General features: G+C 43.6%; 5 protein-coding genes and 1 non-coding gene across 12 annotated transcripts; 3 read left to right on the top strand and 3 right to left on the bottom strand.

Annotated features, from left to right (window-relative positions):
• Positions 1-43,389: 43,389 nt before the first annotated feature.
• On the bottom strand, positions 43,390-55,070 carry MRRF (mitochondrial ribosome recycling factor). 2 transcript variants are annotated; one of them, XM_075260521.1, is made up of 7 exons: positions 54,865-55,070; positions 53,539-53,711; positions 51,714-51,863; positions 46,679-46,797; positions 45,863-45,954; positions 45,466-45,625; positions 43,390-43,794 (listed from the first exon to the last, which is right to left on the bottom strand). In XM_075260521.1, exons 2-7 carry the CDS (start codon positions 53,690-53,692, stop codon positions 43,717-43,719), a joined length of 753 nt encoding a protein of 250 aa, XP_075116622.1. In that variant the 5' UTR covers positions 53,693-53,711; positions 54,865-55,070; the 3' UTR covers positions 43,390-43,716. The 2 variants fall into 2 exon arrangements, with proteins under 2 accessions (XP_075116622.1, XP_075116623.1); XM_075260522.1 differs by having other exon boundaries at positions 54,884-54,903.
• On the top strand, positions 54,909-73,363 carry RBM18 (RNA binding motif protein 18). The gene is made up of 6 exons (XM_075260523.1): positions 54,909-55,024; positions 64,603-64,736; positions 64,840-64,966; positions 66,672-66,758; positions 67,716-67,801; positions 71,295-73,363. Exons 2-6 carry the CDS (start codon positions 64,624-64,626, stop codon positions 71,452-71,454), a joined length of 573 nt encoding a protein of 190 aa, XP_075116624.1. The 5' UTR covers positions 54,909-55,024; positions 64,603-64,623; the 3' UTR covers positions 71,455-73,363.
• A 13,183-nt stretch (positions 73,364-86,546) lies between these two features.
• LHX6 (LIM homeobox 6) lies at positions 86,547-203,911 on the top strand. Of its 2 annotated transcripts, XM_075259191.1 has the most exons (10): positions 86,547-86,624; positions 87,253-87,324; positions 125,015-125,197; positions 143,254-143,375; positions 197,767-197,987; positions 198,753-198,853; positions 198,933-199,028; positions 200,385-200,559; positions 201,254-201,357; positions 203,852-203,911. In XM_075259191.1, the coding sequence occupies exons 1-10, from the start codon at positions 86,547-86,549 to the stop codon at positions 203,870-203,872; spliced, it is 1,173 nt and encodes a 390-aa protein (XP_075115292.1). In that variant the 3' UTR covers positions 203,873-203,911. The 2 variants fall into 2 exon arrangements, with proteins under 2 accessions (XP_075115292.1, XP_075115294.1); XM_075259193.1 differs by lacking the exon at positions 87,253-87,324.
• Positions 203,912-205,835: 1,924 nt separating this feature from the next.
• MORN5 (MORN repeat containing 5) lies at positions 205,836-239,627 on the bottom strand. Of its 5 annotated transcripts, none has more exons than XM_075259198.1 (6): positions 239,288-239,627; positions 238,377-238,524; positions 237,598-237,709; positions 236,597-236,728; positions 218,727-218,826; positions 205,836-206,069 (listed from the first exon to the last, which is right to left on the bottom strand). In XM_075259198.1, the coding sequence occupies exons 1-5, from the start codon at positions 239,332-239,334 to the stop codon at positions 218,741-218,743; spliced, it is 525 nt and encodes a 174-aa protein (XP_075115299.1). In that variant the 5' UTR covers positions 239,335-239,627; the 3' UTR covers positions 205,836-206,069; positions 218,727-218,740. The 5 variants fall into 5 exon arrangements, with proteins under 5 accessions (XP_075115299.1, XP_075115301.1, XP_075115300.1 ...); XM_075259200.1 differs by lacking the exon at positions 205,836-206,069 and adding an exon at positions 216,131-216,215; XM_075259199.1 differs by lacking the exon at positions 205,836-206,069 and adding an exon at positions 216,142-216,215 and having other exon boundaries at positions 218,708-218,826.
• On the bottom strand, positions 230,600-230,671 carry TRNAE-CUC (transfer RNA glutamic acid (anticodon CUC)). The gene has a single exon. It is a non-coding gene; the product is annotated as a tRNA-Glu (tRNA).
• NDUFA8 (NADH:ubiquinone oxidoreductase subunit A8) lies at positions 239,593-244,519 on the top strand. The gene is made up of 4 exons (XM_075259202.1): positions 239,593-239,714; positions 241,358-241,521; positions 243,357-243,522; positions 244,281-244,519. The coding sequence occupies exons 1-4, from the start codon at positions 239,664-239,666 to the stop codon at positions 244,416-244,418; spliced, it is 519 nt and encodes a 172-aa protein (XP_075115303.1). The 5' UTR covers positions 239,593-239,663; the 3' UTR covers positions 244,419-244,519.
• Positions 244,520-288,358: the final 43,839 nt, after the last annotated feature.

The following is a 288,358-nucleotide window of genomic DNA, read 5'->3' as shown; positions in this document are numbered from 1 at the left end:
CGTTCCATGTTTGGCCCACGTCTAACCTAGTGGTGCAAAGTTTTTTAAAAACATACCCAAATGTACCGAAGCTACTGTTGAAAATGCGGCGCTTGTGCGCCCACTTTTGCAAGTGCACAGGAGTCGCTGCTAGCCTAAAAACACTCTAGCAAGGCCTACATCTGTCCAAACACAGGCTGTTGTCCGTCATTCACACACGCTGAAACCCTACAATACCATATCTTGAGCAGGGTGTGTGAGCTGCACAGACCTTTGATGGAGTTCCATCTACAAAACCCAAGGGTTCCTCAAAGTCAGCAACCAAAGTTTCTGCACCATGAGTTTCCAGGGGTGGCAGAGTTATGGCTAGGGGAAGAGGCATGGATAGGGATGATGTCTAGGGGCAAAAGCAGTGTGGATGTGGAGGCAAGCTAAGCAGGAAAAACTGGGGGTACAAGCTAAGGCATGGACTGGGGTGATGTCTAGGGGCAAAAGCAGTGTGGATGTGGAGGCAAGCTAAGCAGGAAAAACTGGGGGTACAAGCTAAGGCATGGACTGGGGTGATGTCTAGGGGCAAAAGCAGTGTGGATGTGGAGGCAAGCTAAGCAGGAAAAACTGGGGGTACAAGCTAAGGCATGGACTGGGGTGATGTCTAGGGGCAAAAGCAGTGTGGATGTGGAGGCAAGCAAAGCAGGGAAAATGGTGGCTAGAGGCAAAGGGATGTCCATAGGCAGCAAGGGCAAAGATGCAAAACTCTCCCGTTTCAAGAATTTTCCTGACTTGTTTCCCCACAAAACATTCCTGGGAGGAGGGCTGAAACACCACCCTCCTCCTCCTCCGCTGTTAGATTTACCCCAGCTACGAGCTGAAAACGCTGCAACACTGGTGTGGGGAGACGTCAGCAGGCTGGGATGAAGCTCATCAGCTTGGGAGACGGACAGCACACTGCCTCTGAGGTCAGGGATGCCATCCTGGATGAGATGGCAATTTGTTTATCCCCGCTGCCCCTGGGGCCAGGTTTTTTAGCTTGTTGGAGGGCTCTGGAGCTTGCCAGCCTCCAACACGTTCCATGCCTGGCCCACATGTTCAATGTAGTGGTGCAATGATTTTTAAAAACATACCCCAAATTAGCTGAGCTAAGGGTGAAAGTGCGGCACTTGGACACCCACTTTCCCAAGTCTACAGTACCTGGAGCTAGCCGCAATACACTCCAGCAAGGCCTACATCTGCCTGAAGCACCTACTGTTGTGCGAGGTCACCACACGCTCTAACCCTAGATACCGTATGTTCAGCAGGGTGTGTGAGCAGCAGAGACCTTTGATGGAGTACCAGCTACAAAACCCAAGGGTTCCTCAGAGTCAGCTCCCTCACTTTCTGCACCATGAGTTTCCATGGGTGGCAGACTTATGGCTAGAGGCACAGGCATGGATAGGGGTGATGTGTAGGGGCAAAAGCAGTGTGGATGTGGAGGCAAGCTAAGCAGCAAAAACTGGGGGTACAAGCAGCCGGTGACATCATCACTGACAAGCACAGCTGTCTGTCAGCTGACAGGCTGACTTTCACCAAAATGAACAGACAATGGATAGACTCATCATATACATGTCAGTTACATGACAAATTTAGTGCAATTTGCAAGTCCAAGATGGTTTGGAGATCTGCGGAGAGGAATCTCACCACCTCTTGCGGGTGCCATCATTTGGAAGGCAAGCCCTGGGCTCAGTGGGTGAGAGCAAGCGCAGGATAATCGTCGTTTGGCCTGGCGGCCACTGCCTCTTCCACTGTTGACAGGGCTGGCGCTGCAGTCCAGACCAGGAGCCAGGACACCTCCACATCTGCCTCTGACACTTTGGGGAGTTCACCCTTATCCTCACCTTTTCCTGCCATTTCTCCTTTTGCCCGCGCCATCATGCGCCTCTTCCCAGCAACTCCCCATCTCCCAAGCCTTTCATTTCATGCTAAAGTACAGCGCAACCCACCCACATGCCCAAGGCTTCAACGGCCTCATCTCAAGAAATCTGGCCCAGGAGATGTTGGAATCCCGGCTGGGGGACACTCTGCCCTTTTTGGGCAGAGTGTCTACTGCGCCACCGCACTGTGCCGTCCACACCAGCACTTTCCCCCAAACATGAGGCGGTCCCTAAATTCAGCGCTTAGCCCTAAAGTTCCATGTGACCAGTTACGAATGGACAAGTGCATGCGGACAGGGACGCTACCTTTCAATTTGGGCACAGTGGTTGAATGTAGTTGAGGCGTGGACCGGGTCGCAAAATGTGGTGGCCTGACTTGTCTCCCCACACAACATTCCTGGGAGGAGGGCTGAAACACCACCCTCCTCCGCTGTTAAATTGACCCCAGCTACGAGCTGGAAACGCTGCAACACTGGTGTGGGGAGACGTCAGCGGGCCGTGCTGAAGCTCATCAGCTTGGGGGCCAGACAGCACACTGCCTACAAAGTGAGTCATGCCATCCTCGATGAGACGGCAATGTGGTTTTTGCCACTGCACCTGGGCCCAGGCATGTTGTCATGTGTGATAATGGCCATAACCTGGGATTGGCTCTGTAGCTTGGCAGCCTGCAACATATTCCATGCCTGGGCCACGTTTTTAACTCATTGCTGCTAATCTTTTGAAAAAGGTACCCCAATGTTCCTGAGCTACTGGTGAAAGTGTGGCGCTTGTGCGGATAGTTTTTAAAGTGTATAGTTGCCGCTGCTAGCCTCTATGCACTCCTACAACGCCTGTACCTGCTGGAACAACGGCTGTTGTGCGACGTCTCCACACTGCTGGCACTAAACATATCATGTGTTGAGCAGAGTGTGTGAGCAGCACAGACCTTTGATGTAGTTCCAACTCCAAAACCCTCGGGTTCGTCAAAGTCAACTCCCTCAGTTGCTCAACCATGAGTGGCCATGGGTGGCAGACTTATGTGAAATCCCATCCCATCCATTGCACTGGACACGAAACATTAGCATGCGCTCAGCACAACTTCGGATATGGCAGATGCGTTAAGCAGGGTGCAGGGTACAACACAGACCAGGCCCGAGCACCAGGAACAGGTGTTAGAAATACTGCAGCATCTGCCATTTCCTTCCAATTTTGGGGTTTTGGACCCGCCACCGACTTGTCTGGACCTAAGTGGGGATCATGAGACACAGTTGCCATCAAGGCAAGCTGTGGTCATGTGCGGTTTGCAGTAAGGGGGCAGTGCGCAATTGGAAGAGGAGTTGGTGGATGACGAGGCCACCGACCCCACATGGACAGGGGTGATGTCTAGGGGCTAAAGCAGTGTAGATGTAGAGGGAAGCTAAATCAACAAAAAACCTGGGTAGAAGCAAAGGCATAAACTGGGGTGATGTTTAGGGGTGAAAGCAGAGTAGATGTGGAGGGAAGCTAAGCAGCAAAAACAGTGGGTAGAAGCAAAGGCATGCAAAACTCTACCCTGTTGGAAGACTTATTCCTAGGTCTGGAACACGTTAATGGCCCCCCTGGACAAATTACTGCCACTCAGGGGCCTAGTGTCACCAGGAGGGACAAGTATAGGCGCATGTTGTGGGAATACCTGGCCGACACCAGCTCTGTCCTCTCCGATCCCTCTGTGCTCTACAGCCTAAACTTATTTTCTCATCTTTTTTTCTGAACTGCACATCTCTTGCCTGCTTCCTTTGGGATCTTACAAGTGGTGGTCCACTTCCACAGATGGTAACTTCAATAGACAGTGTAACGGGAGTAGCTGAGGGATCGCTGTCTTAACCACTTTTTGGCACAAAATTAACTTCCAAAGCCAAATATGGTGCAAGTATATGATGCAAGGACACCTACACACCTATCTCTGACACATTGGGGAGTTCACCCTCATGCGCCCTTTTGGCCTGCACCATCATGCGCCTCTTCCCAGCCACTCCACATTTCCCAAGCTTTTCATTGCAGGCAGAAGTACAATACAACCCACCCCCATGCCCAAGCCTGTAACAGCCTCATCGATAAACTGCTGGCCCTGGAGATGTTGGTGTTTGTTTATGCTTCTGGAGACCCAGGCCTTCCGTCAGCAGATGGCAGCTGGGGCACCTCCCTATGCTGGGCCTAGCCGTTACTACTTCTCTTGGTGTGCTGTCTCTGCCTTGCGCCTGCATGTGTCCCATAACATCAGTCGGGCCCAGAGCTCTGCGCTTTGCTGCAAGGTCCACTTGACCACCGACACATGGACAAGCGCCTGTGGTCAGGGATGCTGCAGTGCTTATCTTTAATGACAGGCAGGGTGAATGTGGTGGAGTCTGTTCCCCGGGTGCAAACTGGGGTGGCCTATCTCCTCTCCCAGGCCAAAATTCATGGCAGGAGTAGACTGAAACCCTACGAAGCTGCAACCTCCACCCCAGCTACTAGCGGAAAACACTGTAACACTGGCATGGGGAGATGTCAGTAGGCCGTGCTGAAACTGATCAGCTTGGGGGACAGACAGCACAGTGCCTCCGAGGTCAGGGATGCCATCCTGGCTGAGATGGCATTTTTTTTTCCCTGCTACACCTGGGGCCTGGCATTTTTGCGCCTGTGATAATGGCTGGAACCTGGTAGCAGATCTGGAGCTTGCCAGACTCAAACACGGTCCACGCATGGCCCACGTTTTCCAACTTGTTGGTGCCATGTTTCTTTGAAACCTACACCATTGTGCCTGATATACAGGTCAAAGTGGGGCCATTTTCGTAAGTGAGAACTAGCCTCTGCTAGGCAGAAAACATTCAGAGCACACTCCTCTCATCTTCGCACCGTTGGCTGGCGGAGGAAGACGAGGGGGTTGGAGTGGCATCTGATGTCCCTATCCCACACGAGGCTAGAGGGTGCACTTCAGTGCATCCCATTGCTTCACCACAAATGGTGTGAAGGGGAGTGGAAAATGGAGGAAATGGAGAGTGACCCTTACAGTTGGGGCCAGCAAAGGCATGCCAAGTAACACACTGGCACACATGGCTGACTTCATCTTGGGTTGCTTTTCAACACATATTTCACATCATGAAGAACAAATAATACTGGATTTTTTCAAGCCTCGAACCCCGGTCTAGGTCTAATGTCTGTTCCTTTCTTATATTAGGGGAGAGGGAAAAAAAATTACTTCAGTGATACGTTTAGCGTACATAGACTGACTATTAATGTGTATCCCACTTAGTGTTGTTAGGGTTACACACCGTCACAACCTGGCTAAAGCTTCTATAGCTGTTAATAAAGTCAACATAACTTTACGGTATCCAAAAAGACAGCTGGTACCGACAGAGAGCAAGACAAATGTCACCCAAAGCTGTGAGCTCTGAACACCCACAGTGACTTTGGCGTCATCATCATTATAAGGGAGCGGGTGGTAATAAATAACTTGGCAGTGCCTAAAACCCAAAAAGCTTATACAACTATATTTACATTAAGATACACAAATGAAACTTTTCAGTAGCATGTCATGAGACAAGCTGATAAGCTCTTCCTTTGTGCAGTGCTATTTGAAAGTTAAACGCTGCCTTTATTTTAATTCTGGAGAAGGTGCAGACATTAGATTTAGAACATGTTGTCTTCATTGTCCAAATCCTCTATATAGGTAACGCGTTTTTCGGGCCGAGCTGTCTGGGAACGAGCTGGTGCAGCACTGACAACCTGGGTGAATATGGCAAGAGCCTGAGATGTAGGGTGAATGAATCCCCAAATTATTTGTGGAATTCCCAGTGAGACAATGGCACTGTATACCAGTATTAAAAATTGTGGGTGCACATAACCCCCATATATTCTTTGAATTCCCAGTCAGACAATGGCACTGTATAGCAGTATTAAAAATTGTGGGTGCACGTAACCCCCATATATTCTTTGAATTCCCAGTCAGACAATGGCACTGTATACCAGTATTAAAAATTGTGGGTGCACATAACCCCCATATATTCTTTGAATTCCCAGTGAGACAATGGAACTGTATAGCAGTAGCAAAAATTGTGGGTGCACGTAACCCCCATATATTCTTTGAATTCCCAGTGAGACAAAGGAACTGTATAGCAGTATTAAAAATTGTGGGTGCACATAACCCCCATATATTTTTTGAATTCCCAGTCAGACAATGGCACTATATACCAGTAGTAAAAATTGTGGGTGCACATAACCCCAATATATTCTTTGAATTCCCAGTCAGACAATGGCACTGTATACCAGTATTAAAAATTGTGGGTGCACATAACCCCCATATATTCTTTGAATTCCCAGTGAGACAATGGAACTGTATAGCAGTAGCAAAAATTGTGGGTGCACGTCACCCCAATATATTCTTTGAATTCCCAGTCAGACAATGGCACTGTATACCAGTAGTAAAAATTGTGGGTGCACATAACCCCCATATATTCTTTGAATTCCCAGTCAGACAATGGCACTGTATACCAGTATTAAAAATTGTGGGTGCACATAACCCCCATATATTCTTTGAATTCCCAGTCAGACAATGGCACTGTATAGCAGTATTAAAAATTGTGGGTGCACATAACCCCCATATATTCTTTGAATTCCCAGTCAGACAATGGCACTATATACCAGTAGTAAAAATTGTGGGTGCACATAACCCCAATATATTCTTTGAATTCCCAGTCAGACAATGGCACTGTATACCAGTATTAAAAATTGTGGGTGCACATAACCCCCATATATTCTTTGAATTCCCAGTCAGACAATGGCACTGTATACCAGTATTAAAAATTGTGGGTGCACATAACCCCCATATATTCTTTGAATTCCCAGTGAGACAATGGAACTGTATAGCAGTAGCAAAAATTGTGGGTGCACGTCACCCCAATATATTCTTTGAATTCCCAGTCAGACAATGGCACTGTATACCAGTAGTAAAAATTGTGGGTGCACATAACCCCCATATATTCTTTGAATTCCCAGTCAGACAATGGCACTGTATACCAGTATTAAAAATTGTGGGTGCACATAACCCCCATATATTCTTTGAATTCCCAGTCAGACAATGGCACTATATACCAGTAGTAAAAATTGTGGGTGCACATAACCCCAATATATTCTTTGAATTCCCAGTCAGACAATGGCACTGTATACCAGTATTAAAAATTGTGGGTGCACATAACCCCCATATATTCTTTGAATTCCCAGTCAGACAATGGCACTGTATACCAGTATTAAAAATTGTGGGTGCACATAACCCCCATATATTCTTTGAATTCCCAGTCAGACAATGGCACTGTATAGCAGTATTAAAAATTGTGGGTGCACATAACCCCCATATATTCTTTGAATTCCCAGTCAGACAATGGCACTATATACCAGTAGTAAAAATTGTGGGTGCACATAACCCCAATATATTCTTTGAATTCCCAGTCAGACAATGGCACTGTATACCAGTATTAAAAATTGTGGGTGCACATAACCCCCATATATTCTTTGAATTCCCAGTCAGACAATGGCACTGTATACCAGTATTAAAAATTGTGGGTGCACATAACCCCCATATATTCTTTGAATTCCCAGTGAGACAAAGGAACTGTATAGCAGTATTAAAAATTGTGGGTGCACGTAACCCCCATATATTCTTTGAATTCCCAGTCAGACAATGGCACTGTATACCAGTATTAAAAATTGTGGGTGCACATAACCCCCATATATTCTTTGAATTCCCAGTGAGACAAAGGAACTGTATAGCAGTATTAAAAATTGTGGGTGCACGTAACCCCCATATATTCTTTGAATTCCCAGTCAGACAATGGCACTGTATAGCAGTATTAAAAATTGTGGGTGCACGTAACCCCCATATATTCTTTGAATTCCCAGTCAGACAATGGCACTGTATACCAGTATTAAAAATTGTGGGTGCACATAACCCCCATATATTCTTTGAATTCCCAGTCAGACAATGGCACTGTATACCAGTATTAAAAATTGTGGGTGCACATAACCCCCATATATTCTTTGAATTCCCAGTGAGACAATGGAACTGTATAGCAGTAGCAAAAATTGTGGGTGCACGTCACCCCAATATATTCTTTGAATTCCCAGTCAGACAATGGCACTGTATACCAGTAGTAAAAATTGTGGGTGCACATAACCCCCATATATTCTTTGAATTCCCAGTCAGACAATGGCACTGTATACCAGTATTAAAAATTGTGGGTGCACATAACCCCCATATATTCTTTGAATTCCCAGTCAGACAATGGCACTATATACCAGTAGTAAAAATTGTGGGTGCACATAACCCCAATATATTCTTTGAATTCCCAGTCAGACAATGGCACTGTATACCAGTATTAAAAATTGTGGGTGCACATAACCCCCATATATTCTTTGAATTCCCAGTCAGACAATGGCACTGTATACCAGTATTAAAAATTGTGGGTGCACATAACCCCCATATATTCTTTGAATTCCCAGTGAGACAAAGGAACTGTATAGCAGTATTAAAAATTGTGGGTGCACATAACCCCCATATATTCTTTGAATTCCCAGTCAGACAATGGCACTATATACCAGTAGTAAAAATTGTGGGTGCACATAACCCCAATATATTCTTTGAATTCCCAGTCAGACAATGGCACTGTATACCAGTATTAAAAATTGTGGGTGCACATAACCCCCATATATTCTTTGAATTCCCAGTCAGACAATGGCACTGTATACCAGTATTAAAAATTGTGGGTGCACATAACCCCCATATATTCTTTGAATTCCCAGTGAGACAATGGAACTGTATAGCAGTAGCAAAAATTGTGGGTGCACGTCACCCCAATATATTCTTTGAATTCCCAGTCAGACAATGGCACTGTATACCAGTAGTAAAAATTGTGGGTGCACATAACCCCCATATATTCTTTGAATTCCCAGTCAGACAATGGCACTGTATACCAGTATTAAAAATTGTGGGTGCACATAACCCCCATATATTCTTTGAATTCCCAGTCAGACAATGGCACTGTATACCAGTATTAAAAATTGTGGGTGCACATAACCCCCATATATTCTTTGAATTCCCAGTCAGACAATGGCACTATATACCAGTAGTAAAAATTGTGGGTGCACATAACCCCAATATATTCTTTGAATTCCCAGTCAGACAATGGCACTGTATACCAGTATTAAAAATTGTGGGTGCACATAACCCCCATATATTCTTTGAATTCCCAGTCAGACAATGGCACTGTATACCAGTATTAAAAATTGTGGGTGCACATAACCCCCATATATTCTTTGAATTCCCAGTGAGACAAAGGAACTGTATAGCAGTATTAAAAATTGTGGGTGCACGTAACCCCCATATATTCTTTGAATTCCCAGTCAGACAATGGCACTGTATAGCAGTATTAAAAATTGTGGGTGCACGTAACCCCCATATATTCTTTGAATTCCCAGTCAGACAATGGCACTGTATACCAGTATTAAAAATTGTGGGTGCACATAACCCCCATATATTCTTTGAATTCCCAGTGAGACAATGGCACTGTATAGCAGTAGCAAAAATTGTGGGTGCACGTCACCCCAATATATTCTTTGAATTCCCAGTCAGACAATGGCACTGTATACCAGTAGCAAAAATTGTGGGTGTATATAGCCCCAATTCTATTGCTAGGGGACTTGCAGGGTATTTCTGAGGTGAAGGTGGGGGGGCACACCATTGGAACGGGGATTTGGGGTGTATATATGGGGTATACGGGAATTCACTGTCAGTGTGTTCCATTCAGGATCCTGGGAAAGCTGGGTTGCGGCGATTGAGCCCGTCAGTGCCACGTTACACTGACAAGCTTCTCCCTGGAATTGAAGTTATATGTAAGCCCAATATATTCTTTGAATTCCCAGTGAGACAATGGCACTATATGGCAGTAGCAAAAATAGTGGGTGTATATAGCCCCAATCCTATTGCTAGGGGACTTGCAGGGTATTTCTGGGGTGAAGGTGGGGGGGCACACCGTTGGAACGGGTATCGGGGGTATATATCGGGTATACGGGAATACACTGACAGTGTATTCCATTCAGGATCCTGGGAAAGCTGGGTTGCGGCGATTGAGCCCGTCAGTGCCACGTTACACTGACAAGCTTCTCCCTGGAATTTAGCTCTTATAAGAGCTGTTGGTTGTCTTCTCCTTCCTATCCTAGCCTGTCCCTGCCTACCCAGAATCTAACCCCTAGCTAACTGGACGGAAACCTCCGTCCTCGGTGAATTGCAAGCTCAGAATGACGCGAAGCTGGGCGGCGCTGTTCTTTTAAATTAGAGGTCACATGTTTTCGGCAGCCAATGGGTTTTGCCTACTTTTTTCAACGTCACCGGTGTCGTAGTTCCTGTCCCACCTACCCTGTGCTGTTATTGGAGCAAAAAAGGCGCCAGGGAAGGTGGGAGGGGAATCGAGTAATGGCGCACTTTACCACGCGGTGTTCGATTCGATTCGAACATGCCGAACAGCCTAATATCCGATCGAACATGAGTTCGATAGAACACTGTTCGCTCATCTCTAATCTAGAGGGGTACCCCTTATTGTAGGATCTGCTCATTATTCTTGATAGGAAGGGTTCTGTAGGGGACCAATATATTATCTAGGGTCTATACCCGTGCATTCTCTGAATTACACAGTTGAGTAGAGAGACTCACACTCCTGAATAGCCCTTGTTTGTTCACTTACCATTTTATCTAGTGGTTAGAAGGCTATTAATTAGTATTATTATAAGTTATATTTTAGTGCACTTTTTCTATTTTTGTTTAAGTTAACAGGACCACAATTACCACAGGCCTGCTGCCTTGGCGTAACTGTTCACTCTGACCTATCCTTCAAGACACCCTTCCAAACCTTCAACACCTCCTGCTGCCTCCAACTAAAGAACATCCATAGGATGTAACTCACTGCTCTCATGAGGGGAGGGGGGCTGAGTTCTCAGGATTTGCTTGCTTTCAAAGCTGTTATCTACTGCTCTTAGGATCCGAGAAAACAGGTCAGCTAATTGCGTTTTCCTGATTAAGATTGAGGGTGGGCTTGCTCAATATCTGTTATCTGTGTATATATAAACCCAGGAACATATGTTGTGATGAATGCAATCACATTGTCCATTCTAGAAGGAATTACGCTTTATATTTTTTCTATCCAAACCTGTTTAATGTAATATACATTTATCATCCATATTATTGGATTGCATTAATTTCTAGTAATCAAAATAAATAATCTCTCAAGGTAAAGTATTCCTGGGGCCCGTAGCTACATACAAGTATTACCTGCAGCATATCTCCCCCTATTTGCAAATTTCTAAAACTGCCAACATAGATAGATTAGATAGATAGATTAGATAGATAGATAGATAGATAGATAGATAGATAGATAGATATGCCCTTGCCTTTTTGTTCTGTGAGCCTCCAGTAGCTGGCAGGATGCCACAATATTATTGTAGTTAGGGCCCACGTAATGACATTGAGAAGACAAAGCTAGAGGATGGAGGAAGCAGATATCTAGATGTCATGTTAGTCACCGGACATGCCTGGATGTAGTATAATGTGCTGTATGTCACTCAGGAGACTTCTGAGGGATTCATCCACTTTCCTGTGTACCAGTTCAAGAAAGAAGACAGACTGACACCTGTAGACAAGTCTTTCTCAATAGAAATAACAATTATGTTTTCCTACCACTTGGGGTCAGTGTTGTCCAAGAAACAAGAACAATTTCTGTCCATACAATGAAACAGATTCCTAGATTTTATTCCTTGGCATATTTTTTATGCAGTATTCATTGTTCTGCTATATGATATTGTTTTCTGATATCCTCAAATACTCGGGATAGGGTTAAGGCTAGAAATCAGAAGAGGTGCGCTGACATAAGAATCAATAATCCCGAGGTCACTCAGTTTTCATTGCACTCGACAGGAGACCATGTCTGTAATATCCCGAAGGATATGTCTAGTAATCTGCACAGGACGCATTGCCAGCTCTGCTTTACTCTGCAGAACGCTTGTTTATAATTGCAGAGCCCTGGATCTATGTCTGTATATCATCTGCTGAGTAGAAATCATTTGACTCCGCTGATGGTGTCTTGTGTTACCTGGCACCAAGATGTTACCGGCAGATGCTTTACATCCTGGAAGTTGCGAAGTGGGGTCTCCACACATGCTCAGTCAGATTTGTTTTTCCAGGACATCCTACAGATGTGTGATCCGATTTAGGCCTGGTTCATATGTGCATTCGATATTCCATTCGGGAAGTCTGCATGGGAACCCCCCCGAACGGAATACCGAATGCATTGACATGCGGTGAGCAGTGAAAGTACACGGACCCCATAGACTATAATGGGGTCTGTGTGCTTTCCGTGTGCAATCCACACGGGTCATGCAGACAGGAAAGTAGTTCATGAAGTATTTTTCTCTCCGCGTGTTCCATGCAGACAGCGGGCAGAAAACACACGGACGCCATTATAGTCTATGGGTTCCGTGTGCTTTCATAAGCTTACCATTCAGGGCGTCCCCAAGCAGACTTCCCGAACTGAATAATACCGAACGCAGATGTGAACCAGGCCTCAGATCTGGGGAATTTGGAGACCAAGTCACCACCTTGGACTCTCTGTCGCGTTCCTTAAACCAATTTTTTCAGTGTGTCATAACTTATTATTTTGGTGAGAGAGATCACTTCCATTAAGGATACATTAATGGCAGACATTAGGGGTGTACTCAGTCTGTGCAATGTTTAGGTAAGTGGTACATGTCGACATACCTCCCAACCATCCTGATTTCCGCGGGACATTCACGATTTCGGTGACGTGTCCAGGTTGGAGGGAGGTATGTCCCGATTTCAAATCAGATCTGCGTCTGGAGGAGGCAGATCTGAGTTGAATACATACGCGACTAAAGCAAGGAGCTGTCACAGCTCATCTCCTTGCTTTGCTGCTGTACTCCGGCTAGTGGCTGTGTAGGCGCGATGTGATGACGTCACATCACACCTATAACTCTGTTAGTGAGACTGCGGAGAGAGCGGTGGGGGAGCAAAGAAACGGTGAGTATAAGTGGTTTCTGTGTGTAGACATTGAGGTGGAACATGAAACGTGGGGCAGATGAAGGAGAGGACGGCATGACACTGGGGGCAGAGATGGGGGGGACATGAATCTGGGGGCAGAGATGGAGGGGACATGAATCTGGGGGTAGAGATGGGGGGTATTAATCTGGGGGAAGAGATGAGTTGACATGAATCTGGGGCAGAGATGGGGGACATGAATCTGGGGGCAGAGATGGGGGGGCAGTAATCTGGGGGAAGAGATGAGGGGACATGAATCTGGGGCAGAGATGGGGGACATGAATCTGGGGGCAAAGATGGGGGGACATGAATCTGGGGGCAAAGATGGGGGGACATGAATCTGGGGGCAAAGATGGGGGGACATGAAACTGTGGGCAGAGATGGGGGAACATTAATCTGGGGGCAGAGACGGGGGACATGAATCTGGGGGCAAAGATGGGGGACATGAATCTGGGGGCAAAGATGGGGGGAAATGAAACTGGGGCAGAGATGGGGGGACATGAAACTGTGGGCAGAGATGGGGGAACATTAATCTGGGGGCAGAGATGGGGGACATGAATCTGGGGGCAAAGATGGGGGACATGAATCTGGGGGCAAAGATGGGGGGACATGAAACTGTGGGCAGAGATGGGGGAACATTAATCTGGGGGCAGAGATGGGGGACATGAATCTGGGGGCAAAGATGGGGGACATGAATCTGGGGGCAAAGATGGGGGGACATGAAACTGTGGGCAGAGATGGGGGAACATTAATCTGGGGGCAGAGATGGGGGACATGAATCTGGGGGCAAAGATGGGGGACATGAATCTGGGGGCAAAGATGGGGGGACATGAAACTGGGGCAGAGATGGGGGGACATGAAACTGTGGGCAGAGATGGGTGGCATGAATCTGGGGGTAGAGATGGGGGACATGAAACTGTGGGCAGAGATATAGCGGGGACATGAATGTGGGACAGAGATGGAGGGGACATGAAACTGGGGGCAGAGATGGAGGGGGGGCACGAAACTGGGGGAAGATGAAGGGTGTATATGAAACTGGGGGAGAGATAGAGGGGGGACATATAATTCACGGGTGACTGTAGGAGGATTATACTGTGTGGGGGCACATGAAATATGAACGAGAATGGGCGGAGTCAACATAAAAGTGGGTGGAGCTAAATTTGCAGCGATGCCGCACATTTTGTCCCTCTTTCAGTTCTTCAAAAGTTGGGAGGTATGCATGTTGACGTTACATCCACATGAATGCCAAAACCCAAGGTTTCGCAGCAGAACATTGCCCAGAGCATTACTCTCCTCTAGCTTGTATTCTCCCCATTTGCATCCTGGTGCCATCTGTTTAAAGGGTTAAACGCTGCCCCCCAGCATCCACGTGATGTAAAAGAATACAGTGTTCACTAGACCAGATCACGTCCTTCCATTGCTCCTTACTCCAGATGCTGACAAGCTTATTGTAGACTATTTTGAAGGTGGGAAGAGGTCAGCAACTCATCAGGACTGATCTACGGCTATGCAGATCCATATGCAGTAAGCTGTGATGCTCAACCCAAAATTTTTGCTAAATTTACAAGGAACACCATAGGAGCCTCTATGAGACCTCACCCTGTGTGCAGGGGCCACTATAGGATATGACTACAGTAGATATAAATTCATAGTTAAACATTTTTGCAAATATAATACAGTAAATTAAACATTTTGCCGCGGTTTAAAGCTCCTCTCTAATAATGTTAGTGTTGACAGTCTGTTGTCTTGATCGGTTGCCAATGGATACGACCATAAATGCAGGAACTTTCTATGGCCTATAATCCAGCCATGATTTCCTTACTGTAACTGAATTATCTTCTTGTGCATGTAGTGTCTCTCCTTGACAGCCCAGATGCAATAAGGAAATCACGGCTGGATTTCTGACATGTGCCAGACCACAGAAAGTTCCTGCATTTATGGTCGTGGGTCCAAGGGCCCAACACAATCCTGGAGCCGGCCATGGGGGTGGGGAAGGGATATCAGAAAACGGCATGAGTTCCAGGCAATCTGAGGGCCCCAATCATGGCTATTCCCGGGAGCCACAGCAGTTCCCCCAACATGTGGGAAGGTAAACCAGGGGTAGAGAGACTAGGCCTGAAGCAACCTGCCAAATCTCGGGACTGAAATCTCATAAAAACAATGGAATTGTTCATTCATACCATGTATAAACTAGAAGCGGTCAGGTCCTCCATTCACTGCAAATTTTAGACTCTGCTGAACAACTGGTTTATAGTCGCTGCAGAGGACAGTTTCCACAGAGTTGGAATGCCTACCCGAACTGCATTAACGCGGTGACAAACCAAAAATCTCCATTTGGTGTCCGAGGGATGTCTAATGAGATGGAGGAGGAAGAGACCCAGGGAGAAGCCTAGTGGATAGTCTGTAAATCTAAATGTCATATCTCATACTTGATTGGCCATTCCCAAAAGATGTGAAGGAAAGTGCACAGGGGTCCCCCGCACACCACCAGCAGATCGGAGAGTCCGAGGGTATCAGGGAGTGCCATCTGGATGGGAGCTTATATCCTAGATTGTGGATCCCTCTGTTTAGTGTCAATGTGATGCCTAGGTCAGCTTCCCAATCTTGGATGTACACTGTCTAACAATAAGTATTTGGACACCCATGCAAATGCAAATGAAGATATCTGCGGTCGTGATGTACATCACACCTTTCACCGTTAAATATCGTGTAGGAAACAGCATTGGCATTAGTCGCATGCAAGATGCCACGAAGTGCAGTTGTCCGATTTCAAGAAAGACGTAACAGAAGAGCTCTGGACATTATACATTTATTCACCTCCCCTATTATCCTCTGGGATTTGTTCAGATTCCTTGGCCCGAGACAAATTTCCATTTGTTCAGTTTCATGAAAAGAACTAGAATAATTTGCAATATTTTTGGTTGAATCTCGTCTCAGTGTGAACCAATTCACCCATCTCTAGTGGGCAGTGTAGTTGTATCAGAAAGAACCAAAACCTTATATACTGACCCTACTGGAACAGAACTTTACTGGACTTTGAAGTTTGCAGAACAGATTTTAGCATAAAGACAATTTCAACTACCTAAAGTTTACATGAGATTACGGGAGACACCCCTGTTCCCAGCCTGCACTCATAGACTCAGTCCTCTGGACTAGACTCGGTCCTTAGGTTCTGGTGTATAGACTAGATACATCTAGGCGGTCCACCTCTAACCCTGCAAGGACATACATGTATATATCCTTGTAAACCTAGCCTGGTGCAGAAAATCGTGCAGCTTTAGTAATGGTATGGAGTTGGCTATTACTATAGCCTGCTGTTATTACCTATCCTGTGTGCACAGCTATGGGAGCCGCCATGATGTAGCTCCTCTTTGACAGTGGGGAAGTCCGTGAGCTGCTGGGTCCTACAGGACAAATATCAGCTCTGACACATTCTAACAATGTCCAAGACAGACCATGGATGGAGGAAACACCAAACCTATAAACAATGGAGATGTCAATGTACAGTTGTCGATAAATTACTCCTATATTTCCCAGAGGACTTCGAGAGGAACGTCACGGAGCCATGTTGCCATGTTATATAAGAAAACAGACCCAACAGGTCCTCTTTAATGCTGACCATTCATGACCAGTTACATATGCCAAGAATGGGAAATCATGAATCTTATTGTTAGGCAGTCTATGCTTTTTATAGTCACAATGAATACCCTTATATAATCCAAGAAGGTCAGTGTTTGAGACTGAATAAGAGGAGGGGGAGCATTCTAAAGCCACCACAGAAGAGTGGACACCCAAAGAAGACTTAAAGTGTAATGAAACTTATTATTTTTTCCATAAATCCATAGTTAAAGATATTCTGGAAAAGTGTCGGTTTCTTCACGTATTTGTCTCATTCTATCACTCATCAAATGTTTACAATATAAGTCTATGAAGCTTAAAGGGGTATTCCCATGTCGCATACTCACCAGTCTTCACTGCTGTAAAATCTTTTTTCTTCCTGGTTTCTTGCATCATTTGGTGGGCGGGGTTTCACACGCACCCTGCCGTTTAGCTCCGCCTCCAAATTAGTGTGTAGCTCCGCCGACCCATATTGGACTATGAAGTACAGGCAGCAGCAACTCCATTCTGTGTTACATACAGAGGCTGCCTGTCTCTGCCATAATGAACACAATTGAGTTAGCTAGCCTGATAACTGGGAGAACAGAAGACGAGTTCAGAAATGAATGCAGCTCCTCTCCCCTATCTGAGTGCAGGAAGTTAGGACATGTGGTGTAGACACAGGAATAGCTAGATACACAGGATCGCTCCCTGCACTTAGCCTCTCCTCCCTCCCCCCTGAGAGCAGCAGTTACATCACTTGACTTTTGAGCAGATAAGTCAAGGGCTGTGTCAACAATGAATTGAATAAAGTAAGATAGTGGACAAACAAAGCAGTTTTGCTGAAGCAGTGTATTTAGGAAAAGTCTTACATCCACATTAACAAGCAGTATAGATAGGATCCTTGTGATGGGACAACCCCTTTAAGAGGAAGAGAACTCTTTAAAGTAGAGAGACATCTGTACAATAGAGAGACAGTATTCCTTGACAAAACAGCTGGATTATCATAAATTACACTCATTCAATCCTGTAGGTGTCCTCTGGTCTCTGTCTCTCTCCTTCTCTCCCCTCCATAGACTTCATTGTAAACATATCTGCTTTTGTATGGAGCCAGGACTAACATAAATCAGATAAGAAGGAAAGTAGAAGTAATAATTAAAGGCACAGGCACTTCTCTTTAGCGATGTATATTGCAACGTTTGCTCCATTCATCTACACTATAGATATATTAGAAAAAAATAAATGCAAGTTTACTTATACGCTTTGAAGTCTTTGTATACATAAGTGTCATCCCTCATTCCATCAAAGCTCAGAGGCAGATAGGAATAAAAGATAGCTACACGATGCTTTTGCCTTACCATGAAAGGTGCCCCACCCCCACCCTCCACCCTACCCCCTTCCATATGGTGTTTTAAAATAACCCAGTTGTAAGGAAAACACTGCATAAAACACAGTAAAATACAGGGCCTACAATAAAAGCACAGCTTGTACTATATCATCAAGTTGGGAAAATGATGGGACTATAGAATTACACAATATGGTTTGTAAAACGCCGGCATTTACATTTCACTTTGTATCAAACCCAAAACATTCCCACTAATTAAACATCATTTGGAAAGATTACAATTCACCAAAAATGTGTAATCTGGCGGCGAATTTTTCTACTTTTCTACAGGAATTCAATGTTCAGAGATTTACTTTGAAATTATGGATAATTTTCCAATTGTATCTACAAGAGAACTCGGCGTTTTAATTATAGAATATTCCGATGTTTAACTATGCCTGCTGGCCGGCTCCCGGGTTTGGTGGCAATGTGATGTATTGTGTCTGAGCGTTCGCTCTGCTGGACGCTTTTGGGGGAACGTTATCATTTGATATGTAATTATACAGTACGGAAAGTTTGTCGCTCAAGGCTCTGTTGATATTGTCCATGCAGTGAGAAGCAGGGATGGATTGAAGGGAACAGAACGGGAGCTATAATATTTGGGGAGGGGCCCTGAAGACCAATAATTTGGCTTCTATCTCCCATACGTTAATGTCCTTCACAATCTCCAGAGCCATTGTACTATGTCGTGCTCATAATTTTCAGTGGGAGAGTTGTTATTAAATCTATATGTATTAATGCGTTGTACAAGGCTCTATTGATACTGTCCATTCAGTGAGAAGCAGGGATGTATAGACGGGAACATAACGGGAGCTATAATATTTGGGAAGGGGCTCCGAAGACCAATCATTTGGCTTCTATCTCCCATTCGCTAATGTCCTTCACAATCTCCAGAGCCATTGTACTATGTTGTACTTATTCGTTTTAATGGTAGAGTTGTTACTAAAGCCAGTGGGGTACCTAGGAATGAAGGGGCCCCAAGGCGAACATTTGACAGGGGGCCCCCCTGACCGACCTCTCCCTATAGACCCCGGTAATGATAATGATAGTGGTGTTTGTGGGGTTTGTGGGACCGCAGCCTCACTTACCAATTCCAGCTCCTGCTCACAGCCGCCTCCACAGAAGGGGAAGCGCAGGCAGTCTTGAGAAGGAGCCAGGATCAGTAAGTAAATAGGGTCCGTTACCTGCTGGAGTAACTCCTTTTGTCCTTAACACGTCGGAATAGCCTTAAGAAAGTCTATTCGTCTCCTACCTTTAGATGTCTGCCGTTCCGTAGAAATACTGGTTTTCGCCGGTATGCAAATGAGTTCTATCGCAGCACTGGGGGTGGGCCCCAGCACTCAGACAGCACTGGGGTCATCCCCAATGCTGCCGGAGAACTCTCCAGCCGGTGAAACTTGTAGGCCTCGGGCAGTGCCGACTGTGCATGCCCACAGGCCATAAGAAAATGGCCGCTTACTTACTGTGTAAGTGGCCATTTTTCTTGTGTCCGTGGGCATGCGCAGTAGGATCGGCCCGAGGCCTACAAGTTTCACTACCTCTGCCGGAAGAAGACACAGGAAGACGACGTTCCTGAAGAAGATGGAGGCAGCGCTGGAGAGTTCTCTAGCAGCATTGGGGATGTTTGAGCGCTGGGGCCCACCCCCAGTGCGCAAGAGAACTCATTTGCATGGCGAAAACCGGAATTTCTCTGCAGCACGGAGAGGACATCTAAAGGTAGGAGATTAATAGCCTTTCTTACGGCTATTCTAACATGTTAGGGACAAAAAATGCTATCTGAGTGATAGAATCCCTTTAAAAAAAAAAATTGTAGCAGTAGCGGCTGCCACCAGACCCCTAATGTCCCTGGCCCTGTGGCAGCCGCTACCGCTGCTACCCCGTTAGTTACACCCCTGACTAAAGGTATAGTTATTAAAGGGGTTGTCCAGGCAAAATGGACAACTCTTTTAATGTTTAAATCAGCTGGGGGCAGTGAAAAAATTTTGAAAAACTGAATACTCACCAGTCCTTGTTGCTCCAGTGTCCTTCTGCGCCTCCCGGTTCTTCTGCTCCAGTGGCATCTTCCGGAGTTGCGCTGAAGCCGCTGATTGGCCTCAGTGGTCACATGATCGCTAAGGCTGATCAGTGACTTCAGCACAACTCCAAAACAGACCCAGGAGAGCAGAAGAACCTGGAGGCGTGGTAAGGGACTGGTGAGGGTGCTTTTTTTTTTTCTTTTTTTTTTTTTTTTTTTTTCACTGGCCCCGGCTGATTCAAAGGTTAAAAGGGTTGTCCATTTTTGCCTGGACAACCCCTTTAATGTATTGTCCAAAGTGGTCTATATATCAGGTACCTGATAAAGGAATTTTCCAGATTTATTGTCAAAGTTTACAACCACAGATTACAAGTGGTGCTTTAAACCATCACATATGGGACCGACAAGCACCATATTACGGCTAAAAAAAACATATGCAAAACTTACCCAGAAGGATAGAAAACATTCATGTCCTACATAAGGGCCAAAGTGTGCCATGCTGTATAGCTGAAGACTGTCTTGACAGATAGATTCAGTAGGAGTATGGTGGCAGGTTATCCTTTTAAGGATTCAGGGTAGTGTGGGATGTTAAAGCAAGTTACCCCCATGTCCAACCATTGTGCCTTCTCAGATATATTTCTGTTTTGCCCTGTTAATTTACTCTACCTGATTAGCAAGATGCCAGAGATAGTGTCCAATTGTCCAAGCCTAATTCCTCCCTGGAGGTAGCTTGGCTCATCCCTTTGTCTCAACCTGGGCACGGCATTATCATGATTGTGCTAACTTTGTTACTCTTAGCAGGGGGTGTCTGGGATCAGTGGACTGAGAGCCTTGCTATCACTTTTTTGCAGACAAGCAGACTCCATAGGAGAATTTCAAAGAGTTATGACCGTATATAGTCATACTGGTACAAGGTGAAGGGGAGAGCTGCCCACCTTGCTGACCTAATCGTGGGAGGGGGCTGAGTGGGGCTTAGAAAGCTCGTCTCATATTATCCTCTAAGACCCAGTCCCTCTCTCAGGGTGAGAGTGGACGGTAAAGGTAAGGGGATCGCAGTTTTGCCCGTGGCAAGGCCAGGTAGGCCAGAGGCTGGGTCAAAGTGGCTTTGGCGAGATCTTTCACAATAGTAAATATGTTGTAGATCAATGGGAATCCAACTGCTCCATTCAGAATGGGCAACAAAGGTCCCCTGTTCTTCTGGTTAGTGGGGACCCCCATTGATCTGCAAGTTATTCCCTATCCTATGGATAGGGAATAACTTGCTTTGATAGGAAAACCCCTTGGCAAAGTTTTTCATATTTTCCATCTCCTCCTTCCAAAATTCAGAACTTTGCCAGGATTTATTCCTTCCTTCGACAAGTTGTACTGTTAGAGAAAATACAATTCTGTCATTATTTTTTTAGTGCTTTATTTTATGGCATTTACCCTGCATCGCAGAATATACAGCAATTTCCTCCAGTATTCTGACATTCATAACTTTTATTATGTTTTTCATTGACAGAGCTTTGTGAGGCCTCTTTTTTTTGTGGGGAAATATGTAGTTTATATTGTTCCCACTCTCTGGTGTTGCTGTAGCTTATTGATCACGTTTTTATTGTACACTGTTACTATAAGGGGAGGATTATTTATATATATATATATATATATATATATATATATATATATATATATATATATATATATATGTGTGTGTGTAGGGTACTATTATTTATAATAGAAGCTACTGTTTATAATAGAGTAACTAATATATAATGGGGGCAATGATAAGGGAAAGACTGTTACATACAAGAGGGGCTATTGTTTTAAGTCAAAATAGGTGATCAATAACAGATCAGTGACCCGTGCCGAATTGCTGTTTGAAGGGGTTGTGCAAGTTCTGTGACCCCTTCACTATTTACATCGCACAGTATCTGATTATTGGGGATTATGTGATGTCACCGCACAGCTGCCATAAAACAGTGATATGATTATTGAAGAAGCAATGGCACTTGCACAAGCATCATAGCCATTCAAACAGCAGATCAGCAGGGGTACCGGAAAAATCAAAACAGCCAACAGCCATTTTTTCACCATTTTGCCTCCTATAAAAATTTTAATAAAAAATGCTCAATACATTGGACATTCCCCAAAATGCTATAACTAAAAAGTACCTCTGGCCCCACAAAAAAATACCTCATGCATCTCTGTACACAGAAATATAAAAAAGTTAATGATGTCAGAATATGGCGACTTCAAGATTTTTTTTTCTGCAAATTTTTTGATTTTTATAAGGGGTTAAAACATAACAAAAAACTATGTAAGGCTAAGGCCCAACAGGTGCGTATCCGGAAGAACCGCTGCGTGAACGCATTGCGGTTCATTCCGCAGCGCTTTTAAGAGAAAGTTCATGGAGTTTTTCTCTGAGGACTTTCTCTTAACATTATATCTACGGGAAAGCGGCCAGCGTTTCCGTAGTTATAATTGACATGCTGCGATTTGCAAAGCCGTAACGGCTTTGCAAATCGCAGCATGTCTGTGCTGCGATCTTTTCCGCAAAGTGGGGATGGGATTCGCATGAATCCCATCCACTTTGCCTGCACTTTACAACGCCGCAATTTTTCCCGCAGTGTCTCCACAGCGGGCAAATCGCGGCGTTTCTGGTCCGTGGAACCCCGGCCTAAGTGTGGTATCCCTGGAATCGTACCAACCCATAGAATACAGGTGACATGTCAATTTGACTTCACAATAAACGCCATAAAAACAAAGAAGAAACGAAGGCTGGACAAACACAGTTTTTCTCAAATTCCTTCCCATTCGGAGCTTTTTTCCGGCTTCCCAGTACATCTTGCAGAGTATTAATTGGTAACATTACAAAGAACAATTTGTCCTGCAGACATTAAGCACTCCTATGGCTCCGTGAACTGAATAAAAAAGTAAGTTATAGGGTTTGGAAGACGGGTTAGTCAAAAACAAAAATTGGAAAATACCTGCAGAGGGAAGGGGTTAAATTATCTTAGTATTATTTCCACCCAAAGAACAATAAGCTGTCTCGGCATTTAGACAAATCTATTTCTCAGCATTAGAGTGTATCTGGGTACTCGTGGCACATTTGCCATGCTCTGCCTACTTAGACCTGCCACTGACTAACCGGCAATAGGAACAGACTCCCAACGCTATAAGTCTTCAGACAGTGAAAGTGAAGATCTCAGCAGGAGCCAAGAAATGTAGTGCAAGCGATCCAGCTGGAAACATCCTGTACTGGACACAATTCAGGAAATCTTGATATAACTCCAACATAGTTCAAGGATGTGTCTAAGATCCAGGTTTCTGTAGCACTACCAGGGTCAACGTCATGCACCTTCAATGAGTAAAGTGAGAAGGAAATTTGTTCAGACCAAGTACTAGTGAGAGCAAGGTCAATAAGGCTGGGATCTAACAGTATGACATACAGTACAATCATATAGTATGGTAACCTGTTTCCCCGAAAATTAGCCCTAGCATGATTTTTCAGGATTTTTGAAGTATATTTGAAATATAAGCCCTACTCCAAAAAGAATCCTTAGTTACAGTTCATTAAAAATAGTGTCCAGTCATGTAAAAAAGTAAGTAGAATACAGCAGGACAGATACAGCAGACCCTTCATTAAAGGGATTCTATCATTAGATTCCCTTTTTGAACTAAGACCCCATTGAAGTAGCTTTAAGAAAGTCAATTCTTCTCCTACCTATTATTATTCTGATATGTGCCGCCGTTCCAGCGTTATTTCATTTTTTCACCGTATGCAGTCTTCAGAAAGCACAGGGGGCGCCCCTGTGCTGTCCAAAGACGCTCTAGTGACACCTCCATCTTCTTCTCTCGACCACTTCTTCGCCGCGTCTTCAGCCGAAAGAGCCGATTGCTCATGTCCGTCAGCCATTTTCCTGTGGCCAACCGGATGCTCGTGTAAGAGGCAAGGGATGTGACAGTGACTTGACAGGAAGTACTCTAGGAAGGACCAAAGCCAAAAAGAGTGGATTGGAGGTGGAAGATCTGCGCTTACCAGGATGTCCTTAGAAAATTCCTTTATTCTTACCAAAAACCCTAATGAGTTTCGGAGCTACAATTTGCTCCTATGCACCAACCACATTGTACATTTGAAAAAGTAGCAAGTTGTAGCTCTGAAACACATTATGTTTTTTGGTAAGAATAAAGGAATTTTCTAAGGACATCCTTGTAAGCGCGGATCTTCTATTTCCACCTCCAATCCACTCTTTTTGGCTGTGGTTGTGGTATTTGGTCCTTCCTGGAGTACTCAATGATCAGAACGCCCTTGTGACGGTGATCCATCCTATTAGATGTTCATCGACTTGTTTCTGCATTGTAGGGTGTTGTGACCTGATCACAACCCCTTAAGGTGAGCGACTTATTCATTGCCTATCCCTTACATACATGTCTTTACTAGAAATGAGACTAGAATAGTAGAATTCGATCAAGTAGGTATTCAAAATACTCGTACTCGTTTGAATACTACTCCTATTCACAGTCAAGATTCGATTCAGAACCAGCATTGATTGTCTCAATGCTATACCATGTAGAGCATTCGACCAATCAACGCTGGTTCTGCTGGAAGCTCATCTGTGACAAGGCAGAGTCTAAGATCGGACCACAATGGAGACTGCTGTGGTCCAATCTTAGACTCCGCCTCCTCACAGATGAGCCTCCGGCAGAACCAGCGTTGATTGGATGAATGTTGTACACTGTATAGCATTCAGCCAATCAATGCTGGTTCTGCAGGATGAGTAAGTTCACATTAGCGATGCCTCCCATCTGGAAGGAGTCCGCAGGAGGACGAATATCGAATCTCGAATATTTCACTACTCGCTCATCTCTATTACACCAGATGTTGATGACTTTATAAAACGTAGAACCTCGCTTCTGGTGTCATATGAAAGAGGATTTTTTTTTTTTATATGTCTCCAAGGTATTATTTCCAGAGATATCATTGGTAGAAAGTAGAGTCAGGATTGGGACATGTATATTACAATCTTGACTGTGTTTTCAATCAGTGATATCTCTGGAAATAATACAGGTATACAAGTATATCGGTAAGTTAAATGAATGATGAGAATCTCCTCTTTCAAACAACACCAGACATACGATTTTACATTTTATAATGCCTGATATAACTTTTTTTAAGTGACCCTCCCCCACATTTATTTCCACTTCATTACACACAAGCCCGTACATCGTGAGAGATACAATTCTCAACAGAGAAACAAGGGGTGTAAAGAAATGCAGGACTTCACAGAAAGAAGCCATAATGTGTTAATAAAATATATTACGAAATGTATCAATGACACGAAGGCTGCCAGAAAATCAAAAGTTGTCCAAAAGTTTAGTTAGATTTTAAGTATTTATTGTACAATGGTTAATGGGGTGGTCTGTTATCTACAATCCATATTACATGGGTTCCCTGAAAACAAGCTGCTCATGGGTCATCTGGCTTCTCAGCTGTTCTAGAGCCACAGCAAGGGTTTAGCTCCTCCTCAGCGCCTCCACTGGTTACATGGTGCTCACTGCAACCACTGAACTGTATGTGGTTATATGTGTGGATATGTTGGGATGGTTCTTCATGAGGATCTCCTATCTAATTACACAGGGTTTTTGGAAATGGGTTCACACCTGCACCCAGTCTCCACTTTGTAGGTTTCCGTCTTCTCCCAATAGGAGATGGAAACCCGGCAGTCAGTGTCCGCCCGTGAACGTCTTCTGGTCTCCACAGCGAAACCATTTTTGTTAACTGGACACAAAGTCCTGCATGTCCGACTTTGTGTCCGGTTAAAAAAAAAAACGGTTTCGCCGTAGAGACCAGAAGACGCTCACGGGCGGTCACTTTGCAAACCCATTCAAATGAACGGGTTTGCAAACTGACTGCCGGTTTGCATCTCCTGTCCAGTTTCTCGAGCGGAAGACGGAAACCTGAAAGCAGAGACCGGGCGCCCTAAGTTATATTTTAATCAAACCTTTAAATCGATTATTAAATGAGATAAAAAGTAACGTTAAAAAAAAAAGAAGGTCTGTTTTATCCTTGTAGTAGTAACATGATGCACTTCTGTAGCAGCACAGACTTGGCATGCTTAAAAGAAACCGACTTGGCACAGACACCTTGCATGTTGCATCCGTAGACTCTGTGGTTTGTATATGACCCCTATTGTTTCTTGTTTTCAGGACCATCATGTGGGAATGACCAGTTCACATGACTTGGCTGCCTTCCTTATAACCTGTCAAGACTAAACAATTGCTGAAAAAAAACAATACACATTGTTTACACCGAAAAAAACTAAGAACGCTGTGATGTAAGCCTCGGTTCCTCTGAACGTAGCAAAGTCGGCAGAACACGGTTGTCCTACGAGTCTGCCAGCAGCCAGGTGTAATTGCCTTCCCTTCCTCTGTGTACTTAACAACTTACACCGTATAGGTAGATTAGGGTTTGCACAACAGAATACATTGCCCTCTCTCTAAAGAAATTATACAAGATAATACATTGCAATATAGTGGAAATGTATGCCCCCTCTTTATCCGTTCATAATGTATTCTTTGGCTGCCTCTATATGTTCTTGTGTTGGCTCATTTGCATTTGTATTGTGCCACTGCCTGGATGGGTGCTAAGGTCAATTGGGACTCAAGAAAAGAGGGAGAAATTTATGCAAAAGTGTTGATTGCATTTGTATGTAATGAAATCATTCAATATTCATCGGAGTATAGAATCTAATCTTGCAGGAAAACTGAAGGACATAAGAGTCACTGGGAAACCGTAATGAGCTTCTGTAGTGATTAAAAAAACACTTGAGTTTTACGAAAATGGCAGTGGAAATAGTGTCTAATCAGCAGTGGATGTGGGAGGCAGAGATTGGAGTGACATTCTGCTGAGAAGACGCCGAAATGTATGCACGCTGTAAACTTTGACATGCCAGCCTCGCTCTGTGTTGCAGAATCATAAACTAGGCAAGATACTTTTCCGAAGCAATTTCGTGTCTATCTCCGTCCAGCGGTCTTAATCACAACAATTCCCAATTATGTTGCTTAGGAAATGTTCAAACAGTATTGACAGCCGAGTGACAGGTTTGTCCTTCTCTCCCTACTAACAAAGTCTTGCGAGAGACGTCTTTACCGGGAGATCATTTCATATCACTTTGTACTTCAATAGAGAATCTAGATCTGATGCTTTTATATCTCTATAATATAGGAGAAATTGGACCGGTTTTAGAGATTTTATTCGTGTTCAGATTTTTCGGATTCGTTCCACATCTGGATCTTGAAGGGCCACTTTATTGGAGGCAACCATCCAGAATTGCATTGGATCTATGTTGGCCTTCAGAACCGTAGCAGTCCATTGTTATATACACAATGTTGTGCATATAAAAAAATATTCCACCTAACCTCTCGTTCACTTCTGCATTGGTATTCCGTACAGGGGAGTCCACGTGGGGACCCACGAACGGAATACCAAACGCAATTGAAAGCGCTGTGCAGTGAAAGCACACAGACCCTATAGACTATAATGGGGTCCGTGTGCTCGCCGCGCGCTGCCCACACGAATCATGTGGCCAGGAAAGTAGAGTGTGAACTACTTTCCTGTCTGCGCGATCCCTGCGGAGATCTGGAGGCAAGCACACGGACCCCATTATAGTCTATGAGGATCACTGCACAGCTCTTGCAATTGCGTTTGGTATTCTGTTCAGGGGTGGACGGAATACCAACGCAGATGTGAACGAGTGGTAACACCATTACTCCTTCTCCACTAGTCCGAACTATGGTCACCTGATAGGAAGGTTCATCGATTCTTTGCCTTCCATCAGATCGGTGCAACATAAATCTGCATTCGCTCACCAGGCAATGTTTTTGCACTGCTCAGCGATATAATTTTTGTGCTCCTTTGCCAACTCCAAGTCTTGTCTTTCTTTGTCTCTTACCCAAATGGCACTGAAACTGGTCATCTGCAGTTACAGCCATCTGTGCTAAGGAACCATGACTTGTACATTTAGATACATTTTTGGAGATTTGGCTGCAATTGGCTTGACTGAACGCCACCAATTCATGAGAGTTATTCATGTCGTCCTCCTGTGACCCCTTTCATCATGAAGTTGTTTTCATGCCCCTGTCGTTGGGTGTCTTTATTGGTAGACTTGTACTATCCCAACCAGCTGCAGGCCCATTGGTGTAGTGCAGTCATGTCAAAACAAGGACTTCCAGACGTTCTTACATATTGGAACTAATTTTTACTAATCTTTGTTCCAGGTAGGCAAAACAAGTACTCCACATACACTTAAGTAATTCCAATTGCCGACACGAGCTGGCGAACATTACTTCTGTTTGCAAAGGTGGTGGTCCATACTGCACTCACAAACTAGGCCTTTAGTTCCTTGAAATACAGTAGCTGCTTACTTGAATGGTGCGGACCAACCAACCAAATGAACTTACCCAATGTCATCTCCCAAATAAGCGCAAAGGCTCAGCAATCTATAACAAGACCTCATGCAGCAGCTAGCATGGAGTCATGGGACATGTCAGATAACTCCTCCCATGGTACAACACCTAGGCACAACTATATCCCATCTGTACACTTGTAGCTGCCAAGCAGGGGTGAACCTTCCTTTTTCGCCGCCCGAGGCGGACGACAGAAAGCCGGAGCAAAGGGGGCGGAGCGGAGCGAAGGGGGCAGGGCGGAGCGGCGTTAGCAGGCAGGGAGAGGACCTGCTCTCTGCCTGAGTGTGAGGGGAGGCCGCTGGAGCAGCGCTGCGTCCACAGGGCCTCCCCAATCCACCTCTCAGTGACGGTGATGCTAAGGCAGTCAAGGACAGCTTGTCCTGGACTGGCTTAGGTAAGCAAAAATGCCGCCCTGCCCGGGGCCCTGGCATAGCGCTGCCTGAAGCGGCCGCTTCAGGTCGCCTCATGGGAGGTGCGGCGCTGCTGCCAAGAAAACAACAAAGTACACATTAATATATCATCATCAATAAACAGCTTTTCAGAACATCCAACAATAAATGAGCAGAACATTAATAAATATTGTGGTATATACAACTACACAGGGCTTGCTTAGGCCACTCCAGTTGCTTATCTACATGTGTTACCTTCTTACATGCTGTTGACATTGTTGCATGAGAAAACAGAAGCAGGAAGGGAAAATATATGTAAGAAATGACAATCACAGAAGACAATTTCAGACCATAGAAAGTTCCTGCATTCAGGGTTGTATCCATTGGCAACCTATTAAGACAAGAGACTGTCACCATTAAGATGGTTAAGATAAGATAATCCTTTAATAGTCCCACCATGGGGAAATTCAGTGTGTTACAGCAGCATGGATAATACAGTAATAGTACAAGAAAGACACATACAAGCTCATAGCAGATAGAGAAAGATACTAGGAGTCATAGCAACTAAGAAGAAAAGAAAGACTCAGGATCACTTAGTTCTCTGTGCGGAGTGATCTCCGCTTGGTCTGATGTAGATTATACAGCCTGACTGTGGCTGGGAGGAAGGATCTCCGATAGCTCCTTCTCACACTTGGGGTGAAGCAGTCGGTCACTGACAGTACTGCCTGATGCTATCACGTCCTCATACATGGGATGGGAGTTGTTCTCCAGCATGGAGCTCATCACGGACCATATCCTTCTGTCACCGACCACCTGTACCGGGTCCAGGGGGCTCCCCAGGACAGAGCTGGCCCTACTAACCAGCCTGTCAAGTCTATTTCTGTCCCTAGCTGGTATGCTACTCTCCCCGCACGCCACTTGTGGAAGATGGCTGAGAAACAATTTTAAACTCTGCAACATTTTAAATTTATATTTGCAAAAATGTTTAATTTTTAATTGTCTAAAAATTGAAACATTGTTATGTTAATGAAAAAAAAAATCCTTTAAGTCCATCTTGCAATGTTGGTCCAAAGGAAGGCAAAGATTTCTGTGAGGCAGAAGCCAAAACAGGTCTTAGTGACCCGCAAAGTGGCAATCCGAAAGAAAGAACTGGATGATGAAAAATCATCTTAAGTAATCTTGTAATTATAACATGTAATAGTATTACTTGAAAGACATCCAGGTCCCCTTTAAAGTCTTGCAATAAATTCCATATGACAATGTCTGGCAGAGAATTCCACAGTCTCACTGCTTTTATAGGAAAGAGCTCAGTTTCTTGTTGGTGTAAAAATTCCCTTTCTTTAAACCTAGTGAATGCCCCCTGCTATAGTTAGAAGTCAAATGTTATAATTAGAGATGAGCGAACACTAAAATGTTCGAGGTTCGAAATTCGATTCGAACAGCCGCTCACTGTTCGAGTGTTCGAATGGGTTTCGAACCCCATTATAGTCTATGGGGAACATAAACTCGTTAAGGGGGAAACCCAAATTCGTGTCTGGAGGGTCACCAAGTCCACTATGACACCCCAGGAAATGATACCAACACCCTGGAATGACACTGGGACAGCAGGGGAAGCATGTCTGGGGGCATAAAAGTCACTTTATTTCATGGAAATCCCTGTCAGTTTGCGATTTTCGCAAGCTAACTTTTCCCCATAGAAATGCATTGGCCAGTGCTGATTGGCCAGAGTACGGAACTCGACCAATCAGCGCTGGCTCTGCTGGAGGAGGCGGAGTCTAAGATCGCTCCACACCAGTCTCCATTCAGGTCCGACCTTAGACTCCGCCTCCTCCGGCAGAGCCAGCGCTGATTGGCCGAAGGCTGGCCAATGCATTCCTATGCGAATGCAGAGACTTAGCAGTGCTGAGTCAGTTTTGCTCAACTACACATCTGATGCACACTCGGCACTGCTACATCAGATGTAGCAATCTGATGTAGCAGAGCCGAGGGTGCACTAGAACCCCTGTGCAAACTCAGTTCACGCTAATAGAATGCATTGGCCAGCGCTGATTGGCCAATGCATTCTATTAGCCCGATGAAGTAGAGCTGAATGTGTGTGCTAAGCACACACATTCAGCACTGCTTCATCACGCCAATACAATGCATTAGCCAGTGCTGATTGGCCAGAGTACGGAATTCGGCCAATCAGCGCTGGCTCTGCTGGAGGAGGCGGAGTCTAAGATCGCTCCACACCAGTCTCCATTCAGGTCCGACCTTAGACTCCGCCTCCTCCGGCAGAGCCAGCGCTGATTGGCCGAATTCCGTACTCTGGCCAATCAGCACTGGCTAATGCATTGTATTGGCGTGATGAAGCAGTGCTGAATGTGTGTGCTTAGAACACACATTCAGCTCTACTTCATCGGGCTAATAGAATGCATTGGCCAATCAGCGTTGGCCAATGCATTCTATTAGCTTGATGAAGCAGAGTGTGCACAAGGGTTCAAGCGCACCCTCGGCTCTGATGTAGCAGAGCCGAGGGTGCACAAGGTGTAGTTGAGCTAAACACACACATTCAGCACTGCTTCATCACGCCAACAGAATGCATTGGCCAGCACTGATTGGCCAGAGTACGGAATTCGGCCAATCAGCGCTGGCCAATGCATCCCTATGGGAAAAAGTTTATCTCACAAAAATCACAATTACACACCCGATAGAGCCCCAAAAAGTTATTTTTAATAACATTCCCCCCTAAATAAAGGTTATCCCTAGCTATCCCTGCCTGTACAGCTATCCCTGTCTCATAGTCACAAAGTTCACATTCTCATATGACCCGGATTTGAAATCCACTATTCGTCTAAAATGGAGGTCACCTGATTTCGGCAGCCAATGACTTTTTCCAATTTTTTTCAATGCCCCCGGTGTCGTAGTTCCTGTCCCACCTCCCCTGCGCTGTTATTGGTGCAAAAAAGGCGCCAGGGAAGGTGGGAGGGGAATCGAATTTTGGCGCACTTTACCACGCGGTGTTCGATTCGATTCGAACATGGTGAACACCCTGATATCCGATCGAACATGTGTTCGATAGAACACTGTTCGCTCATCTCTAGTTATAATGTGTACAAACGAGTGTACAAAGATCTACATGTCGTGTTCACTTTTACATAACTTCAAATGTGCCAACCTAAGAGATCTAGAAATTGGTTAGATAGGTTCCCAGGAGTCCTGAGAGTATTCTACAGTATGTTTTACAGCTAGGTTCCTAAGAGCCTTAGAAACGTTCTTCACTATGTTTTATAGATAGGTTCCCAGGAGCCCTGACAGTGTTCTACACTATGTATTATAGATATGTTCCTAGGGGCCCTGACAGTGTTATACACTATGTTTTATAGATAGGTTCCTAGGAGCCCTGACAGTGTCATACACTATGTTTTATAGATATGTTCCTAGGAGCCCTGACAGTGTCATACACTATGTTTTATAGATAGGTTCCTAGGAGCCCTGACAGTGTTATACACCCTGTTGCAGCTGCCTCTGCTGCTATGGCGGTAGTTACGCCCATGCCTACACAGTATTATATGCTCCCCTCAGTAGCCCCACACAGTATAAAATTCTCCCAAGAGCCCCCTTAGAGCAGCTTCAGATGAACCCCATGAAATTCTTGAGCTTTGGCCCTCTGCTTTAGATTTATTGTTATACTTTGGGGTCTCTTCAGACCCCAAGAGTATAATAAGTAGGGGTCCAAGGAGAGTGATTAAAAATAACAAACACTTATACTCACCTTGCCTCACCTCTCCTGGTTATACTTTCTCTGTCTGTCTCTCTTTAGCATCTTCTTTGGTTGTCTTCCGGCCTGTGATTGAAGTCACCTGCACCAGACGTCACTGCTGTCACAGGTCAGAAGAGCCCCGAAGAGGATACTGGGATCATGCATGTGCACACTGAACCCTATGTTATATATACTATGTTCAGCCACTGTTAGCATATGTATAGACATGTAGTATTGTAGAGAGATGACATTGAACACATGCATATGATCTATTATGGATAGTGCAGATTTATACTAATGTATACCTACAAACCATCCGCATTTATTCACTGACATAGGGAGTATTTTCATGTATAGGATTGCATTGCACTTTGTAGTTTGATTTGATACTAAACTATTGTCTTGGTTGGAATCTCACAGTAACATCTTCTTTATACACTGCTGCCGACTCTCTAAGATGTTCCTTTTCTTTGTGACCATTTCTCATCTATTCCTCCATCATTATTTATTTGTAACTTTTTGTAAATTAATAAAATATGAATTTTATATTCTTATCCAGTGAGTTTTTTGTGCTGATTCCAGGGCAGTTGGAATTTTTTTCTCTAGCCCCCTCACTTCCTGAGCAATCAGTGCAGGATCTAATATGTCAGTTAGGCTCTCTACTGTCAGGTGCATGGTTCTAGGCTGAAGCACGTAGTCTACGACTGCCCACCTGACAGTACAGAGCCTGTTCAGCATATCTAAGGCTAAACTAAGGACCATAGTTGCTCAGGAATGGTGAGGGCTGGAGAGAAAATTCCAGCACCCAAAATAAAAATATGCAATATAGCTTTGCAAACAGCCTTATATAGACATATCATAGTGTTTTATGTCTACAGTGTCTGTGCCGACATATGTGTTCCCATGGAGATATACTTGCAGGCTGGGAATTTCATAGCATATATGGAAATCCACAAGTTGAAGACTGCTAGCTCATATTGTACTTAGGTATCCGAGATCAGTATTTCAGATCTGCGTCTAATCTCGTCCTCCATTGTCTCCACTAGCAGGTCTATAATAAGTTTATATGGCTCACAATCCTTGCTACATTAATATTGCGCTGGTTTAGAAATCCCCGCACTGAGATCATTCATCTTCTGATTTGCCTTTAGTTTCTCATCCTGACATGTTATAAATCACTGGCCCAAAAGGTTGCCAAGAAAGAAACGTTCTCACGTCACAAACAAACCTCAGTATATCAGGACGGTTCTATTAACAGCAATGCAATTCATTTCTAGTGAATTTACTTTACTTACCAAGTCCGGTATGATAAATAGCACAGACAATTATGTTGTCAGAAAATAATTTTCGGAAAGAATAAAATCTTGGTAAAGACAAGGACAATTTTTGTTGACTACTTTGGCAGATAGAAAGTGAGTGCGATATGTAGCTCACTATTTTTTCTACATATTGGAATAAAGTACTACAGATGTATCCAACTTGGCAACATGATTCAACTTACACATCTGTAGAAGTCTATGGAGAGGGAAGGGGAAGGAATGAGCAAAATGAGAGAGAGAAAGAGTAGAAACAGGGGCTTTGTTTGATACTGGAGCAAAATAGCAAAGTACTTTATTCACATCAGTACATGTCAGTACTCCAATGTCTATAATGTTTATCCAGCTCACCCCCTTATCATAATCCTCTTCCTGGGAAGCACCGACGCAGGTGGACTTCAACCAGCCAAGACCATTCAGAAGAGTAGAAGGAGGAATCCAGGGTCAATCAGGCGGTATAAAATATAACTTTTATTTTCTTATTATAAAATCATTCCATAGTAACCCGAGGGTCATAGCAGATGCCATGAGGATGGAACGATTTCAGTTCCGAAACGCGTAGGCTACAATGCTTTGTCATCTGCTATGACCCTCGAGTGACTATGGAATGATTTTATAATAAGAAAATAAAAGTTATATTTTATATGACATGTCAGTACTGCTCGGTATATATCCTACATGATCCTGTGGCTAAGAGAAAACAAACATGAGCTAGGCAATACACTCAAAATATAAACAATATATAAAAAATATTTAGCAATGTATCAATATATATAACACAAGTAGACAAGCAACTCTACAGGAGAGTTAACCAAAACCAAATTTAATATATGGCATTAGGCCTTAAGTGCTTACCCATGTGAGAGACTAGAGGTGGTAAATCGGGACCTGGCGCGGCCTAATGACATGTTAAATTTGGTTTTGGCTTACTTTGGTTACTTATATGTTGGTTTGCTGCTTCTATGTACCTATCTACAACATCCATTGTGGATGTGTATTGGCTGTAGCAATCCGAACACTTTAGATCAGGGGTGCCCAATATGTCAATCGCGATCTACCGGTCAAGCGCAATGGACGTATGGGTCAATCGCGGGATGCAGCCAGGGATCCCCGGCGTCTGCTTGTTCACAGTGCAGGCTGAGAGTCGACTCTCAGCCTGCGCTGTGAACAAGCACTCCGGACACTTGCAGGCCGGGCAGCAGCAGCTCCGGGGGATGACACGCTCCCCGCTCTTAGGGATGGAGGGGGCGAGGGTGCTGCTTGTTCACAGCCCAGGCTGAGAGTCATCTACAGACACTGGCAGGCGGGGCTGCTGCAGCTCCAGCCTGCCAGTGTCCAGAGATAACTCTCAGCCTGCGCTGTGAAAAAGCAGACAGCGGGGATCCCTGGGTGGCCACAGAGCGCCGCTGTCTCCTGCTCTCACGCTCCGCCCGGCCCCGCCCACACGCCCGGCCCCACCCACAGGCCTGCCCCGGCCTCGCCCACAAGAAGTGGGTAGTAGATCTTTCGACTTTGTCATGTTATAAAGTAGCTCACATGCTGACAAAGTGTGAGCAGCCCTGCTTTAGATCATGCTCATCAGCCTTTTCTGCATGTGAGGCTCATAAAACTAGTTATTTATATTTCCTCTAGAACCGCTAGCGCAGGTTTTCTTTGCAGTATATTGTGTTTAAGATAGCTTTACTTGCATTTGAAGCTTACAATATTGTTTATGTATACTGTATACAAAACTTCTCATGCTCTATCTATAACATACTATGTTCATATATTGCTGTGCTTACTGAATTTCAGTGTTGAATGTATCAACAAAATACCATGTGATGTAGCAGTATTATGTTTACTCTACTAATAGTCTGCAAAGGGACCAACTATTTGCCGCCATGCTGACCTTAGTGGGAACTCTCCTGTAGTGTTGCTTGTCTACTTGTGTTATATATATTGATACATTACTAAATATTATTTATATATTGTTTACATTTTGAGTGTATTGCCTAGCTCGTGTTTGTTTTCTCTTTGCTGCGTATTTCTTTTGAGGTAGAGACATGAAATATCAAGGGGTTTATACTATAGTTATAAGGGTTTTTTTTGTATTTTTCATACTATTATGTGCCCCCCCACTTCTTGGGTTTTAGTGCTATGTTTTTGTTTCTCATATGATCCTGTGGCTGTTTGAGTGAGGGAGACAAAGATATAGAGCAGATTCTACTTACTATGTGCATAGTATGGCGGTTAGTCGCCACCCACCACCTCTGGATGATATGCAGATTATAGATACAGCACAATGGTGGTGGGAAGACAGCAGAAAATACTAAATCTAAGTAATATAATCAAGGGTTGTCCAGGGGTATGATACTAATGACATCAATGGGTGTCCAGGGGTATAATACTAATGACCTCATGGGTTGTCCAGGGGTATAATACTAATGACATCAATGGGTGTCCAGGGGTAAAATACTAATGACATCATGGGTTGTCCAGGGGTATAATGTTAATGACATAATGGGTTGTCCAGGGGTATAATACTAATGACATCAAGGGTTGTCCAGGGGTAAAATACTAATAACATCAAGGGTTGTCCAGGGGTAAAATACTAATAACATCAAGGGTTGTCCAGGGGTAAAATATTAATGACATCAAGGGTTGTCCAGGGGTAAAATACTAATGACATCATGGGTTGTCCAGGGGTATAATATTAATGACATCATGGGTTGTCCGTACAACCCACTTGTTTTCTAGTCAGGCCATGTCCACTTTTGTCACAGTGTCCGCCATATATCAGCGGAGTACACGCTCCTGCACACATGACTTTTTCATCTGCTGCTTTCGGCTTGAAAAAAACAGACATCCCTTATTATAGTCAGTGGGGTCCATGGGGCTGTGACTGTAACCGCTGTAATGTGAACTTAATCTAAATATAAACAAACTTTTGGAATCTGATTATGATGTAATACCAGATTCCAACAGCAGATGGCCACAAAAATGTAAAATCAAAAGTGACAAAAAGTATCTTCACCGTTAAATGGAAAAAAGTAGTTTAATGTTAGTGAAGAAATTAAATGTTACAGGTATCGCTATACACAGTGTGTTTCTATTACCCAGCAGTTACAATATTTTGTTTGATGTCAGAGAATGAGGATGTGTTTGTACCTTCCAAGGAAGCAAATACCAATGTAACTAGACCTGCTCTTACCTGAGCAGTGGATACAATTGTATCTAGTGCTGACAATGCTCTGTGACCTAAACAATCTGCAGTGATACATTGTAACAAATGTGAGACTTGCGCTTCTGATTTGTATAACTCACAGAGCAGACTCTGCTACATCATCTGGGACATCAATACAGAGTCTGTCTAGAGTCTATCGGTGTCCCAGATGATATAGCACTAGCTATGTAGGGGGTATGCTGAATAAAACTTTATTTAGTACAAACATGTTCCCCGTTTCCTCTACAAACTACTGTCTCAGTTAGTCTTCAGTCATTCCATGGTTAAATCTACAGTGTATATAGGAAAAACCAAACCTTCCCCCCATGCGCTGCAATGTTCAGCTTCTTGCTTTCCTGTATCCATTAATCACCCCATTGTGTGTTCAGCCAAATTACGCAAAGTGGAACAATTGTTGACATGTGAAGCCAATACACAAAATATGTGTATTTTACCATCTCCGAGCCAAAAGTGTGTTTATATAAGAACTCGACATCTACACAACTATCGGAGGGAACAAATACATGACTCCAATCCCATGTTATAGACGGTATACATGTTAGTATTAGGACGGTAGATTTTACTGCTATAGAGTAGGGCTCACATCCTGTGATCTGAAATAAACCTAATATATGTGGTCATGTCAGCCAGGCATATCACGTGTCATTACTACAAGCACCTATGTAGCTATAGTTGGTGCAGAAATAGCAGCCATTACTAGGCCCCGGACCCCAGGGATGCTTTAATCATAGGGCCAATGGTGCATTTGCACAGGTCCCTATGGTAGTGGGGGCCCTGTTGGGATAGCAGGACAGTCCTGCATATGTTGTCCCACCATCCTGGGCTTCCTGAATTGCATACAATGATGGAGCAGAGAGCCTTGCACTACTTGCTTCTCCATGCATCCTCTCCTCCTCCTCCTGCAGTTAAAATCTCAGGTGCAGTTCTGCTTCGTTCAGAGTATACTGCTCAGTATGCTCAGTTCTATGGCGAACTACACCAAAATGGCCCTCGGACATGCGCAGTACCGTTCTGAACGGAGTGGAACTGCGCATGCCCGAGATGTTAACTGCAAGAGCGCAATCTGGGTGGGAGAACATTCAGGGAGGATGAGGGCAGACAGAGCACAAGCAGTGGAGGGGCGTGAACAGAGGTATGATGTAGGGGGGTGCTTGTAGGGCTCTGAGGAACGCCCAGGGTGCTCCGTGGGGTTCATTAGCATAAACGTTTAGGCTAAGGCCCCACCGGTTGGAAACGCTGTGCTAAAGCAATGCGGGAACAACCGCGCCGTGAATGCATTGTGGTTCTTCCTGCAGCGCTTTGAACAGAAAGTTCAGTTTTCCTCCGCAGACTTTCTCTTACAATTATATGTATGGGAAAGCTGCCTGCATTTCCATAGACGTAATTGACATGGTTTTGGAAATCGCAGCGTGTCTGTGCTGCAATTTGCAAGCACTGTAAAATGCCGCAATTTTTCCAGCCTTATAGGGATCTGTAATGAAACGGAGGGGTGTCTTAAAATATAAAGGCAGCAGTAGAATGGCCTTCATAAATGTGTTTACTGAAAAATGAGTTTTACCAATAAGACACTCCCTTTAACCCCTTAGCGACCCTTGACGTAACTGTACGTCATGGGTCACATGGGGATGTATGGAGCGAGCTCACACGCTGAGCTCGCTCCATACACGGCAGATGCCGGCTGTATAATACAGCCAGGACCTGCCAATAACAGCAGCGGTCGGTGCCCGAGCTGATCGCTGCTGTTAACCCTTTACACACTGCGGTCAAACGTGACCGCAGTGTGTAAACGGCGCCGGCGGCATCGGCGCCGCCATGTTTCACCGATCGCCGCCCTCCTGAACGTCACATGAGGGCGGTGATCGGTTGCTATGACAGCCGGAAGCCTATTGAAGGCTTCCAGGCTTGTCTCTGCACTAGATCTATTAGACGATGCCAGAGGCCAGAGGCATCGTCTAATAGAAGTGCTGCGATTTTCCTATTCACTGCAATACTGTAGTATTGCAGTGAATAGTATGAGCGATCAGACCCCCTACGTTTCAAGGTACCTAAGGGGTCTGATCATAAATGTAACAGAAGAAAAAAAAAAGTTTTTAAAAGTATTAAAAAAATAAAAAAAATATAAAAGTTCAAATCACCCCCCTTTCCCTAGATTAGCTATAAAAGTAATTAAAGAACATTAAACATAAACATATTAGGTATCCCCGCGCTCCAAAATGCCCGAACTATTAGAATATTAAAACATTTATCCCGTACTGCGAACGGCGTAGCGGCAAAAAAAATAAAAACAGCCAAAAAGCGTTTTTTTCAACACTGCCTCCTATAAAAAATTGAATAAAAAGTGATCAAACCATCAGATCTTTCCCCAAATGGTATCAATAGAAATGTCATCTTGTCCCGCATAAAAAGACACCACAACCAGCTCCATACATGGAAATATGAAAAAGTTACAGGTGTTAGAACATGATGACACAAAATTTTTTTTCTATTTTGCAAAGTTTATCATTTTTTTAAAAGTATCAAAACATTTCAAATACTATATAAATTTGGTATCACCGCGTTCGTACTGACACGTAGAACACAGGTAACATGTCATTTGTACCAAACAGTGAACACTGTAAAAATTAAACCCATAAGAAAATGGCGCAAATGCATTTTTTCTTCAATTGCACCTCATTCTGATTTTTTTTCCAGCTTCCTAGTACATTGCACAGCATATTGAATGGTGCCATTACAAAGTACAATTTGTCCCGCAAACAATAAGCCATCATGTGACTCTGTGAACTGAAAAATGAAAAAGTTATGGCTCTTGAAATGTGAGGAGGGAAAAACGAAAATGCGAAACCAAAAAATGGCCTGGTCCTTAAGGGGTTAATGTTTTCTAACCTGACGGGCTCTTTTATGCTGCCCATGGTCTGGAGGGCATTTGCACCTTTTATTGCCCCTTTTCGAAAACGCGTAAGTTATAAATACAGTGTGACAAGGATCTCCATTCAGGCCACACACTTTTTTCTGGTCAAAAAGCAAAAGTAGCGACAGCAGTATAAAAATAAATAAATAAATATTAAAAAAAATTTTAAAAAAGTGCAAATGCATCATAAATGAAGCGTAGGGCAGAAGTAGACCTCAAAAAGGAGAAACTTACACCAAAAAAAGGCGCAAGTACCTTAATAAATGTGCCCCAGTGGGTTAGAGTTTAAAAGGATTCTACCATTAAAACATTTTTTGTGGATAAGACGTCGGAATAGCCTTTAGAAAGGCTATTAGTCTCTTACCATTAGACGTGGTCTCCGCTGCGCCGTTCCTTAGAAATACCAGTTTTTACCAGTATGCAAATGAGTTCTCTCACAGCGCTGGGGCCCGCCCCACCGCTGCCAGAGAAGGGTCTCCAAGCGCTGCCTCCTTCTTTGTCCGCCGTGTCATGTTCAATGTCTTCTTCCAGCGCAGACTAATGGCCGCTAACAATACTGTGCAAGTGACCATTTTCCCATGACCTGTGCGCCTGCGCAGTCTGCTCTGCTCGAAGTTACGAGCCTGCGGCGGAAGACATTGAAGATGACGCGGCAGACGAAGAAGGAGGCGGTGCTTGGGGACGCCCTCATCGCTGTTTGAGCGCTGGGGCCCGCCCCAATTGCTGCAGGAGAACTCATTTGCATACCGGTAAAAAACAGTATTTCTAAGGAACGGCGCAGCAGAGACCACGTCTAAAGGTAAGAGACGAATAACCTTTCTAAAGGCAATTCCAACGTTTTATCCACAAAAAAAAAAAAATGTTTTAATGGTAGAATCACTTTAAAATATAAAAAAGTTAAAAAAAAAAAAATAGATAAAAATTTTAACCCCACCCCTTTTCCCAGAATAAGTGTAAGGGTAAGTTCAGACGGTTTTTTTTTAACCGGAACTTGAGGCGGAGGCCGGTTTCAGGTTCCAATCCAAAAACCGGGTAGCCATGACTGAATGCCGGTGCACTGCCCCGTCATCCAGCCGCGCACTCTGCTCCGGATTAGGCCCAATGTACTGGACGCAGAAATTGACAAGGAATTTGTCACAATTCACTATGTGTGAACACCCCCTTAAAATCAAAAGGATCAGGCATATTAAAATCCAACAGTCCAGTCCTTATTTTCCTGGCAGCTGAAGTTGGGGTTGACAAGAGGCCTCCGTCCACAGCGGTTCAGCTGACGTCCCTCTAATGTGTATGGGCAGCTTTGGTATATTTTTTTCCTCCTGTGCTTGGCCAGAATTCGGTTAAACACTGAGGCCTCCCTGGGGAATATTTCTGTTATTTGGCTTCTCGCAGGCCCTGGATAGTTTAATATAAATGTCTGTTTTGTACACAGAAGAGCCATAAATAGTTTGATGGGAATGAGTTCACATTGAATGTGCGGCCAGCATGACGGGTGAGGCTTGTGATATCTCGGGGTTTCCAGGGTGCTGATTGTTATCTAATATTTCATGTTCTGGCAGAAGCCGAGGCCTCCGCTCACAGGACAGCTGTTCCTAGGTCGGCAGATAGAGTCAGATTTCTAGAATATCTTGGAGTTGTATCCGCGGACTTTCTGTTTCAGTCATATCTATGAGGAAACCGCCGGCGTTTCCGTGGATATAATTGACATGCTGCGATTTCCAAAACCGCACCGGTTTTGGAAACTGCGCCGTGTCCGCGCCACGGTTTTTACTGCAAAGAGGGCATGGTGTTTGCAAGAATCTCTTCCACTTTGCAGTAACTGTAAAATGCCGTGATTTTTCCCACAGCGGTTCCAACCCATGCGGCCCCAGCCTTGCAGAGTTTTTCTCTGCAGACTTTCTGCCTTACCTATACGGAAAACATCAGTGTTTCCGCAGGTATAATCGACATGCTATGATTTTCAAAAACACGTCGCAAATTTTCCACTGCTGATTTTTTTCTATTTTTCTGCGATGTGTGGATAGGATTAGCCAGAATCCCTTTCACTTTTCAGGTAATATAAAATGCAGCATTTTCGCAACATAGGGCTTCAGCCTAAAGCAGTGTCTACTATTACAATTCCAGTCTTCATTCTTCCAGGAACGGCACCGCTCCTCTTCATATTATGCTGGTATCACAGTTTAGTCCCATTCACTTCAAAGGAAATAAGCTGCAATACCAAACGTAACCTGTAGACAAGTGTGGCACTGTTCTGGGAAGAAAGCAGTCTTATTATCTGAACGGAACAACAAGAGTTATGGCTTCTGGAAGGCGGGAATGAAAAAACAAATGACTGTGGCAGGAAGGGTTAAATTGTCAATAACTTTTCAATGACCTCTGTATAAATCAATAGTTCAAATGACTATAAGAAAATGAGTAATATATATCTTATGATGAGAAATGCTTCTTTCTCCTCTTGTCCCCGTTTCTCTGCTCCATCTCCAAAAGTTTCACTCTGAAAAGTCTGGAGACAGACTGTAGGTCACGTGACTCAGATTGTCTATAGAAGCCTATGGAGAGGGAAGGGGGCAGAGTGAAGAGAGGGAGAGACTGTGCTGAGTGGTTTAAATCAGGTTTCCACCCCTGCAAAACCGGACAGAAATATAGGACCTGTCCTGAGTTTCGTGGCACGGACTCTCGGCCCATACACAGGTCCGTGTATATCAGGGTCTTGTGCATGGTCCCATAAAAATGAATGGGTCAGTCTGCTCTCTGGGAAAAACCCGGATAGCACAATGGCGCCTCACAGTCACAGGAGATAGCGCCACTTACTGGATCCAAAATATACCACACCATTGTATCATTTACTATTTAGGCTGATGCTGGAGCTATATAGGAGTTTTCTAGAGCTTCTCTACTGCGCGTTTGTGAGTGAGAGAGACTGGAGCAGATTCCTTTCTTCATACTGTGTGCAGTGTATGACATTGCAAATAATAAAGTCATATCCCCCCATGTACAAAGACTGTACTATTGATTTACAATAGAGGTTACGCACACCTTAAAGGGGCGATCTACCTTACAAAAAAATAAAAAAATCTATAAGATATCTGCAAGTAGCATAAAATAAAGCAAATCATGAGTACTCACCTCTCTATTTCTTCTCGACTATCTTGCCAGTCTCTATTTACACCTAACTAACGGCTGCAGAAGCCACAATGCCCACTACTACTATTATCATGGCTCCTACCGCTCAACCACAATGCCAGTAATAGGGTATGTGACTGCTGAAGCTATGGACTGGGTGCAGCCTGCACACCTATTACAGTCTCACGAGGCTTCGGTCCATGCATAGCAAGGGTCAGGTGATAATTTTGGAATATAAACTTTATTATTTTAGATAATATTGAGATAAAATAAAATAATGTGCAGTAACTGACAAGGCTCATTTGTATGAGGTACAGAGAATGTGAGTTCATACTCTGGGTAGGACTTGGTCAGTTTTCTGAATTGTCAGTTCACCGCCATACATCCGCAGTCATGTATCTCCAGATAAATGGTGAATGTGATTATTTTTGCCCGGGATTACTCCTCAGCAGCCTTCTGTCACACTAAGGTCCTTACGTTCAGGATCACTCTCTACACAATGCTTAAGAATGGTAACTATACCCTGCACCATCACACCACACGGAGAACAATATGTATGACGTAATCCATGTCTTTCCAGTGCGCCAGAAGTCACATGTCCTACTCCAAAAGCTCCTTGGTCTTTGATGCGAGTTGTTTGTCCATTTCTGCTGATATGTCATCTGCCATCTGCTGGATCTACAAACAACATAGAAACTCAGTCAATGGTAATAAAAATTGGATTTTTGTACTCACTGTAAAATCCTTTTTGCGTTGTATTCTTTGGGGGACACAGCACCATGGGTACAGACTCGGTCACTAGGAGTAGTAAGGGCTCATTCACACGGGGCGGATTTTGATGCCGAATCCTCCTCAGAGTCCGCCCCCTCACAATAGAGGTCTATGTAGACCGCTAGCGTCCTTTTTTCCGTGAACGGTTTGTTCCCGCTCACGGAAAAAAGAAGCAAACCGCCCTTTCTTCAGGCGGATTCCACGGCTGATTCAGCTGCAGCGTCCGCCTCGCAACAGCACCATCCGGACTAGGCCCATTCATTTGGGCCTACTCCGGAGCGGGAAGCCGCGACAGGAGCATTTTGGTCCTTTCCATGTCAAAATCAGGACCAAAATAGGTGGTCACTAGCCCTAAAAGATGTTGGCTCCTTCTCCAGGCTACACTCCCTCCACAGACACTGTGCTACCGAAGAACACCAAACCAACAACCACCACCATGTCCTGAACCCGAAAGTGAATCAAAACAGCCCAGGGCAGGAGCAACAAGAAAACAAGGGCTAGATCTGTGTCCCCCCCCCCCCCCCCCAATGAATACAACAAAAAAAAGATTTTACGGAAAGTACAAAAATTCAATTTTCTTGCTTATTTCATTGGGGGGGACAGCACCATGGGATGTCCTAAAGCAGTGCCAGAGGGTGGGAATTACACGGCCATGCGAGCAACCTAGCGCATAGCAGCTTGCAGAACGCAAGCGGACATTGGCACAGAATGGATGTGGTAGAACCTGGTGAAATGTGGACAGATGCCCTGGTGCTAAACGACGGTCCTCGTGGAATGAGCAGTCACACGGAGAGGTGGCGACCTATCTGTGAGCCAATAGGCCTTCATGATAGCAGACTGAATCCACCTGGAGACTGAAGACACTGGGTTAAACAGGCTAGCATTGTGTCTGTGGAGAGGGTATAGCCTGGAGGCAGAGCCGACATCTTTTTCTACTCCTATTAGCCACGTCTTATACCAATGGTGCAGTGTACCCCAATAAAATAAGCGTGAAAAATGACAGTCAGCATAGGTACAATAGCTGACAATATTGGTGACTGATAGACACCTTCTATGACAAGTACTCTTACATCCAATACACAATCTATATTTTCATTAACTGTCCACTCTTAAAGGTTGTTTCATATTTTGGGTTTTCTAGTCTAAAAAAACCCCCAAAAAAGTCTAAAACTTTGTTTAAATTCTTCATATATCTTTATAGTCAATAGCTCAGTATTTCTGATGTGGAGCTCCAAATCACAAATCACTGCAAGGTCACAGGTAAATGATAAATGGTCGGCTACCTGCAGCCACCACTAGAGGGAGTGCAAAAAAAAAAACCCAAAACAGTATTCTGTAAATCCTGGAGCTCCCCCTAGTGGTTGCAGCAGGAAACCAACAAATTATTAAATTAAATATAATACTATATACCCACATATATATTTTATATATAGTTAGTTTTATTTAAGTGTTTCATTCCAGATAATTGGAGACCTGTATTGCAAAAACACAGCTCTGACTGCTACAAAGATATAGTAACCAAATTCTGAGCACAGAATGTAGCACATAAAATACCTGACCGCATTGTTACTATGTTACCTGTTTCTCTATCAATTTTATTGTGTCTTCAGAAACTGTAGACTTAAATTTCTTGACATCCTGGACAGCTGTGCTGCGGATCTTTCTCACAGAATCCTTTGCTTTGTTTGTCAGCTGTTTGGCCAGTTTTGTCAAATTCTCCCGATGCTCTCGAGTTACCCTTAGGAGAAGAGATGAGTAGTTATAACAGAAAACCATCACATCCAGCATACCCTGGAGGTAAGATGCTCCTAGTTATATGTATTTGCGTCAGAACAGAACAGAACAGTTCGTAAAGGTACAGAATGATAGCTGCCTTGCCTTCAGGGTGTCATGGCATCACACTATGCTGCGTCCCCATTGAGAATCACATCATAATATGCAGGATGTAAATGGCAAAATGCAACAATTTACTTACGGAGGGACTGGTAAACGGATTATTGTCCCATCTAGTTCTGGGTTCAGGTTCATTTGACTTTGTCTTAGAGCAGTCACCACTGCGTCAGCACTCTGCACAAAAAGGCGGATCAATAAGAAATGTCAGATCATCTATCATCTGCTTCACTGTAAGGGATATCAAAGGGGTGCACAAACAGCTGAGATACATAAGAATATACTATAAAGGCTTTACAGGCGTCATCCATTTAATCCATCTCATATTGATAGCCTATCCTTATAACATCAATTGGGGAGCTGCAGTACCTAAAGCTGCCACTACACTTTGTCCAGAGAGTCAGCAGTGCAGCGCTCAACATGTAAACATAACCAGGAGCCATGTTGTCCCAGAACAGCTGATCTGCGGGGGTTCTGGGTGACAGTACACCACATACCTAACAGTACAGAAACTAAGTAGCCTATCTATCAGGCAGCAAAACTAACTAAACTGATTGCTCAGGATCGGAGAGGGCTAGAGTGAATATTCCAATTGTGCCAAAATCACCAGAGCAGCGCCTAATAGCGGACACCAAGGTCGACATCTGAACGAAGTTTGTATGCTCTCCCCGGGTTTGTATGGGTTTCTTCTCAGATGTCAAAGACATAGTCATAGGGAATTTAGATTGTGAGTCCCACTTGGGAAAGTGTTAACGATATCTCTGCGGAGTATGATGGCGCTATATAAGTAAGCAAAACGCCAAGAACTGGAGCTGGTGGAGATGGTGAAAGGTCCTCTTTAGGTCTTGGCCCATACATGATGACAGAGTAATGGAGTCCAAACTATAATCCCATGACTTACCTCGGGAAAGCTTGCCATGTTGATGACAAATAGTCGGGGAGACTTCAGGGTGATTTGCCCTAAATGGCTTAAGGGGAATTTTCCATCTTTTGTCTTTACGATTATATGATCAAATGCACCTAAAATAATGATTGAGATTAACCACCAAAAACAGGCATTATGTCATAGACGTACAGAAACCGGAGAAATATGTATAAGAATCCACTTGTCCCTACAGCCTGATACAATGGTGGTCTTCAGGATGCAATATTATCTACAGGTGACCATACACTTAGTAGCTGATGGCTGACAGTTATGCTTTCCCATCTCCCCAGTATAGCCGGGCGGTGCATATGTACTGAATTGGTAGAGGGTAGAAAGCTGCTGCCAGAGACTGCCATACCATGACAAATACTACCTCACTATAAGGGTGCATTCACACTGAGTAAACGCTAGCTTATTCTGAACGTAAAACACGTTCAGAATAAGCGGCGTCTAAAGCAGCTCCATTCATTTCTATGGGAGCGGGGATACGAGCGCTCCCCATAGAAATGAATGGGCTGCTTCTTTCACTCCGTGCAGTCCCATTGAAGTGAATGGGGAGTGCCGGCGTATACGGCAAGCTCTGCTCATGCCGGAGCGTACACGCCGGCACTCCCCATTCACTTCAATGGGACTGCACGGAGTGAAAGAAGCAGCCCATTCATTTCTATGGGGAGCGCTCGTATCCCCGCTCCCATAGAAATGAATGGAGCTGCTTTAGACGCCGCTTATTCTGAACGTGTTTTACGTTCAGAATAAGCTAGCGTTTACTCAGTGTGAATGCACCCTTAGTCTGCACATCACAGACTGGACTAAGGATTACAGTACTGAGTAGACAGAACGCTTGCTTATGTAGAGGCTTTCCAATCCTTCCTACTAATACTAATACTATACTAATATTATTATTATATTATCCTATTATTATTATTATTATTATTATAAATGTGAAATGTTTGTGAGTTTGTGGGTTTGTGACTTTGGATGTTCGGCGGTCAATCACGCAAAACCCGCTCCACTGATTTGGCTGAAATTTTCCACAAACATAGTTAATACACACAATTGCGCAATAGGCTACTTTTCAACACAATAACCCACATACGTTTTCCACACGAACTCCACAAAAAACAAACTGACATCACCATCTCTGCAATCTCACACACTTTGGCCCATAGCAAGCCCCTAAACTTCTCATTACCCCCTACAGCCTCCCCCCTAACCCCACACAATCACATTCACATATACTTTCCCACTTTCACCATCCTGCAGGAGCCTACCTCTGTCACTCTCCGGACCAGCCATGTTTGCCGACCCTTACCGCTGGAAGGATCCGCGCCACCGCCCACCACACTACTCCACTAGCTTCACAGGAGCATGCGCACTTTGCACACATAAACAACGTGTTACTAGCACGCCACCATTTTGCGCCTCCACCTTAGGCCGCAGCACACGAAATCCTGACTCCAGCCCGCAACAGTACCCAACGCCGCTAACACCTCCCTGCTGTTTCCTCTGCACGATCCATCCACCAGCCCGACACTGGTAAGTTCACGTACCACTCTAACACTGCCAGGACCTCTGCCCTCTCTACTCTGCTGTGCCAACACCTTACGCTCCATAATAACCTTACCCCTCTCCTTCAGTGCCCAATCCTTCCACTTCTCCTCCGCAAACACACCCCACAGTCACTTGCACCTCACTTCACCCCCATTGCTACGGCCCATGCCACTGATGTTCCTATGGCAACCGGCCGCCATAGCCGACACTTCCTTGCACACCACCGCTCACACTGCCTCTGCTCTCGGCTGACATACCCCTTTGTACTACGGCGCATACCGCCACTTTCTGTCTGCCAGGTGGCCGGTAGCCATACGCCCACCGTAGCCCTTCCCTTACACAATCGCACATACACTGCGCTACCCCCGTCATGTCTCCGGTTCCTGCAAACTTTGCGTCCTCCGCCGCCTTCACTTACCTGTCCCGCGGCTCCCATCTGTCCCTCGCTGTGCGGAGGCATCCTCCTGCTCATCTCCGCCGCCTACACTGGGCTAGGCTGCCGCTGCGAAGGTTCCTATAGCAGCCGCTAGCTCTCCCACTCCTCCCACACAGCTCAGTGTGTCCAGGCTGCTGCAGGCTATGCTACGTAGCCTGCAATAGCACTGGCACGATTATGCAATACATAGCAATACATTTACGATTGCAATGCATTGCATTGTTCAGGACACCCCCTGCTGGTGTACAACAGTATTGTTTTTCAAGCTGCTGGATGCCGCCTGCAAACCTCATTAGCATTAAAATAAAAACAAAATAAAAAAACAATACTGGGAAACACACACATTACCTATCCCCGCCTCCGAAATCCCCCACTCTACTAACTGAACTAAACATTATGCCTGCATACACTCACACTATTAGGCAATGCATTGCATTATTCAGCGCACCCCCCTGCTCTCCTTCACACCCACTAAACGCCCATGTATTTGCTGAAAATACATATCTACAAATACATGTGTAAAGGTCCATTCACATGGCGTAACGCGGCGCTCATTTCGTGCTTATTTTTATGCCGAGCGCCGCGTTACAGAATTTGCGCTGTGCTATTTCCGGTGCGCATTTACGGTCGCGTGTACGCGGCGTTAACGCCGCGTAAACCCGATCGTAAAATTTCACCCGCGACTCGATTTACACACTTCTACAATCACCGCAGACGAAGTCGCGGGTAGCAGCTAGTATATATATATTATATTATCAATCACACAAAAACGGCTGATCGGATTTCACTAAAATTTGGCACAAAGATAGATAGGAACCCCGATTAAAATATAGCTTACTTTTTAGCCCGGTTAATTACGTCACTACATGATCGTTAAGCACAAATTTACACACACACTACGTTTGAGGACCTTTGATGACGTCATCACAGGCCCTTCAGCCATCCCATAGGATCACGCTATGTGGTGGGCGGAGCTAAACAGGAGGGAGCCAGACAGTCTGAAAGCTGAAGAAAATGGACTTTCATACAAGATCAGGAGACTACAGAACATACAGGCTGTGTGTGGCCAAGAGGACTATATCGGGTGTATAGTTTCAGTGACTAGGACGGGGAATCGGATGGGGGAGGGGGGAGAACTGTTGTACATTTCAGCAACATCCGTTCAGCTGTGTCTAACACAGAAGCTGCTCAGACACTCGCACACAAATTAGCAGATGTAGCAGAGCTGAGGCGCGCTAGCAGTTTGTGTGCGTAACATGGGGGCATGTGGTCTTCGGACCGTGCTAGGTGGAGGGAAGGGCGAACTGTCTCAAATTTCATCATTAGTCATTCAGCCGTGTCTAACACAGACACTGCTAGGACACTCAGACAAGACAATCCCTGTGATCGAAATTGCCCGATGTAGCCAAGCTGAGGCAGCGCGGTACCACAGCTTGCTCTGCTCTCCATACGGATGTGCATACAACTGGGGCTGCTGCGCATATGCACAGATGTAGCAGAGCCGACATGTGGACACAGGCGGATCACCGCCAACCACATTTGCCTAATTAATAGCGTCTCATCGACAACAACAACCCGCAGATGAAGTCGCGGGCAGAAGCTAGTTTTCTATAAACCTTAAAGGGGTTCTCCAGACTATATATTATTTTTTAGCCCTCTTAATGCTTTTCAACTCATTTAGGACTGGCACTAGCAGCTAGCAAACCTGGACAGGTGCCAGAGTCCATAGCTGTGTGGGTGCCCGTTCAGTTTCTACAATGATGCATGTTGGCATTAAGGACCATTATATCGGGGCATTGTACGGTACTGGCAACATGTAGCTCAGCGGTTATATGTTCAACCCATATTTGCACGGGTTTCTTTCAGGTTCTCTGATTTCCTCCTGCACTCCAAAGACAAACTGACAGGGAATTTAGATTGTGGGACAGTGATTGACAATGTCTTTAATGCGCTGAGGAATATATTGGCATTATACAAGTAAGCACAAGAAATAAGGGGCCAGTGTACTGTATCATGGCAGTATATGGCATAAGGGATACTGTACTGTATGTGGACATAAGGAGGACATTATACAGTGGGAGTATAAGGGGATGTTATAATGTATGGCATAATACTGTAGGAGTAAAGAGGCCATTAAGGGGGTGTAAGGGACCCATAATGCATGTCAATTATAGCTGCAAATGTCACCCATGGTTTTCAATCTTTGCAACGCAGACTTACAGCATTCAAGCAGGTTTGCTACAACAAATATTACCCAATTTCACGTGAATTTTGCTGTGGCACCATTTAGAGGAAAAGGCTGCTGTAACATCATGCAAAATTTAGCGAACTTCCAATGTTCATTTAACCTTATTAGTCTCTTTCGATTAATTTCAGGGTTTCTGCCTCTGCACTGGACAATGTCACACTAAGGGCTCGTTCACATCTGCGTCGCCCTCTCCGTACTTGAGGTTTCCGTTTCCTGCCTAAAACAGAGGCAGGAGACGGAAACCTGCAGGAGTCTCTCTCACCCATTCATTTGAATGGGTGAGAGAGATGTCCGGCCGTGAGCAGCGGTGAGCGTTTTGCGCTCTCCGCCGCGAAACCGGGTTTTATAATCCAGACACAGAGTCGGACATGCAGTACTCTGTGTCCGGATAAAAAAGTCCGGTTTCGCGGCGGAGAGCCTAAAACGCTCACCGCCGATCATGGCCGGACCCGGTCTATGGTTTCCGTCTTCTGGCATGCAGAAGACGGAAACCATAGAACGGAGACTGTGAACGCAGGTGTGAACCTAGCGTCAGATAAACGCTGGGTGAATCAACCTGGGCAGCGGATTTAAGGTTTGATTGGAGGGATGTAAGTCATCTGAGAGGCCACAGACAAGGATGTTACATTAATCTGAATGGGAGATGACAAGGACATGGATGGGAATTTTTGTAGGCTCCAGGGTGAGGAAAAGACAAAGTACTGTCCAAAATGGAACTGATATGTAGCAGTCTGAATATATTTCTTACTTCGGTCTGGAAGAAGACTTGCACCTACCTGGAGATGTTCTGATTGATAGGTTTTTGTTGAAATCTTCCTTAAGGCTGTCCACTGCGTTCTTCATATCTTGTTCCACATCTTTCAGGTTGATAATGTCTTCCACTAAAGCAGCATTTATATTGACTCTGGCTTGTCCTTTCACTTTTCCTAAGGATAACACAATAAAATGCTGAAACTTGAGTTGAGTCCAAGACCAGAATGTTGGATGTTAATGGGGCATGCATCACTAAACATATGCAACAATGTCTATGTACATATTTTACTTACTTCTCTTATTTATATAGTACCATCATATTCTGCAGCACTTTATAGACATTGTCAGTCACTATCTGACATAGGGCTCACAAGCTAAATTCTCTAAAAGTATGTCTTTGGAGTATGGGAAGAAACCGAAGTAACTGGAGGAAACCCACACAAACAAAGGGAGAACATACAAACTCCTTGTAGACGTTGTCCTTGGTTACATTCAAACTCAGGGCTCCAGCGCTGCAAGGCCGCAGGGATAACCACTGAGATCACAGGATAACTGACTAACTCTATTTAGCAATGATTTAGGGCTCGTTCACATCTGCGCCCCGGGTCTTCGTTATGCAGGTTTCCGTTTCCCGCGGGAAACGGAAACCTGCAGTCAGTTTTCAAACCCATTCATTTAAATGGGTTTGAAAAGTGTCCGGCCGTGAACGGTGGTGAGCGTTTTGTGCTCTCACAGCGAAACCGTTTTTGTTTTTTTTTAACCGGACACAAAGTTGCACATGCAGGACTTTGTGTCCAGTTAAAAAAAAAAACAGTTTTGCCACAGGGAGCACAAAACGCTCACCGGCGCTCACGGCCGGACACAGTCTGACAGGTTTACTTCTGTCTGCAGAAGACAGAAACCTGAGAATGGAGACCAAGGCGCAGGTGTGGACCCGTCAGTGATAATCCAGATAAAGTAGGAGTAAAGCCCAGGATGGGAACATAACAGTTGCAGCTGTTCCCTTCCCTGGCCTCCTCCATGGGCTCTGAAATTCAGGGGCAACCCCTTTAAATGAAACAACAGGTATGCTACAAAGTAAGAATTGATTTCTCCCTAGAAAAAATCTGCTTCTTTCTCCATCTATCAGCCCCCTCCTCTCCATAGACTTCTATGGGCAGCATGCAACCTGATCTTTTATAATATCTGAATCTATCAATAAATTTAGCGTGAGTAATCAGTGCAGGAGGCAGTGGGGAAAGAGTGGAGTCTGATGAGTGGGAAAAGAAGCATTTTTGCTTTGTAAGCTAGAATTTCTAACGCTAGATTCACACTAATGTTTGAGTCTCAATATGAAACTTCGTCTCTCATTCCACTTAAAACTCCAGTTTCAAATAGCACACACCCATAGGAAAGAATGGACGTAGGGGGTTAAGCGGCCGGCCGCCAGCAAAGTCTGCGTGCCGGCCGCTTCCATTCACTCCTATGGGTGCATGCTATTCGAAACGGCCGTTTCGAATAGTACTCGCTCATCTCTAATGGTTATGTTCATAGGCTAAACCCCTTTAATGGCTGCATGTGTAGTGCAGACCTCTTACATCTGTCCTTACACATTGGGGTATACAGCTACTGCAGAGAATTACCTTATTCTGACCTTTGTATCCTTATTCTATTCATGACTTCCTACAAGTGGTTATAGTGTATTTGAAGTGGCTGGTCATGTTCTCCACCTTCTTTTTGGCTAGCTTATATAGTCAGCACCCTATACCCTTACATACCTGGATAGTGTTTGTAAAGATAATTTATGTCCTTCTTTTCTGTAGATATTTGTACACACATGTAATAGTCTACTTATCACATGCCACGTACCTTTGCTGCTTTTTGTAGCAAGGGGTCTGCTAACAAGAGTCAGGTGATGACCCTGCTGTGGGACAACCAGCGCTGCTTTCCATACTGATGGTATGGCAGCACTCCTCAGCTGACGCAGGACGGGGTGCAGCCTTCCTACACACGTCAATGCCATGGCTGAATCAAAGCTTCAGCTACAAAAAGTAAAAGTGTTGGTTCAGGTCAGTTTAATTCATACATAGAAAATTTTTCCATAGATGAAGGACTACGCATTATGAAATAATTTTATCCATTTGGGGGGAATTTCACTGTGAATTGCCATACTGTATTTTAATAGTATATAAATTATGGTCACAGACAAAACAGACTGTGGCAAAGATGTTTTCTGGCACCAAATTGATTTTTCATAGTGATGACCTATCCACAGAATAGAACAGTGGTACAACACACTCAAATTGTGGTGCAAGAAGCAAATGGCTCCTCCGACCCTAGTAACAGTCAAGTAGAGATTCTGTTGCACACACGTAGTTTGCGCTCAAAGCAAAAAATTAATTTATTTGTGGACGTGGATTACAACAATTTATGTGCCATGGAGGGAAAAAAATTCTGTGCGTTTACCTATGAATGGAGAAGTAGATCATTAAGGACATTTCGGTCACCAGACCTTCCTCATGCATGATCCATATGGTGATATGTGGTAAGTCTTGAACTCAAGCTACGTGTGTGCAGAAGAATCCACAGAATAGGTCATCAGTACATGATCTTTCGTGGTCTGACACCTGGACCCTGCACAGATCAGTTGTTCCAGCAGCATGTGGGTGCCATATATGCTACAGTGGACAGGCAGTGCATGCAGGATGGTCCCTTTCGAGTAATATAAATGGTGACACTTCCCAGAAACCACAGCTATAGACTGGACAAAGCTGCAGGGCCCCTTGAATAGGAAAGCCTGCACGCGCTCCCTGGCCACTGCTATAACTTCTGGCATCCAGAGACTGACAGAATAACTGATCTGTGCCGGCTCCAGGTGTCAGAGCCCCCACAGATAGCTGCCATCTTGGGTTACCTTCACCTGTGACATCTCCATACTATTAGCCCCCACCATTGCAGTTACATTTATGATCCACACAAATCTATCAGTTTTCTAGTATAGGCACCATTGTCATTGTTACCAAGATTCAATAAAGTTTGTATTGTTCATACAGTATTCCACCCCGTATATACAGAAATCCCATAGACTGAAAGATTGCCAGTCACATGGAGACAGCAGAGGTCAGCCATGTCACCTTACACGAGTCACTACATGGTAAGTGTAGAAAGAAAGCACAAGAAGAGAAATCCTCCCACCTGCCCCTCTGGACTTCACCTCTCACTGCCTATGGGACTTGACATGCAGCCTTGACGTCATCACGATGCGACGGGAGTGAATAGTGTCGCCGCCCGCTGACGTCAGAGGTGCTCGGCTGGTAGGATGATCGGGAGTCTGGACGACAGCGGACGTTTCCGGGTAAATATCGGGCAGATACACGGATGACACCGAGCGCTGTGTACGGAAGGCCGACTCGTGTGTAGCGGGAGATGGAGAAGCCGCACGGCGGCCTCCATGTGGTCTATGACATACCGACCTCCGGTACCGCACCGGTCTGACTATGACACGCTGACCTGGTGTGTACAGTGACATGTACAAACCGCTCTTAGTAAGGTTCATGAGAAGCTTCAGGCTGTAGGTGTCCTGGTCACATCAGGGAAGTACACGACTAACAATTCCCTGGTGCTGTCAGTGGGATACAATAATAACTTGTAGTTCTACACCAGTGACCAGCAGGGGGCGCCAGCACATCACAACATCCTATGACTGGCCATCAATAGCAGGGGGTCAGTGACCCCTGACATTATTATTGGGGCAACAACATTTCTAAGGGAATTGCTAGTTGTGCAAGTCCTTGTAATACTCAGCAGGTCCTAGTCACATGTAGTCTGTGTTCAGACATGGGGGGAGGGGCGTTATCCAGTCTCTAATATTGATGGTATATATAGGATAGATCTTCAGTATTAGATCTGTGACGGTTCCACAGTCAAGACCCCACAGATTTACTGTTTGGGGACAGTGCGGCTTTGGTAATGTGTACATGCAGGAGCCGCACTGCTCACAGCGCTGTACTAATTGTAGCTATGGGGTTTGGTACTGCAGAGCGGCCCCATTCAAGTCTACGGGGCAACACTGTCCCCAAACATATTATTATTATTATTTATTTATGTAACACCATTAATCCCATGGTGCTGTACATTATTATATCAATTCCATGGTGCTTTATATTATATTAATCCCATGGTGCTGTACATTATTATATTACTTCCATTGTGCTGTACATTATTATATTCCATGGTTCTGTACATTATTATATTAATTCCATGGTGCTCTGTACATTATTATATTAATTCCATGGTGCTATGTACATTATTATATTAATAAGTGGGATACAGCCCTCTACCCCACAGTGACCGACTGGCACAGCGGGGTAGAGGACCCTGCCCGCAAGGGCTTACAATCTATGGGGGGAAAGGGATAGAGACAGAAGGAGAGGGGAGAGACTGTACAGATGGTGGTGTGGTGATAGTGTTATTGGAGGTTGTAGGCCTTCCTGAATAGATGAGTCTTCAGGGCCTTCTTGAAGCCTGTGATTGTGGGGGTCAGTCTTATGTGTCTTGGTAAGGAGTTCCAGAGTTTGGGGGATGCACGAGAGAAATCTTGGAGACTGTTGTGTGAAGAGAAGAGCGGAGTAGGAGGTCTTGGGAGGATCTGAGGTTACGTGTAGGCAGGTAGCAGGAGATGAGGTCGGAGATATATGGAGGGGACAAGTTGTGGGTGGCATTGTTTGTCAATGTTAGTATTTTGAACTCTATTTGCTGGGCAGTGGGTAACCAGTGAAGGGGACCCTCACAGATCTAATATTGATGACGTATCATAAGTATAGGCCATCAGCATTAGAAACCGAATAATCCCTTAAAAGGGGATTTCCCATTACGGACACTTGTCCCCTATCCACAGGGCAAGGGGATAAGTGTCCGATCGCTGGGGGCCCTATCGCCAGTCATCAGGAGGACGGGGGACTGAAAGCCCTTCTAAGGCCTCCTCGTGAGTGGACCAATGCGTCATACACTTCTATGGTGCTGCCAGGACTGTAATCTGTCCGCAGTCCCATAGAAGTCAGTGGAGTAGGTCATGTGAGTGCACATGTGCTCCATTCACAAGGAGGCCATAGAGGGACTTTCCATCCCCCACCCTTTGGATTACTAATGGAGGCCTGGAGATTGGGCCCCCATTGATGGGACACTTATCCCCTGTCCTATGGATAGGAAATAAATGTCCTAAACAAGGCAACCCTTTTAAGCTATATTCACACATACTTTTCTCTGCCGTGAAAAACAGATCAGTCAGTGTATTTTTAGTGGCCGCTGTCACCCATTCGGCGTCCATTTTTACAGATCATTAACAAAACAGAGTCTCTGCTCGTCCTTCATGGCAGGTTCTGCTTGAGAGGTCCATCGGATAGAATGGGAGGCAGATTTTTTTTAAGCAAATTTTTGTAGCAGATTTTCAGAATTGCCATCAAAATCGCCTTCCAAATCTTCTTCAGATTCCTGAAGCAGAAATTGTGGATTTTTACCTTTACAAATGCGTGTTACTTTAATGCAGAGTTTAAAGGGATTCTACCATTAAAACCTCTTTTTTTGTGCATAAGACATCGGAATAGCCTTTAGAAAGGCTATTCGTCTCTTACCTTTAGATGTGATCTCTGCCGCGCCGTTCCTTAAAAATACTGTTTTTTACCGGTATGCAAATTAGTTCTCTGGCAGCGATGGGGGCGGGCCCCAGCACTGAAAATGCGATGGGGGCGTCCCCACTCCTGCTCGAGAACACAGTCTTGCGACGCCTCTATCTTTGGCTGGATCCTCCCCTTCTCTGTAGTCTTCCTCTTGCCTCACCTCCGACGCCTGCGCAGTTGGCTCTGCCAGACACCAGCAGAGCCGTGTGCGCATGCCGGCCGGCAGCCATTTTTGGGAGGTCGCTCCTGCATTGAACTACAAGAGCAAGAGCGGCCTCCCAAAAATGGCTGCCGGCATTCGCACTCGGCTATTCTGGTGTCTCACTGGCAGAGCCAACTGCGCAGGCGTCGGGGGAAGACAACAGAGAAGGGGAGGATCCAGCCGAAGATAGAGGCGTCGCAGGATCGTGTTCTCGAGCAACAGTGGGGACGCCCCCCATCGCATTTTCAGTGCTGGGGCCCGCCCCCATCGCTGCCAGAGAACTAATTTGCATACCAGTAAAAAACGGTATTTCTAAGGAGCGGCTCGGCGGAGATCACATCTAAAGGTAAGAGACAAATAGCCTTTCTAAAGACTATTCCAACGTCTTATCCACAAAAAAAAAGGGTTTTAATGGTAGAATCCCTTTAATGCTTTATTTCCACCTTGTGGGGACAATACTCTACAGCAACACTCACCCAACAGCAAAATGAAAGCTGTAATATATTAGTATAGGTGGTTTTGACGCAATATATAGCACATGCTGCGGGTTAGTAACATAGACTGAGAGCAAGATAATTTTATTTTTTTATTCTTTAACTTTTTTTTCCAGTCCCATAAGGAGTCTTGAACTTGGACTCTCAGATCCTCAGTGCACTGTACAGCTCTACATGGTATTGCATTACATTGCATATAGGTTCCAAACCAATTTTATTTTTACAGAAAGTCCCTTTAGACTCAATGCACACTATTTTCTATGGCCCTGTACATGACTATTTATTACCATAAGCCCAGAGCAAACCTTAGTACAGAGCCTATACCTGCTCGTTTTGCCCCTCGGGCTCATTTTAGGAAATTAGTTGGTCCGTGGAGGGACTGGCACATGGATGATGTGCCGTCCATGGATGTTTTGCAGCATACGTTCCTGGACTGGGCCGTACCAGCAGTAAATGCAGCCCAAATAAGTGCGCTAGTATATACTATAAATATATAATATATTAACTGTATACACTCTGTATGTGGTGCGTGTATACACTGTGTGTATTGTTTAAATACGTAATGTATATACAGTATACTGTAAATGTGTATATATATTGTACTTATGTACTGTGTGTGTATACTCCAAATATACAGTATATTTAATGTGTATATACTGTACTTAAATGTAATGTATATACTGTGTGCAATTTATATTCAATATAGGTATATATACTGAATGTATATGTAATGTATGTGTGGGCAGTGCCAGGACTGAATACATCCTACTAGCCAGGGAGCTGACGCTCTTAGAGACGGACTATTGTCCCTTACTTATTGTCTTTGGGTTGCTTCTATTGATGTCTATTTAAGAGAATCTATATTGGCTCCTTAAGTTGTAGTGTTTTCCATTCTCCTGGTCCGGGGCATGATGTGGATCCTTTGTATCCTTGCAGAGCTCTCCATAGCGCCATTGTCCTGATGACACCTCCGGCATATACTGAGCTGCACTTTGTGAGGCTTCGCAGGGATTCTCCGTAATAGTTGGAGATAAATGCGATACTTGGCTGTGATTCTCCTTCACTGTCTCTCAGGAATCCCAGCTAATCTTAGGCAGACACTGATTCATACCAGACCATAAAAAGGATATATCGCACCAGATCTGATGTCATTGTGGCTGGTGCCCTGTGACACCATGGAAGGGTTCATGATAGTTGCAAACTGAATAAAGACACATGTCTCCAGCCCCTTCCCATAGCCTCAATCTGACCGCACACAGCCCTATAGGTCTCCTCAATCTAATGTAAGAGGCAGTAGGATTACAACTTGTTGTAAAGAAAAGGATTAGCGCAGTGCCATGCTGCATGAACCACAAGGAGATCACGGGTCAGGGTATTTCAGTACGTAATAATGGTAATCCTGCCAGGCAAGTGTCAGATAATGGCCACTCTGTCCGCTCCTCCTGCCTCACCATCTGTTAGCGGAGATCTATGGAGAGACTAGAAGATGCATACAGCAATCTGAAATAACTTGCGCACATGTATTATCCTGCCAGCCAAGGATGCATCAGAGTGGGCACTGGGGGCAAGGAGAGGCACTTTTGTTGCTAAAGGATGGGAAGCATGCTGTAAAACTGGGGGGGCTGCTGTGACTATTAAACAAAGGGGTTCTGTTAAGTACGCTGGTGTGACTACTATTAAAGGAGGACCCTACTGTAATTGCTAGAGAAAAGGGAGCACAACTGTGACTGCTATAGAAAAGGGGGAGCACAGCTGTGACTGCTATAGAAAAGGGGGAGCACAGCTGTGACTGCTATAGAAAAGGGGGAGCACAACTGTGACTGCTATAGAAAAGGGGGAGCACAGCTGTGACTACTATAGAAAAGGGGGAGCACAACTGTGACTGCTATAGAAAAGGGGAGCACAGCTGTGACTGCAAGAGAAAAGGGGGAGCACAACTGTGACTGCTAGACAAAATGGGGAGCACAGCTGTGACTGCTAGAGAAAAGGGGGAGCACAACTGTGACTGCTAGAGAAAAGGGGGAGCACAACTGTGACTGCTATAGAAAAGGGGGAGCACAGCTGTGACTGCTAGAGAAAAGGGGGAGAACAGCTGTGACTGCTAGAGAAAAGGGAGCACAACTGTGACTGCTATAGAAAAGGGAGAGCACAACTGTGACTACTAGAGAAAAGGGAGCACAACTGTGACTGCTAGAGAAAAGGGAGCACAACTGTGACTGCTATAGAAAAGGGAGAGCACAACTGTGACTGCTATAGAAAAGGGAGAGCACAACTGTGACTGCTATAGAAAAGGGGGAGCACAACTGTGACTGCTAGAGAAAAGGGAGCACAACTGTGACTGCTAGAGAAAAGGGAGCACAACTGTGACTGCTAGAGAAAAGGGAGCACAACTGTGACTGCTAGAGAAAAGGGAGCACAACTGTGACTGCTAGAGAAAAGGGAGAGCACAACTGTGACTGCTATAGAAAAGGGGGAGCACAACTGTGACTGCTATAGAAAAGGGGGAGCACAACTGTGACTGCTAGAGAAAAGGGGGAGCACAACTGTGACTGCTAGAGAAAAGGGAGCACAACTGTGACCGCTATAGAAAAGGGAGCACAACTGTGACTGCTAGAGAAAAGGGGGAGCACAGCTGTGACTGCTAGAGAAAAGGGGGAGCACAGCTGTGACTGCTAGAGAAAAGGGGGAGCACAGCTGTGACTGCTAGAGAAAAGGGGGAGCACAACTGTGACTGCTAGAGAAAAGGGGGAGCACAACTGTGACTGCTAGAGAAAAGGGGGAGCACAACTGTGACTGCTATGGAAAAGGGGGAGCACAACTGTGACTGCTAGAGAAAAGGGGAGCACAACTGTGACTGCTAGAGAAAAGGGGAGCACAACTGTGACTGCTAGAGAAAAGGGGAGCACAACTGACTGCTAGAGAAAAGGGGGGCACAACTGTGACTGCTAGAGAAAAGGGGAGCACAACTGTGACTGCTAGAGAAAAGGGGGGCACAACTGTGACTGCTAGAGAAAAGGAGGAGCACAACTGTGACTGCTAGAGAAAAGGGAGCACAACTGTGACTGCTAGAGAAAAGGGGGAGCACAACTGTGACTGCTATAGAAAAGGGGGAGCACAGCTGTGACTGCTATAGAAAAGGGGGAGCACAACTGTGACTGCTAGAGAAAAGGGAGCACAACTGTGACTGCTAGAGAAAAGGGGGAGCACAACTGTGACTGCTATAGAAAAGGGAGCACAACTGTGACTGCTAGAGAAAAGGGGGAGCACAACTGTGACTGCTATAGAAAAGGGGGAGCACAACTGTGACTGCTAGAGAAAAGGGGGAGCACAACTGTGACTGCTATAGAAAAGGGAGCACAACTGTGACTGCTAGAGAAAAGGGGGAGCACAACTGTGACTGCTATAGAAAAGGGAGAGCACAACTGTGACTGCTAGAGAAAAGGGGGAGCATAACTGTGACTGCTATAGAAAAGGGGAGCACAGCTGTGACTGCTAGAGAAAAGGGAGCACGACTGTGACTGCTAGAGAAAAGGGGGAGCACAACTGTGACTGCTAGAGAAAAGGGAGCACAACTGTGACTGCTAGAGAAAAGGGGGAGCACAATTGTGACTGCTAGAGAAAAGAGGGAGCACAACTGTGACTGCTAGAGAAAAGGGGGAGCACAACTGTGACTGCTAGAGAAAAGGGGGAGCACAACTGTGACTGCTAGAGAAAAGGGGGAGCACAGCTGTGACTGCTATAGAAAAGAGGGAGCACAACTGTGACTGCTAGAGAAAAGGGAGCACAGCTGTGACTGCTAGAGAAAAGGGGGAGCACAACTGTGACTGCTATAGAAAAGAGGGAGCACAACTGTGACTGCTAGAGAAAAGGGAGCACAGCTGTGACTGCTAGAGAAAAGGGGGAGCATAACTGTGACTGCTATAGAAAAGGGGAGCACAACTGTGACTGCTAGAGAAAAGGGGAGCACAACTGTGACTGCTAGAGAAAAGGGGGGCACAACTGTGACTGCTAGAGAAAAGGGGGAGCACAACTGTGACTGCTAGAGAAATGTTCTGTGAACGCAGTTTTGTGCTCTGCACTTCCTATACTGACACATTGTAGCAAGCGATCAAGTGAAAAGAGTCGGCCTAGTCTGGTTACGAATGGATACTCCGTTGTGTATTACGATAAGGTCCGTGTGGGGTTGTGTTGTCTGGACTTCCACCTGGTAGGCACGCTGGTGGTGAGCTATTACCGCAGACCCAAGCTGCTGGGAGAGCCGCACACGAGTGACCTACAGTTAGGGCCAGAAATATTTGGACAGTGACACAAGTTTTGTTATTATAGCTGTTTACTAAAACATGTTCAGAAATACAATTATATATATAATATGGGCTGAAAGTGCACACTCCCAGCTGCAATATGAGAGTTTCCACATCCAAATGGGAGAAAGGGTTTAGGAATCATAGCTCTGTAATGCATAGCCTCCTCTTTTTCAAGGGACCAAAAGTAATTGGACAATGGACTCTAAGGGCTGCAATTAACTCTGAAGGCGTCTCCCTCGTAAACCTGTAATCAATGAAGTAGTTAAAAGGTCTGGGGTTGATTCCAGGTGTGTGGTTTTGCATTTGGAAGCTGTTGCTGTGACCAGACAACATGCGGTCAAAGGAACTCTCAATTGAGGTGAAGCAGAACATCCTGAGGCTGAAAAAAAAGAAAAAATCCATCAGAGAGTTAGCAGACATGCTTGGAGTAGCAAAATCAACAGTCGGGTACATTCTAAGAAAAAAGGAATTGACTGGTGAGCTTGGGAACTCAAAAAGGCCTGGGCGTCCACGGATGACAACAGTGGTGGATGATCGCCGCATACTTTCTTTGGTCAAGAAGAACCCGTTCACAACATCAACTGAAGTCCAGAACACTCTCAGTGAAGTAGGTGTATCTGTCTCTTAGGGGGCGTTCACACTACCGTCGGTGTCCGACATGTAGTGTCCGCTCCTAGTGTCCGCTCAAAATCTGTCACGGACACTAGGAGCGGACACTAGATGTGTCCGCTCCACCTGTCATTCACTTTAATGGGCATCGGGTGCGTTCTTTTGCACTCCGTGCCCGTCCTTCCCTGTCCGCAAGAGAAGATGTCCGACTTCTCAAGCGGACAGAAAAACCCTGCATGCAGGGTTCCTCTGTCCGCTTGAGAAGTCGGACATCTTCTCTTGCGGACAGGAAAGGACGGGCACAGAGTGCAAAAGAACGCACCCGATGCCCATTAAAGTGAATGACAGGTGGAGCGGACACTTCTTGACCAAAGAAAGTAAGGACGGGCACGGAGTGCAAAAGAACGCACCCGATGCCCATTAAAGTGAATGACAGGTGGAGCGGACACATCTAGTGTCCGCTCCTAGTGTCCGTGACAGATTTTGAGCGGACACTAGGAGCGGACACTACATGTCGGACACCGACGGTAGTGTGAACGCTCCCTAAGTCAACAGTAAAGAGAAGACTCCATGAAAGTAAATACAAAGGGTTCACATCATCAATTCCAAAAATAGACAGGCCAGAGTTAAATTTGCTGAAAAACACCTCAAGAAGCCAGCTCAGTTCTGGAAAAGTATTCTATATACAGATGAGACAAAGATCAACCTGTACCAGAATGATGGGAAGAAAAAAAGTTTGGAGAAGAAAGGGAATGGCACATGATCCAAGGCACACCACATCCTCTGTAAAACATGGTGGAGGCAACGTGATGGCATGGGCATGCATGGCTTTCAATGGCACTGGGTCACTTGTGTTTATTGATGACATAACAGCAGACAAGAGTAGCCGGATGAATTCTGAAGTGTACCGGGATATACTTTCAGCCCAGATTCAGCCAAATGCTGCCAAGTTGATCGGACGGCGCTTCATAGTACAGATGGACAATGACCCCAAGCATACAGCCAAAGCTACCCAGGAGTTCATCAATGCAAAAAAGTGGAACATTCTGCAATGGCCAAGTCAATCACCAGATCTTAACCCAATTGAGCATGCATTTCACTTGCTCAAATCCAGACTTAAGGTGGAAAGACCCACAAACAAGCAAGACCTGAAGGCTGCGGCTGTAAAGGCCTGGCAAAGCATTAAGAAGGAGGAAACCCAGCGTTTGGTGATGTCCATGGGTTCCAGACTTAAGGCAGTGATTGCCTCCAAAGGATTCGCAACAAAATATTGAAAATAAAAATATTTTGTTTGGGTTATGTTTATTTGTCCAATTACTTTTGAGCTCCTAAAATGTGGAGTGTTTGTAAAGAAATGTCTACAATTCCTACATTTTCTATCAGATATTTTTGTTCAACCCTTCAAATTAAACGTTACAATCTGCACTTGAATTCTGTTGTAGAGGTTTCATTTCAAAACCAATGTGGTGGCATGCAGAGCCCAACTCGCGAAAATTGTGTCACTGTCCAAATATTTCTGGCCCTAACTGTATATGATCAGGCCTTATGGGAGGGGGTGATCCTACACAAGCATTGCCAAAATTTCTGTAATAAATCTGCTTCATGTGAATATTTATAGGGTTAATATCTGTTATCCGCTTCGCTCTTAGGGCTCTTGTTAGGACACATCGATGGAGGAAGAATTAAAATCCTTGCCGCTGGAGAACGCATCAATCCTGTCCGAGGGGTCACTTCAGGATGGACATCGCTTATGGATCGGGAATCTGGACCCTAAAATCACTGAGTGAGTGTTGTCAGATACATCAACCATCTTCTAGATCTGTAATCGCTTTCTTCCCTTATCGGATTCTTCGTGGTGATGTAGACTTTGTGTTTCCTTCATTCAGGTATCATCTGTTAAAATTGCTACAGAAATTTGGCAAAGTGAAGCAGTTTGATTTCCTGTTTCACAAATCTGGACCACTAGAAGGGCAACCTCGGGGCTACTGTTTTGTGAATTTCGAGACAAAACTGGTGAGTTTATTATAGGGCCGGACAATTCGTTGAAAAATAATGAAACCAGATGTCAGCCATGATAACCAATGTGATTTTTTTCCATGTCGGTTATTTCGGTTCAGTTATTACATTATTTGCTGTTCAGTTCACGTGTTCACGTCGTAACTGCTATTGCTATAGTCTGGGATCTTCAGACCCCGGAGTATAAAAAGTGGGAGTCCCAGAGATGTGATCAAACATAAAACACCGTGTTACTCACCTCTCCGGCTCGGCTCCTATCTCAGGGACCCAATACAACTGGATTAAGCATCCCCCCTCCCTTCCCAATATGTAAGCAATGTCTACATACTAGAAATATGGCATCCCTTATTAAAGGGAAGGGGGAAGTCCCATAGCCACTGTATAATGTACAGCACTATGCTTAATATTCATTTGAGAAGCCTCCGCAAACGCTGCGGACTCTTAAGTGACAATCGGTGGGGGATCCAGGTGCCGGACCCCCACCAGTCTGATATTGGTGACCTATCCACTGAATAAGTAATACCTGCTAAATCAGCATGGATCCAATCACCGGGTCCCCATTAGAAGTTCTGTGTTCCTGTTCCCCTAACTTGAAGATCACGACTTTAAGGAGTTGAATGGCGTGTTGGCTGAACGTATGCAATGCCTCTCCATATACATCTTCTATTCCCCATACATGCTTAAAGGGGTATTCCCATCTACATAATTATTTTTTAATTTGTAGATGATTAAAAGTTAAACATTTTTGCTAATATAAGTAATTAAAAATTCTGCAGAGTTTTAAAGATTTTCTCTAACTTTCTTAGTGGTGACAGTCTGTTGTCTTGATCGGTTGCCAGTGGATCCAACCACCAATGCAGAAACTTTCTAAGGTCAGAAAATCAGCCATGATTTCCTTATTGTGGCCGGGATATCTTCTGATACATGTAGTGTCCCTGTCTGATATCCCGGCTACAATAAGAAATTCATAGCTGGGTTCCTGACAAGTCCCAGACCAGAGAAAGTTTCTGCATTAGTGCTCGTATCCATGGCAACCGATCAAGATAACAGACTGTCACCACTAAGATAGTTAGAGAAAATCTTTAAAGCTTTGCAGAATTTTTAATTACTTATATTTGCAAAAATGTTTAACTTTTAATTATCTACAAATATAGATATGATTATGTACATGGGAATACCCCTTTAAGCACAGCTGTACATGACTGAGAGAAATGGGGAGCACAAGACCCCCTCCCCAATTCTGGTGGGGGGGGTCTCAGCACTGATCGCTTAGTCAGGGAATATGTGATAACTAGAGATGAGCGAACACTATTTGGAACAGCCGTTCCGAATACCACGCTCCCATAGAAATGAATGAAAGCGGCTGGTACGCAGACTTTGCCGGAGCCCGGTCGCTTAACCCCCCACGTGCTGGCCGCGTCCATTCATTCCTATGGAAGCGTGCGATTCGAAACCGCTGTTTAGAATAGTGTTTGCTCATCTCTAGTGATAACTTGTTATTCCTGGAATGCCCCACTAATTCAGTTTATGGGGCTGACCCGATGAGATTTATCAGCACTTAGACTGAAGTCCAGAAGCCATTGCACTATACGCTTGCAGGATGGGCTCCTATGTATTGGCACAAGTCACACCATACTAGAACACTTGCTTTCTACAGTACATGTATGTAACAAACTGAAAAGTCATTTTTCTTCTTAAACAGGAAGCCGAAAAGGCTATTCAGTGCCTCAATGGGAAGATGGCCCTGTCGAAGAAACTGGTTGTGAGATGGGCACATGCGCAAATTAAGGTAACATCCTTAAAGAGTTTTGGTCATGAGAAACATATCTCTTACCGTATCCACAGGCCCCATGTCCGTCAGTCCTGTCTGAATGGAGCCGTGATTGTGCTGGTGCTGTCTTCATTACTATAGGACTTGTGGACATAGACAAAATGGAGCTGCACCCACTCAAACACTGGTCCTTTCAGACAGCAGCGACTAGTGGGGACGCCCCACAGTCTACCACTGATCCCCTCCCCCCCCCATCTTGTGGATAAGAGATAAGTTGGTCGTATGGGTACAACTTGAAAAATATCTATAGTAAGATTAACGTATTAGCTTTTATGTAGGCTTTGTAAGGACATATATAGACGACGTACCCTGTAGAAATAATGACTAATAGGTCGCCATCTTGTTTTGGCAGCCATCTTTAGATTGTATAATAGTCTGACTATTACTACTAAGGCTTATCCTCTCATCGATACTATATTGGATAATGAAATGAAAGGGGATATCCAGTTTCTAGCATTGATGGAAGGTCTGCAAGGGTCTGACGCTATGGACCCTCACAGATTACTTTGTACCAAGTCGATGTCTACATAAAGGGAACTGCGCTGCTCGTTCGCCATACAAACTAGCGTTGAAGTCTCTGGTGCAACACTGCAGTTTGTGTAGTGAGCAAGCAGTGCGAACTACAGTATGTAAACATTACCAGGAACCACATCGACTCTGTATAGGTAATCTCAGGGGCCGTAGATAAGGATGAACCCCATTGTGTGAGCAAACACCGCAGCCCCTCATTGTGATGATAGGTGGGAGGCCCCAGGGTCAGACTCCCACCTATCATAATACTGTGAGCTTGTCCAATGGATAGGCTATTACTGTATATTTGTAGAAGACATCCCTTTAAGGTGACACTGTGAGACTGATCATCGTGAATTCATCTAACTGGGCTCATTGCAATGTATTTGTCTCCGTTTTTTCCAGAGATATGATAACTACAAGAGTGAGAAAGTCTTGCCCATCAGTTTGGAGCCGTCTTCAAGCACAGAACCAACTCAGTCCACTTTAAGGTGACTTTTCTTTGTGTTTTGTGTGTAGTATATCCATGCCTGATGGGAGTGGGTGAGTTGTCACACATCCACCACTCTGTCCATTCATCTCTGTGGGTGTCCAAAAGCTGCTGAACTTGCCATAACAATCTAATATTATTCAGCTTTCTGATAGACTTTGGCCATTGACTCCTCTGCATTTGTAAGATCTGTTAGTTTTAGTGAATGGGAACAATCTCATGTATATCCAGGTGTAAAACGAGGCACAACAGAAGATTTTCTAGTCCACTCAACTAAACAGCCCAAAATCCAGTCTGACACAGTTTCTTCACCCTGATACGTTTCATCAAGCTAAAAGGCCCGGAGAGACATTTGTGCTGTTCTTGTGTCCCAGAGAATTAACTGCGACTGTAACGAACTCTCACCCGCGAGACGTATGGATGGGTTTCCAGCTTCTAAAAATTTCCATTCAGTGATCTCAAACAGATCTTCTACATGATGAATAGGAGGGAAGATCTAGTCGTTTTTTTTTGTATCTATTATTTTAGTAACACCCCAAAAGTTACGGCTTTTGGAAAGCTAGGAGTGAGGTGGGAAGGGGTTAAAGTTCTTCCCCAACTAGTGCTTCTGCTGTGTCCAGATCTGGCTGTAACAGTCTCCGATCTAGGTTACGACCATCATAACGTCTAGGTTCAGATACTGATGACATCACACAGCCCGGCGAGTGTAAGGAGATTTTTTGGTCAGGATTTTGAGGCTGTATTTGCCTCAAAACCCTGACCCAAAAGATGGCTCCCATTGAAATCAATGGCTGCTGTTCAGGTCTTTTGTCCGGGAGCCGTTTCTTCCGGCTCCCAGAAAAAAGAAGCGAGATGTTCATTCTTCAGACATGCGATTCTACCTGAAGACACTCCCGACTAGGCCTATTCATTGGGCCTTATTCCGGAGTGGATTGTGTGGCTGGATGCCGGTGCAGTTCACTGGCTTTCAGTTGCGGCTACCTAGTTTTTGGATCGGAACCTGAGGCGGCCTACGCCTCAGGTTCCGGACCAAAAAAACCACGTCTGAACTTACCCTCAGTTACTGTCACACTTGTACATGGAAGTGCAGTGAAACAACCTCTGGTCTGGGTACAGCCATGGGGGCCTAAACCTCTCAGCACCAGGACCAGAGACTGTTAGTTACTGCCATCTGGATACGCTGTGGTGCAATTGTTGGGAGAATTAGGACCACTAGTACACAAGTGGACAAATAACTGTGCTTGGCGTGGTATATATTTCTTGATGGTGGTTATAAAGTCTGTATATTAATTCCTAATATCGGAACAGACAATACAGGAGGGTATAGAAACCTCTCCAGTTAGCAGGAGGTCCTTATACAAACAAGTGCCTCAGTCTCTGTGCTGATCCTGTCAGGCACATGGCTAATGCACTGATCAAACAACCTGTGTGTTTCTAAGTGGTCAGGAAATGGAAGGGCAAACGTAGTCTACTAGCCCGAGGCGGCCGACTGGGCCACGAAAGGTTAAACTGATTGATTGAGCGCTGATTGGAGCGCTGTTGCTTTAACAGGAAGCCGATGTCCTCTGGGGAGCGGCAGTGACCTGTGGGGCGGGAGCATAGAGGTCAGGGGTAAGACGTGAATATCATGTTGTCTGCTCACTCCAGAGCTCTGTAGCCTTGAAAAATCTGCCGCGTATGGCGACACTACGGGGAGGAAGAACAAACTGCACAATGTGAACGGCTTCCTTCTACGTTTTTGGTGTTAAAAACATTGTAGTAAATTGAGTGACAGCTTTGCCTTAAGCACGTTCAGGCGGAGACGGCTTTTTTTTTTTAAGGGGAGTGAATGGATAAAAAGAAAAACAACAAATAGTTTTATTTAGTTTTAGTTTTATTTTTCTTTTACTTCATTTGCTATACGGTATAAATGGCAGATTAACTGTATTGTGTAGGTCAGTAACAGATTTATATAGTATTATGTAGTACTTTTGCACAATAAAAACACCTACATAATGTAGGTGTCCCATTTGTATCAGGTTTTTTGTATCGTAATGCTTAAACTGATATTTTTTCTTCTGGTATCATTTTAGGTTACATATGAATTTTTAATCACTTTTTTTCTTTTTTTTTTTTTTTTTTTTTTTGATTGGAGATGGAGTGGAAGACAACAGTTCTGCTATTATTTATTGCTATTATTATTATTATTATTATTATCGTTATATATATTTTTTATTTTTTTTAAATAAAGTTACACTATGGAACTGACAGATGGACTCAAGATAGAAGGTGCTCAGTCCGCATCAGTCTCTTAATGTCCCTTGCTCTCATTCTATGACTGACATTAATAACAATAGTGTGATTTTTTTTTTTTTTTTTTTTCCTTAAAGGGATTCTACCATTAAAACTTTTTTTTTTTTTTTTTTGTGGATAAGACGTCAGCATAGCCTTAAGAAAGGCTATTTGTCTCTTACCTTTAGACGTGGTCTCCGCTATACCTTTCCTTAGAAATACCAGGTTTTTTTACCGGTATGCAAATGAGTTCTCCTGCAGCGATGGTGGCGGGCCCCAGCGCTCAAACAGCAATGGGGACGTCCCCACCGCTGCCAGAGAATTGTCTCCAGTGCCGCCTCCTTCTTCGTCCGCAGCGTCATCTTCAATGTCTTCTTCCGGCACAGGCTCATAACTTCTAGGCGCCGGGCCTTAAGCAGAGCAGACTGCGCAGGCGCACAGGCCACGGGAAAATGGCCGCTTGCACAGTATTGTTAGCGGCCATTTTCCTGTGCGCCTGCGCAGTCTGCTCTGCTCAAGGCCACTGAGCTATAATATAAAACTAACACTGGAGATGGTGCCAAATATATATGACAGACTAGCCTCTGCCTGCGACTTCGTCTGCGTGTTGTTGGCGTCGATGATCCGCCTGTATTCATCAAATTGCTGCCGTCGATGGTTTGCCTGCGCCATTGTTTTGGCAGCTCTTAATCTGTCCTGCTGCTGAAATTGTTCCTCATGTCGTGCCTGTGATTGTTCTGGCAGCTCGCTGGGATGCCATATAATGACCGTGTTGTTGGCATTGATAATCCGCTTGCTCTGGCGTTTCAGCAGCTGTCAAGCTGAACTTGTTCCTCGCACCGTGCATGTGATTATTCCGACATCTCAGAAGCTCTCTGGGACGCCATATAATGAGTGTGTTGTTGGCGTTGATGATCCCCCTCAGCTCCGCTTGAGGAGAACTCTGTGACTTCTGGGTACCTTCATAGCTCTCGTTGTTTTATAATTTTGTGACAGATTAGATTTTCTTTTTCCCAGAATGTTTAAAAGTAGCAAAACTGCCAATTTGGATTCAAGGTGTTTTCCCATTCAGTGTGTCAGCACTGCCTGTAGCAGATCAGATAATATGCAAATATGTGTACACAATCCACTGAGGGTTAGCTGAGTGTCGTCATGGTTTTTTCATTGAAAACTGTTTTTTTCTGACCTCCAAGTTTTACCTTATTTGCTTTACTTTTGCACAGTGTGAATGCTAAGATCAAAGCAATCGAAGCAAAACTGAAGATGATGGCTGAGAATCCCGACCACGACTTACCTGGGCAGCCATCTTATACTTATTTTAAGGCTTCTGAGAAGAAAAGGAGCACACCCTATTCCAGAACTTCATGGAAAACTAAGAGATGACGTCAATGTTCCTCCGGATTCCTAAGGAGCACCACAGACTCTGAGCACACCCTCACCATGTGTAGACCCTGTAATGATTTTAACTGTAAGAACACAGACCTCATGAAACCTTTTTCCTCGCAGACTTGAATTTTATGGACCGGAGAGCAGAATTTGGGTGGTTGGTTGGTAAAGTTGCGTTCTCATGTGTGATATATATATATATATATATATATATATATATATATATATATATATATATATAGATATATCTATCTATTCTATATATATATAATTCTATATAGTGTATTTGTTATGTGTGCTTTTGTGCTTTTACTTTATCCATAAGACATAAAGTACATGTTTTGTAATCTTCTCTTCACACTAAGTAGCTGAAACCTAAAGGACCTCATTATTGGTCATTGCAAATTGCCGAATATACCATCGGTCTGAAACGTCACAGCGATTTATAATGCTAGTATGAGCAGAGCCTTATGAGAAGGGACAACCTGGAGGATTCCTAGAAAGTCTGCAGATGGCCGGACACGGACGAAAGTTGACTGGTTTCATGCAGTGTTCACATTGCAATAAGTCCACAAGCCATAAACGTATGATCATGGGAGTAAGGAAGCGGACATGATGCACGAGTATTATTCACAACTGTTACTGGTACGTTAAATACATTTTAGCAACATTTTTTTATTATTCATGCAGCTACATGCCACTTGTGAAGACAACATTAAAGAGTCAGTTCTTTAAAGGGGTTAGCCAATTTCTAGGCCTAACCTAGGTTTCTATTAGGGCACAGAGGGGGCGTATTATGACGCGTAATTCATGTCATAATCCGCCCCCTCACAATGGTGGTCTATGGAGACCGCTAGCGTTGCAGCAACATGCCGCTAGCGGAAAAAAGAAGCGAGCTGCCCTTTCTTCAGGCGGATTGCGCGGCAGCAACCTCCGGAGTCGGCCCATTCATTTGAGCCGTGGCAGGCGGGTTTTGACCCGAGAGTGACGCGGCTCCTCGCGTCACTCTCAGTGCAAAAAGCCGCCGGCCCCAACCCCCCCACCACCACCACCACCACCACCTTCCCCCAGTAAGGTTTACCTGGTAGGAGTCATGTTGCTCACTTGCTGTACGTAAAGCCATCATACGGCGTGTGAGCAGCTTGGCACTGGCATGTAATCCTTACCAGGAGTCACGCTGATCTGCAGGGATCCTGGGTGTTGGACACCTGCAGATCTAGTATTGATGACCAGTCCTAAGGATAGGCCATCAATACTAGTGGATAACCCATTTAATCTGTTGAGGGGGATGATAGATATGCACCCTTGGCATCTCAAATGTCGGGGGGGGGGGGGGGGGGGAGCTCAAATGACAGCCTTATACTTGTATAAATGAGTCTACGTGGCCAGAAGGAATTGTATCAGTCTTCTAATATTTACAAAGAAGACGCAATCTTTTTCGGACCCACTAATATCTATAAAATGACCCTTTAAGGTGATGTCTCCTCGCTCATCTGCCCGCGGGATGTGATAGGGGGACATAGAGGCCAGGCTTATGTATGATCTACAACTCTATGATGCTGTATGGAGTGAGTACGTATATGTACGTGTATATGTATATACAGACACTGTTAGTCTTGGTAATGTGGGAAGGGTACAGTGCGGTGCTTGTCATACTTTGATCACCCTGTGTTTTTATATCCAATTTCTTGACAACTTGTGTTTTCCATTTACTCTACATTACTGTACATGTGAGCTGCCTTGTACTGCAGAGCATAGACCTCTTCCTGTTATAGATGATACTGTAAAAACCAATATAATTTATTATTTTTTACCAGATCCGCCACTTTCGTTGTGTGTATATTAGAGTACTACACTTGAATGCCGTAGATTGGACTGTTTGCACTATGTTAAATAAAGATCATGAAAGGTGAACGTTTGATGTGTTATTGGACGCAAGCACAGTCCAATATGGAGGAGACTGTCTGAGGAAATGCCAAGAAGAAGGGCTCGGTATTCACCAAAAAAATTGGATCAGTAAGCTCAATTTCCATTCATCATAAAACAACAATTCTGGAGTTTTTCCAATCTGCCATGCGAAGCTCCGATACATTACACAGATAGCACACTGAGTAATACGGAGTAACACGCCGCTCGTTTACACACATATACACGAGTCAGAGCACGGCTCTTCAAAACAGATCCCATAGACTTCAATGTGTGCCGGCTTACGCGCGTAACACATTGAAATCAATGGGAGGCTTTGTAACCCATTGATTTCAATGTGTATCATGTGTAAGCCGGCACACATTGAAGTCAATGGGATCTGTTTTGAAGCGCCGCGCTCTAATGTGTACACATGTCTAAATGAGCTGCGCATTACTCTGTGAGAACGGAGCCTGAGTCTTCCTTTGGTATTCCTTCTGTAAGGACATGAGTAAATTGACAAGTGTGCACTACAATTCCTCGTACAGAGGGAGCCTACTGTGTTAGGCATTATTCACACATCTGCTTTAAGCTCAGAACCTAAAAATAAGGTAGGAATATTCTGTCCACGCGTATACAGATCTCATATGTCTGCTGAATAAGTGTGAGTAAGCCCTTGGAGTACATTCAGGTGAATGTAGTACAAAACCGCCAGGAAAAAAGTACATTTTGCACCCGAAGGGGTCCCTGTACTCACAGATCTCACATATATACGAGTTCATTGAGGGATCCGTGAAAATGGACAAAAGTAGGACATGACCTGTTTTATTGCAGCCGTGTGACATCACGTGCCAATTTTTCACTCTCCTGTAAATGTAGGCTTAGACTATACATAGACACCCTATTGACAAGGACAGTGGTTATGCTCCATTCTCAGTGTTTTCAGATATTTCCAGGAGGAGTAACAGATGGTACTATGCAGATTTATTATTCATAGGCAATACAAGTACTTACTAGGGCCCCATGTTTCATCTGCTACGTGACTGAGGCCAAACACAAATAAAAACTCATATATATATATATATATATATATATATATATATATATATATATAGTGTGTGTATATATATATATGTATATGTATAGATTTATTATTTTCATAAAAGCATGCCATGCCTTATGCACCAAAACTGCTCTGTGTGAACCCAGCCTAACTTGTCTGCTAATGTATATTATTATTTGCTTTTAGACCACATATTTACACCTTAGGTCTAATCCTAATATTGAAGAGTCTGTGAAATGGTTGGTAATTTTTTTTTTTTTTTTTACCTGTGACGCTCTTCATGGGATATGCTATAGCACTGAGGCTTTGGAAATAGCAAAACCGTAATTTTTTATTTATCTATTTTAAGTCTACACATATACAATAGTGTGTGTGTATATATAATTGTGTGTGTTATATTTAATTAATTACCATATATTATACCCTAATTTTACCACAAAAAAACAGGGAAAACTTATTGACTCCAGTATAAGCCGAGGGGGGAAAATGCATGACATTGTTTGTGCTCATGTTAATCCTATGTGGCTTCAGGCCTATATGGTAATATCCCAGATGTCACATGGCCTGGGATATTACCATATAGGCCCAAAGCCTGTGGTAGTAGTAATAGCCTGTTACTGCTAGCACAGGCTTTGGGCCTGTATGGCAACAGGCTGCTACTGCTACCATAAGGCTTTGGGCCTGGGAGGGGGCCGGGACTTGAGCGGAGGCCCGCTGCAGCCGAGTCAATACAGTCAAATCAATTACCGTATTGACTCGAGTGGTAATTGAACTGGTCTGCAGTAAAAGACATCTGTGGGAAGCCGCTGGAACAGCGCTGCTGCTGATAGGTGGTCGGTGAGGCAGCGCTGTCTCCAGGGCCGCCTTAAGATGTTTCCAAGGCAGAGAAGATGCTCTGGAAACCTCTTGGGGCGGTCCTAGAGGCAGCGATTCCTCACCACTCACCTATCACTGCTCCAGCGGCCTCCACAAATGTCTTTCACTGCGGACCAGTCATGTGACATTTTCAATTACTGTATTGACGCAAGCATAAGCCGCGGCGCACATTTACAGCACAAAAACTGTGCTGAAAAACTCGAGTATATACGGTATATATTATTTTTGTGTGTGTGTTTCCTTTTATATTTTAAACATTTGACCTTTTACCCTGAAGGTTTCCTATACCACACAAAAATCCACTTGAGAAGAACAAGTAAAACACAATGGTTCATTTTCTCATAGAAGAAGAAAGAAGTTATTTTGGGCCACATCAGACAAACCTGGTAAATCTTATTGATAAAATACGTTGTCGCCCTTTTAAGATCTCCTGTCACCATCTTTGTTTTAGGAAATACCTGATTCCATAAAATAAGGCTTCGTGTACATGACTGCGTTCAGTCTGCGGATCAGTAAAAACAGCACAGATGAGGGATTGGTTTTCATGGTTTTCACGGTTTTCACTGTGTATATATATGTTTCTGCTCGCAACTTCATCTGCGGGTTGTTGGAGTGGATGATCCGCCTGCTCCAGCGTTTTGGCAGCTCTCAAGTTGGCCTGGCAATGAAGTTGTTCTTCACACCGTGCCTGTAATTGTTCCGGCATCTCAGCAGATAATGCATGTGTTGTTGGCATCCATGACACCCCCCCCCCCCCCCCCCCCTCAGCTCCCCTTGAGGAGAACTCTGTGACTTCTGGCTTCCTTCATAGCTCTCATTGTTTGTCACAAATTAGATTTTCTTTTTTCCAGAAATGTTTAAAATTGACAAACTGCCAATTTGGATGAAAGGTGTTTGCCCATGTCAGTTTGTCTGCACTGCCTGGAGCAGATCAGATAATATGCAAATAGTGTACACAAACCACTGAGGGTTAGCATGTGTTTGCACAGAGCGATAACAGTTCTGGGACCTGAGATAAGCTGCTGCAAGAGCAGTGTAATATAGTATGGGAATATAAATTCATAACAGTCACGAAGCCATGTCATTGAGGTTACAATCTATCTATGTGCTAAATTTCATTCAAATCTGTTCAGCCGTTTTTGCATCTTTGAGGAACAAACATCCAAATTTTCACATTTATAATATTAGTAGGATGTATACATATATACTTGAGTATAAGCCGAATTTTTCAGCACAGTTTTTGTGCCTGAAAAGCCCCCCTCGGCTTATACTCGAGTCAGCAAAAAAGAAAAAAATTTTTTAGGGGGGAGGTCTATGACCAGCAGCAATATCAATGTATAGAATCTCCCATAAAATAGTGGGGGGGGAAGAAGCTTTAAAAAAAAATAAAATTAAAAGATCTAAATCCCTCCTCTCCCTAGAATAGACACAAAAGTAGAAAATGACTGTGAGACACATACACATTAGGTATCCCTGCAGGGCCGGCTCCAGGTTTTTATGGGCCCTTGGGCGACAAAGCCTCAGTGGGCCCCCTTGTAAAGGAGGTGGGGGAGTCGAGACACTGTGCGTTGCAGATGAAGCGAGTGACGTCATGCAGGAGTGTGGCGTCACCAACGCCATACCTCCCAATCTTTTAAAGAGTAGAAAGAGGGGCAAAATGTGCGCTCTGCGCGCCGCTGCAAATTTAGCTCCACCCACTTTTATGTTGATTCCACCCATTCTCATTCATTATGTGCTCCCACACAGTATAATCCTCCTACAGTCACCTGTAAATTATATGCCCCCCCCTCCATCTCTCCCCCAGTTTCATATACACCCTTCCTCTGCCCCCAGTTTCATGTCCCCCCTCCATCTCTGTCCCCAGTTTCATCACGTTCTCCCCCTTCATCTGCCCACAGTTTCATGTCCCCCGTCTCTGCCCCAGTGTCATGCCGTTCCCCCACTCCCCTTCATTTGCCCCTTCAGTTTCATTGGGCCCCCTCCATCTCTGTCCCCAGTTCCATGCCGTTCTCTCCCCACCCCCTCCATCTGCCCCAGTGTCATGCTGTTCCCCCCCCCCCCCCTCCATCTGCCCCAGTGTCATGCTGTTCTCCCCCCCTCCATCTGCCCCAGTGTCATGCTGTTCTCCCCCCCTCCATCTGCCCCAGTGTCATGCTGTTCCCCCCTCCCCTTCATTTGCCCCCCAGTTTCTTTGGGCCCCCTCCATCTCTGTCCCCAGTTTCATGCCGTTCTCTCCCCACCCCCTTCATGTTCTCCAGTGTCATGCCGTTCCCCCCCTCCCCTTCATTTGCCCCCCAGTTTCATGGGCCCCCTTCATTATGTTTCACCTTAATATGTAATACAAAACAAACACACTCACCTTCTATCACTCACCTTCCCTCGTTCCCCCGACGCTCCTCTCTCTCTCCCTCCAATCACATACGCGATGCAGGAGCTGTGAGATCAGCTCCTGCTTAGCTCCGGCCCAGCTTGCGTGTGTAGGCGTGATGCGATGACGTCATCGCGCCTACACACGCAAGCCGGGCCGGAGCTTTAAAGCAGGAGCTGATCTCGCAGCTCCTGCATCGCGTATGTATTCCAGCTCATCGGCGGACGGACGCCGATGAGCTGAAATTGTGACAGGCAAGTGCCGGGGGGCCCCCAGAGGCTCTGTGGGCCCCGGCACTTGCCCGACTATGCCGTGCGCTGACGCCGGCCCTGTATCCCTGTGTCTGACAGTGCCCGGTCTACTGAATATAGGGGATCTGCAGTGCTCCTGTTCCGTCAGGAAGGGGTTAATAGGAGCACTGCAGATCCCCTATACTCAGCCAGACTGAATTACAAGTGGAGGAAGGAGCCAGGGAAGGGGCCATTTAATTTTTGAAATTTTCCAGTAGCTGCTGCATTTCCCCCCCTCGGCTTATACTCAAGTCAATAAGTTTTCTCAGTTTTTTGTGGTAAAATTAGGGGCCTCGGCTTATGTTCGGGTTGGCTTATACTTGAGTATATACGGTATATATCCTGGACAACCAAGGCGAAGGCCCCACATAGTTGCAGCTGAAAAAGGTTGTGGAATAGACCAGGAAATGCATTACGTTCTTTTCACAGTGATTTTCATGGAAAGTCTACTTCTATTATACATAGACAGAAAATGCCAGCGTTTCCATAGGTATAATTGTCATGCTGTGATTTATAAAAACGTTACGACTTTATTACGCAACGTGTGAATGAGATTAGCCAGGACCCTATCCACTTTGCAGGTACTGTAATACGTAGCAGTTTCGCAACGTGATTGTGGAATTATTTGCAGTCATTGAAATCGAGTAAGGGTATTACTATCACCCCTGTCCATCAGTCAGGAGCGGGGCCACAAGTCACAATGCCATTATGTTTATCCATCTTGCAGGGTTGCTCAGTGTTTTCTCATACGAAAAAGATTCCAGGACACCAGACTACAAATTCCTGTTTAGGTTTTCAATTCGTGTTTTTTTTTCCTATAAATTTTGGTAATACTGAAGGGCTGAAGGCCAGCCCGAAACCGAGGGACAGAATTATGTTCTTAATTTAAACAGAGTTAGCAACTTTTCTTGATCATGATGTGAACTTGATCTTATTTCTGGAGAGGGCTTTCATCTGATTCTGCTTCGCAGCTCAATTAAGTTGTCACAATGAATAAAAAACTAACATCATTTGCGAGACTTCATCATATCACGTTACCGAATGGATGTCCTTTATGTTGGAGCCCGCAGGATCTGCATGGAATTATCATATTACCAGAGAGGCCCGAATCTACTAGGCCAGATTACAGACTAGCATGCAATATTCTCATTTATAAAACATTGTCCTGTCAGGCCTGGATATTACATAATGCATTCTGGAAGAAGACAGGAATGTAATCAGAATGGCTTAGTATATACACGGGCAGGACGCAGGCGAGCTTGTGCGCCCCTCACTTTCACCACTCGCCTCTTGTGAACACGCGGAGAATATAATAGATCCTGATGGGCCGTTTACTTTTTTTTATTTTATTTTAACTCTTTAGGGGTCGACCCAAAAACCCGTGTCAAGACTAATTCACTTCCTACAGAGGTTTGGGAGGGACAGTTTTCATTTTTTTCCTGAATATGTCAGGTTGTATAAAATGGAAAAATTGAGTATATTCTACCTTTACGTTGTTCATCTAAAGAACATGCAGTAAAGAAATGAGTGATGTGGACATGTCTACTAAACAGTGCCCCCTAGTGACTACATGAGCTTAAGGGCTCCTTCACAGGGGGCAGATTTTGATGGCAAATCCACCTCAAAATCCGCCCCCTCACAATAGAGGTCTATGTAGACTGCTAGCGTCCAAACCGCTCACGGAAAAAAGAAGCGAGTTGCCCTTTCTTCAGGCGAATTCTGCGGCTGATTCAGCCCCGGCGTCAGCCTCGCAACAGCACCCTCCAGACTAGGCCCATTCATTTGGGCCTACTCTGGAGCGGGAAGCCGTGACAGGCACGTTTTGGTCCTATTCTGACACGGCTTCCCGCGTCAAAATCAGGACCAAAATACACGGTCCCTAGCCCCGTGTGAGTATTTTCCTTCTGTGTACATCGCAACATGGTGGCTCTTTGTTAGCACTGGGGTCCTGGGTTCGAGTGGGTTTCCTTTATGTACTGCAGTTTCCTCCCAAACTCCAAGATGTACTGATAGGGAATTTAGATTGTGAGCCCTATGATGGACAATGTCTGTAAAGCGCTACGGAATATGATGGCGCTATATAAGTAAATAATAGAGAAAGATGTAATAGAGAATTTAACTGAAGGAGGTTTTGTCACCTCTCCTGACATGTCTGCTTTAGTAAATACTAGAGATGAGCGAGTACTCCGTGTATTCCCATGATATGGGGATTTCTAACTCTGCTCCGTGCCGATCCTCTATAACTCCTACTAGACACAGGATTAAATTGACAGTTGAAAAATATCATTTTAGGGGAGCGTGTCCATATACAGGGAGCCAATGGTATCGCTGACTTCAGAGTGTGTAGTGACACCCCCTTGTCAGTTTATTCATATATTTCCAGGAGGTATAACAGAACAATGAAACAACACACAATTTTCAACCAGATATGCTCCAGAATTGTTATAGTATGAGAAAATTCAATTACGTTCTAAAACCGACGTGTCAGAAGGGGTGACAGCTGCTTTTTAAAGGGCGCCGGTCACCACTTTGGTTTTTTTTAGTAATGAAATATATTCCCCGTGAAGTTATCCATTTCCACTCTGCACCCTACTATAACATTGCGCTGAATGTATAGTTAAGGCAGCTGTGCCTGCGGCATGACTTCTGGGTCTCGGCTCCATTACACAACCAGAACTAGTCGCAGAGTTGGAAAATACTCAGATTCCAGCGGTTTAATCCTTCAGATACCGTGATCAATAGCGATTATAGTATCTGTTTGGTTAGGGTGCATCTCCTCCCCATTGAGATTGTGGGGACGGAGGGCTTGCCATAGCAGCCAGGAGGTCAATCGGCATCCCTGTGGCTATTTTCCTAATTGGACATAGGGATACTATGTGCAGTGTAAAAAAATAAAATAAAAATACAGCATATACACAGTCTAGTCACATTAATGTGACCACCTGTCAAAATCCAGAATTACCCCCTTTGGCAGAGCGGACCGCTGCGAGACGTGCAGGAAGAGAGGGGATGTTGTGATGATGGTCACTGGGATATTGAGCCATGCCGACTCCAGTGCCGTGGCCAGCTGCTCTAGGTTACGCGGTTGAGCATCCATGGCGCGAACAACCCGATCGAGGTGGTCCCACAGATTCTCCATGGGTTCAAGTCCAGGGAATTTGCTGGTCATAGGAGTACGGTAAACTCATCCTGGTGCTCCTTCGGACCACGCACGTACACTGCGAGCTTTATGACACGTCGCATTGTCCTGCTGGTAGATGCCATCATCCTGAGGAAAAACAATTTGCATGTAGGAGTGAACATGGTCCGCAAAGATAGATGCATACTTGTGCTGATCCATCGTGCCTTCCACAATGATGAGTGCACCCAGATGGCTGATGACACGTGCCTTCTGCATTTTACATTACCTGCAAAGTGAATGTGATTCTGGATAACCCAATCCACACGTCGCAGAAAAAAAATTCTGCGAATTCAAAAATGGCCACAGAATGTCAATTATACCTATGGAAACACCAGCGGTTTCTATATAGGCATCATTGGGGCAGACAAAGTTACCATGTCATTTTTACTGCAGAGAGAACGCCGTATAAACCAAATTCTTAAAATAATGATAGAATTGTTGGGACTTTTCATACGGACCCCCCCAGTGAAGCCATACTGTCACTAGAAATCTTCACCCTTACGTCAGGACTCAAGGCATGAACCCTCCAGTCCACAATTGCACCATAGAAGAGAAGTAGCCAGGACGAGTCAGACGAGATTCTGTACTATCTTGCCAGGATCTTGTATTGTGGTATTTACAAGTGATTGAAGTCTTATGAGTAGGGATAAAGATTGGCCTAGGATTATTAGAGCATGGTTCCTTTAATACATCCCATATGATTTTAACTTCCTGTCATACCAAGGAGACAATAACCCATATAAAACAGAAGAAAACGTCTATCAAACAAAACACAGATGAAGGATCTATATATTCGTGCTGGAAAATGCTCTTTAAGTAGTTCATAGACATTGGCAACAAAGCTTTGTGTTTGTTCCAATGTTGCAGCGATACCATTGTGTATGTGCTGCCCCATTCACTGTGTCCTGTAGACATAGAATATAATAACATATAATATGATAACCTTAGGCTAAGGTCCCACATAGCAGGCCGTACCGCCCCCAAAAAAAGCCATTTATTCCTGCAGCGCTTCACAGAAAGTCCTCAGAGGTTTCCAATTATGGAAATCGCAACGTGCGGACGGGGTTCGCTAGAATCTCATCCACTACACAATGACTATAAAATGCAGCATTTTTTTCTGGGGCGTTTATGATGCTGCCGTGGTGGGGCAATGGCCTTAAAGAAGAACTTTCACCACATCCACCAACTCCAAATTTTTTCATTCTTCAATGGGTGGCGCTCCACTAATTCCAACACAGCTGAAGTTTTTCTCTAGCTCTTAGGGTAAGTTCAGACGAAGTTTTTTGGTCCGGAACCTGAGGCGGAGGCCGCCTTAGGTTCCAGATTAAAACCCGGGTAGCCGCGATGAAAGCTGGTGCACTGCACTGCACTCCGGATTAGGCCCAATGAATGGGCCTGGTTGGGAGGAGGGAGTGTCTTCAGGTCGAAACGCGAGGCGAAACGGCCTGAAGAATGAGCATGTCGCTTCTTTTTCCAGGAGCCGGAACAAATCGGCTCCCAGAAAAAAGACCTGAGCGGATTCCATTGAAATCAATGGGAGCCATCTTTTTGGTCAGGATTTTGAGGCGGGTACGGCCGCAAAATCCTGACCAAAAATCCCTGTGTGAACTTACCCTTGCCATTCCTGAGTAATCATTTTTCTTTGTTTCAGCACCCAGTATGCAAATTAGGTTCTTAACCAGACAGGTGGGCAGGCCCCTGCTTTATGCAGTAGTCAAGGACCACCCACCTGACAGTAGAGAGTCTAAATAGCATATTGGGTGCTGAACATTCCCATTGTTTCTCTTTTGAGAGCTTTCTTGAGGAGAACGGTGCAGGATCTTGTGTAATGTAGGTAAAGCCAATACCTCCCAACCGTCCCGGATTCTGTGGGATAGTCCCGAATTGTGGGTCCTGTCCTGCAATCCTGGTTGGCAGGAGGTATGTCCTAGATTTAACTCATCTGCGTCCGGAGATACCCCCAGTTTAATGTCCCCTACAGCTGCTTCAGTTTAATGTCGCCCTCTATTTGCCCCCAGTTTAAACTGGGGCATGAGGAGAAGGACCGCATACTCTGGTAGAATTGGGGGGGGACTTTATAATGTGGGGTCAAATAATGTTAGGGTGACTGTAGGAACATTATACTGTGTGGGGGCACAAAATATAAAATGGGCGAGTATGGGTGGAGTCAATGGGCAGAGCTAAATTTTGTCCCTCAACTGTTCTTTGAAAGTTGGGAGGGGGCGTCAAACTGTTAAATCTCAGGCACCACACTATAAAATCTAGAACTGTGCTACCTTTATAATTTCCAGAGATATCACCATAGTCAGGATTGGGACATTGTTGACAGGTGACTTCCTTGGTAATATTATGAGTTGCGATCTTTGTGTCATATGAAAGCTGTGAAACTCCATTTTCATATAACACCAGAGCGCTGTTCTATATTGTATAACGCCTGAGATATAACTGTTTGACCCTCCCCCCACCAGTCTCTCTGTGCTCCAAGGAGAGGCAATGAACAGATCTCAGCCCTCCATAGAGACAAAGGAAAGAATAAAGAAATGCAGGGACCTATATTATTAAAGGGGTTTTCTCACGAACATAAGAATATCCAATTTTGGAGAAAAATTTTACATTTTTGCAAACGTAAATATTAAAAAAAATTGTAGCGTTTTAAAGATTTTTTTCTAACCATCTTAGTGGTAACAGTCTAGCAATGGTAATTCACTTTCAGATATAGTAATCTTATGTGTAATGCAATGTTCATGATGCTCCAAGTCTCTTATGATGGTTTAGATATACATGTCCCCTATATGATCAGTTCCCCAGTAATCGTATACCCAATTTAATTTTGAGTCTTTCGGAGTCGAATGCTGCCCTGTACCCCATTTTCCACAAGTCTGATGTCTTGATCAGTTACCAATGGATACGACCATGAATGCAGGAACTTTCTATGGTACTTGTCAGAAGCCGAGTTATCTCCCTGTCTGCTTCTGTATTTCTGAAAGAGAAGATAACCCGGCCACAGTAAGGAGATCATGGCTGGGATTCTGACAAGTCCCTGACCATAGAAAGTTCCTGCATTCATGGTCTTATCCACCGGCAACCGATCTCTAAGATGCTTAGAGAATATCTGTAAAACTCTGCAAAAAACTTTATTTATATTTACAAAAATGTTTAACTTTTAATGGTAGAAATCTGAATTTGGGTCTATTTATGGGAAACCCCTCTAATAAAGCATATTAGAAAATGAAATAATAACAAAAATATTGAGAGAATATCAAAAGTCTATTTTAGAGAAGTCTGGTCCTGGATCTAAAGATCTGATCTGGTTTTCTGGATGAAGCTGTATCTTGACTTACCTGTCCCAGGTAAGTGTAGCATTGCCCGCCATTCCATTGACTGGTATCCTATGTAATGCACAGACATGTCCGAGGCACCTGCACCAATGGGAGCTACTCAGGGAAAGTGCAAATTATTACTATAGGGACTTTATTTAGGAAGTCTTGTTGGGGGTCTAGTCTGGGATCTGAATTAACTGAGGGGTCCCATCGCTCTTCAGGCTAAAAATATTGTGGAAAATCTGCAACAAATACACACCCCAAAAATTCCATATTGCCAAAAACTGTGTGACTACAGCCTAAAATCATCTCTTTGGGTAGACCCAAGTAAATGCACTTGACTAATCCCTTTGACCACAAGTCCGTTGGGTTTCTGTCATATTACTGGACCAAATACTACAACGCAGTGTCCTATTACATTGTGACCAAAGCTCATAATAGAATCTCCAATGAAAATGCAAATATAGCCTTACCTGTATGCGACAATCCCAAGTGTACCACAATCTATCACCTCTCCTAATATTTGTACACTACAAAAATAGTTATTTTTCAGAATTTATGTACTATAGAGGGCAGCAGATAACCCTCAATGACACTGAAATACAATGATATTATACAGAAGATAATGCAATGTTATAGTATCATAATTAGCAATATATATATATATATATATATATATATATATATATATAGTGTGTAATGAAAAAATGTGTGTGTATATATATATATATATATATATATATATATATTATATATAATAATATTTATATATATAATCAGATATATATATATATATATATATATACATGTACATATACATATACATGTAAAGATTTGTATAGTAATATATGACTATAATTCTATAACATATATATATATATATATATATATATATATAGTGTGTATACAAATACATGAATATAATTTTGTAGCATATACATATATATATATATATATATATATATATATATATATATATATATATATATATATGCATTTACTGCATACGTGTCCATGTGTGTGTGTACAAATACATGACTAAAATTGTTCAATGTATATACTGTATATAATTGTATATATGTATACACATATACATGTATGTTTACAAATGCATGACTATAATAGTGCAGAACAATATAAATATACAATATATATATATATATATATATATATATATATATATATATCCATCTACATCTATGAATACAATATACAGTTTATACAATCTATGCAGTATTCTAGTAAAATACAATATACAGCATGTAATGTGAGTAATGGTTTCAGCTATAAGGTATATAGTATGTGTCTATATATCCTGTCATGATGGTATTAGCCTATATGTGTATAAGTCTATATACAGAGCTGACATTGAAAAGTCTGGAATATGACAGACTGATAAAAAGGTAAAAAGGCAGATAAAATGGCTGCACAGAATACTCTGCAATGATCTTGTCACTATTGGGAGAGATTGAGTCCATGGAGCAGTTGGGGGGATCATGTGGGATTGAGGGGGAGGAGGGGAGATAAAGTCAACTCTCTGCATCATTATGATGAATGGATCAGGTGTCCCTATGTAGTGTCCTCTATATGGAGCTGAAGGTCTGTAAGTGATTTACTAGTGGCAGAGACCCCTCTGCAGACGACTCTTAACCTGTTAGATCTCCTCAGACTGTTCCTGGGGGCTCTGAGGTCCAGGGATCAGGGCTGGAGGCTGCAGAGAAGACTCCTCAGCTCACTGGTGTCCTGTAAGGTCCTGAGGTCCTGAGATGTTGCCATCACCTGTGGATTAATGTCTGGCACTTTCTCCTGGGTCTTCTCCTCTGGAGCTGCTGTTCTTGGCCACTTCTCAGCCCTCCCTCCCAGTCTGTAATGTTCCTTCCCTTCCCTTCCTGCCTCTCAGCTCCATCCAACAGGAAAGTGCAAGGAAGACTCGTCTAACTTCCCACTCCAGCCACATCTCCTCTCCTGGTGGGCAGACACCTCACTCCTGGACATGAGGTCTATAATCCCACATCAGATCTGAACCCCTGGAGGATTTTATCACCTGTGGACACAAGATCTTTGCTCTTTCTATTTCTTTCTCCCCATGTACTGGAAAAATGAGAATGTCACCCCTCAGTCAGAGGGGAACAGCCTGGACCCTGAAGGAGACTCTGCAGGAAAGGTGAGATTGTGGTGGACAGGGATCCACATTGCATTTATAGATTGTAGATCTTGGCATCAGGTCATGAATTTGAGCTCAATGCGAACTGTGCGACAATTGTATTACTTCATACACTATTTCATTGACTGTGGCCCCAGGTTTATTGTAAAAAAAAAAATAAAAGTGCAGATCATTTAAGCAAATGTATCTTTTTGTGCATAAAGGGAAAAAAAATCGATTTTTAATTACAACCATTAAAAGAAATGAAATTTGCAATTCTTTGGGTGGCCTGATGGATTGTCTGATTGACAGCTGAAATTGACACTTGCTGCCTCTTATCCTGGGCATTTTGTGCAATTTCTAATTGCAGGTAGTTTGTGGGTTTTTTTCTCCTCTGCCTTGGATTACATGGGAACGAAACGATTACCTCAAGAGGCATGGGTTAAGTGCAGCAAAAAAATCAATCTAGATTGAAATTGCTTCATTAAAGAGACACAGCTTTTGTTGGAAATGGTTTAAATGCCTCCTGGAAAGTTCTTATTTGTTGTTTGGAGCTGCTGTGTATGGGCTGCAGGGAATATAAAGGGGAACTTGGTGGCATCTAATACAACTTCCTACTGAGGGGATTCTTGGCAATATCTCCTGGAAGGTGATGGCCCACCATAAGCAGATGCCCAGGGGAGCAGCTCCAGGTCTGGGCACCAAAAGTCCTCTCATGATGGTAAGAAGAGCTGACACATCTAACCAGGGAAACCGGGTCACATCCTGCAGGTATTAGTGAGAGAAGACAGGTAGGAAGGTTGTACATACTGTATATACCTGACTGATGTATACAAACTGTATATAACCTGACTGATGGATACAAACTGTATATAACCTGACTGATGGATACAAACTGTATATAACCTGACTGATGGGTACAAACTGTATATAACCTGACTCATGTATAGAAACTGATGTATAGAAACTTCTACACACTATGCAGAAACTACAAGATCTTGTCCTATCTCCTGCCCTGGAGCAGCTGACACTAGGACATGGACTGAAGGAACATGATAAATGACATTCACTGTGAAGTCTATATACACATATTCAGGCCTATCTATCTATCTATCTATCTATCTATCTATCTATCTATCTATCTAAATACATATAGCTAGAGATAGATAGATAGATAGATAGATAGATAGATAGATAGATAGATAGATAGATAGATATTTCTGTCTGCATAATTCTTTCAGTTTATATTTTGTCTATTTATACTAATATACAGGCATATCTTCATATCTCCTATCTATCTATCTATCTATCTATCTATCTATCTATCTATCTATCTATCTGTCTATCTCCTATCTATCTATCTATCTATCTATCTATCTATCTGTCTATCTCCTATCTATCTATCTATCTATCTATCTATCTATCTATCTATCTATCTATCTATCTCTCTCTCTCTCTGTCTGTCTGTCTCTGTCTGTCTGTCTGTCTGTCTGTCTGTCTGTCTGTCTATCTATCTATCTATCTATCTATCTATCTATCTATCTATCTATCTATCTATCTATCCTTCTATCTAGCTAGCTAGCTACGGTATGTATCTATCTACATCCTTTTAGTCTATCTGTAATGTTTGTCTTTGTCAGATATACATAATTTTCTCCCTACACAATTATTTCGTCTACGTTATACTTTTTGTGTATCTATCTAATTATCTTTTATCTTTCCATCTATCCATTAGCTTTCTCTCTAACGATCTAACGCTATCCTTTATAGATATATACATTACTATAATTTCTTCTTCTCTATCTTGATCAATCTAGATATTCTATATCTAGTGTTTTGTTTACTCTTCTATATGTTTATCTATCTATCTATCTATCTATCTATCTATCTATCTATCTATCCATCCATCGTCTTTTTTTTTCTTGCCTTCTTTCTTTCTTTCTTTCTTTCTTTCTTTCTTTCTTTCTTTCTTTCTTTCTTTCTTTCTTTCTTTCTTTCTTTCTTTCTTTCTTTCTTTCTTTCTCACCTGTGGCCATCTCATACTCTTTCATTTATGTAGAAAGTTCCATATTCTTTTTAATAATGTATATCCCACATTTTCCTAGGATGCGAATATCTTTAGCGACTCTTCTCCATATACAGCACATAATCCTTTATTCTATGTGACATTTTATTGTCATAGTCTTTGCTCTCACCCATCATAAATCCTACAAGAAACATTTCCTTGAAATATTGTGCAGTTACAGCAGTTTATTTCTCACTTTTGTACTGTGAACTATATATACACAGGAGGAAAAAGTTTACTGACAGATACTTAGATAATAGTTTTTTGGATAGATCGATAATGTATAGATACATAGGAAATAAATCAATTGATAGATGATAGCTAATTAGGAAGTGATGATAGATAATACATTGATGGATAGATGGATAGAGAGATAATACAGAGATATATTGATATGTGATAGCTAGTACGTGCATAGATAGACAGCAAATATATGGATATATCGATAATACATAAATAGATAATAAATTGGTGTATGATTCATAGTAAGTGAATATAGATAGACATATAGATAAGAAATTGGTGTATTATTAATAGTAAGTGAATATAGATAGATAGATAATAAATTGGTGTATTATTAATAGTAAGTGAAGATAGACAGATAATAAATTGGTGTATTATTAATAGTAAGTGAATATCCTGATAGATCGATAGATATATAGTCAGATAGTAATTTGATGGATAGATCGACAATACATAGATAAATGGATAATAATAGACGCTAGCTACCTATTGCATGTGGATAGATAGATAGATAGATAGATAGATAGATAGATAGATAGATAGATAAATGAGTAGATAGATGTTACATGTAATAAAATATTTTCTATATTTCTATAGTTTTACTTATAATCCAAAGAAGCCTAAAGCGCAGAACTGTGGAATGACATATCTCCGGCATATCCTATAATATATTTATATATGATATCCTATAAATAGACCCATATACAACCACCTTATGTCGATGCTGACATAGATGATATTGTCGGCTTTCTCTAGTTGATGTGAACACGTGCAGAATATCACCCGCATATACCGTACTGTATACACACTGATAGGATAGCAATGCTATGTATTACTATCCGACTATAGAATTGGGAAGTCACTATAGAAATCTATACAGTCCACCAACATCATGCGATACAAGCTATTAACATGAAAAGCAATTTCACAGCCGCTAAGAAAGGGTTAATGTCACGACTTCTTTCGGTTTTGGTGTTTTCCAGATGTGACTTGTACCAGATCCCATCTTTGTATCATCCTGAAAACTGTACTGTTCTCTCATCCTGATACCTATATAATATATACAGGGGGGGATGAAACTTTTATCACTTATAGGACATAATACGTTTTATCGGGAATAAGTCAGACTTGTCTATAATCTTAGACTCCCATTCACACTGATGTTTTATCGCATCACTTTCCACATAAACTATATATATATATATATATATATATATATATATATATATATATATATATATTGTGGAGGAGGATTATATTAGATTCCTAATATCTATGCCGTCTATTGATATATTCTAAGTAAATATTCGATTTCTGATGCATATTGTTAAAAGCTTAAAGCTTCTGATATCCGTTATCAAAGAAGGATTATTAGTAGGGACACAATAAAATAGATGTATTATTAATAGGGATTATATAGCAACACTGTTCACACTGAATTTTTCATCATGCAATGTGTTACAGTCTCTATAAATAATAGATAAATAAGTGTATGACATGTATACCAAGCATAATATAATATAAAATAATATAACATAATATAATATGACATAATATAATATCCCGTATAAATGTATAGACTGGAGGGCAAAACTAGGGAGAAATAAAAAAAAAAAATCAGGAAATATGATGAACAGAATACTATGAAATAATACTATTTACTCAGTCTGATATTAATAATTTATTATTAAGATATATATATATATATATATATATATATATATATAGTTATGATATTAATATTAATATTAAGCAGTAGTTAGTACTTGTTACGTAATAGAGACACACATATGAATATATATATATTCTATAGAAGATATATATTCTATATTTCAGAATATTATATACATATTGTAGTGTATCAAATCAATAAAATAATGCAGGATTTATAATCTTTATATTTTACAGATTTTATGAAAATGTATCATCTACAGACAGATGTATAATATGAAATCCTTATTGTCTGTAGCAACTGTTGAACTATATATATATATATATATATATATATATATATTCCTATAATTTACAAATCAGAATATATAAAACATACAATCTCAAACATACAATCTCTAAATCAAAAACCATATAATCAAAATGTATGACACAGTCCATCAATTCTATAACAATACATATAGATCTAATTTACACCTCAGAATACAGTATATCATCTATAAATGATATAGACTAAGATGCCATATATAAGTGATACATTATATGGTAATACATATAGAATGTGTCATCTAGATCATATAGATAAAATATAAAATAAATGCAAAAACAATATATAATCCATAAACTTTCTAGAATGCAATACAATAAAGAATCTTTACATCTGGAACAATATAAATGACACAAAACACTTGGTTGGATTTTTTTTTGTCTGCTACTAAATACATTGAAAAACTAAGGAGAGATTGACCCCAGTTCAGATGGACTCTTATTAGGAATAAAGCTGCAAAAAACATTGTGAAAAATATTACAGAAATACTTGATGATGGCACATATAGATATACTATAGTACTCTTCATAAAGTGTAAACTAGGCGTCCCCTAGACATAATCTAAGCATTCAATAGATTGGAATATAAAAGAAGAACAGGCAGAATACATACACTGTAGGTCAGATTACAATATACTGAATGTAGACCATACACTCTAAAGATCACTATATATAACACAAACACACTATAGATCGTAACATATACTGCAAATAAAATCTATTATCTATCCAGTCCTTAGATCAGATTATATATGTGGTCTGTAGTTTAGAATATAATATGGTGTAGAATTCATACAGTTCATGGCTGAAAATACTGCCTATAATAATCTAATCTATAGATCAGATTATTATACACTGTCTATATTCTATACACACTCTATAGAACAGACTCCAATATATCGTATAATAAATACACTCTGTATATCTAATAAAATATACTATGTATTCTGCCTTTAGATCAGAACATGTTATATAAAACCATATGGTCTGTAGTTTATACTATAACACTGTCTATAATTCATACAATCCATTGCTCAATATACTGTATAGAATATATATTCAGCTCAAAATACAATGTATAATATACAATATATACAGAAGTAATCTACAATAATGCATACATACAATACATTAGAGTACCATATATCATCCATCCTTGATATCAAAATAGAATATAAGCTCTGTAACATTTATAGATCAGGATACAATATATAATCTATACAATGTACATAAACACTATACATAGATCAGGATACAATATATAATCTATACAATGTACTTAAACACTATACATAGATCAGGATACAATATATAATCTATACAATGTACATAAACACTATACATAGATCAGGATACAATATATAATCTATACAATGTACATATAGACTATACATAGATCAGGATACAATATATAATCTATACAATGTACATATAGACTATACATAGATCAGGAAACAATATATAATCTATACAATGTACATATAGACTATACATAGATCAGGATACAATATATAATCTATACAATGTACATATAGACTATACATAGATCAGGAAACAATATATAATCTATACAATGTACATATAGACTATACATAGATCAGGATACAATATATAATCTATACAATGTACATATAGACTATACATAGATCAGGAGACAATATATAATCTATACAATGTACATATAGACTATACATAGATCAGGATACACTGTGACCAATATCTATATCGCCTCCACATACTGTATATACTCTGTACAAATTATATAGACTATTATATTAGTATTAGTTTTGTTGAGATTTCATGCGATATGTGATGTATAATCCTGGAGTGGTTTGTAATGTATAGTGTATATATTCTATATTATAAATGTATTATATAATGTATAAAGTATAACTACTAACTAAGAGTAGACTATGGATGTATTGAGCTGCTCGTAGATGTATGATACTTGTGAGCCAATGTATGAATATTACTAAATAATATTTATAAGATAAGATATAGACAGCGTATATGTGCCATATATACCTGGGTGGCGATTGCTCTATATGTTACATGTATGTTGTGTCAGATGAGAAGTCACTGTCGTTGCCATATTACTAGCACAAATGTGACAATGGTTTGTGTCATATCTCGGACAAGTGTTGTTGTGCAGGAAGAATATTGTCTTTATGGTTTCTTTGAGTGATGTCTATTATGTGGCGTGCTCTGTCATGTCTTCCATTATCACACCCAGGGCTGGTGCTTTACTTGTACAGATAACCCCTGTGCTCTTTACTTCCTCTGCTGAATCCTTAGTCCAAGTCCATGAGCAGCGGATGCGGCGACTATTGTAGAGCTCGATGTCAGCATCTTTAGGGTCAAGCTCTTACCCTTTGACATGTGCATTTGTTAAGTGCTGCCAGAGGGGTAACTGGAGGCTCCTGGCAATCCCAATCTGTGCCCGGGACCACCAGCTACTCCACCAGCCTCCCGGGCCTATATATGACTGTTACCATTACAGCCCCTATATCTACTTCCCTGGATTCACTGCATAGGTGTCTGAATGGGGTTTTTAATTCCAGCAATATCATCATCTACCATTTTTTCATCTTTGGGCCTCGTTCACAGTAAATTGTTTTTTTTTGTTTTTTTTTATTTCCTTTTGTTTGTTTAAAAAAAAAATTGGATCTCAGACACATTTGGGGACATTTAGGGTTCAGGGATTTGGGGACTAACACAAAAAAAATGAAAGAAATGTGAAAACAAGACAAAAGTGTGAACATGGCCTTACAATAGATGGTTTGAGTTATGTGAGCTCCATAGGTGTAACAAATATCAATTCTGATCTTCGTTTATTGTCATGTTTGGGTCTTGATATGCGATTTGATATAAAGTAAGCAGTAACCAGAGATGTCCTATATGGTGTAGCCAAAAAGTCGCCTCTCTACCATCTACACCTTAGTCTACACAGTCTCCGATTTCGCCTCTTCTTATATTTGACACATGCACCTTTCATATCAATGACTGGACACCTGACTTTGGACTGAGGCCCAAGAACGTAATATTGTTTTTAATATATGTTTTTAGAACAATGGGAGTCAGAGGATACATCCCCGTGTCTGATTTATTAAATAATGTGAATGATGTCAGTTCAAAAATAGGACATGTCATATTCCTGTCCACTTTACGGCTGGGGGTAATATGTCTGTTTTTCTGGGTAATGTATCCGTTTCTTTTGGGTAATGTATCCATTTGTTTTGGGTAATGTATCTATTTCTTTTGGGTAATGTATCCGTTTCTTTTGGGCAATGTATCCGTTTCTTTTGGGTAATGTATCAGTTTGTTTTGGGTAATGTATCTATTTCTTTTGGGTAATATATCTGTTTCTTTTGGGTAATATATCCGTTTCTTTTGGGTAATGTATCCGTTTCTTTGGGTAATGTATCCATTTCTTTTGGGTAATGTATCCGTTTTTTTTGGGACAATGTATCAGTTTGTTTTGGGTAATGTATCTATTTCTTTTGGTTAATGTATCCGTTTCTTTGGGTAATATATCCGTTTGTTTTGGGTAATGTATCTGTTTCTTTGAGTAATGTATCCGTTTCTTTGGGTAATGTATCTGTTTCACTGATAGTAACAATAGATGAGCGGTTTGGGTTAAAAAAAACCCCCAAAAACACAATGAAGTTTACTCATTTTTTTTTGGTTAAAAACTTATGACAAACTGATACAAAACGGACATTAAAAATGGACAGAAAACCAATGAAAATTTGTGACACACTTATGCAAAACTGACATTAAAAAGTGATAGTTTCGTCTGTTTTTAATATCTGTATTTTCATTGTAGTGTACATGAAGCCAGTGTGCCTCACCTGCCAACCTTTAGGCCCCCCCCCCCCCTGCTTGGCCCTTCTCCTTCCCATCTTCCTTTCAATCTTCCCAATAATAAGTTATTTAGCAACGGATGAAGTGGGGATTCCGGGTATATATACATTATATAATAATGAGGATACGAAGGGTTAATCAGGCAGAAAAATCCGGGGTCCTTGTTTTAAGTCTTTTTTCAGAATACGTATGTTCTGCTTTCCTCTACTTATATTATTAGCCTCACAATGTTGGGACATATACATATGGGATACATGGGATATATACATGTCTATCTAATAGCATCAATACACAGATAATGGATATATATAATATAATATACCCCTACATGCAGTATACACCCATATATATACATACTGTTAGAAGTGACTACATAAACCTTATTGTCCAATAGTCCTTCCAGCAACCCTTTGTAGTCGCAGGATATGTGTATGTGCGCTTGTTAAGAGAGCAGAGATAACATCTGGCCACTTACACAGCTGTCACATTGTAACACGCAGACATAAATAATTGTTGTTAGCAAGTGCGAGGCTGAGGACTCTGGAAGTCAGTATGGATGGAAGTGGCGTAGTCTTACCTGAACATACAAGCCCTAGACCAAGGCTTTGGCGTATACTGAGGGCCCTTTATTTATTAGCTTACTTATATACCGCCATCCTATTCTGCAGCGCTGTACAGACATTGTCAGTCCCTGTCCCATATAGGGCTCACAATCTACATTCCCTATCAGTATGTCTTTAGAGTAATGTATTTGCATATATCTATTATTATTATTATTATTTTATTTTATAATAATAATAATAATAATAATAATAATTAATAATAATAATAATAAATTCTGCTTTTAATCTCAATCACCAGTGAATGACTGAAATGACATTGATGTTACAACAAAGTGACAACTGCTAGGGATGGCTTTAGCATTTACAAACCTCTCCTTCATATATATATATATATATATATATATATATATATATATATATATCTATGTTATAATAACCTAAAACTAAGTGTATTGCAGTAAGTTACCATTACCAGGGGCAATCATTCTTCTAGCCGCACATATTTTCTATCAGATTACTAAACATGATATTACGTTTTATATTCACCGGTATATACAGCACCGACCCTGTTGAAGGATTAAGTCTGTGTTATCACATGGAATATTTGTTGACTGTAAAGTCGTTTCATACTGGGAATGGGGTTACATACACTTGCAAAAAATTTCACTAACACATCTGCCAGAGGTGAACATATCCTAAAGCAGCAGGAGAATGAGCCGTGTGATTTCCATAGACTTTGATGGATACTGAGAAGTTTCTTTCCAGTATTTGCACACTAGACAGCCATATCAGTTCTCGCTTTACCTTGGTTTTTGTCCATCTTTGTATAAGCTATACAGTTATAGCCATTGGTGTTGGTTATTGTATGATATATATTATTTGGTGTGCTTACACCTATGGTACAATGTGTCAGACTATCAAATATTCTATAAAGACCGTTTCATGTCTAATAATTTATTTTATTCAACCTAACTTGACAACTAGTGATAAAGATAATAATAGTGATACGATAAAATCCACTAAAAAATAATGAAAATATGACTCTATGATGCTAAATAATGACAGTGAATCCATTGTACTAAATAATAGCGAGAAAGTACAAAGTATAATAGAAAATAAATCACGTATAATAATAAGACAATGAAACAATAATACATTGCTATAAAAAACTTTTGCCTTTTTCTTCCAATTTTAGATGGTTAAATTTGCTAACAAATTTTAGTAATAAAATCATCACTTTCCTCTATAGATGGCATATTTCTATGCAAGTTGTTCTTAAATGTATCATTGTGCGGGAACTTACAGAAATGAATGTTAATATTACTATAAATCCCTTATTTTCTGCCATTGTGTGATGTATAAATACAAATAATCTCATTTCTATCAGGGCCCTATATACTCTATATGAAATATTTTTATTATAATATTGTAAATTGATGGTCGGGGATAGTTGTAAAACCCATGTGACATATTCTACCTCATATGAGATAATACTTGAAGCAGATTCTAATGTTAATAACCTGCGACGTAAAGAGAAGTTTGATGGGGAAAATGGTCCGTACGTTTAACCCCGTATATAAAAGTTGGAATAGAATTTCACGGTCAATTGCTTTAAATCTTTTTCAGATGCCATTGACTGCGTCAAAGAGAGATTCTCAGATTTATATTAGGCATCAGCTATTAATATAATTCAAAATGTAATGTTTTTAAATGACGATTGGAGTAAATTTTTGGAATCACTTTAATATTATTTTATAAAATCACCAATTGAATCTACAGTGTAGTCACTTACAGAAGCGTAAAAAGCCAACAACAAATCCTTAACGCTGAATTTCCTCAGGGTTAGACCCTCAGGATGGGTTTTGATACATAAGATCATCTTGTGCTTATGTGTATTAGACTGTAAGCTTTGTTACGGTGATAGAAATTCATCACCACATTGGGAAACTCTCCTGACATACATATGTCTATATAACGTGACCATAGACTATTACTAGCCAGACACGTGCCCAAAGAGTGAGCTCATGGAATACATTTGTCTGATATATAGCTTTAAAGATTTATATATGTGCCTCAACTATAAAAGGCATACACTATTATTTTACAAAAAAAATTGTATCCCACACAGAATTGAAGTAAGTGGTGGATGATGGATACAATACTGGCATACAGTGGCATATACCTTGGGCATATCTTATAGACAACAGTCCCACAACATAAACCGTGCTTTCATGAAGTTTACACCATGCCCATCTTAGTTTACACCATACATACCTTACCATTTCATGAAGTTTGCACCATGCCTACCTTAGTTTACACCATAACTACCTTACCATTTCATGAAGTTTACCATATACCACCTTTGTTTACACCATACCCACCTTACCATTTCATGAAGTTTATACCATGCTCACCTTTGTTAACACAATACCCACCTTACCATTTCATGAAGTTTACCATATACCACCTTTGTTTACACCATACCCACCTTACCATTTCATGAAGTTTATACCATGCCCACCTTTGTTTACACCATGCCCACCTTACCATTTCATGAAGTTTACCATATACCACCTTTGTTTACACCATACCCACCTTACCATTTCATGAAGTTTATACCATGCTCACCTTTGTTAACACAATACTCACCTTACCATTTCATGAAGTTTACCATATACCACCTTTGTTTACACCATACCCACCTTACCATTTCATGAAGTTTATACCATGCTCACCTTTGTTAACACAATACTCACCTTACCATTTCATGAAGTTTACCATATACCACCTTTGTTTACACCATACCCACCTTACCATTTCATGAAGTTTACACCATGCCCACCTTTGTTTACACCATGCCCACCTTACCATTTCATGAAGTTTACCATATACCACCTTTGTTTACACCATACCCACCTTACCATTTCATGAAGTTTATACCATGCTTACCTTTGTTAACACAATACCCACCTTACCATTTCATGACGTTTACCATATACCACCTTTGTTTACACCATACCAACCTTACCATTTCATGAAGTTTACACCTTTGTTTACACCATGCCAACCTTACCATTTCATGAAGTTTACACCTTTGTTTACACCATACCCGCCTTACCATTTCATGAAGTTTATACCATGCCCACCTTAGTTTACACCATACCCACCTTACCATTTCATAAGCTATACATTGTCTTCTGGCTACCAGCATATTCAATTAAAGGGAAATTTTCTCAAGGAAATTACCTATTGTGTAAATCACGTTTTTATATTAGACATATTTTTAAGAATACTTGGTGATGTTATTTTCAATGTTCAATCTATATTAAAAAAAAATCTATAAGAATCCTAAAAATCTTGCAATTACAACTCTTGCCACTAAACCTAAAATATTCTGTAACTTCCTGAATCCTGGATATAGACCATGGACACAGTGATCTGCAGCAGACCCCATTGAATGCTATGGGTGAGTTTTCTAGTACACTCTGTGACCTCAGCCAAGGAGGGGGAGTAGATAAGCTGTGAGATCACTCAATGTAACTGGTGGATTCTGTTATCTATGTATACATGATAGCTGTGATCACCAGAATTCTGATAACTGAGGTCACTGCTGCTAAGAAATCACCTTCAGAAAACAGGACGTTTCAGCATATTATTTGGATTAGTTGCCACAGTCAGTGGGTTTTTAGGGATTTTTTCAAAATGCAGATAACAACATTGAATTTTTTTTTTAAAATCTCACTAAAAATTCTTTAAATATATATTTAACATGAAAGTTGATTTTAAAAAAGGTAATTTTCTGGCGATACATAAATTCAGACCTGACTTGTTCACGTATATCGACCTACCTTCTAAGCCCCTCCTTTTTATTAACACATCAATGCCTGGAAGTTTTCTTTTTCCATTTCATCCTTGCATAGAAATAAAAGGGTCAGTAAGAAATAAGGAGGCGTGCAAGTCTGGGGAATCCTCAGTGATCTCTCCGCACGGGCATATTTTTTCCAAAAATTCTCGTTATTAAGTAAAATCAGAATGAAAAGTGACTTAAGTAAATAAAAAGTGATAATAAAGTAAGTGTGTAAATAGTGAGAAGATGGAACATGGTTCAAGTCATCTGTATGACAATATAACAATCATAGTGAGAGCTAAGCATGTCATTATCTAATGGTAGAATCTCCAGATAGAAGAACAAGGGATATAGTAATAATGCTATTACATTATCATGAATTATTAATGATTATATAAGTATCCAAGCTCCAATGCAGAGATCAGTCATCCCCATGTAAGCACAGCAGTACCACATCGCTTTGTGTCACTGACAAGCAGTCATAGAGCCAGGGCACTGTCTACATAAATGACAGGATCTCCTACAAGTTGGTAGCGACTGATGGGAAGAAGGAAATTCTCTTTACATGATTTGGAAATGTTTTGGTGACGTAATAATTTTATTACTACTACTACTACGACTATGACTACTGCTACTACCACTGCTATAACCACTACTACAACTACTGATACCACTACTATTGTCACTGCTGCTACTACTACTGCTACCATTATTACTACTACTGCTACTACCACTGCTATAACCACTACTACAACTACTGCTACCACTACTATGACTACTACTATTGCTACTACCACTGCTATAACCACTACTACAACTACTGCTACCACTACTATGACTACTACTATTGCTACTACCACTGCTATAACCACTACTACAACTACTGATACCACTACTATGACTACTACTATTGCTACTACCACTGCTATAACCACTACTACAACTACTGCTACCACTACTATGACTACTACTATTGCTACTACCACTGCTATAACCACTACTACAACTACTGCTACTACTACTATTACTAATACTAGTGCTACCACTACTACTACTGCCACTGCTACCACTAATACTAATACTACTGTTACTGCTACCATTACTACTACTGCTATTACTACTACTACTACTACTGTTATCAATTCTACAACTACTACTGCTACTACTACAGGCACTACTACTACTGCCACTGCTACCACTACTACGAATACTACTACCACTGCTATAACCACTACTACAACTACTGCTACTATAACCACTACTACTGCTACCACTACCACTGCTATAACTACTACTACTACCACTACTATAACTACTACTACTGCTACCACTACCACTGCTATAACTACTACTACTACCACCACTACTATAACCACTACTACTGCTACCACTACCACTGCTATAACTACTACTACTACCACTACTATAACTACTACTACTGCTACCACTACCACTACTATAACTACTACTACTGCTACCACTACCAATGCTATAACTACTAATACTACAACCACTACTATAACTATTACTGCTACCACTACTATAACTACTAGTACTACTACCACTACTATAACTATTACTACTGCTACCACTACCAATGCTATAACTACTACTACTACAACTGCTACTAAAACTATTACTGCTACTACTACTGCAACTGCTATTACTACTATTACTGCTACTACTACTATTACTGCTACTACTACCACCAGTACTGCTACTGATACTACTACCCCTACCACTGCACCTACTTCTGCTACTACTACTACTGCTAGTACTACCTCCACTCCTGAAATTACTGCAGCTACTACTACAACTGCTTCTATTACTACTACTACTAGTTTTCTTTATGTTGAATCAGAGCTAATTAGCATATTTTTTCCCATGGAGCACGGACTGAAAAAAGTCTCTACACCAGCTACATCTCTATGAGAGAAAGTACCCCTCCCCAACTACTACTCATACAGATACATATTTTTTAATATCACGTTTATTCCTTTCATTTACACAGAAGAATCTGACATTTCTATTTCTAAACCTTAACATATGCCTAACATTTCAACAAACTTTGCATGACTCAACAGTACAGTGTGAACGTGAGCAATAAGACTACTTCTCTCTATTATATGACTTGCATTCTCCATTTTAGCAGCTTTCCCTCTCTACAGTTTCTATCTACAATTTTCAGTTGAGCCACCACCTGAGCTGGTGGCTAGAGATAAACTGCTATGATGACGTTCAGGCACTGCACACAGAAAGAAGAGAATAATCTGCTCATGTGTGCAAAAAGTCTAGGCAGGTATGAAAATAAGAAGGCTTTCAGAAACAGAAGGGTTAACAGTTTATTTTTGTCTATTAACAAAATTCAGTGAATGAACAAAAGAGAAGTGTTAATTCCATCAATATTTGGGTGTAAGAGCCCCTTGGAGGAGGAGTCCTGGGAGTGATGATATGGTCCTGATCTCCACATCATCCAGTCTGTCTGGGATTACAGGAAGAGCCAGAAGGATTGGAGCAAGCCTACATCCACAGATCTGTGCTTACTTCTCCAAGATGTTTGGAACAACCTCCCTGCCGAGTTCCTGTTCAGCCACATAGGAGTAACACAAGTTGCTCAGTTTCGGCCAAGTATCAATAACAGCGGTTCACCTCTGAATGTTCAGCAACCGTTCTCAGCGTGCGAGTAACGGTCTCAAGGGAAGACATGGAGTTTACCCGCTTCCTACAGGGGTTTGTGGTCTAGGGGTCCTTCGTCTCATAATTGTCTTTAGATACAGTCAGGTTCAATTCTGAGATCGCAACACGTAGACACAACACTCACAATGGAGATTTGGACTGAAGACCCAAAGGCACGAGGCATGGGATAACCTTCCCTGTGAGACCTTTACCACCCGGTGTGACTATGAGGGTAAGTTCATACGGGAGTTTTTTGGACCGGATTTTGAGGCGGAGGCTGCCTCAGAGTCCAAAAATCGGCTAGCCACGACTGGATGCCAGTGCAGTGTATATAGTGTATCGGCATCCAGTCGCAGCATTCTGCTCCTTAGTAGCCCAAATGAATGGGTCTAGTCGGAAAGGAGGGTCGCGAGGCTGACGTCTGTGGCTGAATCAGCCGTGGAATCCGCCTGAAGAAAGGGCAGCTCGCTTCTTTTTTCTGCGAGTGGGAAAAAACTGCTCACGGAAAAAGGAAATAGCCGTCTCCCATTGAAGTGATTTGTCAAAATCAGACCCAAAAAACCCTGTGTGAACCTGGCCTTAGGCATCAAGTTGTAGTATACCTAGATCATGGCTAGAAAAATCCCGCTGCCATTTTTGCACATCATATACACAGCAATAAACAGTACAGTACACATCATCCAATACACAATACACATCATCCTATACACAATACCCATCATACAATACACAATACACATCATACAATACACATCATACATTATCCAATACACAATACACATCATACAATACACATCATACAATACACAATACACATCATCCAATACACAATACACATCATCTAATACCCATCATCCAATACACAATACCCATCATCAAATACACAATACACATCATCCAATACACAATACACATCATACAATACAGAATACACATCATCCAATACACATCACCCAATACACAACATAAATTATCCAATACACAATACACATCATCCAATACACATCATCCAATACACATCATCCAATACCCATCATCAAATATACAATACACATCATCCAATACACAATACACATCATCCAATACACAATACACATCATACAATACACATCATACAATATACATCATCCAATACACATCATATAATACATAATTCACATCATACAATACACATCATACAATACCCATCATCAAATACACAATACGCATCATAAAATACACAATACACATCATCCAATACACAATACACATCATACAATACACATTATCTAATACACATCATACAATACACAATACAATATGCAAAGCACAAACAACTATACAAGCCAGATTTACAGACCAATTTCTTTCACCCTTTGACTGATGACTGAACTTCCAACTGGGCGGCCATAGGAAAGTCTATGCCAGTAAACAGTGTGACTTTCCAAGATGATTGACTCAATGATTGTATTCTTCTTCTCCAGCGCTGTTGGCAGAGGGTATGCCCTTTCTTAAAGGGAATGTGTTGCCAGAGAGTGACTTATTGTTTAAATAATGGTTCTACATTAAATAATTGTTGATGATGTTGCGTATAATGATCTTATTATCTACATTTAAAATAAATAATACAAATCTTGCATTTCCAACTCTTGCTACTAAGCCTAAAACAATATTTGACCTCCTGTTTCTTGGAGATGGACCATGGGCCATAGACACAGTGGTCTGGGTCAAACTCTATTGATTTCTATGAGAGAGTTTCCTAGCCATGCTCTGTGACCTCTGCAGAGGTTATTATCCAGAGATGGATGTACATAAATTGTGAAATCTATTGTGGCTGGTGGATTCTGTGATAGATGATATCTGGGATCACCAATGTGATGAGAAGTAAGGGGGCTGCTGCAAAGAAATCTCCTACCAAAAAAAGGAAATCTCAGCATATTATGTGTCTTAGTGGTCAGAGTCAGAACTGCAGGATTTTTATTATTTCTTTAAAAAATAACTAATAACAGACATAATTTAAAAAATAATGAAACAAATATGATCTAAATCAAAACTTTTCTGGTGTCACATTCCTGTAATTCCTGCACCTGTAATAATAAGGAGTCATTGCAATATGGAATCTCTGTATGTGTGCTATACAATATTCTCCCTTACAGACAATGCTTCAAAGAGAGTATAACACATGATACATTGTTCTCCTCTAAGATTCAGGAGAACCTCAGTACAATAGTGTCCCCTCTACCCTGTACAGGGATGTGCATTAGGTTACTATATGGTTAAAGAGAATTTTTTTTTTTTTTTAAATGTAGATTATGAGCCCCATATAGAGATTACAATGTACATTGTTTTTCCTATCAGTATGTCTTTGTAGAATGGGAGGAAATCCACGTAAACACGGGGGGGAACAAACACGGGGGAAATCCACACAAACACGGCTGGATGCTGGTGCAGTGTACCGGCTTTCAGTTGCGGCTGCCCGATTTTTGGTCTGGAACCTGAGGCAGAGGCCAAAAAAACCCTGTGTGAACTTACCCTTACGGCTCGTTCACATCAGCGTTGTGAACTCCGTACTTGAGGTTTCCGTTTCCTGCCTAAAACAGAAGCAGGATACGGAAACCTGCAGGAGTCTCTCTCACCCATTCATTTGAATGGGTGAGAGAGATGTCCGGCCGTGAGCGGCGGTGAGCGTTTTATGCTCTCCGCCGCGAAACCGGGTTTTATAATCCGGACACAGAGTCGGACATGCAGTACTCTGTGTCCGGATAAAAAAAATCCGGTTTCGCGGCGGAGAGCCTAAAACGCTCACCGCCGCGCACGGCCGGACCTGGTCTGTGGTTTCCGTCTTCTGGCATGCAGAAGACGGAAACCACAGAACGGCCAGGAGAACGCTAGTGTGAACCTAGCATTAGGAGTACAGGGTATGCAAATTACTCAAGCCATCCCTGCCTATTCTTATACTGGATGCAGGCTGGCAGACTGGGTGGATATTGTGCTATATTATCATGTACCGATTGGACAGTTCATGGACTGTTGCAGGGAACACTGGCGAGTAGAAATATAAAATGTATATATTTGGAAGCTACATCTTTTGACTGAACGTGTTATTATTGTCCTTTATGGAGACAGATTCTCTTGATATAGATCTCCCTAACAGATTACATGACCTATTGTTTCAGTACAAGAAACAGATTTTCAGATTTTTTTCCATTGCATGCTAAATATATATATATATATATATATATATATATATATATATATACTGTGTATATATATATATATATATATATATATATATATATATATATATAGTATATTTTTGCTATTTCTGATTTATTACTGAATAATGAGTTTACCGGTAATATTAAACAAAGTTTGATTTATTCTGTCCCCCCTCCCTAAAAAAGAAAAAAAGCAGGTGATAAAGTTGTGACATTAGAGCTTCTTCTTCCTCTTCATAATATCATGCCACTGTAGTGATCTAACCGCATTCAGTGCAGCTTGAGCATGTAAAACGGTCCAATTGTCATGAATGCGGGTGACCAGCAGGGGCAATCTTCGAGTGCTTGCAGGTGCTGTTGATATTGACGGTTTAGAATGGGAATTAGTTTTGGCAAACCCTGGATTTCTTCAATTCCATCTGCCGCCACTGACGGGCTATTAAGTGTATTCATTCCACCAGCAACTTGTTAGCTGAACTCTGCTCACATCTTCCACGTGATGCTTCTCACATTCAGGATTCATTCAGATAATATCCAAATTTCTCAGCGCAATTTATTCATCCACAGCATTTATTTCCCTTTGTGATGGATATTACGTAGATTTAGTTATCGTCATATTTTATATTTATTTTTATATATTTTAATTTATTTATTTTACATTTAATTTTGTCATTTTTTGTTATTATTTGTATTTGTTTTTTTTTTACATTTACAAAATACCAAATAAAGCTATAGCCTGTGCAAAGTCTGTATCAACCGTGTTCAATTTAGAACGCTGGTATATATTATATTGAGGGTCGAGAACTCAGTATTAACTGTTACCATTGCATCCCCTATAGCTACTCCCTTGGATGGGACTGAAACAAATTCCATCCACACAGAATAATGTCACAACATGTCATATCTGATCTACAGGCTGTGAAATAAGGTTGGCTAGAATGTCCTGTGGTGCGTATTCCAAATCCATAACATGCCATATTATGTTTCTACCATGGATTTCACAATCAACTGCGTGTTACTTATGTTACTTAGGGAGCATTCACACGGCGTAACGTCCCGCGAGATTTGGCACGTGTACGCCGCGTGACCCTTTGCGTGCCGTACACGCTCCCATGAATAAATGCACGGCCGCAAACTAGCGCGGCGCATACGCTCCCCGCTCCCATTGAAATGAATGGGAGCGTGTACGGCACGCAAAGGGTCACGCGGCGTACACGTGCCAAATCTCGCGGGACGTTACGCCGTGTGAATGCTCCCTTACATGAATTTTGCCATGGGCTTGTATTGGATTGTTTCACTGAATTTACAACCCTCATAGGCCCCCTTAGGTCTCCTGCTCATGGCCGTGTACAGGTATATGGCGGCGCACAATTCTCATACTTCTTCGTACTACTGGGCTCAATAGCGCCTCTATATGGCACCATATCATAGGGTTATACTAGTTATATAATGCTGTGATATTTTGATTCATAGGTTTCTGTATGAGTTGGTAATGATAAAGCAGTAAAAACCTACATGTCGGGTTTTGTTGTCCGCTTGAAAAGTCGAATATATTTGGGAACGGACACTTAAGGACACCCACGGACAGTAAAACAACGCACCCAATGTCCATGTAAATCAATGCAAAATGTCACGGACACAGCTAGTGTCCGCTGCTAATGTCCGCACAAGATTTTGCACGGACATTAGACGTGGACACTAGCTGTCGGATACTGACGATAGTGTGAACGCCCCCTTACTTGTGTGATACACATTGAAATTAATGGGAGGCTTTATAACCCATTGATTTCAATGTGTAGCGAGCGTAATACCAGCACCCATTGAAGTCAATGGGAATCTGTTTTTGAAGCGCCACGCTCTGACACGTGTTTACGTGTCTAAATGAGCGGTGCGTTACTCTGTGGGAACGGGGCTTTAGGGTAAGTTCACATGCAGTTTTTTGGTCAGGGTTTTGAGGCCGTATCCGCCTCAAAACCCTGACCAAAAAGACGGCTCCCATTGAAATCAATGGGAGTCGCTCAGGTCTTTTTTAAAGGAGCCGTTTCTTTCGGCTCCCGGAAAAAAAGAAGCGAGATGCTCATTCTTCATGCTGATTCGCCTCGCGATTCAGGCTGAAGACACTCCCTTCGGACTAGGTCCATTCATTGAACCTAATTCGGAGCAGAGTGCGCGGCTGGATGCCGGTTCAGTGCACCAGCTTTCAGTCGCGGCTTCCCGGTTTTTGGATCGGAACCTGAGGCGGCCTCTGCCTCAGGTTCTGATCCAAAAAACTCTGTGTGAACTTACCCTTATTCAGGTAGATGAACTCCTAACAATATAGTTATCTGTCTCCCAGTGACATATTGTCCTGTACCAATTACAGTGCTAGTCTTATTTGTCTGTCAGTTTTAGTCTAAAATAGCGGACGCCCAACAGATGTCATTATAATTAATGGGTTCTGATGGGCTTTGTATGTGACCGCTGTTGCAGCAATCCACCTATCCATTCTTCCAGTTCATCCGATGGACCAGAACAATGGATAGGCCAACACTAGTGTGAACCTAGCATCAGTACCAGGTGACGGACCCAACCTTCAATAGTCTAGAGTCCCGTTGACTTTGCAGTGGCAGTAAATCGCTGTGTTTTTTGCTGAGATGTTTACACCATGTGGGACCCCAGCCTAAGGCTTCTTTTTTGCTGTTGAAGGAAGACGTATAAGAACTTTCTCGATATTTCTAATTCCTTCTGTAGGCACTACTGGGTTTGGCTAAAAATAAATGCAGCAAAATCTGCAACAAAATAAGCAGCTTTTCTGCAACGTGGAGCCCCATATTGCAGAAAAGCTGTTTTTTGTTTCACCAAACCAAGAAGTGTATGTAGCAGAAGGGAGAAGTGTCCACTTGGCTTTGGCTCAAAGTATCATCATAAAAGGAATCAATGGCCAAATTATTTCTTAAAACTAGATAGTGACATTCTATTTTAATAGTTTTTTATTCTCTGATTCTACATTTTTTATTCTATTTTCTGTACAGTAGATAAGCTGTGACATCATCTATTGTCAGCAGTGGATGCAATGATGTGTCTCATGTCCACCATGATGGGTGTTATCAGTGTGATCTATTGTGATCCTGTCTGTCTTTTTATATAAATTAGGTGACTAATAGAGATGAGCGAACACTAAAATGTTCGAGGTTCGAAATTCGATTCGAACAGCCGCTCAATGTTCGTGTGTTCGAATGGGTTTCGAACCCCATTATAGTCTATGGGGAACAGATACTCGTTAAGGGGGAAACCCAAATCCGTGTCTGGAGGGTCACCAAGTCCACTATGACACCCCAGGAAATGATGCCAACACCTCTGGAATGACACTGGGACAGCAGGGGAAGCATGTCTGGGGGCATCTAACACACCAAAGACCCTCTATTACCCCAACATCACAGCCTAACAACTACACACTTTACACACTCAATACCACATCTCTGACAGTAGGAAAACACCTTGAAACATGTGTATTTGGCACTTGCAGTGAGGAGAGCTTGTCACCAGCAGTGAATTTGGCCCTTGTAGTAAGTTGAGGTTGGCACCAACATTTGTTTTAAAAATCAGGGTGGATTGAGCCTCTAACCAGCAGAGTTTGGGCAAATTCATGGTGGAGGGAGCCTCTAAACAGCCAAGTTTGGACCAATTCATGGTGGAGGGAGCCTCTAAAAACCCCAGTTTGGACCAATTCATGGTGGAGGGAGCCTCTAACCAGCCCAGTTTGGGCAAATTCATGGTGGAGGGAGCCTCTAAACAGCCCAGTTTGGGCAAATTCATGGTGGAGGGAGCCTCTAACCAGCCCAGTTTGGACCAATTAATGGTGGAGGGAGCCGCTAAACATCCCAGTTTGGGCAAATTCATGGTGGAGGGAGCCTCTAAACAGCCCAGTTTGGACCAATTCATGGTGGAGGGAGCCTCTAAAAAACCCAGTTTGGACCAATTCATGGTGGAGGGAGCCTCTAAACAGCCCAGTTTGGGCAAATTCATGGTGGAGGGAGCCTCTAACCAGCCCAGTTTGGACCAATTAATGGTGGAGGGAGCCTCTAACCAGCCCAGTTTGGACCAATTAATGGTGGAGGGAGCCTCTAACCAGCCCAGTTTGGACCAATTAATGGTGGAGGGAGCCTCTAACCACCCCAGTTTGGACCAATTCATGGTGGAGGGAGCCTCTAAAAACCCCAGTTTGGACCAATTCATGGTGGAGGGAGCCTCTAACCAGCCCAGTTTGGGCAAATTCATGGTGGAGGGAGCCTCTAAACAGCCCAGTTTGGGCAAATTCATGGTGGAGGGAGCCTCTAACCAGCCCAGTTTGGACCAATTAATGGTGGAGGGAGCCGCTAAACAGCCCAGTTTGGGCAAATTCATGGTGGAGGGAGCCTCTAAACAGCCCAGTTTGGACCAATTCATGGTGGAGGGAGCCTCTAAAAAACCCAGTTTGGACCAATTCATGGTGGAGGGAGCCTCTAAACAGCCCAGTTTGGGCAAATTCATGGTGGAGGGAGCCTCTAACCAGCCCAGTTTGGACCAATTAATGGTGGAGGGAGCCTCTAACCAGCCCAGTTTGGACCAATTAATGGTGGAGGGAGCCTCTAACCAGCCCAGTTTGGACCAATTAATGGTGGAGGGAGCCTCTAACCAGCCCAGTTTGGACCAATTAATGGTGGAGGGAGCCGCTAAACAGCCCAGTTTGGGCAAATTCATGGTGGAGGGAGCCTCTAAACAGCCCAGTTTGGACCAATTCATGGTGGAGGGAGCCTCTAAAAAACCCAGTTTGGACCAATTCATGGTGGAGGGAGCCTCTAAACAGCCCAGTTTGGGCAAATTCATGGTGGAGGGAGCCTCTAACCAGCCCAGTTTGGACCAATTAATGGTGGAGGGAGCCTCTAACCAGCCCAGTTTGGACCAATTAATGGTGGAGGGAGCCTCTAACCAGCCCAGTTTGGACCAATTCATGGTGGAGGGAGCCTCTAAAAACCCCAGTTTGGACCAATTCATGGTGGAGGGAGCCTCTAAAAAACCCAGTTTGGACCAATTCATGGTGGAGGGAGCCTCTAACCAGCCCAGTTTGGGCAAATTCATGGTGGAGGGAGCCTCTAACCAGCAGAGTTGTGGGAAAGCAGGGTGGAGGGAGCCTCTAACCAGCAGAGTTGGTGGAAATCAGGGTGGAGGGAGCCTCTAACCAGCAGAGTTGGGGGAAATCATGTTGGAGGGAGCCTAGTATTAGCAGAATTGTGCAACGCTTATGGTGGATGAGTATGAGGATGCGGAGGAATTGGAGAGGTTGAGTACAGACATGGAGTTTCATGTTGGGGTGCTTTACACAGGTGGGCACAAAAATGAAGGCTCTATCCAGTGGTGGTTCATTTTTATCAAAGTGAGCCGGTCGGCACTCTCAGCTGACAGACGGGTGCGCTTGTCAGTGATGATGCCACCGGCTGCACTGAACACCCTCTCAGATAGGACGCTGGCGGCAGGACAGGACAGCACCTCCAAGGCATATAGGGCAAGTTCAAGCCACAGGTCCAACTTCGACACCCAATACGTGTAGGGCGCAGAGGGGTCGGAGAGGACAGGGCTGTGGTCGGAAAGGTATTCCCGCAACATGCGCCTATACTTCTCACGCCTGGTGACACTAGGACCCTCCGTGGCGGCACTTTGGCGAGGGGGTGCCATCAAGGTGTCCCAGACCTTAGACAGTGTGCCCCTCGTTTGTGTGGACCGGTGAGAACTTGGTTGCCTACTGGAGGAACTGCCCTCCCTGCCGCCAACGTCACATGCTGGAAACATCTCCATCATATTCTGCACCAATTGCCTGTGGCAAGCATTGATGCGATTGGCCCTCCCCTCTACCGGAATAAAAGACGAGATGTTGTTTTTATACCGGGGGTCAAGGATAGCAAAGATCCAGTACTGGTTGTCCTCCATGATTTTGACAATACGCTTGTCGGTTGTAAAGCACCCCAACATGAACTCAGCCATGTCTGCCACAGTGTTAGTTGGCATGACTCCTCTGGCCCCACCGGAAAGTTCAATCTCCATTTCCTCCTCATCCTCCATGTCTACCCATCCGCGCTGCAACAATGGGACGATTCGAAGTTGCCCGGAAGCCTCCTGTATCACCATCACATCATCGGACAACTCTTCTTCCTCCTCCTCCTCCTCCTCCTCCTCCATTAAACGCAGTGAAGCGGACAGATGTGTGGACCTACTCTCCAGCTGTGACGGATCGGATGCTATCCCTAACTCCTCTGTGTGATCTGAGTTATCCCTGATGTCAATCAGGGATTTTCTCAGAACACACAAGAGCGGGATTGTAAGGCTCACCATCGCATCCTCAAAGACCCGTAGGATGTCACAAAGGTCTCTCATCCATGGCCACTCATGGATGTGAAACTGAGGCAGCTGACTTTGTGGCACCCTAGGGTTTTGTAGCTGGTATTCCATCAAAGGTCTCTGCTGCTCAACCACTCTATTCAACATCTGAAACGTTGAGTTCCAGCGTGTGGGGACGTCGCACAAAAGCCGGTGTTGTGGCACATGCAGGCGTTGCTGGAGAGATTTTAAGCTAGCAGCGGCTACTGTCGACTTGCGAAAGTGGGCGCACATGCGTCGCACTTTCACCAGTAGCTCTGGAACATTGGGGTAGCTCTTTAGGAAACGTTGCACCACTAGGTTGAAGACGTGGGCCAGGCATGGAACATGTTGGAGTCCGGCAAGCTCCAGAGCTGCTACCAGGTTCCGGCCGTTATCACAAACGACCATGCCTGGGCCCAGGTGCAGCGGCTCAAACCATATTGCCGTCTCATCGAGGAAGGCATCCCTCACCTCGGAGGCAGTGTGCTGTCTGTCCCCCAAGCTGATCAGCTTCAGCACAGCCTGCTGACGTCTACCAACGCCAGTGCTGCAACGTTTCCAACTCGTAGCTGGGGTCAATCTAACAGCGGAGGAGGAGGCGGTGGCAGAGGAGGAGGCGGTGGCGGAGGAGGAGGCGGTAGAGGAGGAGGAGGAGGGGGGTGTTCTTCTCGTGTCCCTGCCAGGAATGTTAGGCGGGGAGACGAGGTACACCGGGCCAGTTTGGGAAGCAGTCCCAGCCTCAACTACATTCACCCAGTGTGCCGTCAGTGAAATGTAGCGTCCCTGTCCGCATGCACTTGTCCACGCGTCGGTGGTCAAGTGGACCTTTGTGCAAAGCGCGGAACTAAGGGCCCGCCTGATGTTGAGTGACACGTGCTGGTGCAAGGCGGGGACGGCACACCGGGAGAAGTAGTGACGGCTAGGGACGGCATAGCGAGGTGCCGCAGTTGCCATCAGGTCCAGGAAGGCGGGAGTTTCAACAAGCCGGAACGCCAACATCTCCTGGGCCAGCAGTTTAGCGATGTTGGCGTTCAAGGCTTGCGCGTGTGGGTGGTTAGCAGTGTATTTCTGCCGCCGCTCCAATGTCTGAGAGATGGTGGGTTGTTGTAAAGAAACGCCTGATGGTGCCTTTGATGGTGCAGGAGAAGGAGATAAGACAGGACCAGGGGAGGATGAGGTAGAAGTCAACAAAGTGGCGGAGGCAGATGAAGTGGTGTCCTGGCTCGTCCTCTGGAGTGCATCGCCAGCACAGTCAGCAGTGGCAGTGGCAGAGGCAGAGGCAGTGGCAGAGGCAGTGGCAGTGGCGTGAACGGCAGGCGGCCTTTGTCCTGCCGTTGCTGCCTGCCACTGATTCCTGTGCTTGGATTCCAAATGACGGCGCATTGAAGTGGTGGACAGGTTGCTCTTCTCAGAGCCCCTAATCAATTTCGAGAGGCAAATTGTGCAGACAACACTATATCTGTCCTCGGCGCATTCCTTGAAAAAACTCCACACCTTCGAGAAACGTGCCCTCGAGGTGGGAGTTTTTCGGGGCTGGGTACGAACTGGAACATCTTGGGAGATTCCGGGTGTGGCCTGGCTTCGCCTAAGCTGCTGACCTCTGCCTCTGCCTCTAGCTACCCTTTTTGGTGCTGCACCTGCCTCAACATCCACACTACTTTCCCCGCTTGACATCCCCCCTGTCCAGGTCGGGTCAGTGTCCTCATCATCCACCACTTCCTCTTCCAACTCCTGTCTCATCTCCTCCTCCCGCACAATGCGCCGGTCAACTGGATGCCCTGACGGCAACTGCGTCACATCATCGTCGATGAGGGTGGGTTGCTGGTCATCCACCACCAAATCGAACGGAGATGGAGGAGACTCTAGTGTTTGAGCATCTGGACACAGATGCTCCTCTGTTAGGTTCGTGGAATCGTGACGTGGAGAGGCAGGTTGAGGGACAATGAAAGGAGCGGAGAACAGCTCTGGGGAGCAGGGACAGTTTGGGTTATTGTTCTGTAAAGCTTCGGAATTTTGGGAGGAAGGAAGACAAGACTGTTGGGTAATAGGAGGAGAGGAGGCAGAGTCTGACTTGCTGCTGGACAATGTGCTGTAAGCGTTCTCTGACAGCCATTGCAAGACCTGTTCCTGGTTCTCGGGCCTACTAAGGTTTGTACCCTGCAGTTTAGTTAATGTGGCAAGCAACCCTGGCACTGTGGAGTGGCGCAATGCTTGCTGCCCCACAGGAGTAGGCACGGGACGCCCTGTGGCTTCACTGCTACCTTGCTCCCCAGAACCATTCCCCCGACCTCGCCCACGGCCTCGTCCACGTCCCTTTCCGGGAGCCTTGCGCATTTTGAATTCCTAGTTAGAAATTGGCACTGTATACCAGTAGTAAAAATTGTGGGTGCACGTAACCCCAATATATTCTTTGAATTACCAGTCAGAAACTGGCACTATATGGCAGTAGCAAGAAATGAGGGTATTTATAACCCCAATATATTCTTTGAATTCCCAGTCAGACAATGGCACTGTATACCAGTAGTAAAAATTGTGGGTGCACGTAACCCCAATATATTCTTTGAATTCCCAGTCAGACACTGGCACTATATGGCAGTAGCAAGAAATGAGGGTATTTGTATTCCCAATATATTCTTTGAATTCCCAGTCAGACAATGGCACTGTATACCAGTAGTAAAAATTGTGGGTGCACGTAACCCCAATATATTCTTTGAATTACCAGTCAGAAACTGGCACTATATGGCAGTAGCAAGAAATGAGGGTATTTATAACCCCAATATATTCTTTGAATTCCCAGTCAGACAATGGCACTGTATACCAGTAGTAAAAATTGTGGGTGCACGTAACCCCAATATATTCTTTGAATTCCCAGTCAGACACTGGCACTATATGGCAGTAGCAAGAAATGAGGGTATTTGTATTCCCAATATATTCTTTGAATTCCCAGTCAGACAATGGCACTGTATACCAGTAGTAAAAATTGTGGGTGCACGTAACCCCAATATATTCTTTGAATTCCCAGTCAGACACTGGCACTATATGGCAGTAGCAAGAAATGAGGGTATTTGTATTCCCAATATATTCTTTGAATTCCCAGTCAGACAATGGCACTGTATACCAGTAGTAAAAATTGTGGGTGCACGTAACCCCAATATATTCTTTGAATTCCCAGTCAGACACTGGCACTATATGGCAGTAGCAAGAAATGAGGGTATTTGTATTCCCAATATATTCTTTGAATTCCCAGTCAGACAATGGCACTGTATACCAGTAGTAAAAATTGTGGGTGCACGTAACCCCAATATATTCTTTGATTTCCCAGTCAGACACTGGCACTATATGGCAGTAGCAAGAAATGAGGGTATTTGTATTCCCAATATATTCTTTGAATTCCCAGTCAGACAATGGCACTGTATACCAGTAGTAAAAATTGTGGGTGCACGTAACCCCAATATATTCTTTGAATTCCCAGTCAGACACTGGCACTATATGGCAGTAGCAAGAAATGAGGGTATTTGTATTCCCAATATATTCTTTGAATTCCCAGTCAGACAATGGCACTGTATACCAGTAGTAAAAATTGTGGGTGCACGTAACCCCAATATATTCTTTGAATTACCAGTCAGAAACTGGCACTATATGGCAGTAGCAAGAAATGAGGGTATTTATAACCCCAATATATTCTTTGAATTCCCAGTCAGACAATGGCACTGTATACCAGTAGTAAAAATTGTGGGTGCACGTAACCCCAATATATTCTTTGAATTCCCAGTCAGACACTGGCACTATATGGCAGTAGCAAGAAATGAGGGTATTTGTATTCCCAATATATTCTTTGAATTCCCAGTCAGACAATGGCACTGTATACCAGTAGTAAAAATTGTGGGTGCACGTAACCCCAATATATTCTTTGAATTCCCAGTCAGACACTGGCACTATATGGCAGTAGCAAGAAATGAGGGTATTTGTATTCCCAATATATTCTTTGAATTCCCAGTCAGACAATGGCACTGTATACCAGTAGTAAAAATTGTGGGTGCACGTAACCCCAATATATTCTTTGATTTCCCAGTCAGACACTGGCACTATATGGCAGTAGCAAGAAATGAGGGTATTTGTATTCCCAATATATTCTTTGAATTCCCAGTCAGACAATGGCACTGTATACCAGTAGTAAAAATTGTGGGTGCACGTAACCCCAATATATTCTTTGAATTACCAGTCAGAAACTGGCACTATATGGCAGTAGCAAGAAATGAGGGTATTTATAACCCCAATATATTCTTTGAATTCCCAGTCAGACAATGGCACTGTATACCAGTAGTAAAAATTGTGGGTGCACGTAACCCCAATATATTCTTTGAATTCCCAGTCAGACACTGGCACTATATGGCAGTAGCAAGAAATGAGGGTATTTGTATTCCCAATATATTCTTTGAATTCCCAGTCAGACAATGGCACTGTATACCAGTAGTAAAAATTGTGGGTGTATATAGCCCCAATTCTATTGCTAGGGGACTTGCAGGGTATTTCTGGGGTGAAGGTGGGGGGGCACACCGTTGGAACGGGTATCGGGGTATATATCGGGTATACGGGAATACACTGACAGTGTATTCCATTCAGGATCCTGGGAAAGCTGGGTTGCGGCGATTGAGCCCGTCAGTGCCACGTTACACTGACAAGCTTCTCCCTGGAATTTAGCTCTTATAAGAGCTGTTGGTTGTCTTCTCCTTCCTATCCTAGCCTGTCCCTGCCTACCCAGAATCTAAGCCCTAGCTAGCTGGACGGAAACCTCCGTCCTCGGTGAATTGCAAGCTCAGAATGACGCGAACCTGGGCGGCGCTGTTCTTTTAAATTAGAGGTCACATGTTTTCGGCAGCCAATGGGTTTTGCCTACTTTTCTCAACGTCACCGGTGTCGTAGTTCCTGTCCCACCTACCCTGCGCTGTTATTGGAGCAAAAAAGGCGCCAGGGAAGGTGGGAGGGGAATCGAGTAATGGCGCACTTTACCACGCGGTGTTCGATTCGATTCGAACATGCCGAACAGCCTAATATCCGATCGAACATGAGTTCGATAGAACACTGTTCGCTCATCTCTAGTGACTAATGCAATAAAAATCCTTACAGAATTGGCAGGTGTCAGTCTATTATTAGGCTTAGTGGCTAGAGTTCAAATAGCAGGATATAGTATTTTTTTTTTTTTTTAAATAATAATAATAATAATTATAAAAATGTCTTTCACATAATTTGGTTTAATAAATAAGCCATATTTGGTGACACACTCCCTTTCAATTTCTTCTTAAAGTAAGTCTCATACGGTATCACGCAGAGCCACTAGAGCTGTCACTCAAATCCAAAGGGAAGGGTTAGTATACCTAGTTGGTAAAATAAGGGTGTCCCAGCTACTCTATTCCACTCTCAGTTTTTGAAAATTAGGAACTGCCCTGGCAAATTCTGGACAGCTGGCACGTTTGGGTTAGGGTGGGTTTAGTGATAAGAAGACTGGACACCTTACTGATATAACAATGACCACTGCTGACTTACCTATGACACATGATATACAGTGTCAGGCTACATGTATGATCAGCAATATAGTGATGTATTCTTCAACTAGCTGGTGGTTGGCTTTGACTGATGTACAGGTCACTATGAGGAGCACTAGATATAGACATTGCTTTACCATGAGAGATTATTTATTATTAATGTATTATTAATGGAAATGAGACTGAGAAACTAGACCACAGAGAAGGTAGAGAACTCAGCCCCCCTGAGAACAGTGACTCATCCCTCTGACCTGTTATCACAGGACAGGGACCAAGGAAACACTGTAAACAATAGGAGGAATAATCTAACATAGCAGGCAAACAAAGCAGCATTGCTAAAGCAATAGACTTAAGACAATGCATACGCTAGCAGTATACATAGGATCCTTGAGAAGGGAATACCCTTTTAAGCTTGCTTTCATGTGACCTGTGAGCAGATGGGGGTCTAAAAGGTGCTGATAAATAAGCGATGCAATGTATAGTTACATCATTTATATGTTGAATAATTGTATTTGTAAAACAGGGATTCTAGAAATGCTGCTATTTCATTAAATGACTGGTTGAGATCTACTGCCAGGCATAGGCCACACTTCGTATCTATCTACTGTAATATTAAGGGGAATGATAATTCAGGTATATGGGTGTCATATGCACCCACAATATACCTTACTGTATCTCTAATTATGATTTTGTTTTTGTCATGGATACCATGAGAATTCTGGGAAAAAAATTGTCTTCCCTATTGCATGATATATATGAAGGGTATTCTAGCCTAAAAGTAATACATCATGGAGTCACAATGTGGCGGCACACATTGTAAGGATCTGTTGGGTATTGCGGATTTGAATCTATTTATTGATATTTCTTAGGATGTATTCACACAGTGGAAAGAATTTATCAATGCATCTAAGCCAATTTTCTACTGTAGATGTGTGACAATGGGAACAATCGAGCCTAAGAAGTGACACAGCTCCCATTCTGCGCCTCATTCGCCACTTTAAGCAAATACGAGTGGAGAGCGGGGCTGGCCCGGGCGGGGACGCCTCGGTCTACCATATTTATTACAACTCATGCCAGTTTTCTGGTGCGAGTTATACAGAAAATCCAAACCAGATCCCGACTGGCGCAGATTTCCATTCTTCCATAGGGACTTACGTCTGGTTTAGTAAGAGGCCAGAGCCTCCTCCTACATCAGGAATGGACCTTTATTGAGGCCGGCATACGAAACGCCAGTCTTAATCAATCTACCCCATTACGAAAAAGGTGGAAAGCGAATGTTAGAATAGATGAGAACTTATTCCGCTAATATCTCATCATCCCTCGCTACATAGCAGACATGTTAGTCATAAAATTCTCATGTAATTAGTTTTGGTAATTTATCATGGCAGATAATAATAAAAGAAAATATTTATCAGTCAGCGACTATTGTGATTGTTTATTCTCATTGTATTTAGCCATGAGATTATCTAAGTACTTATGTTTGTCACATTTAAGTAAGTGGAGTGTCAATCACGGCAATGAGATCCTGAAGACCTGTCACTGATAATCGCTTCGTGTGGTGCCCTGAGGGTCTGCACCTTTCCTCCTCCACATGTGTGCACCATTTGCACATTACTTATATAATGTGACAATAAACAACATTTCCAAATGTTAAACATACAAATAAAGCTTTGACTTGTTCACCCGAATCATTCCCAGCTTTCTATACAGCAGCCTACTTTTCTACTTTCTTATGTAATGCGATGTCAGGGATTCACAGAGATGAGATAACTGGGTGACATGGTCACTGTCAGATTCTGGCTCCGTATACTGTCCGGATATACGCCACACCTCTACCAATCCAATATGGAGGACCATCAATATTGAGTCTTGGATAGGGTTGAGCTGATCTTGAGATTTCAGGATCGATTTTAAAATCCAATTTCCAATCATTTGCCAGCCAATCCCGATCGTGAAATTTGCTCGATTGCCGATCGGAATCCGATCTTTTCCGATCCCGATCGCTCAACCCTAGTCAATGCTTCTCTATGGGAAAAGTCACTTCTAGGGTTGAGCCGATCTTGAGATAACCTCCGACCTCAATCCCACTGGAAAAGATCGGGATCGGAATTCCGATCGCGATCGTGAAATTTACACGATCGCCGATCGGAATCCGATCTTTTCCGATCCTGATCACTCAACCCTAGTCTTGTAAAACTCCTTCAATGCTTTCTATGCGTTTATGAAGACGCTAGTTCCCCAAGACATAACACAGAGTAGCCGTGTCTAGCTGGAACTACACAGTAGAGGCACCACGCTTAACAGTAACAGTCTTCCTTATAATGCTGGAACTGCAGTACAATGGAAACATATTCAAATGACTCTGTGGTATCTCCATAGCTTCGTAGACCATCATGGAGACCATGCCAAGCTGCTTGGCTGTAATGTCTGCCATATCTCTGTTGGATCCAAGTCTCTTTATTGTGTCTGATCACTTTGGGATCTGGTTGGCTACATGGATAGCTCAGACTCTGGTGGCATGCTTGTATTAATACTCTGTGCTAGGGCCTAGAGGTCTCACTCTTGTCTCCTCCAGTGGTTCGGATATTGCTTTGGTGGGTATCCATTTGCTGACATCTCGTTCTGTGCGCTCTTCATTTGTTCTCACCCCTCAAGTGTCCGACCATACCAAGCTAGGAATCCTGCACTGCACTTCTGGATTAACCAAAATCTCCTTCTTTTGAAATGACCTCTTCCGTCACTGACCTTTACTGTAGGTTCCAGTAGCAATCTCTGTATTGTATACCTCCCGACAACCAAAGGTCAGGAAGAGGGACAAAGCCCTACCTCTAACCCTGCTCATGAACTTTGACCCTACCCAATCTCACCCAGTCCCTTTTTACACCCAAACAGTAAATGTAGTTTTTTGTGTAACACACAGTGACGAAATCTCCTAAGTGCCCTCCACACAGCATAATGCCCCCTTAGTATACGCCCGTCCACAGTATAATGCCCCCACACAGCGTAATGCTGCCAGTATAATGTCCCTTTAATGCCTCTAAACAGCATAAAGCACATAGTGGCCCCCAAATAGTATAATGTCCCCTCAATATGATGGTCCCCTCAATGCCTCCACACAGTATAAACACCCCTTATGACCCCCACACAGTATAATGCTCTCTTGTACCCTCCAGATAGTATATTGCACTTAAGTGCCCCCCCCCCCCCCCGCACATCACAATTACCCCTTAGTGGCCCCACACAGTATAATATTCCTCATTAGGGTTGAGCAATCAGGATCAGAAAAGATCAGATTCCGAGCGGCGATCGATCAAATCTCACGATTGCAATCGGATGGAAAATGATCGGAAATTGGATTTTAAAATCGATCCTGAAGTCTCAAGATCGGCTCAACCCTATTCCTCATCCTCCCATTAGGATGTAGGTATACTAGTGAGCTATGGAATCTAATCGTTCTATATGAGCAACGTACAATTATAGCAATCCTAAGAGGCAGAAGAAAAGTGAAATCACATATGGGCACCATTGTAGAATGTATGTTGGGTAAAGCAGAGAACTAAATGTATTATTAACAATTTGATGGGACGGAAATGGGTTACACAACAGATACACGATGAGAGAGAAACTCTAGTCCCTGCCACATGTCATCTTTGTTTGTTTAACTTGGCTCTGGAGACAGTATGGTGACAATATGGAGACAATATGGAGAGAATATGGTCTCCACTAATGCTTGTGTTCTGTGCTTATCGTCAACTATTATGTGTTTCCTAATCATGTGCAATAAATGATACTTTATAAGTTGAGAAACTTCATGGCGTTACTTATCTTTTTTAGAGTTACAACCTGTATTATCATAAGGTACTGCATTTATAGTTCACACGGCTTCAGAGCTGAAATCTCCCCACATTCCTTTTCGGCTTTATATGTATAAACAGCTTGGGGTTTTCTGGGTTAAAAATATTCATGACCTATCCTAAATATAAGTCCATGATGTCAGATCTGTGGGAATCTGGCTGGCACCACATTCATTATCTGTTCTGAGCAGCTGATACACAGAGAATGGAGCAGGAAGCAGATAGCGCTGTTCTCTGTACTATGGCCAGACCTGGTAGTGCAGATCATTGCCATTCATTTCAGCCACTACACAGAGAACAGAGCTGTCTGCTGCCTGCTCCATTCTCTGTGTACCCCTATTAATAAACAATCTTTAGGATAGGTAATCAATATTTTTAGCCCAGGAAACCCCTTTAACATTTTTTCCTGATCCTTTCCTTTGTGTAAAGAATGCAGGTTTAGTGTGTACGTGGACAAACATGGGCTGGGCCCAAAGTTATCTATAGGGTTGAGCGATCGGGATCAGGAAAGATCGGATCCCGATCGGCGATAGAGCAAATTTCACAATCGGGATTGGCTCAATCCTACTCCATTAACATAAAGTAACTAGGGTTGAGCGATCGGGATCGTGAAAGATTGGATCCCGATTGGCGATCGAGCAAATTTCACGATCCTGATCGGGATCGGCTGGAAAATGATTGAAAATCCTGAAATGTCAAGATCGTCTCAACCCTAGTTATCTGAAGTCCATGGCCTGCTTCATGGTATCATAGGCAAGAAAAGCTGGCTCACTGCTTCAGCTGTATCACATATAGTCTATGCTGCAGCGGAGCTGATTCAGGAGGCAGCGGTCACCATGTAGCTTTATACAATACTTCCTTCCTTCCTTCCTTCTTCTGTTCCTTAGATGCTATGGACTCCTAGTATATCTTCTCTTCTCAGCATATGTGTGTCTACGTCTGTAATATATTACTGTGTATTATCCTGTATCTGTATTACTAGGCTGCTGTAACATACTGAAATGTCCCCACTGTGGGACTATTAAAGGATTATCTCATCTTATCTCTTATCTTAGAATACCCGCGGCTTCGCTCGCGAAAAATACTTTAAATTGTTGGTTATGCTAACGAAAAATTTTCAGTATCACTCTGAAATTTACATTTTTAGAGGGCTACAGTAAATCTTTTTTTCCACTTTAAATTTTCAGCTCTTTGACACAATTTTGCGCTCTTAGCTTTTGGATGAACTTGCCCAATACATTGTCGTTTTTGGGCGGCATTTTAAAAACCAGTCCTTAGTATTGTGACCTGTTAGTATTCACCTGACACTGATAAGAGATGTAATAGGGTGAATAGTAATACAGAGCGGCCATCACACAGTATTACTATGATGTGAAGGAGACGCCTCTCAGGCAGACTTGTGGAGTTGCCCATAGCAACCAATCAGAGCCCAGCTTTCACTTTACCTCAGCAGCTTCAGTGATGAGCGCTCCTGTATAGTCAGCAATAATGACGATCTTACTATCAGGCAGAGTTCACCTGACCAATATGGCTGCTCAGTAAGGCTGCTTGCACACTACAGGATTTTTCACGGGTCTCTGGGCCATGGATTCTACAACTCCATAGACTTCTATGTCTTTGTGCACAAAGAAGTCTATGGAACTGCCAAATCCATGGCCCAGAAGCCCGTGAAAAATATTATAGTGTGCAAGCAGCCACTAAGGATACCAGACGTGTTTTCTCAGTGCGTGCGTGTATGTGTGTGTGTGTGCACACGTGTGTGATCCGTATGTATGTATGCATGTGTGCATGCATGTGTGTGATCAGTGTATATGTATGCATGTGTGCGCGCGCGCGTCCATGTAGGTGTGTGCACGCGTGTGATCCATGGGTATGTATGTGTGTGTTCATACACGTGTGCGGTCCGTGTATATGTATGCGTGTATGTGCGCATGTGATCCATGTGTGTGCGCAGTGCAAGTGTCCATGTGTGTGGTAGTTGTGTGTGAGTACGCATGTGCTCTGTTTGTCCATGTGCGTAGGGTGCATCCATCTGAGTGTGTGTGTGTGTGGTATTTATGGGGTGGTGTGGTGGTATTTGTGGGTTGATGTATGTATGCTGCCTGTGTGTCTGTCCACAGGGAAACCGTTTATTTAGCCGGACACAAAGTCGGACATGCAGGACTTTCCCCATGGACAGGCAGAAGACGCACATGGGTGGTCACCTTTGCAAACTCATTCAAGTGAATGGGTTTGAAAACTGACCACTGGGTTTCCGTCCCCTGTCCAGTTTCGCCGGGGCAGACGACAGAAACCAAGCGAAATGCACAAACTGGACACCGGGGGCAGGTGTGATAGGGCCCTGACACTAGTGAACATACAGGAACATGGGATCGATGCACTCTGTGTTGTGGTTGTCTCTTCTTTTGAGGGCCGCACAGAAAGGCATCAGGGCCAATTCTTCTGTATTTGTAATTTAATCCTAATCTAATCTAATCCAATCTATTTTATTCCAATCTAATAAACAGCATCATTTATTATTATTGTTATTATTATGTCATTAATTAGGAACTTTCATGTCCTCATTGATGTGTGGTATTGTATACCACTAGAAATACGACGTTGAATTTTTCTGTATGTGCCCGGGGTGCATTAGTTTCGACACCAATACCTCCCCACTGTCAGAAAGGCAGGCCTTACAGCCTAGCATCATCACTGGTCAGTAAGGAAGGTCCCCGCTGACAGTACAAATTTATGGAAGAAAACTGCCGTGGGGTGGGGTGGGGGATTGGCGCATTTCTTACAGCCCAGGGACGATGCTAGACTGTAAAGCCTGCCTTTCTGACAGGGGAGAGACATCAGTGTCGAAATTAACAGCACTGATATCTCTACCACTGGGGCACATAATGGGAAAGCTGGCAGTGCACTGAATGCAGTTGATTTTTTAGCGGTATATAAAACCACACATTGATGAGGACATGAAAGGTCCTCTTTATAGCAACTGATGGTTGTCAACCTGCCTTCAGTATGCCAATGACTCCTTCAGAGGACCTCACTAGTGTTCCTTTAGGACCAGGACAGGGTAGACGTGTCTCTTACTGCTTTCTGGCTGTCCTAGAATTAGATTACAGAGATTCTGGTCAGATTGAGCACTCCTGCCCTATCATTATCATTGCAGGCAGTAGGGTCACGTGCCCGTCTGCCACATGGCATCTCTAGTATGCAAACACAATACAGTACAATTACTGTATATAGTGAATTAAAAATTAAAATAAAATGAAGCTGCAATGTAAGTAACTTTTACAAGAGAAAGTATTGCAGCTTCATTCCTGTTTTGTGACATCATGTTCATGTGTTTCCAGCTTTGTGCAATTTGAATTAAGAAAATTGCTGCTCAGTTCTGGGATACCCTGATCTTACAACCGCCCGCTGGCCTCAAATGCATGAGGGGGTCCTGCACTGGGATTCTGGGTTCAAAAGACAACATTGGCATGGAGTTTATATATGCTGTCCCATCTCATGCTGTAAGAATCCCAGCAATATATTATTTAGGCTCTGTTCACATTCAGTAGTGTGCGAAAGTTTTAGGCTGGCATGGAAAAAAACATACTGGAAATACTGTTAAGTGTGAATAGTTCATTAACATAATGAAATGAATAAAAGAGAAATTGGAATATCATCAATATTTGGTGTGACCTTTGCCCTTTGGAGGAAGAGTCCTGGAAGTGATGATATGACAGATCCCTGATCTCAACATCATCCAGTCTGTCTGGGATGACATGAAGAGCCAGAAGGATTGGAGCAAGCTTACATCCCCAGAAGATCTCTGCTTAGTTCTCCAAGATAGCAGGAGCAATCTCGCCACAGAGTTCCTTCACAAACTGTATGCAAGTGTACCTAGAAGAGTTCATGGAAGGCAAAGGTCAAAGGTCACACCAAACGTTGATGGGATTTCTCTTTTCTTGAGTTTGCATTTCGTCAATTTACAAAAATATTAACACTTGCTCAGTCATAGAATATAACAGAAGTGACTTGGTCGATCCCAGCACCGTGCAGTAGATCACACAGACTGTAATGGCATGGGGGCAGCATCAAATGTAAAAGTAGCATGGAGTAGATGTGTCAATGACTTGTATGCAGAAGAGGTTATATATTATATACTGCTGATATATATGATCAGGATCAATAATAAACCTTTCTTTTTCCTCAGTCACAGTCAGATGATGAAAATCTACCATGTAATTTGGAGAAAGAAGACCACTCTTCCCCAAGCCCTCCATCAACCCCATCCGTGTGCTCTCCACCATCTTCCTCATCCTCTTCTGTTCCATCAGACGGGAAGAACATCTGTTCCAGTTGCGGCTTGGAAATCTTAGACAGATACCTGCTTAAGGTAAAGGTTTTCTACATACTGTAATTCTAATAATGTCATAGCTGAGCCATTGATCATAAAATATCTTCTTTTATAAACACGGAAAGAGTGTCTATAGGAATATCCATAATGGAAGGGAGAAATGTGGTTCCATAACAGCAGAATGTGATAGAGGTTGGAGGTCCTTGTGTCCCTACGGAGATCTGTGATGAAGCTGGGTGGAAAGGGTTGTTGTTAGTTTGAGAAAAGTGCAATGTCTGACACTAAGGAAGCGTGCGTCTGCAATGTTAGGGTGCTGTTGTTGGAAGGCTTGGCTCACATCTCCATTGGAGTCTCCAAAGATTCCCCGAAGATCAGTGGTGAGAAAAGTTCTGCACGGAGGACTTTTCTCTCCGCCAGTTTCAGTATAAAAATGGTAGAAACCTGACAGACTCCATTATAGTCATTATTATTATTGTTTATTTATATAACATCATTAATTCCATTATGCTGTACATTATTATATTCATTCCATGGTGCTTGTACATTATTATATTCATTCCATGGTGCTTGTACATTATTATATTCATTCCATGGTGCTTGTACATTATTATATTCATTCCATGGTGTTGTACATTATTATATTCATTCCATGGTGCTGTACATTATTATATTACTTCCATGGTGCTGTACATTATTATATTAATTCCATGGTGCTGTACATTATTATTATTATTATTATTATTATTATTATTATTATTATTATTTCCATAAAGCTATACATTATTATATTAATTCCATGGTGCTGTATATTATTATGTTAATTCCATGGTGCTATACATTATTCTAGTGCTTCCATGGTGCTGTATATTATTATATTATTTCCATGGTGCTGTACATTATTATATTAATCCCATGGTGCAGTACATTATTATATTCATTCCATGGTGCTTGTACATTATTATATTCATTCCATGGTGCTGTACATTATTATATTCATTCCATGGTGTTGTACATTATTATATTCATTCCATGGTGCTGTACATTATTATATTACTTCCATGGTGCTGTACATTATTATATTAATTCCATGGTGCTGTACATTATTATTATTATTATTATTATTATTATTATTATTATTATTTCCATAAAGCTATACATTATTATATTAATTCCATGGTGCTGTATATTATTATGTTAATTCCATGGTGCTATACATTATTCTAGTGCGTCCATGGTGCTGTATATTATTATATTATTTCCATGGTGCTGTACATTATTATATTAATCCCATGGTGCAGTACATTATTATATTAATTCCATGGTGCTGTACATTATTATATTAATCCCATGGTGATGTACATTATTATCTTAATCCCATGGTGCTGTACATTATTATATTATTTCCATGGTGCTGTACATTATTATATTAATTCCATGGTGCTGTACATTATTATATTGATTCCATGGTGCTGTACATTATTATATTATTTCCATGGTGCTGTACATTATTATATTATTTCCATGGTGCTTTACATTTGAAGGTTTACATACAGTACACAAAATATACAAACAACTATAATACTAACAATGACCGACTGGCACGGTGGGGTAGAGGGCCCTGCCCACAAGAGCTTACAATCAGTGAGGGAAGAGGCATACAGACAGAAGGTGAGGGGAGAGACTGTTCGGATGGCAGTGTGGTGACAGTAGTGTTATTGGAGTAGTGTTATTATTCGGATTCCCCAGTAGACCTGATCAACCGAGATCCCAGCACTAATGTGAACCTAGCCGAAGCATGTGTCAGGCACTTTGTGGGGTGAGCAGCTACTGGCTAGTACTGATCAGTGGCTTGTGATCAGTACTTTCAGGCATGATATCCACACTGTGATAAGTAAGCACACGTCTAATGCCCCTTCAATTTATAATTCCTCCAGTGTGCCCCCTCCAATCCTGTAGTCTTATTCTTATTCTTATGGTAGAGTTGGAAGGGACCTCAAGGGCCATCGGGTCCAACCCCCTGCGAGTCAGTACCCTCTTCCATCTGTTCTCTAGCTCTAGTTAAGCTACAGAATATTTGCATAATTAACGGGGTAGCACCACTGCCGCTGCAGATTTTTTGGTACTATTCCGTTATCGGGCCAGCAGCAGCGCATTTCAGCACCAGCTTTCGGGACAGCAGTTCAGTTCAGCAGCGGGAATTACAATGACATCCGAGGACTGCTGGCCCGATGCTTGTGCCCAGTAGCCAGTACATCAATGACCCCCCCTCCATCTCCTCCTCCTTCCAGTGCTGCCCCCCAGCTCTCCTTACATCTACCCCGTACCCTCTCCCCGCCACATGACTAAGCCGATGCTGGCCCGATGATAGAGGCCGTGCTTGTGTGTAGTAGGCAGTACATCGATCGATGCCCTCATCCTCCTCTTCCTTCCAGTGCTGCCCCCCAGCTCTTCTTACATCTGCCCCGTACCCTCTCCCTGTAATAGGCCTCACCGTAAATCTTGAGCAATGAATGCTACTAGATAGCCGCCGGACGCTGCAGAAAGTTTGTCCCTCCGGCTCGCTGTAGCTCACCGTTCCTATAGTCGGCGTGTTTCTTGTCAGGGCCTGGATTGAGCCCCGGTGTCTTTCCTTTCGGTCTCGGTACTAGCGCTGAGGTGAGGCCTAGTCGTGTGGCGGGGAGAGGGTACGGGGAAGATGTAAGGAGAGCTGGGGGGCAGCACTGGCAGGAGGAGAAGGATGGGGGAGGGGGGTCATCGATGTACTGGTTACTGGGCACAAGCATCGGGCCAGCAGTCCTCGGATGTCATTGTAATTCCCGCTGCTGAACTGCTGTCCCGAAAGCTGCTGCTGAACTGCGCTGCTGCTGGCCCGATAACGGAATAGTACCGATTTTTTTTGTTTTAATAGGTCATTACCTGGTGGAGTGACTCCAGCCGGTAACGGGCCCTATTTACTTACAGCTGCCTGCGCTACTTCTTCTGCGAAGTCCGCTGTGAACAGGAATGGGGGATCGGTAAGTAAGGCCGCGGACCCCACAAACACTATTATTATACTCGGGGGTCTTTTCAGACCCCCGAGTATAATAATGGGAGGCCTAGGGGAGGTAAGAGAACAAAAAAACAGCGTTACTTTCGTCTCCGAGCTCCAGGCAAACTTCAGGCCTACTTAAGTGACGTCCCTGATGTCATGATACCGGGGCTTGCGTCCTTATGTGTCGTGACGCAGTCCTGGGTCACGTGACATCCCGTACATCATTTAAGATGGCTGACATCAGCAGGGAGCGCAGGGATAGGTAGGTAACAGTGGTTTTTTATATTTTTATCGTCCCCTGGGTTTCTGATTATTATAATCTGGGCTCTGAAAAGACCTCAGCGTATAATAATTGTACATGGGTGTCCACAATGGAGCATAATACTGTGTGTAGGAGCCACTACTGGGGCAACAATTCTGTGTGCAGGGACCACTATGGGGCAATAATACTGTGTGCTGGAATGCGGGGGCGTCTTGGTCGGGGTCTTCGGCGTCAAAAGTTCGGCACGGGGCCCATTCCTAGTTACACCACTGACCAAATTGAAAGGCCACGTAGAGTTTGTTTGTAGTCTGTTACCTTGGAAACAAAGTGGTCTTCATAGAAACTATGGATACAAAACAGTTGGTATTTTTTGGTGATGTGGCGGTGAAGTGGTTAATACTTTGTGCGCAAGATATTGTTCTATACCATCAGCCAGGCCAAGAGCGTTTCCTTAATAAAAATCGGTTAGAAAACATCTCTGCTGAGAGTAAGATTGTTGCGAGATCTCCAGAAGGACACACAGTCCTTCGCTTACTTGGCTATTGTATGGACTTTTTTTCTTCCCTTTGTGTACTTTTGATCATTCTTTAAACCAAAATCAAAAACATTTTTGGACTTTCTCACTACACATATGACTCATGTTATGACTTATTCTGATAATTGCTGCAAAAGAGGAAACAGAGCGAGGGTAAAGCAGGCATGATGAAATGACAGGTGACCTTCAACCCCTCTCGGTGACTGGCAGTCACTTAAAAGGGATGTGTTCTCTCGATACAAGTAGAGTTTATTTTCCATTACTGGCCATAACCCATATGGACATAGTTTGCTGTTTTCTTTTTCAGTTATTCTTCAAGGAAACAAGTGTTCTCCACTTAGGTTACCGAGCAAATATTTTACAGACTTTTTATTAAATAAATATATGGTATAATTTGCAATGTATTCTTGTAGGATTCAGATTTATTATATTATTTATTTATTATATTCACTTTTTTTTTTTTTTTTTTTTTTTTTTTTTTTTATACCAGATGGTTATTTTTTTTTTTCACCCCCAAAACACTTCTTGAAATTAAGGGGATTTTCTCATGAACATTTACATTTTAAGACAATTGGGAAACTTTTTTTTGCAAATTAAAAATTTTGCAGTTTTAAAGATTTTTCTCACCATCTTAGCGGTAGCAGGCTTTTGACTAAAAAAGGATACAACCACGAATAGAGGAACTTTCTATGGTTTGACTCTTCTAAGGGCTAGTCCACACGTGATTACTAGAGATGAGCGAGTAGTACTCGTTCGAGTAGGTATTCGATCGAATACTACGGTATTCGAAATACTCGTACTCGATCGAGTACCACTCACTGTTCGAATGTAAAAGTTTGATGCAGAACCAGCATTGATTGGCCGAATGCTACAGTGGGGCAAAAAAGTATTTAGTCAGTCACCAATAGTGCAAGTTCCACCACTTAAAAAGATGAGAGGCGTCTGTAATTTACATCATAGGTAGTCCTCAACTATGAGAGACAAAATGAGAAAACAAATCCAGAAAATCACATTGTCTGATTTTGGAAGAATTTTTTTTCAAATTATGGTGGAAAATAAGTATTTGGTCACCTACAAACAATCAAGATTTCTGGCTCTCAGAGACCTGTAACTTCTTCTTTAAGAGTCTCCTCTTTCCTCCACTCATTACCTGTAGTAATGGCACCTGCTTAAACTTGTTATCAGTATAAAAAGACACCTGTGCACACCCTCAAACAGTCAGACTCCAAACTCCACTATGGTGAAGACCAAAGAGCTGTCAAAGGACACCAGAAACAAAATTGTAGCCCTGCACCAGGCTGGGAAGACTGAATCTGTAATAGGCATCCAGCTTGGATTGAAGAAATCAACTGTGGGAGCAATAATTAGAAAATGGAAGACATACAAGACCACTGATAATCTCCCTCGATCTGGGGCTCCACGCAAAATCTCACCCCGTGGGGTCAAAATGATCACAAGAACGGTGAGCAAAAATCCCAGAACCACGCTGGGGGACCTAGTGAATGAACTGCAGAGAGCTGGGACCAATGTTACAAAGCTTACCATCAGTAACACACTACGCCGCCAGGGACTCAGATCCTGCAGTGCCAGACGTGTCCCACTGCTTAAGCCAGTACATGTCCGGGCCCGTCTGAAGTTTGCTAGAGAGCATTTGGATGATCCAGAAGAGTATTGGGAGAATGTCCTATGGTCTGATGAAACCAAACTGGAACTGTTTGGTAGAAACACAACTTTTCCTGTTTGGAGGAAAAAGAATACTGAGTTGCATCCATCAAACACCATACCTACTGTAAAGCATGGGGGTGGAAACATCATGCTTTGGGACTGTTTCTCTGCAAAGGGGCCAGGACGACTGATTTTGAGTGCAAACCTCCTTCCATCAGCAAGGGCATTGAAGATGAAACGTGGCTGGGTCTTTCAACATGACAATGATCCAAAGCACACCGCCAGGGCAACGAAGGAGTGGCTTTGTAAGAAGCATTTCAAGGTCCTGGAGTGTCCTAGCCAGTCTCCAGATCTCAACCCTATAGAAAACCTTTGGAGGGAGTTGAAAGTCCGTGTTGCCAAGCGACAGCCCCAAAACATCACTGCTCTAGAGGAGATCTGCATGGAGGAATGGGCCAACATACCAACAACAGTGTGTGCCAACCTTGTGAAGACTTACAGAAAACGTTTGACCTCTGTCATTGCCAACAAAGGATATATAAGAAAGTATTGAGATGACATTTTGTTACTGACCAAATACTTATTTTCCACCATAATTTGAAAAAAAATTCTTCCAAAATCAGACAATGTGATTTTCTGGATTTGTTTTCTCATTTTGTCTCTCATAGTTGAGGTCTACCTATGATGTAAATTACAGACGCCTCTCATCTTTTTAAGTGGTGGAACTTGCACTATTGGTGACTGACTAAATACTTTTTTGCCCCACTGTATACAGTCGGCCAATCAATGCTGGTTCTTCTCCTACCTTTAGAAGTCTTCTCTGTGCAGCTTCCCCGCGGCGTCTTCCGGCTCTTCATTCACTCTGCCAGGCATCGGGCCTGGGCAGAGCCGACTGCGCATGTCCACTTGTAGTGTGGGCATGCGCAGTCGGCTCTACCCAGGCCCGATGCCTGGCAGAGTGAATTCAGAGCCAGAAGATGCCGCGGGGAAGCTGCACGGAGAAGACTTCTCGGAAGATCTAGCCCGACCCTCACTCGTGGACTTGGTAAGTGTAATTTGATCGAACGTTGCCTACCTCTGAAACGAGCATTTTCCCCCCATAGACTATAATAAGGTTCGATATTCGATTCGAGTAGTCGAATATTGAGGGGCTACTCGAAACGAATATCGAACCTCGAACATTTTAATGTTCGCTCATCTCTAGTGATTACGCATGTGCATATTCCGTTGCGGGTATCCGCTCCGGATTAGGCCCAAATGAATGTGCCTAGTCTGTAGGGTGCTGTCGTGAGGCGTACACCGCGGCTGAATCAGCCGCGGAATCCGCCTGAAGAAAGGGCAGCTCGCTTCTTTTTTACGCTAGCAGCAACATGCCTCTAGCGGAAAAAAAGAGCGCTAGCGGTCTACATAGACCACCATTGTGAGGGGGCGGATTATGACGTGGATTCCGCGCCAAAATCCGCCCCCTCTTGCCCTATGTGAACAGGGCCTTAGAAACTCAGCCATGATGTCCTTATTGTGGCCCTGTAATGGAGTTTTTTGGCAAGGATTTTGGCGAAGAAAAAATCCACTTCAGGAATTAGGAAATGTTTTTTTTCCTCCAGCACAGTGTATGGACCTTGAAAAAACCGCTAACGGTTTTTCCATGTAGTTTTTGCCAACTCTGCTCCCAAATCCGCGACGTGGATTTTCCACCTCCCACTGACTGCATTGGCTTTTGCAGGTGGAATATTATTTTCTTCTAGCAGATCCCATAGAACTCTATGGAGAGGCGTTTTTTTTCCATGTGGATTCTGACACGGATTCAGCGCCAAAATCCTCAACAAAAATCTCTAAGGGATTTTGATGTGGAATCCGCTTCAAAATTCGCCTTCATAAGGAAATCATGGTTATGTTTCTGACAAATCCCAGACTATAGAATGTTCCTGCATTTGTCGTATTCATTGGCAACCGATCAAGACATCAAACTGTAACCATTAAGACGTGTAGGGATATACTTTGTATATGCTAGGTTCATATTGGTCCATTGGAATACCAGAAGAAGTGTAGCTACAGAGATAACTCTCAATCACTAAATAGGACCGCCTACTGGACTCTTAAACATATGACGAGTTATAACATACTTTTCTAACAAAAACTAGATATGAATGTTTTCTCGCCTCCTGCCCTATACGATGCCGCCAGCAGACATGACATCACAGGTTCCCTTTCAGCATCTTTAGACCCAAGTGGCACCTCTGTGTGAGCTCCATTGTGTGTCTCATAGTCGGTCCAATCTTTCCTTTCCTTTTTTCATTCCTGGCCTCTTTCTGGAATCCATACTTCATGCCCCTGGTATTTTTACTGTATGTTATTCTACTTTGACAATCCGCATTAAATTCTGTTCCTTTTATATCACACGCTTCAACGTGCCAATGGAGATCAACATGACGTCTCCCACCATACTAGAGCCATTGTATTTTACAACTCCCCACTGACGTCTTTTGTGGATGAACATTCTCTGTTTTACCATCCCTCTCTTGTGTAAACATGTCAGATTGTCTCGTAATCTGGCCAGTCACAGACTTCTCATAGTGACCCATAGAATTATAGTATGGAAAACATTCTCCTCCACGGCAGGTAACACTTCCTTTCATCTGTACTGATTTCAAAGGGTGACCTCTAAGATTAGCACTCGGATGGAGATGTCCCATGACAATTTGTCGGGTTAACACTGGCCATGTTGACATAGGGTATATTTATAATGGATACGTACAGGCTCTGACAGATGTGGCTTGTCAATGTAAACACACTCGAATATGTCAAGTCTTTACTTACAACCACAACCTTCCCATATAGCGCAGCTGACTCTATAGTGTCCTTTAGATGAACTGGTGGCCAACATCTAGTATGCATTTCAGGGAAACCACTATTATAGCTAACCGTTCTCTGCAATAGTGACAAATATTAGGTTCCTATATAATAAAGTAGTAGTCCTGCCCTGTGTTGCAGTAGTAAAAATGAGGAGATGGAAATTTTAGCATTTTATTCACATTGCAAATAAAAACTGGTACTTGTGGTCTACTCCTAGGTCTGAAAAGTGTTTTAAAGGTCTCTCAGCCTCTCACTACTACCAAGTCAGTTCTCTCTACGCTGAGCTGATGAGGTCCAACCAGACCGAAACGGTTGTCCGTAGCTGAGAAATTGACTTGGTAAAAAACCCACATTATACAGTAAAGGCTTCTGGGAAAATTGGGCATGATGTTCAGGGTGCTTCCTATAGAGGGCAGCATAACAGAGGCACTGTCTCCCTATTTACATCTTGGGAGACAGATTTGCATATTCCTCCCATGTTCCCTTGCAGTGGAGCGACTATGGCTGTATAAGTCTCCACACACCTAATAGGTGGTCTCTCCTTAAGGAGGAACATTATCCCCATAATCTGCTCTCTGAACTCGTGAGTGGAGGCCTGCGGAAATACACTGAACACAAAAAGTAGAGGCAAATCTGTTCTATAAGGCCGGGTTCAGACAGGGTTTTTGGTCCGGAATTTGACACGGAGGCCGCCTCAGATTCCAAACCAAAAAATGGGTAGCTGTGACTGGATGCTGGTACAGTGCAGAACAGTAGACACTCAGCACTAATGCCCCCAGTCAGTGCCCGCACCAATTGGGGGCATTAACCCCCAATCAGTCAAAGCTGATTAAGGTGCCATTTTCCTGGCAGCGCATGGGCACCGCCATTTTGCCAGTGATCGCCAGCACCTGGAGCAAGCTCCAGAGCTGACGTCACGTTGGCATGACAGCTGGGACTCCCCGGCCTGTCTGCAGTGCTTTCATAGAGCACCCTGCAAAAGAAATGACAATTTTACATTGTAATGCGTTGCATTAGTGATCAGACGCCCTAGGGGGTCTAATAAATGCAAAAAAATTTAACAAATTATAAAAAAATTAAAAAGTATTAAAAATTCAAATCACCCCCCCCCCCCATTTCCCTAGAACCCATATAAAAGTAGTTAAATACTGTGAAACACATACATGTTAGGTATCTCCGTGTCCGAAAACTCCCGCTCTACAAATCTATAAAAATATTTTTCCTGTATGGTAAACGCCGTAGCGGGAAAAATAATCAAAAGTGCCAAACCGCCTTTTTTTTCACTGTTTTGCCTCTGATAAAAATTTGAATAAAAAGTGATCAAAGCAAAAGCAATTCCCCAAAATGGTAGAACTAAAAAGTACACCTGATGCCGCAAAATGACGCCCTATTCATCCCCGTACACGGAAGTATAAAAAAGTTATGGGTGTCAGAATATGGCGACTTTTAGGGAAAAAAAAATTGGCACAGTTTTGGATTTTTGTTAAGGGGTTAAAATGTAAGTATAACCATATAAATTTGGTATCCCTGGAATCGTACCGAAACACAGAATACAGGTGACATGTCATTTTGGCTGCACAGTGAACGCCGTAAAACGAATCCCATAAAAAAATTGCAGAAATGCATTTTTTCTTCAAATCCCCCCCATTCAGAATTTTTTTCCAGCTTCATATGGCTCTGAGAGCGGAAAAATAAAAAGTAATGGGGTTTGGAGGGGGGGGAGTCAGAAACAAAAAATGAAAATAAAAAAATGCCGTCGGCGGGAAGGGCTTAATAAAGCGAATTGGTTTTAATAAAAGGCTCTCACTTATCTCTAGTATAATCTATTTCTCTCTCTTTTATTATTCACTCCTTCCCCTCTCCATAGATTTCTATTTGAGTCATGTGATCAGTAGTTTGTCTCAAGTTGGATAGGGCACGGACTTTTATTGTGAAACTCAGTTTATCAGCTGAGGAGTAGCAAGGACAAGAGCAGAAAGAAACGTTTTGTAATGTATTGTAACTAGAGATGAGCGAACAGTGAAATATTCCACATTCAATATTCGTTTCGAGTAGAGCCTCAATATTTGACTACTCGATCGAATATAGAATCGCATTATAGTCTATGGGAAAAAATGCTCGTTTCAGGGGAGACCACTATTTGACTAAAGGAGAGTCACCAAGTCCACGAATAGCAGGAAGAGAGTGTTTAGGAGGAGCGCTGTGCAGTTAAAGCGCACGGACCCCATTATAGTCTATGGGGTCCGTGCACTTTAACTGCACAGCGCTTGCAGTTGCGCTGATAAAAAGTAAGCTCCCTCGTAACCTCAAGCTGCCAGCTCTCCCGTCTAGCAAAGACGAGCCTGCAACAAATCAACACTGGTTCTGCAGCAGGTTCGTCCTTGCTAGTCGGGAGAGCTGGCAGCTTGCTGTTACGAGGGAGCTGACTTTTTTGTCTGTGAGGAGGCGGAGTCTAAAATCGGACCACAGCAGTCTCCATGGTGGTCCGATTTTAGACCCCGCCTCCTCACAGATGAGCCTCCAGCAAAACCAGTGTTGATTGGCCGAATGCTGTACACTGGCCAATCAACACTGGTCAATTCATTCCTATGATAAAAATTCAGCTCCCTCGTAACAGCAAGCTGCCAGCTCTTCCGACTAGCAAGGATGAGCCTGCTGCAGAAACAGCGTTGATTTATAGCAGTGTATAGTATTCGGCCAATCAATGCTGGTTCTGAATCAAATATTTACTGCAAATAGCTAGTCGTATTCGATTGAGTATGAATATTTCAAATACCTACTCGCTCATCTCTAATTGTAACGTTTCTTAGAATTATCTGTACTATTCATTTGCATAAAGCTGGTTGAAAAATAATGACCATATAATATCTTTAAATGACATTAAACCTTTGGGCTAGGACTACCAGGCGACATGTGTGATCTGTCTTCAAAAAAACAGTCAAGTCGCAGTCATGATTCGTTGTGGCTTCCATTGAAGTCTATGGTAGAGAGTTACATGTGTTTGGATTTTCTGCAACTATCTTAGTCACATGTTGCACCATAGACACACATTGAAATTTTTATTTCTTGACTTTCGTGCAACGTAATGTTGACAATCCTTCTTCGTTAGAAGGGCCCCTGATGATAAGTTGGTCACAAGATGTCCAGCAGATAGGACCCCCCCCCCCCGTGGTAACAGAGATAAAGGATTACATGGTGTCTATTGAAATTAATCACCTGTCTGTACAATGTATAGACTTATGGATCCTCAAGAGCAAAGGCCACTGCTTTACATCCCAAGGATAGAAGGTTTTATAACCTCTGCCCGTGACTTCGTCTGGGTGTTGTTGGCATTGATCATCCGCTTATATTCAGCAAATTGCTGCCGTCGATGGTTTGCCTGCACCGGCATTTTGGCAGCTCGCAAGATATCCTGCTGCTGACCTTGTTCCTCACATCGTGCCTGTGATTGTTCCGGCATCTCAGTAGCTCGCTGGTACGCCATATAATGAGTGTGTTGTTGGCATTGATGATCCGCCTGCTCCAGCGTTTCAGCAGCTGTCAAGCTGTCCTGCTGCTGAACTCGTTCCTCGCACTGTGCCCGTGATTGTTCTGGTATGTCATCAGCTCGCTGGGATGCCATATAATGATCGTGTTGTTGGTGTTGATGATCCCCCACAGCTCCGATTGAGGAGAGCTCTGTGACTTCTGGCTACCTTCATAGCTCTCCTTGTTTGCATCAAATTAGATTTTCCTTTTCCAGGCATTAGGATTGTTGAAAATTGGCAAACTGCCAATTTGGATTAAAGGTATTTGCCCATGTCAGTTTGTCATCGGTGACTGAAGCAGATCAGATAATATGCAAATGTCAGAACACTGAGGGTTAGCGTGTGTTTACACAGAGAGCTAAGCTGAGATAAGAGCAGTGTAATATAGTATGTGAACATAAATTCATAACAATCGTGAAGCCATGTCATTTACCGGGATAAAAAGTAGCCTATGTTTTAATCGAGGTTACAATCTATCTATGTGCAAATTTCATTCAAATCCATTCAGCCGTTTTTGCGTGATTGAGGAACAAACATCCAAACACACAAACTTTCCACATTTATAATATTAGTAGGATAGGATAGGATAGAATATAGAAGTGGATTCCTATCTGTAAGAGCAGTCAGACTATGGAGTTCTCTGCCAAAAGAAGTTGTCTTGAGGAATTCATTGAAAAGTTCAAAAGGGGCCTCAATATCTTTCTTGAGTGGGATAATATTACAGATTTTAGTACCTAAATTTATGGAAATTGGTCATGGATCCAGAGATTTGTTCTGATTTAGGATAAGCAAATTGGCTTTTATTTCATGGTGGCTTTTCATCTTCCTCGTACATTGCAGGATAATATATTGAATGAACATACGCATTTATTCTAGGCTGGTGGAGTCGGTGCCAGAGTGTGGACGATTGTGGCTGGAGTTGGGAAAAAGTTGCAGACTGGCTTCACAATAAAATGATTCATTTTTTTAAATTCTATTATACAATTATCAATATTGTACAATTAAATATATGTCTAATTTGATACATGTTTACTATCATAGGAATCAATTACTGGCTTTTTAATTAATTTGAGGTTCCTTACTGCTTCTGCCTGACCATGGATGTCAGCCATTTGCAGTGGAGTTAATGGAGGAGTCCGGGTCAGACTATGGAAAAATAGAGGAGCTGGTGCTTTGGTCTGCTGACCCTATGGTCCTGTTTTATTCACCCTTCATATTATGTTACCCACCATGACTAATATATAAAGGGTCTGACCCCTTCCCCCAGATTTCACCAAAATTAGAATTAGTGTTGTACTGAATGCACCATTTCTGTGTCAAAGTGCAATTTTTGTAACATCTCTGCCTGTTCAGGTCACTGCGCCACCCTCTGCTCGCATGCGGTGGTGCAGGAGGCGTGTGCAGTTTAGTTCCTTGTTTAGAGTTTTTGGTTCTTTAATTGAATTTTCACCACACCCGTCTTCTGCCCTTGTCTGCCTCTGTCCATGAAGTAGTTAAATTTGGTCTTGCCCTGTGATTGACAGCCTGCCTTCCTGTCAGGTCCAGGGCGGGTTCATCCTCCCCTATTTTGTCTTGGCTCACATTAACATTGATGCCTGTTATTGCCTCGTGCTTGCTGGCTTTCTCTTGCTGTTATTTTACTTGTATTCTTATCCTGACCTTGGCTTTCCCTACTGACTATTCTCTTGGAGTTCGATTTGGCACTGCATTGCTCGACTGTTACCGAACCCTGGCTAGCTGACCTCCCTTTGTTGTTGTTTGTCTTGTCTGCGTTTTGTGTGTCACATATATAGGAAGGGATCGTCTCCAAGTTGCTCCCTATAACATAGGATAGGTCCTGGCAAGAGGAAGGGACAGTGGGGGGCTTCAGCTTAGGGATCACTGTCTCTTGTGCCCCTTCCTCCAGGGTTCTCCAGCAGCTACTGGGGAATTGCCATCTTGCAATTCCCTAACAATTTTCCTGCTGAGAAAATCAACTGTATGTAAATGACTTGGGAGACACAATATCTTCTGGGGCCCCCTTTTTGGGCTGTGGTCACTGCACATCAGTACCTGTCGGGCTGTATTATCAACATCACTTCGCACAGAGAACTAAATGATACTGAAGTTTTTTCTTTCTTTTTTAGTTGCTATGAATCCTAGTATCTCTCTATCTGCCCTGAGCTTGTATGTGTTCTCTCTCTTGTTATATACTACTGTACCATCCATGATGCTGTATCACACTGAATTTCCCCATGGTGGGACTATTAAAGGATTATCTTATCTTGTCTGTGTAAGGGGGCAGCGCTACTTGATGGCTACTGGAGAAAATGGGTGCTCTGGCAAATTTTACCATGCTCTAGGTGAACATCATTTACATATGGATTAAAGGTTGATTTTCTTGGCCATAAAATTGCACTGTGACATTAAAAAAAGGTGTATTCACCACGTCACTAAGCTTTATAGCCAGAAAGCAATACAGAAATAGTCATAATTTTATGGATATGCAAATCAGACTGCAAGTGCATGGAGGGTGGGGCCTGATTTATGATCTGTGATGCAATCAGAGTCTGAAAATGGGGAATCTGGAGTCTCTTAAACAGCCGTAGCTCTGGAACCGCCAGGGTTAGAGTCGTAATCTTGAATATTCCTGAATTCCTAGTAGATCTGGACTTATCATTGGCTGAAGTGGAGCTGCAGATACTCGCAACTTTCATTTCAATCAATGTGCAGAGGAACACTTCATCCTGTCCGTGTTAGGGGGCATTCATACGATGTAATGCGGCGCTGATTTTGGCACGATAACTCGCGTAAGAATCAGCGCTGCAAAACAGAATCCCATAGACTTCAATGGGTTCCGTTTAGCACGCGTAACACATTGAAATCAATGGGAGGCTTTTTAACCCATTGATTTCAGTGTGTTATGCGCACTAAACGATACCCACTGAAGTCAATGGGATTCTGTTCTTCAGCGCTGATTGTTACGTGAGTTATTGTGCCAGAATCAGCGCCGCGTTACTTCGTGTGAATGGCCCCCCTTACTTCAGATAACCCAAGAAGAGGAGCTACCATGGACTTTTGTTTATGCTATCACCCCCTCCATTATCAATCAGAGGCCATATTTACCCTTTAACCCTTCAGATGCTGCTTTCAATACTAACTACCAAAATGGTTTATTGAAAAACGTAAACGTAGAATTAATGAAAAATAATTAAAAAAAAAATACAACTGGTATTACCACTTTGAGAACAACCCCTAAAATATAAAATGGGTACATTATTTATTACACATAGAAAACATAAAATTCAGATGGAAAAATAGATGTTTTCTGATCTCAAAAACCAAAAAAAATAAAAAATAAAAACTGATCAAGAAGTGTTATTTACCCAGAAAATACAAGGTCTTGTAAAACTGCATTGAAAGAAAATTTTAAAAGTTATGAAAACCGGAATGCAGAGAGGGATAAAATGTTGCTGGTATGACCATTCGTTCACATCTGTGTTTGGTATTCCGTTCGGGGAGTCCACATGGGGACCCCATAGACCATAATGGGGTCCGTGTGTTTGCCGCGCGCTGCCTGCATGTACAGTATCATGCGGGCAGGAAAGTAGATTGTGAACTACTGTCCTGTCTGCATGATCTGGTGGCAAGCACAGGGACCCCATTAAAGTCTATGGGGTTTGTGTGCTTTCACTGGCACACCGCTTGCAGTTGCTTTCGGTATTCCGTTCGGGGGGAATCTATGCGGAATACAGATGTGAACAAGGCCTAAGAGTAAAACGTGCTCACTGAAGGGTTAACATCAGTAGCGTAAGTAAAGTCTTGTGGACCCCGGGGTAGAGATGAGCGAACACTAAAATGTTCGAGGTTCGAAATTCGATTCGAACAGCCGCTCACTGTTCGAGTGTTCCAATGGGTTTCGAACCCCATTATAGTCTATGGGGAACATAAACTCGTTAAGGGGGAAACCCAAATCCGTGTCTGGAGGGTCACCAAGTCCACTATGACACCCCAGGAAATGATGCCAACACCCTGGAATGACACTGGGACAGCAGGGGAAGCATGTCTGGGGGCATAAAAGTCACTTTATTTCATGGAAATCCCTGTCAGTTTGCGATTTTCGCAAGCTAACTTTTCCCCATAGAAATGCATTGGCCAGTGCTGATTGGCCAGAGTACGGAACTCGACCAATCAGCGCTGGCCAATGCATTCTATTAGCGTGAACTGAGTTTGCACAGGGGTTCTAGTGCACCCTCGGCTCTGCTACATCAGATTGCTACATCTGATGTAGCAGTGCCGAGTGTGCATCAGATGTGTAGTTGAGGAAAACTGACTCAGCACTGCTAAGTCTCTGCATTCGCATAGGAATGCATTGGCCAGCCTTCGGCCAATCAGCGCTGGCTCTGCTGGAGGAGGCGGAGTCTAAGGTCGCACCTGAATGGAGACTGGTGTGGAGCGATCTTAGACTCCGCCTCCTCCAGCAGAGCCAGCGCTGATTGGTCGAGTTCCGTACTCTGGCCAATCAGCGCTGGCCAATGCATTCTATTAGCCCGATGAAGTAGAGCTGAATGTGTGTGCTTAGCACACACATTCAGCTCTACTTCATCGGGCTAATAGAATGCATTGGCCAATCAGCGCTGGCCAATGCATTCTATTAGCGTGAACTGAGTTTGCACAGGGGTTCTAGTGCACCCTCGGCTCTGCTACATCAGATTGCTACATCTGATGTAGCAGTGCCGAGTGTGCATCAGATGTGTAGTTGAGCAGAACTGGCTCAGCACTGCTAAGTCTCTGCATTCGCATAGGAATGCATTGGCCAGCCTTCGGCCAATCAGCGCTGGCTCTGCCGGAGGAGTCGGAGTCTAAGGTCGGACCTGAATGGAGACTGGTGTGGAGCGATCTTAGACTCCGCCTCCTCCAGCAGAGCCAGCGCTGATTGGCCGAATTCCATACTCTGGCCAATCAGCGCTGGCCAATGCATTCTATTAGCTTGATGAAGCAGAGTGTGCACAAGGGTTCAAGCGCACCCTCGGCTCTGATGTAGCAGAGCCGAGGGTGCACAAGGGTTCAAGTGCACCCTCGGCTCTCATACATCAGAGCCGAGGGTGCGCTTGAACCCTTGTGCAGCCTCAGCTCTGCTACATCAGAGCCGAGGGTGCGCTTGAACCCTTGTGCACACTCTGCTTCATCAAGCTAATAGAATGCATTGGCCAGCACTGATTGGCCAGAGTACGGAATTCGGCCAATCAGCGCTGGCCAATGCATCCCTATGGGAAAAAGTTTATCTCACAAAAATCACAATTACACACCCGATAGAGCCCCAAAAAGTTATTTTTAATAACATTCCCCCCTAAATAAAGGTTATCCCTAGCTATCCCTGCCTGTACAGCTATCCCTGTCTCATAGTCACAAAGTTCACATTCTCATATGACCCGGATTTGAAATCCACTATTCGTCTAAAATGGAGGTCACCTGATTTCGGCAGCCAATGACTTTTTCCAATTTTTTTCAATGCCCCCGGTGTCGTAGTTCCTGTCCCACCTCCCCTGCGCTGTTATTGGTGCAAAAAAGGCGCCAGGGAAGGTGGGAGGGGAATCGAATTTTGGCGCACTTTACCACGCGGTGTTCGATTCGATTCGAACATGGCGAACACCCTGATATCCGATCGAACATGTGTTCGATAGAACACTGTTCGCTCATCTCTACCCCGGGGCAATCTTTTGTCCGGGACCTCTACCTTATCCATACAGTGAATTCTTGATAGTGATGGTTATGGGTGCTAAGGAGTTTAATCCACCTTAGTGTGGTTAGGATAATCTGTGTGTCTCCTTGGTTTATGGGCCAGATGGAAGCTGCAATCTCAATACTGATGCTGTTGCTTATGGGCCCCACTAAGGCTCCTGTGACTACACCCTCTGCACCCCCTCAAGTTATACCTCTGGTTAAAAAGCACATCAGGCACCGGAGTTCTACAGTAAAAAAAAATAAATTACATTTTCGGGACAGTTTTTTTCCATTTTAATGTGAGTGTTAGTGGGTTATATATAGATGCATTCTACCAGTTTAGAGCTAGTCGTATTCCATTTCCAAAATGTCAGATTTTGTGTAACTTCTATGATGAATTCTATATAAGATACCGCATGTATTTTCTCGTGTTTCACTAAGAACATAAGGACATTCTTAGCTGCTTTAAGTACCGATGTTACATCCCGTAATTCTGATTATTGCTCCTTTTTCATCCAGGTGAATAACTTAATATGGCACGTCAGATGTCTGGAGTGTTCGGTGTGTCGGACGTCTCTAAGGCAACACAACAGCTGCTATATCAAAAACAAGGAGATTTTCTGTAAAATGGATTATTTCAGGTAATATCCAGGCTGCCATTGAAACAATGCATTGGATTTATGTACATAGGCACTGTTACTGGAACTTGGGCTTTTTTATATGATGGCTTTGGTAAGATCTGGTTTGGGATTTCTAAGCGAACAGCTGGTATGAATGAGACGTCCATGATGGAAATGTGACTGATGTTATTATTGTACTCTATGCATATTGTATTGTGTTGTTCGGTCTTATATGTATTTTATACTGTTATTTATAAACTAACATTTCCTAAAGATTTTGTGAACAGTTTTTGACGACATTTGGATCTTTACGTGATTTTTCAATTGTTCCGTTGGCTACGGTGTCTTATATGACCTTACACTAGAACCTTATTATGAAGATTAGTCGGACAGACTTTGTATTTTACGTGGAATATGCTGTTACTGAAGTGACTTTGAACAGTTTTGGACTGAGGCCCCACGTTGCGAAAATGCAGCTTTTTTTTTGTTGCAGATTTTGCTGCGGTTTTTTGAGCCAAAGCCAGGAGAGGATTGAAAAGAAGAGAGAAGTATAAGAACTTCCTATATAGTTCCCGTTCCTTTTGGCTCAAAAAAACTGCAGCAAAATCTGCAACAAGAAAAGCTGCGTTTCCGCAATGTGGGGCCTCAGCCTTAAAAAGCGTTTTCTTTGGCAGCAATTTAGAGTCTGTCAACTTTAGGCCAGGGCCCCACATGGCGTAAACAGCGCAAAAAAAATGCGGTTTTGCAATCCAAGCAATCTCATACCTACTTTGCGGTAAAGTACCTGCAGTCGACATGCTGCGATTTACAAAACCACCAAACATTCCCCGACACAATAGTAAAGAAAAAAAAGAAGTTTCATGTTAAACTTCCACACTGCTGATGTAAAGCATGTGCTGTGTATGCCCATGAAAGTAGCTTTCAGCCTGAATGTCTCACAGGAACCATTTGGTTGGGACACCTAATAATGATGACATTGCCACAACCACAAGGACCATCTTGGCCAGTCAATCCTGAGAAGGAGCCAAATTTTTATGCAAAATGTTGTTCAGATTGGCACCCCAATGGGTCCGTAATATGTTCTGCCTGGTGGTAGATGGGAGTAGATAAGCCGTGAAATCCCTTATATGGTGGATTCTGTGTCTTACCTACATATATAGGCTCATCGGAGTCAGTCAGAACTCTGGATTTTTAAGAATATTTTCAAATATAAATACATTGCTTTTTTTTTTTTTTTTTTTTTTTTTTTTAATTCACCCAAAATTCTTTAAAAAATTGATTTAAAAATAGGTAATTTTCTTATTTCCCTTTAAGCCTGTACGAAATATTGCGCTGGGGCAGATACAAGTTGAGGTCTAGATAAACATTTTGTCATCCTTTACAATACCGATGAAATTAATGGTAGCCATAAAAACCGAAAACACTACATCCAGTGCATTGCAAGAATGTCTCCAGAACTAGTATAGGTTTCTTCACTGTCGACATCTGGAACTTGTTATACAGGAAAAGACATTGGTTGCCGATAAGCCTTGCACTGTCATAGTCTAGACACCGTATATACCTGGAAGGTTGCGACTCGAGAAGCTTCCACTAAAAGCTCCTATAATGAAGGCCAATCAGACAATCAGTCCTGACGTGGGGGAAGGGGCTTTTATGTTTATCCTTTCAATTAACTATGCGCCTCTGAAGATAAGGTCAGGAAACATGAATGTGGGCCATGATGAATCTGGGTCTTATGACCACTTACGATAATATGGAAGCTCCCGCTCTATGTATATAACCTCTGACCTTTAATCTGTCATTGGCTCTAAGAACATGATGAGTTTTTGCCTCAAATGTGGGACATTTTATAGTAGATCTGGAGAAGGTCAGAGATCTGGAATTTTTATACATAGCTTAAATGACAGCTGGTGCCTTGTGACACCTTAGTCATCATTTTTTTTTTTTTTGAGTGCTTTCTGTGTTGTCTTTTTTTGGATATGGGACATGACCAATAAAGTTTGACCTTATCATTGGTCACTAGGAACACTAGTCCTATATAGTAAATATTCTATCACAACAATCCTGCCCTTTACTGCTGTATAATGTTCTCCATGCTGCTGCAGCTCCTGTGTAATGTGAGAGAGATAGGGAGTAGGATCTCTCTTGTGCTTCGCAACCATCTCACCTGCTCTACCCTATTAGTGAGAGTTGATCCTCCCATTGTTAAGACATCACTCACCCAACTTGAGCACAAGAGTAGGGTTGAGCGATCGTGTTCGGAAAAAATCAGATTTCGATCGGCGATCGATAAAATTTCACGATCGCGATCGGAATTCCGAACATGATCTTTTTAGGTGGGATCGAGATCAGTGATTATTTCCCACAATGCTTTACTACTGGCCAAACATTGTGGGAAAAGCTAATAATGTTAGCCTTCACACTGAGTATACACTTCGTTCACTCTGAGCGGAGTGTATACTCAGTGTGAAGGCTCCGCTGCGGTTCCATAGGAATGAATGGAAGTAGCCGGCACACAGCCTTAACCCCCTGCGCGCCGGCTGCGTCCATTAATTCTAATGGGAGACTAGCTAACATTTCTATTAGCTACTTACCTGCAGAGATGGCTTGTCCGGTGCCTGGTGTTCTCGTTCTTCTTCGCCTCGCTGCCCCCGCCTCCCAGGTTAGTGTTAAAGAGCTAGTAAGAAGGTGGGGCTTGTGGCTTAGGAGAGTGTGGGCGGGTACAGGGCGGGGAGATGTGACATCTCCCCTCCCAGTACCCGCCCACACTCTCCTAACCCACCCACACTCTCCTAACCTGGGAGGCAGGGGGCAGCGAGGCGAAGAAGAACGAGAACCTGGCACCAGACCAGCCATCTCTGCAGGTAAGTGGACACCAGGGGGGACTCACTACTTAGTGATTAAAAAAAAATCACTGCACAGCGTGGATTCTAACAATTAAAGCGTTCTATTGTTAGATTCCATGCTGTATAGTGAATAGGCTTGTTTTTAAAATCTGATCTCTGATTAGTAAAAAAATCCAATTGACTTGCATTGGGATCGGAATTGGGATCGAGATCGTGTTCGAATGAAAAATGATCGGAAATCGGATTTTAAAATCGATCAAGATCGGCTCAACCCTACACAAGAGCAGTGCTCCCAGGGCCGAAGTCCTGCCCACAATGCACCACCTGCCTCATTTGCATAAGACTTCAAAGTTGTTGTTTTTTTGACAAATTTACAAAAGTGACATAGATTGCAAAGGTATATTGTGTATCATGGTAATTTGTTTGTCTGTTTGGCATAAGCAGCACGTCTCCTTTATAAGAAACTACCAGTCAGTAAAAGTTTGTTGGTTTATTGGTGTGAGGTATATCAGTGCCGAATGCAGGCACTAAGGATTGCACAAATATACAGTATAATCACACAATCATTGGTGGCCACATGTGACAATTATAATGTGACTATATGACAGCTACTATGTGAGCAGTGGGTCAATAAAAGTGAGTTTTTTTAGTCAATAAGTGCCTTTGTCTTAGGTTGCATTCACTTGGTGCAGTTTCAATCTAATGAAGATTTTTTTCTGATACAGTTTCTAAATTACAGTTATCTCTATGTGGATGTACATACGAAGACACTGATCAGTATCAGTATCAGGGCTCAGCAACGGAAAGCAATATGCAGAGAGAGGGAGAGAAGAGAATATAGATGGCTGGCCTGACCTGAGAGGAGGTCTGTAACCTAGACAACCAGCTCTGTGACAATGTTTTAAAAAATCACCCATCAAAAAAATTGAAATATATTTTTTAGACCATTTTTAATCCAACCTCCATACCCTTCAGTCTCCATGCCAAAAATATTTCAATTATCCATCATAGGATTAAGATTAATAGATTAATAATTCAATCCAAGGTTTCTTTGCTCTCTGATCCAATTAACTTGGGTTTTCTTGTGAGATGAATGAGACAAAGAGGTGCAATGACGTATATCAATACTGTATTTTGGAACTCTCTAGAGCCTTAGCCTTGGTTATGTGTAAAGGGCCTATAGGACTTTACAAAAATGATATCAGATAAGATATAATGTAGTTATATCATTATTGTTCTGGATCATGAAAATTATACTGACAATTTGGCGATCCCATGAAATATAATTTTTGGGCATCTAGAATTTATTTTTTTTCTCAATGTAGATTGTGAGCCCCATACAGGGGCTAAAAAGAAGCAGCAATTACCTCTATGTGATAAGAGATGGAAGAGATGGTATTATGTAGCATAGATATGATGTGCCCTTTGTTTTTTGGTTGCAGCCTGGGGTGGATCTGTTTTGGATATTGTGTAATATGTAACTGTTGGGTTTTGGGTGGGTCGCATTTATTTGATTTATTGGACTTTCCATTGCTTTGGATATCATACTTCTGATCATTTAAAATGTCTTAAAGGAAATGAGTTGCCATGATAAAGGTAGTAAATAGAGATGAGCGAACACTAAAATGTTCGAGGTTCGAAATTCGATTCGAACAGCCGCTCAATGTTCGTGTGTTCGAACGGGTTTCGAACCCCATTATAGTCTATGGGGAACAGATACTCGTTAAGGGGGAAACCCAAATCCGTGTCTGGAGGGTCACCAAGTCCACTATGACACCCCAGGAAATGATGCCAACACCTCTGGAATGACACTGGGACAGCAGGGGAAGCATGTCTGGGGGCATCTAACACACCAAAGACCCTCTATTACCCCAACATCACAGCCTAACAACTACACACTTTACACACTCAATACCACCTCTCTGACAGTAGGAAAACACCTTGAAACATGTGTATTTGGCACTTGCAGTGAGGAGAGCTTGTCACCAGCAGTGAATTTGGCCCTTGTAGTAAGTTGAGGTTGGCACCAACATTTGTTTTGAAAATCAGGGTGGATTGAGCCTCTAACCAGCAGAGTTTGGGCAAATTCATGGTGGAGGGAGCCTCTAAACACCCCAGTTTGGGCAAATTCATGGTGGAGGGAGCCTCTAAAAACCCCAGTTTGGACCAATTCATGGTGGAGGGAGCCTCTAACCAGCCCAGTTTGGGCAAATTCATGGTGGAGGGAGCCTCTAAAAAACCCAGTTTGGACCAATTCATGGTGGAGGGAGCCTCTAACCAGCCCAGTTTGGGCAAATTCATGGTGGAGGGAGCCTCTAACCAGCCCAGTTTGGACCAATTAATGGTGGAGGGAGCCTCTAACCAGCCCAGTTTGGACCAATTAATGGTGGAGGGAGCCTCTAACCAGCCCAGTTTGGACCAATTCATGGTGGAGGGAGCCTCTAAACAGCCCAGTTTGGGCAAATTCATGGTGGAGGGAGCCTCTAAAAACCCCAGTTTGGACCAATTCATGGTGGAGGGAGCCTCTAACCAGCCCAGTTTGGACCAATTAATGGTGGAGGGAGCCTCTAACCAGCCCAGTTTGGACCAATTCATGGTGGAGGGAGCCTCTAAACAGCCAAGTTTTGGGAAATTCATGGTGGAGGGAGCCTCTAACCAGCCCAGTTTGGACCAATTCATGGTGGAGGGAGCCTCTAAACAGCCAAGTTTTGGGAAATTCATGGTGGAGGGAGCCTCTAACCAGCCCAGTTTGGACCAATTCATGGTGGAGGGAGCCTCTAAAAAACCCAGTTTGGACCAATTCATGGTGGAGGGAGCCTCTAAACAGTCCAGTTTGGGCAAATTCATGGTGGAGGGAGCCTCTAACCAGCCCAGTTTGGACCAATTAATGGTGGAGGGAGCCTCTAAACAGCCCAGTTTGGGCAAATTCATGGTGGAGGGAGCCTCTAACCAGCCCAGTTTGGACCAATTCATGGTGGAGGGAGCCTCTAACCAGCCCAGTTTGGACCAATTAATGGTGGAGGGAGCCTCTAACCAGCCCAGTTTGGACCAATTCATGGTGGAGGGAGCCTCTAAACAGCCCAGTTTGGGCAAATTCATGGTGGAGGGAGCCTCTAAAAAACCCAGTTTGGACCAATTCATGGTGGAGGGAGCCTCTAACCAGCCCAGTTTGGACCAATTAATGGTGGAGGGAGCCTCTAACCAGCCCAGTTTGGACCAATTCATGGTGGAGGGAGCCTCTAACCAGCCCAGTTTGGACCAATTCATGGTGGAGGGAGCCTCTAAACAGCCCAGTTTGGGCAAATTCATGGTGGAGGGAGCCTCTAAAAAACCCAGTTTGGACCAATTCATGGTGGAGGGAGCCTCTAACCAGCCCAGTTTGGACCAATTAATGGTGGAGGGAGCCTCTAACCAGCCCAGTTTGGACCAATTCATGGTGGAGGGAGCCTCTAAACAGCCAAGTTTTGGGAAATTCATGGTGGAGGGAGCCTCTAACCAGCCCAGTTTGGACCAATTCATGGTGGAGGGAGCCTCTAAACAGCCAAGTTTTGGGAAATTCATGGTGGAGGGAGCCTCTAACCAGCCCAGTTTGGACCAATTCATGGTGGAGGGAGCCTCTAAAAAACCCAGTTTGGACCAATTCATGGTGGAGGGAGCCTCTAAAAAACCCAGTTTGGACCAATTCATGGTGGAGGGAGCCTCTAAACAGCCCAGTTTGGGCAAATTCATGGTGGAGGAAGCCTCTAACCAGCCCAGTTTGGACCAATTAATGGTGGAGGGAGCCTCTAAACAGCCCAGTTTGGGCAAATTCATGGTGGAGGGAGCCTCTAACCAGCCCAGTTTGGACCAATTCATGGTGGAGGGAGCCTCTAACCAGCCCAGTTTGGGCAAATTCATGGTGGAGGGAGCCTCTAAAAAACCCAGCTTGGACCAATTCATGGTGGAGGGAGCCTCTAACCAGCCCAGTTTGGGCAAATTCATGGTGGAGGGAGCCTCTAAAAAACCCAGTTTGGACCAATTCATGGTGGAGGGAGCCTCTAAACAGCCCAGTTTGGGCAAATTCATGGTGGAGGGAGCCTCTAACCAGCCCAGTTTGGACCAATTAATGGTGGAGGGAGCCTCTAAACAGCCCAGTTTGGACCAATTAATGGTGGAGGGAGCCTCTAACCAGCCCAGTTTGGACCAATTAATGGTGGAGGGAGCCTCTAACCAGCCCAGTTTGGACCAATTAATGGTGGAGGGAGCCTCTAACCACCCCAGTTTGGACCAATTAATGGTGGAGGGAGCCTCTAACCAGCCCAGTTTGGACCAATTCATGGTGGAGGGAGCCTCTAAAAAACCCAGTTTGGACCAATTCATGGTGGAGGGAGCCTCTAAACAGCCCAGTTTGGGCAAATTCATGGTGGAGGGAGCCTCTAAACAGCCCAGTTTGGGCAAATTCATGGTGGAGGGAGCCTCTAACCAGCCCAGTTTGGACCAATTAATGGTGGAGGGAGCCTCTAACCAGCCCAGTTTGGACCAATTCATGGTGGAGGGAGCCTCTAAACAGCCAAGTTTTGGGAAATTCATGGTGGATGGAGCCTCTAACCAGCCCAGTTTGGACCAATTCATGGTGGAGGGAGCCTCTAAACAGCCAAGTTTTGGGAAATTCATGGTGGAGGGAGCCTCTAACCAGCCCAGTTTGGACCAATTCATGGTGGAGGGAGCCTCTAAAAAACTCAGTTTGGACCAATTCATGGTGGAGGGAGCCTCTAAACAGCCCAGTTTGGGCAAATTCATGGTGGAGGGAGCCTCTAACCAGCCCAGTTTGGACCAATTCATGGTGGAGGGAGCCTCTAAAAAACCCAGTTTGGACCAATTCATGGTGGAGGGAGCCTCTAAACAGCCCAGTTTGGGCAAATTCATGGTGGAGGGAGCCTCTAAACAGCCCAGTTTGGGCAAATTCATGGTGGAGGGAGCCTCTAACCAGCAGAGTTGGTGGAAATCAGGGTGGAGGGAGCCTCTAACCAGCAGAGTTGGGGGAAATCAGGGTGGAGGGAGCCTAGTATTAGCAGAATTGTGCAACGCTTATGGTGGATGAGTATGAGGATGCGGAGGAATTGGAGAGGTTGAGTACAGACATGGAGTTTCATGTTGGGGTGCTTTACACAGGTGGGCACAAAAATGACGGCTCTACCCAGTGGTGGTTCATTTTTATCAAAGTGAGCCGGTCGGCACTCTCAGCTGACAGACGGGTGCGCTTGTCAGTGATGATGCCACCGGCTGCACTGAACACCCTCTCAGATAGGACGCTGGCGGCAGGACAGGACAGCACCTCCAAGGCATATAGGGCAAGTTCAAGCCACAGGTCCAACTTCGACACCCAATACGTGTAGGGCGCAGAGGGGTCGGAGAGGACAGGGCTGTGGTCGGAAAGGTATTCCCGCAACATGCGCCTATACTTCTCACGCCTGGTGACACTAGGACCCTCCGTGGCGGCACTTTGGCGAGGGGGTGCCATCAAGGTGTCCCAGACCTTAGACAGTGTGCCCCTCGTTTGTGTGGACCGGTGAGAACTTGGTTGCCTACTGGAGGAACTGCCCTCCCTGCCGCCAACGTCACATGCTGGAAACATCTCCATCATATTCTGCACCAATTGCCTGTGGCAAGCATTGATGCGATTGGCCCTCCCCTCTACCGGAATAAAAGACGAGATGTTGTTTTTATACTGGGGGTCAAGGATAGCAAAGATCCAGTACTGGTTGTCCTCCATGATTTTGACAATACGCTTGTCGGTTGTAAAGCACCCCAACATGAACTCAGCCATGTCTGCCACAGTGTTAGTTGGCATGACTCCTCTGGCCCCACCGGAAAGTTCAATCTCCATTTCCTCCTCATCCTCCATGTCTACCCATCCGCGCTGCAACAATGGGACGATTCGAAGTTGCCCGGAAGCCTCCTGTATCACCATCACATCATCGGACAACTCTTCTTCCTCCTCCTCCTCCTCCTCCTCCTCCATTAAACGCAGTGAAGCGGACAGATGTGTGGACCTACTCTCCAGCTGTGACGGATCGGATCCTATCCCTAACTCCTCTGTGTGATCTGAGTTATCCCTGATGTCAATCAGGGATTCTCTCAGAACACACAAGAGCGGGATTGTAAGGCTCACCATCGCATCCTCAGAGCTCACCCTCCTTGTGGACTCCTCAAAGACCCGTAGGATGTCACAAAGGTCTCTCATCCATGGCCACTCATGGATGTGAAACTGAGGCAGCTGACTTTGTGGCACCCTAGGGTTTTGTAGCTGGTATTCCATCAAAGGTCTCTGCTGCTCAACCACTCTATTCAACATCTGAAACGTTGAGTTCCAGCGTGTGGGGACGTCGCACAAAAGCCGGTGTTGTGGCACATGCAGGCGTTGCTGGAGAGATTTTAAGCTAGCAGCGGCTACTGTCGACTTGCGAAAGTGGGCGCACATGCGCCGCACTTTCACCAGTAGCTCTGGAACATTGGGGTAGCTCTTTAGGAAACGTTGCACCACTAGGTTGAAGACGTGGGCCAGGCATGGAACATGTTGGAGTCCGGCAAGCTCCAGAGCTGCTACCAGGTTCCGGCCGTTATCACAAACGACCATGCCTGGGCCCAGGTGCAGCGGCTCAAACCATATTGCCGTCTCATCGAGGAGGGCATCCCTCACCTCGGAGGCAGTGTGCTGTCTGTCCCCCAAGCTGATCAGCTTCAGCACAGCCTGCTGACGTCTACCAACGCCAGTGCTGCAACGTTTCCAACTCGTAGCTGGGGTCAATCTAACAGCGGAGGAGGAGGCGGTGGCGGAGGAGGAGGCGGTGGCGGAGGAGGAGGCGGTAGAGGAGGAGGAGGGGGGTGTTCTTCTCGTGTCCCTGCCAGGAATGTTAGGCGGGGAGACGAGGTACACCGGGCCAGTTTGGGAAGCAGTCCCAGCCTCAACTACATTCACCCAGTGTGCCGTCAGTGAAATGTAGCGTCCCTGTCCGCATGCACTTGTCCACGCGTCGGTGGTCAAGTGGACCTTTGTGCAAAGCGCGGAACTAAGGGCCCGCCTGATGTTGAGTGACACGTGCTGGTGCAAGGCGGGGACGGCACACCGGGAGAAGTAGTGACGGCTAGGGACGGCATAGCGAGGTGCCGCAGTTGCCATCAGGTCCAGGAAGGCGGGAGTTTCAACAAGCCGGAACGCCAACATCTCCTGGGCCAGCAGTTTAGCGATGTTGGCGTTCAAGGCTTGCGCGTGTGGGTGGTTAGCAGTGTATTTCTGCCGCCGCTCCAATGTCTGAGAGATGGTGGGTTGTTGTAAAGAAACGCCTGATGGTGCCTTTGATGGTGCAGGAGAAGGAGATAAGACAGGACCAGGGGAGGATGAGGTAGAAGTCAACAAAGTGGCGGAGGCAGATGAAGTGGTGTCCTGGCTCGTCCTCTGGAGTGCATCGCCAGCACAGTCAGCAGTGGCAGTGGCAGAGGCAGTGGCAGAGGCAGTGGCAGTGGCGTGAACGGCAGGCGGCCTTTGTCCTGCCGTTGCTGCCTGCCACTGATTCCAGTGCTTGGATTCCAAATGACGGCGCATTGAAGTGGTGGACAGGTTGCTCTTCTCAGAGCCCCTAATCAATTTCGAGAGGCAAATTGTGCAGACAACACTATATCTGTCCTCGGCGCATTCCTTGAAAAAACTCCACACCTTCGAGAAACGTGCCCTCGAGGTGGGAGTTTTTCGGGGCTGGGTACGAACTGGAACATCTTGGGAGATTCCGGGTGTGGCCTGGCTTCGCCTAAGCTGCTGACCTCTGCCTCTGCCTCTAGCTACCCTTTTTGGTGCTGCACCTGCCTCAACATCCACACTACTTTCCCCGCTTGACATCCCCCCTGTCCAGGTCGGGTCAGTGTCCTCATCATCCACCACTTCCTCTTCCAACTCCTGTCTCATCTCCTCCTCCCGCACAATGCGCCGGTCAACTGGATGCCCTGACGGCAACTGCGTCACATCATCGTCGATGAGGGTGGGTTGCTGGTCATCCACCACCAAATCGAACGGAGATGGAGGAGACTCTAGTGTTTGAGCATCTGGACACAGATGCTCCTCTGTTAGGTTCGTGGAATCGTGACGTGGAGAGGCAGGTTGAGGGACAATGAAAGGAGCGGAGAACAGCTCTGGGGAGCAGGGACAGTTTGGGTTATTGTTCTGTAAAGCTTCGGAATTTTGGGAGGAAGGAAGACAAGACTGTTGGGTAATAGGAGGAGAGGAGGCAGAGTCTGACTGGCTGCTGGACAATGTGCTGTAAGCGTTCTCTGACAGCCATTGCAAGACCTGTTCCTGGTTCTCGGGCCTACTAAGGTTTGTACCCTGCAGTTTAGTTAATGTGGCAAGCAACCCTGGCACTGTGGAGTGGCGCAATGCTTGCTGCCCCACAGGAGTAGGCACGGGACGCCCTGTGGCTTCACTGCTACCTTGCTCCCCAGAACCATTCCCCCGACCTCGCCCACGGCCTCGTCCACGTCCCTTTCCGGGAGCCTTGCGCATTTTGAATTCCTAGTTAGAAATTGGCACTGTATACCAGTAGTAAAAATTGTGGGTGCACGTAACCCCAATATATTCTTTGAATTCCCAGTCAGACAATGGCACTGTATACCAGTAGTAAAAATTGTGGGTGCACGTAACCCCAATATATTCTTTGAATTACCAGTCAGAAACTGGCACTATATGGCAGTAGCAAGAAATGAGGGTATTTATAACCCCAATATATTCTTTGAATTCCCAGTCAGACAATGGCACTGTATACCAGTAGTAAAAATTGTGGGTGCACGTAACCCCAATATATTCTTTGAATTACCAGTCAGAAACTGGCACTATATGGCAGTAGCAAGAAATGAGGGTATTTGTATTCCCAATATACTCTTTGAATTCCCAGTCAGACAATGGCACTGTATACCAGTAGTAAAAATTGTGGGTGCACGTAACCCCAATATATTCTTTGAATTACCAGTCAGACACTGGCACTATATGGCAGTAGCAAGAAATGAGGGTATTTGTATTCCCAATATACTCTTTGAATTCCCAGTCAGACAATGGCACTGTATACCAGTAGTAAAAATTGTGGGTGCACGTAACCCCAATATATTCTTTGAATTCCCAGTCAGACAATGGCACTGTATACCAGTAGTAAAAATTGTGGGTGCACGTAACCCCAATATATTCTTTGAATTCCCAGTCAGAAACTGGCACTATATGGCAGTAGCAAGAAATGAGGGTATTTATAACCCCAATATATTCTTTGAATTCCCAGTCAGACAATGGCACTGTATACCAGTAGTAAAAATTGTGGGTGCACGTAACCCCAATATATTCTTTGAATTACCAGTCAGAAACTGGCACTATATGGCAGTAGCAAGAAATGAGGGTATTTGTATTCCCAATATACTCTTTGAATTCCCAGTCAGACAATGGCACTGTATACCAGTAGTAAAAATTGTGGGTGCACGTAACCCCAATATATTCTTTGAATTACCAGTCAGACACTGGCACTATATGGCAGTAGCAAGAAATGAGGGTATTTGTATTCCCAATATACTCTTTGAATTCCCAGTCAGACAATGGCACTGTATACCAGTAGTAAAAATTGTGGGTGCACGTAACCCCAATATATTCTTTGAATTCCCAGTCAGACAATGGCACTGTATACCAGTAGTAAAAATTGTGGGTGCACGTAACCCCAATATATTCTTTGAATTCCCAGTCAGAAACTGGCACTATATGGCAGTAGCAAGAAATGAGGGTATTTGTATTCCCAATATACTCTTTGAATTCCCAGTCAGACAATGGCACTGTATACCAGTAGTAAAAATTGTGGGTGCACGTAACCCCAATATATTCTTTGAATTACCAGTCAGAAACTGGCACTATATGGCAGTAGCAAGAAATGAGGGTATTTATAACCCCAATATATTCTTTGAATTCCCAGTCAGACAATGGCACTGTATACCAGTAGTAAAAATTGTGGGTGCACGTAACCCCAATATATTCTTTGAATTACCAGTCAGAAACTGGCACTATATGGCAGTAGCAAGAAATGAGGGTATTTATAACCCCAATATATTCTTTGAATTCCCAGTCAGACAATGGCACTGTATACCAGTAGTAAAAATTGTGGGTGCACGTAACCCCAATATATTCTTTGAATTACCAGTCAGACACTGGCACTATATGGCAGTAGCAAGAAATGAGGGTATTTGTATTCCCAATATACTCTTTGAATTCCCAGTCAGACAATGGCACTGTATACCAGTAGTAAAAATTGTGGGTGCACGTAACCCCAATATATTCTTTGAATTCCCAGTCAGACAATGGCACTGTATACCAGTAGTAAAAATTGTGGGTGCACGTAACCCCAATATATTCTTTGAATTCCCAGTCAGAAACTGGCACTATATGGCAGTAGCAAGAAATGAGGGTATTTGTATTCCCAATATACTCTTTGAATTCCCAGTCAGACAATGGCACTGTATACCAGTAGTAAAAATTGTGGGTGCACGTAACCCCAATATATTCTTTGAATTCCCAGTCAGAAACTGGCACTATATGGCAGTAGCAAGAAATGAGGGTATTTGTATTCCCAATATACTCTTTGAATTCCCAGTCAGACAATGGCACTGTATACCAGTAGTAAAAATTGTGGGTGCACGTAACCCCAATATATTCTTTGAATTACCAGTCAGAAACTGGCACTATATGGCAGTAGCAAGAAATGAGGGTATTTATAACCCCAATATATTCTTTGAATTCCCAGTCAGAAACTGGCACTATATGGCAGTAGCAAGAAATGAGGGTATTTGTATTCCCAATATATTCTTTGAATTCCCAGTCAGACAATGGCACTGTATACCAGTAGTAAAAATTGTGGGTGTATATAGCCCCAATTCTATTGCTAGGGGACTTGGGGGGGCACACCGTTGGAATGGGTATCGGGGTATATATCGGGTATACGGGAATACACTGACAGTGTATTCCATTCAGGATCCTGGGAAAGCTGGGTTGCGGCGATTGAGCCCGTCAGTGCCATGTTACACTGACAAGCTTCTCCCTGGAATTTAGCTCTTATAAGAGCTGTTGGTTGTCTTCTCCTTCCTATCCTAGCCTGTCCCTGCCTACCCAGAATCTAAGCCCTAGCTAGCTGGACGGAAACCTCCGTCCTCGGTGAATTGCAAGCTCAGAATGACGCGAAGCTGGGCGTCGCTGTTCTTTTAAATTAGAGGTCACATGTTTTCGGCAGCCAATGGGTTTTGCCTACTTTTTTCAACGTCACCGGTGTCGTAGTTCCTGTCCCACCTACCCTGCGCTGTTATTGGAGCAAAAAAGGCGCCAGGGAAGGTGGGAGGGGAATCGAGTAATGGCGCACTTTACCACGCGGTGTTCGATTCGATTCGAACATGCCGAACAGCCTAATATCCGATCGAACATGAGTTCGATAGAACACTGTTCGCTCATCTCTAGTAGTAAAACCAAATTGCGAGATATAGCACTTTTTTTTTTCAAATTTGTTTATATTTTCTGATTGTAGATTTTTCGAGTTTCTGCACATGATTATGAGGGCGGACATCTTGACTACGTTTATCCTTTGCCCCTGTTAATAGCATTTAGGGCCCCTACACACGGCGTAAGTGCTCGGCTCATTCCAAGCCGTACACGCAAGCGCTTCTAAACACTTCCCATTCACTTCAATGGGAGCGCGCGTAAAGCCGGCTTTACGAGCGCTCCCATTGAAGTGAATGGGAAGTGTTTAGAAGCGCTCGCGTGTACGGCTCGAAATGAGCCGAGCACTTACGCCGTGTGAAGGGGCCCTTAGTGATATTTTTACAGCACAGTCATAGACTTCACTTGAATGAGAATGAACCGCGATCAAGTCATGTGACCAATCAATGTGGCCTGTCAAGCCGTAATGGCATTTCAAACAGCTGGTCTACAGGAGTCCTGGGGTGTTGGACCCCCACAGATCTTGATGGCCTATCTTATTTTACAAGGAGCTTTTTTGGATAGTTGGTATCAATGGACTATCTATCTAATGCCCAATCCTCAATCTTTTCTGACTTAGGGTGCATGCACACTGAGTAACGTCGGGCGTGTATGAGAGCCGTACACGCCGGCATTACAGCAGACTGCCGAACACTTCCCATTCACTTCAATGGGAGCGCTCGTAACAGCGGCGTTTACAAGCGCTCCCATTGAAGTGAATGGGAAGTGTTCGGCAGCCCTGCTGTAACGCCGGCGTGAACGGCTCTCATACACGCCCGGCGTTACGTAGTGTGCATGCACCCTTAGGGTAAGTTCACACGTAGTTTTTTGGTCAGGATTTTGAGGCCGTATCCGCCTCAAAATCCTGACCAAAAAGACGGCTCCCATTGAAATCAACGGGAGCCGCTCAGGAGTTTTTTCCGGGAACCGTTTCCTCCTGGCTGAGTCGCCTTGTGATTCGGCCTGAAGACACTCCCTCCTCCGAACTAGGCCCATTCATTGGGCCTAATCCGGAGCAGAGTGCGCGGCTGGATGCCAGTGCAGTGCATCGGCTTTCGGTCGTGGCTACCCGGCTTTTGGACCGGGACCTGAGGCGGCTCGGCCTCAGGTTCCATTCCAAAAAACTCTGTATGAGCTTACCCTAAGGGAACCCCACGAATAAAATTTCCTATGGGCACGCCTACTAAGTAATTTTTTCCATAATACAAATACTGTTCTAATGACTCAGATAAAGTTGCATGAAGGCATGGAGTTTTCTTCGCAAACAGAGAGTTGTGGCCCGCTGACTGTTTTTTTCAGAGGATCTCTGGTCTAATGTATGGACATGGCTAGTTCTCCAGTGCAAGAGGCTTCATTTGTAGTCACCATCTGCTCTGGCTTATGGATTCTGAACGACGGTTGAGCCTCCGGAAACAGGCTTAGGCTAAGGCCCCACAGAACGACCTGAAGCAATAAAGCACTGTGGGAAAAACCTTGGCGGCAACGCATTGCGGTCCTTCACGCAGCACTTTAAACGGAAAGTTTGTGGATTTTTCCTCCAGGGACTTTCTGTTACAATTATATCTATGGCGGCGGCAATTCTCTAGATATAATTGACATGCTGCAATTTCCAAAACCGCACCGCTTTTGGAAATCGCAGCGTGTCCACGCCGCGGTTTTTACCACAAAGTGGGTATGGGATTCATAAGAATCCCATCCACTTTGCAGTTACTGTAAATTGCCACGGGCACCGTTCCGATTTCCCATTCCTTTTGATGCCAGTTTTGGTTTTGCCTCAAAAAAAGCAAATGAAAAAAATTTTTTTTCTACAACATGCGACCTGAGTCGGACAACCCCATTAATTGTTGATGTGTTTGGTACTCTACTATGGTCGGCCACCTTGATATTGGTCTGCAGTGTTAGTTGAACAGGCAGCTTATACGTCTTCTATACATTTATAAGCTCATATATAATATGTACAAACCATAATTCGTGATTGAATGGAAAAACAAATCAGAATAAATAATTATCCTACAAAATCGTATTCAAAGAAATGGCAACATATTGAAACGATTGACATGAAATAAAATGAAGGAATTTTCCTGAAATCAGGCTGGGCTCCCAGATGTTGGTGATGAGCTGCACAACACACAAATGCTTTTGTTAGCAATGGAAATGAATCCACTCCAATCAGGGAGAGCGTGTAACCATATCCTGTTGGCATGTGGGCCGATGTTTAGGGTTAGAGATGCTTATTGTAACCTGCTGCTGGTGTAGGGCATTTCACTAATCAGTACCCACAGCTATAGCATTGCCACGTGTGGTCGCAGAGAGATGGGAGATTTCCTGTGGAAATCACAGGTCTTTGTGTGCCCGGTTCATCCAACACACACAGACAAACAATGACATCACGGAATTGCACCCATCAGATCAATGCAAAGACTGAGCAAAGGGATTTGGGGTAATATCTATGAATGTATACGCAGTAGTTATACAGCCTTAAAGGTAAGGCCCCATGTAGCGACCTGCGGAAAAAAACGCGGTGGAAACACAGTACGCGCTTTTCCTCTGCGGACTTTCCGTTTCAATTATACTGATAGGGAAACCACTAGCGTTTGCGTAGATATAATTCACATGCTGAGTAGAGATGAGCGAACACTATTCGAAACAGCCGTTCCGAATAGCACGCTCCCATAGAAATGATTGGAAGCGGCCGGCACGCAGACTTTGCTGGCGGCCGGCCGCTTAACCCCCGCGTGCCGGCTACGTCCATCCATTTCTAGGGGAGTGTGCTATTCTAAATGGCTGTTTCCAATAGTGTTCGCTCATCTCTAATGCTGAGATTTCCAAAAACGCAACAGTTTTGGAAATCGTAGCATTTCCGTTGCGCGTGTATTTCTGCAAAATGTGGATGGGATTTGCTGCAGTTCCATCCACGTTGCAGGGACTGTAAGGCTGAGGCCCCACATTGCGAAACACAACTTTTATGTTGCAGATTTTGTTGTGGTTTTTTGAGCCAAAGTCAGGAATGGATTGAGCCGAAGGGAGAAGTGTAAGAACTTTTTATAGAGTACCCATTCCTTTTGTAGCCATTCTTGGCTTTGGCTCAAAAATCTGCAACAAAATCTGCAACAAAAAAAGCTACGTTTCCGCTTCAGCCTAAGACGCCACGTGGGGCCTCCGCCTAAAGGTAGTCTACCACCTCCCCAAGAATATTCAGCTGCCACCACCATGTTGCAGAGCACATTACACGGATACACAATATACCTCTGTTGTGTATTTCACTTTTGGAGATTGGGAGAAAAACAGCGTTGAAGTTTTATGTAAATGATGCAGTTGGTTTACTGGGGGTGGGTGGATGATGTCATAACAGTGGGAGGAGCAACTATCACTGCTCGGGGGGGGGGGGGGGGAGCAGGCGCAGGAGATGGTAGAAGTCTTGAGTGGCAAGTGCAGTGCTCCGAGACAATGAATATGTATTGGGGTGTCCATGGCTAGGAGGAGGTTGAAGGGAGTGGTGATATTGCCACGTCACTCATAGGCAATGCCTATTGGCAGAACACAACTGTTAACATAAAGAGCCAGGGTAACAAAATAAATCTTTGCCTAGGGTGAAGGCTACTCTCATGGTTTTTGTCATAAACAGACACCATGATGCAGTGTGAAATAAGTCACACAATGGATACCAGAGAAGTCTGATGGACGCCATTGACATATAATAGGATCCATAGGACTTCTGTCTTAGGGGGCATTCACACTTGTGCCCCTGTGTCATTACGCCAGGTTTCCGTCCTTCGCCCCGGTGAAAATGCACAGAGGATGGCTTCGCGACAGTCAATTTTAGCAAGAGCAAATCGCCGGTGTCCATATGCAGCCTCTCAGTGGGGAAACCAGTTTTTTTGGCCGGACATAAAGTTCTACGTGTCCGGCCAAAAAAAAAAAATTTCCCCGCCGAGAGGCTGCATACAGACACCTGCGGTTTGCTCCTAAAACCCATTCATTTAAAATTGACCCCCGGAAAGCCGTCCCCTGTGCATTTTCACCGGGGCTTAGGACGGATACCTGATACAGGGCGTACAGGGGCGCAAGTGTGAGCGCCCCCTTACAATATGTCTTTATTAAGAGGAACCGTCCGTGGCTTTGACAACATGAGAAGATTCACCAGTGCTCCATTATTTGCTACTTTTCTATGCCAAAATACTGACTCCAATCCAGAGATAAATTTTCCCGTTTATATTGAGAAAATTGCGTCTGCTAGAACAATGAGGGAGATGAGTTATTTGTTATTTCATCCCATTCAGCACTTCTATATTTCTTACATATTTCTGCTATAGATTTTTGTTTTGGTTTTGTGTTTTTTGCCAAGAATTTCCAATGCGCTTTTTATTTTGTTGATAGAAGTATAATGGTAAATGTATACATATATAGTGCTGCAATAAACACAGGCGCACAGCTTGGCGGGCAGTCAAAGCCAAGAACATCTGAATATTGCTCATTACAGCACAAATGATAGAACAGTGCAGTTAGTTTTATGGTGTGTGTCCAGTGCTGTGAGGAATAATAATTGTGAAGTGGATGGACAATGATACGTGGTGTTCAGAATTTTAATCAGATAAAAATCTGAAAAGTGTGATGTGCAAAAGTCTTCAGCGCCCGATATGAATACTTTGTAGAGCCACCTTTATGTGCAATTCCAGCTGCAAGTCTTTTGGGCTCGGTCGCTACCAGCTTTGCACATCTAGAGACTGAAAGTTTTTCCCATTGTTTGCAAAATAGCTCAAGCTCAGCCAGATTGGATGTGAACGGCAATGTTCATGTCTTATCACAGATGCTCAATGGGATTTAGGTCTGAACCTTGACTGGGCCATTCTAATACATGAATATTCCTTGATATAAACCATCTACTGTAGCTCTGGCTGTAGGTTTAGGGTCATTGTCTTGCTAGAAGGTGAATCTTAAAATCTCAGTAAAACACATTTAAGTTTGTGGTTTTAAAGTGACAAAATGTGAAAAAGTTCAGGGGGTATGAATACTTTTGCAAGCCACTGTATTAGTCTGCAGCCACATAGTGTTCTGAATGCGGCTATAGTCACGTTTAGGACTGGGACCCCCAAGTTTTAATGAAACACTGATTCATTTTAGCTACTGTATATCTCTTACTGACTGCGCAATAAAAGCAAAAACATATGGCAGGCAATAAGACATAGCAGAAATTAATGGCTGTATTAGTCTCAAAGGGATTCTACCACTAAACCAACATTTTTTCTAATTACCACGTTGGAATAGCCTTAAAAAAGGCTATTCGTCTCTTACCTTTAGTCGTGGTCTACGTGGCGCCGTTCCTTAGAAATACCGGTTTTAACCGGTATGCAAATGAGTTCTCCGCAGCAATGAGGGCGGGCCACAGCACTCAAACGGTGATGGGAGCGTCCCCACTTCTGCTCAAGAGCTCACTCCAGCGACGCCTCGATCTTCAGCTGCAACCCCGCCTCTTCTGTCTTCCATCTCGGTCCAACCTCTGACGCCTGCGCAGTACGCTCCTGTATTGAAGTACAAGAGCAAGGGCGGCCTCCCAAAAATGTTCGCCGGGTGAAGATGGAGGCATCGCTGGAGTGAGCTCTAAAGCAGCAGTAGGGACACCTCCATCGCCGTTTGAGCGCTGGGGCCCGCCCTCATTGCTGCGGAGAACTCATTTGCATACCGGTTAAAACCAGTATTTCTAAGGAACAGCGCAACGCAGACCCCGTCTAAAGGTAAGAGACAAATAGCCTTTCTTAAGGCTATTCTGACGCGGTAATTAGAAAAAATGTTGGTTTAGTGGTAGAATCCCTTTAAGATGTTAAAGGGGTTGTCTAGCTTCCAAAAATGTATCAGAAAATATATCCACCGCAGTGCTAAATACTGACTGATGTCTTGTGAAGCCTTCTCTTGGCTTTATTTTATTTGAGACTCCTTCTATCACTGTTATTTACATGCAGTAAATCTGTGAAGAAACTACATTTCCCATGATGCATCTCCCTGCTGATTTTCTACTTTTATACACGTAATCCTACATGTGTGTAAATCCCTCGGCATGTTTAATATATCTTCTGACTTTCACTGTATGAAATCATCCAGACACATAAACCCATTCTTGTCATGTCCAAGAACCTTACAAGTATGAGTTCTGGAAACAATGTAACAAACCCTGCACCTATGTGATCAAGGCTAGAGAAAGATCTAAATGGAAGAAAGTTCTAATTCACTGACAGCAAACAGATCTCCAAATATTGAGATGTAGAAACACAACTGTTCTAGTACCCCAGCGACTCTTTACCTATCTTGAGGGTTTGATTCTCTCTGAGAAGACCCCTAAACACAGTGATCTAAGTCTCCTATTAGCTGTCAAGTAGTATAAATGGGAGTTTTCTTGTGTGGGGGTCGGAGGAGGTCAATGTCGTAATAGATGGTACAGTTAGAGGGGTCTTCCTCTTTTTTTGTCGTGTGGTGTCTGAGCCGGGGGCTTCATGGCTCACAATGTGTTCTTGGCTATGATAGTGCTCACTTACACAGCTTGCGGTACATTTGGTTTTGTCTTTTAATTGTTTGCTCAGAGAAAACAAAGCAATGTCAGGAAATGAGGCTGACCCTCTGCCATGACCCGCGTGAGCTGTACATTACCAGGCGGGATCAGGTTCACGCTGAAGCATCACTTCTAGCCTCACATTACATGGCTGTGTGCACAGTCAGTGGCTAGCTGGGATTTCCATGGCTAGCACACTGACCCATTCATCTCTATGGCTGCCCATGTATAATCATGGGCCTATGTACTCAGATCACGTCCTATACCTGTCTGTTTTGCACCCTGGGATCAGTGAATGGGGCAATGGAGAGGCAGCACATGGACGTCATCCATATAATGTACATGCTGTTCAATCACGGGCTGGCTATATGCACACGGTGGTAGTATCACTTACACTTGACAATCATCCATACGGAGAGAGAAAAATAATACAAAAAAAATACATGTATACACTGTAATATCTGTGTTCTTCAGTCTGTATACATAGATCGAAAAGAATAACATTTATAGCAAATAATATTTTAATTATATTTTATTAAATAATATTATTAAATATTGAAAAAAATAAATATATACCTAAAGGGTCAATAAATAAATTGGTAGATACAGGGATTGTGTTACCTGCCATGCAGCCCAGAAACAAGGGGGGAAGGGGGCCTGCTGACCAGCAGTTGTTTTTAATGAATTATTATTATTTACGAATTATTAATATAATTATTATTTACTAATAATAATTATTTATTTTATTTATTGCAGATTATCTATTGTTTTATTTAATGAGTTAATGGTTACTATTAATTAATACTCACCTCTACTTGCTCAGGGCTCCTTCTCTCCAGCCCAAGCTGCTCTTCCGCATGGTGTCTTCACACTGTGTAGCATCTTCTAAAGCTACTCCATGATACCGTTTCCCTGAAAATAAGACAGTGTCTTATATTAAATTCTCTTCCGAAATATGTGATTTGTCTTATTTTCGGGGGATGCATTATGCAATGGCTGGAGCGGGGGACAATCGGCAGTCATGCCGGTGCTTCCTTAGCGGAGCTCCGGCATGACTGCCGGTTGTAGGTGGTCCAGGAGGTGAAGGGGGTGTGTCCTATTTTCAGGGGAAATAGGGTAGCAGCACCAGGGCCTTACTGAATAGGCCAATGTACTCTGGCAGACAAGTATAGAGACCACTAAGAGGGCAGTATACTGTGTGTGAGGACAGTGGGGGCATAAGGGCTCGTTCACACGGGGCAAGAGGGGGCAGATTTTGATGCCGAATCCACCTCAGAATCCGCCCCCTCACAATGGAGGTCTGTATAGACCGCTAGCTTCCTTTTTTCCATAAGTGGCATGTTCCGGAGCTCACGGAAAAAAGAAGCGAGCTGCCCTTTCTTCAGGCGGACTCCACGGCTGATTCAACCCCGGCGTCCGCCTCTCGGCAGCTCCCTCTGGACTAGGCTCATTCATTTGGGCCAGACTGTCGGAAGCCGCGACAGTCGCGGCAGGCTTCCCACGTCAAAATCAAGACCAAAATACGCCATACTGTGCCCCGTGTGAACTAGCCCTTATACTGTTCTGGGGTACTAAGGGGGTCTTTAAAGATGGAGTCTTTCGAGCAGTGCATGACTGGAGACAACCAACTATTAAAAAAAGTGAAAATGTGTCAAACTTTGGGCCCACATCACCATAGAGACTTACAAATCCAATATTTTTATACTATTACTTATGCTAAAGACAGGATATATCTTATACACACAATACACAGTATATATTACAATGTGGTAGAATCTTGTATACAATGAGTATGACTCTGTCTAGGTAGATTTACAGTAACTATCCGTACACAATAGTGTATTTTTCCTGTTTGCTGTCATTCCTTGCATTGTTATTGTGTCCTTTCTTGGCATAGTGGGAACCAGTCTGGCTATTGCTAAATAAGGGCAGAGTCTTACTAGTCCTTATTGTAGACTGAACCCAAAGAACAGGCTATAAAAGGAAGGAGATTTCCTGATGTGATCTCAGCTTAGTGTAACATACAAAGATGCTGAGAAAAATGGAGATGTGTGTGTCACAATCATCTGCTTACTTAAGGATCCTTCTAGGTAAGCTAGAAAAGTATCTGAAAAATAAGAATACAATTATTTCTAGCCGCCATACCAGTCAAGGCTTCATAGTAGGTTTTATGTTTTTAGTCCTGAGTAGAGATGAGCGAGTAGTATTCGATCGAATACCTCGCCGCCATAGGAATGCGTGTAAGGGGGTTAAGTGAATATTCGATGCCCTTAACCTCTTGGTGTTTGGCCGCTTACACGCATTCCTATGGCGGCGAGCTATTCGATCGAATACTACTCGCTCATCTTTAGTCCTCAGTGTTTAGTGAACTTTGGTTTATACTAAAAAGCTACCTGAAAAACCTTATTACGAAGAACAAAAGGACCTATGATCATCATAATAGGAAAAGTAAGAGCAGATCGGCTGGTAACTAGACTGGCCTTGTTGTGCAGTGGTGAATTTTTTAATTTTTTTCCCACCCTCCTTTCCAAAAGCCAGAACTTTTATAATTTCCATTCGATAACTGTAAGGCGGCTTGTTTTCTATGGGACAAATTGGACTTCCTAATGGCAGAATTTTATATTTCATCTGAGTACTGAGAAAGCCCCCAAAAAATGTTTTATAGGGTGAAAGAGGCGAAAAAAAACACAGTTCTGCCATTTTCTCTTGGGCTTTGTTTTTACAGCATTCATTATACAGTAAAAATGATAGGATACCAATATTCCTTCAGGTCAATATGAGCACCGTGATGCCAAATTTATGTACTGTATATACTCGAGTATAAGCCGATCCAAATATAAACCGAGGCCCCTAATTTTATCACAAAAAACTGGGAAAACTTATTGACTCGAGTATAAGCCGAGGGGGGGAAATGCAGCAGCTACTGGAAAATTTCAAAAATTAAAATGGTGCAGTTTTTGGGTGCAGTAGATGCTGGGGAAGGGGAGGGGGTGTTTTGGTTGTCTGTCTGCCCCTTCCCTGAGCTTGAGACTGTTCCCCCTCCCCCCCAAACACACACTTGGAATTCAGCCTGGCTGAGTATAGGGGGATCTGCAGTGCTCCTATTAACCCCTTCCCGATGGAACAGGAGCACTGCAGATCCCCTATATTCAGTAGACCGGACACTGTCAGACACAGGGATACCTAATGTGTTTGTGTTTCATAGTAATTTTCTACTTTTATATGAATTCTAGGGAATTATATTTTCTAAAGCATTTTTTTTTCTTCACTATTTTATGGGAGATTCTATACATTACTATTGTGGCTGATCATAGACTAGCTCCCCCCCCCCCAAAAAAAAATAAAAAAAATAAAAAAATAAAAAGTGTTTTCTTGCTTGACTAGAGTATAAGCCGAGGGGGGCTTTTTCAGCACAAAAACTGTGCAGAAAAAATTGGCTTATGCTCGAGTATATACGTTTATTTTCTGAACCTTTAAATATACCGTTAAAGAAATTTTAACCCTTTAAAAATTTTAAAATTAAATTTTTTATACCTTTAAATAAATTTAATATTTTTTTTTTCTCATCACCATATTATAGCCTTCATAACTTTTTAGATTTCTGTTTACAGAGTTTGTTTAACCACTTCCGGGCCACTCAAAGAATATATACCTCAAGACGGGCCACTTTTGACCCTACAAGGACGTACCCATATGTTTTTGCAAGGTTAATGAGTGCTGTGTGCACAACTATAGGAAATGCCATGATAAGGCTGAGTTCACATGGGGTGTTTTGGTCAGGATTTTGAGGCCGTATCTGCCTCAAAATACTGACCAAAAAGACAGCTCCCATTCAACTCAATGGGAGCCGGTCAGGTCTTTTTTCCGGGAGCCAGTTCGTTTTTTTTGTTTACATTTTCTCGGATATTAAAATAATGAAAAAACATGGAAAAAAAAATATCATAGCTCTCAAAACCACATGTATGAATAAACCCAAAAATGTTTGCGGTCCTGAACCAGGGTAAATAGCCCAGTACTGAAATGGTTAAGGGCTATTTTTTGTGGGATGAGGTATTTTTTTTATTGCTACCATTATGGAATACATGTGACTTTTTGATTACTTTTTATTACATTTCCGAGGGGGCGAGAACAGACCGAAAAATAGTGATCTGCACATTTTAATTTTAAATTCTGTTGCGGCATTCACCGTATAGGGTAAATGCTTTTACGTTTTAACAGTTCTGGAAATTTTAGACTTAGTTGTACTGAATAGGTTTAAGTTTTTTCGTTTTTAGTGATTTTTTTTATTTATTTATAAAATAGGGAAAGGGGGTGATTTAAATTTGTATTATTTTTTATATTTTGGACATTTTTTTTCATCTGAACTCTAGGGGTTTATTACTTCTGTATTGCAGTATACTGTCTGATCACCGCATTTTTACTACATTATGCCACTGGTCTTGGAAAGCTTCCCAGATGTCATGACTAGAGATGAGCGAACACTATTCGAAACAGCCGTTTTGAATAGCACGCTCCCATAGAAATTAATGGACGTAGCCGTCACGCAGGGGGTTAAGCGGCCAGGCGCCCGCAAAGTCTGTGCGCCGACCGCTTCCATTCATTTCTATGGGAGCGTGCTATTCGAAACGGCTGTTTCGAATAGTGTTCACTCATCTCTAGTCATGACAACTGATCGAGTTCCCCTTTTGACACTGCAGGGGGCAGCTAATATTTCTAAGATGGAGGCACCCATGTGCAGCAATAGCTCAGATACCCCAGTCATAAATGACTATGGCATCACAGTGTTTCAGCTCCGGCCCCACGTGGTCCAAACGCCACGGTTTAGCTGCTGCAAACACATTGCAGCAAAAATCGCAGTGTTTTACAGTCCCTGCAAAGTGGATGAGATTCACTCATTGCAGAAAAAAATATGCGCAGCGTTAATGCTGCGATTTCCAAAACAATCTTTTTTTTGGAAATTGCAGCATGTCAATTATACCTACAGGAAAACACTGCCAGAAGAACTACAATGCGTTTCCACATTTTCCTGAATCGCTCTTTTGCTGCAGCTCTTGACTGTGACCTTTAGTTCACATCTGCGTTGGTAATCCGTTTGGGGGAGCCCACATGCGGACTCCCCCAAATGGGCTACCGAACGCACTGGCAAGCGGTGTGCGGAGAAAGCACACGGACCCCATAGACTATAATGGGGTCTGTGTGTTCTCTGCGCGGTGTCCGCATGGAACATGTGGACAGAACAGTAGATCATGATCTACTTTCATATCCGCATGATTTGTGCGGGCAGCGCGCGGAAAGCACACGGACCCCATTATAGTCTATGGGGTCGTGTGCTTTCACTGCACACCGCTTGCCAGTGCGTTCGGTAGTTCGTTCGGGGGGTTCCCATGCAGACTCCCCAAACGGATTACCAAACGCAGATGTGAACTAAGGGTCACAGTCAAGACTTGTGCTGGCAGAAGCTGAAATGTATGGAGAACGTATAGCATCAATGCGAACTGGACTTTAATGTGACTCTACTGAATATGTTTTAACCAGGCTGCAAAATTCTGTCTATCAAGTGAAAACTGAAAAAAAAGCAAAAAAAAAACAACCCCCAAGCATCTGTCTGCCAAGTTGTGTTGTAGTGAATAGGAAAGGGAGGGGATGTGACAGTCAGAGGGGTTTCTGATAGATCACAGATGACATCTCATATTCTCCAGCAGTATGAAGTCTCAATAAGGAACACGTTAGAAAACACTGCACCTTTCCAGGGATTGTACTATCCACTAAGTATAAGAATAATAGGTGTGAACAGCCTTCTAATGTAGATTGTTATCTCCATTCCTCATATACGGAGAGGACGTACATATTTTGCCTCCCTCAGCTGACTTCCCTATTTTTCTTGCCTGACCTCTTGTCCCAGCACTTCTGCCTCAATGACTTATACTTCCTTCCTTAATGAATCAATTCAATTAGACGTAGAAAACATCTGAAATGAGAAAGTGCAGCCTATAATAGTAGACTAAAGTCATTAACCTTCTCCTACTGGCTCTATAAAAACACCCTAAGAGCTTACGCTCTACTTTTTTGGTTGGCGCAAAAAAATAGCGGCCGAATTCAGAATGTTGGGGTGAACTGTCCGCAGAACAGCTAGACGTTGCAAACGTACAGGGCTTATTGAGCATTGACAAAGCCATGTTCTATCCTTGAGAGTGGGAGATCAACTGTTGGGACCGTCGCAGATCAGCCGTTTCTTGAATTATTTAGATTCTGACCAGGACATGCGAGACATACCCTTGAATGCTTTTAGCAACAGTTTCGACGATATGACTGCCCCATAATCATGTACAGAAAATAGAATAATATAAAGTCTATGTATCAGACACCGGTGTTAACCAGTTCCATCCCAGGCCTTAGTCTTAGAACATGAAACCGTACAGGATACATGCCAAGGGTACTGCTAACTCGGTCCTTCTTCTTTACTTCACCTGTAATAACCTGAAATTAAGACTTGACAACTTCTTTGGATTGATTGGCCATAGCAGCCATTTTATTAAATAAAATAAATAACCAAGTGCAAAAACACAAACCCAACATATCCAACAATAAGTACTGTGAACACCTCTCGTGTCTACCCCAACCCTTACCTGTAAACCGCTGAACAATGACGGAGATCCTCGAAGCCCAAAAAACAATTTCTAAACATCCCCTTAAACCACCAGCTATTATACCCCCAGACGTTCCACACCAGTTTGGGGACACCAAATTGCGCCTCGGTGCTCCTTCTATTTTCCTTGGCCAAACAGGCCAAACCCCTTAAAACCACTTTTCCAGAAAAACAAATTCCACCAAAACCTGCTAATGGTTTCGGGGAGTCCAGACCCTACCATGAGGCCCTCCCCACCAACAGTATTACCAAATCCACCAACCTTGAGGAGCCCCCACTACCAAGGCCACTGTGACAATAGCCACACCTCAACTACCCAAACCCATTACCTAGGGTAGGGGGTAGGTGGGCGGAGGCTTTCTCCTGGCAACAACTGCTATGTTCCTCACAGTGGAAACTGACAGGTTAAATCTCTGAGACAACTTTTTGTATCCTTCCCCTGAGCAACTATGTTGAACAATCTTTGTTTTCAGATCATTTGAGAGTGGGCTGTCCATGCTCGGCGACCATCAAACTGAACTGAACTTGAATTGTTTTGTAAAGAGGAATGGTCCAAAATCCCTTCATGCAGGATCCAGGAACTGATTAAAAGCTACAGGAAGCGACTAGAGGCAAAAGGAGGAGCTACTAAATATTAATGTCACTTTTCTGTTGAGGTGCCCATATTTTTGCACCGGTCAAATTTTGGTTTAATGCATATTGCACATTTTCTGTTAGTACAATAAACCTCATTTCAATCCTGAAATATTACTGTGTCCATCAGTTATTAGATATATCAAACTGAAATGGCTGCTGCAAACACCAAAATATTTAGAACTAAAAATGATTAAGATTAATAGGGGGGCACTAACTTTTTCATAGGACTGTAAGAAGAAAAACAAGAAGTAAAATCTGCTGAAATTTAAAGTATAAGTTTGGGCCAAGCCAACTACCAATACTTATAGCAGTGGCCTCATATAGGGGTAGCAAGTGATAGAGCCTCTGCACGAGATAGGGAACTAGTGACGTAACATGGAGTCTGGGACCCCTCAGAGGGGACACTTCAGAGGAGTCATAGAAGCTGAACGAGACTGTAGTGTATGGGCGTCAGTGGCTGCATATTGTGACTGGGACAATATATATGGATTGGTGGTGACCAACCTGCTCCATATATGTCTCACATGGACAGCCTAAAAGACTCAGAGGTAACTGCCCTATGTGACATGAAAACCTATAGATAAATGTGTTCTTGCAGTCGATGGCAGGATTTATTGGCTCTTACATTCTGGTAGTCAAAACTTTTTTATTATTATTATTTATTTTTATTTTTAAGACTTCTGGCTTGTTTTTTGCAGGAGGATCTGTACATTTTTATGCATAAGGTACATATAAACTATGAACTCTTACAATGCTATTGTGCAGGAATGGCTACAGTGCTTATGTGAACACCTTGACATGAACGGGTTAAGATGATGACTATGACCACAAATATCATCTTTGCCGCTTCTATTTGAAAAGAAGCAAAAGAAAAAAAAAAGTACACCATTTTCACCATTTTCCTCATATGCTCTGTAATTCCTGGGAAAATAACATGCTGCGCTGCAAATAACACATGGGAATGAATTTTTTTTTCTGCCGTTTTAGTGCAAATAAACAAAAGGGGGATGAAAGAAAGATCCTAAAACAACTCGAGACCACAAAACCTAGAGAATATGAAGTTTTTCTCAGCCTCTATGTATAGCATAGGAACTTAGATATGAGAATGATTAAGATCTGTTTCAAGGTTTTGGGATTTTCAAGTCCAATGTGGTTATTCTATCAGACTAGAGCTTTATATCTATACAAATAAATCACTTATTGATTCAATCTATGTATGGAGATACCAGTATATATATATTCACATATCCTGACATTGGGTATTCCTAACTGGACATGTAACAATGCTGGATATTATTTTATCCACTTAAATCCTTTGGATTTAATATTGGGAGATGTGTTTAAAAAATTGCCCACGGGAGATACATAACACTACGACATAGTTTCTCTCTAGGGAAGGACGACTGACCTGGGATGTTCCAGATGTGGCGAGCTGATTGCGGCTCATTGTCACTGCTTTTGGGAGTGCCCTCGAATAAAACTATTCTGGAAACAGGGGGTGGCTGGGGGCTAAGCACAGATCATTCCATACAGAGAACTGAAAGAGCTTTAAGGCTAAGGCCCCACGGGCCATAATTGCAGTGCTAAAGCGCTGCGGAAAGAACCGCTGTGTGAACGCATTGCGGTTCTTTCCACAGTGCTTTGAAGAGAAAGTTCACAGAGTTTTCCTCTGCGGACTGTCTGTTACAATTATATCTATGAGAAAGCCACCGGCGTTTCCGTAGATATAATTGATATGCTGCAATTTGCAAAGCCGCAACGGCTTTGCAAATCGAAGCGTGTCCGCTGTGCGTTTTTTTCCGCGAAGTGGGCATGGGATTCACATGAATCCCATCCCCTTTGCTTGCACTGTAAAACGCTGCGATTTTTCCCATAGCATCTCCGCTGCGGGCAAATCACAGCGTTTACGTCCCGTGGGGCCTCGGCCTAAGTTGTGATCCCTTCTACTACCTTTCTTTAGCTTTACCTTGGAGCTTTTGTCTTTGTTTATTGAACTATCTATGCTGCTGTAACACACTGAATTTACCCATGCTGGGACTAGTAAAAGATTATCTTATCTTATCTTTTCAGCTGTGCCTAAGGCTAGGTTCATACTAGTGCTCACTTCACGTTTGAAAACCAGGTGGAAACCCGGAAGACCCCATTATAGTCCATGGGGTCTGTGGATTTCCAAGGGTAACTGCTTTTTAAGCAACTTAGCTTGGGAACCTGATCAATGAAAGCTGAACATTAGTGTGAACCTTTTATTATTATTATTATTATTATTATTTATTTATTTATTTATATAGCACCATTAATCCCATGGTGCTGTACATTATTATATTAATTCCATGGTGCTGTACATTATTATATTAATCCCATGGTGCTGTACATTATTATATTAATTCCATGGTGCTGTACATTATTATATTAATCCCATGGTGCTGTACATTATTATATTAATTCCATGGTGCTGTACATTATTATATTAATCCCATTGTGCTGTACATTATTATATTAATTCCATGGTGTTGTACATTACTATATTAATTCCATGGTGCTTTACATTATTATATTAATTCCATGGTGCTGTACACTATTATATTAATTCCGTGGTGCTGTCCATTATTATATTAATTCTGTGGTGCTGTACATTATTATATTAATTCCATGGTACTGTACAGTATTATATTCCATGGTGCTGTACATTATTATATTAATTCCATGGTGCTTTACATTTGGGGTTTTATATACAGTACACAAAATATATAAGACAGATATAATACTAACAATGACTGTCACAGTGGGGTAGAGGGCCCTGCCCGCGAGGGCTTACAGTCTATGAGGGAAGGGGGGTAGAGACAGAAGGAGAGGGGGAGACTGTACAGATGGCGGTGCGGTGATAGTGTTATTGGAGGTTGTAGGCCTTCCTGAATAGGGGAGTCTTCAGGGTCTTCTTGAATCCTGTGATTGTGGGGGTCAGTCTTATGTGTCTTGGTAAGGAGTTCCAGAGTATGGGGGATGCACGGGAGAAATCTTGGAGACGGTTGTGTGAAGAGCGGATAAGAGCAGAGCGGAGTAGGAGGTCAGAAGTTACGTGTGGGCAGGTAGCGAGAGATTAGGTCAAAGCTATACTACCTACTGTCTCTATCCCTCTCCCCCCATAGATTGTAAGCCCTCGCGGGCAGGGCCCTCTATCCCACTGTGCCAGTCGGTCATTGTTAGTATTATATCTACTTGTATATTTTGTGTATTGTATGTAACCCCCAAAATGTAAAGCACCATGGAATTAATGGTGCTATATAAGTAAACAATAATAATAATAATATGGAGCGGACAGGTTGTGGATGGCTTTGTAGCCAATGAAGGGATTAGCAGAAGGGAGCGGACAATGAAGGACAGTAGGGAGAGGTGTATTAAGCGAGCAGCACAGATTACGGTGGACTGGAGGGGGCGAGAGTATTCGCTGGGAGGCCAAAGAGAAGTGGGTTGCAGTAATCTAAGCGGAAGATAATGAGGGCATGAACTAGCATTTTTGTAGTTTCAGGGGTGAGGAAGGAGCGGATTCGATGGATGTTCTTGAGTTGGAGGCGGCAGGTGGTGTTAAGTGTTGTGATTTGCCTAGTATATGACTATCCTACACACCTGGCTAGCATCTCACATTTTTTGGAAAAAAACTAGTTTTAATATTATAAATGGACTGGTTAAACTCTTTTCTACAAAAGGAAGTGATGGTAAAAAGTTTTTTGATACCTGGTTATTGTTCATCAGACTGCTACATTTCCATAGTAAAAAGGAGCTTTCACATTCTCATCGATGTGCGGTATAATATAACGCTAGAAAGCCAACAATGCCTGAATTCAGTGCAATGTCGGCTTTCCCAGTACGTGCCCCGCTGCTGGAGATATCAGCGCCATTAATACTGGCACCATTAATTTTCCACTGGTGAAATATTATATTATGTTATTAAATATTTTACAAATTTTTTTGCTTCAAATTTATTTTTTTCCTATTTTCCTACTCTAAAACCTCAGTGCGTCTTATAGTCCGAAAAATACGGTACTGATCCTGGCCTTGCCAGGATCGGTAAGTATATAGGGACCGTTACCGGTTGGAGTAACTCCAGCAGGTAACAGCTTATTAAGGAAAAATGAAAAACCACAGCGGTAGTGTCTGTCACCGGGCCCCTAATGTCCCGGGCTCTGTGGCAGCTGCCTCTGCTGCCTCTGCGGTAGTTATGCCACTGATTGTAGGGGTTAACAGACCATTCATGTTCCAAGGAATTCTAGGAAAGGACTATGCAATTAAGTTCTCCTCCATAGAAAGAGAAAAACTCACCTTGGCACCAAAAGGCTTGGCCTTAACCCAAAGGAACTTTCTGATTTAGAAACGAATTCTTTGTTAGACAGGTACACTGACAATAAAGTGATCACTCCGTTCAGCTGTAATCTGTGGCCTAGTCTGACAATAAGGGAGCCTGCACACGGAGTTTACGCTCGCTCATTCTGAACGTAAAACTCGTTCAGAGTGAGCGGCGTAAAAAAAAGATTCCATTGACTTGAATGGGTGCCGGTATACTCACATTCCCCATTGAAATCAATGGGAGGCTTTTTTTTACCTATTGCTTTCAATGTGATACGCGCGTATGGTTGGACATGTCTAGGTTTGTGTCATCCGATGACCAGATTTCATACAGATACTCAATACAACCAGGCTATGTGTTGTTTTAATATTAAATTAATATTATATTAAATATATAATATAATATAATATGATTATTGATATTATTAATAGTAATCAATTATTAAATACTAATAAAAAAAAAAAAATTAACATTATATTAAATTTAAGATTAAATAAGAAACTACTCAGTTTATTTTTATATATACAGTAGTCATACTGGGTAGCTTAGATGACATCTAGGTGCAGAGTCAGACCAAGCAGTTTTCTTCCCTGGGCCTTATTTTTTCAACCGTACTGCAGCAGTGCCCCATTCCCAATGAGCTGCCTGAGGCCATTGTGGGGGCACATATTCCTGGATCATATCTCCCATAGCCGGGGGCATAACTAGCCATAACTGAGCCCCATAGCAAACTTTTGATTTAGTCCACACCATGGTATAGCACCCCCTTTCCTGGCCCCCACACAGCATAATGCTCCATTTATACACAGTATAAGGTCCCAAAGTGGCCTCCAGACAATATAATATCCCATAGCATCCTCTCGACAAAGTATAATGTCCCATAGCAACCCATGCACACAGTATAATGTCCCATAGTAGCCCCTGTACACAGTGTAATGAAGCCAAAGCGGCCTCTCCACACAGTATAATGTCCCATAGTGGCCCCTGCACACAATATAATGTCTCATAGCGCCCTTCCACCCAGTGGTCACAGTGGTCCCTCCACACAGTATTATGTCCCATAGTGACCCCTCTATACAGTATTATCAATTTATCTTCCAAACCTCTGACTTCAGCTGAAGAATCTGTCCATCAAAAGGGACTTTCCTTTGTTCCAACCAATAAATTCAATCTTTTTTGTTGGACTAAGGATATACATTTGTTCATCCGCAAATTGCGGTGGCATAAGTTTTTCAAACTTAAAGAGAGACGTGAGTGTGCCGATATGGGGATCTCTTCAGACATGCTGTCCGATGTGCGTCTATTATATGGATTGTCTGAGGATCCATCAGAGATCTCCAGTATAGGCCCATTCACTACTCTCAAAAATAAAAGTACAGCCACTCCTCCTGTTGGGGATGTTTCTTGTTTGGATATTTTTATGGATCTTGTGTTGCATGACTTAGAAAATATACCCAACCACCCTGCACGTTTATATTGTACACGTGAACAACTGGCTGCTCTGTCCACCCTCGAGACTGATCGGTCCCGAGTTGTGAAGGCTTCGGATAAGGGAGGTAACGTTGTTGTGATGGACACTGATGTTTATAAAAACGTGTGTGAAAAGTTACTATCTGACAGGACTTCTTATGAAATATTGGACCATGATTCTACTGATAAATATTGGCATGCACTTAAAAATATCTTGTCTGATGCATTATCGGCAAATCTTATCAGTAAGGAGGAATATACCTTCTTGTTACCTAGTCATCCAAGAATTGCAATGTTTTACTCCCTTCCGAAGCTTCACAAAGGGACCACCCCTTTAAAAGGAAGGCCGATCGTCTCGGGGGTGGGCTCCCTCTGCCAGAACATCGGTATTTACATCGATAAGATACTCTCCCCATTTGTTAGTTCCCTTCCCTCATACGTGAGGGATTCAATGGACCTCCTTAAGAGGTTGGAGGATTAGCATGTGGATGATAATTGTTTGTTAGCCTCCATAGATGTTGAGGCACTCAATTCCTCACAACCATGGTCTTACAGCTGTCAGGTCTTTTCTTCAGACCCGTGGTCTTGCTCTAAGAGCTCATAGTGAATTTGTACTTAAGCTCTTGGAATTCTCCCTCACCAGGAACTACTTTATGTTCAACCGGCGAGTCTTCCACCAGCTCAGGGGCTGTGCAATGGGCAGCCCCTGTGCACCAGCTTATGCCAACTTGTTCCTGGGCTGGTGGGAGCACTCGCTGGGTACTGGTGGGGGAGAATTTGTCTCTATGTAGTGGGTCCAGGTTTGGGCCCGCTACATAGATGACATCATGGTCATCTGGGAGGGGTCCAGATTGGATTTTGAAAAATTTGCATCATCTTTAAATGCCAATGATATCGGTCTCTATTTTACCTTTGAGATTGAATCTGGTTCCCTACCATTTTTGGACCTTGAAATTTCGATGGCAGGGGGTGGTGAACTCCATACAATGGTTTATCGTAAATCCACAGCTACCAACTCTCTCTTGGAAGAGTCATCACTCACTGTCCTTGAAAAAAGGCATTCCGAAGGGTCAGTGTTTGAGGCTCCGACGGAATTGCACAACCACAGCTGAATTTAGGAAACAGGCTGATGATGTACGGCTCAGATTCCGTGCGAGAGGCCATGAGTAGGAAGGCGGGATTGGTAAGTATATAGGGCCCATTACTTTGTGGAATAAAGCGGAATTTGCAGATGAGATCAGGTAATATCTGCATGTAGCTGTACAGATGACCCCTGGAATGAATTTTACTGGTGGGCCCTAGGGACCCCAGTCTGATACTGGTTGTACTGTACAGATAAGTAAAGAAGAGATTCTGTACCTTGTACCTGCCGGAAGAAAAGAAGATGAAGGCGTGGAAGAAGGAGGCCAGGAGGACGTCGCTGGAAGGCGGGACCGAAGATGACGTCCACCAGTGCATGAACCACCCACCGGTATGATTTGCATATTGGTTTTTGGGGTATTAGTTTAAAACGGGGGGGCAGGGGCATTTAAAATACCATTAATGGTGCCTGAATAGCCTTTTTAAAGGCTATTCAGGCATATGTGGGACTCATAGGGCATAATTTTGATGATAGAGTCCCTTTAAGACAAAGAAAGTCCTTACTTAGTACAATAATACGTGGTGTAAACAATTACTCATTCATCACAGTTACTGTGAGAATAAACAGTCAGCGACTTCGCTCAGTATTTCGCCTGCATCTGTCCAACATCCTCTGCCTTTCTACAAGGCTGTTATTCCTATATGTACCCGTCTTTCTAACATCTGCTTTCCATTTTATGTTATTTAGGCTTTTGTTCTATCAAATGCATTTGGCTAAAATACATCTCAATGGCATAGGAAATATTTTTATTCAAAGTAAATTTTTTAGTAATTGTCCTTACTTTCCATCTTATAAATAGCTCCGTGAATATGCCCAGCCATTTTTTTATGTATTTTTTTTTCTCTCTGAATAATAATTTGGTGAACTCATTTCGCAGTTTCACGCTCTACCATTTAGGTTGTTTGTGTGGTCGCTGAGAGTGATTGAAACAAGCTAAATGCTAATGTGTTTTTTAGGGAGAACAATGGAATAAAAAGTGAAAATCAATAAATGGGGTCAGAATAAATTATGATTTACAAACCTTTCATTTATACTCTGGTATTGCTTGACATAAGGAATCGGGGTTAGAAGAATGCAAAAAATATGCAGTATATGAGCCTTGAACTTCAGTATTATGGGGCACAGGGCATGTTGGAGGTAAGGGCATACATAGAGATAATGGGGTCCCATACCAAAGGTTAAATGGATTAGTGTTAAATTGTTAACACTACAGGAGGGTAGCAATGGGGAAGGGGGGTGCAGAGGTAGCAGTCAATACCTGAAACTGGATCCTGATGGCTCCAAAGGTATGGGGGTACACAGTAGATAGGGGCCCCATAACAGATTTTTCCTCTGCCTCAAACTCTTGGGTCATGTACATATTTAATCTTTGGTTAAATGGTTGTAGAGGACCTGTCTAGAGAGAACCACTGTCCAGATCCTTTCCATGCTCTCTTCATTGGTTCCATTGGGGTTACATGGCTAACCTTGATGGTGGAATGAAAATATCCAAAATTGTTGCAGCAAACTAGAATGGGTCCCAAGTCTCTTATTGCTTCTAATCCTAATAACTGAATCAGGGTAATATTTTTAGTGATCATTGGTGGTCCCAGAGGAGCGATCTACCGTGATCTTATATTTAGAATCTGTAGATAGTGTAGATAATGAATGTTCTTTGTGTGGAATACCCCTTTAACTATCATTTAGAAGGAGATATTGTTAATATTTTAGGGTGGGTATGTAAAAACTTCCAAGTGTCTTAAAAGATGTTGCTTGTATTTTGTAAGACCTGAAGACCGTCACGACGGTGGTAGGCAGTACTACTTGATGTCCTCACACATGTGACTGTCAGCCTCAACTTTGGGACCTAACAATTTATATATAATGTCAGGGTCTGGGGTTGCTAGGTGGGGTCGCATACACACACAAGTCCAGATTATTTAGTCCAAAACAAAGGTAAAGTTTATTTTTACTCAAAAAGGTAGTGCAGCAACAAAAGGAAACAATATAAAAATAAATCCCTGCCCGGCTAGGCTCTAACTAAACATAGAATAGGTTACCTCACCTAGAATAACAGAAATCAAAAGCCAGTAGAATCATTCAGGACACAGCTCCCAAAAACACTCCTCTCTGTTTGCTCTCCAGCCAAGCTTTTCCAAAGTGTTGCTGCTTGGGCTGGCTCTCTGCAGCTGAGTCGCTGCCAGAACATCCCCAAAGTGTGGACTGGAGGGGGGTGGAATGATGGGTCCCACTACCAACCTACCTGCCATTCCTAAAAATACAGCCCAGTACTGAGCATTTACCAAAATGCTCAGCAGACGAAAGTTGTCTGCTGAGAACAAACATTCTTTCTGGAGTTTTCTCATCTCACCCACCTGGGTAGTCTGGGTGAGATGTACACCCCCTCCATTACCTGACCAGCCATTGACTTACAATAGGTATGGTTTGCTTGAATGGTGAAGTGCTGAATGGCGTCTCACTCAGTGCTACACCATAGATACTGTTACTCTCTCACCCAATGCAGTTCTCGTTGTTCTTCTCGTGGATGTCACTATGTTTCTGTATCTCATCACTTGGGTGCTAGGTCACACACATGTTCCGTCTTATCTACTCTTAAAGGATCAGTATACATTAAAGGCTGTTAAAATCAACGGGAGAGGGGCAACACGGTGGCTCAGTGGTTAGCACTGCAGCCTTGCAGCTCTGGAGCCCTGGGTTTAAATCCTGCCAAGGACAACATCTGCAAGGAGTTTGTATGTTCTCCCCGTGTTTGCGTGGATTTCCTCCCATACTCCCAAAGACATACTGATAGGGAAAATAAAAAAGTACATTGTGATCCCTATATGGGGCTCACAATCTACGTGAGAATCTTTATAAGGACGCATTTAAGATAATGTCGTATGTTTGCTTTGTACGAATGAACTCGAGGGAGAGGTAAAATACGGATTGATCCGGGTTCTATTAGTATGTCGCTCAGGACAATATCTCTAATTAGCTCCGTAATTCAGGTTCTTAACAGACCAAAACAGTCTGAGCAGTCGCTGCCTGTATAATAATAGCTAGTGAATAGGTCGCGCTCTTCCATTCTCACTGGTATATCTATGGTTGCCCCTTCCTTTACAAACGCCATGTCACCTGAGACATCTGGGCAAATCTTTATTGCATGTGCAGTCTTCAATTTCCTCAACTAAAACAAGGTGTAAAACGTGTTTCACTCAAGCAGTGCACAGTATATAAGTCTATGGAAATATCAAGAGTGTAAAAAAGACCATGGGAATCCATAGCAATACGTGAAATATGGGCGTATTATTCTATATCGTGATCACCATCAAAAAGGACGGACACTATGGAGATTAGAGATGAGCGAACAGTAAAATGTTCCATATTCCATATTCGTTTCGAGTAGCCGCTCAATATTTGACTACTCGAATTGAATATCGAATCCTATTATAGTCTATGGGGGGAAAATGCTCGTTTCAGGGGTAGGCAACATTCGATCAAATTATACTTACAAGTCCACGAGTGAGGGTCGGGCTGGATCCTCCGAGAAGTCTTCTCCGTGCAGCGTCCCCGCGGCATCTTCCGGCTCTGAATTCACTCTGCCAGGCATCGGGCCTGGGCAGAGCCAACTGCGCATGCCTACACTACAAGAAAATGGCCGCTTACAGTCAAAGCGGCCATTTTCTTGTAGCGTGAGCATGCGCAGTTGGCTCTGGCCAGGCCTGATGCCTGGCAGAGTGAATTCAGAGCCGGAAGACGCCGCGGGGAAGCTGCACGGAGAAGACTTCTAAAGGTAGGAGAAGAACCAGCGTTGATTGGCCGACTGTATAGCATTCGGACAATAAATGCTGGTTCTGCATCGAACTTTTCCATTTGAATAGCGAGTGGTACTCGATCGAGTATGAGTATTTCGAATACCGTAGTATTCGATCGAATACCTACTCGATTGAATACTACTCGCTCATCTCTAATGGAGATCACACTCTCTTTTCTGTCTTCCCTTGGCCTTGTATTGTTCTATATTTCATAACTGACCGCCTACTTACGTCCATTGTGATCTCTTAGTACTTCTTTACTTCCTGAACAGTTGAGGTTGTCTCTTCAACGTCTAAGTCTCATAGCATCTGCAACCCCTGCAGCAAGTTGGGTTAGCTGAGTTCCTTGAACCCACCAGAGTAAACATTTCTGAGAGCCTATCCCCTAACTAAACAGGAACAAATTGTCTTCTAACTGTGTTGTAATTTTTGCATCCATAAGAAGTAACGTAACATGTTATTTGTGTGTCATTCCATCACAAATAGTGACATAGTGATAGTGCCTTAAGTGACAACTGATAGTCTTCTCCAAAAGTGGTTGTCTTCTGCTGGACCTATTATTCAGGTCCTGAGCCTGAGATGGATCCTCTGGTACTCTGATAGGCCAGTCTAACACTACCTGCAATCTTGCAGTTATACCCAGGGCAATATATACTTTGTAAAACTCAATGAAAATATTTCTGAATATTACACATACTGTAGAGGTGTAATTGCTGAGGAATATGCTGGTGCTAGAAAAACAAGCAAAGTGAATAAATAAGTCAATGAAACTCCAGGGGACAATTGTTATGTGCCATCCATACTGTCCGAACTATCAAGAAAGAGGTTATAAAGCCACCTGAAGAACACAAAGCACAATTCAAGACTATGTATCCAGCAACCTCTCATAGCTGGAAGTATGTCATATGGTGCCATCTTCCAGGAAGTAAAGGGCTGTAGGATTCGTGAGCTGATAACAATCTCCATATAAGAAGACATCAGTGTTATAAATGTCATGGGGCTTCTTTTGGCAGAAATATTACAACGTGGATCTCACAAAATATCTGCAGTGAATGATGTGGTTAAAATCTGCAAGTATTATATGGATGAAAGTGGTAAAATCTCCGGTTAAAAGTCAGAAAAAATCCAAAATAAGCCGAAAATGTCTATAGCATAAGAATGTGAGTTGTACAGTCTCATCAGACCTAACCTTCTTAGATATTGCATTGTGGCCTAGGGTCTTCAAGGGGTGTATCTACTCCCATGTGTTCAGTAGGCTAAGCCCCCATGCCAGTATGAGGGCACTGTGGCGAAAACTGTAAGGGTAACGAGTAGAGTTGAGACGATCTTGAGCTTTCAGGATCATTTTTAAAATCCAATTTCCGATCACTTTCCAGCCGATCCCAATAATGAAATTTGCTCGATCACCGATCTCATCTTTCCCAATCCCGATTGCTCAACCCTAGTTACTTTATGTTTATGGAGTAGGGTTGAGCCGATCTTGAGATTTCAGGATCATTTTTAAAATCCGATTTCCGATCATTTTCCAGCCGATCTGATCACGATCGTGAAATTTGCTCAATAGCCGATCAAGATCCGATCTTTTCCGATCCCGATCGCTCAACCCTAGTAAAGAGGCATGACTGGCAATGTAATGGTTTTGGTGTGGCTTACCTGGTATACAATAGGCAGAGAAAATGAACAGACTACATAAATAATAGAAAGAGATAGAAACAGTCCTTGGAAGAAAAGATTGAGGCGGTTTCTCAGCAAAACTCTGGTATTTAAAGGGAGTCTGTCAGTAGAATCCAGCCTATCAACTCAGATAGATAGGTTACAGTCTCCTGGGTCAAGTGGTGTTTTCCCCTTGCGAATCGCTTCCTCTTTTGTCAAGATATCGCTGTTTTTGTCCATTAACAAATGAGCTGTTTGGAGCATTGAGGGCATTACCATTGCTCCAAACAGCTTATATGCATAGTGACCCAATGGTGGTGTTATTCGGGTGACCCTAACCTATCTGTTGGCTTGGGTTGATATCCTGGGTTCTGCTTCATGTATTAAAGGTAATGGACAACTATTTTGTCAGTCTTTACAGTCGTCCTTTGTTTCTAGAGCTATAATGGACATCCTATAAGCCTTTCCTTTATCAGACTTAGATACGACTCTTTTGATGGTTCGTGTGGGAAAGTTTACGTAATTGGTTGCTTCCTATTGGGCGTTGAACTCTATTATCAGATGGAAAGTCCTTGACATATTTTTCCATACCCTTTAATATTTATAAATCCTAGATCGGGAGCGGTTATTCTGTTCATGATCCAGGATTTGCTTGACTGCTGGGGCAGAAACACCGGGCTCCAATGCAAACCAGAGTAGACAGACTAAAGAAGATACAGCTGGCATAGTAAGGTGATGGCTGTCTTTCTATTTTAGTTCACATTTTATTTGAAAGATTCCTATGTAATATTATCAAAGGTTAAAAAAAAGATCTTAAAGGGGTTCGGCAGGACTTCAAAAACATGGCTGTTTTCTTCTTCTCAGGAAGTGACATCATATTCACTGGTCACATGACAAGGCCACATTTCCATTCCATTAAAATGAATGGGACTGAGCTGCAGCATAGCCATGTGACCAACAGATATGATGTCACTTACTGAGAAGAAGAAGGGTCAGGGGATAATCATACACATCAGGGACAATGTGTGCCTACATAGGCAGTACGGAGACTTACAAGTCATTCCTGCTCCGCTAGGGATTCTGGGTAAAAAATATGCAAATCTATTCTCCAGGATGTAATTAGGAGAACAGTGCACTCTGTATGCCGCCCTCTAGGGGGCAGCCTCCTTAACATCATGCATGACTCAGTTAAAAAGTCTATTTAATCATGATGCGGATTTAATTGCCAAATTAGTATTTCTATTCCAAAAGAAGAAATCAGAGATCCCAAACCCGGGACCTGAACAAGGCGCCGGCAACGCTCTTTGAGAAATTTCTCTACTTTTTTGGCGCATTACCGTGGAGCAGCTGAGCTATACTATGGTGCTTTCTTTGGTTTTCAGTGAAGAGACTGAAGCGATCGCAACATTGCTACGGTCTCTTGTAATAGCTGATCGATCATCAGTAGAAAATCGTCAGGGGTTGGACTCCCGTATCCAACTCATCTTTGAATCATGTTATTTTTTAATATTCCATTGGTTTTCAGAACAAGGTATGATGGACCTGATGACAGGTTGTCTTTATCCTCCCCCTTGTCCACCTATTCAACTCTCTATACACCCCACCTGCTGTCTCATTCTATACAAACTCAATATAGGTCATGGTTGGAGTAATATCTAGAACTTTGATGTTGTACGGAAACCATTATAACCACTGAGCCAACAAGCTAAACAATACTCTCGCATTAGCCTTATTTGTATGAGCTACATACCTTATGGTTGTGTTTTTAAAGAGGACCTTTCACCACCTTCACCAATACAAGTTCTTGGTATCTGTTAATAGACTCCATACCACTGATCCCAGCACAATTGGGATTTTCTCTCTAGCCCCCACCACACCCAAGCAACAAGTACAGTTAGTTTTGGTGCCTAATTTAAGCTCTGTCATGTCAGAAGGGCGGTGTCAGGCAGGAGGCGTGATTGAGAGCTCCAATCAGAAGCAGCCAGTGTCAGAGCTCAGAATCACACCCCCTTATCTGCTCCTGCCTGACACCGCCCTCCTGACAGTACCGAACCTAAATAGTATATAAGGGACCAAAACTAACAGCATTGATTCCTCAGGAATGGTGGGGGCTAGAGAAAAAATTTCAACTGTGCCAGAATCAGTGGAGAAGTACCTATTAAATAATGTAAAGAACTGACCTTGGTGGTGGAGAAAGGTCCTCTTTTAAATAAAGAATTTAGCATTACCAAACGATAGATAGATAGATAGATAGATAGATAGATAGATAGATAGATAGATAGATAGATGGATGGATGGATAGATAGATAATTGGCCGTTGGTTTTTAGGTGTATCCATTACTATGACTTGTCCATTCCATGTCTTGTCTTGTCCATTCCTTGTCTACTACTATGGTTAACATGAAGAATCTATTATAAATCTTACATTTTTCTGTGCAGAATGTTGCGCACGATGAGCAGTATTACTGTAATATCTAATAAATACAGGAATAATAACAGCGCCCGCAGACATGAGAGGAATATTTCACATAATTAGGGTAATGTCACAGCTTGTCGGCCCCCCTGCAGATCTACTTAACCAGCGCAGCGCCTCTGGGCCGGAGATAGTGACTGTGGTCAGACACCTGCTGATCAGACACTTTGGCTATGAAATGAAAATGCCATAAAGGTCTTAGATGGGAAAATCTCTTTTATTTTGGTGACAGTATCACATAACGCAGATTATTATGCCATGTGGATAATGTTTTTTACTGCTATAGTAAGAGCTATTGATAGATCACTAGGGATTGTTCTGGGGTGCTTAGTAGGCCTGTATTCTTTAGGGGGGACATATTATGTATTATGATATTTTAGTGTAACTCCGCAGGGATCATGCAGACAGGAAAGAAGTTCACAATCTACTTTCCTGTCCGCATGATTCGTGCGGGCAACGCGCGGCCAGCGAATGTGAGTGAGCTGCAATACCAGATACAGATTATGGACAAGAGTGGTGCTGTTTGCTCAAAAAAAAAGCAACCATGTTTAATATCATGTAATTCAGTTAAAGGGGTCGTGATGTTAAAGGCACTTATTCCCTATCCACGTGCCTTCAAGTGCCAGTGTTCCTGCAGTCTATTTACTGCTGTGGGGTTGCCGGGACTGTTGGCAGCCCCATAGCAGTGAATAGAGGGCCCATCAAATAAGTACACTGCTACTCTCACATGGAGGAGGTCCTCCACATCGCTGGAGGACCCAGTGGTGGGACCTCTAGCAATGTTACCGAATCCTATGGCTAGGGGATATGTTTCTTTAAAGAGGATCTTTCATCACCTCCTCCAACTCTTTGTATCCTTCAATAGCTGCTGCTCCACTGATTCTAGTGCAATTGGAATTTTTTTCTCTAGCTCCCACCATTCCTGAGCAATTGGTGCCCAATATGCTAAATTGTCTCTCTACGTTCAAGGACGGCCAGTGGTTCCTTACTAAATGTTCCAGTGAAGTGTCACCCAACTGACAGCGTAGAGTAAAATGAGCAAAACTTCTTTGCCTTTCAAGATGGGAAGCGGACCTTGCTAAACCTATCTCCCTGCCTGAGTGGTACGAAGCCTGTGGGTTTGTGAAACGTTTTTCAAAAGGAACGGCCCATTGGGAGACAGTCCAAAAAATCCTGATGCGCTGGTACAGAACCCCTAGCCAACTGGCCCATATTGATGGCTCCCTTCCGAAATTCTGTTGGCGAGGCTGCGGGCAATTTGGCACCCTCCTACATATGTGGTGGGAATGCCCCTGTGTCCAAGCCCTTTGGATAGCGGTCTTCCAATTTATTTCCTCTATGGCTGGACTCACTATACCTCCCTCCCCGAGCCTGGCACTCTGCTTTTTGGATACTGGGTCTTTTCCCACAGGTATGCAGGTGGTACTGGGCCAAATCATTTTAGCAGCCAGATCCATGATAGTGAGGCAATGGAAATGTGCGCCCTGCTGGATGGTAGGTGAACTAATTCACCACGTAGAGCGGATGCTGGCCTCCAAAATCATACCTTCTCTAGGTTTCGCTCCAGATGGGCTCTTTGGTCTTCCTTTATGGAGAACAGGAAGGTTGCCCTAGCCCAGGCCCCACGTCCTCCCCCTGACACAACTCCCAGAAGTGCTTCACACGCTGGTTCATTATTACCCTAAAAGTCTCAAGTGTTTGCTTATTTCTTTGTGCCTTGCTCGTCATGCCAAATTTAGAATGGTATCACCTTGTCCTGAGTACACGGTATCTTACATACATATAGAGTCACTGGTTTACATATGTTATTTTCTGTTTCTCTCCTTCCCGCCCCCCCTCCCTGTTCCCCGCCCCCCCTCCCTGTTCCCCGCCCTCCCTCCCTGTTCCCCGCCCTGTCCTAGGCTCGGCTCCATCTGATGTTGGACGACGTTCGTGAATCAATATAGTGGCTATTTTCATACATTGTACTTAATGTACTTAAAAAAAATTTCTCAATAAAAATCAAATTTAAAATAAATACAGAAAAATGAGCATATTGGGTGCGGCAACTAACACTACCTATTGTTCAGGATCGGTGGGGCTAGAGAAAAAAATCCAAGTATGCCAGAATCAGTGGAGCGGCCCCTATCAGTGGACTTGGTGTAGGTGGTGAAAGGTCCTCTCTAATGGGACAACTCTTTGAACATTTCGTTTTAGATTGAACGCTTTGCTTTGTTCTTCCTGCATAAATGACTGAAATCAGTATCAATGCCATGCTAGTTATATAATATCCCGTCACATATGGGGTCTCCATATGATCAGACCCCGGCCTCAGTTATTAACGTTCAGCTGTACGACGCTGGCGTCGCTGAATGTTTTTCACGTTTTTGTTTCCCAGGATACGTAATTTTCTTCTTAATTATCCCACGTCTTTTCCGCTTTAAAACAATGGATCTTGATTATCTAATTTACAGCCGGCGAGAGGAGCGGCCATTCTTTTCACTGCGGCAGGTTAGCCACAGAGCCAAGACTACGAGTCTGAACCGCTGTTCCTCTACTCAACATCTGTCAAACGTTCTTAAGAACCCGATTCAGTGGGGGGTGTAAATCTAATTTGCATTGGAACAATTAATGCTAAATTAAGAAGAAAAATAAACAGAGATATTACAGATTTTGTGCATGCTTAATGAGATAAACTATATTTGTTTTTGTTGAAAAATTTCTCTTATAAAAATTAAACTGCTCTGTGAATGTAGCCGCTAGTAAATACAACCTGTGACGCTGCCACCGATGCAGGTACGGGGCAAAGGGACAACGCTGGGACATCATTTCCCTCAACCCTTCCATGTTAGAGACCTAAGAGGTCTATGGGCTATCCCTGGCTTCTATGTACTAATATTTAAGCCTATGAATAGAGTTGGGAATGGGCTCAGCAAATCCTCTAGAGATGATTGGTAACAGATTCAGATATATTCCGGTATGACGTGGAGGAAATCATTTCTATCTCTTTCTAGGAAATACTAAGGCTTAGTTCACATCTGCATCGTCTCCGCCTGAAATCGGAGAATGAACAAATCATGCATGTGCAACTTTTTTTGTCCAATTTCAGTACAAGAACCAAGGACACGTTGCAAACCCCTTTATAGTATTGGGGTCTGTCGAGCTATGTATGTATCCCTTATTGTAGTGTTCTGTCTGTCCTCCAATGGACCAGAAAAATGGACATGGCAGCACAGATATGAACTTAGCCTAAGTTCTATAATACAACACCAACCACTAGTGTATTAGTGGCAATATTTCACTTGAACAGTATTCATGATCTCAAAGCTTTGTACAAAAATGGGACTCAAAAGTCCCATTGTAAAGGCGACCGTCAATCATAAGAAAGTGTCTCCCAAGTCACCTGGTTGAAGTGAGCAGTGACTGAGCATGTAAGCGCCATTCACTATCTACAGGACAGATCAAAATGCTCTTTAGAATTTCAGTAGACAGTGAATGGAGCTATTAACCTGCCTGACCACTGCTTTACTCATAAAGGGGATTTGGGGCTCCTGTTCTTGTGATCGGTGGCAGATTATCATTAATATCCATTGGATAGGGTATAGCTTGTTACCCCTTGATGACCTCATGCACATGAGGATATTATGGCTGCATTAAACCTCTGCATATAACAGAGCCACAACCTGCCGTCCACAAACTTCACCGGGGCTCTACTGTACCTCTATATACTTCAGTGCGGCTCTAGTGTTTCTCCATATACTTCATTGGGGTTCTACTGTGCCTCCATATACTTCATTGGGGCTCTACTGTGCCTTCACATACTTCATTGGGGTTCTACTGTACCTCTATATACTTCAGTGGGGCTCTAGTGTTCCTCCATATACTTCATTGGGGTTCTACTGTGCCTCCATATACTTCATTGGGGCTCTACTGTGCCTCCACATACTTCATTGGGGTTCTACTGTGCCTCTATATACTTTAGTGAGGCTCTACTGTACCTCCATATATTTCAATGGGATTCTACTATACCTCCATATACTTCAATGGGCTCCACTGTACCTCCATATACTTCAATGGGGCTCTACTGTACCTCCATATACTTCATTGGGCTCCACTGTACCTCCATATACTTCAATGGGGCTCTACTGTACCTCCATATCTTCATTGGGCTCCACTGTACCTCCATATACTTCATTGGGCTACACTGTACCTCCATATACTTCAGTGGGGCTCTACTGTACCTCCATATCTTCATTGGGCTCCACTGTACCTCCATATACTTCATTGGGCTCCACTGTACCTCCATATACTTCAGTGGAGCTCTACTGTACCTCCACATCTGCATTGGGCTCCACTGTACCTCCATATACTTCATCAGGCTCCACTGTACCTCCATATACTTCAATGGGGCTCCACTGTACTTCCATATACTTCAACGGGCTCCACTGTACCTTCATATACTTCATCAGGCTCCACTGTACCTCCATATACTTCAATGGGGCTCTACTGTACCTCCATATACTTCATCGGGCTCCACTGTACCTCCATATGCTTCATTGGGGCTCCACTGTACCTCCATATACTTCAGTGGGGCTCTACTGTACCTCCATGTACTTCAATGGGGCTCCACTGTGCCTCCATATACTTCAACGGGCTCCACGGTACCTCCATATACTTCATCGGGCTCCACTGTAACTCCATATACTTTATTGGGGCTCCACTGTACCTCCATATACTTCAGTGGGGCTCTACTGTACCTCCATGTACTTCATTGGGGCTCTACTGTACCTCCATATTCCTACTAAGAAATATAGAGGTCTTTTCCTGTTGGGCATAAAAAATGTCTCCCGTAGGAGGACTCCACCATACAGGAACATGGTACTCAGAGGTTTTATGGCTCACAAATTCATGTGCTTCTCCCCAACTTCTACGTAAAGCCTAAGTGTCAATGCCATTGAATACAAATCTACAAATAGCAGGGAATTAATCCATGAAAATGTTTGTTCCCATTCACAAAGCATAAGAATCGTATGAGTTGAATTAGAAAAATCTGTCATAAACATCTATTCAGTTATAAAGTATTTTAATGTTTTTCCGATGCCTGGAAGAAAAATCTCCACTTATTGCTCCAACATAAAATTACAAAACTAAACAAACACAAGGACATTAAGTGTAATTTACATGTCCACTAAAATGAATGGGCGGCTTGTAAGTGCGTGTTTATTTTTGTATTGTGTCATATGAAGTGCGGCCTCGCAGTGTTTGGATTCCATTTTTATCTCTATTACAAATGTGGGATCAGCTGCAAATGACTGTTCTGTTTTTGCTGTGAACAAGCTCAGATTATCCTTCCCCTTCTACAGATCTCAATGTCTGTGACTCGGATCATTTCTATAGCAGTCATTTTGTTGTGGCCACTTGTTAAGGTCCTTGATATGACCCTGTCTGCTACGTAGACCCCTGTGTAACCCCTAGGGTACAGGTGGTGAGGCCGTAGTCCAAATCTTAAGGGGGTTATGTTACAACTGACTGATCCTCAGAAATAACTGGAACTAAGGCCTCATTTACATAGTACAGGCCTGAGAGATACTTTATTCAACCACTGACTTTCCCAGACAGCGGATGTTGATGCAAAGAAGGGCCGGGCTGTTGAATTTTAACTTGCCCGATCTCTTTTGTTCTCATAGGAACATGGCAACAGCTCATTCCCCTCTCCCCATCCATTGATGTGTATAGGGGTGATGTTGGGTGCAGTAGCTGTTAGATGGAAAAACGTGGTGCAAATGGTTTTACAAACTTTATCAATGGATGACCTGCACTCAGGATAGGTCCATCCGTAGAGGATCAGCAGGGATGTAACACCTGGGACCTACACAAGTGCACAGATAGTTACACAGTAGATGTCTAATTACTGTGACTGTAACAAGTTGTGCACGTGACCATGGACTGTACATCACATTACCATGGACTGCAGATCACATGACCATGGACTGTAGATCACATGATCATGGACTGTCGATCACATGACCATGGACTGTACATCACATGACCATGGACTGTACATCACATTACCATGAACTATAGATCACATGACCATGGACTGTAGATCACATGATCATGGACTGTCGATCACATGACCATGGACTGTACATCACATGACCATGGACTGTACATCACATGACCATGGACTGTATATCGCATGACCATGGACTGTCGATCACATGACCATGGACTGTACATCACATGACCATAGACTGTAGATCACATGACCATGGACTGTCGATCACATGATCATGGACTGTAAATCACATGCTCATAGACTGTAGATCACATGACCATGGACTGTCGATCACATGACTATGGACTGTATATCACATGATCATGGACTGTAGATCACATGATCATGGACTGTAAATCACATGATCATGGACTGTAGATCACATGACCATGGACTGTAAATCACATGATCATGGACTGTAGATCACATGACCATGGACTGAACATCACATGACCATAGACTGTAGATCACATGACCATGGACTGTCGATCACATGACTATGGACTGTATATCACATGATCATGGACTGTAGATCACATGACCATGGACTGTCGATCACATGACTATGGACTGTATATCACATGATCATGGACTGTAGATCACATGACCATGGACTGTCGATCACATGACTATGGACTGTATATCACATGATCATGGACTGTAGATCACATGATCATGGACTGTAAATCACATGATCATGGACTGTAGATCACATGACCATGGACTGTAAATCACATGATCATGGACTGTAGATCACATGACCATGGACTGAACATCACATGACCATATACTGTAGATCACATGACCATGGACTGTCGATCACATGACTATGGACTGTATATCACATGATCATGGACTGTAGATCACATGACCATGGACTGTAAATCACATGATCATGGACTGTAGATCACATGACCATGGACTGTAAATCACATGATCATGGACTGTAGATCACATGATCATGGACTGTAAATCACATGATCATGGACTGTAGATCACATGACCATAGACTGTAAATCACATGACCATGGACTGTCGATCACATGATCATGGACTGTAAATCACATGCTCATAGACTGTAGATCACATGACCATGGACTGTCGATCACATGACTATGGACTGTATATCACATGATCATGGACTGTAGATCACATGATCATGGACTGTAAATCACATGATCATGGACTGTAGATCACATGACCATGGACTGTAAATCACATGATCATGGACTGTAGATCACATGACCATGGACTGAACATCACATGACCATAGACTGTAGATCACATGACCATGGACTGTCGATCACATGACTATGGACTGTATATCACATGATCATAGACTGTAGATCATATGACCATGGACTGTCGATCACATGACTATGGACTGTATATCACATGATCATGGACTGTAGATCACATGATCATGGACTGTAAATCACATGACCATGGACTGTCGATCAAATGACTTTGGACTGTAGATCACATGACCATGGACTGTACATCACATGACCATAGACTGTAGATCACATGACCATGGACTGTCAATCACATGACTATGGACTGTATATCACATGATCATGGACTGTATATCACATGACCATGGACTGTTGATCACATGACTATGGACTGTTGATCACATGACTATGGACTGTACATCACATGACCATAAACTGTAGATCACATGACCATGGACTGTCGATCAAATGACTTTGGACTGTAGATCACATGACCATGGACTGTAGATCACATGACTATGGACTGTAGATCACATGACCATGGACTGTAGATCACATGATCATGGACTGTAGATCACATGACCAAGGACTAATTTGTTTCCACTGGCTGTAAGCAGAATGATTGACAATTCCATGAGGAATCGATACAGAAAGTATATTGGAAAACTGGATAACTTTTCATTATACAAATATTAACAGTTATCTTTAATGTGTACAGTTAGGGCCAGAAATATTTGGACAGTGACACAAGTTTTGTTATTTTAGCTGTTTACTAAAACCTGTTCAGAAATACAATTATATATATAATATGGGCTGAAAGTGCACACTCCCAGCTGCAATATGAGAGTTTCCACATCCAAATCGGAGAAAGGGTTTAGGAATCATAGCTCTGTAATGCATAGCCTCCTCTTTTTCAAGGGACCAAAAGTAATTGGACAATGGACTCTAAGGGCTGCAATTAACTCTGAAGGCGTCTCCCTCGTAAACCTGTAATCAATGAAGTAGTTAAAAGGTCTGGGGTTGATTCCAGGTGTGTGGTTTTGCATTTGGAAGCTGTTGCTGTGACCAGACAACATGCGGTCAAAGGAACTCTCAATTGAGGTGAAGCAGAACATCCTGAGGCTGAAAAAAAAGAAAAAATCCATCAGAGAAGTAGCAGACATGCTTGGAGTAGCAAAATCAACAGTCGGGTACATTCTAAGAAAAAAGGAATTGACTGGTGAGCTTGGGAACTCAAAAAGGCCTGGGCGTCCACGGATGACAACAGTGGTGGATGATCGCCGCATACTTTCTTTGGTCAAGAAGAACCCGTTCACAACATCAACTGAAGTCCAGAACACTGTCAGTGAAGTAGGTGTATCTGTCTCTAAGTCAACAGCAAAGAGAAGACTCCATGAAAGTAAATACAAAGGGTTCACATCTAGATGCAAACCATTCATCAATTCCAAAAATAGACAGGCCAGAGTTAAATTTGCTGAAAAACACCTCAAGAAGCCAGCTCAGTTCTGGAAAAGTATTCTATGGACAGATGAGACAAAGATCAACCTGTACCAGAATGATGGGAAGAAAAAAGTTTGGAGAAGAAAGGGAACAGCACATGATCCAAGGCACACCACATCCTCTGTAAAACATGGTGGAGGCAACGTGATGGCATGGGCATGCATGGCTTTCAATGGCACTGGGTCACTTGTGTTTATTGATGACATAACAGCAGACAAGAGTAGCCGGATGAATTCTGACGTGTACCGGGATATACTTTCAGCCCAGATTCAGCCAAATGCTGCCAAGTTGATCGGACGGCGCTTCATAGTACAGATGGACAATGACCCCAATCATACAGCCAAAGCTACCCAGGAGTTCATGAGTTCAAAAAAGTGGAACATTCTGCAATGGCCAAGTCAATCACCAGATCTTAACCCAATTGAGCATGCATTTTACTTGCTCAAATCCAGACTTAAGGCGGAAAGACCCACAAACAAGCAAGACCTGAAGGCTGCGGCTGTAAAGGCCTGGCAAAGCATTAAGAAGGAGGAAACCCAGCGTTTGGTGATGTCCATGGGTTCCAGACTTAAGGCAGTGATTGCCTCCAAAGGATTCGCAACAAAATATTGAAAAAAAAAAATATTTTGTTTGGGTTATGTTTATTTGTCCAATTACTTTTGAGCTCCTAAAATGTGGAGTGTTTGTAAAGAAATGTGTACAATTCCTACATTTTCTATCAGATATTTTTGTTCAACCCTTCAAATTAAACGTTACAATCTGCACTTGAATTCTGTTGTAGAGGTTTCATTTCAAAACCAATGTGGTGGCATGCAGAGCCCAACTCGCGAAAATTGTGTCACTGTCCAAATATTTCTGGCCCTAACTGTATCTGAAACTGCACAACCCCTTTAATTTGGGACAGAGGACCTGCCCCTATACTACATACATTTTTACTTTATATTTCAAAAACATTGCGCGCACCTTTCAGGCCTTGTCTTTGTCAACACTTTCAACTGAATGGATGTAAAAAACTACTTAATCAACCACAAGAATGACATTAGTGTCTACCATTACGTACGTGGGGCCGTGTTGGCTTTGCCTTGTGATATGTGTAGTATACGTCTGTATAAGTCTGTGATCGCTGCTATAGCAGCCATTTTGTAGATGATTACCTATGGAAGGGGTTTTCTCATGAACACGACCACTTGACTACTAAAAATAATACCTCTTATCATTTATAACGCAAGTAGCTTTACCTGCATGAAATCTATTCTGCTTTTCCTTGGTGGCTAACAAGAAGACTTGAGTTGTTGGATTTCCACATGGCCACTCTTTGTTCTTAGAGGAGTTGAGCCGATGTCAGAGGTATCTGATAACATCTTATTCCCCTCTCCTTATTTATGACTATGTTGGGTATGTTGTTACGGCTTTTGTACAAACCTGAAACGCATCGGGTTCTATGTCTTATCTGGATTCTATGTAATTTACCAACGTTGCTTTTAGCCCCATCTGGAACTCTTTGTTCGTTCAGTGTCGTGTATGTGAGGTTGGATGGAATAACAAATATACGGAGGTATCTACAAGCCTCATATCTGGGACTGCAATGACTTTCTTGTAATATACCAGAGAAATTGGACTATTGGTAAGGAGAAGATAGAGAACCAACAGAGAGGAGCTCTATGAAGAAACATTAGACCCACCACCCCATATAGCGGTCACCAACTAAGAGGAAGATGAGACTCCACTGACTGTTATACCCCAAACCATCCGCCCCACCCCACCATATAGCGGTCACCAACTAAGAGGAAGATGAGACTCCACGGACTGTTATACCCCAAACCATCCGCCCCACCCCACCTCCCCATATAGCGGTCACCAACTAAGAGGAAGATGAGACTCCACTGACTGTTATACCCCAAACCATCCGCCCCACCCCACCATATAGCGGTCACCAACTAAGAGGAAGATGAGACTCCACTGACTGTTATACCCCAAACCACCCGCCCCACCTCACCCCACCTTCCCATATAGCGGTCACTAACTAAGAGGAAGATGAGACTCCACTGACTGTTATACCCCAAACCATCCGCCCCACCCCACCCCACCATATAGCGGTCACCAACTAAGAGGAAGATGAGACTCCACTGACTGTTATACCCCAAACCACCCACCCCACCCCACCTCCCTATATAGCGGTCACCAACTAAGAGGAAGATGAGACTCCACTGACTGTTATACCCCAAATCAGCCACGCCCCCCCCCCCATACTATCCCCCTCGACTTCAACTCCCACCCCCCCACTTTACTAGCTTTGGCAATGCCAAATATCCATTCGGACGAGCCAATAAAGCCTATTTGATTTGATTTGATAAATCCCCATTACTCTGCAGGGGGTCTACATATTCATCCAGGACATGGCCCCTCTTCTACCTATGTTGGGCCATGTCATTATAAGTAACTAAGCATCCACTGTATGTGAATAAAATGTCACCCTTGACTTCTATATATCATAGTAGGTACCTGTCCATGCTTGACAATATACCGTAGTCTAAAAGAACGCCTAGTTACCAATTTCTCAATTTCCTTTCTGCTTTCTAGTCGGTTTGGAACCAAGTGTGCTCGATGCGGCAGACAGATCTATGCCAGCGACTGGGTGCGAAGAGCTCGGGGGAATGCGTATCACTTAGCGTGCTTTGCATGCTACTCTTGTAAGAGGCAGCTGTCTACGGGGGAAGAGTTCGGCCTCGTGGAAGAGAAGGTTTTATGCCGGATCCATTACGACACTATGATAGAAAACCTGAAAAGGGCAGCTGAAAATGGTAAGTAAGTCACCACCGCTTTCTGACTTGTACCCTATTAAGTGGTGTACTGCTGGTTTCTTGCAGTTCGAGATGCTCTTGTTATGTTGCACCGTTCTTTTCCTTTTTTCTTTGTTAACTTCCTCCTTTTGTGCGATATTCATGAATGCTATGATTAAGCTATTAGTCACGGCAGCCAGCTGTGCGAGCGGCAGAATGTTTTTAGCAATCAACCTAATGGGAGCTAAAGACAGTAGGAGAACATATCGCCATGGCCCTGCTGTTTTCAATACCCTTGGCGTAGGAAATTTTTTATTGGCAATTGTACTTTTCTAGCCGTAACCAACCAGATGTGTATTATTTTATTTCAGCTTTGTAGATACTGTAGTGCAATAAATATTATAAACCGTAAGATATAGCTGCGGCTTCACTGTACTCCCTGGTAGAAGCTATGTGTCGCCAAAACAAGTACACGCAGCCCCAGGCAACATGCAAGGATGTAAGGAAAGGTGGCATACTTGGTAAATCTGTATTTGCCATCCTGCAACCTGTAGCTGCCCAGAAGGGAATCCATATTCTACAAGTTCGTTGAGAACTGCGTGTGAGAATTTTGCAACTTTATATATTTGCAAGAAATCAAAACCAATGAACTTAGTGTAACAAGATCAAACGAACATGGGTCACACGTGAAATGATATATCTGTATTTACAGGTAAATAGATGAATGTACACGTGTCATTGTTATCCAAAATCTGGCAAATGAAGACTCTGTATCTAATTTTCCAGGCAATGGGATAACATTGGAGGGGGCAGTACCGTCAGAACAAGATAGCCAGCCAAAACCAGCAAAGCGAGCACGGACATCTTTCACAGCAGAACAACTACAGGTATGAGACTCGCTGGAGATCGTGTGGATTATATCAAACCTCATTTGAAACTTTGCCACTAATGTTCTCTCTGCCTTAGGTGATGCAGGCACAGTTTGCTCAGGACAATAATCCTGATGCCCAAACACTTCAGAAACTTGCAGATATGACAGGACTAAGCAGAAGAGTTATCCAGGTTAGTATTATCAGACGTGTTATTTGTTAAAATGATAATAGATAAAAAGCCATCCATGTGCGATAGGCCGGTGAGTCCTAGAGACCAGCGGGATAAAGGGGACCTCTACCTTGAAGACCAAGGTCCAAAGAAGTGTGGATCTCCCTGGTACTGAAGCTCTGTTTCGCTCACTTACCAGTGACATCTACATATGGATGTTGATGGGCCAGATACATTTCCTGGGATTTTACATCCTATCTTAGGAGAGGGGGATATCGTCACTCCATAGCGAGAAACCACCATTTAGGAGTGTGGAGTCATATTAAGCCATTAGCGCTCCACTGTGCAAGGGAACATGGGAAGAATATGCAAATTTGTCTTCCTAATTACATCATGGAAGACAGACTTGCATATCCTCAGGGAGCGCCCTCTATTGGACTGCATGACTGAGGCACTGACTTCCTAATTACATCATGGAAGACAGACTTGCATATTCTTCCCATGTTCCCTTGCACAGTGGAGCGCTAATGGCTTAATAAGACTCCACACACCTAAATGGTGGTCTCTCCCTATGGAGTTACGATATCCCCCTAACCCTGTTTAGAAGGTCAGTCTTCTCTGCGCCGGGCTGAAGTGATGCAATAACATCAAAACAGCTGTCCTTGGCTGAGAGACTGTACCTGGTAAAATCCCACATCATTGCAAACAAAGGCCTCTGGGAAGGTCGGGCATGATATTAAAGGGAGCCTCTATTGGGCTGCATGACTGAGGCTCTGTCTTCCTAATTACATCATGGAAGACAGACTTGCACATCCTCAGGGAGCGCCCTCTATTGGGCTGCATGTCTGAGGCAATGACTTCCTAATTACTTCATGGAAGACAGATTTGCATATCTTAGGATAGGCCATCTTTGGAATTCAACCTTTGGGAGAGTACACCTTTCATTCTGCTGTCTTGTATGGTCCCCCAATGGTTGCACACCTATTGACACCACATTGATGTCCTATCCTAACATCCAAAGCGTCTACTGACTATAGCAGCTGATCTTGTTGGGTCTTAGCATCCAGTTGATCGCTAAGCCAACTTGATGGAGGAACCCCTATCATTTATGGTAATGTTGTATCAACAATGGAATGATGATGCTCATTGATACCAAGTAAGGAAACGAGAACAGCTTCTGGTTACCGCTGATAAATAGTATATAGCTAGATAAATTACCATGTCCTGGTCTATCATCGATACATTGTGTCCTTTTCAATGTTCCTTCAGTCTCACGCAGTTAAGCACAGGTACTTACTGTTTCCATAGTTTGTATCATCCATAACTGATACAATATGTATTTGCTGATTTTTTTGTAAAACAATTTAAAATCCCCAGGTTTGGTTTCAGAACTGCCGAGCACGACATAAAAAACATACGCCTCAGCATACAGTGCCTCCACCCGGCCCTACACCAACCCGTCTCACCTCTTCACTTTCAGATGACATTCACTTCTCCCCCTTCAGCAGTCCAGAAAGAGCCAGAATGGTGACATTACATGGATATATAGAAAGTAAGTAACACTCTACCTATACTTTTGCACTGTTCTTACTTTACTTTTTATCATGTCAGCCAATATTTTAGGCCTTCCTATTCCCCTCTCCAAATTAAAGGGGTCTATCCTTGGAACATTTTTTCTTTAAAGGAAGTGATTCTAAGGGTCCATTCACAAAGAGGAATTTGGCGTGAATTCTAACACGAAACTTGCGTCAGAATCCACGCGCAAAAATAAGCCTCCCATTGACTTCAATGGGTTCCGTTTTCTACGCGGAACCCATTGAACTCAATGGGGAAAAAAAAAGCCTCCCATGGATTACAATAGGTTTCACGCGGAAAACGAAACCCATTGAAGTCAGTGGGAGTCTTTCTCTTTTGTGTGCGGATTCTGACGTGGATTCCGCGACAGAATCCGCGCCAAAATCCTCCGTGTGAAGGGACCTTAATGAAACATAATAAGAGATTTACTAAGATATGGGAGAAGAGGAGGCCACTGTAGAGATTGCTGCCCAATATGTGTCCACTTGCCACCAACTGAGGGGAAGATGAGACCCCAGGGACTGCTATACCCCATTACTGCCCCTTCTAATCATCCATCCACCTCTGTATGTCTATATAACAGAGCATCTTCTTCTTAATATGGTATATCTTGTGGATGTCAAATCATGTCTGGTAATAGTATATTACAGAATTTATCTACTTTTTTACAGGTCAAGTACAGTGTGGGCAGGTGCACTGCAGACTCCCTTATGCCGCTCCACCTGTACATCTCAAAAGTGACATGGAAGCAACACTGTCTAATAGAGGGGACAAGGTAAGAACTGGTGCACATGCTGTTAGTCTTATACTCAAGGCCATATTAACATATTATTGGACTTTGATCAAAGATTTAATAAGTGGGCCTCGCTTACATCATTTTTAGGTCCCTCAAGTGGACCACACAATATAGTATCCCCTCAAGCCCTCGCATAATGTCCCATAATGTGATCAATATATTACATACAAAAAAAGGTTGATACTAACCATCAATTTAAAGGGATCCTATCATTAAAACTCAATTTTTTGTGACTAACATGTAGGAATAGCCTTAAGAAAGGCTATTCTTCTCCTACCTTTACATGTCTTCTCTGCGCCACCGTTTGGTATAAATACCAGTTTTTGTCTGTATGCAAATGAGTTCTCTTGCAGCACTGGGGGCGTCACCAATGCTGCGAGAGAACTCTCCAGCGCCGCCTCCATCTTCTTCAGGAACGTCCTCTTCACGCGTCTTCTTCCGGCGTTGGCTTCAAGCTTCTAGGCCTCGGGCCTAGGGCAAAGCCACAAGAAAATGGCCGCTTACAATAAGTTTTCTGTCAGCTATCGAGAATGATGGTGGGCTATGGATTGAAACAATGCACAACGTTTCTCTCATGTATATAGGATTATATCCCTTCTTATTTCTAACTAGAGATGAGCGAACACTAAAATGTTCGAGGTTCGAAATTCGATTCGAACAGCCGCTCACTGTTCGAGTGTTCGAATGGGTTTCGAACCCCATTATAGTCTATGGGGAACATATACTCGTTAAGGGGGAAACCCAAATTCGTGTCTGGAGGGTCACCAAGTCCACTATGACACCCCAGGAAATGATACCAACACCCTGGAATGACACTGGGATAGCAGGGGAAGCATGTCTGGGGGCATAAAAGTCACTTTATTTCATGGAAATCCCTGTCAGTTTGCGATTTTCGCAAGCTAACTTTTCCCCATAGAAATGCATTGGCCAGCGCTGATTGGCCAGAGTACGGAACTCGACCAATCAGCGCTGGCTCTGCTGGAGGAGGCGGAGTCTAAGATCGCTCCACACCAGTCTCCATTCAGGTCCGACCTTAGACTCCGCCTCCTCCGGCAGAGCCAGCGCTGATTGGTCTAATTCCGTATCAGCGCTGGCCAATGCATTCCTAAGCGAATGCAGAGACTTAGCAGTGCTGAGTCAGTTTTGCTCAACTACACATCTGATGCACACTCGGCACTGCTACATCAGATGTAGCAATCTGATGTAGCAGAGCCGAGGGTGCACTAGAACCCCTGTGCAATCTCAGTTCACGCTAATAGAATGCATTGGCCAGTGCTGATTGGCCAGAGTACGGAATTCGGCCAATCAGCGCTGGCTCTGCTGGAGGAGGCGGAGTCTAAGGTCGGACCTGAATGGAGACTGGTGTGGAGCGATCTTAGACTCCGCCTCCTCCAGCAGAGCCAGCGCTGATTGGCCGAATTCCGTACTCTGGCCAATCAGCACTGGCTAATGCATTGTATTGGCGTGATGAAGCAGTGCTGAATGTGTGTGCTTAGCACACACATTCAGCTCTACTTCATCGGGCTAATAGAATGCATTGGCCAATCAGCGCTGGCCAATGCATTCTATTAGCTTGATGAAGCAGAGTGTGCACAAGGGTTCAAGCGCACCCTCGGCTCTGATGTAGCAGAGCCGAGGGTGCACAAGGGTTCAAGTGCACCCTCGGCTCTCCTACATCAGAGCCGAGGGTGCGCTTGAACCCTTGTGCAGCCTCGGCTCTGCTACATCAGAGCCGAGGGTGCGCTTGAACCCTTGTGCACACTCTGCTTCATCAAGCTAATAGAATGCATTGGCCAGCACTGATTGGCCAGAGTACGGAATTCGGCCAATCAGCGCTGGCCAATGCATCCCTATGGGAAAAAGTTTATCTCACAAAAATCACAATTACACACCCGATAGAGCCCCAAAAAGTTATTTTTAATAACATTCCCCCCTAAATAAAGGTTATCCCTAGCTATCCCTGCCTGTACAGCTATCCCTGTCTCATAGTCACAAAGTTCACATTCTCATATGACCCGGATTTGAAATCCACTATTCGTCTAAAATGGAGGTCACCTGATTTCGGCAGCCAATGACTTTTTCCAATTTTTTTCAATGCCCCCGGTGTTGTAGTTCCTGTCCCACCTCCCCTGCGCTGTTATTGGTGCAAAAAAGGCGCCAGGGAAGGTGGGAGGGGAATCGAATTTTGGCGCACTTTACCACGCGGTGTTCGATTCGATTCGAATATGGCGAACACCCTGATATCCGATCGAACATGTGTTCGATAGAACACTGTTCGCTCATCTCTATTTCTAACATGAGGGCACTGTTAGAGGAATCTGTTTGGCTAGTATGGGCGAGGACTTTATCTTTTTCTCCCCGTATTTCGATAACTCCCCCCCCCCCCCCCCCAATCATCTAGTAAAAGAAAATAACAAAGATAATGGACTTCAATGAAGTTTTTGGTGAATAACTGTATCATTTGTTACGGCAGGTAATCCTTTTTCAGTATTGAACATCGTCTTCTACCTTTGGTGACAACCTACAGCCCTTTAAGTCAGGGTCGCGAAGGATTCAGTTGAGATGGCCACCCAACAAGGAGAAGATTGTGTTTCCTTTGGCTCTTATTTTTGAGGAAAGTGGCTAATACACAACGACTTTCATTTTCCTTGGAATGAGCATGGACTTCACCTCCCGGGATAAGCAGATAAGGATCACGATCATATTGTTGAGAGACTTTGACATTGGTATTAAATTATGAGGCTCTTACAAATGAATGTCACCTATTCTCAGACTGAATTTGTCATCCATTGCATTTGTATTGAAGATCAAATAACGCCAACATGAAAAGACCTCAGCAGTTTGGCCAGATAAAGATTCGGAAGAAGACAATTGACCACAGCTGGACCAGGCTGGATAGTACACACGAAATATTGGTTGGCATTACGTGGAGAGACATTCAGGCCGCAATAACCAGGTCACACTGTTTTGGTTTTATGTTGGTTGCCAATACGGCCATCCAGATCTACTTCATACGACACCAATTCTGTCTCAAAGTTTATATTCCCCTATCCATGGCACTCTGCTTCTCTTCTGCTTGGTTTACTGCCACCCTATGGGATGGATAACTAATATGTTGTGGAGCAAGTTCTAAATTTTTACCTCTGAATGAGTGTGAGTATAGTTCTCGTGACTTATCATTTGCTCATCGGTTTCTATTTTTGGTAGATTTTCCACACCCTGGATGTTCCGACTATAGAAAGAGCCCAATAGGCTGCTACAGGGGCTTGGTAAAGAGGAAGATTTGCCCAGATGGGTCTTCCTCTTTGCTATTTTTTTAATAGTTCAATAGTGTTACCCTCCTATATGTACACGACGCCCAGTCTGGTGCCATTTGACACCAACACAACCTCATTTCTAACAATCCAGCAAAACAAAGAATTTTTTATACCCTTGGGCAACAACAGTGGTCTCCAACCAATGGCTCTCTAGTAGGGTTGAGCCGATCTTGATTTTTCAGGATCGATTTTAAAATCCGATTTCCGATCATTTTTCATTCGAACCCGATCTCGATCCCAATTCCGATCCCAATGCAAGTCAATGGGATTTTTTTTACTAATCAGAGATCGGATTTTAAAAGCAATCCTATTCACTATACAGCATGGAATCTAAGAATTGTTAGAATCCACGCTGTGTATTGAATCACTAAAGTAAATTTGTTTTTAATCCTCTGGCTACTTAGTCCCCCCTGGTGTCCACTTACCTCCAGAGATGGCTGGTCTGGTGCCCGGTGCCTTCCTCCTTCTTCGCCTCGCTGCCGCTGCACGCTTCTCTTCTCCCTTCGCTGCCCCCTCCCTGCCAGGTTAGGAGAGTGTGGGCGGGTTAGGAGAGTGTGGGCGGGTACTGGGAGGGGAGACGTCACATCTCTCCGCCCTGTACCCGCTCACACCCTCCTAAGCCACAAGCCCCGCCTACCTAGGCAGCGAGGCAAGAAGAAGGAGGGCACCGGAGCAGCCATCTCTAGAGGTAAGTAGCTGCTAGAGATGTTTAGTTTAGCCTTCCATTCGAATGAATGGAGGCAGCCGGAGCGCAGGGGGTTAAGGCTGTGTGCCGGCTGCTTCCATTCATTCCTATGGAACTGCAGCGGAGCCTTCACACTGAGTATACAGCGTATGCTCAGTGTGAAGGGTAAGCAAAGCATTGTGGGAAAAGATCACTGATCTCGATCACACAAAAGATCGTGTTCGGAATTCCGATCGCGAGATTTTTTCGATCGCCGATCGGAAACCGATCGCTCAACCCTACTCTCTAGCTGTCTAAAAACCACAACTCCCAGCCTGCCATGGACAAGCCTGTAGATTTGCAACAGCCGAAGAGACACAAACTGGAGACCACTGTACAGAATTTCAAAGAAGGCAACTTTATTGGATTTTCTATGAAAGAAAATGGAGTTAACATTGAAGTTTCTTTATTGCTATCCATATTTGATTTGGCCTTTTATAACGTTAGAAGTTTTTCCATCACGTTCCTCTTATGTGTTAATGGGATAGAAACACCACAAGGCAATGTAGTCTTCATAGAAAACTTCTTATATAATTGACTCAGATCTTACATAATTGTTTCATTGGGGGAAAACGATAACGTCACAATCTAATGTAAAATGTTCCTTGTCTGAAGAGAGCGGAGAACAATTCCAAGCACGTCTCATAGCGCTGTAATAAGAACACATAAAATAATCTTTAAAGACCAAAACGAACAAAACCAACATTTTCACATCCAAATTAAATCAAATTTTTGTCGGATAATTTTCTTAAAATGTCGTTATGTCACAATTTTGGGGAACATTAAGATTCCTTGTGTTTTTATAGAATCCTTAGGAGATTATTTGTGGCCTTTTAAAGTGCAAGTGACAGAGGTGTTTGTATACATAGCTTACAGGGGTTCCCAAAAATGGGCATACCGTGCCCATATTTAAAGGGGACTGTCAGGTGTTTTTTTTTTCCACCATCATGTACAGGATCAAGTACTTACCTTTCCATTGGTGCTCTCTGTAATCTGTCTGTTACAGTAACATGAAGTTAGAAATGTTTAACAGCAAAGTCAAGTCATATATAAATTACTCTAAGTAGTCGCGGTGGGCGGCCTAGTCACAGTGTCTGCTTACTAATCATGGCTTCTGGGTTATTGACATCTCACAGTACCCTGAAGTCATGAGGGAGATGTCAGTCATACCCAACAGGTGTGATAAGCAAGAAGACAGTGTGACTAGACCGAAGCTCCTACCCATTGTGACTACTTTCTGGAATTTCCATAGGACTTTTTAGGCTAAGCTCACATGGGGTTTTTTGGTCCGGAACCTGAGACGGAGGCCGCCTCAGGTTCCGGACCAAAAACCGAGAAGCACTGCACCAGCATCTAGTCACGCACTCTGCTCCAGTTTAGGCCCAATGAATGGACCTAGTCGGGTGGAGGGAGTGTCTTCAGGCCGAATCGTGAGGGGAAACGACCTGAAGATTGAGCAAATCGCTTCTTTTTTTCCAGGAGACAGAAGAAACGGCTTCCGGAAAAAAGTGGCAACCTGAGTGGTGACCATTGATTTCAATGGGAGCCAACTTTTTAGTCAGGATTTTGAGGTGGATAAGGCCTCAAAATCCTGACCAAAAAACTTTGTGTGAACTTCCCCTTATGCTTTCAAACATTTATAACTTAACTTTACTGCAATAGAAAGCTTACAGAGGACATCAATGGAAAGGTAAGTACACGATGGGGCCAATTTATGGCAGACGAACTATCTTGACCACCATGTTTCTACAAACCTGAACTTAGAACGCCAGAGCCTGCTATGGTGATCTACTGTTCATCCAGTACACCGTAGAACCATGAGTGGCACAGTGATACAACGGTCTGAAGTGTGCATCCAATATTAATGTACCCTTTAGTAAACCGTTGTGAGGGTCTGCATAAGTCTATTCGACCAGTCTCCATTTCAGATGTAACTAATAACAGGTTGAAGCACAGAACGGTCTTGACTTATTCAATGGAAGGTTGGAAGACTTCACATACATTCTTTATCTATGAGCTGGAAAATAGTCCCACAAGGTACCCAGCATGGAGATTGACTAAGACCTCTCCTACTGCTTGAAAACTATAGGATTCGTACTGGAAAATGGAAACACTGGGGGAGAAGATGAGGATTAGATGCTGTACCTCCAAATGATGGCTACATGGACACATGAACTCCAACTAAGTAGCTTCCAAAACTATTGTGACACCCAGCTCTGAGGAACGGGCCTATGGAGACTTACTTCCATGCAATGCTCCATAGTATAAAAGTATGAAGTGCGACCCATCTGTAGACAGCTGTTTTGGGGCCCTTGAACCTCATAAATACAGTACAGACTAGAACCTCCTGAAACAGTTCTCTACAGATGGGTCACACGTAGGATCATTTTTAAAATCCGACTTCTGATCATTTTCCAGCCGATCCCCATAGTGAAATTTGCTCGATCGCCGATCGGGATCCGATCTTTCCCGATCCTGATCGCTCAACCCTATTCATGATATATACGTGAATAGGATTGAGCCGATCTTGAGATAACCTCAGACCCCAATCCCGCCGGAAAAGATCGGGATCGGAATTCCGATCGCGATAGTGAAATTTACTCGATCGCCGATCGGAATCCAATCTTTTCCGAACCCTAGTCACACGTCCACTCAAAGGAGTCTCTATTTTGGCAAAACATGAGCGAATGTTATAAGAAGGGTAAATCACGGAGCCCGAACGCGCACTTGAGGTTTCATTCTGAAGCTGTGATCTTATGGGATTTTACATAAGTAGAGTTTTTAACACTGGGTGTTGTAAATGAAATAATTTCCTCTGTGTGCTAACACGAGCTGCTATAAACAGCGATATTCATCTGTGTGTAATACATCCACCTCTGTCACTTGGCTGAGTGTGCCGGGAATATTTGCCAATTACTTAGCAAATATGAAAAATTACATTTAACCACCATTCAGCCTTCCTAAAGGATATATATTACTAAAGCCTCTTTTAGACGGATCGCTAAATATACACACAGTCAATGCTAAGAGGCCTCTTTTCAAATATCCTTCACAATGGACTCCCTCTGTTAAGGGACGTCTTATGGCGCTATACACCGCACAAAGATGCCTTTGAATAGGCAGGGAAATTTCGACTGGGTTTTTGACATTTAGCGGATATACTTCATGACATACAGGCTCTACAAATAAACCGGTGATCAGCTGAAAAATAGCGAGAAGTAATTAACTAAAAACTCTGCATAATTATGTCATACTCGTACAGAAAAGGTGGAATAATTATGCAAATGATGAATTGATTGTAATGAGAATCAGACACTTTACAACCGCATCTATCGGCACTCTTTCACTGCCAAGATTTTCAGGTGTGTAAACACATTGGTTGAATGCGAGATGCACCACGTACTGGTAGCGGCACGCATCTGCTCAGTGTGAATACAGCAATCACAACGATCCCTTGTTATTTGGTAGGACTGACCTATTATAACAGTGGCTTATATAGGGGCAGAGCTATAAGGGGTAGTAGACGCATCACAGCTCTGGCATCCAAGGGGGCCCAAAGCTACATAAGATGACACAAACAGATACAGATCTTCTACTGGGACTCAAGATATTTCTGTGGGCTTAAAGGGATCCTATTATTAAAAAGCAATTTTTTGTGACTAACACATAGGAATAGCCTTAAGAAAGGCTATTCTTCTTCTACCATTAGATGTCTTCTCCGTGCCATCGTTTGATAAAAATGGTGGTTTTCGTTGGTAGGCAAATGAGTTCCCTCGCAGCACTGGGGGCGTCTCCAATGCTGCGAGAGAACTCTCCAGCGCCACCTCCAACTTCTTCAAGAACATCCTCTTCATGGGTCTTCTTCCAGATGCAGCCGGTTTCTTGTGGCCTGTGGGCAGGTGCAGTCGGCTCTATCGAAGGCCTAGAAGACGCGTGAAGAGGCCCTTCCTGAATAAGATGGAGGCGGCGCTGGAGAGTTCTCTCGCAGCATTGGAGACGCCCCCAGTGTTGTGAGAGAACTCATTTGCATACTGACGAAAACCGCCATTTCTACCGAACGGCGGCGCGGAGAAAACATCTAAAGGTAGGAGAAGAATAGCCTTTCTTAAGGCTATTCCTATGTGTTAGTCACAAAAAAATAGCTTTTTAATGATAGGATCCCTTTAATATTCTAAGATCTCATGCACAAAGTAGTTCCACTCCATGCTGCCCCATAGGGTGCCCCTGTACAATGTTATAGTACACAGTCCACATACTTTAGTGATGGTACAGAACAACTGTGCAGTAAAGCTCATGACACACCATTAGGCTGAAGCCCCACGTTGCGGAAACGCAACTTTTTTTGTTTTTGCTGCATTTTTTTGAGCCAAAGCCAATGGCTACAGAAGGAATGGAGAATATATAGGAAGTTCTTATACTTCTCCCTTCTGCTCAATCCACTTCTGGCTTTGGCTCAAAAAATCGCAACAAAATCTGCAACCAAAGAAGCTGTGTTTCTGCAACGTGGGGCCTCAGCCTTAGGCCAGGGGCCGGAAGCGCCTCAGGAAAAATCGCGGCGTTGTACAGTACTTGCAAAGTGGATGGGATTCATGCGAATCCCATGCCCACTTTGCAGAAAAAAAATCGCAGCGTGGACATGCTGTGATTTCCAAAACCGTCGCGATTTTGAAAATCGCAGCATATCAAGATATCTACGGAAACGGCGGTGGCTTTCCCATAGATATAATTGTAACCAAAAGTCCGCAGAGGAAAATTTTGCAAACTTTCTGTTCAAAGTACTACAGGAAGAACCACAATGCGTTCACGCCGTGGTTGTTCCCGCAGTGCTTTAGCGTGGTGGTTCTGGCCCGTGGGGTCTTCGCCTTAGAGTGGTTTTCCAGCCCCAAATAGTTTCTCCTACTGATGACCTGTCCACACGATAAGTCATCAATATGTGATCTGTCAGGGCTTGACACTTGGACCCCACACAGACCTTCTGTTCTAGCAGCCTCAGAGTGCCAAAAGCGGCTAGTGGACGTGGAACACGTGCCACGCCATTCCTCATATAAGTAATAGGAGAGGCTGCGGCGCCCTGTCCATGTCATAGGAGAAATGCAGCGCTATTCCTATTACTTATATAGTAGCACTGCTGCACAAATTCCCTGTCTACTATCAGCTTCATGTCCTTTGTCAGTGTCAGTTGTGCTAGCTGTGTTTTTAATGGCTAGCACACTTATCCATTATATCCTTATGGCTCCATACACATGACTGTTTATTATCATGGGGCCGTGAGCCCAGGCGCAATATGAAGGACAGCTCCTATCCCTGTACGTTTTGCACCTCGGGCTCAGTAATAACATCTATGGGTCTGTGGAGGTCACATCATCTATATTCTGTCCGTACCATTTCCCATGGACCCCGCACATGCACGCGTTCATGCACATGTAGCCTTAGTTAGGGATGACAATGACATAGGAGATGGAAACTGCAAGAGAACATTGGTTTTGGGTTGTGCTTTATGCCAAGGTTTCCACCATTTCTGACAACATGAAGTGCTATTCTTACCTCCAAAGTGATAGAAACCTTGACAGCCGCGTGATAGACCCAATCATGCTAGCACACTACCGAACGGTAACTATGTACCATGCATGAAAATCCATTTGTATCTGCCTCCCCTTTGTCTATACAGAACCATTGTTAGCATCCACATGCTGACAGCCCATGCATATGCGCTCCTCTAAAAAAAATTCTAAAACCGTGCAATGGAGAAAAAAAAAGCATTGTCTTTTATTCTGTGGACCAAATGACTACGTGACTATGTTTAGCATATAAATGCAGCTCTGGATCCATAGGTAAAGGGCCTGTCTCCTTCTTTCCATTACAAGGATACCCCAATAATAGCTGCCTAGAGAGGGTCTCTGGGACCCTCAGCTTATGGCTATAACGGACCAATTTACAAAGAGAATTAATGCTGTTTTTGTAGGCAAAAAGGACATTTCACATTTACCCAGAGAGAGGGTCTCTGTTCTGGGACCCCCAGTTGTTGGCTTTAATACATTGCAGCACCACCACCAAAGGAGAACTGAATTATTATATGGAGCCCACTGACATCAATGGGGTGTTCATGCTGCACTCAAACAAGCTGGGTCCTCCAGACAGACTCCCCTATATTAACTGCATTAAAGGGGATTTCTAAGACTTAAGTTTCAAGGTCATCAATGTAAATTGGAAACCCGGCACCCCCATCTATCAGCAGAATATAACACAGTGTACACAACCAGAACAACACAGCTCCATCCACTGTGCAGTGGCCATGCTGGGTTACTACAGCTCAGCTCCGATTCAGGTGAATCGGATCCTTTTCCAATGGGTACATCCCAACAAGGCATCCCGATTACAGCTGCAAAGGAAATATGGTGCCCACTTTTAGGGTTGAGCCGATCTTGAGATTTCAAAATCCGATTTCCGATCATTTTCCAGCTGATCCCGATCGTGAAATTTGCTCGATCGCCGATCAGGATCCGATCTTTTCCCATCCCGATCGCTCAACCCTAGTCTTGAGCCAACAACTTGCTTTGTTGTGCTGTCCACACAGCCTATTCAGCCTAACAGTCCTGCTTAGGTGCACATGGTAATATTCTAGACATAGGGGCACCTTGTACGGTATAGACATGTTCATGGGTATCAATACTATTTCTTTTATTTCACATGCGCCACTATGTCTATAGAAAACTATCATTTTCAGACCATGAGAGAATCTCTATTTGTACCGAGGTCAGGCAGTTCAGAAACGTGTTGGCCCCGTAAATGAATAGAGTTCAGTTTCAGTAAGCGTTTCCTTCATAATTACCTATTAGAACTAGGCGAGATATGACATATACAGAGCACCCGGCATGTCTACATGTTATTAAATCATTTATTAAAAGGTTCCTTCCAAATCAATGAGAATTATTATACAGTAGTGGATGTGTGGGCACCATCAGAGCAAGTAATTCCCCTAATGGTTTCTACAGGTCACCAGTGGGCAGGCTGCAAAACTGTGACAAACATTCTCACCCGCTCCTTAGACTGTTATTACTAAAGACCGGCCTACAAAATAAAATAATCATTAATTCTTATTCATCTGTAATTTTTCCCTTTGTCTGGTAGAAGCAATCCAAGTCTACTGCCAAAATATCTCCTGTACAGCCCCAATTTGGCTATTAGCTATCCTCCTATCTAAAACAAGGTTTCATCTGGCATTGCCAATACTGTAAGGGTAAGTTCAGATGGGGTTTTTTGGAGGCCGCCTCAGATTCCGGACCAAAAACCAGGTAGCTGCAACTGAAAGCTGGTGCACTGCACCGGCATCCAGCCGCGTACTCCGCTCCGCATTAGGCCCAATGAATGGGCCTAGTCCGGAGGAGGAAGTGTCTTCAGGCCGAATCACAAGGCGAATCAATATGAAGAATGAGCATGTTGCTTCTTTTTTTCGGGAGCCGAAAGAAACGGCTCCTAGAAAAATGACCTGAGTGGCTCCCATTGATTTCAATAGGAGCCGTCTTTTTGGTCAGGATTTTGAGGCGGATACGGCCTCAAAATCCTGACCAAAAAACTCTGTGTGAACTTACCCTACCACAATGCCTGACGGGTCGGTGGGTGACACAAGGGTTTCACTTTTTTTGTATTCTTTGAACCTCTCTGGCTCGACACTATTGGAAACACAGTGTTCCTCCACACTCGAACTCTTACCCAACTTGACATTGGGTATGGAGCTACGTTCCTACATGCATGTACTGGTCTCCTACATTGCCATGCCAAGTCAACCACCCAGCATGCAGGAATAATGCTCCATGTCCATTGTCAGGCCAAAAAGGAGACCAAAAGTGGTCACTGTATAAGCGTTCTCTAGAATTTCCTTGAAGGACTACTTCCCCTTTACTGGAAGAAGCAAGAACTGGATTTCCATAAAGAGGATTTTTCACCTCTTCCACCAATTCTCTGCATATTTCAATAGGTGGCGCTCCACTGAAACAGTAACCACTGGTCATGGACAGTGGGGGCTACAGAAAAAATTCCTACTGCACCAGAATAATCAGGGTGACACCTAGTGAAGGATGTGAAGAGTTGGCGGAGGTAGTGAAAGGTTTTCTATAGCAATAGGGAGAACCGAGTCTAAGTAAGATCTGCAACAATGATAGACGGGCCCACATTGCCGTGGTCATTCATGGACCCAAAAGTATTCCACGTGGCATCCGTGTAACTACTCAATAGGCATGAAGTAAATCAGCAAAATATCTAAATACATGACTATAAGCTTCACGTACCTTGTGACTGGCATTGGCATGACCTGGCAATCCTAGTGGAAGAGTTATTCACTGAAATGTTCATTTCCTACAGCCAATTGTTCATTCCCGGTACCCGTCCAAGTCAATAATAACCTAGAACTAAACCAGTTGAGGGTTTGGGCCAAGATGGCAGAGAATAAAGTCTGTTCACATCCAGGTCCAAAGCCTTCTCCAATGGCCTCTTCTGTTATGGTGTGCTGAGGTCGAGCATCTGTTGGTTAACATCTTAGACGACATAAAATACTCCAAATGTACTATTTATTTATAAAGAAAAATGTGTAAGCACTTTTTAAAAAAAGAATAAAAAAAAATTGTCTGTTTTGTTATATATACTTTGAATGTTGTGCATTGTAAAATGTCCTATTTGTGTATTAAATAAAGTTACCTTGGATGGAAGTGCCGACGCGTCACTGAATTACAGGTGGTTACTGGAGATACATAGGGAACGCGTCATTCCTCTGTGGTCAGTGGGTGACTACATGTAACAAGGCTGGATGTGGATCAAACTGGATTGGATCCGAATTTTCCAAAAGTTTTTCGTTTGACTGTCGACGTAAACTTTTTGAGTTCACCACCTACAAATCACTATTGTACGTTATATCCTATAGTGGAGGCCCAAGGGAGGTGTTGCAATATAATAAACTATTAGGGCTCGTTCTCATTAGGGCGCTGAATCCTCCTCAAAATCCGCCCCCTCACAATAGAGGTCTATGCAGACCGCTAGCGGATTGTTCTTCAGGTGGATTCCGTGGCTGATTCAGCCATGGCGTCCGCCTCGCGAAAGAACCCTCCGGACTAGGCCCATTCATTTGGGCCTACTCCGGAGCAGGAAGCCGCGACTGTCGGAAGCTGCAACAGTCACATTTTGGTCCTATTCTGACGCAGCTTCCACGTCAAAATCAGGACCAAAATACACGGTCCCTAGCCCCGAGTGAACGGGGCCTTATACAAGTGTTATGACATTGGTGTGCTCCATGTGAAAGTTGAGGCCCAATGATAGGCCTCAGTGGTTACTCCGAGGCACATGATGTCAGCCAGGAGGTTGGAAGAGATCAATGAAGTCAAGGAACCTCTGAAAGCCCGGAGGACAAACTGGAGAGGTGAGGGCAGGTACGTATAATGGTTTATTATGTTGCTGCCCCTCTCCTGGGCCTCCACTTATTATACTCACAACATAACTTCTAGTTCAGGCTGCAGAAAACTGGAGGGCTGCACTTTATGACTATTCATTGACGCTAATCTTGTGAGTTTCGCCCATTTCTAAACAAGGGTAGCCAATCTTTTTCAGTGGGAAGCCTGACAGTATCATGACGGCAGTCAGTCCCTCACCAATCACATATTTATGATCTATCCTTAAAGGGATTGTCCAAGCAAAAAAAATATGTTTTAAATAGGCTGGGGAGGTGAAAAAACCAAAACAAAACAGGGGCCTCCCAGCACGGTTTGGTCCTGCCAGTCTGTTGTTGTATTCCGAATGAAGTCCCCGCCGCACGTGACTGCTGAGGCCAATCAAAAGCCACAGTGAGGGGCATGTGACATCACTACCGGGGTCACTGCCTGAGGCCAATGAGCGGCTTAAGCAGACGGGATCTGGGATGTCACAGCTGGCGAGCCATTTCACTTCGAGAAGACACCAGAGCAAAAAGACTGGACCATGCTGGGAGGATAACAGAGCACCAGGAACGGGTGAGTATAATTTGTTTTCCACCTCCCACGGCCTATTCTAAAAAATTTTTTTTTTTGTCCAGATAACCTCTTTAAAATACGCCAAACAGTCTTAAAACCTGGACAACCCCTTTCAATGAACGGCAGGTGACACACGAATGTCATCCTTGTGCCGCCTGTTCTTCCGCAGCCTCTTTCATTCAATGAATAGGAGCCGTGGAAGCAGGGTCGCAAAATCGACAGGAAGAGGACTTGTTCCATATTTTGCGTCCCCTTTCTGTCCACACATGGGTAGCGTACTGACAATTCATATGGTCCTGTATAAGACGGCTTAGAGACTTAGCCTGCAGAATACAAGCCACAACTGATGTACACACCCATGGCTGCTTATCCTAAATAGCCACCTGAAAAGTTAGCTACGCCTTGAATGAATACCCCTGTAAACTCTGGCATTTTGCCCCTTTGTACACAGCTAAGCAGCTTCAATGGCTCCACAGCAGATATGTCCTCCTGACTAGCCTTTCCATGTATACATGGTGCTCTGGTGATTGAGAAGACAACATGTCCTGTGTATACTACATGGATTGTCCCTGATATTTTAAGATTACTCAGTAAGCTGAGGACTCTCTCTGTCTCAAATGAAAAGACTCACAAGGCTCAAACAACATCCGAGTCCAGACGACACTAAATAGAAAAACGATACTGCAATTCGCAAGGTTTTATTTCCAAATGACCAAATTATTAAAATCAGCCACGGCTAATTGAGAAAGCTCAAGGTTGGTCTACAGAAGGTCACTCGAGGTTCTTCCTTTCTGAGGATGTGTACTGCAACAAAATTATAGAAGGGTTTTAAGTTACAACAGGTCAGAACCTCTTACGCTCTCAGTTTTACGCTGCAAATCCCCCTGGGCAACCCTTGAGTGCTAACATTGTTTTTACATTTTCGAGAATCTAAGCAAGCATGATACTGAATGTACACAAGTAATTGAAGGCAGAAGCTTTCCCCCTGGTAGCATTAAGTACTTAGAGAACAGGATGGACGTTGGCCAAAAGTGTAGATAAAAATTACATTTTCTGTAACATTCAAATCAAGGGGTTTATTAGAATGCTATAAATAAAGTTTATTCAAATGAGCATTCTAATAGAGTGACCTTCAATAAACTTTATTTATAGTTTCTCACGAAACTGCTCACATGGGTTGTCCTCTCAAAAGTTGACCATAGATCTAGTCACTGAAACCCTAAGGGTAAGTTCACACGGAGTTGGAGGCCGCCTCAGGTTCCGGTCGCGCACTCCGCTCCGGGTTAGGCCCAATGAATGGGCCTAGTCGGGAGGGAGTGTCTTTAGGCCGAATTGCGAGGAGAATCGCCTGAAAGAAGGAGCATGTTACTTCTTTATTCCGGGAGCCGGAACAAACGGACCAGCTCCCATTGATTTCAATGGGAGCCGTCTTTTCGGTCAGGGTTCTGAGGCGGTTCTGTCTCAAAATCCTGACCAAAAAAACCCGTGTGAACTTACCCTAAGTGATCAGACCAGTTATAACTGGGTATAGGCAGTCACAAGGCAGCCAAACAATGAATAGGTGGCCATGAAATATGTCCCTCACCAATCACATATTTATGATCTATCCTTAAAGGGATTGTCCAAGCAAAAAATTTATGTTTTAAATAGGCTGGGGGAGGTGAAAAAACCAAAACAAAACAGGGGCCTCCCAGCACGGTTTGGTCCTGCCAGTCTGTTATTGTCTTCCGAATGAAGTCCCCGCCGTGTTTTAACGTTCAGAATCAGTCAGTGTATCCGTAGTGTGAATGGGCCCTTATACCAGCCTGATGAAGGGACCCAGCAGTCCCGAAAGCTTGCAATCTGTCATCATTTTTTGTTAGCCATTAAAAAAGGTATCAACTACTGAGGACTCGCAGTCTTTACATTTCATCTGCTTAGGCAATGTAAGTATTACATGGCCATAATACCCTACGGTGATTTAAAGGCCTGTTCCATAAATGTTAAATACATATAGGGCAAACATCTCAAGAGTGTAGGTTCTCTAACCCTCAGCTCTCAGAACACGCACGCTCAGTTTACTCTATTCATACCTTAGAGGATTATCAGCTGCTTATAGAATATTCTATGGATGTGCCAAAGATGTCCAAGATAGCAACACCCCTTTAAATTTTGATTAGTGGAACCGTGAGATTACAGATGTTACATTTCCGATACAGAAGCCAAAATGGCTACATTACCACCATGTGATAGAGAAAACCCTTTAAGGGCTAGTTCACACGTGAACTGCCCGCGCGGGTTTTGACAGAGAGAGAGACGCGGCGAGCCACGTCTCTCTCGTCAAAACCCGCCCGCCGCGACCATCGCTGTCGCGGCTTAACCCTCTGCTGTCGGCTCAAATGAATGAGCCGACATAGGAGGGAGCTGCCGGGGGCGGAAGCCACGCGGCTGAGCCTGCGCGGCTTCCGCCTGAAGAAAGGACATGTCCTTTCTTTTCGCCGCTAGCAGCAGCTCGCCGCTAGCGGAGAACAGAAGCCCGGCGGTCTCCATAGACCACCATTATAAGGGGAGGTTTTGGACGCGAAATCCGCTGTCAAAAACCTCCCCTTATACTCACGTGTGAACTAGCCCTAAGGCTGAGGCCCCACATGGCAAAGTGGATGGGATTCTAGCGAATCCTATCCACACATTGCAGAAAAATACACGTCGAGGATATGCTTCAGCTTCTAAAACCGCCGCAGTTGTGGAAACCGCAACATGTCAATAATACCTATGGAAATGCCGGCGGTTTCAGTATAGGTATAATGGAAGCAGAAAGACCGGAGATGAAAAATGCAATGCCTTGCCGCAGCGTTTTTTCCTGCATCGCTTTTTTTAGCTATGGCCTGATGGATCCCATTATTGCGGGTAGCCTTGGTTTTAAGCGGATGAACTCCATCTTTCGGGGCCTTGTACGCACATGAACAGCGGAGAACCAAATGCTAGTAATAGTAATAAAAGTTTGTATATTAAAGACAAATTTCCATTTTCTTGCTTCTTTATGGTATTATTATTAACTACTTCACTGTGACTAATGACTAAGGCTGCAGTCACATCAATGTTGGAGACTCTGTTGCAGTGTTTGTCCAAAATCGTTGGACACAAATGTCCTGCAAATCCAAATTTTCATCCTGTGGTTTCAGTTTTAAAGAACAGACAAGTTGTGGCCGCTGTTACTTATCTGTTCGGAGGACCAGAACAATGGAGGACCTAGCAGAGAGGTGACTGTGGACACCTTTACATTCAGTGTGTGGGATAACATTTGCTTATTCATCTACCAGTGAGTTGTCCCACAACCTGTCATATCTGCATCAGCTCGAGTGCTTAGGCTTGTATCCTGTAATCTCATCCCAGCCCTTCCGACATGTCTGAACGATCCATTTGTGTTCATCATCATCTGGAGAGAAAAAAAAAGAAAGAAATGATTGGTTTTAGACATAGAACACAGTTGCACAGAAGATACGTGCGGGCATTGACCCGGGCACTATGATGGAGCACTGTACTGACATGGTTAGGTGGGTTCTGATATGGGTGCAAAAAATAAACCCAACCAAGAAGTGACATAAAGTGACAAGATCATTATCATGCCACTGTGATAGGTCTAATGTAACATAGTGATAACAATCTGCTCTACTGTGGGGGTGCAGTAGTTGGTGTTATAGGGACACTGTAGCTAGAACTAGTATAGTGATTGGTGCAGGCTTTGGTCTACCACAGGGGGCGTAACTACCAGGGTAGCGGCTGCCACAGGGCCGGGACATTAGGGTCCCGGCGACAGCCACTACCGCTGTGTTTTTTTTTTAATAGGCCGTTACCAGCTGAAGTTACTCCAGCCGGTAACAGGCCCTACTTACTTATCAATCCTGACAGGGGCCGGGATTGGTAAGTGACACTGCGAGCCCCACAAACACTATTATTATACTCGGGGGTCTTTTCAGACCCTTCAGTATAATGATCAGAGGCCCAGCATTGGTGAGGGAACATAAAAAACTGTGTTACTTACCTCTTTGGGCTCCAGACAGGCTTCGGGCCTAGTTGTGTGACGTCCCTGACGTCACATGACCGGGGCCTGCGTCCTGGGTCATGTGACGTCCCGGACATCATTGAAGATGGCTGACACCATCGAGGAGTGCAGCGGAGCCGGGGAAAGGTAAGTAATAGTTTTTTTTATGTTGGTATTCCCTCAGGTCTCTGATTATTATACTCTGGGGTCTGAAAAAAGATGAATTTTGGATTGCATGTTACTTGTCAGTTTTGAGAACAATTATTGGTTTCTTACCTATAGATTAATACCTGGTTTTCAAAGAAACCTAAGAGGGCGTTCACATGATGTAACGCGGCGCTGATTCTTGCAAGACAACTCGCGTAAGAATCAGCGCTGCAAAACAGAATCCCATTGACTTCAATAGGTTCCGTTTAACGCGCGTAACACATTGAAATCAATGGGTTAAAAAGCCTCCCATTGATTTCAATGTGTTACTCGCGTTCAACGGAACCTATTGAAGTCAATGGGATTCTGTTTTGCAGCGCTGATCCTTACGCAAGTTATCGTGCCAGAATCAGCGCCGGCGGATACGGCCTCAAAATCCTGACCAAAATACCCCGTGTGAACTCAGCCTTTGGCTTTGGACCACTACCAGGGGTCTTAGCCTAAATCACTGTTAAGAGAAGACAACTGCCCCCAAATGTTGCATTCCTACAAGCTGCCCGCCTCCACTGTAACATGTAGTATAGTATATTATATACTACAGTATAATGTATCATTACATACTACAGTATATTATTATACACTACTTTGTCCGTGTATAACTAACACAGTCTCATATTCTTATGTTGTCTACTTGTTCAAACACAATTCTGCATCATCCTACCCTAGGAGACAACTAAAGAAGTTTCTATAAAAGCCTAAAAGATGGTGCAGAAATAAATGCTACAATACAGTATATTATACCGTATACATTAACATAGACACGATGCAATTTTATGAGTGCAATAAATATATAGTAAATGCATAAACCGTGTAAATAACATGGCAGGTATGATACCGCAGACTATGTTGTATGCCTGTCTGTAGCTTGACGTTGCAGAGTACAAGGGCCGATTGCTGGGTAATTGCTGCAGATCTGAGGCTATTTGATTCCGTGCAGCTGCAACCTCTTCAGCAGTAACCCATGAAACAAGACAAACTGGGCTTATTATACTGAACAAGCCTTAAAGCCCCTCCCTGATTGTCGGTAATTGGTGGCAATGGACTTAACAGCCACTTGACTATCCTTTTCACACTACCTGGCTGTGCAGCCAACAATTTGAATGACAAATGTATGTGCCTCTTACTGCAGCTGCCTGCGAGCGCCCGCGCGCCGCTCTCCTGCCTGCCAGGCCTCAAGCATCAGCACTATGCATCAATGTTTAAGATGCAATTATTCCTAGGTATTGATTAGCGCCAGAAAACGCACCACTAGTAATTGCTACTCCCCCGATAGCGGCGCTATTGAATATGCTAATATAGTGACAGAGACGGTTTTATTACATTTCAAGATCTTAATTTCTATCTAGGGTTGATGTCAGGCCGGACAAGTTTGTCCACCTGCTGTTTTGGTGGAAGGAAAAAGGGATACTTTGACAAATCCAGAGCAATGTACCTAAAAAAACATATGTGAAGCCAGCGCGAAGTCTGTACTATCTATAATACTGGGGTCTTCACATGTTGTAGAGAGGTCTCCTCTGCACTCTCTCTGGCTATGCCATAGCTAAACATAACTTGTCACCAAAATGTTGTCATTGTCTTAGCCCGCGTTCACATCAACGTTTGGATTCTGTCTGGGGGAGTCCGCATGGGGAACGGAATACAAACGCAACTGCAAGCACTGTGCTGTAAAAGCACACGGACCCCATAGACTATAATGGGGTCTGTGTGCTTACCGCCAGATCTCCGCAGGGATCGTGCGGACAGGAAAGTAGTTCCCAATCTACTTTCCTGTCCACATGATATGAGCAGGCAGCATGCGCCAAGCACATGGACCCCATTATAGTCTATAGGGTCCATGTGCTTTTAAAGCACAGCGCTTGCAATCGCGTTTGTAGTCCATTCGGGGGGGGGGGGGGTCTTGGTTCACATCTGCGCAGAGATTTCCATTTGGGACACCTCAAACAGAAACCTAATCTGTATGCAAAAGCGGTTACCAAAGGAAACCCGTTGACCCCAAAGACTATAATCGGGTCCGTGTGATTTCCGTACGAAAAGGGCAAAAAATGCGGTGAGCATCTTATTTTGCAGCTGATAATATCAACAGTGTCCCTGTTATATAGGGCTCACAATCTAAATCTTTGGAGGAAACCCTCGAAAACATGGGGAGAACATACAAAGTCCATGCAGATGTCTTTGGCTGGATTCGAACTCAGCACCCCAGCGATTTCTAACCACTTATATGATGTGGTAGGGGCTGTTATTGGCATGATGAACTTACCTTTCTTCTATTAAAGTGCAACATTGTGCCGAGTAATGGATCTTTTATTCCATATACAAGTAAGTGCACTTAAGGTGGGGACACATCTGACGCACCGCCAGCTTTTTTCTGTAGTTGATACCTAGTGCTCCCCCAAAAAAGAAAGTCTGACATGTAACATGGACAGCAATCTGCAGTGACCACAAAAGAGGATGGTGCACCAGCAGGTGTAGCCCCGCCCCGAGTGCACCAAATTATGGAACACAAGCTGGAATTCTTAGTACGAAGACTGCACTCTGACGCAAGAAAGATGGTCACCCTGTTGCGACAATACAAGTGGTTTTGGTGGTGGTGGATTCCCTTTATAAAGCTGGCCATACACCTAGTATTAGGGTTGATCAGAATGCAGATTATCAATCCACTTTAGGATCATTCATACCCACCAGTAACATGCCAAATTTAGTAAAACCTCTCCAGAAGATGGCTCCCTGAGAAGACTGCAACCCATGACAGACAAATGTTTTTTAGTGACTGACTTTTCTCCCATTATACTCTATGGATGATACCCCTCTACAAGCAGACCACCCCCTTATCCAACCACAGACCATTTTTTCTAGCAAATTTTTCAGTGGGAACCCCTTTGAAAATAACAAACATTGAACTTACATAGACTATAGACCAATATGGCCGCATCTGTAATGTACCAAATCACTGGACTACAGCGAGCAAAGAGCAAGAGACTTGTAAGGGGACTGGGAGAAGTCAGCAGTGTTATACTGAAGAGAGTCCATGTCATAGTCTGTGCAATCTTCCACCATATTCCCCAATTTTATCAGGACCATATTGGGAATTGGGCCACAAAAAGGAAAGGTGCGTACGAGTATATCTCGTATGTGTACGAATAGCGCACACTCATAGGTATTCTTTGTGTATCCAAAATTAGAGGCACAGTTTGGGGCCGTAACTACGTGCAATATGAGGCCTAACACATACAACTAGATTTCTGAAGATGGGAATTTATCCTGACCAGTTAACCGATGCTAGGTGCACACTAGCATTCATCTCTTCGTCGTTCGGGTCTGCATGGGGACTTGAAAGATGGAGCGTCCGTCACTACAAAAGTGGTTAACTGTGGACCCCATAGACTATAATGGGGTCCTCCGTGTGTCCGCTAGGTTTCCGTCAGTTTTATAGTGAAACCGGCTGAGAGAAAAAGTCTTCCTTGCAGTACTGTTCTCTCTGCCGATTTGCTGTGGTCTCACGCAGATGTGAACCTAGCCTAAGAGATGAAGACAAATAGAAAGCCTTTAAGACTACTTAAAGAGGACTTTTCATCAGATTGGGCACAGGCAGTTCTATATACTGCTGGAAAGCTGACAGTCGGCTTTCCCGATCTGTGCCTGGGGTACCCGGGTACCACAGCGCTTTACAGTCAGAAGGGCATTTCAGACACTTAGCCAGGAACGTCCTTCTGCCCAGCAGCGCCTATCACGCTCTACAGTGTGAGCGGGGAGGAACGCCCCTCCCTTCTCCACAGTACAGCGCGATAGGCACTGCTGGGCAGAAGGACGTTCCTGGCTGTCAGAAACGCCCTTCTGACTGTAAAGCGCTACGGTACCCGGGTACCCTGGGCACAGATCGGTAAAGCCGACAGTGCGCTGAATTCAGCGCACTGTCAGCTTTCCAGCAGTATATAGAACTGCGAACGGCTGCCAATAATTCCACCTATACTGAGCAGCTTCCACGTGGATCATCGCTGCAGAGAATAGAGCAGCGCTGGAGAAGAGGACGCGCCTGCAGAATCAGTAAAGAAGGAGGAGCCGTCTTGCAGGAAGACGCGTGGAAGGTAAGTATATAATATGGGTCGGGCTAAGTAGGTAGGGAAGGACAGGATAGGTAGATAGACAGGGAGGGGTGTATGGGAGGGAGAGGAAGGAGAGAGGGGCTAGTGTGGAAGTTATATAGCAGGAAGCTGAATCAAGTAAACAAATGCAGGAGATACCAGAGACCCCCAGAAATTACTCAAAACACAGCTAAAGGTATACGGGTGCAGTTATTAACCCATTAATGGCACTAACAGATATTTCAAGAAAATAAATAAAATTTTTGCCTGGAAAAGCCCTTTAAGACAGCCAAGGTTTGACACAAAATCTTCAGATTTACATATTTAGACACAAAGAAATAACGTAAAAGAGATCCAAAGCTGAATCATCAATATGAGGCAGTCTCAAGACCAAACTATTTGTAAGGTTTCTTGTCAAGAATGACTTAAATAATGACATTCCCAACCCCAAGATGAGATGGAGTCACATGGAATTAATACTACACCCAGCGCTGCTTTCTGTAGATGTCCTCCATACATAACAGCCTTACTTACATTGACATCATTTGGCTCAGTCCTCAAAATCCTATAAAAGTTAATCTACATCCAGGGACTAAGGTTTGGGCTTAGGTAGAAGGAAAGAAGAATACTGTTTGTTTCCAATCTGAATTGTCTTCGATGTGATCTTTGACATTAACCACCATTTAAACTGTTCTGTAAAAACAAGCTCCATGTGAACTCTGCCGTGATAGACATCCGAAAGCGACACTCCCAGACCCTCGCACAACTTCTGCTAAACCTGTCTTGCTAAGACGCTGCTACAGAGGACTTCCTGAATGTTTCCTACCATCTGCTTTACAAGCTGTAGTGGGCCGGCCATAGCCTTGGAGTTTTCCTGCTCCTTCCTGCCCACCCTAGACAAGTCGTTCTGGATGGGATCCCTGTCATTTCAGACCCTTTCCTCACTTTCCTTTGCCTACAGCATGTTTTTTTTCTTTTACTCTTCCGTTACTTCATGGCCTTGTGCCTTCAAATATCTCCCTAGGGCTTTGTATTTCATTGCTGCTCAACTTATCCCATTTTTGTCAATGTACACAATGTATACAAGTATTACTTCCAGACTTATATCTGAGGACAAGGCATCGGATTCTATGAAATAGTATAGATACAATTAACACTCATGTAAACACATAAAGCAAAATACTCTGTTAAGTGCAATTTTCATGACTTAGAATCTCAACCTGTTTTGGGTACATTATACAATTAGGACATCAAATTCAAGCCCTAGCTGACAAGAGCACCTTCTACAAGTCCTAGCTGACAAGTGGACCTTCTACAAGTCCTAGCTGACAAGTGGACCTTCTACAAGTCCTAGCTGACAAGAGGAACTTCTACAAGTCCTAGCTGACAAGTGGACCTTCTACAAGTCCTAGCTGACAAGTGGACCTTCTACAAGTCCTAGCAGACAAGTGGACCTTCTACAAGTCCTTGCAGACAAGTGGACCTTCTACAAGTCCTAGCTGACAAGTGGAATTTCTACAAGTCCTAGCTGACAAGAGGAACTTCTACAGGTCCTAGCTGACAAGTGGACTTTCTACAACTCCTAGCTGACAAGAGGAACTTCTACAGGTCCTAGCTGACAACTGGACCTACTACAAGTCCTAGCTGACAAATGGACCTACTACAAGTCCTAGCTGACAAGTGGACCTTCTACAAGTCCTAGCTGACAAGTGGTCCTTCTACAAGTCCTAGCTGACAAGTGGACCTACTACAAGTCCTAGCTGACAAGTGGACCTTCTACAAGTCCTAGCTGACATGTGATCCTTCTACAAGTCCTAGCTGACAAGTGGACCTTCTACAAGTCCTAGCTGACATGTGGTCCTTCTACAAGTCCTAGCTGACAAGAGGAACTTCTACAAGTCCTAGCGGACAAGTGGACCTTCTACAAGTCCTAGCAGACAAGTGGACCTTCTACAAGTCCTAGCTGACAAGTGGGCCTTCTACAAGTCCTAGCAGACAAGTGGACCTTCTACAAGTCCTAGCTGACAAGTGGAACTTATACAAGTCCTAACTGACAAGCGGACCAACTACAACTCCTAGCTGACAAGAGGAACTTCTACAAGTCCTAGCTGACAAGCGGACCTTCTACAAGTCCTAGCAGACAAGTGGACCTTCTACAAGTCCTAGCTGACAAGTGGTCCTTCTACAAGTCCTAGCTGACAAGTGGTCCTTCTACAAGTCCTAGCTGACAAGTAGACCTTCTACAACTCCTAGCTGACAAGTGGACTTTCTACAACTCCTAGCTGACAAGAGGAACTTCTACAGGTCCTAGCTGACAAGTGGACCTACTACAAGTCCTAGCTGACAAGTGGACCTTCTACAAGTCCTAGCTGACAAGTGGACCTTCTACAAGTCCTAGCGGACAAGTAGACCTTCTACAACTCCTAGCTGACAAGTGGACCTTCTACAAGTCCTAGCTGACAAGTGGTCCTTCTACAAGTCCTAGCTGACAAGTGGTCCTTCTACAAGTCCTAGCTGACAAGTAGACCTTCTACAACTCCTAGCTGACAAGTGGACTTTCTACAAGTCCTAGCTGACAAGTGGACTTTCTACAACTCCTAGCTGACAAGAGGAACTTCTACAAGTCCTAGCTGACAAGTGGACCTACTACAAGTCCTAGCTGACAAGTGGACCTTCTACAAGTTCTAGCTGACAAGTGGTCCTTCTACAAGTCCTAGCTGACAAGTGGACCTTCTACAAGTCCTAGCGGACAAGTGGACCTTCTACAAGTCCTACCTGACAAGTGGCCCTTCTACAGGTCCTAGCAGACAAGTGGACCTTCTACAAGTCCTAGCTGACAAGTGGACCTTCTACAAGTCCTAGCGGGCAAGTGGGCCAACTACAAGTCCTAGCGGACAAGTGGACCTTCTACAAGTCCTAGCTAATAAGTGGACTTTCTAAATTTCTTAACTGACAAGTGGATCTTCTACTAGGCTAGAATTTCTATCTTCTTACAGACTTCTATGAGAAGCAGAATGATACCTTACATACATAAGATACATTATAGTATATAGGATTAAAATAGACCCAGGTCGTTCTTGATTCATAGATATCCATCACTGCTCGATTAGGCATAACCTTCTTGGCCATCTCTTATTAGATAAGCATCTAGCCTTTACAGACTCTTATATAGGCCCTATCATTGCCACCTCTTACCATAAGGTATTCCACAGATTGACTGCTCTAGGCGTAAAGAACCCCTTCTTATACTGACACACGAATAGCATTGCCTTTAACTGTTACTTACCTATACATGTAAATATAGTCATAGGAAAATTCCTTTAACAATGCAGAATCGGTGGCTGCTTATCACGTGTGCAGAGCAGGACTTTTTTTTTTCCCTTTGGTACTTACAATATTTCAAGAATGTATTGAATATATTCTGCTAAGTTAATAGGAAGTTCCCTTTCTAAATAATAATCAACTGTAGCCCCCAATACCGGCTCCATGCATTGTGTTTTATTCTATGAATGGGAGTCATATCTTCTACGGCATATCCCAGTACAATCTCTAATTTTCTGTCTAAAGTGGAGGGAAAAAAGGCAGAAATAAAGCATGGCATGTGCCCAAGAGTCCTAGTTGTGAGTGAAGAACTCTCCAGCACATGAGGACCATTACATGCAGTGTACTCACCCGTCAAGGGCTCCACAAAAGGGGAGTTTTCTTTATAATGTAGAAGGATAGTAAGAGCTTCAGGATTTTATACAATGGGCGATAATAAAATGTGCCTTGGTTGGAGACGGACCCTCTATGCACCGAACAAATCTTTTCTATATAACCTGTGTGTATACATGACAATACCTGGGACCTAAAACTCCAATAATTCTAATAAATGACACTTCTGTAGGGCTGACGCAGAGTTGCCGAGGCCGCCACTTCTATTCTACTTAAAGTGATAGTAGCTGTTTAGCAGATACGCTTAAAAATGATTTGGTTTACATCTGTTTATGTGTAGAACATGATGTGAACAAAGTCCTAGGCTAAGGCCCCATGTTGCCGAAAAGCCGTATCAGATTCCGGACCAAAAAAACGGTAGTTGCGACTGGATGCCAGGGCAGTGCACCGGCATCCAGTCGCAGAACTCCGCTCCGGATTAGGCCCAAATGAATGGACCTTGAACCGGCCACGGCATCCACCTGAAGAATGAGCATGTCGCTTCTTTTTTCCACGGGCCGGAACAGACCGCTCACGGAAAAAAGAAATGACCGGCTCCCATTGATTTCAATGGGAGCCATTTTTTTTTGGTCAGGATTTTGAGGCGGATTCCGCCTCAAAATCCTGACCAAAAAACCCCGTCTAAACTCAGCCTTAACCTTTAGTGTTTGGCCTAAGGCTCAGAAAGGTTTTAATGTCTGTCAAATAATTCAGAAGATTTGCCTGGTCCCAAACTGAAGGAATTGCCAAAATATGAATTCCTTAGCCTGGTGGGGTTTTGTATGTTATTGTGACATTCTGCCAGTGACAGCTGGACTCCCCCATGGAGAAGGCAGAGATGAATCTTCATGGTCTTTCCCTTCCTGATTGCTGTATACACATTGCTGTATTACTGCTGCGTATACAGTGCAGGAAGCGGCCATGACACATCCTGCTCCAGTCGTGTGTTTTTCAGGTATCTGCAGCTGCCTACACGACCATGGGTGAAAATGGCTGTGAAAAACACTTTTTTTTTTAACGCCCATTTTGCACCCAAGGGGTGACCATTTTCAAAGATCCCTTATGCGTTACAACGTATGGAGGGATCAAAGGTGAAGCATGACCTACCATTCACTGACAGTGAAATCAATTCAGTCGTGTGACACTGCTGAAGCTTACCCCTCGTTCACATCTGTGTTTGGTGAGTCCGCATGCAGACCCCCCGAATGGAATAACAAGCACAACTGCAAGCGCTGTGCAGTAAAAGCATACGGACCCCATAGACTATAATGGGGTCCATGTGTTTGTTGCGCGCTGCCCGCACGAATCATGTGGACAAGAAAGTAGATTGTGAACTACTTTCCTGTCTGCATGTTCCCTGCGGAGATCTGGTGGCAAGCACATGGACCCCATTATAGTCTATGGGGGTCCGTGTGCTTTTACAGCACAGCGCCTGCAAGTCATTCAGTTGGAAGGAGGGCAGCAATGCATCTTATAACAAGATGGGGTAGTGTTACTTCTTACAGTTCTGGATCTTATAGTGAAATGTATGGCAGTATTTCTGATGTTATAAATTGTTACAGCATTTTCTGCAGGGAGGAAGCATCGTGTCCCAGTTTACAATGGCGCGGTCATATGACTGGTGTTTAGTTAAACAGGGATTCTGTCACAGACAGGATATCTTCTAAACAAAAGTTATAACAACAAGTTCAAAGCCTATGCAAGAACATGGGATGGGTGGGTGTTCCCACCATATTGTTAATCATTACAGGTTCCTGTGTTTTTGGAAAGCATACCGCTTATCTCGCCTGATATAATATTTTCTGCATACCAAACCTTTTGGGATGTTCGCCAACTAAAACGATTGAGGCAAAGTTATAGGGCAGGGTGTCAGACAGGGCAGAAGGCTAGCTCGTACAATACACTGACACATGACGCTCTATCCTGCAAGCTCACAAAGATCAAGACACAATGACAGTAGTCACCTTATTTAAAGGGCTATCCTACGTAAAAGAATTGTTCATATGTAAAGGTATTTTGTACCACAAACCTAGACATTCTTCAGCTGGATTCACACGACTGTCCGGGTTTCATGTTGGTGTGCATGGTGTCTCAGGTTCAGCCATACAGGAAAATTGCTGCAAAATTTCCATCACAGAAAGTGTGGACTAACCTAGATACACAACAAAAGCGTGAACCTAGTGTTATGGGCAAGGCTAAAATCACACAACCGTGGTGCAAACCGGCTGTAATAATGTTCATTTTTCACGGCCATCTTGTACCCATTTCACAGATTCCCCATGCATTTCATTGTATGGAAAGGTCTGTAAAAATGGAGAAAATAGGACACAACCTACATATTACAATGGACCGTCAAAATAACTTTCATGTGAATAACCCCCATTCACTTAAACTGAATTTAATGCTGCCATGTGTTAAAAAACAAACAAACAAAAAAAAAACCGGATGTCATATGGCCATTATTCACTGTCATGTGAATACAGCTTAAGGTTAAGGGTTTATATAGAAAAACGCTGGAAAAAAAAAATTGCAGCCGGAAAAACGTAGCAAAAACCTGTTTTTTATTTTTGACTCCCTCCACAGTTTTTTTTTTTCCCTCTCCGATGGTTGGATGTGATTACACAAAATCTCAATCACTTTGCAGCTACAGTAAAGCGCCTAAAGTGTTAAAGGGATCCTATCAATATAAAACAATTTTTTCTCACTAACACGTTGGAATAGCCTTAAGAAAGACTATCCTTCTCCTACCTTTAGATGTCTTCTCCGCGCCGCCGTTCAGTAGAAATCCTGGTTTTCGTTGGTATGCAAAAGAGTTCTCTTGCAACACTGGAGGCGTCCCCAATGCTATGAGAGAACTCTCCAGCGCCACCTCCATCTTCTTCAGGAATGGTCTCTTCACGCGTCTTCTTCCAGCACTGGTGGTCAAACTTCTAGGCCTCAGGCAGAGCTGACTGCGCCAGCCCACAGGCCACAAGAAAATGGCTGCTTACTTATTGTGTAAGCGGACATTTTTCTTGTGGCCACGGACATGCGCAGTCGGCTCTGTCCAAAGCCCGAGGCCTACAAGTTTAGACCGCCAGCACTGGAAGAAGACGTGTGAAGAGGCCATTCCTGAAATAAGATAAGATACTCCTAAAATAAGATAATCCTTTTAATAGTCCCACAGTGGGGAAATTTCAGAAACTTTATTCCCTGACCGGGAATTGAACCCAGGCCGCGGCGGTGAGAGCGCCGAATCCTAACCACTAGACCACCAGGGAAGGCTAAATAGATGGAGGCGGCGCTGGAGATTTCTCTGGCAGCCTTGGGGACGCCTCCAGTGCTGTTTGAGCGCTGAGGATCACCCCCAGTGCTGCAAGAGAACTCATTTGCATACCGACGAAAACCAGGATATAGAAATAAATTTCCTGCACTCAAATAAATGCTTCCAAAATATTGTGAACTTTTATTAACATCCGACAAAAACGTTTCGGTCTTATATAGACCTTCTTCAGTTTGTCTTAAAAATACAAAAGGAAATAACAAAATATAAGTGATTCCATCTCATAAATATAGTACAAATAATATACAAATAACATACAGACAATAGTACACAACAAGGTAATCAATGGTGTTAGATATATAGCCCAAAAGGTATAGGGTTTATAAGACGTGCATATCTGGGCAACACCATAAAATGAGCAGACAATAGTAGAGCATGCATAAACAGGTGAAGTAGGTGTATTCAACAAGATGATATACTGCCAAACCGAATAGGATATGTCGCCGTGCTTCTACTGAGGAATGGTGCCCAGCTTACTAGACAAAATGTTATGTCCTATGAATACATTGGTATCACAAATCCTGTACAATCTTACCGGTGGGGTATAGTGGAAAGTGGAAGCTTCTGAAAGTGTCCAGGTCAGAGGGTGCAGTAGAGGTATGAGAGTGTGGGGTTAAAAGGGATTAGCCATTTCCATGGCTACTCTTCAAATTCAGGTTCGGAGAGCGACCTATCTGGAAATCGTTCCGGACCGTCCACTTTTTTAGGACGGAATTCAAGACCACCCAGAGGAAGAAGACAAGGAGGGGTGGCCAATGCAGGAGAGGACGATCAAACACGGATGACAACCCGCTCACAGGTAATACAACACCACTGGTAGTGAACATTTCCTCCAAGAACTTATCACCCTCCCAACTTAAATTACTTCAGAAAGGCTTGTCCTTCTGTCCTGCTTACAAGTTTAATTCCTTTCAACTTGAAATGGATCTTGAGCGTTTCTTTAGGAATATACGCTTGAAAGCCCATTTTCACAAGGACGAAGTAGCCTCCATTCCAGATACCTCACAGGATACTACTCCTGTGAGCATCACTACCCTCGGATTGAGGAATAAGAGTACTTATATTCCCCCAAGAGGCTCACATGCGTTAGAAGCATTTGTGGACCTGGTTAAGAAAGATATTAGGGCCCTTTGCACTAATATAGAGAGAGGTACCTGGTTCAATCCTCCCAACCTGACCCCAGAAGAACAAACATCCCTCAAAACCCTTATGGAGGATAAGGACGTAATAATTAAACCCGCAGATAAGGGTGGGGCAATAGTGGTATGGGATAAAAGAGCTTATATTCAGGAGATTGAATCTCAGCTCACTGATACCAAAATCTACCAGAAATTACCAGGTAACCCTACCCTATCCATTATGAATAAGATCAAGACTATTATGGACATGTTTTTGGAAAGAAAGATCATTGATTCCAAGACACATGAATTTCTCCTTAAAAAATATCCCATCATTCCTGTCTTTTATGTACTTCCCAAAATACATAAACGATTGGAAAACCCCCCGGGGAGGCCAATCGTAGCATCAACGGATTCGGTCCTGTCACCCCTGGCCATTGTATTGGAGAGAATACTCACTCCATTAGTCAAAAAAACTAAATCTTTTTTATTAGACACAGGAGACTTCTTAAACCATATTAAGACCCTACCCAAACTAGGACAAGATTGTTGGCTGGTGACGTTTGACGTCAACAGCCTATATACTTCAATAATACATCAGAAGGGTATTGAGGCCACTCGTACATTACTAGAAAATTCCAATAAATCTCCAGCCACAATAGAATTCTGCATGACTGCTTTAGAACTGGTTTTGACTAACAATTTCTTTATGTTCCGTGATGATTTCTTCCTACAGGTACAGGGTACCGCTATGGGGTCCAATGTGGCCCCCCCATATGCAAACGCGTATATGTCATTCTTCGAAGAGAAATACATTTACAACAACATTTTGTTTCAACAACATTGTTTATGTTGGAAAAGGTTCATCGATGACGTTTTCTGCATATGGGAGGGCCCATTGGACACCCTCCTCCACTTTCACTCTTTTTTGAACTCAGTATGGGATGAACTACAGTTCACCATACACCATAATACACAGCAAATTGATTTCTTAGACACCACAGTGATAAAACAATTTGATGGCTCTCTTCAAACTGACTTATTCGCTAAAGGTACAGACCGTAATAGCTTATTACACTATTCTAGTTACCACCCCCCAGCAACGAAAAGATCTCTTCCATGGTCCCAATACCAAAGGGTCTCGCGCATTGTGTCTGACAGCTCACTTAGGGAACAAAGGTTACTAGAAACACAATCTAAATTCACCGAGAGAGGATACCCATCAAAAATCACTACTTTGAACAGAAATCATACCCCCAGAACACACTATGATAACTCAAAGCGTATCCCTTTTATCCATACATTTCATCCGTTTACTTACAAGGTCCACAGAATTATCCGTACCCATTGGCCGTTATTACAAAAAGGTTATCCTGATATTCCATCTTTCACGCAACCTTTCCTTCCATGTTTCAGGAGAGCCGCCAATTTACGCAACAAATTAGTCAAAGCAGACTTAGGCTCAAGTACTAGACAACCACGACAAACATTTCTCAATACCCACAAAAATGGTACATATCCTTGTTTACATTGCCCACAATGCAATAACATTCAGAAAGGTGACCATCTTACACATCCACACACAGGTAGGAAGTTTCCTATTAAAGACTACTTTAGTTGCGACACTAATTTTGTAGTCTACATGATTAAATGTCCATGTGGTTTAGCGTATATTGGAGAAACGACACAGGCCATTCGTGACCGTATCTCTCAACATAAGAGTACCATACGAACCAAAAATCTGTTATTACCAATTCCCTACCACTTCCACCAAGCCAAACACACCATTTCTCAGTTAAAATTTCAGGTCATAGAACATATACCCAAGGCCAGACGAGGGGGTGACAGAATTAAAACATTAAAACTCAGAGAGGCTTTTTGGATTCACAAATTCCAAACACTAGAACCTCGCGGACTGAACCGCGATTATGACATCAGGAGTTTTTGTTAAGTCTTTGCTTAGACTCTTTATTTGATTACTAAAATCTATTTTTCTTTCTCTGCAGAATCGATTATGACCTAGGAGGAAAATTATGGTGCCCGGGCAATACTTACCGGTGTCTTCTTACAAGGGGTAGTTCGCTGCCCCTTACCCACTTTTTCTCTTTTTTTCTTTTTTCTTTCGTTCCCCCTTTCCCCTCCCTCACCTCTTTTTTCCCTTTTTTCTTTTTTCCTTTTTTCCTTTCTTTGTGACCTTTCTTTGTGACCTTTCTGAAGAAGGTCTATATAAGACCGAAACGTTTTTGTCGGATGTTAATAAAAGTTCACAATATTTTGGAAGCATTTATTTGAGTGCAGGAAATTTATTTCTATTTTGCTATGGCTATGAGAAGCCTTTTCCTGGCACCAAACTTCTTGACCGAGTGACGGCACATTAAGATTTTAAAAGAAAACCAGGATATATACTATAATGGCGGCGCGGAGAAGACATCTGAAGGCAGAAGAAGAATAGCCTTTCTTAAGGCTATTCCTACGTGTTAGTGAGAAAAAATTGTGTTTTAATGATAGGATCCCTTTAAATAGAGAGCATAAAAGTCTTTATAAGGCTGAGGCCCCATATTGCAGAAACACTGCTTTTTGGTTGCAGATTTTGCTGCAGTTTTTTGAGCCAAAACCAATAAGGACTGCCAAAGAAATAAGACGTCTATAGGAAGTTTTTATACTTATTTCTTCTGCTCAATCCACTCCTGGCTTTGGCTCAAAAAACCCAGCAAAATCTGCAACAAAAAAGTTGCGTTTGCAGATCGTTGGGCCTTAACCTAAAGAAGAAAAAACACGACCTTAGACATATGATCATCCGATATATCGAATAAATCTGCAACTGCCCAGCAGGAAACCTTCATGTTCATGCCTATCTTTATGCCGTATACCCTTTACATTAATTTGCTTGATGAAGAATAATATGTGCACTATATAACAATAACGTTAATTGTGTTTCCTGACAATAAGTAGCCGACTGGCCACTTTCATTGAGTTTTCTGGCATGCTAACACCGGAGTCCACAAAGAAAGTGCTCTCTTCTACACAACACGAGAAGGCTGTTGGGTTAATGTTTGCTCCCCATCATCGCGAATTTGTCTTGGCTTTGACAAGTTATATATAACACGCTCTTGAATCAGTCCTTAGAGATCGGTAAGTGCTGCCTGCGGTGCAGTGACTGTTCACAGAAATATTTTCCAGCTAAGATGAGAACAGTGTCAGGAGAGGGTCTAAATACGGTCTCCTGCAGAAAGCAGGTTCAGTTTAATAATTACAGCAAGCCGGCCTGCAATTACGTTCAGTCTGAACTACCCTCTCATGAGCGTCTGTGTTTGCAGCATATACAGTGCCTGGAAAAAGTAGGCGCCCCCCCTCGGACTTTTTCATATTCTAAAGTGTAACAATATTGAGTCACTGAGGATTTTATTAGGTGTTTTTGAGACTGATCAACAGAAAAGACTCTTTAGTGTCGAAGAGAAAACAAATCCCTACAAAGTGATCCCCAATCATTACAATTATTAGATACCAAATTAGAGAATGTCTAACTATAGAACTGTTCACTCCCTTCACCGCAGCACTTCATAAAGGCACCACTGATCCGACCCTTACGTCTGCTCATGTGCTACTCTTGTAAAGCTCAAAGGAGTTTCCAGGATTCGGACCAATCGGTGTGGAGGCTGGGGGAAAATGAAAAAAACAAACAAAAAACCCCATACTTACCTGTCACCAGCGCTGGTGTCCGTTTAGGGTAAGTTCACACGAAGATTTGGAAGCGGATATGGCCTCAAAACCCTGACCAAAAAGATGGCTCCCATTGAAATCAATGGGAGCCGCTGAGGAGATTTTTCCGGGAGCCGTTTCTTCCAGCTCCCAGAAAAAAGAAGCGAGGTGCTCATTCTTCAGGCCGAGTCGCCTCGGGATTCAGCCTGAAGACACTCCCTCCTCCAGACTAGGCTCATTCATTGGGACTAATCCAGAGCGGAGTGCGCGGCTGTATCAGTGCAGTGCACCGACTTTCAGTCACGGCCACCCGGCTTTTGGTCCGGAACCTGAAGCGGCCTCAACCAGTGATGTATGAGAATGATACCACCAGTCCTTCTCCAATGACCGCTGAGGGCCCAGTTTGATCTCAACAGTCACGTGGGGTGCAGGACTTTCAGCAACGAGAACGTACCAGAAGCCTAAACAGCGCGCTGGACAAACCCTTTAAATGTTTATTTCAATAAATTTTGAATAAAGCTTGCATGCTGCACATTGAAGTCTATGGTGGCTCAGTGGTTAGCACCTCAGCCTTGCAGCGCTGGAGTCCTGAGTTCAAATCCTGCCAAGGGCACCATCTGCAAGGAGTTTGTATGTTCTCCCCGTGTTTGTGTGGGTTTCTTCCGGGTACTCCGGTTTCCTCCCACACACCAAAGACATACTGATAGAGAATGTAGATTGTGAGCCCTATATGGGACAGTGACTGACAATATCTGTAAAGCGCTGCGGAATATGATAGCGCTATATAAGTAAGCATAATAAATAAATGACACGTGCATTATGACAATCTGGAAACATTATCCATCATCCATGATGGTGTTTGTAGAATAAACAAATCCTCTAGATCCAGGGGTTACCATTCTTATCTTACATGTTGTTCTACAGAATCTCTCCCACACAGAGCACGCTGAGTTCCAGGCAGAGAAAATTCTAGTTCATATATGTTTTCTTACCTCACAATAAAAAAAAATTGCACAAATGGCTAGAAACAAAATGTAAATTTTTACCGGCATTTCTCAGGAAACGGTGCTGGTAGTCGTTCACAACTCTGCTAACTGGGTCATAGAATCCATCCCCACAATCATAGCAACCTTCTGGGATTTGTCGAGGGGGATCTAAATTTGTAAGCTGAGAGCGACCTAAGAATCAAAATGAAGGACAATGGCTTTCAATTCACAGTAACAACAATCACAATTCACTCAATGGGCAGATTTATTAAATGGTCTTAGATGCCCAGAGCAACCAATCACAATCAGAATACCGTAAAAGTGAACGCTGTGTTGTGATTGGTTGCTCTGGGCAGTATTAATAAATATGCCCCAAAGAATTACAATGGGTCAGGGTTCCATTATTTTTGACGATTACATTAATAGACCCCTTTCCCCAAATCCTTAAAGCAGTTTTCCCATCTCCCTCTCTCAGCAGTTTGCCTGCTGTCTCATCTTCTTACTTCTTATATCCTCTAAACAAGCTGGAAGAAGGTGGCTTTGACTGTTTGATGGACAGGACACCATGAAGTACCTCACTAGCTATAGTCCTTGCCTTTACTATTATTTATTACCATCACTAGAAATAATATTCTAATATAAATGCAGATCAAATAATATGCACAGTAAATGTATATTACATTAAACAGGTTTGTTTAGAACACTCACCATCTTCTGCAGAAAACAGACTCAGTGTTATCTTTGAGTTTATATAGAGAGATAACAGAAACGGCTCCCAGAGCCTTTACGAGCAACCTGAAATTAGCTGAACTGATGGTCCTGTTGGCAGAGCTGTACATACACACTGTCGTTGCACTTAGGATTGTATACCAGCCTTTTATCTTCATGTGTCTACAGAACCAAATTGTGATAACACTATGGACAACATTTTACTACAGACGAGTGAAATGGCTACAAAGGTCATGAGATCATTTATTTACAGGAAGAACCTCATTTTTTCTGGCCTAAATTCACCCTATGTATTTAGAATCAGTGAGATCTTACAGGAAATCTAGTTGTACCTGCAGGCTTGAGACCATTACAGATTTCAGTGTAGAACCTTCTGTCATAGCCATCACAATAGCGCCATTTCTCCTTTTCATACTGAAGTCCATCTGCAAAGGTATATTTTCCCTATGACATATAAAGAGATATAAAAACACTATTAAAAAAAGAAGGTTATTAAATGACACGCTAACACTATGCACATTGCAGGGAATTCACAATAAAGTTTTTGCCGTCTTATGCTACTTGGGTGAGCTTCATTGGAGGGTGTTGGCCTGCCATGGCCTTGCAAATTTATTAAGATTTATGCTACAAACTGCTGTGAAGTACAGAACATGGCAGTGGGAGTGAAACTTTCCCTCCTCTAATGATCAGTGGAGGTCCCAGCAGTTGGATCCCCATCGATCAGCAATTTATCCACTATCCTATATACAAATATCATACCCAAAACCTTATTCTAGGTTCGCACTATTATTGGGCTCTCAGTTGTTTGGGTCCACATGGGAACCTGAAAGACAGAACCTGCCCGCTTAAAAAGCAGTTACCCGAAGGCACCTGCAGAACCCATAGACTGTTCTCTCTGCCGAATTTAGGCGGAATCTGCGGCCGAATCTCCTATAGAGACTAGCTTTACTAAATACTGTAATATTGTAATAATGTAACAACACAGATGTGAACCTAGCTTTAGTAAATACTGTAATACTGGGGTACAATATAACAATTACCATGTATACCATGTTATAGGTTATGGTGTGGGGATCTGTAGTACGGCACGGTATATATAGTCTATTTTTACCTCAAAAGCGATACCAGAATCCCACTGAGCTTCATATTTACTCCCATTTGGAAAATAGAGTGTTCCTTGTCCATGGAACATGCCGTCCTTCATCTGTCCCTCATAGCGGGTTTCTGTGGGGAGGGTATATTCTCCTTTACCCTCCAGTCTATAAGATAACAAATAGAATATTAATCGTAACTTAAAGGGGCACATTTATTAAAGGGATTCTATCATCAAAATTGTATTTTTTCTGCTTCCCACGTCTTTTTCTTCTCCTACCTTTAGATGTCTTCTCCGGGTCGCCGTTCGGTAGAAATCCCAGTTTTTGTCAGTATGGGGGGGCTTCCCTAATGCTGCGAGTGAACTCTCCAGTGCTGCCTCCATCTTCGTCTGGAACGGCCTCTCTTTGTGTCTGCTTCCGGCGCTGGGTTCAAACTGCGTATGCCCGCTGGCCACAAGAAAATGGCCACTTACACTTACTGTGGAAGCGGCCATTTTCTTGTGGCCGGCGGGCATGCGCAGTCGGCTTTGCCTGAGGACTAGAAGTTTGAACCCAGCTCCGGAAGAGAGGCCGTTCCAGATGGCGCAGGAGATTTCTCTCGCAGCATTGGGCACGCCCCCAGTGCTGTTTGAGCGCTAGGTAGTGAATTCCCGTATCCTTTGCTGAGGCCACTGACTGGCCTGGGGGGGGGGGGGGGGTGTTTCATCTCCATCAGTCTAATTGAAATAACAATACATGCTGTACAACCCCTTTACAGCAACACTCAGGCAATAGAGATACACTGGGACAGGAGCAGATACCAACCAATCAGATTGCAGATTACATCTCTGAAAAATAAAAGGCGCTATCTGATTGGCTGCTATAAAACAACCCCTCTATTTTGCTTTCTCCCCCATTATTAACCCCTTCATGGTACCCCCGGCCATACCTGCCATTGTGGCGGTCCCCGTTATAGCGGCTGCCCGTGTACTCCATCCCTGCACCACGGGGGCTTCTATAACAACAGTAGATGACGCTTCACCATGGCGACCAGGGATCACGTGACGGCCGCAACCCAATTAGAAAGAGGTTTCCAATGGTACGCTCTGATTTACAACATGCCGGTCGCTGGCCGAGCGTTAAGGCAAGAAACACTACATGCGTGCAGGAGACGTTACCGAATATGAGGAGAGCGGCTGTATACCGGGGGTCACCTTTCGGTTCTAGGAGACACGGGGCGAGATGACGTCATTCGGTGTGCGACAGTGAAGAGAAAGGCTAGCGCGCGTGCGCAGTAGGCTGACCTTCCGGGGACAGAAGCAGCCATGCCCGGGACCGTGGATTTACCCACGGCTGATGAGCTGTCAGTGCAGGAGGTAGAGACTTGTCTGTATGGGAATATTCGGTGCCGGTGTGTGAGGAGGAGGTTATTACAGTGCATTGTGGGATATATCTTGTTAGCCTGTCATTGGGTCTAAAGCCGGTGGTTATTGTAAGGGTCAGAGAGCAGAAGCTGCCGCACTACAACTCCCAGCAGGTTGTCAGAGGGCTCTGCTCCTGTGCTGTGCTGGAGACTCCATTTGTCTGATAGAACTGAAGAATTCCTGCAAGTCCGGCGATGACCTCATTGCAATCACTTGGGGTCTGTTCGTTTGGTCTTGCAATGGATCAGAAGAACGGACTGCAAAATGCTAAGGGCTCGTTCACATCTGCGCCCGGTCTCCATTCTGCAAGTTTCCGTTTCCTGCACAAAACAGAGGCAGGAGACGGAAACCTACAGGACTCTTTCATACCCATTCTTTTGAATGGGTTTGAAAGATGTCCGGCCATGAGCGGTGGTGAGCGTTTTATGCTCTCCGCCGCGAAACCGGTATTTTAAAATCGGACACAGAGTCGTACATGCAGTACTCTGTGTCCGGTTTTAAAAAAAATGGTTTCGCATAAAACGCTCACCGCCGCTCACGGCCGGACCGGCTCTGACAGCTTTCCGTCTTCTGCATGCAGAACGGAGACCCGAATGCTAGTGTGAACCTAGCGTAATGTGAATATAGTGTAACTCTCCATTCACCTCTGTGTTGTCCTCTCCATTCTTCTAGTAACGGACAGAGACAGACCCCAAAAATGATGGCAAGCAACGGTCCCAAAGACCTTGTTGACTACAATGGGGTCCATCACATTTTTGTTTGTTTTTTTGCGCACCCGAAATTGAGAAATAAAAAAGCCAGACTTGCTGAACTTTTTCATCTGGTGATCTCTGATGACGCCTCCGAAGCAGATGTCGACATAGCTAAAGAGTTATAGTTGCTGACTAGAGATGAGCGGGTAGTATTCGATCGAATACCTCGCCGCCATAGGAATGCGTGTAACCGGCCAAACACCAAGGGGTTAAGCGCATCGAATATTCGATGCCTCTTAACCCCTTGGTGTTCGGCCACTTACATGCATTCCTATGGCGGCGAGGTATTCGATCGAATACTACCCGCTCATCTCTATTGCTGCCCACTGAAGGGAGACTCTGGCAAATATCTCACCTGCTCACAGCTTGTCCTGCAGATGTCACAGTGTGGAAACTGCATGTTATGTGATGCGTACAGAAAATGGCGCTTATTTCAAAGCACTTGTCATGTGATTGGTTGTTCAGAATGCTATTTCTGATGAAAATGACAATATAAAGAGAAAAAAAAACTGGTTGACAGAAAATGACAAGATTCCTTCATAGACATGATCTTATGGCATCAATGCATTGCTAAATTTTATCCATTGATGTCCAGCGTCAGCTGTGCTCAGTGGGACCCCAGCTTTTACCATTATAGCCCCTCTCCATAGGATAGCTGATATTTGTCCTTTTTTGGCACAACCCCTTATAAATGATCATGTCCACCTTTGACTATGGAAGGGGCGTTTGATGGTATCTGTATATGGATCTGGCATAGATATTGTAGACTATTTGTATTATGTAACTGTGAATTGTGTCACCCAGAACAAAATTAATTTTATAATTTGTTTTACAACCATTTAGGTAAGTGTAAGCTCTGCTGTGCTGAAGGCTGCGGCCCACCACTATGGCTCCCAGTGTGACAAGGCCAATAAAGAGTTCATGTTGTGTCGTTGGGAGGAGAAAGACCCCAGAAAATGTCTGAATGAAGGCAAAAAAGTGAACGAATGCGCCCTGGACTTTTTCAGGTAATGCGGTGGCAGAAGTGAAGTGTTAAAGGCAGTCTGCTATCTCCCAAAGCGTATTTAACTGCTACCACCTTGGTATAGAGCACGCCGCACTGATACACCATATACCGCTGTTATGTATCAGTGTTTGTGGATTGGAAGAAAAACAATGTTGAAGTTGTATACAAGTAGAGCAGTTTGTGCACTGGTGGCCGGCCTTCAGTCTTGGGAGCAATGCTTTTGCTGCTTCAGTAGGATGGGTGATATCCTAGCAGTAGGAGGATCATCTCCTACTGTACACGGCGGTGCAGGCAGTAGCTACAAGGGGTCTGAGCAGTGCTCCAGAGAGTTGAAGGCCCGCCAGCAGTGCACCAGCTGCTTTATTTGCTTTATTAACTTTTTTGGAACCGTTTTTCTCCAAATCTACAGAAGTAACCTATATAACACAGGTCTGTTGGGTATTATCACTGTGTGCTCTGTCAGGGCTCGTTCACACTGGACGCTGAATCCAGCTCAGAATCCGCCCCCTCACAATAGAGTTCTGTGTAGACCGCTAGCTTCCTTTTTTCCATGAGTGCTATGTTCTGGCTTGTGGTAAAAAGGAGCGAGCTGCCCTTTCTTCAGGCGGACTGATTCAGCCTCGGTGTCCACCTCGTTGCAGCACACTCCGGGTTAGGCCATTCAGTTGGGCCTACTCTGGAGCGGGAAGCTGTGACTGTCGGTAGTCGCGGCAGTCACATTTTGGTCCTATTCTGACGCGGCTTCCCGCATCAAAATCAGGACCAAAATATGCCATACCGTGCCCCATGTGAACTAGCCCTGACATGGTGGTGATAGCTGAATATGCTTTAAAGTGTATTTGTCACATGTAAAGAGGTCATAGTAGGGGGACTTGTCTGCTCCTATTGTTAGCCAAACAGCACCAAAAATATGATATTGTTTGGCCAAAAGAGTCCAAAGTGGAGTCATATACTTGGCTTGGGCTCATAGGTATTTTAGAGAGAAGGTTTCATGTATGTCATTGTACTTTCTGTATGAGTTCACCCTGTTGCTTTTGTCAGGCTGAAAAAAAAATCTGCCTTTTAAAAATGACTCCATTGTCAGCTCAGGTTTTTTGGTACTTCTTTTGGAAACTTTTAGTTTTCTGTTTTTTTTTTCAGTCTCCTGTGCGATTTGAAGCATTTTCTTTCTGCCTCAAGATAGGGCAGGACACGTGCTGAAGAAGTAATGAAACATAGTCGCTTTCCTAAATGCTAAAAGCTTAAAGCCTAGAGATGAGCAAGTACTGTTCGGATCAGCCGATCCGAACAGCACGCTCCATAGAAATGAAAGAATGCACTTGGTACTTCTGTTTTGTCGGCGGCCGGCCGCTTAACCCCCCGCATGCCGGCTACGTCCATTCATTTCTATGCGAGCATGCTGTTCGGATTGGCTGATCCGAACAGTACTCACTCATCTCTAATAAAGCCCAATAAATGCTGTGTCTTCAGAAGGCAGTGCTGCTTACTGCTCCTATCACAGTGATCTCGTGGGCGCCTGGTGACAGGTAGTTGCTCCGTCGTATTAGACTCACTAATAAGATCAGCAAAAAAAAAAATATATATATATATATATATATATATATCTTGTTCAACCCTGCATGTAGTTAATAACAGCACAATGAAGTAGAACAAACCACTCCAACTCCATTTTTCCACTGACAGATTCAGACTCTGGTATGTGGCCACAGAGAATGCTGCAGGATACTTTTCTATACTATGAAGCTATTTGTGTATTTCTGGAGGTAGCTATATACTTATTACCAAATTAGAATACTAATGTTTAATAAAATGTTTGTCTATTTTTTTTTTTTTTAGGAAAATAAAGACTCATTGTGCTGAGCCCTTTACCGATTATTGGACTTGTCTTGACTATAGCGGTTTATTGGAGCTCCGTCGTTGCCGTAAACAGCAGCAGGCTTTTGATAACTGTGTCCTTGACAAACTTGGTTGGGTGAGACCGGACCTGGGAGAATTGTCTAAGGTAACATTGAGTGAGACTAAGTTGCATCATGTTTTACTTGTTATAGAGGCTGCTCGCTAGAGCTTCCCTTTCTACTGTAACTGAATGGGAACCCAGTTGCAGTAACCAGGAGCGACCATAACACAGTGTATGGCGCTATGTACTTCCTGCAAGCACATCTTTGTCTGCTGTACTGCTTGTGGCCGTTGCTATCACCTGATCTGTGTATTGTTCCATCTTTCAACCCCCACTGACCTGATATTGATGACTAAAGTCTCCCTTTCGCAAATAGTGGGGTTCTGCAACTTATCCCCTAACCTATGACTAGAGGATAACTTGCTTTCATGGAAAAAAACAATGTTAAACAACTTTGCAAATATATCCTACTTCTATGTTGCTGTAGAGTCGGCCCAACTTCTGATATAGTTCTAGCCATCGGGATTAGAGATGAGCGAACAGTATTCGAAACAGCCGTTTCGAATAGCACGCTCCCATAGAAATGAATGGACATAACCGGCACGTGGGGGGTTAAGCGACCGTGCATGCATGCCGGCCGCTTCTATTCATTTCTATGTTCCGAATAGTGTTCGCTCATCTCTACTGGTGACGTTTCCCCTGCATAGAAGCCGCAAGATCCCATTTGCTTCCCGATAGTGCCTCATTGACCAACAACACTGTCTGACAATTTGTCCATTCCATTTACAAGAGATATATAACATGATATGGCCAATGTTTTCATGTGTTTCCAAAATTGACATTTGTATTTTCATCCACGTCAGGTGACAAAAGTGAAAACTGACAGGCCTCTCCCAGAAAATGTCTATCACTCAAGGCCAAGACCCGAACCAAACCCTCCTGTCGAGGGAGAATTAAAACCATCCAAATATGGCAGCAAGCTCTTCTTCTGGAACTGGTAGATGTTCTGCGTTCTGTACAGCTTCTCATATCCAGTTCTGGTCTTCTGTCCACACCTCAGTTTTATTATCTATTTGGGAACAGAATAAAATATTGAAACATATTTTACTGTGTTGCCGTTTGCATTGTAGTAGTAAGATCAGGTACTCTTCCAATGGTAACCGAATCTGATGGTGAGAGGTGGGTGGACGCAAATTAAAAACAAAATAAACAAAAAAATACACAGTCCAGTCTCATTACTGTGACCACCTGTCCAAATCCAGAATAACCACCTTTGACAGAGCAGACCGCTGTGAGACGTGCAGGAAGAGAGGGGATGTTGTGATGATGGTCACTGGGATGCTGAGCCATGCCGACTCCAGTGCCGTGGCCAGCTGTGCTAGGTTACACAGTTGAGCATCCATGTTGCAAACAATCCGATCGAGGTGGTCCCACAGATTCTCTATTGGGTTCAAGTCTGGGCAATTTTCTGGCCAAGGGAGTACGGTAAACTCATCCTGGTGCTCCTCGAACCGCGCACGTACACTGCGAGCTTTATGACACGTCGCATTGTCCTGCTGGTAGATGCCATCATCCTGAGGAAAAACAATTTGCATCTAGGGGTGAACATGGTCCGCAAGGATAGCTGCATACTTGTGTTGATCCATCGTGCCTTCCACAATGATGAGTGCACCCAGATGACACGTGCCTTCTGCGATTGGTTATTTAACGTTGACGTCAAAAGTAGGCGTTGGTCACATTAATATGACTGGACTGTGTAATTTTGGTGAAGTAAGAGGTCAGTGGGGGGAAATTTATCTCGTGCCAGTCGGGACCTTTAAGATTACCATAGAAAATGTTAATCTTAATAAACTCTCCCCAATCTGGCTAATATAGCTTTAATCATGCATTGAAAGAAAATGAATGTGGTTACCTAGGACCATGAACATGAGCTCCGCTTCCTCTTTCTTGTTCAATGACCATTTAAATGATTGGAGTTGAGCTGTAGCTTGACCATGTGACCAATGTATGTGATGTCACTACTTGAGAAGAGCAGCTGGAGCTGCTCTTATAGTCCTTGTGCCGGAGAACTCTTTTAATGCCATACATGTCAAAGAATTGCAAAAAATAAAATCAGTTTATAGTTACAAAACACATAGGGTGCATTCAGACTACGTAACGCCGGGCGTGTATGAGAGCCGTACACGCCGGCATTACGGCAGACTGCCGAACACTTCCCATTCACTTCAATGGGAGCGCTCGTAAACGCCGCTGTTACGAGTGCTCCCATTGAAGTGAATGGGAAGTGTTCGGCAGTCTGCCGTAATGCCGGCGTGTACGGCTCTCATACACGCCCGGCGTTACGTAGTCTGAATGCACCCTTACAGACACTTTAAGAGTAGAGATGAGCGAACACTGTTCAGATCAGCTGATCCGAACAGCACGCACCCGTAGAAATGAATGGAAGCACCTGGCACGGCGACCGGTCGCCGGCAAAGTGTGCGTGCCAGGTGCTTCTATTCATTTCTACGGGTGCGTGCTGTTCGGATCGGCTGATCCGAACAGTGTTCGCTCATCTCTATTTAAGAGGTTTTCTGGGATCACTGATTTAAATGCACACCATATAGAAAAATAACATGCACTTAACCTACTTGTCTGTATCCTTAAGTCGATGGGACTGCTGCAGCCCAACGCTGCTGTCTTCTGTATACGGCATACTGCTGAAAGTGGCCACCAACAATACAGGATTTTGCAGAAATCTGTATATTACAAATGATATTAATGACGCAAATACTGCCGGAAAAGTAACCGTTTAGTTGCACTTTAACCGTAGAACACTGGAGTGGGAAGGGATTAAAAAAAGGAAAAAAAAAAAAAAAACACATTATATTGTAATGTTATGGTGTACCCTATGGGAAACGCCTAGATTTATCTCCTAGATCATATAAGTTGTAGCATCGTGTGCTCCAGGAACCAGACTAATGCTACAGGGTAACCTAATATACATGTCCTCTCGACCATTGCACATTTTTTACATGTATCTGCTCAGAGATTAAATACCTACTAAATTTATCATGCAAATTATAATGACATCATGTTTAAAGACGATGACAACAAGTTTCCCCTGCAATACAGCTCGGGAGCCTGCACAAAGAGCATCTGAAAGCACTTACTCCCCATAACCCAGATGTTTAACTGTTCCCGCTGTCAGCGGGTTTATTGATGCATGAGGTTGGTCTAAAGGAACAGGGAACACCAAGTCAGACCAATCCTTCTCTAATTGCAGCTCCCAGACTGCTTGACAATGATTCTCTGTCCTTAGGATATGTGTTAGTGTTATTCTCATTAATTCTCTGCCTGAGACGTCCTGTTTTTTATTATGTTTTTACAATCTACAATTTCATTCACAATCAATCTTGATTACTGAAGCTAATTCAGGGGTAACTAAATGGTTAAAAGAATGGACTGGTTAATTAGAGCTGCTGTTAACCGTCTCTCTGCCATGTAGGACTGGGCCGTATCGGTAACGCAAAGGAATCTATTGGTAAAAGATTTCTAATGAGGTGGTGATATTCACATCATGTCTCTATCAATGGCCTAGCGGATCAGCTTCAATGGATACTAAAAATGGAATGGGTACGTTGCGTTTTTTTTGTCTCTGTAAAAAATTATGCATGGAAAGAATATGCAAATCTGTCTTCCATGACGTAATTAGGAAGATAGTGCCTCAGTCATGCAGCCCAATAGAGGGCGCTCCCTTTAACATCATGCCCGACCTTCCCAGAGGCCTTTGCTGCAATTCAATGATGTGGGATTTTACCAAGTACAGCCTCTCAGCCGAGGACAGCTGTTTCGATTTGATTGGAGCTCTTCAGCCCGGTGCAGAGAAGACTGACTTGGCAGAGGTGAGAGGCTTCAAGACAGGGTTAAGGGGATATCGTCACTCCTTAGGGAGAGACCACCATTTAGGTGTGTGGAGTATTATTAAGCCATTTTGTGCTTCACTGTGCAAAGGAACATGGGAAGAATATACAAATTATGTGTATTGTGAGCTATGGAGCTTACTGCCACAAGATGTGCGGATGGGGGAAGCCATTCTGAAAGGTCCAGACCTGGTTGCCTTTCTTGAACAGAAAAATATTGCAGGTTACGGGTTTTAGATTTTGGTAAAGACAAGTTGATCCAGGCTTTTATATTGATTGCCGGATTTGGAATTGGGAAGGAATTTTTTGCCTTGACTTGGGGCAATTGGTGTAAGTTTCATGGGGTTATTTTCTCTTCTCTGTTGGGACATTCACACGGAGTAACACGGCGCTGATTCTGGCACGATAACTCGCGTAAAAATCAGCATTGCAAAACAGAATCCCATTGACTTCAATGGGTTCCGTTTAACGCGCGTAACACATTGAAATCAATGAGTTAAAAAGCCTCCCATTGATTTCAATGTGTTACGCGCGTTAAACGGAACCCATTGAAGTCAATGGGATTCTGTTTTGTAGCGCTGATTCTTACGTGAGTTATCGTGCCAGAATCAGAGCCGCGTTACTCCGCGTGAATGCCCCCTTATAGGTTGGACTTGATTGACCCATGTCTTCATCCAACCTCATCTATCGGCTATTATACAGTCCTATGAAAAAGTTTGGGCACCCCTATTAATCTTAATCATATTTTGTTCTAAATATTTTGGTGTTTGCAACAGCCATTTCAGTTTGATATATCTAATAACTGATGGACACAGTAATATTTCAGGATTGAAATGAGGTTTATTGTACTAACAGAAAATGTGCAATATGCATTAAACCAAAATTTGACTGGTGCAAAAGTATGGGCACCTCAACAGAAAAGTGACATTAATATTTAGTAGATCCTCCTTTTGCAAAGATAACAGCCTCTAGTCACTTCCTGTAGCTTTTAATCAGTTCCTGGATCCTGGATGAAGGTATTTTGGACCATTCCTCTTTACAAAACAATTCAAGTTCAGTTAAGTTTGATGGTGGCCGACCATGGACAGCCCGCTTCAGATCATCCCACAGATGTTCAATGATATTCAGGTCTGGGGACTGGGATGGCCATTCCAGAACATTGTAATTGTTCCTCTGCATGAATTCCTGAGTCGATTTGGAGCAGTGTTTTGGATCATTGTCTTGCTGAAATATCCATCCCCGGGGTAACTTCAACTTCGTCACTGATTCTTGAACATTATTCTGAAGAATCTGCTGATACTGAGTGGAATCCATGCGACCCTCAACTTTACCAAGATTCCCGATGCCGGCATTGGCCACACAGCCCCAAAGCATGATGGAACCTCCACCAAATTTTACAGTGGGTAGCATGTGTTTTTCTTGTAATGCTGTTTTTTTTGGACGCCATGCATAATGCCTTTTTGTATGACCAAACAACTCAATCTTTGTTTCATCAGTCCACAGGAACTTCTTCCAAAATGAAGCTGGCTTGTCCAAATGTGCTTCTGCATACCTCAGGCGACTCTGTTTGTGGTGTGCTTGCAGAAACGGCTTCTTTCTCATCACTCTCCCATACAGCTTCTCCTTGTGCAAAGTGCGCTGTATTTTTGACCGATGCACAGTGACACCATCTGCAGCAAGATGATGCTGCAGCTCTTTGGAGGTGGTCTGTGGATTGTCCTTGACTGTTCTCACCATTCTTCTTCTCTGCCTTTCTGATATTTTTCTTGGCCTGCCACTTCTGGACTTAACAAGAACTGTTCCTGTGGTCTTCCATTTCCTTACTATGTTCCTCACAGTGGAAACTGACAAGTTAAATCTCTGAGACAACTTTTTGTATCCTTCCCCTGAACAACTATGTTGGACAATCTTTGTTTTCAGATCATTTGAGAGTTGTTTTGAGTAGCCCATGATGCCACTCTTCAGAGGAGATTCAAATAGGAGAACAACTTGCAATTGGCCACCTTAAATACCTTTTCTTATGATTGGATACACCTGGCTATGAAATTCAAAGCTCAGTGAGGTTACAAAACCAATTTTGTGCTTCAGTAAGTCAGTAAAAAGTAGTTAGGAGTATTCAAATCAATAAAATGATAAGGGTGCCCATACTTTTGCACCAGTCAAATTTTGGTTTAATGCATATTGCACATTTTCTGTTAGTACAATAAACCTCATTTCAATCCTGAAATATTACTGTGTCCATCAGTTATTAGATATATCAAACTGAAATGGCTGCTGCAAACACCAAAATATTTAGAACTAAAAATGATTAAGATTAATAGGGGTGCCCAAACTTTTTCATAGGACTGTATGTCAATAAAGCTTGTTGGTTGAAGACATTTAATATAATCCTCAAAGCTACTGTTCCATTCACTATGAATTAAACTTCTAAATAGATGAACCTGACCCCATATGTTCTTTCCAAAATCTATCCGTCAAGTTCTCCATATTGCTGGAGACATTGCGACCACATAGGAACAATCCTATGTATATTGTGGGAATGTCAAATAATTCAACCTAATAATTCAACCAATCATATCTCACAACAAATAATACATCTCTCCCCAGAATTCAACTTATTGGGTGTAGGTTTAGATCATATTGCAAAATAATCCAGGACAGTATTATGTCCTATATTCTTGTCCACTTTTTTTTTTTAGCCCCAGCCCAAACTTGGGAATCTGAAATCTTTCAACAGAGCCACTATTATGCAAAGAATGAATAAAAACTACCATTACAATAACAGTTGAAACAAGATGTGATGTGAACCTAGCCTAACGTTGGTTACACATAACCATGATCTAACCAGCTGCCGTGAATGAAAGCTTTGGCAGTACATGGGCGACACACGCATGTAATCTGTATGCTACCTGTGCACTGGCTGTGTTTCCGTGGCCCCTTTTATTAATTGAATAGTAGCCGTGGAAGCAGGGCCGCAAAATTGTACAGGACCTGTTCCATATTTTGCAGTTTGGTCTGTTAGTACGTACACGTGACTGTGTAACTTACAAACATGCCTACGGGCCCATAGAAATGAATGGGTCAGTGTGTTATCCGGGCTGTGGCTTGCTTTGTGGCGGACTTAGCCACAGACATATTTTAAAGAGATCCTATCATTGGATACCCTTTATTTCTCGATAACACCTCGGAATAGCCTTAAGAAAGGCTATTCGTCTCCTACCTTTAGATGTCTTCTCCGCACTGCTGTTCGATAGAAAGCCGGGTTTTCTTCGGTATGCAAATGAGTTCTCTTGCAGCACTGGGGGCGGGCCCCAGCGTTCAAACAATGCTGCAAGAAAACTCTCCAGCGACGCCTCCATCTTCTTCAGGAGCCCGCCTCTCTGCGCGTCTTTTTCTGTCCTGCATTTTCAATTATCTAGGCCTCTGGAAGATCCGACTGCGCATGCTCGGGCCACAAGAAAATGGCCCGAGCCATTCTTGTGGCCCGGGCATGCGCAGTTGGCTCTGCCTGAGGCCTAGATAATTGAAAACCCGGGACGGAAGAAGACACACAGAGAGGCGGGCTCCTGAAGAAGATAGAGTCGTCGCTGGAGAGTTTTCTCGCAGCATTGGGGACGCCCCCAGTGCTGCAAGAGAACTAATTTGCATACCGAAGAAAACCCGGCTTTCTATCGAACAGCAGTGCGGAGAAGACATCTAAAGGTAGGAGACGAATAGCCTTTCTTAAGGCTATTCCCACGTGTTATCGAGAAAAAAAGGGTATCCAGTGATAGGATCTCTTTAAGTCTAAAGCCTTATTCACACAACATTGATGGCTGTCACAAAGCTGCATTAAAAAAAAAAAAAAAAAAACATTGGTTGGAATATTTTTATTTATTTTTTTAAATGTAGATTGTGAGCCCCACAGAGCCAATGTACATTTTTCCCTATCAGTATGCCTTTTTGGAATATGGGATGGAAATCCATGTAAATATGGGGAGAACATACAAACTCCTTGCAGATGGTTTTTTTGCCCTTGGCAGGATTTGAACACCAGGACTCCAGCGCTGCAGGGCTGCAGTGCTATCCACTGAGCCACCGCATGGTCCCACATTGGTTGGAATATAAGCTAGTTCTCTATAGGAAAGATCTACTTTTGACCATATAGTCAATAACCTAAATAATTTTTGTATCACTGCTTCATTTCTACATTCTAATTTAGTATAATTTTTTTGTACGTTGTGACTTGCAGAATCTATAGATTTTTATGTACCGGTATATGGCGTCAGCATATTCCAGAGTAATGGCAAATAAACTTATCACTGCGTTTCTGGATTGTGAGAGGAAAGTAAAAGTGCCCTATAGAAACCCCACAAAAAATACAATTGGATCTAAAGTACAAGACATCTACTTCCTATCAGACATGAAGTAGGTAGGAGTGGGGCTGATTTATTTCAAGGCGTTATAAAGTCTTGATATCCTTTTGCCCCTGACCTTGTCACCTACGATTATGTTCTTCTGATGAGACAGAAACCAGAACATGTCATCATTAGAGTCTCGCAGTGGTGCAATTTAGGCTTTAGGCCTGTGAATTTAAAGGGGTTGTCCTGGATCACTTAGCGGCGAGTGTTGGTAAGTCGGATTCACTTTGTCCTCATGGGTTATGGGCGGATTGCTGAGAAGTTAAAATTACCCATTTTAAAATAAGGCTATAACATAATGGCAATACCAGTCACAGCCACTATATAGCGTGCGGCGCTGTGCATGGTGAGTTCATTGCTTTTCACATAAAGTCTGCAGGGTTTTACTGTGCGGACTTGGTCCCTATTATACCTATACAGAAACCGCCAGCTTTTCCGTAAGTACAATTGACATGCTGCGATTTATAATAAAAAAACAACAATTTTTGGAATTGCAACATTTTCGTTGTGAATTTTTTTTCTGCAATGCGTGGATGGGATTAGCTAGAATTCCATCCACTTTTTAGGTTCTCGAGAACAAATCTGCAGAAGACTTCCAGTAGTAGAGTGATGGTGACTTGCTAAAAAGTTTACACGACTCCTTATTCTTCTTATATTATTATGACTTTCCATCCATTTGTATTTGTATAAGTGCATTAGTTTATCTGAGTCGTGAACTGCAAGTGTGACATAAGAATATCCATATGTAACCCACTAGAGACAGGCTACAGGTCAATAGCTCTCAGAGTATGCCCGGGTGTGGTGTCGGGGCTCGTGGCAGCCGCACATGAGGCTAAACAGAGGAAATTGGGGTCATCACCTGTTGAACGCTCCATGCAGGAAGCACGTTTGGATGCAGGAAAGAAATACAATAGATTGTTAGAAGTTTAAAGCAGAATGAGAGGAGGCTCATTGTTCATAGAGATACATGTAATAAAGATCTGGCAGCTCTGGTGATCAGATTAGCAGAAGAGAAACACATTATACATTCCTGGGAAGTCTGTATTTATTAGATGTGTAGAACCCAGCCAGGACAGATAACATGATAAACTCCAAGACGCTTCCCACTCCTATAGGATCTCACCCTCACTATCTCTCCACGTTTTTGTAGAGAAATTGAATGTGTTGCTCTCTCTCTTTTCTGGATATATTTTTTCTGCAATGTGTGGATTGGATTAGCCACAATCCCATCCACTTTGCAGGTACTGTAAGTTGCATCGTTTTTTGCTGCAGTATTTCCGCCATGGCCAAAACGCTGTGTTTTTGCAAATATGGGGCCCCAACCTAAGGCTAAGGCCACATGGGCCATAATCGCAGCGCTAAAGCGCTGCGGAAGGAACCGCAGCGTGAACGCATTGTGGTTCTTTCAGCAGCGCTTTTAAGAGAAACTTCACAGAGTTTTCCTCTGCGGACTTTCTCTTAACGTTATATCTACGGGAAAGCCGCCGGCGTTTCCGTAGATATAATTGACATGCTGCGATTTGCAAAGCCGCAACGGCTTTGCATATCGCAGCGTGTCTGCGCTGCAATCTTTTCCGCAAAGTGGGGATGGGATTCGCATGAATCCCATGTACTTTGCCTGCACTGTACAACGCCACGATTTTTCCCGCATCGTCTCTGCTGCGGGCAATTTGCGGCATTTCCGGTCCGTGTTTTTTTTTTTTTTTTTTTCAGGTAATAGTGGAGCTGCAGCCCTGCCCACTGTATACTGTATAGCGGTGGTTCAAGAGAGCTGCAGCACTGCTCATATTACTTAAATAGGAGTAGTCAGCACATGCTTTCACTCTACTGCAGGGTTGTCAAAACAGGTGATCTGTGCAGGATCCGGGTGTTGGATCCCCACACATTACTTACTAATGACTTATCCTGTGTTTATCAGTGTGAAAAATCTATTTGGTGCCAGAAACCCCTTTAAGGCCGGGGTCCCACGGGACGTAAACGCCGCGGAATCCCATCCCTACTTTGCGGAAAAGATCGCAGCGCGGACACCCTGTAATTTGCAAAGCCGTTGCGGCTTTGCGAATCGCAACATGTCAATTATATCGACGGAAACGCTGGCGGCTTTCCCGTAGATATAATGTTAAGAGAAAATCCGCAGAGCAAAACTCTGTGAACTTTCTCTTAAAAGCACTGCGGATAGAACCGCAATGCGTTCACACTGCGGTTCTTTCCGCAGCGCTTTAGCGCTGCGATTGCGGCCTGTGGGGCCTTAGCCTAAAATGGTTGTCCAGGGTTTAGTCAACCTAGACCTGGGGGTTCTGAAATAGCCTGGAACCACTAGGTCCAGGTGACAGAAATCCCCAGAAGAAATAGTTATAGTTAGAATTATACTTCCATGGGTAACTGCTTTTTAAGTGGATTGAATTTCTGTTTTTTGGAAACCCCAGTTCACAAATGTAGAACTGTTACATCTTTGGCTAATTTGTGACTGGTGGAAATGTCTACATTTGGAAGAGATACCTTAGAATTTTCCATAAGGTCACATCCAGTGTCATCTTTCTTGAGTCATTGTTGCCTTTCAGCTGTGCGGTTCTGATGAAGCAGAGCTCAGTGTGTCAGAGAGTGTTGCTGCCTCATAGCATTGGGATCCATGCTTCATCGCTGACCGGAGACAACATCTGCATAGAAGCTGAACATTTCCCCTGTGCATTTGTAGATTTTCTCAGGATACTCTGGTTTCTTCCCACCCTACTAAAACATACAAGTTTTAGAGCCTCCTATTAAATGGGGTCTCGTGTGTATATGCAAGATGGAAATGTATTTTAAACTCTATGGGGGAAAGGGTCTGCGGTAAATAATTCAGTATGTATACAGCAGTGTATGGGATATTCAGTATATAAGGAAGTATTGCACATTTTATACATATTGGTATCAAATCACTAACACGTCCTACGTTCACATGGGCGCCACTTTGTCAGAGGACCAGAACAACAGACACAAGGATCGCTAAATTAACAGACACCAATGGTGCATGGAACACCGCATAGACAATAAAGGGTACTGTCAGGTATCTGTTCTTTTAAACTGAAATTGGCGTTTTTCAAGGGTCACGGAAACGGAGTCTCTAAATGGAGACTTGGACGCAGATGTGCACCCTGTTATATGCAGCATAAGTGTACAGGTGAGTGATGTGCCCCTGTGGCTGTGATCATATCTCCTCAGAGAGGAGGGTATAACTATAGACAGACTCATAAGGGAGGACCTCCATCTATTATCTTTGGTTTCCATAGACTTCCATAGACACCCCCTTTAAGCGTAATTTTTTTTATGCAAATGTAAAATAATATGTCTATGATGGGTTCACTTGTTTACTCTGTTTCAGGTACAAGCTTTGGTAACTATTGTACTTCATGTACTGGGCCATAAGGCTGAGTTCACACGGGGTATTTTGGTCAGGAGTTTGAGGTGGAATCCGCTTCAAAATCCTGATCAAAAAAACGGCTCCTATTGAAATCAATGGAAGCCAGTCAGTTCTTTTTTTACGGGAGTGGTTTGTTCCAGCTCCCGGAAAAAAGAAGCAACATGCTCATTCTTCAGGTGGATGCCGCAGCTGGTTCAGCCACGGATGTCTGCCTGAAGACACTCCCTCTCGACGAGGCACATTCATTTGGGCCTAATCCGAATCGGAGTGCTGCGACTGGATGCTGGTGCACTGCACTGGCATCCAGTCATGGCTACCTGTTTTTTGGACCGAAATCTGAGGCGGCCTCCACGTCAAATTCCGGTCCAAAATACCCCGTGTGAACCTGGCCTAAGGGTAAGTTCACACGGGTTTTTTTGGATCGGAACCTGAGGCAGAGACCGCCTCAGGTTCCGATCCAAAAACAAGGTAGCCGCGACTTAAAGCTGGTGCACTGCACTGGCATCCATTTCAATGGGAGCCGTCTTTTTGGTCAGGGTTGTGAGGCGGATATGGCCTCAAAATCCTGACCAAATAACTCTGTGTGAACTTACCCTAACAGTGTCCTGGGTGTAGCTGGGTGGATCCCTTACCATATTGCCTCAGTCAGGCTAGTAGGTGGGTCCCTTTTGCCGTCTCCTTTTAATTAAAAACACCTGGGCCAAAAGGGGGGAGAGCTAATACCAAGGCAAAACAAGTCTTCTGACTAACAAGTCTTCTGACTGATGCAATATGGTAAGGTGAATTTTTTGAGATCTGTTCACATGGTGCGGTGCTGCGTGGTTTGGCCCAGAGCCTGGGGGCTTGGTCTGGTGGCAGGGGTGTTGCCGGACCACTGGGTCGCTCCCCCTGTGGGCGCTGTGTTGCAGTCGCTGTGCAGCGCCGCACCCAGTAGAGTAGGGGCCCACTATAAAGAAGTCGCCATGAAGTGGCTAGGGGGCTTATACACCTTGATCAATATGTATACTAAGAACCTCGTGTTCAGTATTGTAGAACTTGCTGAGAAGCGCTAGATCAATGTATAAGACTGTGATGTACAGTATAATATTAGTATAGTATTCCGATATAAATTCATTAATAACCAAACGAAAACTTCTAATTCTGACCTAGATCGGTCCTCGATAAACTTATACAAGGTAAACTGAACGGTAACACAGAACGTGAGGAACATAAATCAGACTTTTTCCATAGTCTGCATTCTTTAGAGTCTGCAGTATGAAATGATGAGCTAAGCTGTCACCGTAGTACACAGATTGTGTAACAATATTAAACTGCTTTGTATATATTTCACTTGTAAAGCAGCTTTGATTGATGTAAATCCTCAATCCGTTGCGAGCAGGTAATGAAGTCATCTGACATTGTGGTACCTCTGTTATCAATCACACACTCAGGGATCTGCTTTTTGTCTCCCAAAGGAGCATCTTTTCAAGGGGAGACATCAGGATCTCATCTAGTTGAGCAAAGATCAGCAATTTTTCCAATAACCCTGAATTACATGAGATCATATGAGGTTTTTTTTTTCCAAAGAAAATTCACATTTCAAACATCACATTTTAAATATTGTCTTTAAAGTTGTTAAATGGGATATTCAGAGGCGATATGTGAGCGGCCCATTCTCATTAGGTGCATTAATAAAATACAGCTCTGTATACTATCCCTGGTCTATGGAGCCAGCGCTGGAACAAGCAGAGTAGTCAAGAGTAATGTGCGAAGCCATAAAACATGGAGCCGAGCCTTTGATGGTTTTCTGTCTAATTTGTTTCTTTTATTTTTCTTCTTTTTTTACTAGTTTATTCAGTTTCCCTCCATCTACATACAGACTTAGCAATGCACAGTGATACAGGATAAATGCCTTATGCCGTCTTCACACGGGGCTTTTTTGGAGGGGATTTTGTGCCCGACCACATCTCCAACACAGCTCAGAAGAATGTGGGAAGACCACGTGCAACAATACCAGCACCTTGCACCACCTAGTCATTATTTTAGTCCATTATTCAGGGGTGAACGTAGTCCCCAGCTCCCTCTCTCAACGCTTTGTACATGCAGATGTTTACTTTGGGTTGAACCAGGGGCTTGTAATGGGTAGAGATGGATCAGAATGGGGCACCACCACCAGACATACACAAGGGCTCGAATGCATTGAGAGGTTGTGTAGGATACGTTTGTGCTTAATGGATTGGTAAAATTCATGCAATTATTATTGGAATTTATGTGATCAAATTTTTAGTTTCACAAGTGCTAATAGGAAAAAAAAAAAGCAGAGGAAAATTTGTAAAAAAAAAAAAAAAAGGGTAAAATCCATTTTCAAGTGCCATGATGCGTTTGCAGATCCCTTAAGGTGTCAGTGCAGTGAAATGTTCCAAGATGTGATCTCATTTTGTGCATTTATAACCCAATACTCCCCCAAAATTAAATGGGTGTACAAATGCCTTGGATGTCTTACAGATTGCTGGTTGCAACACATCAGGGCTCAGAAGGGAAGTATCACTATTTCAATTTTAGAGCTCAGATTTAGATGGTTTCGTTTATGGACACCATGTGATGGACAGTCCTGCAGCTGCCAGTAAATTTCCCAGGAAGTGACACCATTTTGGAAATGACACGACTCAATGAATTTATCAATTCAATTTTTGACCTGAGAGATGATTTTCAAAAATGTGTTTCGCCATTTCGGTGCTTAGTATGTCATGCACAGTTTGTGTTACTGTGAAGGTTCAGCTTATTCAGAATTTTCCTGATCTGCACCCTACATACGGCCCTAATCTTTTTTTCCTGGAAATACGGCGTGGCTCAGAACTGAAAGATCACTGCGCACATTTGAAGCCTAATTTATTCATTTCCACTGGAATGACGGGCAGGTGCAGAGACTCTAAAATGAAATATTGAAAAAAAAATACCCACCAAGATATGGCCCCAGATAGGACTGCATCCCTCCAAGAATTTCTCAAGGGGTATATTGAACATTTGGAGCCAAGTAGTGCTAATCAAAAATGAATACACAGCAGATGGTGCAGAGTGAAAACTGAAATTTTTGATGAAAAATCCCATTTTAGTGTTATCCCTAGTTTGTGTCAACAGAGACAAATACTCCTACATTTTTAACTGCATTATGGGCTAGGTACAACAATGTTGTGTATGTGGGCATAAAGAGTTTTTTTTTTTGGGGGGGGGGGGGGCTCAAAGGGAAGGAGCGCAGCCCTATTAGCTTTTGGTGTGCCAGTTAGGCCTGGTTCACGTTTGTGTTTGGTATTCCTTTCGGGGAGTCTGCTTGGGGTCCCCCATACCGCACGCATTAAAAAGCGGTTAGCAGAGAGAGCACATGGACAATATAGACTATAATGGGGTCCGTGTGTTTTCCACGCGGTGTCTGCATGAATCATGCGGAGAGAAAAGTGCTGCTTGAGGGCTTGTTATTTGTAGGATGAGCTTTACTTTTTTTTATTTGGTTTTACCTACAACTTTATGCATTTGTTTTATTGTAAAGGTTGTTAGCGATATAGTGATAGCAAATATGTATTTTATAAAAAAAAAAAATGTTTTTTGATTCTAAAGAATTTTTATATGGTAAAATGGAATACTTTAATATTTTATTTTATTTTTTTTTAGTCCCACTATGAGACTTGTACAAACAATCATCTGATTGCTTGTTCATTATTACACACCACTGGGGGAAATCCATTGCATAAAAAGCCATTACTGCTTGCACACAGCATATTTATACCCAGTATAAAGCTGGAAAGTGCAAATCACCAGAAAACATTGGCAAACAGTATAAAACACATTCTATATTAACAGGACACCAAAAATCCTCGTTCACATCTACGCCCGGGAATCCATTCTACAGGTTTCCGTTTCCTGCACAAAACTGGGCAGGAGACGGAAACCTGCAGGAGTCTTTCATACCCATTCATTTGAATGGGATTGAAAAATGTCCGGTCGTGAGCGCCGGTGAGCGTTTTATGCTCTCCACGGCTAAACCGTTTTTTTTAAACCGGACACAGAGTTGGACATGCAGTACTCTGTGTCCGGTAAAAAAAAACCTGTTACGCCACGAAGAGCATAAAGCGCTCATGGCGCTCAAGGCCGGACTCGGCATGACAGGTTTCCGTCTTCTGCATGCAGAAGACAGAAACCTGAGAACGGAGACCGGACGCTGGTGTGAACCCAGCGTTAGCAGTGGACCTTTTTGGGAGACACTGAATAGTCCTAGTACAGGCTTGTATACTTTATTGTACTATCCCACTATATAAGTCTAAGTATAATGATCTCTACTATGTTAGAAGTATTTGCTGATTTATTGGTGAAACCAAGTAATGTGTAAAGAGGGATTTGTTCTGTATTAAAGATGGCAATAGATTTGTAGCTCTACTAAATCTCTATAGGATCAAAACTCAAATACTGATTGGGGCAACACGGTGGCTCAGTGGTTAGCACTGCAGCCTTGCAGTGTTGGAGTCCTGGGTTCGAATCCTGCCAGGAACAACATCTGCAAGGAGTTTGTCTGTTCTCCCTGTGTTTGTGTGGATTTCCTCCTATTCTACAAAAAACATACTTAAAAGAAAAAAAAATGTACATTGTGATCCCTATATGGGGCAATCTACATTTAAAAAAAAAACCTCAAATACTGACTGATCTAAAAGTGTTTGTCTACAAAGCATGGCTTGTGTTGCATTCACTAAGCAGATAGCAACGAGCACGGGAAGTCTCAGTGAGCACTGTCTGCTATGTGTGTGTGAGAGCAGGGAAGGCTGATGAGTCATCATTATCACCCTCTCTGCTCTCTCACACAAACAGCAGACAGTGCTCACTGAGACTTCCCATGCTCGTTGCTCATCAGCGTATGGATAAAAGCGGGCTAATTCAAAATGACTGAGGGGATTAGCACACAAAAGGTAGGTGTGGAATAACTTTTCTAAAGGCTATGCAAGTATATGCATGTATATTAGTTAAAAATGAGTTTTCCCAATGATAGAGCCCCTTTAAGGAGGGGGCTGGCTAGAAATATATAAAATATTGAGGATGTGCTATGCCAACCAACACATTGACTGCATATGTCTTCTTGGGACCCTTCATATATGATTTGTCCATATACCTTGGGATGACAGCTAGTTGACATTGGGTTCACCAGAGGCTTGCGTAGGTTTGCTTATATTCTTGTTTATTGTCTTGTGCTTGCTTGGTTATTTTCTATCTTTTTGTTAACTTTCACTTATATCAGTGGTGTGTGACATTCTTGATTCTTACTACTCTTAGAACACACAGTAATATACCTCCATTCACAGTATAGGGGATAAGTGTTTGTCCAGTAGAGTCCAACCATTGGGACCCTCACTAATCACATGAACAGGGGTCTTGCATCTCCCCTTTGGATGGAGTGGTGATCGCACATAAGTGCTGTTGATCTATTGATCTCAAAGAGACTACAGTCGAGAAGCCGAGTACAGTCGTCCCATAGAGTTTAATGGATCAGCAGCATACAATGTGTCCTATAGGAGGACCTGGAACCCCATTGTTATGATTGTTAGGGACATAAGTTGGACCCCCACCACTGATAAGTCTATGGCATATCCTAGGTACATGCCATATCCTTCTGAGATGGAAATACCCCCTTAAGACACGTTTGTGCGTGCACTGAGAATTTGAGGATATCATTACTTACACTCCTCTAAATATAGGGAATATTCTAAATATCATGACTACTTTTACAAGCATCTTCTTGCACATCAAAGTAAGATCATCTCCAAGCCGCTATTACCAGAATACACAGTCTGCCCTTTCCTTGCACTGACTCACATTATTACACATGGCCAACGTCACTCTCACTAAATGTGAGACGAAGCAGCCGCCCCAGGTCTGACTTTAGTTTATCACATAATTGAAACCTGTAACAGTGTAGAGATAAATTATATGTTACATTAGGGGCAAAGGAACCTTCAATAGAGATTTAATATACATGACAATTTCCTAAAACTTTAGTCAACAAAAGACAGCGCTGAACAAATAATTTCAAAGGAGATGTTCATTGCTTAAATAATTCCAGAGACTTGGATATTGGGGGAGGCTACAGACGCCGATCTCTAGTAATAGGCCCCTATCATGTGGAGTGAGATGGATCAATGCAAAGCTGTAAACGCGTGAGAAATGCAATATTTTCCAATATCATGTATTATTAACACCTAAGAATTTCACTATTTTATCTTTGTTTTATTATTGATATTCTGTCAAGATTTCTCCACCAAAAGCTAAGTCGCACTTACCAGACACTAGCAAGAAGTAAAGAGGGACAATTCAAAGATGTAGTGGCTCTGCCCAGGCCCGATGCCTGGCAGAGTGAATTCAAGGCCGGAAGAGGACGCGGGGACGCTGCGCAGAGAGAAGAATCCAGCCCGACCCTCACTCATGGATTTGGTAAGTAGAATTTGATTGAGTGTTGCCTACCCCTGAAACGAGCATTTCCCCCCATAGACTATAATGGGGTTCGAAACCCGTTCGAACAGTCGAACAGTGTGCGGCTGTTCGAATCGGATTTCGAACCCCGAACATTTTAGTGTTCGCTCATCTCTAGTGGTAATGTATTGGCAAAAAAATTTTACATTAAAATCTCCACTTCCAAGACTTTTTAGGAGTTTGAGGGGTGGCACAATGTCCGGCAAAATTGAAAAAATTAAATTTAAATTCCACTAACACATCCACTAGAGTTGAGTGAGTAGTATTCGATAAAATACCTCCCCGCCATAAGTATGCGTGTAAGCGGCCGAACACCAAGGGGTTAAACGCATCGAATATTGGACGCGCTTAACCCGCCGATGTTCGGCCGCTTACACATCTACCTATGGCTAGGAGTAGAGATGAGCGAACACTAGAATGTTCGAGGTTCGAAATTCGATTCGAACAGCCGCTCAATGTTCGTGTGTTCGAACGGGTTTCGAACCCCATTATAGTCTATGGGGAACAGATACTCGTTAAGGGGGAAACCCAAATCCGTGTCTGGAGGGTCACCAAGTCCACTATGACACCCCAGGAAATGATGCCAACACCTCTGGAATGACACTGGGACAGCAGGGGAAGCATGTCTGGGGGCATCTAACACACCAAAGACCCTCTATTACCCCAACATCACAGCCTAACAACTACACACTTTACACACTCAATACCACCTCTCTGACAGTAGGAAAACACCTTGAAACATGTGTATTTGGCACTTGCAGTGAGGAGAGCTTGTCACCAGCAGTGAATTTGGCCCTTGTAGTAAGTTGAGGTTGGCACCAACATTTGTTTTGAAAATCAGGGTGGATTGAGCCTCTAACCAGCAGAGTTTGGGCAAATTCATGGTGGAGGGAGCCTCTAAACACCCCAGTTTGGGCAAATTCATGGTGGAGGGAGCCTCTAAAAACCCCAGTTTGGACCAATTCATGGTGGAGGGAGCCTCTAACCAGCCCAGTTTGGGCAAATTCATGGTGGAGGGAGCCTCTAACCAGCCCAGTTTGGACCAATTAATGGTGGAGGGAGCCTCTAACCAGCCCAGTTTGGACCAATTAATGGTGGAGGGAGCCTCTAACCACCCCAGTTTGGACCAATTCATGGTGGAGGGAGCCTCTAAAAACCCCAGTTTGGACCAATTCATGGTGGAGGGAGCCTCTAACCAGCCCAGTTTGGGCAAATTCATGGTGGAGGGAGCCTCTAACCAGCCCAGTTTGGACCAATTAATGGTGGAGGGAGCCTCTAACCAGCCCAGTTTGGGCAAATTCATGGTGGAGGGAGCCTCTAAAAAACCCAGTTTGGACCAATTCATGGTGGAGGGAGCCTCTAACCAGCCCAGTTTGGACCAATTAATGGTGGAGGGAGCCTCTAAACAGCCAAGTTTGGACCAATTCATGGTGGAGGGAGCCTCTAAAAACCCCAGTTTGGACCAATTCATGGTGGAGGGAGCCTCTAACCAGCCCAGTTTGGGCAAATTCATGGTGGAGGGAGCCTCTAAACAGCCCAGTTTGGGCAAATTCATGGTGGAGGGAGCCTCTAACCAGCCCAGTTTGGACCAATTAATGGTGGAGGGAGCCTCTAACCAGCCCAGTTTGGACCAATTAATGGTGGAGGGAGCCTCTAACCAGCCCAGTTTGGACCAATTAATGGTGGAGGGAGCCTCTAAACAGCCAAGTTTTGGGAAATTCATGGTGGAGGGAGCCTCTAACCAGCCCAGTTTGGACCAATTCATGGTGGAGGGAGCCTCTAAACAGCCCAGTTTGGGCAAATTCATGGTGGAGGGAGCCTCTAAAAAACCCAGTTTGGACCAATTCATGGTGGAGGGAGCCTCTAACCAGCCCAGTTTGGACCAATTAATGGTGGAGGGAGCCTCTAAACAGCCAAGTTTTGGGAAATTCATGGTGGAGGGAGCCTCTAACCAGCCCAGTTTGGACCAATTCATGGTGGAGGGAGCCTCTAAACAGCCCAGTTTGGGCAAATTCATGGTGGAGGGAGCCTCTAAAAAACCCAGTTTGGACCAATTCATGGTGGAGGGAGCCTCTAACCAGCCCAGTTTGGACCAATTAATGGTGGAGGGAGCCTCTAAACAGCCAAGTTTTGGGAAATTCATGGTGGAGGGAGCCTCTAACCAGCCCAGTTTGGACCAATTCATGGTGGAGGGAGCCTCTAAACAGCCCAGTTTGGGCAAATTCATGGTGGAGGGAGCCTCTAAAAAACCCAGTTTGGACCAATTCATGGTGGAGGGAGCCTCTAACCAGCCCAGTTTGGACCAATTAATGGTGGAGGGAGCCTCTAAACAGCCAAGTTTGGACCAATTCATGGTGGAGGGAGCCTCTAAAAACCCCAGTTTGGACCAATTCATGGTGGAGGGAGCCTCTAACCAGCCCAGTTTGGGCAAATTCATGGTGGAGGGAGCCTCTAAACAGCCCAGTTTGGGCAAATTCATGGTGGAGGGAGCCTCTAACCAGCCCAGTTTGGACCAATTAATGGTGGAGGGAGCCTGTAACCAGCCCAGTTTGGACCAATTAATGGTGGAGGGAGCCTCTAACCAGCCCAGTTTGGACCAATTAATGGTGGAGGGAGCCTCTAAACAGCCAAGTTTTGGGAAATTCATGGTGGAGGGAGCCTCTAACCAGCCCAGTTTGGACCAATTCATGGTGGAGGGAGCCTCTAAACAGCCCAGTTTGGGCAAATTCATGGTGGAGGGAGCCTCTAAAAAACCCAGTTTGGACCAATTCATGGTGGAGGGAGCCTCTAACCAGCCCAGTTTGGACCAATTAATGGTGGAGGGAGCCTCTAAACAGCCAAGTTTTGGGAAATTCATGGTGGAGGGAGCCTCTAACCAGCCCAGTTTGGACCAATTAATGGTGGAGGGAGCCTCTAAACAGCCAAGTTTTGGGAAATTCATGGTGGAGGGAGCCTCTAACCAGCCCAGTTTGGACCAATTAATGGTGGAGGGAGCCGCTAAACAGCCCAGTTTGGGCAAATTCATGGTGGAGGGAGCCTCTAAACAGCCCAGTTTGGACCAATTCATGGTGGAGGGAGCCTCTAAAAAACCCAGTTTGGACCAATTCATGGTGGAGGGAGCCTCTAAACAGCAGAGTTGTGGGAAAGCAGGGTGGAGGGAGCCTCTAACCAGCAGAGTTGGTGGAAATCAGGGTGGAGGGAGCCTCTAACCAGCAGAGTTGGGGGAAATCATGTTGGAGGGAGCCTAGTATTAGCAGAATTGTGCAACGCTTATGGTGGATGAGTATGAGGATGCGGAGGAATTGGAGAGGTTGAGTACAGACATGGAGTTTCATGTTGGGGTGCTTTACACAGGTGGGCACAAAAATGAAGGCTCTATCCAGTGGTGGTTCATTTTTATCAAAGTGAGCCGGTCGGCACTCTCAGCTGACAGACGGGTGCGCTTGTCAGTGATGATGCCACCGGCTGCACTGAACACCCTCTCAGATAGGACGCTGGCGGCAGGACAGGACAGCACCTCCAAGGCATATAGGGCAAGTTCAAGCCACAGGTCCAACTTCGACACCCAATACGTGTAGGGCGCAGAGGGGTCGGAGAGGACAGGGCTGTGGTCGGAAAGGTATTCCCGCAACATGCGCCTATACTTCTCACGCCTGGTGACACTAGGACCCTCCGTGGCGGCACTTTGGCGAGGGGGTGCCATCAAGGTGTCCCAGACCTTAGACAGTGTGCCCCTCGTTTGTGTGGACCGGTGAGAACTTGGTTGCCTACTGGAGGAACTGCCCTCCCTGCCACCAACGTCACATGCTGGAAACATCTCCATCATATTCTGCACCAATTGCCTGTGGCAAGCATTGATGCGATTGGCCCTCCCCTCTACCGGAATAAAAGACGAGATGTTGTTTTTATACCGGGGGTCAAGGATAGCAAAGATCCAGTACTGGTTGTCCTCCATGATTTTGACAATACGCTTGTCGGTTGTAAAGCACCCCAACATGAACTCAGCCATGTCTGCCACAGTGTTAGTTGGCATGACTCCTCTGGCCCCACCGGAAAGTTCAATCTCCATTTCCTCCTCATCCTCCATGTCTACCCATCCGCGCTGCAACAATGGGACGATTCGAAGTTGCCCGGAAGCCTCCTGTATCACCATCACATCATCGGACAACTCTTCTTCCTCCTCCTCCTCCTCCTCCTCCTCCATTAAACGCAGTGAAGCGGACAGATGTGTGGACCTACTCTCCAGCTGTGACGGATCGGATGCTATCCCTAACTCCTCTGTGTGATCTGAGTTATCCCTGATGTCAATCAGGGATTCTCTCAGAACACACAAGAGCGGGATTGTAAGGCTCACCATCGCATCCTCAGAGCTCACCCTCCTTGTGGACTCCTCAAAGACCCGTAGGATGTCACAAAGGTCTCTCATCCATGGCCACTCATGGATGTGAAACTGAGGCAGCTGACTTTGTGGCACCCTAGGGTTTTGTAGCTGGTATTCCATCAAAGGTCTCTGCTGCTCAACCACTCTATTCAACATCTGAAACGTTGAGTTCCAGCGTGTGGGGACGTCGCACAAAAGCCGGTGTTGTGGCACATGCAGGCGTTGCTGGAGAGATTTTAAGCTAGCAGCGGCTACTGTCGACTTGCGAAAGTGGGCGCACATGCGCCGCACTTTCACCAGTAGCTCTGGAACATTGGGGTAGCTCTTTAGGAAACGTTGCACCACTAGGTTGAAGACGTGGGCCAGGCATGGAACATGTTGGAGTCCGGCAAGCTCCAGAGCTGCTACCAGGTTCCGGCCGTTATCACAAACGACCATGCCTGGGCCCAGGTGCAGCGGCTCAAACCATATTGCCGTCTCATCGAGGAGGGCATCCCTCACCTCGGAGGCAGTGTGCTGTCTGTCCCCCAAGCTGATCAGCTTCAGCACAGCCTGCTGACGTCTACCAACGCCAGTGCTGCAACGTTTCCAACTCGTAGCTGGGGTCAATCTAACAGCGGAGGAGGAGGCGGTGGCGGAGGAGGAGGCGGTAGAGGAGGAGGAGGAGGGGGGTGTTCTTCTCGTGTCCCTGCCAGGAATGTTAGGCGGGGAGACGAGGTACACCGGGCCAGTTTGGGAAGCAGTCCCAGCCTCAACTACATTCACCCAGTGTGCCGTCAGTGAAATGTAGCGTCCCTGTCCGCATGCACTTGTCCACGCGTCGGTGGTCAAGTGGACCTTTGTGCAAAGCGCGGAACTAAGGGCCCGCCTGATGTTGAGTGACACGTGCTGGTGCAAGGCGGGGACGGCACACCGGGAGAAGTAGTGACGGCTAGGGACGGCATAGCGAGGTGCCGCAGTTGCCATCAGGTCCAGGAAGGCGGGAGTTTCAACAAGCCGGAACGCCAACATCTACTGGGCCAGCAGTTTAGCGATGTTGGCGTTCAAGGCTTGCGCGTGTGGGTGGTTAGCAGTGTATTTCTGCCGCCGCTCCAATGTCTGAGAGATGGTGGGTTGTTGTAAAGAAACGCCTGATGGTGCCTTTGATGGTGCAGGAGAAGGAGATAAGACAGGACCAGGGGAGGATGAGGTAGAAGTCAACAAAGTGGCGGAGGCAGATGAAGTGGTGTCCTGGCTCGTCCTCTGGAGTGCATCGCCAGCACAGTCAGCAGTGGCAGTGGCAGAGGCAGTGGCAGAGGCAGTGGCAGTGGCGTGAACGGCAGGCGGCCTTTGTCCTGCCGTTGCTGCCTGCCACTGATTCCAGTGCTTGGATTCCAAATGACGGCGCATTGAAGTGGTGGACAGGTTGCTCTTCTCAGAGCCCCTAATCAATTTCGAGAGGCAAATTGTGCAGACAACACTATATCTGTCCTCGGCGCATTCCTTGAAAAAACTCCACACCTTCGAGAAACGTGCCCTCGAGGTGGGAGTTTTTCGGGGCTGGGTACGAACTGGAACATCTTGGGAGATTCCGGGTGTGGCCTGGCTTCGCCTAAGCTGCTGACCTCTGCCTCTGCCTCTAGCTACCCTTTTTGGTGCTGCACCTGCCTCAACATCCACACTACTTTCCCCGCTTGACATCCCCCCTGTCCAGGTCGGGTCAGTGTCCTCATCATCCACCACTTCCTCTTCCAACTCCTGTCTCATCTCCTCCTCCCGCACAATGCGCCGGTCAACTGGATGCCCTGACGGCAACTGCGTCACATCATCGTCGATGAGGGTGGGTTGCTGGTCATCCACCACCAAATCGAACGGAGATGGAGGAGACTCTAGTGTTTGAGCATCTGGACACAGATGCTCCTCTGTTAGGTTCGTGGAATCGTGACGTGGAGAGGCAGGTTGAGGGACAATGAAAGGAGCGGAGAACAGCTCTGGGGAGCAGGGACAGTTTGGGTTATTGTTCTGTAAAGCTTCGGAATTTTGGGAGGAAGGAAGACAAGACTGTTGGGTAATAGGAGGAGAGGAGGCAGAGTCTGACTGGCTGCTGGACAATGTGCTGTAAGCGTTCTCTGACAGCCATTGCAAGACCTGTTCCTGGTTCTCGGGCCTACTAAGGTTTGTACCCTGCAGTTTAGTTAATGTGGCAAGCAACCCTGGCACTGTGGAGTGGCGCAATGCTTGCTGCCCCACAGGAGTAGGCACGGGACGCCCTGTGGCTTCACTGCTACCTTGCTCCCCAGAACCATTCCCCCGACCTCGCCCACGGCCTCGTCCACGTCCCTTTCCGGGAGCCTTGCGCATTTTGAATTCCTAGTTAGAAATTGGCACTGTATACCAGTAGTAAAAATTGTGGGTGCACGTAACCCCAATATATTCTTTGAATTACCAGTCAAAAACTGGCACTATATGGCAGTAGCAAGAAATGAGGGTATTTATAACCCCAATATATTCTTTGAATTCCCAGTCAGACAATGGCACTGTATACCAGTAGTAAAAATTGTGGGTGCACGTAACCCCAATATATTCTTTGAATTCCCAGTCAGAAACTGGCACTATATGGCAGTAGCAAGAAATGAGGGTATTTGTATTCCCAATATACTCTTTGAATTCCCAGTCAGACAATGGCACTGTATACCAGTAGTAAAAATTGTGGGTGCACGTAACCCCAATATATTCTTTGAATTCCCAGTCAGAAACTGGCACTATATGGCAGTAGCAAGAAATGAGGGTATTTATAACCCCAATATATTCTTTGAATTCCCAGTCAGACAATGGCACTGTATACCAGTAGTAAAAATTGTGGGTGCACGTAACCCCAATATATTCTTTGAATTACCAGTCAGAAACTGGCACTATATGGCAGTAGCAAGAAATGAGGGTATTTGTATTCCCAATATACTCTTTGAATTCCCAGTCAGACAATGGCACTGTATACCAGTAGTAAAAATTGTGGGTGCACGTAACCCCAATATATTCTTTGAATTACCAGTCAGAAACTGGCACTATATGGCAGTAGCAAGAAATGAGGGTATTTGTATTCCCAATATACTCTTTGAATTCCCAGTCAGACAATGGCACTGTATACCAGTAGTAAAAATTGTGGGTGCACGTAACCCCAATATATTCTTTGAATTACCAGTCAGAAACTGGCACTATATGGCAGTAGCAAGAAATGAGGGTATTTATAACCCCAATATATTCTTTGAATTCCCAGTCAGACAATGGCACTGTATACCAGTAGTAAAAATTGTGGGTGCACGTAACCCCAATATATTCTTTGAATTCCCAGTCAGACACTGGCACTATATGGCAGTAGCAAGAAATGAGGGTATTTGTATTCCCAATATATTCTTTGAATTCCCAGTCAGACAATGGCACTGTATACCAGTAGTAAAAATTGTGGGTGTATATAGCCCCAATTCTATTGCTAGGGGACTTGCAGGGTATTTCTGGGGTGAAGGTGGGGGGGCACACCGTTGGAACGGGTATCGGGGTATATATCGGGTATACGGGAATACACTGACAGTGTATTCCATTCAGGATCCTGGGAAAGCTGGGTTGCGGCGATTGAGCCCGTCAGTGCCACGTTACACTGACAAGCTTCTCCCTGGAATTTAGCTCTTATAAGAGCTGTTGGTTGTCTTCTCCTACCTATCCTAGCCTGTCCCTGCCTACCCAGAATCTAAGCCCTAGCTAGCTGGACGGAAACCTCCGTCCTCGGTGAATTGCAAGCTCAGAATGACGCGAAGCTGGGCGTCGCTGTTCTTTTAAATTAGAGGTCACATGTTTTCGGCAGCCAATGGGTTTTGCCTACTTTTTTCAACGTCACCGGTGTCGTAGTTCCTGTCCCACCTACCCTGCGCTGTTATTGGAGCAAAAAAGGCGCCAGGGAAGGTGGGAGGGGAATCGAGTAATGGCGCACTTTACCACGCGGTGTTCGATTCGATTCGAACATGCCGAACAGCCTAATATCCGATCGAACATGAGTTTGATAGAACACTGTTCGCTCATCTCTAGCTAGGAGGTATTCGATCGAATACTACTTGCTCATCTCTAACACCCACATCACAGGTTCTAGCCCTGTCCCAAGCAGCGCAAAACTATATGTCACTTACATAAAAATTTCCGTAATGGAAAGGGAATTTTTTTTAACCACTTTAGTACCGGGCCAGTTTCTGGTTCAGGACCAAACACATTTTTGGATTTTTTTTTTTTGTATGTGTGGATTTGAAGGTTATAATATTTTTGTCATTTGCGTTATTCAACTCATTTCTGTGCCTTTTTTTTCTGACACATAGGGTTTTATTGTTATGTTGTTTTTATTTTTGCATGAGTTTTAAATTTTTTTATACCTGGGAAAATATAAATAAAACATGAGGGAAATTGTGTCTGTTTTTCACTTTTTTTTTTAATTTAATAGCACAAAGCGCTACTAAAAAAAAAATTTAAAAATGTTTTTTTACTCTCCATTGCGATAATTTTTATTTTGTATTGTCAGCGAGGGTGGGGCTATTACCTTTAATAAGGGCGAGTTATTGACATCCTATACATGTGTGTTAATTTTTGGCCCTACCAGTGCAGTGCATGGTTCTGTCTGTTGGTATGCTATATACAATATACATCCGCCACACATGGGTTAATTGATGTAAACACATATGCATAGGAAAATACACAACAGGCTGATCCCATTGTATATAAAGCAGATGAGTGCAGCTTGTCATCCTTGTCTTCCCAAGCGTCAATTAGCATTTTTGATCCTTTGCCTCAGATAACCCATTTATGGAAGCCCAAGTGGTTTTACACATTTCCCCTATTGTTACTCTCTACATATATCACTTTATGATACAGTTTTTTGGCAACAGAAAAGGAAGCCGTGGAAGTGCTTTTATGTGGGTTACAAGTTCATAGGATATTATCCTAGAAAGGCAAAAGTATCGCTGAGGAGTATGGAAAAGCCACATACTGACCCTAGAAACATTGAAGTGACCATCGACTTATTAAAGTTAGCATACAGGAGCATGTTATAGAGCAGGAGAGGCTGAACAGAGTCATGTATAGTTCTGTAGGAAAAAAGTATATAGGAACTTGTCATTTATAACATGTCTATGCTTAAAAACAGTAATTTAGTCATGGGGAGGGGTCTATCAGCTATTGGTGTATTCACAGTCATACATGGTGGGTTGTCAGTCACCGATACAAAGTCTTCTAGTCATTGGAGTGGTCCCAAGTAGAGGTGAACGAATTGGCTCCTGAGGGTTATGAATTTTTCCAAAATTTTCATGTTTCAAACTTGAAATTTTGGGGGTTCACCATTGACAATTACTATTTATACTCTGGGGTCTATTTAGACCTCTTCAGTGTATAATAATTGGAGGCCCAGGAAAGATGATGATAAAAAATACCCCGCTCATACACACCTTTCCTGAGCTTTGCAGCTGCGCATGGTCTTCTTTCCTGGGCATCCCCTAGCTGACATTGGTGGCCCTGGATCACCACTGAGGCCTTAGGGGTTGTAAGAGGGATATCAATATCATGATGATGATACCCCATGTGACTGCTGAGGCCTAAGATTGTAAACCAGGAAATATGATAACTTTGCTATAAATTTTGGTGGATGCAAAGAGAGGGCACAGCGTCTGTCAGAACAACAAAAAAGTGTGGAACTATCCTTACTCATCTAGTACTGTTGTGACTGGTTGGATGTATACATCAATACTGTTAATAATAAATTTAATAATACATTTTATTTATATAGCGCCAACATATTTTGCAGCGCTGTACAATTTGTAGGATTCAAATACAGACAGAAAGATACATTACAAACAGGAACAGGGACAGGAACTACGACAACGGGGGCATTGAAAAAAATCGGAAAAAGTCATTGGCTGCCGAAATCAGGTGACCTCCATTTTAGACGAATAGTGGATTTCAAATCCGGGTCATATGAGAATGTGAACTTTGTGACTATGAGACAGGGATAGCTGTACAGGCAGGGATAGCTAGGGGGGAATGTTATTAAAAATAACTTTTTGGGGCTCTATCGGGTGTGTAATTGTGATTTTTGTGAGATAAACTTTTTCCCATAGGAATGCATTGGCCAGCGCTGATTGGCCAAATTCCGTACTTTGGCCAATCAGCGCTGGCTCTGCTGGAGGAGGCGGAGTCTAAGATCGCTCCACACCAGTCTCCATTCTGGTCCGACCTTAGACTCCGCCTCCTCCAGCAGAGCCAGCGCTGATTGGCCGAATTCCGTACTCTGGCCAATCAGCACTGGCCAATGCATTCTATTGGCGGGATGAAGCAGTGCTGAATGTGTGTGTGTTTAGCTCTACTACGCCGGTGGAGTAGTTGAGCTAAGCACACAGATTCAGCTCTGCTTCAATCAGCGCTGGCCAATGCATTCTATTAGCTTGATGTAGCAGAGCCGAGGGTGCACAAGGGTTCAAGCGCACCCTCGGCTCTGATGTAGCAGAGCTGAGTGTGCACAAGGGTTCAAGCGCACCCTCGGCTCTGATGTAGCAGAGCTGAGTGTGCACAAGGGTTCAAGTGCACCCTTGGCTCTGATGTAGCAGAGCCGAGGGTGCACAAGGGTTCAAGTGCACCCTTGGCTCTGATGTAGCAGAGCCGAGGGTGCACAAGGGTTCAAGTGCACCCTCGGCTCTGCTACATCAGAGCCGAGGGTGCGCTTGAACCCTTGTGCACCCTCGGCTTTGCTACATCAGAGCCGAGGGTGCGCTTGAACTCTTGTGCACACTCTGCTTCATCAAGCTAATAGAATGCATTGGCCAGCGCTGATTGAAGCAGAGCTGAATCTGTGTGCTTAGCTCAACTACTCCACCGGCGTACTTGAGCTAAACACATACATTCAGCACTGCTTCATCACGCCAATAGAATGCATTGGCCAGCGCTGATTGGCCAGAGTACGGAATTCGGCCAATCAGCGCTGGCTCTGCTGGAGGAGGCGGAGTCTAAGGTTGGACCAGAATGGAGACTGGTGTGGAGCGATCTTAGACTCCGCCTCCCCCAGCAGAGCCAGCGCTGATTGGCCAGAGTACAGAATTCGGCCAATCAGCGCTGGCCAATGCATTCCTATGGGAAAAAGTTAGCTTGCGACAATCGCAAGCTGACAGGGATTTCCATGTAATAAAGTGATTTATATGCCCCCACACATGCTTCCCCTGCTGTCCCAGTGTCATTCCAGGGTGTTGGCATTTCCTGGGGTGTCATAGTGGACTTGGTGACCCTCCAGAGACGGATTTGGGTTTCCCCCTTAACGAGTATATGTTCCCCATAGACTATAATGGGGTTCGAAACCCGTTCGAACACTCGAACAGTGAGCGGTTGTTCGAATCGGATTTCGAACATTTTGGTGTTCGCTCATCTCTAAAAATTAACAGTTAATTAATTAATTGTTAGCAAATTAACAGGATTAGAACTTTCACTGCCTAGCTATCACTTTTCTGTGTTCACTCACATACAAGATGCTACAGAAGCACTATATATCACTCAGAGGTTAGAGAGGGAAATCCTTAGGACATGGGGTTGTAGACAGATGACAGCAAATTAAGTAAGAGTTTTGTGGTTGAAGTGGGTAAAAAATATGCAAATCTATTCTCCAGGATGTAATTAGGAGAACAGTGCACTCTGTACACCGCCCTCTATAGGGCAGCATCCTTAAAATCATGCATGTCTCAGTTAAAAAGTCTAATATCATGATGTGGATTTAATTGCCAAATTAGTATTTCTATTCCAAAAGGAACAGATTCCCAGCTATGGACAGCGCTGTTTCAGCCTATTGGGCCTCCTCAGCATAGCGCAGGGATACTGATTTGGCAGAGTGAGAGACTATAGACCAAGGTCAGGGGATAATCATACACATCAGGGAGAATGTGTGCCTACATAGGCTATACGTGAAAGGTCCTCTTTAAAGCCTGCTTGTGAAATATCTTTGCAGGAGTAGTTGCAGATCAGACCCCAGCTTGCAGTAGCTGCATATCAGCACTTGGATCTCAGTATCCAGTGGTCTATTGTACTCAATAGGTTTATAACACAGCAGTGCGATCTTGAAAGGGGGAAGGGGACTACCATATTTCCACATCAGTTGATGTTGAGAGTTGAGAAATAATGCCCAGTAAGAGAAATACTTATGCAAAGGCTATCATAATCTTGGCGTGGCCCTCGTTGTAAATGACTCTGACACACCTGATATAGAGGATTCTAATGATATTCATTGTAAGGTTTGTATCAAGAGTTTATGTTGTGATATTCATTGACAAAAGGAAATTATAGTGATGTCCTAAAAATAAAAGATAGATATAATTATAACTATACTGTATATATTTCTTTATTTAACACCTAGACGTCACTAATCTGGCTGTTTACGTCGCCTAAGGCAAGGTAAACACTAACGTTGGATTCTGTTCAGAAGGTATCCGTTTAAAAAAAATAACAAAAACGGACAGTAATTGATAGAAGTCCATTGCCCAAAGACTTCAATGTAAAAAAAATAACTTGTCCGCTTGAAAAAATGGACATGGGTGTAGATGGACACAAACGGACACAAGATAAAATCCCATTGAAATGAATGGAAATTTCAGATGGACCAACGAGTGTCTGCTGCTAAAATCTTGTACGGACAATAGCCGCGGATACTGACGACGGAATCCAACGGTAGTGTGAACGCCCCCTTATCTGATGCCCTTATCTGATGTGATAAGGGAAGATTTTAGGACTTTTATCATCACTTTTATCAACAAAATTCAACTTCTTTATAGTGATGATAGTAAAGTGAAAGAGGCTTCCCATTTACTTTGCGCTTAGTAGAGATGAGCGAACACTGTTTGGATCAGCCGATCCGAACAGCACGCTCCCATAGAAATGAATGGAAGCACCTGTGACGCTGACTTTGCCGGCGGCCGGCCGGCATCACAGGTGCTTCTATTCATTTCTATGAGTGCGTGCTGTTCAGATCGGCTGATCTGAACAGTGTTCGCTCATCTCTAGTGCTTAGCAGGACGTTTGCTCTTCTTAGCAGGGAGCCTAGCTAGCGATAACACAATCAGTTTACAGCCCTCTACTATACTAAACTACTGGTTCATTTACACATGGACAAGGCGTCCAGAAAATATGCCATGCTGTATATAAAACCATAAAAAAACCTGATTTTTTTTGTAGAAAAACTATATAAATGTGTAGCCCCTCTGATCAGAAGAACAAAGAAAGCAAATTGTAATATGTTTACGTGCAGTAGTATATCTAATAACTATTTTGTTTTAGGTAAAAGAAGCAAAATGTACATTTTTTTCACATTTTATACCATTCTTCTACTTCTAGTGAAAAAAATATTCAACTTATTTAACAAACAGAACTAGTTATTTCAAGCCTTATTTGTCATGAAATAAACATGGTAAAAATAGTTGGGATATGCAAAGCTATTCAGAAGATCTTGCTGTGTAAAGCCAAGTGCCGAATTTGTCCTGAGCCTTGGGGCATCAATGGCGCTTGGTCCTGAAAGGGTTAAAGGGCTCCTCCCATTTGGGCAACTGCTTCTTAAAATTTCATCGATCAGTTATTATTGCTCTCTGCAATTCTATTCAAGGCTATTTGGATGGATGAGTGAGCTTTTAATACACGATCACTGTATGCCCACCAGGGTACGAGCCACTTTTTGGGTTGTCATATAGAGGGGCTCGCAAGCATTAGACCTCCCTCTATGATGTATGACTTGCCCTAATACAGTACATGGTGACAGAATTGTTCAGATATTTTGGTTATAATTTCTCCGGAAGACAAGTATGATTTATGGACACGGGCAAGAAACAAAATAATATTTTTGAGAGAAAACATTGACTAAAACTACGTGTACGTATGTTTATCAGTAGGACTGTCAAACAAGTTAATGGTTCATTCACAGCTACAGATGAGGTGGAACTAAATTAAGTACTTTGCACCTCCAGCTAAGATTTTTTGACAGCTTGGCTGATCGGTATTTAGTTGAATTTTTCCACAATAAATTCAGTTTCAACTATTTCTGCAAACAAATTTTTAAAGGCACATCAATCTTGATTTATCTTAAGGAGCATTATCTTAACACATCGATCTCCTTTCTAGAGCTTGGACGCAGTAACCCTACTGTGTGGATGAAAAGCAACAACTCCAAGACATCTGTCTACACATGTTCCATAAAGGATTCAAGATTGGTGCAAAGGGTTCAAGATTGGGGATCACCTATAGGTGGTGGACAGCTATTTTATATATGTGGTGGTGACCCCCTCATCCAGTGATTGGCTGAGCAGACTGTATGTTGAGAGGGAACAGGATGCAAACACCACTGGGGGACCCATGCAACTGTGAAATTGGAGCGGTGGGAGATTAGTAAGGAATGCACAATTTCCTTTATATTTTTTTCTAACCTATTTTCAGAATATTTCTGTTCCATCACTGCATGCTTCTCCTGATTGTTTTCCCAGCCCCTGCCAGGATCGGTAAGTATATAGGGCCCGTTACCGGCTGGAGTAACAACAGCTGGTAACGGCCTATTAAAAAAAAACAAAAAAAAAACGCAGCGATAGCAGCTGTCGCCGGACCCCTAATGTCCCGGGCCCTGTGGCAGCTGCTACCACTGCTACCACGGTAGTTACGCCCCTGAACCCATCCACAACATTCACTCAAGTGAAAGACACCCTCCAGGGAGTAGGTGTATCAGTATCTAAGTCTACCATAAAGCGAAGACTTCATGAGAGCAAATACAGAGGGATCACCACAAGGTGCACACCAGAAATCAGCCTCAAAAATAGAAAGGCCACGTTAGAATTTGCTTAAAAAAATCTAAAAAAGTCAACTCAGTTCTGGAAGGGCATTGTTTGGACAGGTGAAACTAAGATTAATCCGTAGCAGAATGATGGGAAGAAGAAACTATGGAGAAGGCTTGGACCAGCTCATGATCCAAAGCACACTGCATTCTCTGTAAAGTATGGCATAGGCAGTGTGATGGCACGGGTATACATGGCTTCCAATAGCACTGGGTCACTAGCCTTTATCGATAATGTGACCTAAGCCAGAAGCCAGATGAATTCTGAAGTAGACAGGGATGGACTTTCTGCTCAGATTCAACCAAAGGCAGCAAGGTTGGACAATGACCCAAAACATACCATGAAAACAACACAGGAGTTTTTTAAGGCAAAGAAGTGGAATCTTCTGCAATGGCCAAGCCAACCACAAGATCTCAACCTGATGCTGAGCATGATTTTCACTTGCTTAAGACAAAATTTATGGTAGAAAGACCCACAAACAAGCAACAACTGAAGACAGCTGCAGTAAAGGGCTGGCAAAGCCCTAAAAGAGGAAACCCAGCATTTGGTGATTTCCATGGGTTCCAGACTTCAGGCAGTCATTTCCTGCAAAGGATTCTCTACAATGCAGAACATTTTATTTATGGGAATGTTAATTAGTCCAATTACTTTTGAGCTCCTGAAATGAGGAGGTTTTGTAGGAAAATGCTTGTTTGGTAATGGTACCAGTCACTACCGTTCCCTGTACCTCTGCCACATAAAATATACTACTACTCTAAGGGCTCGTTCACATCTGCGCCCGGTCTCAGTTCTGCAGGTTTCCGTTTCCTGCACAAAACAGAGGCAGGAGACGGAAACCTGCAGGACTCTTCATACCCATTCATTTGAATGGGTTTGAAAGATGTCAGGCTGGGAGCGCCAGTGAGCGTTTTATGCTTTCCGCCGCGAAACCGTTTTTTTAAAATCTCAGACATGCAGTACACAGTACTCTGTGTCCGATTTAAAAAAACAGTTTCGCGGCGGAGAGCATAAAACGCTCACCGGCGCTCACGGCCGGACCCAGTCTGACAGGTTTCCATCTTCTGCATGCAGAAGACGGAAAACTGAGAACGGACTACGGGCGCTAGCGTAAATGGCACAAAGTAGGTAGGGTCCCCATTACAGATTCAGTTTTGGGGCCCAAGAGCTTCATGTCACGCCTCTTTTGGAGCGATAGATACAAATTCAATGAATTTACTACTATGTTAAAAAAAATCGGTCTGGGTAGCCTTATGGGGGCACGGCCTGTATTCAAGGGCTGAGCTTATCTGCAGAAAATTGCTTCCACATCTAGAATCTCCGTAAAGCCTAACCGCGAAAAGTGCACAACTTCTGAATTCAATGTAAAGCATGAATATTTCGGCCTGGTATAGGAAGTCTTAGTCCATGGCGTTATATAACCGTACTTTGTAGACTAACGGATATATTTCGCTTTCCTAGAGTTACCCTGAGAGTGTTTATAAACACTTGGCGATCCTGTATATTTCAGCGTGACCAAGGAGGGCACACAATTCCCTGCGCTCTGCACGTTTTTATGTGTAGTCTGCCCATGACATCATCTCGCAGCATTCCCAAGAACCTACACGAACACTATTTCCATGTTGCTAAAAGATGAATTCCAAAAAACAAATAAATTGTAGTGTTTTTCTTCCCTAAGAGCCCTGTTCTCTATTTATTATAAAGTTTGGCCTTTAATCGCTCCGAAGTGCTCCGAGTACTTTAAATAAACAGCAGAGAGGGTTCAGTCTAAGAGGACATGAAAGAATTCAGGATTTGGGTACCAGGCAGAAACACATGTCAGTAATTTGGCTGCCTTGTGTGTTTTGGCTTGAAGAAAGCATTTCAACGTAAACGGGAAAGGAAAAATTTATCCTGCTAGTGGTGGGGGTTACAAAGCAAATTGGTTTCAGCTGATAATCATCGCTTAACCTATTAGGTGCCAGAGAAATGTTGGGGTTGCGCAGCCAAAGACGGACTTCAGGGTTAAAGAGCTTTGGAACGTATAGACGCGTTCATTGGCTCTGACGATAGGAGTAACCGTGTTGTAAATTTTGTATCAATATATAAAAAAATCAGATTTTATTCCAAAACATGATCTGATCACTAAGCCAATCCAACGTAGTCTTGCAACTTACTACAATATGTCTATTGGGATTCATTCACTCCAGCGTACCAGCAATAGCTCTTACACCTGCCATAGAGTGCTTTAGGCTAAGGCCCCTCGTTGCGGAAAAGCTGCTTATTTTTTTGTTCCAGGTTTTTTTTTTTTTTTTTAGCCAAACCTAGGAGTGAATACAAAAGGAATGGGAAATATAAATTAAGCCCTTACACTTCTTCCCACTCCTGAATTTTTGGCTCAAAAAATTGCAGCAAAATTTGTAATAAAAAAAGCAGCTTTTCTGCAATTTGAGGGCTTCAATAGCTTAAGTGGAAAGTGGTTATCCCATTAAAGAAACTTATCCTCTATTCAGAGGTTAGGGGATACATGTCAGATCAATGGGGGTCTGACTGCTGGGTCCCCCAAAGATCAGGAACATGGAAGACCAAAAGACCCCCTCCCATTTGCTTGCAACTCCCATTGCACGGTCAAGATTGCTGGGTTGCCCGTGCAACTCCTTCACTAATGTTAGTGGAAAAAGCTGTATTGCAACCCTTAGGCTAAAGCCCCACGTTGCGGAAACGCAGCTTTTTTTGTTGCAGATTTTGTTGCGGTTTTTTGAGCCAAAGCCAGGAGTGGATTGAGCAGTAGGGAGAAATATAAGAACTTTCTATATATTTCCCATTCCTTTTGTAGCCATTCTTGACTCTATGTGAACTTACCCTAAGGGTGCATTCACATGGGTGAAAATGGTGCTGAATTTGGTGTGGAATCCACCTCAGATTCAGCGCTATAAAAAAAAGCCTCCCATTGACTTCAGTGGGTTCCTTTTTCTGCTACCATTGAAGTCAATGGGCTTTTTTTCAGCGCTGAAATTCCACACCAAATTCCTCACCATTTTCCTGCAGGTGAATGGAACCTTAGGGTAAGTTCACACAGAGTTTTTTGGTCAGGATTTTGAGGCCGCATTCGCCTCAAAACCCTGACCAAAAAGACGGCTCCCATTGAAATCAATGGGAGCCGCTCAGGTCTTTTTTCCAGGAACCGTTTCTTCCGTTTCCCGGAAAAAAAGAAGCGAGATGCTCATTCTTCAGGATGTTTCGCCTCATGATTTGGCCTGAAGACACTCCCTCCTCCCAACTAGGCCCATTCATTGGACCTAATCTGGAGCGGAGTGCATGGCTGGATGCCGATGCAGTGTGTCCGCCTCAGTTTCCGGACCAAAAAACACTGTGTGAACTATCCCTAAGTTTGCTGCAGGTACACGTGTGTTAACATAAGGACTGAACTGGCCCTTAAATTAGCATTATTGCTTTGCCTTCTCCTTTGCGACCTTAGCAGTCTCCTTTAAGACTTCTTGTTTATTTACTGTAGACAATTATCTACGGAAGAAACGGCTCCCGGAAAAAAGAAGCGAGATGCTCATTCTTCAAGTCGTTTCCCCTCACAATTAGACCTGAAGACTCTCCCTCCTCCGGACTAGGTCCATTCATTGGGCCTAATCCGTAGCGGAGTGTGCGGCTGGATGCCGGTCCAGTGCACTGGTTTTCAGTCGCGACTACCCAGTTTTTAGATCGGAACCCAGTTTTTAGATTTGACCATCAGTTTAACTGATCAGTTTTGTGGACACAAAAAAATTATGTGAAAAACAGATGATAGGATGGAAACAGATAAGTGCCAATGCTAAATAAAAACGAATCAGTTTCTGTCCGTTCTTTTATGAGACACAGATGTGAGGTTTGTCCTACCTCTATGTCCTACAGTAACTGATCAGTTTTTATTTATCGGTGACTCTATGTAAATGCATCATTTTCCTTCCGCTTTCATACGTTTTTTGCATCAGTATATGCAAAACTGAACAGTAAGGCTGGGTTCACACACAGTTTTTTGGACCGGATTTTTAGATGCAAAATCTGCTCCAAAAAACCTCTCCCACAGCTAGCCGTGACTGGATGTCGGTGCAGTGCACGCAGAGTTTTCTGGCATCCAGTCGCAGCATACCGCGCCGGATTAGGCTCAAATGAATGGGCCTAGTCGGGAGGGAGTCTTGCGCCGTGGATTCCGTGGCTGAATCAGGGCAGGTCACTTCTTTTTTCCACGTGCGGGAACAAATCGCTCACGGAAAAGGAACCCATTGAACTCAATGGGAGGCGTTTTTTGGAGCCAGATTTGGAGGTGGATTACGCGTCAAAATCCGGTCCAAAAAATCCCGTATGAACCCAGCCTTAAACGTGATGTGAACAGACCCTAAGCCAGGACTATGGTGCAGACTTATGAAACAGTCTAAAAGCAAAATTGCCTTTGTTAGGGTCCATTCACACGGAGGAAAATGATGTTCCATTCTGTTTCAATCTCCATTTGGACTTTGCTCTTGATGCTGTAGAAATGATGTATAAGGTGGTTCTTCAGTCTCTCTGAAGTCCTGTGACATAAGTTTCGTGCATAGTGAGTATTGTAGTCGCTCCTACAATACTAATGGAGGAAAATGGTGAGGAATTTGGTGTGGAATTTCGGCGCTGAAAAAAAAGCCACCCATTGACTTCAATGTGTTCTTTTTTCTGCTAGCACTCAAAGGAACCCTTTGAAATCAATGGGAGGCTTGTTTTTCAGCGCTGAAATTCCACACCAAATTCCTCACCATTTTCCTCCCTTACCCTTAGAAACCCATCACAGCAAGGTTTTCATTTTTCAAGAGCAACAGGAGAAATGTAAGCTTCATTGTGATTGGTTGCTTTAGGGAACTAGAACAGTTTTGCTTTTAGATGGATTAAAAAATCAATTTTTTTGTTGAGTGAACATTTTTTTTTCCACACAAATGCTGAAACATTGGGGCAGAATTACTAATACAAATTTATGGTACAAATTGTGCAACCCCCCCTCCAAAAAAAACCTGGCATATATGCCATACACCACATATATTAACTAGATTTACACCACTTTTCTGCTCTATGCTTTGCGCCAAAATTGAACCTTACAACATCTATGTCCCTTAATAACTTCTGATGTGCATCTCACACCAACCCCGCCTGGTATATGTACTGGTATACTACATGAAAGTCTAAGGGAGCCTTCACACGGAATAAACGCTCGTGTATTTTTGCAAAATACACGTGTAAAAATACACGTGTAAAAATAAGACTCCCATTGACTTCAATGATATTTTTTACACGTGTAAAAATACACCTGTAAAAATACACCTGGAAAATGTCATTGAAGTCAATGGGAGTCTTATTTTTACACAAGTATTTTTACACGTGTATTTTGCAAAAATACACGCGCGTTTACTGCATGTGAAGGGTCCCTTAGGCTAGGGATACATGGCATTATTGGCTTTGACTCTCATCACAATACCAAAGATTGTATGGTCACCCTGCAACTGCTTCACTAATGCAACCCTAAATTCACACGGCTAACCGACACCAATATATTGACATTACAATGTAATGGATCTTCAAAATATGGGTTGTGCTCTGTTTTTGTCCAATTTTTGTCCTTCCATACTCAGTATAAGGGATGTGTAAAAACAGGCGCCCCTCGAGAGTAAAATGGATATGAGAAATGGCCATTTTTCTTGCCCATGGTTGTTTGAATCTAGGTTTGGTAATTGTTACACTGCGACAACTAGAACTTTTATTGCCAAAAAGTCAACTTGAAGTCATGGTCCTGGGGTGGCAATTCACTAGCATGAGTGATGGAGTTGCAAGGTGACCTGGTGCTCATTGGTTCAGCGATGGAAGTTGCAACCAAAATTGGCATGTAGCCCTAGCGTTAATACATAGTCCCCTTTGTCGGCCTACTAAGATTTGACTCCATGCTCCAGAATTTTGTGAATAGAAATGAGATGGTCACCTTTGTCATTAGGCCATGTCACACTATCACATCAGGACTGTGTAAGGCACACCCGACTGACATAGGGAATGGCGCTCCGATATTATTTGATTAAAGCAGATACGACAGGACAACCTTCTATGCTATTCCTTCAGATAAACCTCGTACACTTTTACCAGGCAATTTTTGTGTACGCAGGCATATAAATCAGCATTGCTTGTAGAAGTGTTGACAACGCAGATCCCATCTTACATATGTAACCTTTTTATGCCTCTTATTATTTTTCGAAATAAATATTCTTGAAGCCAACTGAGTTCCCCGGAGAGGAATCACTCAAACAATGTTCAACAACACGCTCTCTAATCTTAGTATTATTTCCTTCATTTAGATTATTCAGATCAGGCCTCTCATTATTAGACATGTCATAAAGCAAGCCCAATGATAGAGTAGTGTTATTGGGCTCAGTCCCTGGAGGTCCACGGTATATGCTGTGCCTAGTTCCCAGTAAAGCCAGTTCATTGCAGGACGTAGCAAGGCCATAATGGCGCATGATGGAGGCTGTACAGATACATAATACTGATAAACACTCACTCACACACCTTCCATGCTTAGTTTGCTGAATGCTCACAAATAACTTTTTTAAATGTTACTTTTACACTAATTTTTGTGATCCATCGGAATGACAGACATAAGAGGAACACTGATCATTGAGTGCAATGTTAAAGTGTAACCAGGGCCGATTCTGGCTTTTCTGGTGCCTGAGATGGAAATTGAAAAGGTGTCCCCACCAAAGTTAGAAAATTATTGCCGTGTACTTCTGCGCATGCGCACTGCTCAGCATTGAAGCCACTGGATTGATATATGTCACAGAGCCCCCCAGTGCATGCGCAGTGATTGAAAGAATTGCAAGAAGTAGAGGAGGGGTTGTCCAGAAATTGGACAAACCTTGGGAGAAGTGTGTGTGGGGGGGGGGGAGTGTAATATAAAAAGCCTATTGGGTCATGCACCATGCCTCGGTCTTCAGAAGCCATGAGCCCTATGTGACCACTGAGACCGAACAGCGGTCTTAGTAGTCGCTCCACCAACCACTTAGGCTGATAATTGGCCTCACCAGTCACGTGAGGTGCAGGGCTTCAGGGAATTGGCTGTGGTGATATAAATCAGAGCACCATTGACAGGTGAATATGAATATGTTTTTTTTTTTTTTTTTTTTTTCAATTTACACCTGCCCCAGCCCCCTCAGAGTTTATTCAATTCTTGGAAAACCCCTATACTAATGGTGATAAGGTCAAAGCCGTTTTTATGACTAATTGACCAATAATCCTGGGTAACTGTCGTCGTCCCAATTAATTAGGCTGATTGCCAGGCGGTAAAGAAGTCACACCACTCTATATGTTGGTATTAGTTCTTTTCTCAGCTAAGGAATGTATACTGATGCACTTTTTATTATAAACATGGGGGTTAAATAGTAGCAGAGAAAGGAAGTGATATAACAACAACATAAGTTTTCATATTCATTCCTGATTGGTATGGTCTCAATCAAACAGAACAAGTTTAAGCAGCTCCATATATAGCCAGCTACTCCCGGTCCTGCGTGGTAACCTTGGGGAGCTGTCTTCTGGCAACAAGCCAAGCATTTGTTTTTCTTGCACCCATCCTGGATGCAGGCGCCATCTTATCATATAACATTATACCATATATAGCATTTAGCTTTTAAGGATAACAATGTTTTTCATACATTACATGATTCTAACCTTCAGAATGACAGATGCGACCCTGAGTGTAACTAAACTAAACTTCAGATTTTCTGGCAATATTTGTGTGATTAATACATTTTGTATCCTTTCTGTGAAATCTTGCGTCTCTTTATCTCTGCATCCCCATCTGTTTTGAGAGCTGTATCCTGCTTCTCTCTATGTACAGTGTATGGGCTTCTGTGTAATGAAGAGGAAAGAAGGGTGAGGGCTTAAAGGGGCTCTATCACTGAGAAAAGTCATTTTTAACTAATCACATCCTTGCATAGGCTTTAGAAAGGCTATTCCACACTTACCATTAGTATGTAAATTGCCTCAGTGGTTTCTGAATAAGTCTGTTTTTATTCATATGCTAATGAGCCTCCAGCCAGCTCAGGAAGTTCCCAGCAGCCTCCTCTCTGCTATTATCTTCTTTGTGTGTGAGGCAAACAGGAAGCTGAGTCATCATCATCAGCAGCAGCAGCAGTCTCCCATAGAAAACAATAGGAGAGGTGTGCACGCTCTATCGTGCACCAGTCTAATTAGCATATGAATAAAAACGGACTTATTCAGAAACCACTGAGGCAATCTACATACTAAAGGTAGGTGTGTAATAGACCTACTAAAGGCTATGCAAGGATGTGATTAGTTAAAAATGACTTTTCCTAGTGATAGAGCCCCTTTAATTGAGCTTAATTGAGCTGTGTCATAGAAACACGTGGTGTCATATGAAAGAAGAGATTCTGATCTGTCATATGACACTAAAGTTGCCACTCTACCTGTGTTACTTCCAAGATATAGGGATATTTTTCTGCAGTTGTATATAAATATTTCAATCCTGATTGTGTTTTTAACCAGTGATATCTATAGAAATAGAAGCACTTTTCTACGTTTTATAATGCATTAACATTGTAATGCATTACATTAGTGATCAGACCGCCTGGGGTTTAAGACCAGAAGGAAGGGGGTTCTAATAAATATAAAAAAAAATGAAAAAAAATTAAGGAAAAAAAATCTAAAAAAAAAAAAAAATTAAAAAAAGAAAAAAAAAATCTAAAAAAAAAAATAAAAAAATAAAAAAAATATTAAAAGTTAAAATCACCTCCTTTCACTAGAACACTTATAAATGAACTTATATACTATGATTATATTATATACTATATCCTGTGCCCATAAACGCCCGGTCTACTAATCCCGCTGTAGTGTGAAAAATTGTGTCAAACTGCCGTTTTTTCACTGTTTTGCCTCTGATAAAAATTTGAATAAAAAATTATCAAAGCAATAGCAATTCCTTAAAAATGGTATAACTGAAAAGTACATCTGGTCCCCCAGAAAAAAAGATGCCCTATCCATTCTCATACACAGAAGTATAAAAACGTTACAGGTGTCAGAATATGGCAATTTTTAGAAAGAAATTCTGGGCACAGTTTTGGATTTTTGTTATGCTAATGAATAATGCTAAGCTATGAGACCCGCTCCTCTGACAGTGCAGTATTATCAGTGCAGAAACTAACAGCACTTTTATCTCTGCAGTCGGGGCACATACGGGCAAAACTGACAGCTTTCTAGTGGTGTATAAGACCACCAGTGTGAGACCATATAAAAGGTCCTCCTAAAATCCACTCTGAGCCATTTGCCATCAGTTCTTTCCTGCTGGAATTGTTACGTTTAATGTCATTATAAGCTTCCAATGATCATTGATTGAATCTTTTATCAAAAACTGCAGAACAATCATTGATCTCAGATTATTTGTGGTAACAGCTGACAGGCTGAGTACTGAGACTTGAGAAAAGGCGACCTTCTTATTGATTTTGACAGCTTATTGCCATATACAGTTATATACAGCTCCTACAGGGAATCTCAGCAATTGTATACAGCTATTTATAAAGACATTGATATAGCAGGGCTTTAATTGATGAAATTGCACCTTGTATTTATTGTGATAGGATCAATCCTATTGTCGTGGCACGCTTGTTCTGAATCCACCTGAAGACGCTCCCTTCCCCCGACTAGGCCCAAGTCGCAGCTACCCTTCGCTTCAGCTTCCGGATCAAAAAACCCCGGCCTTAATCCTGCCCAATAGTAAGCTTACCACTGCGTCCTTCAATGTCACTGAACATGGGGGCCATTCTATTATATTTATATTATGGATTTTAGATTGTTAGCACTTTATGGGACAATGGTGATAATATCTGTAAAGCGCTGCAGATTATGAAGGTGTTATATAAGTAAGCAAAATAACAAAGTAATAATAATTTTTGGTAATAACATTTTTTTTTTCCATCGCCACTATACCTTAATTACTGTCAGGAGGAGTGTTCCCAGTGAGGCTCCATTCACACGGAGTAACGCTGGCGTTTTATGTGCTTATTTTGGCACATGGCGCAAACACAGCGTTTGTGCGGCGCTATGTGCCAAAATAAGCACATAAAACGCCAGCGTTACTCCGTGTGAATGGAGCCTTAGACTGTCAGAAACGCCCTTCTGACAGTGAAGCCCTATTGGTAATGGCACTGACTCCCGGGGCACATGACGGGAAAGCCAAAAATGCACTGAATTCAGCGCACTGTCGGTTTTCTAGCAGTGTATAAACCCGCATGTGACACATAACATGTGCCTAGTCACAAAAGAACATGGAGGCACATGCTCTTACATAAAGCAGGTTTCACACATTTGTAACTTTACAAACAAAGAGAGGAGTGACAAGTGCTCTTCACACCTTCCTTTATCTGGTATCTAAGATTGATGGCCTATCCTTAGGTTTGGCAATCTATATTAGATCTGGTTGGGTCCAACACCCAGGATTCCCACAGATCACTGGTACCAATGCAGCGCCATAGACTTCAATGACCTTCTTCGCAGATTGGGCACTTTTCAAAAATAGGCAGGAGTGGCATCGCTTTTCACCTCTTCTTCAAGTCCTCTGACCACCATAGCGACCTGGCGAGGCCCATGGGACCTAGTCTTCTTTTTCCAACTACTCTTGGGGAAATATAGGGCATGTTTCAGCATTGAGCCCCAACATATCTTTACTGGTACATTCGTGGAGATAACATTTTTACAAGATGCTTATTGTGCAGGCAGGTGACATGGGACTGCCTGTTGAAGTTCCCTAGACATTCGTTGGAAGCCAACAATTAACAAATTGACATACAAATATGGTCTGATATTTATATGCCCATGTGACTAAACTGAGCAAATATGAAGTCATGAGATTACGTGGTTTTATAACGTCCCGTTCAATTAGACTGGGATTTTTTTTTTCCAGTTTTCTCTCCAACAATTGGATGCCTTTAGATGCCATTAGATATGTAAAAATGACATGTTACACACGTTTGTAACAAGGCCGTAAAATGGGTGAGTCTACAGTGTTTTACCTAACCATCCTCTATTAAGCTCATTTAATACCGTAGACCAGGGGTGCCCAATACGTCGATAGCGATCTACCGGTCAATCGCAAAGGACGTATGGGTCGATCGGGGGATGCAGCCAGGGCTCCCCGGTGTCTGTTTGTTCACAGTGCAGGCTGAGAGTCGACTCTCAGCCTGCGCTGTGAACAAGCACTCCGGACACTTGCAGGCCGGGCAGCAGCAGCTCCGGGGGATGACGCGCTTCCCGCTCTTAGGGATGGAGGGAGCCGGGGTGCTGCTTGTTCACAGCGCAGGCTGAGAGTCATCTCCGGACACTGGCAGGTGGGGCTGCCGTAGCCCCAGCCTGCCAGTGTCCAGAGATAACTCTCAGCCTGTACTGTGAACAAGCAGACACCGGGGATCCCTGGGCGGCCACAGAACGCTGCTGTCTCCTGCTCTCACACTCCGCCCGACCCCGTCCACAGACATACCCAC

Source organism: Leptodactylus fuscus, chromosome 11, assembly GCF_031893055.1.
Source record: "Leptodactylus fuscus isolate aLepFus1 chromosome 11, aLepFus1.hap2, whole genome shotgun sequence".
Taxonomy (NCBI): Eukaryota; Metazoa; Chordata; class Amphibia; order Anura; family Leptodactylidae; genus Leptodactylus; species Leptodactylus fuscus.
Note: the sequence above shows the minus strand (reverse complement) of the source record. Positions and strands in the feature narration are given on the sequence as shown.

Bases quoted from the DNA above. Each gene is read 5' to 3' on its own strand.
- MRRF (XM_075260521.1), bottom strand. From the start codon at position 53,692: ATGGCATTGACGTGTGTAGGAAGGCTGCACCCCGTCCTGCGTCAGCTG. The intron at 45,626-45,862 runs GTAAGTAAATTG...TCTTCTCCTAAG, and splicing joins ATCCGTTTACCAGTCCCTCC to GGTAACTCGAGAGCATCGGG. The intron at 43,795-45,465 runs GTAACATAGTAA...TGTTGTTTGTAG, and splicing joins TAAAATTGATAGAGAAACAG to ATCCAGCAGATGGCAGATGA.
- LHX6 (XM_075259191.1), top strand. From the start codon at position 86,547: ATGTACTGGAAAAATGAGAATGTCACCCCTCAGTCAGAGGGGAACAGC. The intron at 143,376-197,766 runs GTAATATCCAGG...TCTGCTTTCTAG, and splicing joins TGTAAAATGGATTATTTCAG to TCGGTTTGGAACCAAGTGTG. The intron at 197,988-198,752 runs GTAAGTAAGTCA...CTAATTTTCCAG, and splicing joins GAAAAGGGCAGCTGAAAATG to GCAATGGGATAACATTGGAG.
- NDUFA8 (XM_075259202.1), top strand. From the start codon at position 239,664: ATGCCCGGGACCGTGGATTTACCCACGGCTGATGAGCTGTCAGTGCAG. The intron at 239,715-241,357 runs GTAGAGACTTGT...ACAACCATTTAG, and splicing joins ATGAGCTGTCAGTGCAGGAG to GTAAGTGTAAGCTCTGCTGT. The intron at 241,522-243,356 runs GTAATGCGGTGG...TTTTTTTTTTAG, and splicing joins TGCGCCCTGGACTTTTTCAG to GAAAATAAAGACTCATTGTG.
- MORN5 (XM_075259198.1), bottom strand. From the start codon at position 239,334: ATGGAGTACACGGGCAGCCGCTATAACGGGGACCGCCACAATGGCAG. The intron at 238,525-239,287 runs GTATGGCCGGGG...GTTATCTTATAG, and splicing joins GGGGACCGCCACAATGGCAG to ACTGGAGGGTAAAGGAGAAT. The intron at 237,710-238,376 runs GTAAAAATAGAC...TATATGTCATAG, and splicing joins ATTCTGGTATCGCTTTTGAG to GGAAAATATACCTTTGCAGA.
- RBM18 (XM_075260523.1), top strand. From the start codon at position 64,624: ATGGAGGAAGAATTAAAATCCTTGCCGCTGGAGAACGCATCAATCCTG. The intron at 64,967-66,671 runs GTGAGTTTATTA...CTTCTTAAACAG, and splicing joins TGAATTTCGAGACAAAACTG to GAAGCCGAAAAGGCTATTCA. The intron at 67,802-71,294 runs GTGACTTTTCTT...ACTTTTGCACAG, and splicing joins CCAACTCAGTCCACTTTAAG to TGTGAATGCTAAGATCAAAG.